The sequence below is a fragment of the Atractosteus spatula genome, chromosome 21 (genome assembly GCF_055471065.1).
Source record: "Atractosteus spatula isolate fAtrSpa1 chromosome 21, fAtrSpa1.hap1, whole genome shotgun sequence".
In the NCBI taxonomy this organism is placed as follows: Eukaryota; Metazoa; Chordata; class Actinopteri; order Semionotiformes; family Lepisosteidae; genus Atractosteus; species Atractosteus spatula.
Window position 1 is genome coordinate 3701383 of NC_142726.1, and position 288358 is coordinate 3989740.

General features: G+C 39.0%; 9 protein-coding genes across 12 annotated transcripts; 5 read left to right on the forward strand and 4 right to left on the reverse strand.

Moving 5' to 3' along the window:
• Positions 1-16161: 16161 nt before the first annotated feature.
• Positions 16162-34433, reverse strand: mlycd (malonyl-CoA decarboxylase). Its single transcript, XM_088938674.1, has 5 exons — positions 33583-34433; positions 25798-25910; positions 24268-24424; positions 22780-22932; positions 16162-17213 (listed from the first exon to the last, which is right to left on the reverse strand). Exons 1-5 carry the CDS (start codon positions 34096-34098, stop codon positions 16692-16694), a joined length of 1461 nt encoding a protein of 486 aa, XP_088794800.1. The 5' UTR covers positions 34099-34433; the 3' UTR covers positions 16162-16691.
• On the forward strand, positions 32024-102499 carry LOC148817010 (DNA topoisomerase I, mitochondrial). Its single transcript, XM_088938675.1, has 21 exons — positions 32024-32298; positions 41623-41675; positions 42649-42782; positions 45884-45965; positions 46322-46374; positions 50720-50845; positions 51401-51494; positions 52219-52355; positions 53520-53635; positions 55712-55833; positions 65438-65560; positions 67084-67271; positions 70717-70861; positions 78707-78850; positions 82633-82818; positions 86189-86257; positions 95592-95706; positions 97647-97774; positions 100967-101061; positions 101803-101952; positions 102352-102499. Exons 1-21 carry the CDS (start codon positions 32112-32114, stop codon positions 102452-102454), a joined length of 2550 nt encoding a protein of 849 aa, XP_088794801.1. The 5' UTR covers positions 32024-32111; the 3' UTR covers positions 102455-102499.
• Positions 102500-105622: 3123 nt separating this feature from the next.
• On the reverse strand, positions 105623-111053 carry hsbp1b (heat shock factor binding protein 1b). Its single transcript, XM_088938595.1, has 4 exons — positions 110850-111053; positions 109385-109451; positions 108194-108324; positions 105623-107097 (listed from the first exon to the last, which is right to left on the reverse strand). The coding sequence occupies exons 1-4, from the start codon at positions 110892-110894 to the stop codon at positions 107086-107088; spliced, it is 255 nt and encodes an 84-aa protein (XP_088794721.1). The 5' UTR covers positions 110895-111053; the 3' UTR covers positions 105623-107085.
• Positions 111054-113068: 2015 nt separating this feature from the next.
• On the forward strand, positions 113069-158741 carry LOC148817012 (solute carrier family 66 member 2). The gene is made up of 6 exons (XM_088939224.1): positions 113069-113199; positions 113522-113575; positions 117280-117519; positions 117682-117815; positions 142577-142793; positions 156088-158741. Exons 3-6 carry the CDS (start codon positions 117302-117304, stop codon positions 156260-156262), a joined length of 744 nt encoding a protein of 247 aa, XP_088795350.1. The 5' UTR covers positions 113069-113199; positions 113522-113575; positions 117280-117301; the 3' UTR covers positions 156263-158741.
• Positions 158742-173118: 14377 nt separating this feature from the next.
• Positions 173119-191931, reverse strand: kcng4a (potassium voltage-gated channel, subfamily G, member 4a). Of its 2 annotated transcripts, none has more exons than XM_088938733.1 (3): positions 191425-191931; positions 189159-189961; positions 173119-174126 (listed from the first exon to the last, which is right to left on the reverse strand). In XM_088938733.1, exons 2-3 carry the CDS (start codon positions 189906-189908, stop codon positions 173338-173340), a joined length of 1539 nt encoding a protein of 512 aa, XP_088794859.1. In that variant the 5' UTR covers positions 189909-189961; positions 191425-191931; the 3' UTR covers positions 173119-173337. The 2 variants fall into 2 exon arrangements, with proteins under 2 accessions (XP_088794859.1, XP_088794858.1); XM_088938732.1 differs by having other exon boundaries at positions 189159-189964.
• Positions 191932-228460: 36529 nt separating this feature from the next.
• On the forward strand, positions 228461-239705 carry LOC148817014 (monocarboxylate transporter 13). The gene is made up of 6 exons (XM_088938734.1): positions 228461-228568; positions 233803-234171; positions 235455-235598; positions 236196-237008; positions 237218-237357; positions 238787-239705. The coding sequence occupies exons 2-6, from the start codon at positions 233949-233951 to the stop codon at positions 238787-238789; spliced, it is 1323 nt and encodes a 440-aa protein (XP_088794860.1). The 5' UTR covers positions 228461-228568; positions 233803-233948; the 3' UTR covers positions 238790-239705.
• An 11246-nt stretch (positions 239706-250951) lies between these two features.
• On the forward strand, positions 250952-267358 carry wfdc1 (WAP four-disulfide core domain 1). 2 transcript variants are annotated; one of them, XM_088938697.1, is made up of 7 exons: positions 250952-251492; positions 257123-257318; positions 258960-259043; positions 260339-260479; positions 261558-261608; positions 262504-262596; positions 264058-267358. In XM_088938697.1, exons 1-6 carry the CDS (start codon positions 251364-251366, stop codon positions 262560-262562), a joined length of 660 nt encoding a protein of 219 aa, XP_088794823.1. In that variant the 5' UTR covers positions 250952-251363; the 3' UTR covers positions 262563-262596; positions 264058-267358. The 2 variants fall into 2 exon arrangements, with proteins under 2 accessions (XP_088794823.1, XP_088794824.1); XM_088938698.1 differs by having other exon boundaries at positions 250988-251474.
• A 1129-nt stretch (positions 267359-268487) lies between these two features.
• Positions 268488-279769, reverse strand: utp4 (UTP4 small subunit processome component). Its single transcript, XM_088939048.1, has 17 exons — positions 279636-279769; positions 279089-279254; positions 277328-277516; positions 276775-276859; positions 276596-276685; positions 275814-276025; positions 275509-275680; positions 274809-274900; positions 274595-274691; positions 273786-273850; positions 273450-273572; positions 272656-272812; positions 270841-270947; positions 270267-270362; positions 269680-269865; positions 269389-269499; positions 268488-268698 (listed from the first exon to the last, which is right to left on the reverse strand). Exons 2-17 carry the CDS (start codon positions 279245-279247, stop codon positions 268582-268584), a joined length of 2058 nt encoding a protein of 685 aa, XP_088795174.1. The 5' UTR covers positions 279248-279254; positions 279636-279769; the 3' UTR covers positions 268488-268581.
• An 84-nt stretch (positions 279770-279853) lies between these two features.
• On the forward strand, positions 279854-285749 carry chtf8 (CTF8, chromosome transmission fidelity factor 8 homolog (S. cerevisiae)). Of its 2 annotated transcripts, XM_088938969.1 has the most exons (4): positions 279854-279925; positions 280896-280954; positions 281848-281965; positions 282492-285749. In XM_088938969.1, exons 2-4 carry the CDS (start codon positions 280932-280934, stop codon positions 282726-282728), a joined length of 378 nt encoding a protein of 125 aa, XP_088795095.1. In that variant the 5' UTR covers positions 279854-279925; positions 280896-280931; the 3' UTR covers positions 282729-285749. The 2 variants fall into 2 exon arrangements, with proteins under 2 accessions (XP_088795095.1, XP_088795094.1); XM_088938968.1 differs by lacking the exons at positions 279854-279925; positions 280896-280954 and having other exon boundaries at positions 281822-281965.
• Positions 285750-288358: the final 2609 nt, after the last annotated feature.

Sequence of the window (288358 nt, forward strand, 5' to 3'; positions counted from 1 at the left end):
AGGGAATAAACCTTTACTTGTGCCTTTGCCGGCTACACATGCTGACGCAGCTTCCTACTTGAACAAGATCACAGAACGCTGATATTGACAAGAACACCACCTCAAAACTGAAAGTGCTGCCCGAGGCTTCTTGAGGAAGGTGGTGTTTGAGGATAGTAACTGGTTTCAAAACCGTGAAATCGTCATTCCTGCTTTACTGTATGGAGCTGAAATGCAGGCTCCATACAGGAAACACTTAAAAGGACTGAGAGTTATTTTATCAATGTTATTTGCTGAAGCTTTTACATTTCAAGACATAGAATAGATACACTGAAATTAGTGTTCCCTCCCAAGCAAGAACCATAAGCTATGATCACCTCCATCGTTTTCACAGTGTTGGTCACATCTCCAGGCAGGCAAAGGAGGTTCTGTTTTGCCATTTGAGCCAATTTCACCGTGGGAGGGCCAGAAAAGCACTTCAAAGGTATGGCACAGGCAAACACGAAGAAATGCAGCATTTCTTCAACATCATGAAATGCAACTCCTGAGGGAATCCTTAATCGAAAGCAGATGGAAGAAGAATATCTGGGAACTCAGCACTTTGAAACCCAAAGATGTCAGATTGAGGAAGCTTTAAAAAGGCATCCAAGAGTTCACTATGATCTGATTGTGCAGTGCAAGGCCAGATATCTCCCGAGACACCTGCTCCACCTTTTGGTTCTGACAAGATAATCATACCTGGCCAAAAAGGACAGCTAGTGCATGCATAAAAATCTTTTTTTTCCTAAAATTTAAACCTTAAGGCAATCTAAAACCTAAACGTTCTTCTGTTAGCTTCTGTTTCTGCACATCCAACTGACATATCTCCCATTTATAAATGTATACATGCACTGCTAAACAGCTGATCAAAGCATCCCGTGTTATACCTATCCCTTGAATTATACATTTTACATTAGGTAGAGTATATAAAACCATATCTTTATCTAATTTCTACGGTTTTGAACTTTTTTTTTAATTGCAGGAATGTTGTATGTAAAGGGTTGTTGTAATAAAAGCATATAGCTGTTTGTTTCTGAGACTCTTCCCTGAATTAAATATACTGTATCTGTATCCATTGAACCCCCTATCACATCTGTGCTTCATGAAATTAGGAGGGAGAGATCTTTGATCAGTACAACATTGCAGTAACAACACGCATTTTCATGAAAGAAGTCTGAAGTGAAGGAGTTCAAATGAGCAAGTGATGTTGACGCACAATGTGAACACAGTATCATGGCCCTGTAATGCACTGAGCTGGCCCTGGCAAATTGCTTAAAAGAATACAGGCTGAGTAACACACTCGAGTCCAGACATTACATTATCTCCACTCTGTTGGATACCTGCGATAGGCTGCAGTTTACTCAGTCTCCCCAAGCAAATGCTAAGTGACACTGACTACTGGGAGCATGTTATCTGAGGACATGACCTTGCCAAACTAGGAGCTACTGGAAATCCATCAAACTCCTCCACACCTTTGCCATTCATGTCTGGGGAAAACTCACACACACACACAGCTGTGCTTTTTATAAACCAGCTGAAATAAGAACCCTATGTCCTTTCTCATTTCCCCAAGTCAAAGACTTCAGAAGTCCATCACATTGCCAGAATTAAAAAAACAAATACCGGGCTATTTTCATGCCAATAATAATCATCACAGAAAGCTGTGGAAAGTCAACATCTCACTTGATATTGTCCAATGGGTATTTTGATAACCAGACACTTCAAGGACAAGAGAAGGAGTAAGAATTCTGGCTGTGTAAGCCTTTACAAGATCCTGCAAAGGGATTATAGAACCAACATAAGAATGATGAAAATGTATAATTAAAATTAATATTGAAATCATAGCTCAAAATGGACTCCATAAAACAGATCAAGTATATCTGTTTCTCACATAGAATAACAAGCCAATTAATAATTCAGAGGCTATATCAAAAACTGTTCCCTGAGAAGAAGAAATATTCAGTGCAGCAGTAGAGAGTGATGCCAACTGTCCTGCAGTTAAAACTCATTAGGCACTTCAAATAACAGGAGGCTAAACAATATCAGGAATATTTGGTAAACACCTGTAAGTATTACTGACATTTAAAGCCTTAAGTGTGTATCGTAGAATTTGAGTTTTTACACAATTACCAAATCACTGTGTACAGAATGTTACTTTGTCAAGTTTTTGTCCCAAAATGTAAGCATCTGTTAACCAGAGCAGACCGGGAAAAAAAGTATATGCATCCACTAAGAAATGCATTCTATAGTTAAACTATAAACTGTATTATACCAATATGGATGTGCAAATAAATAAACAAGTTAAACATCCTGCAGTCCTGAAGTGCTGAAACACTAAAGAGCCCTAAGCCTTTATAGATAAATGTAAAATATCATTGTTTCATGGGCTTTAATTGTAATTAGCACAGATGTAACATGACAATATTTCTGTTTCTGCATCCATGCAGGACTAGAAGTGCGAACTCTTGCTGATACATGATTACAATCTGCAGCCTTGTGCTGTGCTCTTTAATGAGGAAATAAAAGCTCAAGATGAGCCAGGTGCTTTTGGGACTTAATTACCAAATGGAGCAGTTTCTCTGTTGTGAACCCAACCCAAAACTACTGCTACCCACTGATGACCAGAGCAGATCTTGCCAAGATTCATAGCACCGCTCTCAGCTGCTCAAAACACCAGGCTACCAGGTCAGCAGGTGTATTGTACACAGGGTTTAGGCTAAGGTGAAATTCTACTAATATTCTCTAGTCTGGCATCATTGCTAATTAGCCCCTAACAGGGTATTTCAGTTGTGCAAATTGTATTCCCATATCAAAGCAGCATTCCATACTCCTGCATGCCATTTTATAAAATCAATAAATTCGCAGAATACAACATAATAACACCACTTTGAATGTATAATTTAATGACTTCATGTTTTCTGTTGTTTTAACTGAGACCTAATAAGAACAAGGTAATCTAAAATACATTACTCCATTTATCCTCATAGACAATATTAAGCCAAGCTGCAGCCATGTCATCTAAATGCTTTTTTAAACACTGGTGCTCACCACTTTAATGCCAAATTCATTTAGGTCGCTTTGTTCCATAAATGACAACCTCAATCAACAGACTTGTAGAAGATAATAATGTAAATAATGATTTGTGAAACCACTTACCTCATCTTTCTTATTTTGGTCATTATTATTTGTATGTATTAACAAAGTATACTAGTCAAAACAGTTTTACTGTACGTAATTTCATGAACAACTTTAACTTACAAGTTTTTATATCTTGACATGAACTACCAATTAATGATCTCCTGAAAAATGCATACACACAAATGCTAAAAAAAACCCACAAGAATCCTAATTTGCCTCAACTAAACTCTTAAAAGTGTGGGTAGCTCAGGAAAAAAAAGAAAAGCCTTAAATCTCCTTTAACAGATGCTTGGATAAATGAAGTGAATATGAAAAAAATAGTATTTTAAGATACCTTTGTGATCCAGTGCTGGATTTCTAGGACTAATTTTATCTAAAAAATATGAATTCTGTTTTTTTTCTTAGGCCAAAAAAGTAAAACTTTCAATTGTGTCCACATTGCAACACATCCTACAGCTACAGCTATTCAGCAACATTCATGTTAGTAGAGTACAATAAAGTTGTAAGCTGTTTTGGAAGATCTCATTCACAATTTGCAAACACAGGACTACTACAGGAGATTGTATGAATTAAATTCCTACCATCCTTCTATACCTCTTCTTCCTGATTCCCCATTTGGACTCTTGTTTAGATTTTTAATCAACTACAATATCAGACACATAAGTAAGGTGGGACAAGAGGAAAATGATGAAACAAAGTAGTCTAGTGCATTGAAAAGGATCATATTAAGATGATTTTCTGGAAGATTAGCTCTCCGTTTCACCCCTAGAATGTGTTTCTTGAACGGTGACAGCCAAGAATCTGACATTGCGCTCAGTGCAGTACAGTCCTTGCCAATTTTTAAATTGAAAATTAGTTTTCAAGGTAAAATGAATATTTCCACTTCAGTAATAGAGGTAATAGAGGTATTAAATCACTAAACATGGAGGAGCTCAATACAGTCTTTAAAATGAAAAAAAATAATGAGATGAGAAGATGATGATCAAGTTAACGTACCATAATGTTTTGTGAAACAGCTTTCTCACTGAAATCATTTGCATACTTTTAATAAAGGGATGGTTATCTGTTCAGGGTGAACACGATACTTTGGAAATAAAGTGTCTCAGAGCCTTAAGGCTTGTTCAAATGTTTATAATTTTTTATAAATTTTGGGCAGAAAAAAAGATCAAATCAGTCAAAAGTTCCAACACAAAATTGATACAATTGTTCTAAGCAATGTTGATAAAATACAAATGAATAAATTAACATTGCATTTACACCAATTAGCATGTGCAAATGAGACCATCAATTAAAACCTGACCTCTGGCACCCATTCATCGTCAGTTGTTTCCAATGGCGATAACTCAATTCAAATCAGACTTTTTTTTTATTTTTTAATGTTTCATTTCCAAACCAAAGGGAATAAACTGCTGAAGCTTTTCATTCTTGGACATGTTCCCTCACGTGCACAGCAAAAAAGGTCTGTCAGGTTGCTTTCAAGGCAATTACAGTTGGGCTCTTCAAAAAAACTACTGCACTGTCTCACGTTCATGAACCACGGAGCACAACAATGTTCCCTCATTTGCTCTGGGAAAGGTCAGGCCAGCTGCCCAAATTCCTTCTGGTCACTTACATAACCAAGAACGCGATTTATGACCAAAATCATCAACAGATACAACTTTACAGGTGTTCGAACTAACCTTAAGTTTATGTAAGAGAAGCTTGTCTTTTATTACAATACAATCCAGGTTTATTTATTTATCAATGCACCACAGTACAGCATACAGCACTGTTGTTGGCAATGAAATGTTTTGTCCGTGAGCTGGTTAAGAGGGATAGAAGGACAGAAGTTTATAGGGATTAGGTTAAGATTATGATACAATAAATTATACAATTGCTACTTACAACACAATTACAGATTGTGCGAAAGTAACACAAGGATAGGAGGTATTTAGTGCTGTTCACATGTGTCCTGAGAGTGCAAGTAACAGGAGGGCGCCGGTGCACCTGTCAGTTCAGGATTAAACCTTGGGAAACCAATGAACCTGAAAGACCCTTTCCACCCTCTCAAGACGCCCTAACTAGGTTCCATAATAATACCTACCCACAGGGTGGTAAATGCGTAAACTATGTACTTCAACCTCAAAATTGTTGCACAGTTCATTGATACCTTTTCACTGCTATTTATCGTATTACCGGTATGTGTTTATGCAAATAAAGTATTGAACCTAAACTCTGGGGGAGACAGAAGTTTATATTTTACCACTTTTATTCTAAATTCACCAAATACTGAACAGGCTAAGTTTTAAAACTAGACTCATAGACACCTATTTAAATAACGTGAACCTGGAAATTTTTTTTTTCCTTATTGGACCCCAAAGCCTTCGGTCCCCAGTATGGAACATTACACTGCACAAAACCATTAATTTTTCTTCCTGGTCTGTGAAATGAGAAAGCTCTCATAAAACGTCAGAATACATTTCCTCATCATTAGCAAACAATTAATTTTACTGTTGCTACTTGGCAATCTAAATTCCTTGAAAAGGAAAACAATCAGTATATTCCTCTTTCGCTTAATTAATGCTGAAATAGAGACAAGCCCCCGGGACCGAGTAGGATTTCAAATTGTAATTAAAAATAATAATAACAGGCGAAATGAAAACACAGGAACAACTTTTGGCGGGGCAGAACGAACTGGAAGGCCTAATGTTTTAATTAAACAAATGCTATTTTAATCCACATTCATTTACATTTAATTGATTTTATTCAAATTGCTAACAGCCTATCTCTGTCTAATGTTCTTTTTTGCCTTTTCTTCCCCAAAATAACTATAATTAGTCGGGAACAGTCTCTGTTAATTCACATTCTAGAAGTATTCCATAGTTAAATGTCACTATTTACTTTACAGCTTGTAAGTTGTTTAAAGCAGATTTTAGGAAAATGCATTTATGGCTTATAATTCTTGTAACAACACAGAATATTAATATTGTGAACCTGATGCAGTATAAAAGCCCTTACCTGATCTGACCTAATTGGTATTTCTTCTCAAATCAATGCTTATTGCTATTTCAATTTTGTAACATTGTATCGGCTGTTATTATTTTGTACTGTGTTAGAATACCACAATGAAACTAAATGGGGGCAACAAGGTTATAATGCACTTAACAGACTAGTAAAAGGGACATTATTTAATCACTGGAACAGATCTGGTGAAACGAGAAAAATATCCAAAGAAGGATAAACAGAAATGTGACACTCCGCATTACCGTAGATATTTTATGTATAAATACAGTATTTACATACTTTTTATAGTTCTGTTGAAAAATAGGCAATTTACTCATTGTCTAATTTTAGTGATGAATTAAATAAACAATGTAAACATATTATTTGTAATGGCGGAACAGAAATGTAAACAAATAGTGAAGTCCGTGAGGCTTTTTTAATGGAAAGTTGTGATAGTCACCTTTCCAAAAAGTATTTCAAATCATATAGCAGTTTAAATGATATATTCTAATTGCTTGTGCAATTCCATTTGGTGAAAGGTTAATTGGACAGCATTTCATATACCAAGAATACAACAGCTCCCTACAAAATCCTTAGAAATGATGAACCGTGTTTTGTGAAGTTTTGGTTTAGAGTAACCGACTTCAAGTAGATGTGTATGTGTTCAAAAGGTGTCACTAAGGTTTGCAATGTTCTGATAAATGTTCACATTTCTATGTATTTCATCAGCTTAAGCGAGTTATATAGACTGAAAGACTGAATATCTGATTCCCATGTGCAAAATGAATGGGAAAAAGTCAGATGAACATATAGGGATAGCACTTATTATCACATACAAAATTTTGACCAAGTGTATTTTAATACAGTATATGATTCTCCTACAAGCCATTATACCAGAAGGGTTTTGTCCAATACTTAATAGAACTCACTACCTTCGGTAAAACAAGATGAGACAGGAAATCTGTATATTTACACATTTTGCGTTACATTTTAAATTTTTCTACAGATAAAATACTTTGAAGCCCTGATAGAGTTAATGCCCCTCACTGAACGTAATTTCAAACTGAAACAAAGACAAGAATTGTTGCACACAAGTATGATTCTTTTTAGTGTGCATATTAATATAATGGGTTCTATACTTGAGTGTCATTGGAAATACCAGAGTTAAAAATATCCAGAAAACTACAGGAAGAGGAAAAACTGCTGCTGTGTGACATATAAAAAAAGTGATTTTGTAAATCATTTTTCAGCCAGGTAAGGAACAGTAAACTATGTTTTTTCTTCTGTATTCAGACTGTAGGGAGATGACAAATATTTAGGTGTCATTTTAACTATTATTTTAAACATGAATACAAAATACGGGCATAGCATGGAAGCCTACTACAATATCATTTGGTATGATTAAAGGGATGTTACAACTTGCTCTTTTTCTGTAAAGCTCACAAGACAGTGGACTCTAAAAAAGTTAAACTAAACAGACACACACAGGAGATAACTGCCACCCTTAATTAAACCAGTTGTGTTCCCCTGGGTATACAGTAGGTGGCCTTCACACACCTGGGTCAAACTTGAGTAGACTTCACTTTGGAAACCAGTTTGAAAAATACACAGGAAACATGTCGAGATGAGGCATGTTCAAAAGAAAGTGAAAGATCTTGTTTTAAACCAAGGCAATAATTGTGACGTCATTTCTTGTAGTATAGATACCATTTTCGTTTCCATTTTCCACTTTAGATAAAGTATTTTTAGAGGTTATAAGTTCACACTCCTTTTATAATGTACACACAAGTTTTAAAAAATGCACCCTCCATCTCTGTTTTATTTGAACATTAATGGCACACTGAAGACAAGTGGAATTTAAATAACGTACAAGTTGTACGTCCAATAACCCGTGATTTGACTGATTAATATTTCTTGTGAAAGGCTGGTAAATGCAGCAATAAAATGAAGATCACATTTCTGTATAAATATCTCCAAGTACGTTAGCCTTGTAACCAACGACTTCAGCTAACCAAACAAGTTCAGCTTTTGTTAAATTCAAGCAGAGAACACAGCGCCATATTCTGCGATTCCGAAACAAAACTTCCGGTGTGGTGAATGAGCCTGATTACATTGCAAACAAGCAGGCCATCTCTTTTAATCCGATATAAATATTGCTCTTGAATTCAAGACGGTTTTGCCGACGGATGCCACTTACTTGCTTGCTCACTCCGCATGCAGATCACATTGGAAAATTTCTGCGGTGAAATGTCTGCTGCATAACTTACTTAGTAAGCGAATACTTATTCGCTTTTACATCGCATTTTATGGCTAGCCGCCATATCACCCTGCAACTCACAACTGGCTACCCACTGAAGCTTAGGAGGTGTGAGCTCCCAGGTACTCTGAGGTCAGTACCTGGATGGGAGACCTCCTGGGAAACACTAAGGTTGCTGCTGGAAGAGGTGTTAGTGGGGCCAGCAGGGGGCGCTCACCCTGCGGTCCATGTGGGTCCTAATGCCCCACTATAGTGATGGGGACACTGTACTGTAAAAAGGCGCCGTCCTTTGGAACAGTAGTTCAGGTGGGTAGCTGCAAAGGAACAAGTAAAGGTTTATTCCATGCTGAAAAGAGAAGAAAGGAAACACAACGTTTCGGCTGTGATTTACAATGTAATATTAAGAACCTCACACCCGAAGAAGGCTCCACAGCCGAAACGTTGTGTTTCCTTTCTTCTCTTTTCAGCATGGAGTACACCTATTACTGGGTCCTTTGGATGAGACGTTACACCGAGGTCCTGACTCTCTGTGGTCATTAAACATCCCAGGGCGTTTCTCGAAAAGAGTAGGGGTGTGACCCCAGCGTCCTGGCCAAATTTCCCTCTGGCCTTTACCAGTCATGGCCTCCCAATAATCCCCTTCTCTGAACTGGTTTCATCAGTCTGCTCTCCTCCCACTGAGAGCTGGTGTGTGGGGAGCGGACTGGCGCACTATGGCTGCTGTCGCATCATCCAGGTGGGGCTGCACACTGGTGGGGGTGGAGGGGATCCCCATTACCTGTAAATCGCTTTGAGTGTAGTGTCCAGAAAAGCGCTGTATAATTGTAAGCTATTATTACTATAATATTAGGTATTACAGTGTTAAGTGAGCAGGAGGGGACGATTTGATAACACAATTCCCGCGAAGACCGGGCGAGACCAGGAGTTTATGACCATATGGCGGTATATCCGCTACGTCCTCAAAGATCACGATTTTGTGCTTAATTCGGAATTCTAAAAATGTTTGGATGCCGTCAATAACTTATTGTAATATTCAATATGACTTGTCTCCGACATTTAATATTAAATTGCAATATTCGATATTAATTCTATTGTTACCGAGATTTAATTACCCGTCTGAGAAATTGGGACTGCATTTCCTATTTAATCTGCACCTCGCCGGCACTGTCATATAACTGTAGAAGCCCTCAGATCCGAAAACTGGTCACAAATTAGATAGCCCTTTAAAATGTTATCTACGAACTGTAATAGGGGTCACTGTTTTTTTTCGTTAATAATCTCACACCGTACATGTATGAAACCGTCGTTTTTCTTCTTAATTGTCAGCCCTGATTTCCCTAAATGTATCCTCAAGATTAAGAAACCAAACAAACTCTAAATACGGGAATTACAGTTTCAGGGTAGACATGGCAGGCGTTGTAAGCGATCAGCAATAAATCACAGTTAAAACGCATGAATTATTAATTACGGTTGAAATTATTCACAAAGGTAACCTGCCCCAATGTCATTTGCTATCCTTCTTTAAATATCATTTCAATTACTGCACACGGAGAAACGTCTAGAGACTGACAACAGTAATAATAATTCTCTACCAAGAAATCAGTGATCAAAATGGTGCTCATAGTCTTTTTTTCTAAAGATTTTTTCTTTCTTAATAAATTATAACTGTAGCGACATAAATCTAAAATGGCAATCCATAATAGTAGTGTAATTAAACAGTCATAAAATTAATTTGAATTTAATTTCACAATCTAATCTGAGAACATGGTAAGAACAAAGAATCAAAATATGTGGGGGGGAATTTAGATTAATTTAGCTAAATTTAGATTACAAAGCAAGCTATTTTCATCTATGCTACTAAATTTGTCCACAATGTTCAAATCACATATTTATATTGTGTCCAATCACAACCACAATAATAATAAGTTAGATAAAACAGATGCTGTTAATTAAAAAATATCAAATGAAAATGAAATTCCCTGGGTAGTGTCAAGTTACCATATCACTTTCCATGTTTGTCTAAAAGAATACACTGATGTACAGTACAAACACAATAGACTTAAGTTTCAGACGATATTATTTCCTTGGTCCATAATTTCAGTTCCATTTTAAATATTGATCAGTAAGGTTTCTTTACCTTTTGAACTGAATTGTTCCACAGGATCATAAAATAATTAGTTCAAATCTGATTTTTCACAGACACACCAGGTGCTCGGTGTTTGGTGTAAAAGTTGAGCTAAAAGAGTCCAGATGGCATTGATTAAGGATCTGTCTAAATATCCATTAAAGCAGGCGTAACTTAAATTAACACAAGAACACCAAAAGATGTGACCTTGCCCTGAATCTTTAATGAGGGTCGCTCGATTGCCATTGATGTGATTGAAGGCGGCCTGTTTGTGAGAGATGTTGCCCGGAGAATGAAATTATGGACCCAGACAAGCCTAGATCAGTGTTAAATTCATGGATGAAATGTATGGCAAAAATCTTCGTCAAGCAGTGTTTGACTAAAACTCAGATGAAAATGAATTTCATCACATGGGGTCAGTCGCAACATACAAAAAACAAAATACTAAATGGGAATGATCCCTTGGTTAGTATGCCACTCCTGATGTTATGTTAATACAAATTGCAACAAACCTGGCTGCTGAACATACTCCCTAGCTACGTACTAAAAATGTTCTTAGTTTCAACATGACACATCTGGATGTCACCCGAGTACTTGTTTTGCTGTTAATCGTGAGAGGGGACTCCACACTGGTGGTTCTTAGAAGGCGCAATGTGGGTACAATGTCTTATTTTTGGTAGGTGTGAATTTAAGGGGTATATAAAGAAAGATCCATTGGACTGCAATCTAGGCTCCAGTAGTTTAATTTTCAGAAAATCAGTGTCACCATCAAAACTGTACCCAAAACTGACCCATCTACCCAGAACGGTCGAGATCCACAGACATAAATTAGAAAGCACTCTAAGATGAAGTGCAACAAATGTAGCACATGACAGTGCATGAGGTTTACCTTCACAGTATTTTGTACACATTCATGTAGCCTACTGTAAGTGTTTTGTAAAAAATAATTGCCAGTGTGCTCTGTTAAACATCTAAAGTGTCTCAGCACTTCAGTGTGTCATTTATCAATGAAAATTAAAGCCACTGTGATTCAATACATGATCGAATTCAAACAGTATCCACCAGCAGCTGCTCTCATTTCACAGCACGTTGAAATTCATAGAATATCATATCGCTTAGCTAGTTACAGTATGTGCCCTCATCTGGACTATTTTAGCATACATTTATTTGTTAAAAAAAACTAACATTAAATTATCACTAGCATTCAGATATATACAGTATACAGCAAAGTATTAAATACCTATATTAATTTCGGCCATCATATTAGCTTACTGGTACAAATTACTCAAATATTCCGAATCAGAGCCCCCTTCAGTTTTTGCCTGATCGAATGACATCTTAATTCTTAATACCATACTAAGGATGGGATCAGATGATCTCCAAACGTCTTCCCAGCCTTCTTCATTGAAACCGAGTGTGCATCTGGGGATGATGCCAAGGTAGTACCACACTAACTGCTACTCGATTGAATACACAGCTCCGTACTAAATCAGCAAGTTCGTTACAATTGTTCAGAATCAGGCAGCTAGAGCCCTGAGCAGGCCATGTGCAAGCAATGACATTACTCCTGTCTTAGAGTCCTTGCACTGGCTTCCTTTCACGTTTCACGTCAAGCTCAAAATCCTCAGACTCATTTATAAGGCTTTGGCACCACAGTACCCATCTGACTTAATATCTGTCTACTCCCCACCTCGCATCCTTCTTTCGTCTGACTCTGGTCTTCTAGATGTCCCTCAAGCTCATTCACACTGACAGGCGTTCTCTCGCTGTGCCCCAAAGCTCTGGAAGTATATCCCCAGGGATTTCAGACAGCATGCATCCAGAGTGCATTTAAATCTGAAATTAAAACCTTTCTGTTCAGAAAGGTGTTTTCTCAATTAATGTCTGTGTCTGCTCCATTCTTTAAATACTGCTGCACTTCTAACCGATTATCGTTCTTATATATACTTTGTAATTTGCTATCCTTATAACAGTTTATCTCTTTTAAACCTACTGTGAAGCACTTTTTACTTTTTAAAGATGCTACATAAAATAACGTTTTTTATTATTATTAGTTGACTCATGATCTCCACACTTCTGCTGACTTTAACGGTTATAATCTTAGGGCTGTGACTATGTCTGGGGTACAAGGTGACTCATGAGGCTACTAATATGTGATCATTTGCAATTACTGGGGTGTGGAGTCACTTGTGTGTCACGTTTGTTAACAATTTGTTTCTCTGGTACAAATTAGTTTTGCTTCACTGACTTCAGTAGTGCTAGGATCCAAGACAGTGAAATCTTCTTGGTGACTGGTTCTTGCTTTATTATGGCTAAGCCTGTTGTTCGTTATCTATAACGTCACTATTACAAGCTACTGTACTCAAACATATTAAGCTACAGTAGCTTGCTACTGGGGAACTGTCACTGAAACAATCCATTGGATTAGATCGCTAAATCTTTAGTAATACTAGGGTCTGCAAGTACACCATGCTTTCAGCCAGCAGGAAAAGATCTAGAGTCTGGCAGTACTTTACACAGGATGAGAAAACTAATTGTAAATTAATCTTAGTGTAAAACATTTCTGAAGCAAAAGAAACAGAATGTTATGAGTTGAATAAAACACAACAAATTTGAATCAACAGCACCCAGATATCCCGGTGCTGATAAGACATCCATTTTATTTTAACACTGTAGCTTGTCAACAAATTAAATAAAAAACTAAGTTAGCATAATCAATATTTTATCATTTGCACATTAGGGAATTGCTAGTTGTATGTCTTGGTTAGTGATGAATGTGTAAGAAGTAAGTCACTCTTCTAAAATGAGAGAGTTGACTGTACATGCCGAGCATGCTGCAAGTCAGCTTCATAATGGCACTCTGTGAAACTGAAATCAAATGTCATTCCTTTTATTCAGATCTTATTTTGAAAACTGAATGTGTAAAATGTTTTTTTCTTGTGTGCTGTACATTTCACCGCATGCAGATAATCTAAGATACTGGCTCACTGAGGGACAGCCCATGCCCTAGAACATACAGTACAGGGTCAAAACATTGCCTCAGTAATATCACAGCTGACTGATCTATCTTTATAATTGTTTTCAGACTGAAGCATGGGAAGTTCTAGGATGAAATAAACTATATCAGCAGATTGACTATAGTTCGCCATCTGCCTGAAAATGATCTGTTAGGAGGCTATTCATGAGTAAAATGTTGACAGCTAAGAAACAAAAGCACTGTCTTCTGAGGGCCAGATAACATCTGAGGTGGTAGCAGAGAGTGTGCAGGAATTTGTTATTCACCAATTAATGCCCAAGAGACTTGACAGAGCCAGCCTTCTCCAGGTGCCTGCTGAGGCATAGGCAGAACGGAAGGCCGTCTCACAGCCGTCTGTCCAGAGGCTGATTGGGTCTATGAGTCAACCCTGCCGAAACAATCAATATTTCTGCAACCCCTTTTTGATTTGTGTTGGGGAAAAATAAGGACATGGTTTACAACTCTGTGACTCCAAGATTAAAATTGTTAATGCATTCTGCTCAAAATCATTCAATTAATAAATAAAATGATGTAAATTAAGCATGGTGATTCACAGGCAGTGTGTTGGTAAGGATTTACAGAGACAAAACTACAGAGTGTTATAAAGCATGTGCTTGTCTGCACTTTAATTGTATATTCAATACCATTAAAAGTGAGTAATTGCTTTCTAATTAATCCATACTGTAATTGCACATTAACGAATGGCTCTTAAAATTGTAATGAACATTTAGCAGCATTTTTAAAGGATGAACAGTCTTCTAGGCTCTTGTTTTTCTGTGTTTTGGAGCAAATTGTCTTTTCTTTTTCACTTCTTCTTCAGTTTTATAGAATTCAGACAGGCTATTGAACCAAAATTACAGTTGGAAGAAGACAGGGATCATACTTCATCAAAAATGCTGACGTTCTGGAACCTTTTCAAGGTAAATATCAACTGTGAAACATTCTCAGGATTTACTGCAATGTGTTTTTGAATGGGGCAACGGTCAGTTCGTCTGCCATATTTTCTTGCTTTTTACTTACGCTGTTTTTTTCTGTTAAATATAAATAAAGATCAAGTTAAAGTATATTATGCTATGAGCAGAGTAAAATGTGGTAAAACAAGGTAAGGCTTGGGAGGAGTTATTGAGAGTGGTACAGTACACAATAAACTTTCTGAACAGCAGTAAAGATAGAGATTGTGAAATTATTGTAATATAAAGTCTACAACCAAATTCCTAACAGCCCTCAGACGTGAAATGAAATAAAACTTGCCTTTATCGTCTAGAGTTCAATAGGAATAAAATTGATCTTTCATGGCTCACACTGAAGAACATAGATGCATTAATGATAAAGGAATGACAATTTCCCTAGTTGAATCTGAAGGATATTTGTGAATGAATTCTCCTGAAATGTTTGCTAAACCACAAGATAGGTTTTCTGTTTTATTCTGCTGTCCTGTTTTTATTTTCTGATCCACTTTAACTTGAAGTCAGTTTAATCACAACCTTTTTATGTATCTCAATATTAAATTAGTAAACAACTTTTGGGCTTTCCTAGTGTAGCTGTCGCTTGCCTGCTCAGTCAGGCAAGTATCAAGGGGCCCATATATGAATTAAACTGTGTTTGAAAGAATTGAAAATAAAAAGGTTCTGCCAAGACAGCAATATACAGTAAATGTCACTCCCATGACTGACAGTTTTATTAATACTGATGAAAAAATAACCTTCCCCCTTATAAGCGTATTTTAGATATTCTTACGTGTTGACTTGTTATATCAGGCTTAAATAGGAGGGTCATTTTATTTCACTTTCATCAAAACCCTGAACCATTCCCTCCTCTGAGATTAATTCCAGCAGTACTCAAGGAGATTTTAAATTTCAAACATAGAAACACAGTCACTCCTTGCAAAACCATAAGTCTAATTCCCCAAATGTCTGAATGCTCTGGAACTCCTCATCAAAGCCATGAAAGGGCTCGCTCCCTTTTAAAAAATGATTGACATTCGTGATGTGTGAAATCTCAGAGAGAGAGTATAGTAAACAGTGATGATCAGGATTAATCAATATGCAAATCTGTCCTGAGAACTACAGCCAAGCATGTTGCTATTCGACACACTGCCCCTTCCTGCTTTGTGACTGGGACAATATAAACAATTTCCTTCTCGTTTCTATATTCCTAAATCCTTAGACCTATCTAAAATACTGTTTTACAAATGTGGTATAGTGCTCGGTATCATAAGGAAACTTAAAAGTTATACCATGGGTAGCAATCTGAACTTTAATGGCACAGAAGGGGTTCCTGGGTGGGTAACAGAGCTGTGGATGTTACTGTAAAAAAGCAACATCCTTGCAAAGACATGGAGACTGACCTGGCCGATCACAAGTTTGAGGTCTTCTTAGTTTCAGCTTTGTATTGTCTTGTGTTCCAAAAGCTGTACAGTAACAATATGCAAGGCAGGATGAATTCTTCATCAAAAGCTGTTTTTTGCAATGTTTTATTTTTTAAAAAGCTGTCTCTCTCCTTCCCAGTTCTCATTCTTTTGAAGTGAATGTTTTTTTTTTACAATCCCGTTTTACTTCAGGGTGCCCCAGGACTCTGCGATTGTATTAACATCTTTTGAAAAAAAAAATGCTATTTCACAGTCTATTTACACTGATACATTTATTCAATACAAACTTTAAAGGAAGCCCCCCCCCCCTTCCTTTTTCTCCATGAGGTAAAGTGAATCCTGCTGGAGAAAAACGCCAAGGTCGAACGAGCGCGTTTTTCTTCTGGAGAGCTCAGAATAAATACATTTGAGTGTCACAGCAAAAACCTGGAGGTGGAGGTCTTGTGAAGTATGGAACACATTGTGCTGACGAAGGAATTAAAATACAATTTATTTCACAGCCTTTCTTTTCTTGACCTTGCTCACAAACACACACATGCACAAACTGTCACCTGTTCATCAATTCAGAGACAAAGCTAGCTTTATTGTAAATATTAATAGACATGTCGGAGACAACGGAATTCAAAGAAGCCCTGAAGAGTGATTACAAATGATCAATGACCTGTATGAGCTGCGAAGAGGAAAACAAACACGTTGGAGGAAATGACCTTTCCAGTTCCTTTCCCAGTGACGAAATCACCCTGCAAACATGGCTTGCTAGGCTACCTGGAAACAGACAGCAGATGCGTTAGAGCTTGCTCATCTTTTGAAACTGGGAAACCAGGTTCTGCACCTGATCAGAAGTGGCAATGACCTTTGACCCCAGGTAGTTGGCGCTATTGGCGGTGGTCTCTTCGAGGAAGTAGCGATAATTCACCATCATCCCACAGGAGGCGGTGATGCCCCTGGCACTGGTGTCAGCTTGCCAGTTAAGCCTCCACAGGACGGCGCCGTTCTGCAGGTGGAAGTTAGCCACCGGGTTGATGGCGTAGCCCCGGCGCTTCTCCCCGTAGAGGTACCAGGCGCAGAGACGCATCAGCGCGGGCTGGAGCGCCCCCACCAGCCGCTCGGACCGCACCCACTCGTTGTCGCTCAGCAGCTTCCGCAGGCCCTCAGGCCCCGGAGCCGCAGCCGCGGCCACCACCTCCTCCCACTCCGGCCCCGTCAGCAGGCCGCCGCCTCGCGCGCCCTTCAGCAGGCCCAGCAGCCAGCTGGTAAAGCCAGGGATGGGAGACAGGCTGGAGAACTGCGTCAGGTGAGGAAACTCGCCCTGGAAAAGCACAACGCGAGAGGGGGTCACCGAGGCAGGGCTGTTAAAAAAAATACCATCTCCCCCTTGCTATTTTTTTTTCCTGAAAGCCCCCTATGCTATCTTTAAAATAACGAAGGGAGAGAAGGGACAGTGTCGGATCAAGCAGAAACTCTGACAGTGAAGTCTTCTCTCAGGTGGCACCGTGACACTGTGGTTGGCACTGTTGCCTCGCAGTGCTGGGGACCTGGGTTTGATTCCTGGGGTGCTATTTGCCTGTTGTTCGAATGGTCTCCCCCTGTTCACGTGGGTTTCCTCCAGGTGCTCCTGTTTCCTCCTACAGTCCAAAAACATCCTGGTAGGATAACTGGGTTTCAGGAAGACTGACCCTGCGACGACACTAAAGTCTGTAGAACATGACTAAACACTCAACTATTTCAAATATTCTGATTTACAATCCCGATTCATGAGATAAAGCAGCAGACACTCTGCAAAAAAAATGAAAAAATGACTGGAAAATACAGAGCAACCATTCTCTCATTTTTCAAAGGTCCTCAGAGAGATTAAAAAAGCAGTTAGTTAAACGAATTACAGTATACATACAGTACATGGCTATCCACTAGCCTTGAAAGAACATCTCTTTTCTGAGAGCTTTTCCACATCAGTGCTGAGTCAGGTTTAGTCGGTGCATCAGGTTGTTGCTATCATGTACTTTCACACACTCGACTAATTACCTTTTGGTTATCATATTGTCTTCATAACCTCCGTGCCCTTTGAGAAAATGAAGTTGTGCGGACTCATAAAAAAACTCAGGGAAACATTCTATTCCATGACAGGTAGGAGGGACGACTTTATATAGGATATATAATCCTATATATTATATACTGCTTGTTGTATCACTAAGCACTTGGTTGACATAATATGGATGTCTCCCTTACATTTCTCATATTTAGGAAGTAAGGAATGACAAATAAATATCACCTGAATTCCCTAACCTGAAACTTGATGGATTGTGCTTTAGTCTATCAACTCCATATACATATACAGTGTGCATGTACATAATATATATCCACACGCACCATTTGAAAAGGCTACTCTGACTGTAAAGCAGACGGGGAATGGAAATGTACTGTCTAAGATTGCACAGCCTCCAGACATTTTCACCAAGGCCAGTGATGGAGATGGATGACCACGTACTAAGCTGAAAGAGGTGAAATGAGCCCCTGTTCATCTTGGCTGAACAGATAGAGTATCGGCATACTGTTGACTCAGGAAATGTAGCAGATGAGGCATATCAAGATCCACACGAGATCATCTCATCAAAGGAACTAGGAAGCTAAATTCTCTTGTTTTCTCATTTCTTGCTGGGGCATTAAAAGCCAGGCTGAAAAGAAGACACTTCTCTTGTCAGTCTCGTTCTGTGTTAAGCAGGCTCCGTTTCTGTTCCCTCTTTTTACGGCACTCTTCTTAATGCAATTTAAACAAGCTTAATTATTAGCTACTACGGTTGTCATTCATACGTTCATGTGAAGCAAAAACGCTAAGATGCAGTATGAGAAGGTAAGTTATTAGATAATTTTACTGTAATTAATTTGAAAAAATCTTGAAGCAGCTCAAGAATTAAAGTCAAATTATCCACGTGTTTAATTTCAGCAATCAGCTCTGTTACAAGCTAAGCTAGAAATACTCCTGTATAGTTACGCTATAAAGTCCCCGCAGTTATATCGACAGCTGCACTGGCATTAGAACACCAGACATGATCGAGTCACTGAGTAAGAAATGTGGGATGAGCAGCGTACATTATGGAGACAGAAAAGAGCTGCAATGCCTGTAATTACAATTCTGAATGATTCTTAGAAAGTGGTTTCCCTCACCCCTATTATATCCTATGACCTTTCCTTCTCTGTTATATTAGAATCATTTTTTGTGACCCCGATATTTACTGGCATAGATGTAGGTGTGCATGTGAAGTTCAATAACCGCTAATTAAGCCATCTGTAAGCCTCCTTGGCAATAAAAGACATCTCCTTTGGGGACTGCAGGTTTGACCCTGGTTATTGGCAGTAATGTATTTTAAGAGCTTTCCTTTGGTATATTCATTCTATTCATTTATTCATATGATTTTTTATGTGTTTGCACTTACTATTTTCTCAGTGGAGATATCTGTAAATTAAAACACTTACCACTGAACCTTTCCATAAATGTAATCTGCCAGACACCCTCCAGTGAACAGTAATCTCTTGGATTTTCATAAGGTTACTAAGAAAGAGCTAGGTAATTTCATTACTGTCTAAGCAGTGCCCTATTTCACTGTCAGGTTCTGGAAGAAAGTTGTATTTAAACCTTTCATTCTACAGAGAAGGTTAGAAATCTGTCAGCACATCCATTTCAGTGCCCTTGGGACATGAGGGCTATGCATTTTTGAACATTGAGGTTGCAGTTAGTGACAACAGGCATGTCTTTTGGAACACTAATGTAATGTAAGGCGTAGTCAGTGAGGCAAAGGTATTATAATGGCTGGAATATATTTTCCCGCTAATGTAACACTCTGAATAGAAAAAGGTCAAGAAATCAAAAATTAGTTTAATTCAATGTGTATGTAAACACAAGCATATACTGTAGCAACATGAGTATCTTAAATGTCATTAAGGAGGGTCATTAGGGGTGCAGGCTGATTTCTGTCAGATGTTGTGAGTTTCAGTCTGGGTAATGTCACCATGATCCCCCAAACACCAGAGGACCAGAGGGCCTTCAGGGTAATGTGGATGTTATCTAGCTGGTTCAGTTCATTCCTTCATAGCCTGGTTTCCTTGTATATTGCTTTAGTACAGTTTCAAAATTTACTTCACAACTTGCCATACGATGCTCATTGTTCCCTAATTGTTCTCTCACCCGTCTTCCTTACGCTATTTTAAACTGTGTGAAAACACTAGATAAATACAGGCTTTTCCTCCTGCAGGTAGGGAAGTAAGAAAGCATCTGTTACCTATGTATACAGTGACGGTAGTTTCAGGTAATCACAATTCTGGTAATGCTTTCCAGTCTGTGTGAGGAAAAGTACAATTCAGCCTGGTAGATCTGAAGTAGATTATAATATCTTAGAATATGTATAAGCATTATTTATAACTGCAGACTTCAATTAGATTTTCTATTTAATTTGGGGATGTTTATTGACATGTATTTCTTTAAAGGGGGTTCCTAACCAGACAAGGTTGAAAACCCCAAACCGTAGCCATTTGGGGGACAAGTGATATCTTGTCTGTAACAAATACACTGTTGATCTACTGGAAAGACAATTTTTCTTCAAAACATATGTCAGCTCACAGTGAAATCCTCTCTTCCTCTATAAATCATGTGGCTCCCAGTTGCTCAGAGGCTACATCCGAACACACTCAGCAAGAGAGGGTTAATCTTCCATGAATGCTTTTGTTTATGTAAAGAAAAAAAAGTCATTTAAATCTATCAAGCCGAATGCCACATGCTTTCCATTCAATTCACTCCTCATTTAATAGAAGGTAGCTCCCAGACACTGAATATTTTTTGCATTCCCGATTATTGAAGGTGACAGCTGAAATTTCATTATTTTTCATCCCCCTGGCGCTCACAAGCTGAAATGTCAGTGTCAGTTATGTAATCTGGAGGCAGACACCGTTGGGGGACGCAGGTGTGACAGCAGGTGCAGAAAAGGAAGAGGATGGGAAGAGAGAGATGGGAAATGTTTTGCTGAAAAAAAACCTTAGGTTGAATAGTGGACTTTTGCATTCCTGGAGCACTGATATACAGACTTAAAATAATCTTTTTATTCTTTCTTTGCCCATTCCACTGTTGACACTCTTTTTTCCTTCTCTTGGGATTTTGTTTAACATTTCTTCTGCATTTCCCATTTTACGCCCATTTAAACTGGATAATCTTCACGTTTGTGCTCATACAGTAGATACCTGTCCTGTACAGCACAGTGAGAACGCAGGTGGTTAGACACACTCCTTCAACCTGCAAGTCCATCAGAGCACTTCATCCTTTGACACCTGTGCAGGAGAGTTACAGGAGTGCTGGCACCAACTGGATTAGCGGTACCTTTCTCGTTCGTAACTCTGCAAGCTGCAGGATTGTTGTTTCACTTCGGGAGCCCTAACTGATTTATCCCAATCCTACCCTTGGCGGGACTCAGTCTTTGGTGAGAGAGAGCTACTGACATTACACCTGGGCCACTGAGTTTCTCCTGCAGTTGGAGGTGATATCCTTTACTGACCTTCAGCACAAAGGGTTTTATTACACATACTGTATCATCAACAATGTGGCAGCAGAAACAGTTTCTATGGACTAGAAACACCTACAGCCTTAAATGTCTAGATGTCACGTCAACCCAAAGCTCAAGAACCTAAAGCTAAAACTGTTTAATTCCTGCTGATACAGTACATGTGACATCATCTCAGCAGGCAGACTGGTGCTTTTCTCAAACATTGGATTCTACACAACAATGGCCTGTACATACCATTGAAATACAGTAAGATGATGCTAATGGATAAGCTAACTGAAAACTGTGGATCTTGTAAATAGTCCCGTGGCTTTTTTATGTTAAGGGGAGTAAAAATGTTTTATTGTATTTCAAAGGCAAAAAAATGCACTGTCAGTCATATCATTTTAACTGAAGTGATCATGACTCATACAGTCATGATCACTTCCCGTATAGTATATTTTCCAAAAAGATGAAACAGGTGAAAATGATGAAAACACAGTTCCTTAACCTTGCCCCCTTATTAATGTCACATTTTTCATATGCAAGTTTCTTATGATTAACTGAAATAACCTTACAACTGGGAAACCTGGGAAACCAGTAGGGAATCTTAATTAACTTACAAGGGATAAAAACTTAAAGAAGGAGAAATATAGGCACTCACTAAGTTGTTACTAATTATATGAACAGATCCTTAAAGGCCAATTCAATTTGCATTATTTCTGTTAAGTGAGATTCCCTCTGAGTCTTCAAATTAATTCTCTGAGCTGCATCTTCATAGATTTGCAATAGCTCTAATTATTTTTTTTTAATTTAATGAAAGTGGTACTTTATTAAAAAAAAAGATTATTGCTTTTCTGGCTATGCTTAGACCTTAATTTATGACATGCAATGAAAGTATGTCCTCCCACCTTTCAGTATACTGCACCTTGCTAAGGTTTTGTGGGGAGAGCTGAATTAGCAATAGGATGTGTCTCATATTAAACCCTGAAAGCATGTTCCCTACATCTCTTGACCCTGCACATCTTCACTTCCCTCTGCTCTTCAGGAAAACAGACTGCACCGAGGACGTTCTGCACTTTGGAGATGCTTCTCAACACTGAATAGGATACTGTATGTATACATACTGTAGCTGTAGTGACCCCTGCTGTGGATGTGCAGTCGGGCACCTTCTGACGAGGATCAAACAGAGGGTGTGTGTTCCTTTCCTTCCGAGGGCACATGCCTGTGGGGTCTAGATCTCAGATGAGATCACAGAAAGCCAGGGGGAGGGCAGTGCCTGAGAAGGAGCACACTCTTTCACAGAAGCTCACAACGTCATTACGTCCCTTACTGACCAGTCACAGGGCCCACCTGCAGTTCCCGCACCACCTTCTTAATGAGGAAGTTCCCAAGCTCCACTCCCTGCAGGCCCGCTTGCGTGGAAGAAATAGAGTAGAAAACGGCGGCATTGATCTTCTTGATATCTTCTTCCGCGTCCAGAGATGAAAACTCTCTAACGATGCTCTACCAAAAGGACAGTAAATGATCAGGTTAGGTTTGGATTATTTTGTGATGCTTCAAATTTTTATATTGTACATGGGCAGTAACTTCCATTTTCAACCCGTAAATACAAATTAATTAACCTTCCCAGGAGAAAAGTGTATGAATTTGCACAGGTGAATTCAATGCGACAAGTATCTTAATTGACGACACATCTACTGTAATTAAAAAAAACAAAAGGCCAAACCGTTTTGTTGTTGGGGAGATTGACAGCTATTATTACCAAGATTGTCGAGGAGCCATTATAAAGGCTGGTTGATGATATCTCTTTCTGACAAGCCCAACAAAAAAAGGTTTTTCCAGTGATTGCTAAGGTAGCTTAAAGGTAATCTGATTTAAGCAAATTTCATGGTGAACTGAAAAACTAGGCTATTCACAAAACCAATAACATGTGAAACATTTCATTTTTCTTCTGTTTTTCTATAGCTTTAATTGTCATTACTCTCCACAGAGAGAAGTTTTCCACTGATGTCTATGCACGATGATTCCTTACCACGTGTTCCCACACATATTTCATGTTTTTCTTCTTTCTCCCCAAGTTGTTTTTGCCCCTTCCTGAGGCTATGTATTCTTTTTAATAAATTTAGAATCACCAGTTATTTCTGATACACCCACCTCATACCGATTCGTCATTTGTGTTTTTCAAGTCGCACTGACGGCTGCAAACGCTGCAACCGGGGAGCATGAGGAAGCGCAGGCAGTCTCCTCCGACCTGCCCACCTTCAAGCCACTTGTCTTTTAACACGTCACAGGCGACACAGACTCGTACCAGGGCTTCAGCACTGACTGGAGCAGAGGCACACTGGAAGCCTGCTGGTACCTGGGAAGTCACAGGGGGCACTGTGTCGCTAAGAACTGAGACAGTCTTGGTCAATTGATATCACTCCACCCTTGGTAGGTCTCAGTCAGTTGTGCCCTGCTGCCTTGGGAATACCAGTCACAGTTGGCTAGTGACATGACTTAGTCTCAAACCCGTAATCTGTGAGTCACTCGGAAAGCCCGGAGCCTAAGTTCTCTTGCTAAACCTTTCACAGCATTTTGTATTACTGTGAGTGAAAAAAATAAATGTGCAGACAGACAAATAGGCACTGAGGAGGCAGCAGACTGAGTTTGTACTGACTGGAGGTACAGTAAATATTCCCCCAAAATCTCCTGCCATCCTAAGAAAAATAGATATTTGAAAATTAAATCCAATACCAGTCAGAAATTATAGCTATATGGATGAATACTGGAGGCAGGGGAGACATGTCTGAAACTCTGCTGAAGACCACGGAAGAACAGCTCTCTCCTGATCCTGACCTGAATATTGTCGGAGATCTCTTCTGTAAGCGCAACGTGCAGGACCACCAGGGGCTCTCCTGGCATGGCGCTGTGAGTGAAGGCGTAGCAGCGTCTGTAGGGCCCCACCCTGCGCTTGATATCCGTCCAGTTTCTCACAGGGTGAACGGCCTCATACCTGCCAGCATGGAAACAAATGCATTTCACACAATGGTTCCTGGCTGAACAGGGGTAGAAATGTCTCTAAGGCATACAGACTCCTTTGAAGGATGACAGCTGCCTTGAACAAATTTATGAGGTTGACTTCTGAAGCCTTTTGTGTGTTAGGCTTTCTAACCACATATAAACTCCAGCAATTTTAACAAATCTGTATTTAAGAGAATTTATTTAGAGTATTTGACAGGGAAGGGGTGGTTATAACACAGGGAGGCTTTTTTTTTGCTGTGGGGTAAAAAGCTTTAAAAATGGCCCAGCTTGTTGTAGATAGGAGTTCTTAAAAACAGAATGTTATTAGTAGCAGCTATTTTTCTTTTAACACTTCAACTTACCCAATCAGCGCCCCCTCAACCCCCCTCCAATTCACCTCATTGGTGCCTCTGCCAGGTGGTTGCTAGGCACAGGAAGAAGATGTAGTTCTGCTGTGCTTGTCAACCAGCCGAATCTTTATTACATGCCGGTTTCAACTGTAAAAGCGTTTTTTCTCTCTCTTGTACAAGGTTCATCGTTGTGCTCAATGGCAAACAGTGTCAATATATTATGGGCCTAACAAGGAAATGTGACCCAATATTAAATTGTATTAGATGGTCTTGTGAAAAGTAAACATTGAAGGCTGAAGAATCTTTTCAATTTTTCAGCTAAGAAATAATTCCACTTCCTTTTTTTTCAGTCTTTACATGTCTCATTCTCAGTGATGTATCTCAGTGATTCTGCAAAATCAAAAGGGCAAAATTCCACAGCTGCAAAAAGTATGAAGCTTAATTTAACACAGTGTCTAAAAAGAACAAAGAACCGTACGAGCTGGTCGTGTTCATTTACCCTAATTGTGAGAGTGACACAACTGCGGTTGCTACAATCCCAGACTCTCATGTTTCTAGAGAAACCTTTCAGGTTTCATTTCATTTAATCTTTTATTTAACTAGACAGGTAAGATGAGGGCCCTCATTTAGAGGGAGAATGAGAGAACAGAGTATATAGGACACTGTAATGGACCAGACAGAGTGAAGTCTCTTGTACCAGTGTATGACTGCAGCTGCTGCACTCGGGATTTGAGCCTATGACCTTCTGGAGTCCAGAGGCTCAACCATACAGTAGCACCACACTGCTGCTCAAGAGGAACTTTAAGTATCAAATGCATGAACCATTTACAACCCTGACAGCGTAAAGCTCTCGATTGCATGAAGGACTGTACATGAAGCAGGCAGCCTATAAGCATTACAGAGAATCCTTTGACTTACTGGAGGTCTTTGTGACTGTGTCATGAATAACTTGCAACCTAAATATTGCTTGAGGTGTGGACAAAGAACATTCGGCAAAAAACCATACTTGGCTTACTGGCTAATTTTCTGGAGGGTCTCACAAGGTGACTGCCAGGTGATTCTCTCCAGCTGCAACAGGCCAGCCGAGAACCACTCTGACAGCAGACTCTTCAGAGCGCCGTTCAGGTCCTGAGGAGAGAAGAACAGGGCCTTTATCAGAGCTGGTCCACCCGAGCCACAGAAATGTCAAGGCATAACCAATGACAGGGCTCATGGAGCAACATGTCAAAGCAGAAGTCCTCATCTAAGACAAGATCACTTTATTGGCCATATACAATTTCTTGTATTAGGAATTTGTCTTTTTTCGCATACCCCAACCTGCTCTCCATGAGACACACAGACAGGGAGAGAAGCTTGGGGTCAAAGCGCAGGGTCAGCCATTTATACGGCACCCCTGGAGCAGTTGGGGTTAAGGGCCTTGCTCAGGGGCCCAATGGAGTGGGATATGAACCGGCAACCTTCCAGGCACAGAGCCACCACACCACCTTTCAGTCTCTCTGGCCTCTACGTGTCCTTGTACCTAGATTTCATCATTTTAACTAGTCTTTTCTGCTGCAGTGGGCCTTTCAGGACTCAAGTCATTGATCACTTTTTTAAAGCGGTACTGTAAAAATTGTGAGATTAGTTCTTCTCATTACCTGACATGCCTTTTTGTCACACTCTTGATGTGAGAATTTTTACATCTGCGGGCATTGTCAGCGTGATGAGATAATTTGTAGGTTTACTGGACGTGCAACATAAACATGAACTCAGATTTCCTTGCCCTGCTCATCAAATTTTCCAGCACAAGTATCTTCTATAAATAATTTTCCTGCCAAAGGAGAGAGCATTACTGGGGAAATATAATTGAGTTGCACCATCCCATTTTTTGTGTACAATTATTGGTGGCAGGGCTTTGTAAACCATTCAGAGAAAACTATTCTGGTTGAAATGGGTAATGAGCATGACAAATAGCAGTGACATACACAGCATGCATTTATTTAACATGCCACTGACACTCCCCCACTGATAGCTGTAGAAGAGGTTTTTAAAATGTTTGTACTGCAATTTTCATGAGAATCCCCTCTCCACAATTCTGCCTTGTTTTGGTATTGTGTGTATGGAAATAACTGTTAATCTGTGACAGTAAAAAAATCACCTCCTAGAACAGATATAGCAATATGAATAAACAATAAATAGGCAAAAGCAGAGGTTAATTCAAGCTGAATCACTATTACAGCTGAAAATATTTGTGTAGAATTCACAGCTACTTGCTCCTTTGTAGCCAAACGCAGATGCAATACACGACAAAAGTGATAAACAGGCAAAATACCCATTATATTCTATAGCAGTAATTTTGTTTCTAAGACAGAACTTATGCAGCTATAAAGCACTTCATTACAACTGCTGTCCACCAAGTTAATCCCAATAAAAGCCACACCTCATTTAAAGAACAGCACCTTCTAAGAACTGCTCTGTCTTGGGAGAAACTGACAGTAATCGGGCATTGCATTTAAAAGAGAAAGATGTTTTCTTATTATAACTATTTTTAACTTTAATATGCATTATTTTGTTACCTAATACTTAGTTTCCACCTCCCACTGCCAGTATAGTTTTTTTTCTGCTGTACTGTCTGCCTGCTTCAAATAACAAATGCCCCAGTCCAATCCCATTAGCTTATTACCAAAGTCTCCATATCTATTCTAAATCTTTTCCTCAAACATCTCCGGTTACCCATTCCAACTCACCAAACAATTTGCTTCTCATTTCCTCTTATATTTTAAATTATTCAATTTTCTCTGTTCTGAACTGTTGCAGTTTATCATATTGAGCTCCTCTGTGAGCTGATATCAGCATATTGTTTGGTTTTCTCCAAGCCAGGAGTCTACTTTAAAAAAAATGTTTAGCATCTCCCCAAGCTCTTTTGGCTTTTAATAATTCAATGATTTGCATACAGTAGTTAGAATATTTGAAACAGCATTTTTGGGGATCTGCTTCACCCTTGTGTTACATTTATGATGACGCTAGGGAGCTGTAAACAGGAATGCTGAATTTAGTGTGTTGCTGTATGTTGAATTACTTTGAACAATTTGTCCCTCCCCTTCTAATGTCTTGGCCTCACTGTAGCACATAACATTTTATCAGAATCACAGCAGATGGGCAAAACCACTTCACTCTACTGTCAGATAAATTGAGCTTAATAAAATATTCTAGAAACAATTTTGAAAGATAATACTTCATTGCCATAGATAAAAGCAGAAACCACTGCACGCCTCTGGAAACAGGTTCTGTTACCTACCTGTATATAAAGGAAAGTTACATTCCAAGTCAGAATTGTATTGACCTTGAAGCAAAGTGAAACCTTTGAAATGCAAGTGCCTTCCTCATCAGCCTGCGTGACACAGTGGAAATAGAGGAACGAGTAATAGAATAAAAAGCCCTTGAAGAGGAATGTTTAACCCCTCTCTCCTCACTCCTGTTGGCAAACCAAACGAAGTGAGCACCTCACAACATCTTTTTCTTGTCTACTAATGTGACAGACTGAAGCCCAGAATCTCTGTGACAAACGACTCTCTAGGCTGCTGAGAAAGAAATAGAACAAAAGTATAAATCGAAAACCTCTTTGTTCTTCTTTCTCAAGGAGGTTTAAAACTGAAGAGAATGCAAAAAAGCACTGAGAAATGTAGGGCATAATGTACTGCATTTTTGACATAGGTTCGATCAACTTTTTTACTTGGCAGTTCAATACTCCAAATTCAGTAAAACAATAATGGCTTTCTGTTTGACAGAGACTCTAATAAAAGAAAAGGCGTTAAAGAAAAGCATTAATCAAGTATAATGCTTGAAATATGGAGTGCAAGAGCAATTTTTAGTCAAGTTCCACTCCATGTCCTGCTCAGATTTAGGAAAGTTTCTACTGTATTCCATGAGACAAAAAAAAGAAACACCTCAGCTTTTATTTATTCAAAGACAGTTGTGTTATTTTTCAGAAATGCCATCCTGCTGGCGCTTGTTCATTTTTAATGCTTTAATGAAAACAGATACAAGACGCTGACTGGCAAAGTACCTTATTAGTTGCAGTGCCAGCGCATTAAAAATAAACAGTTGGTTCCCAATGGAAAAGTAGTGATTCGGGTTTAAAATGATACTGGGAAAGCAAAAATACGGCTGTCCTCTGACTCTTTAGACAATTAAGATGGGTCAACTGGAAAATGGCCAATTTGCTACTGAGATAAAATCATGAAAAGTGGTTGTGCATTTTTTCTGACTACTGACATCGGATTAGGCTAAGGAAAACAAAAACCAAAGTGAAGAATCAAAGAATTTGAATCAAAGAATCAAAGTGCAGCCATTTTTTAGAGCGGGTCATGTCCTTTTTCTGCTAGGCTCCTCAGACTTAAATCTCTTTTAACGTAACAGGACTAGGATAATCAATGGCTTGGATTTAACGTAATAGCAGAGGCGGAGTTTAAAAAACATACACAAAATTCTCTAGAAGTGAGAGTGTACCACAAGGCACTTCAAGCTAAATATAATGAAGCAACTGACTGCTCACTTCAGCTACATGTTTTTTGCTTCGTAACCTAATTAGCATACTACACTAGCTTTTACTGCCTTTTCCTTCAGAGGATTTCCCTTATGTGAACTCCAGCAGGGAGAAGATTCAGGGGAAAGGACAGGCTACTTAAATTCGACCTATCTATCTTCAGCCCAAAGATCACACGCTGTATACGCCTTTAGCAAAACATCACTCTAATCCAAGACACTAACTAGGCTCCATAACACTACTGAAGGGAATCTACAAGCCGCAGTGCATTAAACACAGTCAGGTGGGAGCAAAAAAGTACATTCAAATATTATATCTGAACAGCTGCAATAATTATTGATTTTGCCACTATATCGTAAGCCTACACCTTCATATTTTACACAACTACTATTGCGATAGTTATGTTTAAATCCATTTTCTGTGGTTCATACCTTCATACAGATTGTGTTAAACTAAAAACAAAAGTCATTATTCTAATAGTGGTTATCCGTTTTTGTGTCAGGAATCAACAGGTTATTTACGTGGTTCAGCAACAACAGTATCTTATGAAAATTACATAAGATGCCAGATATGTGCCTAGAGCTAATAAAACCAGTAAACAGCATTGCTGCGTTACACAGGATAGTGACGAGTACGAACCAAGAACATCCAGAGCACTGGGGGGTATTGTTCAGCAACGCAAGGGAAATAGGAACTGGATGATAATGAGAACTGTATTCCGTTTTTATTTCTTGAACACAGTGTTTAGGATATTAAGAATTTATAGTAATATTATTATGCATGCCACCTATTTTGATGCTGTAAGGAAAGAAAATCATAAATGAAATTTATCAGCAGAAGGTAATTTTCACTCACAAAGCAGTCATTTTTAAAAGAGCCACATGTTGCCTTTTTAAATATTTCGATTCATTTACGCTGCAGTTTGTCTTTGATATTTATATTATTTAAGTATACTTCCTCTCAGTCCTGATTCAAAACCTCTACACCCACATACAGTAGCTTTTGAAACTGTTTTTACTTTACATGATTACATATATTGACAGAATGACTGCTTAATTGATTTTTTTATTTAAAATTAAAGGCTTAACTATTTTATTAGCATTGCTCATTTATTGCCCTTTTATTAAATGGCTCATTTAAAATGCTCTTGCACTGAGTATATTGAGCTGGATACAAACAGTTTTTACTAAACCACCGCTGGCATTTAATTAGTTTGGTATATATTAATATTAGAGTACTCATTCCGCAGAACATATTGGAAATGAATGCCATGCTACTCTAAAATATATGACATACCTTTGGGCTCATAAAAACCTGTATATTTTACAAAGGTACATACATAATTCATCTGGATATCAGCAGCACTAGCAGTGGTGTAGTCAGATGTGATGTGTACTGTACAACAGGGAACTAGTTATGGATTAAATTTTGCATGCGGCATAGACGACCGCATATGACAGTACTCAGAGGTTTAATGTAGTTAGGCCAATGTAATTTGAAGTCACTTCATCTAAGATCAGGGATTCATAGTAAGGATGAGTCCTACAACCCAGCCGCGTCACTGACACAGTCTGTCAGAGAAATGTATCTGTGTGATGTTAGGCTACAATATAACTCTAGAATAATATACACAATTTATGCATCTATACTGCACCAGCAATCTAGGTCCTTTGTGAGAGTGGTGCCTCATAAGATATCATACTCCTCGCTGGTCATGCCCATATGACTTAGGTAGTGTCCAAAATGCATTTTTCCAATCCATTTTGGTGGGAAGCCCAGAGTGGTGAGCCCCCCTTTCCTATTTTTCCTAAGGACTTGGCAAGGTGCTCAGGGGGAGGATAAGGAGTAAGTGATTTGGGGAGCGGCTCTCTGCTCGCCTACTGTACTCAGTGCCTCCTTTTCAGAGCAGCATCAGTTCTCCTGGTGAACACTGGCTCCGCAGTGAGCAGGGCCCTGTGTATCCTGTGTGATTCCCGATTCGCCACTGCCTCCGCCACCAGCAGAGACAGAGCGTTCCGATGTGGATTTTCGGGACACTGAGCTGATCAGCTTGCTGTGCACCTAGAAGGCATTGCACAAGAAGATGCCCACTGAAGTACCAAGGAGCCAGGCCTCGGCCTCGAGGAAAATCCTACACACCTCCCTTTTCCCAGGATGAAAGTGGCCCTAAAGTGGCAGGAATGCCAACTTTAAAATTACAAACCGCCTTGTGCACCATTTCAGAGCACTCCACCGGGAGATTAATGTGACCATGATGCATTACATAAAACACCACAGACGATATTTTAACTAAGGGCTTACATAGCAGGATAAAGGGCAAAAAAAGAATGAGATCACGTCTTTAAATCTAAAAAGAGAGCAGAAAGTAGCTAGAGGAAAGGGAAATTCATGTGGAAGCTGAGCAAGCGATCCTTAATTGATTAGCAATTCGATTTCTCAGCCTTAGCGATACCTGGACTCTATGTACCATTTCACTTTTAACCATTTATAATGAACAGACGAAAATGACTTTGTAAAGCAGATTCTGTTTCCCCCCCCCCCCCCCCCAACAGCAGTGAAAACAAACCAAGTCCTTGAGTATTCCAGTGGGAAACTTTGTTACAAATGATTACTGTGAAAATGATGGCTTAGCATGAAAAGAGGACAGGTTTAAATGCATTAACAGTCACAAAAGAGGCAGGAGACTTCTCTTTTTTAATCTGTTGATATGCGCCCCTTAGCTCTGGAGCAACAACATTTTATTCCAAGGGCGACAGTTTGAGGCACTTTCTTCAAATCATTTCGACTCCCACTGAAGCACACTAATGCTTGCAAGCGGGACACATTGGGAAACTGCAAATTTGAATTCCTTGCTGCATATTTTAATGGAGCTGTCTGATACAGTGGCAACTGCCAAGGACAAGCATAAAAACGAGTTTTTGAGAAATAAGAAAGTTTCCAGAGAACATGAATGTCATTTTAAATACTCCCGAGCTATTTCTCCCTTACCAGGTAATTGCAAACTTTTTTTATTTCATTCAGAGAATATTAAAAAAGTACAGGGAAGCAAACCGATTGCAAATGACCCTTTTACAGTGTTATATCAATTGTGTGATATCTGTGCTTTGACCTTTTTTGATCGTTTATCCTGAGTTATAATGCAGAATCATTATTCATTTCTTCTTAATTTACATTATTAAGTCATGCATTCAAATTATGCATTTCAAAAGCCTTTTCACAAAGTATTCCTAGTACTCAAAATCTTGCTGTAAAAAGACTCTTGACCTCCTGAGGCAAGTTAGTGCCTCCTATTTTTGAAGTGTTGCTCTAAAGGGGTTACACCACTCAGGTAACTAGAGACGAGTAATAATAGTTGATAATATTTTCTTGCACTTAAGTGGGTAAGTAGATCAAATCATTTTATTATTCCACACTTAATAGCTTACAGAGACATTTAGTATTAGATTCATACAGCTGTTCTTGATCTCATATCACGAAGGATTTTTAGCCATTTTAGATTCTTTTGGGGAAGCTTTTATGAACTTGGAGGTAACATAACGTGTTTAGTGAGACACGGGTGTCTACTCAATTATACGATTTTTCCCAGCTCGGGCACACAATTTGCAGATGTACTGTAAATACAGTACGTTGCACGTTCATTTTCATCTGAAGGCAAACGTTTTTCCCCAAGACACAAAAATGCCGATTCCAAGTAGCAATTCCAAGTCCCGTTTAAGAAATATCACTATATAGCATTTATATGTCGGAAAATACAGCAGTTTGAGTCTTTATGTACTGTTAAGTAATGAAATTTTAGCAGGATTTAAATTATGTCGAAGTCTGTTTACTATTTTTGGTAATTTTACAAAGTAAAGTACAAGTTTACAAAATGTATGGATTTATGGAAGAATAAGTGCATAGCCGTTTTAACTAGTGCATACAGGCTTTTGAAAAAAGTGCAGTCTACCGATAACTCAGATGTATCTATATATATCTCAATCACTTTTATGAGCCCATTTGTATGCAGTCAAGTTTTACTGTATTTATGCACATAAAACGACGCAACGGTACCCTATGAAAAGAAAGTAAGGCGCTCGTCAGGAGTACATGCTAAGCGGTAGGGGGTATTTTTGCGATCGAAGTTTCCTCAGATACATTGTATATACATCTCCAGTATATTCGTTTATAAAAAAGAGGGGGGGGGGGGGGGGGGGAGGCATGACTCTTCAGTCAACCGCTCGGCAGCGCTTTCTGGCCACCGTATCATCTACCCACACGACGTGAGGCAGTAATTACCCTGATGTGTGGGCTGTCGCAGGCCTGGGAAGAAATGATTTCAAGAACGTCGGCGCGCAGGTCGACTAAGAACTTCACCCCTCCTTCCACTCGGCTAATGTGACTGAGCAAGAGCTTGTATCTGGGCGTCAGGCTGTATCTCAGCCTGTCCTCCACCTGCAGCACGGTCCCCAGGTCCCGGTGCTGCGCCTCAAGCAGCTTGGCGGCCAGCTCCGACACGCCTCTGTGATCCACCCCACACTGCGCAGACAGCTTGTCAAGCAACTCCAGCTTCTGCGGCCTTTCCAGACCCCCGTAGAAACGCATGAACTCCAAACTGCTCGCCTCCGCCGGTGGGGGGGATTTATCTCTGGTCTCGTACGTGGGCATGGGGGCCACTGTCCTCTTTAATATATCGTCCATGCTGTGTGCGCACCGGCGGCCGACGCAGGTCGGGGCTCCGGCGCCGATCACTCTCCGGCGATGCCAGCTACTTGGGCTGTAGCGCAGCGTCCTCACGACGTTCAATCGTATCATCGCCCTTTGGATGTTTCGCAGTTTTTACAGAAATAAACTGTAACCCGGCGGCAGTCTGCAACTCTTCCGGTATCTTAAAGAGACAGCCCCATGTTTGTGACCGCTGCTGTGGGTTACAGCGAGACTGGATTTTAACCGAGTTGTGTCAGATACAGTTCTAAATGCGTCAGATATTTTTGTTTAGCCATTACATGAATTTCATTGCAACTAACTTGCTTGTTTTTATCATATTGCATTTCGAAATATTTGGGTCGTATAAAATGCTTTACCAACAGAGAGATCTCAATAAGTTATTTTAAAAGTCTGAAAATCGGTACATCAGCTTGTCGAGTGACGTTTAAATTATTTCCTCCTCCCTCAGTTAATCAGTAACTCTCCTAGTGTGAGTTTGTGTTCTTTGGTTACTATTTACTTTATTTATCTGATATTGCAGTACTGTGACAATACAATCTTTTCTCGTTTTGAAGGCTTAACCTAATGCTTCCTTTTGCTTTTGATTAGATAGAAATTACGGAAGATCATTTACGCCTTCTCAGTGCATCAATTATTGTAATACACCAAAACGACAAAAAGATATGTAAAAAACATGTAATCAATCGTTTTTAAATGTTCGATTGTATAATGAAATAGAATACCCAGTGATAAGTGTAGATTGTATCTACTGAACTTTCTGTCCGAGTTACAAATTCTCCATAGCTTTTGCCAGAGATGAAGTATTATAACGGTTTTGATATCCACCTTCGTGCTATTTATTTAAATTCAGCAGTTAGCTTTGAAAATAGGAGTGTTAATTAGTGAAGCCACAGCGCGTTTTGAAATTTAACATCCTGAGAATGCATTCATGCCGAACTTGAAATGTCATATGAAGGTTTCACCTGTTTAACTTATTGTTAAGAATTGCATTTATATGACACTTCCAAAGAATCCTGCAAAGCTACACATTGAAGAGGGGAACCACTGAAATGCAGCGGTGGGCAATATCTGGATAGCGCCTATATAACATACAGAAATCAATACACACCCGATACACAGTCCCAGCGCAGGGCTCCGTTGGTGAAGGGTGTAGTTGATTCATCAGTTGAATCATGACTGATCTTTAGTGAGGCAGGATTGAACCAGCGGAGAGGAGAATTTAGCCACAGCAATGGTTTTACACCCCTACTCTTAGAAACAATGCCATTGGATCGTTAATGAGGAAGCAGTCAGGACCCCACTGTAACATCCCATTTGTATGACACAGCAGTGTAGTGTCATCTGTCACCATACTGGGGTATTGATTTTGAAACCAATCTGGGCTAGAGGGATGGACACTACCTACTGGTCTAACATCATCACTTTAGGCAGTAACCTGTGTTTCCTTAGAGGTCTCCCATCCGAATACTGATCATTCTTTAGGTCCTGGGATATGTCAAGACCAGACAAGACTGGCGGTAGCACTGCTGTAAAAAATAAGTCATTAGTCTCCCCATCTGAGGAATTGAACCCTGGTCTCCTGCAGGACAGGTTAAGATTCTAACCACAACAGCAATGAGCAACGGATGCAGAATGCAGGGGGTGTATGCCTTCTGTACGATATTAAAGAAGCTGTAATATATTGAATGGTGTGATAATTCTTTGCTGTAGTGTTTGATTTCCTGTTGCCCATAATTCAGCTCTAATATTAAGTTTTTGGTTAGGAATTAAAGATGTCTCCTCCAGCACAGCTGTCTCATTTTCCTCATGATGATAAACTAATTCTTCTTCTACTCTTATAGTCCACCTTATAGTAACATCTTGGACTAAATTCTGAAGTAACAACCCTTTACTGAGATGTTTGCAGGCAACTGAAATATACAGGGGGAACAACGTTATATACTGTAAAAGGAATTTAAAACCCCAATTAAAAAATGATTGTTTAAATGATCAAATTCTCTTAATAAGGAGACAGAGATATCCGCATAGTGTACTGGTGCTATGTAGAGTGGGTATGTATTTCTGTTATCGACATGAAATGAAATTCAATATGTTAATGTATTTAATTACAGGTAAACTGTAATAATAAACTGTAATAGACTGTAATAAATAGCATGTCTTCAAACGGGGTACCATTCTTAATTGATACATTGAAAAACAGTGAAAGATTATTCTGCTGATTTTCAAGACCATCCCAACACATACCACACATAACGAAACTGAGGCTAAAATGACTAAATATGCGCATTGCAGCTCCTGTTGGGAATGTGATCTACAGGTTTTATTTTAACAGAAGCAATGTGCTTCAAAAAAACGTCAAATTGTTGTGCCAGGTCCAAACTATAATTAGTTTTTTTTTCATTTCTTCGCCTAACCAGTCTTTTAAACAGATGATGGATTTGATAAGAAATCAACTTCCGACCTAATTCACATGAAAAAAAAAAACACTCGATCCTTTCACGATGTCAAGTTTAAAGTTTATTGACTATCAAATATAATACAAATAAAGGAGAACACGTTTCCCCCCAAAGAAAGAAGAGGGGGAAAAAAACAGTAATATATTTTTTTCAGAGATAATTGCAATTCTTTTTCATAAAAAGTTAACGGTTCTGCACACGTTAACTGTGATTTCGGCCTTGTATCTCTCGGTGTAAAAAGCAGCCCAAGTTGTCCAGGACAGGTCTACGTCATCGCAGCAGTCCGAGGACCCTGGGATTCTGGGAAACAGGTGGTTCTGAGGTGGGAGAGTCGCCTGTGGGTTGTCTAGCTGTTGAACTAAGTAGATTCTAATATGTAGAATTACATGCTTTGCATTTAGTGTCATAAAACCCCTTTATGCGTTTTTCATATGCTGTTATGCAGTCATCAGTGCTGAAAATGTAAGAGCTAAAAAAAAATGGCAATAAACCGGTACGGTATAATGAAAAAAAACAACAACGTTGTTGTCTGCACAACCTGTAAAACGTTTTCCCATGGTCACGTTTTATTTTGATTTGTCACGAACAGTTATTGCTTTCAAGCCATTTTTGCAACCGGCTACGAGTGTTAATGAGGTGTCAAGCCCAGTTTTTCCTTCACTGAGCTCCAGGTGAGTGTTGCCGAATTAGCTTCAGGACAGAAGCAGGGAGTCGGAATGGTCTGTGAAATTATCTGGGATTAAAGAACAGCTACGCCCTCTTGCCATTTAAATGATGTGCGTTGTTCCTTCTCGCCGTTCAAACCGTGGAGGAAAGATAAATTATTTCTCTGCTGCTCCGTAGCAAACAAAAATTACTTTTTTTTTAACCTCTGTATCTGTAATAGGCGAAGAATTTTGAATTTCAAAGACCTTTGTTGGCGTGAGCGATGGGTTCCAGTGTTTGCCAAAGCAGAAATATTTCCCAACATTGAGATCACATTCCTAAATCTATCTCAGAGCCCATTTACAGTTATTAAGATGGTCCCGATTTAGATTGGCATTCATTTTTCATCCACCAGTATAGGCTTGAGATATATGGTGACCTAGTTGTACTTATTAGTATTAACTTCTGCAACAGCTAAAAATCGAAGTCTTACATTTACATGCTCTGACTGGGCTCTAAATCGCTTATGGATGTTGCTGAATTTCTGCTAGGTATAATTTATAAAACCCATTAAAATCTGTTATGTGCTGCATGACACCCCCCCCCCCCCCCGCAATTTCTAAACCAGCACCAATGAAAAACAAATGTCTAGAAGAAGCGTTTCTTGCTCGGATGCCGGAAGCTAATGGATTGCAGTATTTTATCCGGCAATTTCTTGAACGATTCCAGTTAATTTAGCTTGAACATCATGGCTGCGCAGTAGATCCTTCGCCATCACTCTCGCGTGTTTCCTGTATTCAGTACTAAATTAATTTCTCTTAATTTGCCTCTGTGCCTTGGGGCTATGTTTATTTGTTAAACATAAAGTAATCATTCAGGATGTGAATGTGTAAATATATTTCACAATTTCGGAGGGCCTGTTATTTATTTCTAATTATGTAATGGCAGAAGCACCAGCAGCAGTGGATAAAAGATCTTCCCTTCTACAGCAGTTTATCCTTACGCAAAATGACAGCAGCACAGTGCAAAGTTTGGTGGGGCTGGTAGTTCCCAACAGTGCCTTCATGAAATTATATTAATAACATATTCTGGATTGGCTACAAAAATGTTGACTTGGCTATTAGTTAACTGTTTCTGAAGAATAAATATGCAGCTCTGCCTTGTGGGCCCTTTTTTTACTTCGACTGATGTCTCACTCCCCCACTTGCTTGTGAAAAGCTTGCTTGAAAACATAGCATCTAATTTTATGTAAATGTGTCAATAACACTGGAATTACAGTATTTCAAACAAAAGTTGGAAGGTGTCAGTGAAACCATTTTGTTGTAGTTTGTTCGGCTGAGTGCATATTAACCACCATTGTAATTAAACCAATTAAGTCTTTGTCACTCAGATGGGGATTTTGGCATTGCATAAAATTCACAGTGCAGTGGTCTCATTGGTGCGTACATGCTTAGTTTGGAGGCTGCTGCTAATTACCCTTATTTTACCATTATGTTAATTAAAAATGTTAAGGAGATTCTCAAAAGCTGCTGTGGAAAACAAGTGTTCCAGCTGCAAAGAAAGTTTTTGTACATCTACAGTTGCTAGGTAATGAATTATCTGAACACCAGAAGATAATACTAAGTTATATTTATTTGTAGTTCTGTATAATGGCAGTTGGTAAGTAATTACCTGAATAATAGAATATAAAACTACATACATTTGTTCATTCTAAGGGATGGTTTTGTGGATGATAATGCTCAGGACTTACCGTATAGTTAACAATTACTTTATTGCCAAAACATACTTGGAGAGGGAAGAGCATTTGTACAGGAGAGTGGGTGTTAATGTTTTCTGTGGCATGTCCAAAAGTGCTATCTTTTTTAAACGTCCTTAAGAGGATGGAAAACTTCAACTCCCATGTGTAATGTTGCCTAGGAGCACATGTATTCATTAAAATGTTTAATTTGGGGCCAATTAGTTTTTTTCTGGAAAAAAACTTTTGTTTTTCCTTTTTGAAACCAAAGCAGATAGTGTTAGAAGTTTTGAAGCAAGCAAAAAAAAAAAAATGAACTGGTGTATTGCTGTGCAACATAACAGGTAGGAAAAACAAAACAGATTAAATTGAGAGAGTGAAGCAGAAGCCCAGCAGGCTTGAAAAGGGCTTTGTGGCCATTGAATAAATAAAGACTTGATAAGCCATGTAGTAGCAACACAAGATGTAAGCCTTTATATGTGAGGAGTTTCCGTGCAGCAATAGCAAGGCTGTACTTAATCTTGGCTGCAGGAGTCCTAAGTGGTTCAAAGCACTGTTATTTCATAGCTCAAATAGCTCACTAATACCTCCAAAATACTAGGTGCTTGTAAAGTAAGTAGGCCTATTCAAACAAACTGCACCATGAAAGCCTTGTACCATGGTACACAAACTAATGAGACTAAAGGAAACCGACAGCACACATCAGAGTCCAGATTTTAACCTCCTTAAACATGAAATTACACTGCAGGTTCTCTTGTGCTGTCAGGTATGTGCTATGGGCGCTTGTTCCCCTTGGTCTACTTGAACCTATACCACATTTCCTTGCTACAGAGGGTACTGTTTTCATGCTACAATTGTTTACACAGGCTTAATGCAAAAATACTTTTGAGTTTTACAAGCAGTTTATAGAAGGACAGCTTTAGTGTTTGTATTTTGTCAGATATGAAAGAAGGGTTGATGGCTGGTAGCTAGAATGCAGGTCGGTGTGGTCCCAGCATCCCCGAGTCTTTTCTCTTCAACAGTGGGTAAAGCTCATGTTAATCTTGATTAATCTTAATTATGCCAATAATGGGTTCAGTGATGTGGCTCTACTGTGTCAGGGAGGCAGGGTCCTGAAATAGATCAAGTGTTCCTCCCATTCTGTGGAGACACGAGGAGATGTACTTGTGGCTTTTATTCACCTGAGTGCTTAATTAATCCTGCTCTTACAGGAGCCTGTGTAGCTTTTTTTCTGAATCAGTTTAGATGATGATGTACAAAAGCCTTTGACAGCTTGATGGATGGGGGGCCACCAAGGACTCGATTCGAAGAACGCTCATGCCCATCTGATGCAATAATCTTGGGGAATGTCAGACATTCTCATCCTTGCATGTTGTTCGAGAAGGTGTCCTTTCTGCACCTTCTCCTTCCTGTGTCATCATCTAATGACTCTGTGAAGGGAGTTAAGCAAATCAGTGAGGACAAACAAGTATCTTAAAGATCAAAAGACATTTCTGTAGAAACTATTCCAATAATCGCCAAATCTAGTTGTCTTTCTGATGAGAAAAAGGTTTATAATTACCTTATTTTTAGGTAATCCATCCATTATCCCTGCCTTTGATGCTGAATAGCTGTTCTGCTCGGAATAGATTTTTTTGTTTTAAATATGATAATTTTCAGTCACGTTCAGTTATGACAGCTGAGAAGATAGCTTGCTTGTCTCAAGGACAAGAGACTTCATATATAAATAGACTGCATTTGATTAGCATTTTAATAGGGGCTGCTTGCTCTGAGGTCCATTCAGACATAATTGCTCATATTTTGGATCGGAAAAGTAAATGTCACAAAAGTGCAAGTGTCCCTTTGTATCTAAATTGAGGATCACATTTAACAATTCATTGGAATATCTAAAAAAATGCCTTTTTCAGCGTAAGCATGTATCAAAGAGATACATACTAGAAAATGCTTCAGTTTAGAATGGAGTACTGTAGGAAATACGAACAAAAAAATCTTTCCACACAGGTAAAACACACTACTGTGATTTTTTCTAAAAGGAGTATTTTTTTCATAAAATAGGCATATTGTTCGGTCAACTGAAAAGGTCAAAGTTTCCAGAGGCTGAATACATTTTCATTGTATTATAGCTCCCAGTACTGAGAAAATTTGACACAACACCTGGCAGTGCACATTTTAAGATAAAAGCACTGATAATTTTTATTTTAATAAATATTGTTGATAGCATTTTCAGGTATACAGTAGCTACTGTGTTGAGTGCAGGACCTTTATATCAATCTCTACAGTAAACAGAAACAACCAACTTAACCTTAGCTGGAAATTGGTTTTGAATCCATCTTTCATTTCATTTGTTTTAATATTAATATTGTTTGTGTTTTGCTCCAGCAGCACTAAGCTATTGTGCCTGAAGTGTCTTTTGTAATTCTCATGACCAGAAGCAATTCAGGAGTGTTCGGAGGTCAAGTAGGCAGCAATCATCATTTAGTGGTGCGATTAAGCTCTTCTGAGAACCAGTTGAAAAAACATTTCAAATAAGTTTGTAACAAAAAAAATACCTTCAAAGCCATCTTTGACAAAATAGCTCCATAAAGGCCTTTGTATACATAACTGGAAACATAAAATGACGATTTTGGTATATATATATAAGAGGTGTAGTATGACAGGGAAGCAAAATGATTCCTGCACTTTGCAAAAAAGCTTTTTCTTGTTGTATGTGTGTGTTGCAATGATAAGAGATATTGTTCTCGGGAGATAATCTACGTTTATGCATTTTTTCTTCAGGGTCACTTTATCTTGAACAACAAAGACACTCAGACAAGCCGGCTTTTCAAAAGGTAAGTCATCAATCAAGGTTACTTCTGGGGCCACTTGGCATTTGTCTGCTGGGCAGAGACACAGCCACTTGTTATCTAATGACCCTCAAGGGCTAAAACAATCATCATTCAATCATAATGTGGAAAGAGGGGATTTCATTTGGTGGCACCTTTTTTTCCCCTAGGACTTTGTTTGAAATTGTAACCACAGGATCAAGGATAGAACATCTGTTTTTAGGGTTGCCTGTACACAATTCAAAGACCATGTTTTTTAGCGGTGAGGTTTCAAAATTCTAACACACTCTCAAAACATTGGACCTCAAGGGAAATGCAGATAATTTAAATTTGTAATCTCCAGTTCTTCAGTCTTATCAATTCCAGTAGAAGGGCCCTTTTTGTATAAATATCTTTGGCAGTGCTTGCCAAGCTATGGACTGTGGAGAGGTCTCAGATGTGTTGCAATATTAGAAGAAATCATGTATAAAATGTCTGGATCAGAAGCTTTGTGTAGCTTGCAACCAAATATTTAAGTAATCACAGGGGAGCTGGAGCCTCTCCTGGCAAGCAACATGCACAAGGCAGGTATAGACCCTGGGTGGGACTCCAGCCCATCACAGGACACACAGACACAGGCACGCACACATTTACACCAGGGCCAGCTTTTCCCACAATATTTTTAAAATCGTTTGGTGAACCTTAAAATTTTAGGATGCTGAAAGTGGGCTGCCAGCTGAAAATATTTGGGAATCGCTGCTCTAGGGGGTTCAGAAACAGAGCCGTAAGGAATTGAAACCGAGAGCTGTGAAACTGAGCTCTCCTGAGCATTCTGAAAATTTAGAGCAAGGTATTGTATACTGCCAAGATGACCTCCTTTCAGGCAGAGGGTGGAATTTGTCTTTTTGTCTAGTGTGTCTTTCAAGATTTATTTTCTTGTTGATTCCGTTGGGAAAGGTAGCCTTGTGTAACTGTGTTTCTGTCTCCCTCTGACTGTCAGCTTGATCGGATCGCAGCATTCGAGATGGGAGATAAGCAGAGTGGCATCAAAGACAAAAAAGTCAAAGCCAAGGAATCCAAGGATAAGGGGTTCGGCAAAGAGGAATTCAGAGCCGGCGGTGATGCTTCAAAGAGGTGGATGTATTCGTTTTTAAAGCCTTCACCTTGCCGAGGGTTTCTTACTCAAATGAGAGAAAGCCAGTTTCGGTTTTGGGCATCATCGTTCAAGTGCAGTTTATGATTCCAAGGGAGCTGATTGCACACTGATGTGGATGTATTGGGACAACCGGTTACTTACTTTTGCACACCCCAAAATCTATTCATTTGTGCTAGGTATTATTCTGTTTATCAGACACTTGGTACATGAAACGTCCGTTTGACTGTCGACAGAAAGTCGCTTATTCCTGGTAAGGGTTCGTTTTTAAAGCCTTCACCCAGGACGGGATGGTGGTCCAACTCGGGGCACACACACGCAGACACACCAGGGCCAGATCTCCTGGAAGCCAATTAACCTGCCAGGATGTCTTTGGACTGTGGGAGAGAACTGGGCCCTGGAGGAAACTCACAAGAACACAGGGTGAACACACAAACTCCAAGCAGACAGCACCCCAGGTCCACAACTGAATCCAGGGCCCCGGCATCTCCCAGGCAGTAAAACCACTACACCACCATGTCGCCCCAATTTAAAGCTCATCTTAAATAAAAACCGCAAGAAACAGAGGACCCCCAGTGTTAGGAACCAATATTGTAGCACTTGTGCTAATACGTGATCTAGACACTTTTGTAAAGATGATCAATATCTAGCTTTTAATAGATGCTAAGGATTTGTACCTCTCGTGGCTCTGTTACTTTTCTCTGAAATCAATTTTGTCTTCACTGCTGAAACAGTGGGCTGTTGTTATAAACTTGTGTGGAGCATTGGAATAGTTTATGCCTTGTTCGCCCATGGCCATTATTATCTTTATGAACGTTCTGCCCAGTCCAAACTTCGGTTGCCTTAAAACATTTTTTTTACACCCGTGTCTGAGGTGTGATTCCAAAACAAGTCAGTTCTATAATTGTAAGTTCTGTAATTTAGCCCTTTTGAGTCTGTTCGATTCCTTTGTTGTCAGATGATGAGCCAGGCATTCTGTAGTGCTGAGAGTAACAGACCCAAGCTCTCAGAACCTGCGTTGATCCACAGAGTTGATTGGCCTGTATTCTTTCTCACCTGAGTAGAGAGCTTCGTCTTTGAAAAGACTTTCTATGGGATCTTATGGTCTTCTCAGGGAGACACAGCTTTCCAGGTTAATGGTCATTGTGCTTGCTGTGAACGGATCTGGTTCTCTCTTGGAAAAACATAAATAGCTGCTTGTCATTCCCAGGCGGACTAAGTAAAAAATACCTGCAACATTCAGAGATGTGACTGCCCTTTCTTTAATTTCCATCAGAAAGGTGTCTCTAGTGGCCTGTTTAATTTAGATGTTTTCTGTAAAGTCAGCAGCTATATTGGTAACTGTTATAATGCCTCTCATGGAGGAAAAGAAAACAAAAACAACATCAGAAAAGTTAAATCTAATAAGAATACAGAGTAAGACAGCATATGCTCATTATACAAAGTAGGCCACTTCATCTTCATAAGCATAAACTAATTTACATTGATCCGCTGCATTAAAAAAGTAATACAAACCATCCATCTTTCTTATTTCTAATTAACCACATAAAAAGGGATACAAATAACAGCTTTCTGACAATAACTGATGGCTTTGTAGGCGATTACAGTAAAGGAGTATATCGGGAAGAATGGTGATATTATAGGTTAGGCAAAAGATGAGATTGTAGACCTCAAAGCAGCCTTGACGTTGCAGTGAAATATTAAATGTGAAGCCCTGTCAAGGCAAAAGAAATGTGCAGTGTAACACCAAGCACAAACGGAACAGACACTAACACTGCAGCATCCCTCGGCTCATGCTTTAGCAACATGTAGGGCATGACGCAGCTTCTCATGCAGCAGACTGGTATTTACACAGTGGTGCATGAACGCGCTGTGGAGCTGAAGGCAGTTATTGTATTTGCTTCCTGTTTGTGCTTTGGCATGTCTTTGTGACATCTTATTTCCTATGTCACGTCAGTTCTGTAGTTCATATGTACAGTAGCGCGCACCATAGCACCCGTACACTAAATCATGTCATGAACTAAACCCTGTACACAAGTGAAATAACATAATGGGGGGAGAAGAGTCAGAAGTATTTGCCACTCCAGAACCAGTGTGTTGAGGTTTTAATTCCAGATAAGCTCTGAACGATGTAGCCATCGTTTGCTGGTGTAGAGCCTGTGAATAGGTTTCGCGGGTCTCTACTTATTGAGCATTTAAAGATAACCTATAAAATGTGTTGGAGTAAAGCCTTTCGAGGTCAGGGTGACCGACTCCTTGAGTGCAGTTCCTCACATCCTTTAATAAAGCACAATCTTACTTATCCCGACGCTGCATAATCTCTCCTCTTACCTTTCAGTTCTGTGGTGGAGACATTTTTGTCATCATTAAGAGATTAAGATAAGATCACTTTATTGGCCATATACAATTTCTTGTATTAGGAATTTGTCTTTTCACATACCCCATCTTGCTCTCCATGAGACACACAGACAGGGAGAGAAGCTTGGGGTCAAGTCTTCTGTACATTAGCGCTCGAGGGAGATCATTGGTTTCTGAAACCCTGCAGACTTGACCACAGGTCCATCAGAGTGAAAATGTTTAAAAAATAGTTTGAATTTTCTATTTAAAATGTTTTTAATTATCTTGTTAGAATTTTATTGACAGTGGTGGCTTGAATATGCATTAAAAGCACATTACATTAATATTAAGCATTATGCACATGTCGCAGTTAAACACTTAGGTACAGTACTTCCACTGCCCCTTGTACATCTGCTCTCTCCTGTTCACACCTCATGATTTCCAAATTAAGTCTGGCAACTGCTGTTTTTCTTTTTGTTGGGTGCCTCCATGGAAAGGAAACAATACTGGGTCAGTCTACAGTACTGGCATAAAATTAAAGTACATTGGAATATTCCAATGTCCTGTACGAACTGGAATCCCATCCAAGGTTTACCCTGCCTTGCAGCTTTTGCATGCTGGGATAGGCTCCTGCTCCCCCCGACCCTGTAAGGATAAAACAGTTCCAGAAAGAATTGGTGGAATATTCTGTTTTTTTATTGTAATGGTTATAGAATGTATTATTTTATGTCGTTGTTTACTGTAGTAAAAAGGTCCAGAGGAATTCCACATGGGGTAATACTGAAGGGGCTGAAAAAGAAGGAAAAGGGATCTCCAGGAAAAAGAAGGTATGTTATCCTTGCCTTAGTTTGTCTTCTCATGTGAAGTTCACATTTATAGTTGGCTGCATACTATGAGACTAGGCAGTGAGATCAGTGCTCTCTGACTGTATGCCCTCCACAGCAGTTTCCAACAGGAACACGAGAATGTCATCTGCATTATTCTCTTCACCTGGTTTAGGGCAAGACCCATTCAGCAAACCCCAGGAACAGTGATATTCCTTAGCTTGGTTTTTAATAGAAAATTGATCTCTGCCTGTCTGTTCTCTGGCTGCTGACTGATTTCAGCAGCCACATAGATTGAAAACTGCGTGGTTACACCACCACCTGCGATCAACTCTGATGCTTTTCTTCTTTCCTGTCAGGAAAAGCTCACAAAAAGAGAGAACACCGATGCAGATTTGGAAGATTTTGTAAGGTAGGCTTTTTACGTGTGTAAAATTTCAGTTCTTTATTTAAATAGTTCATGGCTTCTCTCCCCCCATTTTTCAGTTGCTGTGTTTCCCATTCTAAAAGTGTAGAAATAAAGAAATTTTTGCTTAACATAAAATACACCGGTAAAACCTTCTTGCATTGTGGACAATTTTATTCAGCATCTTACAGAAAAGATGTTGCTACACTTTGGAGCAGAGAGAGAAAAGCAACCAGACAAATTTCCGGAGCTAGAACTATGTCTTGTGCCAACAGGCTTCAAGAATACAAAGTTTAACAAGTGGGCATCTACGATGAAACAACAACTAGAAGAGACGTGGAGAAAAATCAGGGAATGTAACTAAAACTGAGACCAGGATGCACTTTTCATAAACATTGTGTTGCATAAAAGCTGCCCATCCATGTTGCTGAAGCTTCTTTCAAGACACAGCTTGATGAGATCCTCATTTAGCTCCTCGCAACCAAACAAGCTAGACAGGCCACATGGCCTCCTCTGTTCTGTAACCATTCTAATTCTCTTTCTTTCACAGGTCCTTCCCAAATTCCTAGTTCCATTTCAGGTTTTATCTTTCTATGCATTTTGTGTGTAGGGAAAGTTCAGAGACCTGCTAGGTTTTCCATAAATGGTCTATGAATACAAGCTTTTTTCAGTTCCTTCATTTCTTTCTGTATCAAGATATTTCTATTTCTTTCAAAAGGTGAATGAACAGACACCTGGGAATTCATTTTAAAACTTGTCCTTGGCCTTTGCTGTTTATCTCCCAGAGAACCTACTTGGGGGAGCTGTAAATCAAAACTAATCCGAAAGGATTTTTTATAGATATGCAACAGCAGAAAATAATAAGCATCCAGCTTTTATATAAAATGAAAAGCTGTTAGCATGCAGCTCTTTTATAAGTGTTTTATGACCTCATGTTTGGATTCTATCTACATCCCTGCTGAATTGACAAGGCTGAATTTCAGTTTATTCTGTCACCCCCTCTGTGCACATCTACAGCACCTCCCTGCCTTTGCATTTTCTCTTTAGGGCTGGTTTTAATTTTATTCTCTCACCATGCAAGCTTGCAGTGCCACTGTAGGGTTTGGCACATTTCCTGAGTTTCAGGACTCCCAGCAGAGGCTGGAGTATCTTTCTCCCACCAAAGACTTTGTGCTGTGTTTTGGCAAAACTACTTGCGAGAGGTGGTGAGATCTGAGATTTTTTTTATGGTTAGTAAATTCAAAAAGGAACCATATCTAAAACGCACAACTTTTTTGGGAAAAACACTTACAGTACATGGAGATCACAAGATAAAAACATAAAATATCTGTTAAACCCATTTAGATTTTTTTAAGGTGTCATACTTTTATATATTGGCTAAAGCAATGCCCCATTGTGCATGCAAGTAGTTATAGCAAGAGCATGGTGTTGCCTGTTGCACTTTACTAAACCTTCCCTGAGCATTTTTGTGAAAATTTCATTGTGTAAAGTGAACTTAGACAGCGGTTGCTAAGCTTCTGTGCATCACCATGATGAGACTGAATGTCAAAAGTGTACTTTACTCTTGATTTAATATTGATTTTGCACTCTTAATTGGACACAGCATAACTACCTGTTTTTTCAAACCATTTGGACTCGGTGCCACTGCACTGCTTGTAGCCTCACCCACAGGGCCCAGTTGACACAACCACAGCAACAACATGGTCGAAGGTGGTACTGGCCAACTTGTAAAGCTTAACCCAGCAGGCTATAGAATGAGTGTATTTTATCTCCACTTACAATTTAATTACTATTTTAATATCCACTGGGATCTGGGTGAATTTCTTTTCAGTCTGAACAGATTTTGTGTTGCGTTTTTAATAAACTCTTCCTTTCAAAATACTCGGTAATGTAGCTGAAGAGTTAGCACGTATTGCCAGGCAGTGGGAATTCCATCTTTTTAAAACTGGGGGCATTTAGAAGCTGGTGCACTTGCCTTGCACTCTCTTGATTCAGCCCATTGCTTTCTGTGTTCGAAAAAATGGGTGGCTGATCCAGCAAGATCACATTGAAGAAGCAGAAGGAGATAAAGAAGATGAAACCATAAAATGGCTGAGAAAATTTTACAGTTTACAGTTAGCCTCTTCTTTACTCCGTTTATAGCGTGTGGTTGCCTGTTACTCCACAGCCAATGTTATGTATTGATTCTGCAGTCAAGTGGCACCCTTTCTGTGCTTTGGTCTCGATCAATCCATCAATTAGACACCCATCGACAGCCATCAAAATACACGTCTGGGTCTGTCCATCAAACTGAATGTCTGGGAGGGTTCAGACAGTCAAAGCCAGTTACACTAAAACAGCTTCATCTGGCGACTGAGATTCTGATTGCAGTCTTTAGAGTTTTTTGTGTATGTGTGTGTTGGCATTGTTGAATAGCACTGATGATTGCGGAAATAACTTCACAATTGCATGTTAGCATGATGGAGGTGATTGCAAGACCTAATTAGGAGGTGAATGGAACCCACCTTCAGGTGAAAGACAGCCATATGTTGTTTATTGCAAAACTCACGAAGCAACATCTAGTTAGTTTCAGTCAGTGTTTAGAAATGAGGCTTTAACTTTTGCCATTTTGCTTTTGCAACTTTTTCTGGTGACAGAAGACAGGGTATAGCATTCAAATAACCATCCAGCCACTCAGCAGAAATAGCAGTAGGTGCAAAACTAGACTTGGCAAAATTAGAATTCACATGTATTTACCACACTGTTATCATGAATAATTAGAAGAACAGTTTTTTTTGTGTGTGTGAGGTGGGGTAGTATGTGGTTCCAGAATGTGAAATTTTTCATCCTGAATTCGGCAGTAAAAAGGGTCATTAAAATGTAAGGCAACTACAGTGAGATCGTACAAGAGTAGCATTTTTAGATGTTTAAATTGATACACGCTCCAAACGTTTTCTGTTTTTGTGCAACTATGGCCGTTGTACGAAGTTTCTGAAAGATGAAATTTATGCCATTTTGAGCCATTTCCATTTTATCGTCAATAAACCGGTTGGAATCATTGCTAAAGATCCAGTATAAAACCCTGCAGTGAAGAAAACTGCTAACCTGTATTTATTCCTGAGCCGATACGAAATTGGACTCTTTACAAAAAGGACGGGCTCATCATTGCTTGCCTTTAATTGTGTATGAAGAGCTTTGAAAGAAACACTCGCTATCATGACTGAAGAAAAGTGTGCACTGGTAACTACTAGGATGAGTTCAATGTTAAGAAGTTACTTGAAGAATGCAAATTCAACAAAAAGGTGAGCTGAACCTTAAATTTTTAAAATGGTTACAGTGATGTCTTCAGCTTGTTACTATAGGAGTGGACTACTGTTGTTTGTGGATACCGCCCCATGCCTCTCTGCTTTTAAGTTCACAAACTGCAAATTCTCTTTCACCCCCTCCCCTGTCGAATAGCAGCTTTGTTACTACCTATACATCTTTTATTCAAACCCTAAAACTTTCAGTTTCTCACCAAATGGGCTTTACTTTTGGTTGCAACACATTTCAACAACTGAGAAAATCTGTCAAACGGATGTTTTGCCAAATGTTGAGTTCACTTTGCACACTGAAGTAAAGGCTTTTGCCCAAAGGTGAATGAGCTCCCCCTTGTGGTAGATGGCGTCACAGCGCTTTTGTGTGTCAAGAAAACTTTCCAGATTGAGAACTTTACAACAGATGAAGAGGTCACAGACTGGTCACTGCCTGCTGCAAAACTCCTAAAGGATTTCTTGTGACTACTGATGACAACAGGGGGGATATCAGTGGTGCCTCTAAACACCCATGAAGATTCATTTCTATCCCTGATGCCAAGAAGATGATTACAGACATGAAAACATTGCCATTCAAAAGGGCCACAATCGACTTTTAAAGATGTTCAGTGATGCAGAATGCAGAAGAATTGGTAAACATGCTCCTGCCATCGCAGGGGTAGAGAAGAATAATTGACTTTTACAAATAAATACAGGCTACACTAAACTGGAACTTTGGATTTCTAAAATTGGATATTCAGGTAATTGTAAAATTGCTTGTTTGGTCTTCAGTCTCCAAAATAAGCATGTATACATTATAAGCATGCTAAATTTATTCTGTTAACCTAAAGGCTACTGTATTAATAAGATACACAGAACAGCACTGCATTATATACTGCATTTAATGTTCAATTAAAAGACATTTGAATTAAACATGAGACATTAGTAGCCTTTCTGTACAGTATAAGAGTGCCCTGTTTGAAGCAAACTTGTGAACTGAGAACTTTCACTAATTCCCATGAGTGGTTGCCCTGGGTTTCAGTGAATCTAATTTCTCTATTTATTTATTTTTTCTGGAGCTGCAGAGCTGCTCAAATTCAAGTAAAGGCAGAGCCAGAGGAGGAAGACTTCTGCATAAACAAGAAGGACAAAGTGAAGAAGAGGCTCAGAGAGCAGGAGGAACCAGGGGGATCTCTGTTGGAATCGTAAGCGATTGGCACAATGTCACTTTGAACCCTTGGCTGGACTCATCTCAAATATAACATTAGAAGCACATAGTTTTGGGGTATGTTTCGCATAGAGACGACTTCCATTACACAGGAGTGTGGTCCATTTCATAATTTGCAAACCCTTGTATAGACGCAAATGTCAGATGCTGTATATTTAGACATCTAAGCCATACTAAAGTGAACTGAAGTGGAACGCACTACACTGCATTGGGAGTCATTTGCCTCTGTCCTCTTAAGATCTATGATGAAAAATGTATTCAGTGGTTATGTGAGCAGTGCTGGAGTAGTTGCAGCTGTAGCAATGACAAAAAAATAGAAGTTTTAAATTATTTTATGATGTGATTGTGACATCAGAAATTATGCCTTGTGATGTCACCTTTGGGCAACTGCACTGAATTGGCTGGGCTTAAGTCTCTGAAGTTTTGAACAAGCCCAACAGTTCATGGTAGCAGGTCCTGCTGTGCACATTACATTATTTCTTTTCTAAACCGATCAATTTATTTTTCTTTTAATCTTGTGTTTGTTTCTAAGAGCAAAGAAGAAAAAGAAAGTGAAGATGGAGGTTGAGGAGGCAGAGCAAGAGCCAGAAAAACAGAGGAAGAAAAAGAAGGAAAGCAAAGTGAAGGTAGAGGAGAGCTTGAGGCAGCTTCATGAAAGCCAAAGAAAGAGGGCAAGTGACTGGGCTGTGCGGACGTTAGACATGGGCATTCTGGTAACACAGTTTTCAAAGCAGTTAGTGAATGAACAGTACTGTTAGAGAAGTGTTGATTGAGTACAGTTTGTTTTTCATGTGTAAGATATTCATGAGCAGAATATCTAGCATACTAGCTTTTGGACAGCAAACTGTGTTCCAAACCTGCACAAAAATGTCAAATGGTTCTTGTGTTCCTGGGTTGCCTGACTTTTGCATCATCGATCGATATATTGCACTGCCATTACACCTAATCCGATAGTTTCATACAGAAAACAGTCAGTCAGCAGTGTTTAAGGGTAGGAAGGATAGATCAGCCGCCTCAGGTATTGTAATTGTTACCTTCACAGACTTGGATACCGTTGTTCTTTACATAACAGGCTTTTATTAATGGGCGCCTTGAGTGCACTGGGGCAGATAACAGTATTAAAGCCCGCAAAGAGAATAAAAAGAAGTCTTAAGTTTGATTTTAGGCTACTGTACTCCTCTTGAGCTCCACAACTCGAGGTGATGAAGGTCGCGTGACGTTCACAGGTTGCGCGTTGTAACGCAAAGCATCGCGCCTGCGCTGAACAAAGGTCAGGTTTCAGGGGGGGTTACTGGATTCAAACACTCCCTCTCTCTGTGCGCTCGTGTGTCGTTTCCTTCCTTTCCGAAGGCGAAGAAGGAGCAGGAGAGTCGGCCGGTGTCTGCTAGGGAAGACGGCAAGCACAAGAAAAGCAAAGAGGAGGTTGAGGCAGCGAAGGCTCTGAAGATCAAGAAGAAGGAGGAGGAGGAGCTGCAGCGGTGGAGGTGGTAGGCATCCAGAGACTCCTGCGTGTCTGGACTGTTGAAATGAAACCTGTGACCTGAGAGAACTGGCTGAGCTTGTCGTCCTCCTTAAACGCACTTTTCTATTTAATGAGAGAAACTGAGGTCACACCTTTTTGTCACATATCTTTTGAGTATCTAAATTACAACATTCGGTCTTTATTTTTCCTTTCTTTAGTGTGGTAAGCCTTGTGAAACATTAAGGATTTGCTCCTGGGTAGATTATTTTATTTCCAGGAGACTCATTTTTTTTTTTTCAAACGTTTGAAGCTTTTGCTGTAGCAGATTTAGGACGCTGTTATGATTCCCACCTCAGACCGGCAGGCCTTCATGTTTACCAGGTGTATCCCAGAGGGATAATTCTGAGTAGGAATCCAAACTGGCCTTGTATTTGCCTTGTATGGCCCCTCATTTTCAGATTACATCTGTTCTTAAAGCATTTTCAGCAGATTGCCTGAGTTTGGACGAAGTCTGCTGGGGGTAAGTAGGATAGGTGATGGCTACATCATGACCTTTTATGGCCCCTACTGGGTTACACAGGTGTTGGTGGAAACTGTCCTTGTCCAGTGGTTGGATTCTGACGGGTGACTTGAAAGAGAAAATAGTGAACTTTAGAAGCACCTACATGACTTAGTGTGGTGTGTTTCTGCAGGTGATTTAAATTTCAAGGATTTGATGGCATATAACCAGTGCAGGGTCCAGTTTCTAGAGCTGTGGAGTAAACCCCATTGCTTTGGCATGGTGGGAAGCTGTCCTTAGTGACATTAGATGGACAAGAATGTAATGTAATGACCTTCTACAAGGGAGTAAAATCTTGTTGGTACATAAATAATTTCAAATGCGTTTCTTATACTGTTGTAGGAACAAAAGTGGTGCTTTTCAGGAAAGCTGCACTCTGCACTTTAGGGGGTTCAGGCACAGGCGAGACTGAATGGCACCCAGTAACTCCAAATGTTCTTGTTTCCTGCGTTCTTCTGATATTGATTTCTAAAAAAAATCTGTACATGGCTTTGTCATTTGATCCAGCGGTATAATAAAAGGCTCCTTGGACCACAGTCCTGCCTTGGCTCTCAGCACCACAGACTTTGTGCACCCCGGGGTTATGGGATGAGCAGCCCGCATTTTTGTTCCTCTTAATGTGTCCCTCAGGTGGGAAGAGGAAAAGTATGAAGACGGCATCAAGTGGAAGTTTCTGGAGCACAGAGGGCCGTGGTTTCCCGCTGAGTACCAGAGACTTCCTGATAACGTGAAGTTTTATTATGACGGTAAGTCATTAGCCCTCTGGAGCAGTGAAGTGTACTTAACAGTGTGAAGAATGGGGTCCTACTGAGCTAATGAAGATTTCTGTCTGCTGTGATGTCAAGGCCACAATGCATTCGAGAACTAGCTGTTCAGAAAGCCTCTCGGTCCCATCTGGATAATGATTTTTGGGATGGGTAATTACATTGTTTTTTAGTTATTTTTTCCCCTTGCTTTCCTGTATTTTTTTTTAAATGCACAGTTGTGTTTTCTCAACTGTGTGCCATTTTCAAGTCTGTGAAAGCCATTTTTATGTTTCTTGTGGGTCAAAAAGCATCCACATCAGAGCTAATAAGTGTCTTCTTGTCCTGTAAGGAGGTCATGCTAAATTTAAATATTTTAGCTAAAAAAATATTACACCCTGTCTGCAGAAGAAAAAGACTTGTTATTGTCCAGCAGTTGATTTGGTTGTGAGCTCAAGGGCAAGCTTTATACAAAGTAGTGCAGTACTTTTATCAAATTGCATTACTAATGTTGCACATTCATGTGTAGGGTAAGATGAAATATAGTAGTAGTAGAAATTGTTTTATAAAAGGAGAGTGCAAATATATCTTATAAAGGATATTAATGTGAAGGGATAAAGCTGCACCTGATGGTAATGTGCAATTATACATTCACAGAGTAAATCCTGTGGTAAAACACTGGAGACCTTTAAGGCATGAGTGTCTCTCACTCTTTGCTGTCTGCATTGGTGTTAGCGTACATTTAAAAAAAAGGATTGCTGTCAGCTTCTCATTCACACATTTGTGGGATTGAGTTCCTTTGGAAAGTTGCCATAGCAATCTCTGTGAAGAATTTTATGATCCAACAGCTGTGTTAAGCAAATCCCTGCACACTGTCACCTGTTAACTTTTGATCCTAGAAGGTGTTATTTTAATTTGAAGTACCTCTTTCCTGGCTTGCTTGATGTCCAGCCTCCCTTTTTGCCTATTGGCAGCTTTTCAAGTACACCTACTCCATTAAGAAAGAAGAATTGTTGATGTATACTCCACAGCTGCACTGGAGGATGCACCTGTAGTAACCATGGTGATGACAGAAGTGAGGGTATGTCACAGCCTGGCTTTTTACTGTGACAGAAAACTAAGTGAAGTGCTTTTAAACATTTAGAACGCACTGGGGCAAAAAGAAAATTGGCTCTGGAGAAGCTCCTTGACTGGGTTATTAAATAATTTAAACTTGCCCTGAAGTTTTAGTAGTGAAAAGGTTAAAGGAATTACAGTATGCATAGAATCTGGTACATCATGGGGCACTTACACTACCACCCTCCGGATCTCAGCACTTGCACTGTCTCTCTCGGCAGTAGAATACTGTGCCCTTGTCTGGACATGATGATCATATCCTCACGGAGTATCCACCATGTGCATCATCACTGGTACCCTACTCTCCACCCTGATCTCCTGGCTCACTGTCCTAGCAAACACAATCGCAGCCTCACAGTCACCCACAAAAAACTCAAAAAGGTCCAAAATTCCCCTCACCTCGTGCCACTACATGAGGAAATATTTAATCCACCAAAGACATGTCTGCCTTCAAGAAAACCAGCCTGCAAAAACCCCCCCAGCTGGGAATGGGAATCACTGAACTTAACAAACAGTGCCCTACCCAGCAACCCCGTCTCAAGGAGAGAGTGCTCCACTCTGATCCGGTTCAGGACGGGTCAGCATCCGTGTCTGGTCAGACTCTATAGTTGGGGGATCAGCTATTTGTTCCTGTGGGTTGGAACAAACTGTGAAACTCATCCTAAAGGACTGTCCTTCTTACAGACTCAGTGGAGGACTACACACCCTCAACACAGCCAGACCACAAGCGATCTTGCTTGGCTCAGGTTTATGTGCATATGCATCTTCAGCATACATGCCAACAATAGCTCAAAAGTGGACTACGTTTGAAACCTTTCAACCTTTCAGGAGAACAAAATCAAAGTAAAGGTTTGTCTTTTACCCCACTGGTGAGATGCTGGAACTGAGTCACCTAAAGCACTTTGTAATTTCACTCATTATACAGTATGTATATGATATTAATAGCAACCTTTCCACCCTCAGGAAAGTTGGTGTCCCTGAGTTCAGCTGCTGAGGAAGTAGCCGTCTTCTTTGCACAAATGCTTGACCACGAATATACAACCAAAGAGGTTTTTCGGAACAATTTCTTCAGTGATTGGAGGAAGGTGAGTTGGTTGGTTGGTTGGTTGGTTGGTTGGGGGGGGGGACATGTTTTCTATGCATTTGTGCATTTTGCCAAACTTTTCACATACTTTAAAAACTCCTGCCTCCCCCCCAATCCTCTACCACCTCAACACTTTATATCACCTGCTGCATGAAAAGGAAGACTTGTCCTCTATGCGAACAGCTGTCTCGGGTTGCACATTTGCTAAAAAGCCGTTAGTCTTCCTTGTTGTTTTTGAAACCTAATTACCACATTTATTGCTTCCAAGTTATTTCAGAGGCACATATAAAGCTTTGCCCTGCCTTTGGAGAGTGAAGCATATGTTGGGACATAAGACATGAAGAAGTGATATGAAAACATAAGAGGATTTGGTGTTGTCTTTGGTAAACTCTGTTCATCCAGGGATTTAAAATATAACACAAAGGCTTTTGCTGCAAGATTTTTAATTAGGCTCCTAATTAATGTAAGCCTGTAGTGTTCTGAATAATTGTTTTAGACTTCCAACTTACAGAAGCATATAGTGGTGGGAAGGAGTTTTAAAATTCTCTTCCCACTTTTGAAATGACTCAGATTCGGAGACTGGGCAGCTAGGCACTAGGCAGGAACACTGGGACTGATGAAGTATGCTAGGAGACATCGTACCATCCAGGGCGGTACTGTGACCCCGTACTCGAAAACTTGTTTGCGTTCTTGTGACCCGCTGTATTGATTGGGTTGAAATTTGACAGCTTTCATTATCCAAGTAGCAGTTATCAACTTTGCACCTTCAAGGCTAAAATGCTGTAAAAAAAAATGTTTTATTTTTGCAATGACTCATAATCCTTTCTGAGAATTTTGTTCCATCCCACAAACTGATTCTTATCAAAAAGCCAATTAACACCTAACATGATAAGCATTGTGTTCTAAGCATTATGCAAGATAGCTACATGACCGAAGTGGGTTATCGGCTGATTAACGAAACACAGGGTCTTAAAAAAAAAAACTGCTCTTGTTCAAGAAAAGTTGGCTCCAGAGTTGGTAGGTTTCAGTCTAGTGCTAATATAGTTAATGTATGTTCAGGCATGAGGCACAATAGCCACCTGATTCTACAAATTGCACTGTTATAAAGGGGGTTTTGGGACACTCGCATGACATCACTCGTTATTTACGGTCTAAATAAGGTAAACTTGGCAATGGCACTCTCTGCTTATTCAGAGCTTTGTACCATTACATACTTTGCCACGTACAGATTACACCGTAGGTAAACAAATATTCATCAGCCGAAATGGGGGTCAGTTAACAGAATAATAGCTTTGTGTCAACACTTCATACCCTGAATACATGTGAATTTAGACTAGATCAATGAAGTGGTTTGTTTTTACATTAAATATTATGAAATTTAAAACTGTAAAACTGTACTTACACTTGTATATGTTCTTCTTTGTGGCTACATGAACATGAAAGGACCTTTGGCTTTTACCGTTCAGCCTGGTCTGATGCAGACTTACAAGAAGGACGCGTAAAGAGCTCATTTGGGGGTGCTTGTGAGCACCCCTGTGAAACACAATTTGAAATGGGACACCCTAAGCCATTGGAGGCCCTCAAAGGAATGTACATATGAAGGCCATGAGACCACAGGAGTGGATATTGGGACGCGGCCTGAATATCTTCTCATTTTACTTGCAGTGTTAAAAAGCCTTCAAAACTGCTTGTGGATGCCTACTTATTTTTGCTTATTTGCAAAGCTGAGCTGTGTACGTGACAGAATGTTTTCTGTTTTCAGTTTCACTTATTGTTCAAGGATCTAGTCTCCCCTTCACAAATTAAAAATAACTGCATACAGTACCAATGTCTTATTTTTCTATTTTAACCCAATTTCTCCACCATGAATGTGGTAGCTAGCGTGGAGCACAGGGCATGTTTCTGGAGCTGCTTTCTAAGTTCAGATCTTTTCTGCGTCATGTGCCTTTGGCTGTTCGTGTAGATGGGAAATAATTTCTTGCTGCTTAGCGCTGAATACTCTCAAAAATATAATTTGTGTAAGGCATTGATATGCTAATCCAGACAACTCACTCCCTGCAGATGAACAAATCCAATTAAAAATATTTTATTATGAAACCAACCCTTTTCTTGCCTTATGCTCAGTCTGGTAGCAATCTGCTGCCATTGTTGTAGCTGAAATCCTTTCTCTCCTTAACCGCGGTTAATCTGTGCCGGTGTTGCACAAAATGAGATCATGCAGTTCAAGATGGTAAGTTAACAACCCAAATGGGTTTCAGAAATAGTCTGCAATCTCACTTTCTCCTTTAATGGTAGAAAACCTTATAGGGTGAAAAAATAAGTTGGCTGATCCAGTTTGAATTAATAATCGGGGGAAAAAGACAGAAAAGAGAGCGAACATAAAAATAAACTAGAAATGTTTGCTCTTTTGAAAAATTGCATTGTGATCTGTTATCACAGTACTGCTGTGCATTGTTTGTAATTCCTGTTTGATTAATGGATTGGACTATGTTATCATAACTAATTATGTCTGTTTCTGTTGCGTATTTGGAGCACAGAGCTGTTAATGAGGACATTTTTAACAAATGTGTGAAGTACTTACCAGTCTAACATCTGCGTTCATTAATGTTATTCTTTGTGAAATTCATCTAATAAGAGTAGAATCGCTCTAATTACCGAAATATGTAAAAATTAACTTTTTTTCCTGTGTGAATTCAAATCCATAAAACAATCGGAGGACACGGTGGAGGTGGTGAGCATTCATGTTTGAAAGCCTTGTTATCATGCCTGCTTCCTTCTGCAGTGAATTAAACATTTCAGTGCACAGTTATTTACTTTGTTAAGATTGCGTGGGTACCTGTTGCACATCGTTTTAATTAATTCATGTGATTGAACCGGGAATCGGTTATACTTGTAAGCTGGGTAAATGATAATGAAACCTATGTGGGTCACCGTTAGTAATAGTTCTGCTGTCTTCTCTGAGTCTTAATTTCTAAGGGTCAGTAAACCTGTAACGCACAAACTCGGACGAGGATAAAATGCATCACTAGAATTCAGTCCATATTGTATCAAGTATTTATACCACAGTCGCCATTACCTCAGGAATGCAAAAAATGTTCAGTGTGTGAGTTTGTTCAGTGTGTTGTTCCAAGATTTTAACCAGTCTCAAACAGAATGACCTGAAGAATGACAGATTACAATGTTTGCCTTGCCTTTCCAATTTTAGGAAAGAGTAAGTCTTTGTTGCCGTCAAATACCTCTTCCACTCGAAGGTGTTTTCTCCCCTCAGCTCTGCAGTGGACACCCTGTCCTCCTCATTAGCAGAATAAATGATGCAGCAAGACTGCCTTTCCAAAGTGATGCGCCTTAATGTTTTGATAAAATGTAGGACCGAGGAGGTGGTTGTTTTGTAAAGTGGTATACAGTTTGGACTTCGTGTGAATCAGGACAGACCTGTCATGAAGATCGATGTCTGTGAATATATCTGTCCTCTTAAAGATGCTCGAAAAGGTGGATGATTCCTGCCCGTGCTATACAGTATACTGTATCATTATACTCATGATTTCTTATGATACAAAAATGTTCAGACATCTCACACACTGGCTATCGATTTTAATGTACTGGAATGGGTTTTTGAAGTTTTTTAATTTTCTCAAACTGATATCACCAGCTCTTTGCAACACAATTCACAATTTCATTAGTTGTAATAATCTAATATAGAACTTATTACAGACATGATACCTGGTTATCGCATTCCTCTGTTTCATTGTAATTTGTGGGAGTTTTTGTGTCTTGGCAGGTTTTTTTTTGTGTGTAGTTTTGTGTACCCTTTTTTAGACAATTCCATGTCCCTTTTTTATTTTCACAGATATCCAAGTCATCTCTCTTTAGCTTTGCTGTACTAAGCTGTCTTGGCATCGTCAACTAAAAGATCGTGTTGGTTAGTACTGAAGGCCTTCAGAGCCTAAAAGGTGTGTCTGAGTTTAAACCTTACCTCAGTTGGGTCTATATAAAATTTACAGGCGGACATAAATCTGCCTACAGCAAACATAAATACAGGGAATAAGTTGAAAAGACAAAATGTTATCTTGAGTTTGCGGAAGAATTTAATCAAAATTGCCACTTATGTTGAATTGATTGGTCTTTCTGGTGGTGGAGTGGATTGGGGGAATTGTGAAGCCAGCAGTTACAATGAAATAGGGTACAGTAGATGCATTTTAAATGTTGTGGGATTTAAATAAAAAATTTAAACAGGTTTTTGTTTTGTGGCTACGTAGTGTTTTGTTTACTGCTGTTGCTTTTCAAACAGCTGCTCCTGAATACCAATGGTGGTATCCTTTCTCGCAGTCTTTGAGGAAATTTATGTAAGATTTATATTGGATAAAAGTTGCACAGGATATTTTATCTATATCTGTAAGATCTGAGTCTGTTTTTTAAACGGAAGAAAATAGCTAAAGCTGTCAGTTCTATTAAAGGTGAACATCTGTGGTAGTGGTGGATCATGCTGTTTACCGGGGTGCATGAGAAACGGATTGCCTATTTTTCTGGTACAGAACAGTTTGTAGGCACATTTGACAGTTGATTTTTAACGTTGTTGTATCAAGCTGACACTTTCTCCCTTTTAAGCAGACTGACTATTAACTTACAAGGATGAGGCAATGATTTGTTTCGACACTGAACAAGAAATCCAGACATCGTTTGAATGATATTAAATTCAGAATTGATAACGTAGCTAAGCCTCTCTTGCTTGAGCATGGAAACGGGGTGCTGCAACTCACCTGCACACTTGCCACCAATTGCGATTAATCATTTTGGATTTGTTTTCAAAGAATAACCCCTATAAAGTACAGTTAGTGTTCTCTTGTTGCTGCTGTTCACAACCACCTAGCTGGAGTTTTCAACATTGCAAGATTATAAGAGTAACAGTGTTGGTGTTGCTTTCACTTTGTGAACAAAATAGGAGTAAGATCTCATGCAACAGGCAGGATTACCCATCGCGTTAAGTAAGAGCAAATCAGCACAAGTGTCTCTGTGAGTGGAAAAATGTTTTACAAAGAGCATTGGCCTAATTTAAGTCATGACTTGAAGTAAAGTGGATACAGCAAGCATCCTAAGGGCTTTGTGGTGGTTTAATGAAAAGTCAGGAGACACTGTTGTTTAGGGTGGAGAAGATAAAGTATTTTCAAAGGGTTTCTCTTCCACTGGGTCACGAGAAAAAAAAAAAACATTTAAAAGCCACACAGGTTTAGAGCACAGCATGAATTTCAAAGCCTGACTTTCATAAGAGATGAAACGTGATAGGTTCTTTGCTCTTAAGGTTGGATGCCTTGATCTGAGGATGGCGGTTGATTTCTGCAATCCCAAGTGGCTCACTCTAGTGCCTTAACCTGAACACAGCCTCCCCCCCCAGATCTGCCTGACTGGAGGAGGGAGTCACCCAGGAAACTCTCGTCTTGGTCTAAGAGTCAGAACAGCAAACTCCCCTCTCATCCCTCCCCAACTCCAAGCAGTACTCAGACTTGGAAACAGGATATGAGACCAAAGCACAGTGCCAGGATACTTCAGATTAAACATTGCATGAACACCGCCACAGATCAATACCCAATTCTGTCACAGCACGCTATCTGGGTCATGGTCCACATAAAAGGTCAGCCACTGCACTGGGATTTAACGCCTGCCAGCATAATTAGTGAAACAAGCGAGAAATGAAAGGAATAGACGTGTTCTTGCACTGATGCTGTGCCTGAAATATGATATCAGTTGCATGTTTTACAGAAAACCAATTAGGGAGGTAAAGAGCAGGACATCTTGGCTTATGTAACAGATTTGGTGTAATATCAGTGGTCAAATACAGGCAGACCCTTGCTCAGATGTTTCCTCCAAGGCTTCAAATTTGTTTTTTTTTCCTAGTTCTTCTATTGCTTTTAGAGCTTTTTTGTCCTGTATTTGTTTGAGATCATTTCTAATACTTTTTGCAGTATAAAACATCCCAATATAGAATTAATATTTTTTATCACCTTCACTGCTGTAGACCTGTCCAAAAAGAATACTGTTGTTCTGGTTAAGCCTTAAATTAATTAAACCATCTTTCTAAGCTGGACTATGAAAACTGAAGTGTGTGCACGCTCACTTCTCTCTGGTACTGACTACACGTTATACAATTATCTACAGACCTATCATACTATACACTTTGAAAAGAGCAACTATTTGTTAGTGAATGAAGCAAACCATATGGGCCACCGGAGCAACTGTGCACTACTTCAGTAATTAACTTAATTAGAAATCACACACTGTTTACCCACACCCCGGACTGATAAAGGCCAGTTCTGGAAACGATGATCGAGGATCTACAGTAACAGGAGGACATCTGTGGTGTTTGAGGTGCTACCACATGTGCTTTTTTAATGCCCATCTCTGCAAAACTACTTGAATTAACATGCTAAATTGCTCCTGAAAGAATAAACCTTGAATGTTATTTCAGTTTCCTGGGAGCTCAGTGTAAGTAATCTTCCCTTATTACTGTTCCTGACGGTTAGGGATTTCAAAACCCATCGGCACGTTGATCCCTGGACAAGTCCAAGGAGCTGCCGTCTTGAATTTTTTGTCTTCCTCTCTGTGGAATTCCAGCGGGGATTTTAATAATTAAGACCCTACACGGCGAGTAATGGACTCGGTTAAACTGTGAAAATGCTTTGGACCACCTCGTTTTTAGGAAATGAAAGACCTGCACTCTGAAACTGGTAACACAGCAATAATGATCCACGATTCCACAGGGAACAGAAAAAGTCAAATAATTTATTTTTCATTACTTTTCTGGTAAGAGTCAAAAGGCAACCCACAGGAGTATGCCACACACCCACGTACTGAAAGCTCATCATGAGAACTTAAAAATGGAGTGAGATGGACTTAGACTTTTTACTTTTAAATATCAGGATAGTAACCAAGGAAAGAAAATGAATCTTCTACTTGCTGGAGCAATATGTACAGTGCAGAAGTATAAACTATTTTTTCTGAACCGTTAACAAGAGATGAACGTTTTTTTTCCAATTGATTGAACATGTGAAATGCCTTAAACCCGTAATGTCCTCACCTTCTCTTTTTGCACAGTCATAAATCCAAATTAGTCTCCAAATGGGCTTTGGACTGACTATAATTCAGCTGTTTCCAGGTTTACCTGACAGACCTGTTGCTTTTAAACGGTCAAAAAAAGAACAGTTACACAAAAGTCAGCCATAAATGTTGGCTACATTGGTAGTCAGGTGATGAAGTACAGAACTGTGGCCTAAAGGCTTGCTTTGCTCTCAAATTATCGACAATTCTAGGATGTATAAGAACATTTGACTTCATGTGTGAAAAAGATACTCAGTATTGTACTTCTTACAATGAGACTCGTTGCAATTCCTAGGACATAACCAGCTGTTACATTGAGTTGTGTTCTAATTGGTAAAATGGAGGAATTATTGAAAATATCAACCTGGAAACACTCAGGCTAGCACTAAAAATGTCTGTGCCAGAGTGGCACAGCCACAAAGACTCGGGCTCCGAGAACTCGGAAAGTGGAGAAAACCAGAGAGGTATGGAAATAGTTAAGAGCCTTGTTACTAGAAGCCTGAAAACTATTAATCACATTTAGTTTTAAATGTAACCCTTTAGTTAATCCAGCTTTTTAATAAACTCTTACTTCTCAAGGGTAGCACTTAAAGAAAAAGACCAGAGCCCATCACCTACTGTACCTAAAATTCTCTTTCATTTGTCTGTTATTTGTAGCAATTGTTTCAAAAGTTATTTATGCATTTAATCTTTGTGGTTAACTGTTAACCTAATGGCCCCTTTTCATATCCATGCTAATTAATTTCACCATTGACTTTGTTTCATTTGCACACTTTAATTTGCTGAAGTGGGGTTACATCCCACATGGGAATTTTCTCTATAATCAGTCTGATGACTTGCTCGTGTAACTGTGGTAAACTCTTCACGCCCAAATAGGTAGTCTTGGTGGTGAGCATAGTGTCTGAGGGTAATCATTAAGATGAGATGGACAATGCACTTCCATGTCAAAGCATGAATGAATCTGTGATTGCATGTGATATTGCCTCTGATATTTTCCTCACACCAGTGTTTTACCTGTCATACTTGCAGCATCTTAACTTGTATTTCCTTTGCGGTGAGTTCAGCCCAGTTTACAGTATATCTTACACATGGTACTGTATACTGTAGATGGTTTTTAACTGAGCACCAAGCTGGGTGATACTCATTTTATGCAATGTCACATGATCTCTGAGACATCCCTGTATGACTATGAGGAACACTTTTCAATTTGTCAGCCCTCTTGTGTGGAAAAGTATCGAAACAGTGTCCGGAGATGATGGAAAAGTAAGTTTTTGCAGTAAACGTACAGGTCATTTTCTCTTTTACAGTGCATGCACAGCTACTGTAGATAAGATATGAGTTGTGCCTTCTCATTCACAGTAGTTAACCGATGAAGTTAAGCAAGACGTATCTCTCCTCACTTTGAAATCATGCTATTTCCTTAGAAAATATTCAAGAGGTGTTTTCAGATTTGTTTCTATTTCTTTTCATCCTTAATAATTCTGAACTCTTGTTCAGCAGTATCTGGCTGCAAATAAAATGCTGGGTCTTGTATTGCATTTGTGCAGTTGATGTGGTTCCATGTAGAATTGACATGGCAGAAGTATGTCTGTGAGTTCTAGAATTTTCTGTTGCAGATAACATACCTGTATTTTCATTTTCAGATGTTGATGATTTTTATTATTGTGAAGTTCTTTGTTACAGAATGTAGCATTTCTGAGGGTGAAGGTTTGTTCATTATGCCTCTCCACAGCATTAATAAAACTGATGGAGCTGACATCATGCACGGTAGGCTCATTCCCATTGTAGGCACAAACAAGTCTTCCCTGAAGGAGCTTGTTTGCTGTGTAAATCTTTGCAGAGTAATTTTAAACTAATGAGACATTTAAGACATCATTCCATTTTAAATTTGAGAGCAGCGTGGTCCTGAGTTTTTTTTAAACCCACTGTTGTGAACTATGGACAAAATCCCTTTCCCTCACTCAGTACAGTAGGTGAACCTTTTGCTTCACTTACCTTTTTTTTCATACTGTAGTAACTGTACAATTGCTGTGCATTACATCAATGTAGATCAAAAGAAAAAAGCTATTTTTAGACTTGCGGTTCTGTACTTAGCAATGCTCTGCAATGCAAGGTGTGCCCTCAAGAACAAAAGCTTCTCAAAGTTGCGACTAAAAGCAAAGTCAGCATTTTATTAATGAATATACATAGAAAATACCCATTAAAAATATCTGCAAAATAAATTAAAGACCAGTCAGTGATTGTCAGATGATTACAGTACTATAGTTTAGTCCTCATAGAGTTCAATCCTTTATTAACTTTAGCATTGGGGTTATTAATCAACCACAATGCTTATAAGCTTATTCTTCAATCTTGGAATGTATACCTACTTGTATAATTAAGAAACATCTGCCTACATATAAATTAATAATATTCACATGCTTGAAAGCAGTCTTCAAATACTACTCTGTACAGCCTAAAGGGTTTTCTGTTTTCTGCATCAAGCAAAAAATTAGATGTCTCCTTTCCTTTTGTAGGAAATGACCTTGGAGGAGAAGATGATCATCACCGATTTGAACAAGTGTGACTTCAGTGAAATTTACAAGATGCACAAGGAGAAAGTGGAAGCGAGAAAAAATCAAGGCAAGGAAGAAAAGCAGGTGAGTAACTTTTTGCAGAGGGGGCTGAGGCTGTGATTAAGCCTCAGATGAATCTGCCTTTGCATCGTGACTGGCCACGCTTTTTGAAATGGGGAATGCCTTTCGAAGTTAGCAGTAGAAATGGAAAGTGAAGTACGGGACTGTTCAAGGCAAATGTTCCTCCTTGGAGAATCCAAGTCGTCAATAATTTCATCCATCCTTTCATTTTCTATGAGTGTGGGGGAGCGGGAGTCTGCCCTGACAAGCAACGGGCCCAAGGCGGGGTGCACCCTGGATGGGACCCCAGTCCATCTTAGGGTTCACACACAAATGTACGCACTCACATCAGGGCCAGTCTACCCAAAAATCAAGTTAAAGTACCGGTATGTCTTTGGATTGTGGCAGTAAACTAGAGCACCTGCTGAAAACACACGTGAACATGGGGTGAACATACAAACGCCACACAATCGGCACCCCAGGAATTGAACATCATTTTTGATGTGGTATATTTAACCCTGGAAGCCATCGTGAAAAATGTCAAGACTCTGGTCTTATGTAGGATTCCCTAATAATTTAGCTATTTATTGCCTATCTGCTCTGATGTTGATGTGTATCCATGGGCTGCCCAGAATGTTAATGTCAAAATGCAAATGTCAATTAGGGCTTAATGGATGTACAGTGTAGTATGTTACAGCTCTGTAGTCTCCTGCTCAAGTAGGAAATCTCAGGGGAGAAGTGAGAGATGGACTGTTGCCTCAGTTGGCACCCATCTACTGTCCATATTCATGAATTGAAACTAATGGATTCATACTGTATGTTATAATGGCATGCATCTTATAAATGGTGAATAGAAAATAACCGTGCTGTTTTCCAAGAATTTACTGCTGGAACACCTGGAATAAAAGGAAACTCAGCAGTACATCCACAACATATTAAAATGTTGGAGCGTTATGTCCTTCAGCCAGGGTCAAAGAGTTTATGGAATTTTTTTCTTGCCTGTGTTTTTGGCTGTTTTAAGTTTGAATTGGGAAGAGAGCATAAGGATTTTCCCTTATTTGTCACATGCATCACTATGCCTCATAGTTTGTTGATGTAGTCATAATGTGAGAATTTTTAATAGAAAAAAAGTCAAATAATGTATCGAGCAGCAAACTGTTGGTAGGACCTGAGAACAGAGTGTGGTTAAAGATGGTGCTTATCACATAATGGAATTAGAGGTTGCCTGAATGGCAGGTTGTCGTGTGTGCCTACTGACTATTAGCTCACACTGAAGAAAAGGGGTAAGTAGCTCGTTTTCTTTTCCAATATGTCGAAAGTAATCTGAAGCCATCTTTCCCTGCCTCAGGCTGCTCCCTCAGCTCTTAAAATAGAACTGAGAATCATACTAGATTTCCAGAAGTTGTCAAGCCTTTACCGTATTCCTTGTAAGTGTATTGCAAGAGTCTGGTCGTTAACATGAAGGCAGTGTTTATTAATAAAGAGAGAATGGTTAACGATCTGTATGTTATAGCCAATTCACACACTTTTTTGGATGCTCCTGCTAGAAAACCAAAGACGCCAATCAGAAACTGTTGGAAGAGTATGGCTATTGCACTTTGGATCACCATCGGGAAAGAATTGGGAACTTCAAAATTGAACCCCCGGGGCTTTTCAGAGGAAGGGGAGACCATCCAAAGCAGGGAATGCTGAAGAAGAGAATCCAGCCAGAGGATGTCATCATCAACTGCAGCAAGTAGGAGACAATCTCACTCCTTTCAGAAGCCACTGTTTCCTGGGAACACGATATGCTTTAAATTGTGAACAATACTGCTGCCAGTTTTAATGGGGACACAGAGATAAGAACCCATTACCTCTACACTAGCATTGCTACACTGGCCTCATGTCTGGCTTAGGATTGATTTTAGTATGTGAATTTGACTTATTACACAATATGTGTAATTTACAGGTAATCTAGACATCTTCCAGCTATTTTCAACGTTTTCTCAGGAACCAGTCTATTCTGATAGTCTTGAGTGTATGTCTTAGAATATTTACAATTAAGAGCTGTTTAGTGACATCATATTTGTGCATTTCCTACATGATGAAATTGGCTTCAGTCACAAACCTCACATCTTGTTGCTATTCTGTTAGCACTAAGTATGCTTACTTAGTTTTACACATTATCTTTGGGTGTTTTGATTTTGTGCTTTATTTTTAACATTGCATTAGTACATGTACTGCTGTGATGTAATTCTACATCTTTGTGTTGCTGTTTCTCATACACTACATGTATAATTGAAGTACTTTGACTATAAACTACTTCCTAGAAAAGGAGACATTGCTCATACAAGACATCTTCGGTAATATACTTTTAAAATAATACAATCTTTTCACTCTGATGAAAACACGGGATTGCAGAACACTGGATTGCTTTCTGTTTCATTTATACAAAAATGAGTACAAGACAGAGCTTTCGGCTTAACAGCACCTAATCTGTGGAACAACTGGACTCACATTTTTATAACATTGCTTCTGCACTTGGTAACTGGCAGGAATTTATTTTTTAAATATGGTTCTCAATTTAAGTATATATATTTTTCTTTCTGTGCACATATTAAAGTTACATTACATTTCACAGTTTTATTTTTGTCTTATTGCTGAATTCTTAAAAGTCTCACAGTTTTTAGCTGTGAAAAGCTCTTGAAAATGATGTCTTATAGAAAGGTGCTATATGGAAAATCTGACTGATCGATTGAAGGTGACCAGTAGGGTTGTGCAAACTGGCCTCAGTTCCATCTATGTGTTCTATGGTAGTCATTAAATGAAGCTAGGGGAGTCTTGTAGCTCTTCTCCTCTGAGGAAATCTGCTTGAATCCGAACAGATTGACTCTCTGTGGCAGCCCAAGGCTTCCCATGTTTTCCCCAGTAGAGTCTCTGCTTTGAGGTTTGTGTCACTGTCGATCCACTTCAACATGTGGATTTTAAAGGGTTCAGACAACCTGAAATATAGCTGGAGCACTCTATTAAATCTCAACCTGTGCTTGAATTTAAGACATTTTTTTCTTTCCCTGCCGAGACCTATTAGCAGCAAAAATTATAAACAGGTGCTTTGTAATTGAGGGGCTGAAATGCTGCGTATTCATCATCCCTGATACCCCTCTCAGATGGCTTGCCTTGAATGGTGCAGTAATTGGTTCACTGCCATTACGAAAGCCATTGATTGCAGTGGTAGCTAGGGCTTTTTGGGTTTTCTGTTAATAATGCATTTTGCTGCTTTTCTGTATATCAGTATTCTAAGACTCACTTTCAACAGAGGCTGTGATATTTTTGGAGTTCTCAGTATTTTAATTGGTCTAATTTTTGAAGTGGGCAAGATGTAATGCTTCTCTCCAGTGTGTTGCAAATACTTCTGGGTTCAGTTGTGTTTTAAATTCAAAATATCATGAAATTCTTAAATAATTCTAATGAGTACATGATTGTAAGCTAGTCCTAAAGGAACTAAGATAAGATAACTTTATTGGCCAGATACAATTTCTTGCATTAGGATTTGTCTTTCCGCAGAACCCAGCTTGCTCTCCATGAGACACACAGGCACACAGACAGGGAGAGAAGCTTGGGGTCAGAGCGCAGGGTCAGTCATTTATACGGCGCCCCTGGAGCAGTTGGGGTGAAGGGCCTTGCTCAGGGGATTTGAACCGGCAACCTTCCAGCCACAGGAGCAGACCCTTAGTCACAGAGCTACCGCTCCACCCCAACTCTGCCACCCTCTAACTATAGTGTTAGAGGAACCCTGCATTTTACTCTCATTCTAAATCCTACTTCTAATTTCTACTCCCTAATTACTTAGACCATGATGCTTTGAATTGAACTTTTTGATTGATTTTCAATGTATTTCTGAGTCCACAAAACACCCAGCTATGGTTACAGTATATTGTTCCCAAAAGCTTTAGCAACCAAGACTCCATTGCTTCCATTTTGTTTCTTTCTACACAACTTACCAGTGACCAGTGGATATCCACACTTCGTATCAGACACTCCCCTCGAGTCCCACTGTTTACAGAGTGAATCCTTGAAGTTGGTGCATTGTTGATGCTAATTACAAATCCAATCCAGTTTCTTAGACCTGAAGTTTTTTTAGTGAGACGTCTTACAAAGTACCTTTAGATCAGCGCACTGCAGTTGGAATAAAACAAACCACTATTGAAATAAAGAACAGAAGAACATACAGCTGGAAATGGAAAAGCAAGGACACTTGGCTTATATGACCATATCCTAACAATGTGACTTTCTTGTTCATTAAGAACAACAATGGGATGTTCTTCTGAAGGACGAATCATGACTTGTCCTCTCTAAATTTTAAATTTCAAATTTAAATGTTGGAGTCATGCACTCTGTTCACTGATGTCATAGAAATAAGGGTACTGTACACGTTTCCCCTCTGGGCCCATACAGACTTGTTCAGATGGCACAGGCTGGGCTGATTCATCTCTCTGCCTTGCAGCCTAATAGTGTTCTTGCCAGCACTGAACTCCTGCAACGAGTGGTGATCGGATCACATGCTCCTTTTATTAGGTTTTTGCTTAAACCCATACTCTGGTGATGCACTGGATTTGACTTAATTGTGTACATGCTGCATTAGACCCACCTTACAGTTTAATTCTACTTATTACAGTGTTATTAATTATCTCATACTATTAATTACTATTACTATTACTTTTACTTTTAGTGATCTGAGACTATAGAAAATATTATGTCATTGTATTTTTAACTTCATTTTCAAAGCTTTGGCTAAATTATAGCCAAGGATTTCTAGAACACAACTAACCTGCTGAGTCTTACAGTTCAGCTGGTGGGCATCAACTACAGTGAGATATATATATACTGTGTGAGTAATGAACATGCGCTAATGAAATCTAAATACTCCAAGGTGCTAAAACATAATACAATAGCTGTGCAAAGGTCAGGAGCCTACAGTGGCTGGAAGTAATTCTGCATGACAGCTGACAGATGCTAACCCGTCCATGCTTAGAAGCAAACCTCTTACTAATCACTTAAAGGTCTCGGAAGAGGAAATGGACTAAAAGAGTTTTGTTAGCACAGTAAGAAACTGTTCTCAAGCTGTGTTCTCCTCACAGCTATTAATTGAAGGGCAGGTGAAGTCAGTGTTTCTGTTCCTTGTCCATATGTGCTCCTGGCAGGGACTCGAAGATCCCCCAGCCTCCCCTGGGCCACCAGTGGAAGGAAGTGCGCTGTGACAACACTGTGACATGGCTGGCCAGCTGGACGGAGAACGTGCAAGGGTTGTGCAAGTACGTCATGCTCAACGCTAACTCCAAGCTCAAGGTAGGTGCAGAAGTTCTGCGAACTGATATGGGGGGTGACTATGGGGGTGGTCACATTGCATGGTCTGCCAGGGTGGGAGCTGGAATGCAAGGCTTGTTGTTGACAATTCTCTTGTGGCGTTCAATAGCAAACCCGTTGGAGCTTTGATGGTATGGTCCAGGGGGCTTCCACCAGGACTACAAAGAAACTAAGGCAAACCGTAATCTACATGTGTCAGGACAAGCCATCACAGCAGGCCAAAATGAAACCCAGATGGGCCACTATAGTTTTCTTGCACAGGTAGAACCCTGGTAACCTGGGTTCCTCTCTTGTGAAATCCATCCATCTGTCTGAAAATTACCCATAGCATCTGTGAGAAAACACTCAGTTTCAACCCGCTTATTACTGTTCTGAATGTGTTAACAAAGGCTCAGATGTCTTTTCAAATCTTCAGACCTGCTTAATTAACCACCATCTCCCTATACTCCTTTGGCATCACTTATTCTTTGTGTTTGTTTTTATGTTAAGAAATTATAATTAATTAATTAATTATTTAAATAGTTTTAATTTAGCTCTTATGTTATTTAGATAGCATTTAGAATTCAGTCATTGGGTTTCCTCTTTCCTCATCAATATGAGAAGAGAAAAATGCAAGAACAAGCTTGCAGAACTAAATATTGGTTAAGATGCAAATTGCAGCACTAAAATTTAATGGTGAAGCTTTTGACAGTCAAACCCTGGTGGACCCATCTAAAGACGTTTCGTGATCATTTTCATTTCTTGGAATTCCAGGATTAATAGCATTAGCCTTAATGGCTCAACATCAGCTCCACAGTTTAGGAAAATGAAAAACTTGGTATCCGTCTCAGGATTCGACTTTAATATATTAACAAAACATTTTAAGAATCCCTTTAATCTCATGAATTTTCGGCCATATTCAGCTTTTGCCTTAAATTTGTGTCTCGAGTAAAAGCAGATGTGTGTGCCCCATGAAGGAGTGGCATGGTGTCCAGGGTGTATTCTACCTTGTGTCTGTGCTTGCAAGGATCGTCTCTGGTTCCCCGTGATCATGTATCGGGTAAAGCTGCTAGAAACTGGAGAGATTATAAACTGTATATTAGCACTTGATAAAAGGCAGGATATGCAGATGATCTTGTTAGAAGTGGAGATGCCTAAAAGGACTAGTTTCCATAACTGCATGCCAGGACATGGGTTTAAACAACTGATCTGGTGGCCCAGCCTAGTAAGCCGAGTGCAGGTTTGAATCCAGGCAATGTCATTACTAGCAGCTCCGACCAGGATTCCCCCAGAGGTGGCAAACAGCTGATTAGATGCTGCTAGAGCTCTCTGGGCTCAGAATCAGCTGGGATCTTCTTCTGTATCAGCAGAAAGCCCTGGGGCTTGCCTGCAGATTTCTCAGTGGAAACATCCTCCCTCAGCTGTCTGTGCTGTTGTTCGTAGTGTGAAAAGAAATGCATGGCCTGGCTGTACTTTGTAGTAGCGCTTGTGTAGAGTGTTTTAGTCTCTCCGGAGCCACTGAAAGGGGGTTCTGTGGCGAGTTTGAATACCTTCATAGTTAGAAGAATTGTAGAAGAATTGAAAAAATGAGTTAGTTCCTATTAGTTCTTTAAATGGAATCATGTCATCCTCTAGTGTCACATTTTATCGAACACAATACCCTTTTTTTCGTCCAGCAGTGACCTTAAGTGACTGACCTGCAGCAGGTCTGTAAGTCTGATATTCAAGTGCCGGGTGAAGCTGTGAAGTCGTATTTCCTCAAACCGCCTCCCATTGCTGCCACACACCAGTCATGCTGTGTAATGAATGGCCTGTCCTTCTTAACTGGCACAGCAGAGCTCATATCGCAGTACTGTATAAGGGGTTTATGTCACTTTATAATGGTTAACTCTACCGTGTGAACAGCTTGATATTCATTGACCTTTCATTTACGTGAAAAGAGAAGAGTAGAGAAGTGAAAGACACCCAATTCACAGCTAGGTTGTACTGGGCTGAATGTCAAAGATGGCTGTAACACTTGTCTAACTCAGGGGCTCTTATTTTAATCTGTTTACATACACCGCTAAAATTAGGCTTCTGTTCCCTGTCAAATTTACTTCAGCAAGGACGTTCGTTTAGGTAAGGAACACAATGCTGTGAATATTAAATCGAGAAATGCTTAGTGCCACTGGCTCTCAAATGCTCAACTGCCTCCCCCCTGAAATCTCTTCAATGCAGTAGTCAGTCTAAAGGTCACACAGACCTGGAAATGAAATAACCTGCAGGAATGCGTTTCATTAATCTTACTGCACAATGAAATGTGAATTCTAACGCGAGTCTAATCTAGTTTTTTTTTCCTTAAGTACAAAGTAATTGGAAGCAAAAGCCATTGTTCTCAAAAGCCATAACTTATGTGCAGTGCAGTGGCTGGGTGGCCAAGGCAATTAAGGTGATGCACCAGAGATTTCAGTGTGGGTTGCAGCAGAGGTCTGTCCCTTACTGACTTCCGCACAAGCGCTGGGGAAATTTCTTTGATTACAGTTTCACAGGAAACTGAGAGCGACCTGGCCGACTAATTCCAACTCTGTCCCACCAGTGTTTTGCCTGCTGTGAGCCACCACTTTAGAAATTCCAGTCACAGTCAGCTGGTGATATGACCCAAGTTTCTACTCGCAACATCTGGATCACAGAATTCAAATTGTGACCAAAACAGTTAAGTCAGTTTATCAACTTAGGAGCCACTAGCTCTGTCATACAGTACATCTTGGGGATGGTCTGATGTGGGAGCTGAATTTTTTTGAAGATGCATAAACATCATAGGCAGAAAATACTGACACTTTCTGGCTGACACGTCTGCAGGCAAATATTAGACCTTACAATCCATTCTTGGGAAAGGTGTAGGCCCAGCTTTTAGTAACCAATTTATTGACTAATAATGTAAAGTATTTTAGTAATGTAGCTAAATAGCTGGCTATACCAAAGATGTACACCCCTTCCTTCTTATCTGCAGTTTCACATATTCTTTGTGCCAATCCAAGACTGGCATGGGGGCACCAAAGACTGATTTGATATTGCAAGTAAAACTGCTTTCCTGCTGCATTGTTTGGTAATAGATTTGTGAAAGTCTCTGGGCATTCTTCTGATTCTTACTGTTGCAGAACATTTTCATTTTTTAATGCCTTCAGCCCAGTTGAACACAGCTACGTCTTGGCCAGACTTGAAATGCTTTAAATTTTACTGAAATAAGACAGTGGCCTGTGATGCATCTTTTAATAGGCTTTTGTAATGAAAAATGAATGGTGATTCTCTGACCATTTCCCTCTAATAATCTCATTTTTTAAAAGCAAGCTGTTATGTGCAATGCCTGTCTTGCTTTAAGATTTCTTTTCTTAAACTTTGCTAGAAGAAAGTTGTACTTTTAAAGAGATTCAGAACAGGTGTCTCTCCTGGGTATTGCAGAAGAGTCAAGAGGCGTTAGGAATTTAATTTACCTGCTTGATTAAAATGTGGACCTATATACTACACCTTTTGATTCCAATCATGTGAAGCATTAGGACATGGATGTGCTTTCATCTTCTCCCTTCCATCTCCATATTCCCATACCTTCTTTTTCCTTTGTTGTAAATTTATTAATTCGAAAACTGAAAAATGTTCGTAAGGTTTTTAGTCATTATTCCCTGTCAGTGATGCACTCAATCTGTACGGTTGTTGGTACACAAAGGCAAAGCTATTAAGTGCTTGAGTCTCAATTTTAAAGATGTGAATAGGGAACAGCTGTGTGCCTTGTGAGTACTGCAATTTTACAGGCCTCTTTTTGCTTTGAAATTGGCTTTCTTGCTAGCTCTCTCTCTTCTCCTTCTCCCTCTTTTACTGTTTTCTTTCTCAGAATGTTGGTCTTGACCTTTTGGAGTTACGGTCATTGTAGATTGTTAATGAAATGTGACAGTATTAGTGTCCTATCTGAGCACCTTTGACCATGCTTGCTACTGCTGAGACAATTTAACAACCCCATGATTGTTACAGTGTGGAAATCAATGCCAACTGTGATTGACTTTGAGGGGAACAAAAAGATTAAATTAAAATGCTTTCTTTTCTTTGTCAAAGATTAATCAAGAAACGTGTTCTTTCCCTGGTTAACATCAGTGAGGTGGCAGTGCATGATCTTTTGAGAGCTGTCAGTATTCCTTTCAGCTATTACAAACGTTTCAGTTCATGAAAAAATGTTTTTCTTTTCCACGGATGGTTTAAATGGAATTGTAATGCTTTAGATTCCAGTGGGATTCTTTGAACGTGTGCTATGGCCCATTTTACCTCTGCTCTTTCTTCCATTTTTTTTTTTGCTGTTTAAAATGTCGGACCACCAGAATATGTTCTTCTTAAATCACTTGGAGACGGCATTTATCAGGAAAGTGAACTGGACAGCCTGACAACGTTCATTTTTTTTTCCCAATTTTGCCATTGTGCTTTTATTGTTCCCATTCCTTAATTATGATCCTGACGCGCGACTGTTAGGTGACTCAAGTCTTAGTTATCCGCATCCACCGGTTAAATTAAATTGTGTGTGCTTTTTCTTAACTTTCTTAACTCCAGCCAGCCAGTCTTAAAAACGTTAATCTCTGCTGTGAACACTACTGTGGTATCCTTGAGCCACGAACTTTCAGCTTTCTAATTCTCCTGTGCCGACGTTTTCTCCATTTCCGCCGGCCCCACAGGCAGAGCAGGGGGAATGGGCTGGAGGTAATGGTCTCCAAGCTCCTCATCACCCCCGGCACACCTGGCTCCCTGCCACCTGTTCTCCTTCCACACCAAGCCATCAGCCTCTCGAGGAAGTGCATTATTAACAGTTAATTATATCAGCCCATGCTCTGTGTTGGTTCAAGTTCCCCGCAAGGTAGTCTCGGTCTGCGTGCAAGACGTAATACAGGAGTAATGGGCCGTGTAAGAACGGGCCCCACGATGACAGAGCAACAGATCCTCCTCTGTCTGGCTTTGAAGGACACTGTATGTTATTCCACCGGTTAGCAATGACATTCCTTTCTCACAAGGGAGCTTAACAAGAGTCACACTAATGGAAGAGCCCTGGGCAAGATTAGACTAAAAGCAATGACAGTGATTTGTATTTTCTGTAAAAGAAAAAAAAATTATGACCATCTTTTAAATGTTCTTCATTTCCTTAGCTTTTAAATTTGTGGGCTCCTGATGGGAGATTTCGCAATCAAACCTTTTTGTTAATATCACAATGTTTCTGTGGTGGTATAATGTAAAAGAACATCACAGTATATTATCTTTGCAGCGGATGATATAACCTACACAACAAGTTCAGGTGCTAGAGCCAGAGTTTGGACATGTTCTATGTCAAATGAGCCACACAGCTGGGGTTCAGCCAGTGTTGAATGACAGTTCCCTCTTGAGCTGGTTTTCTTCACAATACCACAGCTTTCTCAGACATTGACAGGCAGCCAACAAAGCCAGGTGGAACTAGACTGGTAACCAGTGGGTTATACTGTACCTAATTTGGCATTATTGTTCAACAGGCTCATTCAGTGAGCAGAGATTCCGTTTCTGCAGTAGCCTTTTCTAGTTTTTCACTCTTCTATTCTTCTGTCAAAGCTTTGGGACATTGGCTCATTTTTGCATCAAAAAGATGGAAAATCGCTAAGAGGATAAAAATATTTTGATTTTTAATGGCACTACTGGTGTAACATAGACTGGTATCATTAGCCAGATGAAGCACCTGGGCATGTACTGTACTGTTCCTTCTACCTTTTTAAAAGTAATTTCTCAGGTCTTCTCCATGATATGACTGTTGTCACTGTTCTCCAAAAGAGAAAAAAAAACTAGCCTCTTCCCTTTTATATAGATATGTATTATTCATTTTTACAAAAGACTATACTAAAATGCCTCGAAAGCCTGAAGATTCCTCAGAAGTGCTCAGCAGTTTTCCTGTTTGAAGTCCTGTTTGAAGGACTAAAACGCTGTGGATAAGTGTTTGCCTGGGACTAATCCCATTGATCTAACCAATTGCTGATCATATATTTACCCCACTCTGATATACACATGCTGTTTGCTATCTCATCAAACAGTGTTCAGAGTATGTACTGTAGAAGTCAACCCCTTTGTCAGATGTTCACTAGGACACGACGGACCATTTCGGAGGAGTTCCTCTTTGCTGAATGTCCAGAAGTGATTACGTTGCACTGGAGAAAATGAGATGACAAAGCTTTCGACTTCAAAATGTGTAGAACTGGAGGCCTCCAGACATTCTCTGCCAGTCTTGACTTAGATGAAATGTTTGTTAAACAAAATGGGTCCAGACATTTTTATTTTTTTTTCAGTCTGCCTCAAACTGAATTCTTCTTTCCTCTGGCGGTGGGTGTAGCACATATTGACCACCCTTTGCCTCTACCACACATTGCTGTGTTGCAGCCTCAAATTGCAATACATTTCGACAATTGTTTTTGTGTACTAAACATTTTGATGGGGGCATAATGGAGCATAATCATTACTGTAAAAGAACATTTTATGAAAAATAAAAGCTGAAAAATCCAGGTTGGATAAGTGGTCACCCCCCTGAGACCTTAAGCTTTTATTTTTATTTAGTTACTCCCTCTTTTGCAGCAATTACAGCCTCAAGTCTTTTGCAGTGTGTTGTAACCTGCTTTTCACAGCTTGTGGGTTTTTCGCCCTCTCTTCCTTGCAAATCGCTCCAGCTGTTGCAGGTTACAGGGGTGTGGAGGTGCCCAGCAGCAGCCTTCAGTTCCTGCCACAGATTCTCTATGGGATTTGTCCGCACGGACTGGGCCCCTCAAGGAGTCTCACCTTCTTGGTTTTTAAGCCGCTCAGGGGTGGTGTTGGCTTTGTGTTTGGGGTCACTGTGCTGTCAGAATGTGAATCTTTTGCAGACTGTTCCAGGTTTTGCTCCAGGATCTGCCTATATTTTGCTCCATCCATTCTGCCCTCTATTTTGACAAGCCTACTAGTCCCTCTCGATGAAAAGCAGCTCCACAACATTATGCCGTCACTGCCATGCTTCAATGTGGGGATGATGGTTTGTGAGTGACGAGCAGTGCTCTTCTTTTGCGAGATACAGTATAACGCTTAGCAAAGCCAGCTAAACTCTGTCTCATCAGACAGCAAAACTTTTATCCTCACTGTTTCAGGGGCTCTAATTTTTAATTGTTTTAGCTCCAAACTTCTAAACATTGATATTGTAGAAGATGTTGTACTGATAAAAAGAGAAAAAAAGATGTAAGTCTATCACATTTTCTGGTAGTAATGTGGGAAAATGGGTCAATACTTTCTACACCCACTGTAGGTCTGGAGTAGCTGGTGGTTTCTGTATCCAAGGCTGGGTGTAAGAGTGTTTGACCATGGTTGTGTTTGATTTGTAAATCATCGGGTATTGTGTGGGGGTTAAATATTCATTAAATTTTTTATTAATTAAAATTCCAAGGTGCTAACACTATTATTTCAGACCCTTTTTACAGTTCAGCAGTCCATGAAATACAGAAACACGTACCCTTAAGTCTGTATAAACTAACTGAGCCCATCATCCAAGACAGAAGAGGACAAACAGCATTGTTCTCTTCCGTTCTGGAAGTTTAAAAAAAAACATACATACCCAGGATATGTACAGTAGGAGCTGTTTTTTGTTAAACTAGCCATCTGCTTAGCATTGTGAATTATGGAATATTCCTCTGGAATTCTCGTTCTGCCTGTTTTCAAGTAGTCTTTGTTGTCTTTAAGGCTGGAAAGGCTGTGATACAGGGTTATGATTTTCTCGTGTGTCCTCAGTATTGAAAGCCTCAGACACTGGTGATATTACCTAGGAGATGACCTCTCCTAACTAGAGGTTTCTTTCTCTGAAAGGGAGAAAAGGACTGGGAAAAGTATGAAATTGCTCGAAAGCTGAAGAGCTGCGTCGAAACCATAAGGGCTCAATACCAGGCAGACTTGAAATCCAAACAGATGGGCATCCGACAAAGAGCTGTGGCACTTTACTTCATAGACAAGGTAAGAGGTCCAGTATCCTTCGTGGTCATAGGGCTAGTATTTTTAAAAACTAGGTCATAGCATCCTAAATACAGACCAACATTTGACTATCCCCTTTTGACGGCCAGATGTCTTCAGCTTTAAATTTGAAATATAGTCAAACTTTGGTAGCAGTGCTGAATTTTGTGCAGAAGTCTTGCTCATGAATGGAGACTAGCCATGTTTTTCACATAATCAACCCTTTTCCAGTTTCAGTGAAGTTTGTGGTTTGTAATTTTTTACAGCTGAGAGGAAGTCCTGCTTTGTTTGATTTTTTAATACTGATTAATATCATCTTAAAAAAACAATTTGCTTCCAAATAAGACCATCCTGGAAAACTTAGTCTGTGCAGCACAGGTGATAATTTCCTGTGGCATTTTGCTGTCATTAAGCCTGGCGAAGTCTTTTCTGAAGGGCTTTTTTGTGAGAAGCAGTTGATAGCATGTCAGATTAAACCCTACATGTTAACAATTTAAGAGAATCATGAACAGCATATGTAGTCTTAAAAGTTAAGGTCTTTTTTTCACAGGATGCATCAGGAACTATTTCCTTTGCGCATCAGTGTGGTCCGTATTGAATAAGCCTAAACAATAGAGCACAATATAGTGGATTCACTTTATTCATATTTCACTGATGTAAGGACAAAAAAAATAATCTGGATCATTCTGTATATTCTGGGACCAGAGGTGTAATGCTAAATATTCACTTTTCAGCATTTACTTTGCACTTTAATGTTGAAACCACAAATTGGGGGCACGGGGCTCCATAGAATATTGTGACCTGGCTGTCTGAGTAGGCTTATCTGCACTGTAAGTAAGTCTTTCTCCGAAGTATTCTCCAAAGTTTGCTTAAGTTAGGCTCAGAACGTCTTGAGCCCGTCTGACACAAAGGAACACTCATCTAGCAAGAAATGACAATACAGGAAAATGCAGATAAACTATATACCTGAAGGCAACAGATGTCTCAGACACAGAGCTTTCCAAATCCATTATAGCAAGATTTTCAGGAAGAAGCTTCTTCACTGCCATATCTTGCTGTCAGTCCCCCTGTCTTCCAAGGCTTACTTGCCTGTTTTGGGAGCAAGAAGCTGCAGCTGTCAACCAGCTTTTTGATAATTTTTAAACTCCAGGACAAGGTAACAGGACGAAGAAGGTCTCTAAAGTTACAATCGCCTGCAGTGAGAGACCTATGTTGACCACATTGTGAGGATAGTGAATTTTGTGTTTTATTACCTAAAAGCGGATTGATTTTTAAATCGGCTGCACCTTTGGAGCTAAAGATAAGGCTTGTCACTATTGGCGGGTATGAGTGCTAGGAAAGCACTGAGGAAACTGAAACAGTAACTTTCTACCTGCTGTTAGAAAATGCTCAAAAATAAACTCCAAGAAATTTCTGAAAGATATCATTTTTTTTCTTTTGCCACCCTCTTGCAAAAAAAGTCATTTGAATTAGAGAATTACTAAATAATTCCAAAGTGTTTCTTTTCTGTTGCTTTCCATCTTTGGATATTGGTAACATGGCTTCTTTTGCAGATGTACTGTAATACTTTTTTGAGGAGCTGATGTGAATCAGTGCAGTCAAAGTACTGTTCTGGCACAGAAACCTATCATTCTTTGTGAAAGGTTCATCCTGAGTGGTTCTTATACTGCAATGAAGAGTTTGTAGTTATCTCAGAGGTGTACTGTCTTCTTTTACTTCATATCTTTAGTCCTAGAACTTTATCTATGACTTTCAAAGCCCCCATTAGAACTGAATTGGACTGCTATATCTGGAAAAAGATGTGATAGACAGTCCTGTATTTTTCCCTGTCTGTAAAACCTGAGATAAAACTCCTCTTGCCTACTTCAACTTCTGCACTTGTATCTGAAGATGATGCCATTTCAACCAAATTACTCCCATCGAGAGAATGAAATATCCTGCTTTACAGGGTAGATTGGCCTTTGTGCATATCCCCCAGGAATAGAAGTTAGACTTTCTTGAGTTCATTCTTTAGCTTGTTAGGTTAGATGAAGTATTCCACTCTTTGTCTAGAGAACTTCTCAGGAGAAAAGTTTTCTGAATGTTTTTAAGTGGGGGATTTTTTTTTATTCATTCATCACAATGCCTTTATACTTTATTTTTTCTTTAAGTATGGGGCACTAATCGAAATCTGATTAGGTCTTGCAAAGACCTGTTTGCTTGTTTGCCACATGCTGTAAATAGACACATGGTGTCTTGTTTGTGGTTAACACCAGAGATTGGGGTAATGCCTTTGTGAGTCAAGTGATCCCATAACTTATAATTAAAGCTACAAATGCAATATTGAGAGTGGCTTTACTGTTAGCAAATATTATTAACAGTTCTTGCAATCAGTAGTTTCCTGCATTTAAATGCAAAGACGTTTCCTAGTCCATGCTAGTCAGTCTATTCCTGACAGTGTTATTAGCACTTCAGTTACCTTTTTTACCCTGAACAGATGAATTTTTCCACCTACACTTTAGATATAAACCTAAAATCAGTACTACTTCAAGGGTAACAATATCTATAAATGCATCTTTGGCTTTTCCCTCAATTATGCAAATACTTTTGCTGTTATTGATAACACGAATGATGATCTGAAAGATGTCTGTATTCGAGGCAACATAATATCAAGCTTGTTGTAAAAAGCAAGTTTTAATAAACCCTAAGAATTTCAAATATGAACCACTATTCACACACACCAGCCAAAATCTGAATTGTCCTGGAGACGGTGTGCATGTGTGAGAAACCACCCCCTCGGCCCTCTTATTTTCTGTCCGCAGGGGGTAAATTGCTGTGCACAGACTGAAGCAGCTTCAGGGAGAAGGGCTAAATCACCCTGTTTTATCAAGACCATTTAACACCAGCCTCACAGCTCATTCAATGCATGTGGCACTAATAAGTGGCTGCTGGAGATACAAAGGGTTGGGCTGTCACCCATGAAACCCACTTGACCCACTAGGGCAATGGAGTTGCTTTTACAGGTGCCTATGGGAATTCCCAGCTGTGTTACAGCTCCATGTGTTTAACTTCCAAGCTAAACAACTGCCTCGGACACCTTTCACTGGGTCCTTGTCTGCCGCTTGAAAGGCAGGTGACTAGATTGCGAGAGACATACGAAGGCCAGAAACAAGCCCCTGCAAAAACAGGAAGTGACAGTATCAGGCAGCTGTAGCAGACTGAGGTGGGTTAATCTTCACAGGTCGGGTATGTTCAGCCAGAAAGAATTTGTTTCCACTTTGAGGGAATGTGCAACAGCGGTACTCGGTATAAGGAAAGAAAAGGCTTTAAAACCCTCCTGTCTGAATAGATAGAAGCAAGCAGCCCTCTGACATGCTTGGCACCACACCTGAGGTCATTGTTATCTGTGTAGAGTCCACTTAAGGCTTCCCCTGCCAGTGCAAGTTTTTGATCTAGTCTTAACCTGCAATCCTGTATTTAAAGCATGTAAACATGTTATCATGAGAAAGTAATTATGAACCGAACCTTTGTTTCTACACATTTAAAAGCAATTTAGATGGTAAAATTCATTGTCAGTGGTGATGAGTAAGGGTGTGTGTGGGAGGATGCTGAGCAGTGATACAGAGAACGTCAACATCCCTTACAATCCAGTGGCTTTTGCTGTAGTAACTTCCTGCATTATGCATTTGTAGAGCAATCATTTCAACCATCAAGGGTGTGCAAAGATGTTCTGGCGTGGAACAGGCTAGGAATATCTCAGGAGTCGGCTGTATTTGGGATAAACTTTTGGTCCCCGTGTTTTGCAGCTGGCTCTGAGAGCGGGCAATGAGAAGGAAGAGGGGGAGACCGCAGACACAGTGGGCTGCTGCTCCTTGCGGGTGGAACACATCAGTCTTCACCCAGAGCTGGATGGAGAGAAGTATGTGGTCGAGTTCGACTTCCTGGGTAAAGACAGCATCCGCTACTACAACAAGGTCCCTGTGGAGAAAGCGGTAAGACGAGACTCTGCAGAAGTGGGTTTAAAACTGATTTGTAGACATAATCACGATAGTTGCAGCTCCTAAAATTCGGCGATGTGGAAGTCTTGTAAGAATAATTTTGAAGCCTAAACTAACAAATTTTCTTAAAAAACAATTTCTGTGAACAATTTCATGAACATAAACACTTTTGATGATTGCTGTGACTAATCAGATACAGAGTATTTGTTAAAAGTCTGCCTTTAGGGTCAGATTTTTATCCCTTTCATTATTATAGGTCTGCTTTCCTAACTGGTCGGTTTGTAGCACTAGCTCTGCTTCAGTCCAAATGAAGTAAATCTCCCATGTTTCTTGCATAGGAACAAAAACTAGAATCTTAGGTTTGTGTTGTGTTTAATCTGCAAATAGGGTTGTTTTGATGTCTTTAAGAATAAATCACATGAACAGCTTTTATTCACAAGATATTTCCAAACTCCAAAACAACAAAAGGAGGGATTAAGGCCAGGTTAGCACAGGCGCAGGAAGCCACATGGGAAAGCAGACTTTGAATTGACTTAAATTGAAGAATATGAGAATACATTCACGTTCGGAGATGAAGCTAGGTGGGTGGCTGAGATCATGTCCTCCAGCGTATTTCCTTCTGCCCACTCAGTGCCACTGCAAATCAGTTCAATCAGTTTGAGGCTTAGAGGACCTGAAAGAGCTTGGTATTTGTGGACTTGAGCCGATTGTTTACTCAACACTCATACAGTTTGTGCTTTCTCATGGTAAAAACGAGGGAGACTGCAGTTACTTTCTGTAAGAGCTGTCTGTGGTGCTGATTTCTGTCTGAATACTCCCTAAAAATGTGTTGTTAATTTTAAAGACTGTTCCCTTGGAATACAAATAATGCTGTGTACCAGGCTGACTTAAGAAGGGGTTGCATTTTCAAGTGGTGATTATATTATTGTTGACTGGTGTAGAAATGGGTGAAATTAGTGGTAATGGTTGGGATAAAAGGAGTGTGCATGGCGCTACAGTAGTTGTGGTAGAGGGTTTTAAGTATTGCTTTTTGTAAGACTTGAAGGGGACGGGGGGGGGTAAGAGCCTTTTGCACTTAGTTTGACTATGATTGAGCAGTGTTCGAGCCCATGTCTCTGGACCTGCCCTAGGTCAGGGTAGGGTCTGTCACACACAGGATTACTAATAAAATACACAGACTATACAAAATGTACTGTGATAGAGTGGCAGCTATCATTTCACGTGAAAAATAGGAAGTGTTGATCTTTCAGGTAAAGAGGTTTAAGTGTAATTGTTTCGCAGCCCTCTGTTTCGTCACTACAAATTTCACAATATAAATATGTAATGGTTAAAAAAACAAGTTTTTTTCGAAGAGAGGACATGGCTTCCTCTCGCTTGCTTGTGTGCTCTTTGCCCTCAGGACACCAGTATTCTCTTATTTAAATTAGGTGATTTAAAAGCAGCACATTAAAATCATGCTAGATTTAGAGCAGTGTTTAAAGACCTAGAAAACTGAATGTTTTTTTCTTTTTTTCCCCAAAGTTTGTGTTTTTTTTTAAACTTTTCCCCTAAGAAAAAAATCTTTATTATTCCAAAAGTATGTTTGTTCTAAACTTGTCTGTCAAAGTCTCTAATTTAACTGACAAATGCAGATCTTTTGTGCGGCTATATTTTTTAATTGACACTTCATCCAAAACAACTTAGATTCGTAACACTGGGTATTTTACTGGAGCAATCTGACTGACGTATTGTGATCAAGGATACATCTGCAGTGCAAAGGTGTGCATTCAGCAGAGATTTGTGCTCCATTCTAATCTGGAGTTGCAAAGCTAATCAGCTCGGCTCTCTGCTACAATGCCTGTGTCAGCAGGAGGAGAACAAAGACCACACTTTCTCCCCTCAGACATGCTGACATGCTGCAAGCTTTATAGTGCCTTAAAGAAGGGTTGTCGCTGATGGGAAGGGAGACTGATGCATCTTTCAATGACATTTCATCAAGCTCACAGAGTGCTGCCAGGCCCTGTGAGGCCCAGGATAGCCTGGCCTGCCCCAGCAGTGCATGGTCAGATGTGCACAGCAGCTCGGGAAATTCCAGTTTCAGTCAGATAATTACACAGCCCAGGGGTGAGCCACTGGCTAGAACAGGGTGGATTCTTTATCTTTTTGAGATAAAAGTCGTTTTAACTGTTGAATGCCTGTCTAGTTTCAAGTTCTTGAGGCATGTCTGACCAGTTGTACTTTTTGGTCTGTCAGTTCATCTGTAACCATTAGCCAGAAAGGCTTGAAAGATTTGTGCACTTACAGTATAAGACACTGTACCACAGAGCCTTTCTTGCATTGATTTATTCATTAAACGTCAGTTTAAACATGAATGTTTTTTTCATTATATGAGAAGCGTATACTGTATACTATTTGTCTCATTTTAGTGTAGATTACTGTGCTGTAATTGTTTTTTGTAAATGCGTGAAGTGTAGTGTCATTTAATTCTACTCTATTATTCAGTGTCAAACCATGATGCTGTTGCTGTTCTGTACATGAGCTTTAACGGTGTTTTACATTGAAAATATTTTACTGGCAAATCATTGATACTTTTATTTTTATTCTGTTGTGGTTATCTTTTATTCTGTTTTTAAGAATAAATCAAGCCTGTTTTACGGACTAGCTAATGCTTCTTGGTCCGTTATTGAGAGGAAAGTCTGTTTTAAAATCTGTATTACCGATTTTACAGACAAAATTCCCCTTTTAGCAGATTTTAGCGCTCTGTTAAAGCTAAGTCTGTTAAACTGAAGGTTTACTGTAACTGATAAAAGGGCTGTTTTCAAAAGTATGGAGGCAAGACTGAAATTCATTATAATCCCCAGTCGACTCTGGGAATTGAGAATCACATTTGTTGGCTTTATCCCACCCTCCAATAACTTCCACCACATCCAAGTGCACTCTCAGTAAATCTGCCTGACGACCATTTCAGCTGCATTTTACAGATGTAGGCACCTCTGCAGGAGCCAGATGAGCACTAAGTCCGAGTTTCCCTGGGGGATAATTCACTAACAGCTGCACTTGACATATCTGTTGTTTATTTCTATTTGGGTGCCACTGTGTATAACCTTTTATAAGGCCATCAGACTACAAAAAAAACAAATACTACCTTAATAAAACAAGAACGGTTTGGCATTTGTTGTTGTTATTTGCTGAGCAGGGGTCCTTTTTCCAGAGCAGAGTATCTGCCCTTTACCTCTTTCAGGTGATGGTACACCCAGAATCTCAAGCACTGCATTGTAGTGGGACAGAACAAAAATAAAGAAGAAAGCTCTGGGAAAAAGTTGTATTTAATATGCTCAAGCACTGGAAACTGTAATATTTATCTTTAATTGTTTTATATTTTCAGGTCTTCAAAAACCTGAAACTTTTCATGGAGGACAAGCAGCCTGGTGATGATCTGTTTGACAGGCTGAATGTAAGTATGTTAAGCCCATTTGTCCTGCAAAAACTTCCCTTTGCGCCTGGAGATAATGGTCTTTCTTCCCAAATAATCATTGCATCAGTGCAAATTAAATTCTCCAGCTGTACCAGCCAAAAAATCAACAGAAAATGTAAGAAACAGAGCCAACAGAGACTAGATTACAGGAGTAATGTTGTTTTTGGGATGTGCGAGGAACAAAGCTGTATGTTTCGAACAGTGAAAACTGTTACGGATGTACACTATTCTCCACTTTGCAAAATAAATCCTTTCAAAAAGTTGTCCATCTTAACCAGGGTGAGAATTGAGATGCTGGAGGAAAATGTGCCTGGAGCACTTCTCATTGGAAGTGATAAGTTAGTCAGTGTTAAGTCAAAATTATCTTGAAGGAAGAAAGAGAAAATTTCACAATGTAACAGCCATAAATTACATAAAGGAAAGCCACTGGTAACATTGGTTTAACTTACAGTAAAGTTTAAGTTGTTCACAAGCAACAAATAATATTACAGTGTGGGAGCCTCCATTGTACTACTGTATTTCTTGAATGGGGCAAACCCTCACGTGATACAAGTTCAGTTTTCGTCTGGCAAGCTGCTTCTTTTTCCTTTGCTTGTTCAACCCCCTTCCAGTATGCCATTTCAAGTTTCTTTGGCGCTACCTTGTGTTTTGACCGTCTGGAATGTTTATCATTCCTCATATGTGAGCGTCTGTCCATCGCCACCCATTCTGGTGTCAGAAATGATCCCTTATGATTCCTGGGAACGTGACATTTCTAAATCCCTTGGGTACACTGTTGAACCTGTCCAGTTTTGACAGCAGCTAGGCTGGCATATGTGAGGATGATCATGATGTCAAAATGCCTCCAGAATCTATAGTCATTGAAATTAAGTAAGACTGTATTAGAAATGAACATTACAGGAAGAAAAGCTTTTGTGTATGCCAAGAATGTGTTAAGTTGCATCCTTCTCTTCCATTAAATACAGCGACTATTTTCTCATGCATGTGCACAAGGTGCTGATTTTTCACCTTCGACTGTTCTACAGCTGTTTCTACAGTTTCAGCTGTTCATAAGACGCTATCTCTGTGCCTCAGAAATTTTAAACCACATAGGACTGTGACTTGGCTCGTGCAGCTGAATGCCACTCCAAGGCTATAATTACTTCATTACTGTGGCAAAACAAGCAAATAGCCCAACGACCCACTTGATTGCAGTAATTAAGGGATTGAACACTCTGTGTATCTGTTATAAAACAGGCCCCCAGAATGTCAAGAGTTCCTCAACTGTCCCAGAGATTAACTTTGTATTTCCAAACAGAACTGTATACATCACTTTGGGATGCTACATTTGTTCAGTGATGCAAAAATACTTAAATCAAAAGGATCAAGGGCAAAAGCCTCAGAAAATGGCAACAGCTCTGCTTGGACAGATTGTCGGATTAAAGCTGTTGTTGTTACACAACTCATCCACTTTATTCACCCTGTGGTCCATTAAATATTCTAGAAAACTTTCAGTCTGACATCTTCAGTGGTTTATGTGAAACCTTTGAAATGCTGGCAGGGTTCTGTGTAAATTAAAGGGTCTGGAGTCCGGATGTTTAATAATTAAAGCTTCAAATAAAAAAACAGCTAAGAAACATCTTCAGGTTTAACGGAGACAGGTATCAAAATGGTTACTTTTTTAGCTGTCCCTGCTGTTCACACATTATTGTTAGAGGCTTTCACTGATATTTAGGTCATTGGATTTTTATGGTGACTGGTTAAGACTTTCCTAACCCTGCTTAGTTCCAAATTATGTCCTTGACTAATGCCCACTGCTTATCACCCTGTACAGCATTACAGAGTACGTTCCACAGCCTGTACTCAATGTGGTTCAGAGATTTTTTTCTTCTGCTACTTCATATAACCTGAGTCCTAAAGTTGAGGCATATAATAAATAAATATCCATGTTCTTTTTGAGTCTTTTACAGTAATACAGCTGCAAAAAGTCATCCTTATTTATTTTTTAATTTTTGAAATGATGTTGCAAGAACAGCATTGGGATGAAATGAAGCAGGCAAAATCAAATCCACATCAGTGATAACAGGCTGCATTGTCATATACATATACTGCAGCTCTGGGGGAGCTGATAGTATTTCCAGTCTCTTTGCATATGTATATCTATATTGTGTGGCTAAAATATATCTTTAATATGTGTGGGTGTACGTAGAATGTGTTTGATACATTTCCGCATAGAGTTGATCTTTTTTTCTCTCCTTATCTCCGTTTTCTCTGATTATCACATCCTGAGCAGCAAGTCTGTTTGCCTAGAGAGCCCACTATTTCATCCGCCATTCTCTGATATCTCTCAGACTCAGATGCTGCTTGATATCGGCTCTCTTCAGCTGATCTCTGGAGCTTTCTTAGGGTCAATAAAGTGTTGCCCTATATCTTGAGAGAGATGAAATGAGCAAAGGGAAAAAAACTCATGTGGGATCCCAGTCCAGGGACAAACAGAAGAGCACTGTTCCTGGCGAGCGGCCAGACACTGGTACAGCAGAACGTCGGTCTGTCTTCAGAAGAGTCAGCCCCCTCCTTTCTCCTCACTCTCCCCCAGTCGGTTCTTTTTGTGGCCTGTAGACACCTGTCAGCTTAGTATGACAGCTACCGACAAGGCAGGGAAGTGATTCTAAAACCCCCGGTTGTCAAGCTGAACTGCAGCAGAATGCACAGTCTGGGAGTCCCCGGGTTATCACGACACTGCTTTTTGGGCGAACGGCTCTAAGTGAATGAGTGGGGGCTGTTAACCCCTAGAAAGGTATTGGAACATTATAGCATTATTGCAGTAAAGGGTTTACCCGCTCTGCCACTAGTCTTCCCCAGACAAGCCCTATCACTTAATATCAGTTAATTCCTCAGGAAAGATTCCCTTATGTTGCACTGGGTCATTTTCCACCTTTGTCTCTGCTTTTTGTCATTTCTCTACTCAACTTTCACGTTTTCTAATTTTTATTTTTCTAAGCTCATTGGCACGTGCTGCCCATTCTATCTGTGTACATTTGTTAGTTTATCTGCTTTAGACAACAGGTCTATCCATAGAGCAAATTAACTTTTAATTTCACTTCACTACAAAACTTCAGAAAGAGTAACGGGTGCCGAATGGCCGCCTCTCATCCGTATCTTTTCCATTACTCAGTGTCTGTTTTTCATACAGTAAAAAAATTTCAAAATCCACTGAACTTTTGCCATATTCAGTATTCTTTTAAAGAAAAAAAAATCACAAAATGTTTTTCTTCACAGAGCTTTTCGGTCTTGGTGTGAGTACCTGAGTATTTTCCGAGAGTGGATACTATTCCCCAAACAGGGAAATTCTGTCGGAGCCAAGACAGGAGGTTAAAGATTGCGGGCACACCACAGTGTACAGTTAATAAGAGGTTGAGCAAGCAAAGGTGTTATTAAAAAGGCAGCAGAGCACAGAAATAGCCAGATTTAACAAGTGCTTTTGCCCCAAACTGGAGTTTACACTATTTGCTGTGAAAATGAATTCTCTCTGGTTTCAGTTAAGCAGTAAGCAGAGCTAAGCTGCGTTCTAACCTCTTCGGGCAGCTGATTTTTCAGTACTGGCACAAGCTGTGCTATATGGGGGCAACGTGAGGATGCAAATGGTGATGCTTTTTAACAGTTTCTGTGGCACAAATCTGCAGCTAGAAACTTTGTGTTGCGCTGCATTCGTGGTTTTGTAATAGATGCTGAAAAAGGAGCCAGGACTCCCACAGCACAGCTTTATCAATGTCCATACTTAATTAAACAGATGGCTTTCAAAGGCGCCTGTTCTGAGGAGTTTGACCTCATTGCGTCCATTCCATAACAGATTTCATATTACTCCTGTAAGTGCCAGTTAAGACCATCAATCCCGTTTTTAATGATCTCTGTCAATGCATTCTGAGGCCACTGATGCATCTCACATGAGCTTCTAAATTTTCTGTGTACTTCCTGAGAAATAAAACTAGAATAACCGCCTGATGGGCTTGAAGAGGTCAAAATCAGATTATTTGACAACTCATGCACAGGAAAATCAAAAACATCAACTGCACCCTGATCAGTCATCTCTACCTCCTCCTTGTAAACCTAAGATCTGAATGAACTTGAACATTTTCTGCTGTTCCCGCTTCACAGAGGTTTTTTTTTTCCAACTGGGTTTTCAGACCCAAGGAGATCTTAAGCTTCTGTTTTCTGAATCATCAACATTTTCTGGAAATAAAAATATAGAGCTAATGTAGTCACGCTACTTGACTATGTTACAAGTGATTTCAATACAAGCGATCTGTATCTGGGTTCCTACTTTGGAGTTAGATGTTTCTGAAGTAATTTCTGTGCAGTTGGTAAGGACTGTCTGGCAGGATGTGCTCTTTCTGTTGCCATGCCAACATGTTTGGTTTGCCTGAGAAGTCTGCAAGTTATAATAATAATAATAATAATAATAATAATTGCTTACACTTATATAGCGCTTTTCTGGACACTCCACTCAAAGCGCTTTACAGGTAATGGGGACTCCCCTCCACCACCACCAAATTGAAACCCACATTTTGCAGCATGGGGTCTCCCACGTGACTCAGTCAGTAAAGGTGTTCGCCCCTGCACAGGTTCATCTCGGTGATCACAGGTTTGAGCCTGGCTCATGTCACTAGCCGACTGTGACTGGGATTCTCCGGACAATAGTGCATCATTGGCTGAGTGACGCTGAGGGCATGGTGGGATGAGCCAGCTCTCTTGGTGACCCTGCAGTCTCCTGGGTGCTTGTGGGTGTGCGGTGCTGCTGTGAGGCATGTGTCCCCCCTCCAGTCAGCACCTGACCTCCGACAGGGATGTGTTAAAAGACACGAGCTTGAAGACAGGCGGGTTGGAGTCAGCCTGCAATTCCTGACTCTCCACCGTGTGCGGTTATGGGGCTCAGAGCTGCGAGCCGAGTTGTGAACAACACACAGTTGATTTGCAAATCAAATGGGTGGAACAAAAAAGTAACTAAGGATTCCAAATGTAAAACGGGAGATGCGAGTAAGCATTTGCCTGTTGCTTGATGGCCCTCAATATGTATGAACTGCCATTAGATCCAGATTTGTGTGCTTAGTACAATGAACTTTTAATTTAGAATGCAAACTCATGATCCTGTTTTTAATCGGGTCCCTAGACTCCTGAAGGGTGAAGTTAAACCTCATGTCATCTTGTCTCCTGTTAGGAAGAGAACCATCCCAAGCCTTCGCCTGGGCTGTCTGAGCGTTAGTGATCAGTATGAGAAGCGGTGGCTTTGGTTATTTTTTATTTTCATGGAGATTAGAGTGTTGTGCAGCATCTAAAGATAGATATGAGAATCATAAGAGGATTGATTCCAAGCAAAATTATATTGATTTTTTATTTTTTGGTCAGTGGAATGGCGTTGTCTGCCTGTGGTCTAAATGCATCTTTTATACTTCAGTTTCTATTAGAAGGAAATTAATAATTGCATCTTCTGACTGTGACAGATTCCACTGCAAAAACTGCTCTTGATAGAAACTTTCTTCCATTACTCAGCTGGTACTTTGAGATACTTATTGCAAAAAAATAAAACAATTTAATCGGTTATTTAATCCCAACATTCTAAAAAAAATCTCTTTTCGATATTTGGTTTTCTTTCCGTAACAGCAGAAGACATGCAGTACATCAGTACCACAGTCCCATCTAGGGGTAGTGAACTTGAACTGCAGATCAAGTATCTTTCATTCTATACGTAATAAAGTGAAACATTCAGTGTCTTTCAGAGTATTACAAGGTGGGTTTACTTCATGGTATTTGTTTATATAAAATCCTCTACAATATATATATATACACAGTATTAAATACACATATACAATTCTCAACAATAATGTCAAAATTCTTTCTATTAATATTAAGATCAGGGCTCTTGTTTTTATTTACCTTTGTTGCTGTAGCAAAAGATTAAAGTTTCTTAAGTCTGTATATTCAGTGTGAAGAGCGTTCTCAGACCTGGCAAAGAATAGTACTACGTCAGTGGCTGGAGAAAACGAAAATAACTTTGGAAAGGCTTTGTTCTCATTTTTGGCAACTGAAGAAATCCAGTTGCAGCGGAAAGTGTCTCTGCCAGTTAGCGATCTGACTTCTGAGATAACAGCGTGTTTCTTTCTTATCTTCTTTTATTAATGTTGCCTTACTGCTTGAGTGACATTGTATTGCTGCAGTCAGCAGTCTTTTCAAGAAACGCTTGTACGATGAGCTTCTGTGTCAGCAGGAGGTCTGACCTGACTATAGCATTATAAAATGAATTATCACGTCTTTCCACCCACTGCTCCTGAATGTGGAGTGTCATTCGGATTGTAAATGGGAAATGTAACCAGAAGTTACAGATTTACCTCTGGCTATGTAATTTGCTTTAACTTTGATTACCATCAGACATGCCCTTTTAGTACGTAAGGTTAAATGGCCTTTCATCTTTCATAACCTGTCATGTTCCTAGAGGGATCATCATCAGCCCAGAACTACAAATAAATGGATAAAATGAAAAATGTACAGTATTTAGGTTTTATTAGTTCCTTACAGTATCATCTGAAATTTAATGTAATTCATCTTACCCATAACATTAAGCACTTTTGTCATCAGATTTACAGTAATGTTTAAAATCTAACACAACCCGATTAATTGTTCCTACTCAGAGCATTTGGATATTGGTAAAATTTGGACTTTTCTAGTGATTTATTTTGCCTCAAGATACCACATTTACTTGAAATAATTTTCAAGATTTATTTTCTCACAAATGTTCTCAACTTCTCTATTCTAAACTTGATTTGGCAAGACTTTCTACCCTGATATTCTTCTCATATACCCACACTATTTCCAAGGACAGGGGTATTGCTATCCCACACTTCTGTCCATCCAGGTTTTAAGTTCACTCATAGCAAAAGTGCTGAATTCAAATCCAGAAAGGAAGTAGAGTGCTCCCAGCAGTACAATGCATATGCAATACTTATCTCTTACCTCTCTCTAGGATACGACTAGGATTAGACTTACATCTTACCTCTTTAGGATAGCAGTGGTTTCTGATCATTGTGTTTCAGTACAACATTGAAGAACGTTTAATGATGTCTATAGTACAACAAATATTTTTATATTGCGTCTCACATGAAGGTATCAAGATAATCACAAGATGACAAAGCTGTTGTGTGATACACTCCCATTCCAAACTAGTGACAGCTGCAATCATTAATACTGCTACCATCCATCTGTTGTTTGACCACATCTTCCAATTCAAGATCACAGGGCAGCCAGAGCACGTGGCAAGCAGTGGGCACACGGCAGGGTACCCCTTGGACAGGACGCCAGTCCATGGCAGGGCAGTCACACAGACACAACCACACACTCACATTAGGGCCAATTAACCTGCTAGTATGTTTTTGGAGTGTGGGAGGAAACCAGAGCACCTGGAGGAAACCTGTGTGACCACAGGGAGAATATACAAACCCCACACAGAGCACCAAAGGTTGAGAATTAAACCCAGGACCCAACCGTGGAATTGAACTATTGCTCCAACGCTGTCCCTTCCCATACGGGAAACATTACATGTTAAATCACAAGAAATGTAGTAAATACGTTAACTACTGTGGTAGAACAATTGAGAACGCTGTAAATCATAATTTGTAACATTTAATATTTGTAACATTTGACTAAAAAGGGTTTCCAGGTAGTTCAGCCAGTAAAAACATTCACACCAAGTGCAGTCTGAGCTGTGTGGCTCTGGTGTCACGAGCACGCTCTTCCCTCTTCGCTCTCTGTGTGGCTACAAGAGTCCCTGCTGTGAACCGAGGGCTAAAGAAACAATTGACCATTCCAACTGGGGTGCACATGAGATAGAAAATAAAAGACACATTTTCAGCGGACTGACTTGGACTTTACTAATGTTAACTTGACCTGAGTTTCATAGGCGTAGGGAAATAACAGCACTAGGCAGGTGATGCTGTATTCCAGCTGTCTTGGTTGCGGTGCACCCCTTGTATTCTGTTTTTTGTTGCTACTGTGCACTTAATTACTGGAGGCTGATTTCTTAATTACATCTTTTAATTGTTTTCTGTGTATTCATGGTTTCTGAAGTAACCTGCTGTAAGTGTGTAGGTGCCAAGACTTTCAGTAAAAAAAAGTGTTTATTATATTCGCAGCTTGATTATTAAATTGTGGCTCCCCTAGAGCATTGACTGGATACCAATTAATACGGCACAGACTTAGGTGGGAATTATGCAGTGTCCAATGCTCACACAATGCCACAAGCAAACCTGACACCTTAAAATCATTTATGGAGGGTGTTATAGAAATTTAAGAACTGGGCTGTCTCTAACTTACTGTGATTTCCCAAGTGGTAGTGCACAATTATCAGAGCCCTGCTGGATATTGCTTTGGGATGAGTTGGTGAGGGCTCTCTTGGCTCTCTTCTGACGTTTCCACTGCATCTTTGGACTTGCAGTGGCATCAGTGAGAGCAGTACCACTCTGTCAGTAGATGCTAACTCTCTTGTTAGGTGCATCGAAGCTCATAGTGTGCTATTAGATCTGTCAGTTGATCACTGTACAGTACAGGAGTTGTTGCTGTGGCCTGAAATGTAAACACCTGGTGATTCCAAGCTGTGTGTGTGTGTAAAGTGAAAACTCCATCCATCAATTTTCCAACTGCTTTTTCCAAGTACGGGTCACGGGCAAGCAGGAGCCCATCCCAGCCAGAAACAGGCATGAGACGGGACACCAGTCCATGATAGGGCACACACAGACATAGACACTCACTCACACCAGGGCCAGTTTTCCCAGCAGCTGTAGGAAACCCACGCAAACACGGGGAGAACATACAGTACAAACCCCAGACAGAGCGCACCCCAGGTCCAGAACTGAACCCAGGAACCAAGCGCTGTGAGGCAGCGTCACCGTGCCACCCACGAAAAATACACATTGTTAAATTAAAAATTAGTAAACAATGGGAAGAGGAATGGCAGACTTAATTTATTCCTTTAACAGTCGTACAGTGGAAGTGTCCATATTGTTGTACAGTTCTAATTTGTCATGTTAGAACTGGGGATTAGTAGTGGCCATGTACACAACGCCAATTGCAGTTACTAACATTTTACATGAAAAATGTTCTCGGGGAAAAGTGAAAAATTAAAAAGTGTGAATTCAGAATCCCACATCACATCTTTTTCTGCCAAAAGAGAAATAAAGAAGCCCTGTGTGCCACATTTTGACACAGTAGGCTACCTGGCGATGAAGGGAGAATGTTCTAGTTGCTCTAACGGGTGACGGCCTGTATTTTGTGTTTTTGTGTCCTCCAGACTGCAATGCTGAACAAACACCTTCATTCTCTGATGGCTGGCCTGACGGCAAAGGTCTTTCGAACGTACAACGCCTCGATCACGCTGCAGCAACAGCTGAAGGAGCTCACCAACGGTAAGACACGCCCACTGAGGGGGATTGCTACGGTTCAGAAAAGCACAGTAAGAAATCATGACAGAATGAGCCTGGAATTCAGTGTGAAATGTATGAAATACTGTAGAAACTGATGTTAACTGGTAGCTGTAGCTGTTGCCATTGAGTGATGCTTAGTTTTAGGTGTATTTTCGGAATGGATTATTAAAAAGGTTACTGAAGCTGAATTGTTTATGGCGATTTTGGATTTTGTTGCCTATGGACTCGTGCATGTCCTTTGATTGACTATTCTGCTGCCTTGCTTCCTGTGTTTCCTAAATAGGCTGTGTTGCTGCAGTCCTTGCCAAGAATAAGCTGCCTTCTGATAATAGATGCTAGTGTATTGTAGGATGGAGCTGTCTGGGGTGGGATGAACACTGTGGGACTAGAAAACCAGGGTTTAACAAATTTCTGCCTCTTTAAAACCAGAGCTTCTTAAGACCTGTGCAACTGTTAAGTTGGTCTCCACGTTATTAACAGACTGAAGCAAGTGCTTCAGAACAAGGATCTAAATAAGAACAGAAAATCCTTCTGCCCTGGAGCACAGCTGTAAACACTGAGGTCAGTTAACGTGGGATGCATAGCTGTACAGCCTGTTTTATCTTCATGTTTGAAAGAGCTGAATCTCAGAATGCACCCTTAGAACTCACCCTTATGGGCATAATGGTGCAAATAAAATAACTTGTTAAAAACTGTGTGAGTGTGCAGAGACCATCATTCAAAATCTTTATTACATACACAAAACCATTAAGGTAGCCATGAGAAACTGTGTTCCCTGACTTTTGTTCTTTGACTTTCCTACAAAATTCCATCACTCACAGCACACTGGAAATATCCCCCAAAGCAGAGTTTTGCAAGTACTGTATTAATGCACATAAAGTTGCACACGAGGATGGGGGGCGGTAATTACTACAATATGAACTGAGCAGTACAGCACTGCTGTATTACAAATTGATATAGTAATTAAGTTAGTTCCAACACTAGCCAAACTGCTTTCGCAAACGTTGTTATTTTGGCTTTAATGGAAGTGTCAGTGTTATAGATTATTCCTCGGAGAAAATTGGTTTAAGATATCCTTAATAACCTCTAATTAAATCATAAGCAAATGCTCCAAGGACAAAACCGACAGGCAAATTGATGCGTAAAGTACATGGTATAAAGTACTGCTGAACTTCCTGTGGTGTTTGCTACTCATTAGGCGATATAATCAAGATCACAGCTAGAAAGCAGGTTATAGGGATAGAATTGATTTAGCCTTAAATGAGTACTTACTCAAGAAGACAGTGTTGCTAGAGGAGGGACTTGGAACTTCAGCACATCCTCAACCTTTCCTTGCCTGCTGGGTGTCAAATGAAAACATCCACCCTTGGAAAGTAGACCAGGGCAGGAGCAGTCCTTCAGGTTTATCTCCTCGAAGCCTGCAGAGGTGGCTCACAGTTTCAGGACCGCTCGGGGGTGCTGGGTGTTTGAAGCTGGGCAGTGAATCCGCTATGTCTTGGCAGGTTCCTGTGAGTTCACTGCTTTGTCTCCACGAGCATTAGAATCACAGCTTGGCAGTGTGTGGTGTGGGCTTGCTTGCAGTGTTGCAAAAAACAAGCGAGCACAGTACACATTTTGGAGATTAGATCCATGCAGTTTGCATGTCTCCTGGTTTGAGTTTATGTAAAATAGAGGAGGAACCATAATACCCCTTTACCAAGTCTGTATGAAGCAAAAGAAATGCAAGAATTATAGAGATTTTTTAACAGACTAAATTGCTCCCTTCAAACTTGTGATCAGTGGAAGGGATTTTTAGCAGCATTTTGATATCAGCTTTAAATGGCCTTTTTCCTCAAGGAAACCTTGGAAAGCTGCCCAATTTCAGGATTTTGTTATGGTGTAACAGGGAATTCATAACACAGGTTTTCTCTTCTGCATTGCAGCGTCGGATAACGTCCCTGAAAAGATCTTGTCCTACAATAGGGCTAACCGAGCGGTTGCAATTCTGTGCAACCACCAGCGGGCTCCGCCAAAGACCTTTGAACAGTCCATGGCTAACCTTCAGGCCAAGGTAAGAGAAACTTGCAGGCAGAGAAGAAAATGTAAGTGGTTGTGTGTGTAGTGTGCGAACAGTTAATAGAAATTAACTGGAATGGAAACTGCATTCCAGATTTTTTTTTCTTAAACCATGTGTTGCCAGACAGCTTATAGAAAACAATTTGAAAAAAAAATAATTCTACACCTAACAAATATTTGAAATGTATTTCATTCCTGTAAATCTCTTGACTTTGTTTTGTCAAGCAGCAGATTCAGAAATTGAAAAAAGTATCAAAGCAGGTTAATTAAGATGTGAAAGGAAAGTGCAGCAGCTCTTTTCATTTCAACATCTCCATTACAAAATAAACCGGGATGTTAATTGCTACAGTATAAACGTATAAACTCTAGCTTTAATGCAGAAGTGGAACATAAATGGAAGCATAAGCCAGACAGCTGAATATTAACTGCTCATTCTGTTCTTCTCTTTATGCTCTTTTTATAAAGACTGTCTCTCTCTGTTCACGCCATTTCAATCGACTGTCCTTTGAGTGGAAGCAGAAAACATCTACCAAAATAAAAAGCTGCCGTTGATTACCAAGTTGTTTTTAAACAACTACACAAGAACTCAATTTCAGCCGCTCTTAAGATGAAACTTAATTTTCACCTTTTTCGTGGCTTTCATGATCGCTACTTTCATTTCCAAGTGTTTTGCTCTATTTTTAGAATTTAATACTTTTTTTCCCACTTTTCCTTTCTTAGCTCTGTTTATGGGCTGTTAACACTCAAAATAATCATGAAATCACAGAGCAGAAGTTGTATGTTAACAGAACGAATCTCTGTACACAGCAGCCTTGAGCCCAATTCCTCTGCAATACTAGTGAGCAAGCCTGTCTGTTGTTCATATATTCTGAACTTTTGTGCCATTTTGCCATGCAAGAGTCTTATTATTTCTGAGAAGAAGCCGTTCATACAGTATGTTATTAATATGTACGGCTGTTTGTGTCTTGATTGTTCATACCACAAGGACACACTGTGTACTGATTTTGGCTCTTAGGTCACAGCTGATCCAAATTCACATAGTGATATATCAGGGGTAGGTATATGTACACTGCTCTAGGCAGTGAAAAAAACAAACAAAAAATGTAGTGCCTGGTTCAACAACAGTACCATTTACAAATGTATTACCAACAGACAAAAGCTAATCTTTATGCATAGCATTATTCAAAAGATAATAAAACTGTAGCATCTGTAGCATGATGTTTACATGTATGCTTAAAAATCTGGAGCAGTACCATTTGAGTAGAAAATACTTCAATCAGCTGTGAATTGGCCTGAAGAGAAATCGACCTGACGTTCCACCTCGCTTTGGCACCACAATATCAATATCATTCACACGGTTGCTGCCGTCCGGCTTGTGTGTCTGCATTTGATGAACAGTGTTCCAAAGCCAAGCACAGCCCCTTTCCAGAGTCCTATCTGCAAGCAATCCTGCCTTTTTCTCCATTTTCCGGTGCTACGGAGTCAAGGATCCACCTCAATCTACATTTCCTCATTAAGTCTCTTAGGAATTCTAATTCCTTAGGTCAGTTTATCTTAAAGAAGGGGGTTAATAAGAAAACGCAGATACCAGGTGGTAACAGGATAGGCTTTCAAAGACCTAACACAGAAATATAGCTGCAAGGGCATTTGACCGATGTGAATTAATAAACCCCTCACCAAGAACACAACCTCATTAATGACATTCCCTTATGAGTCTAGCATACCATTATTCTTTAACTTATTAACTTGTAGCATAATTGACACAATGTGAAATGGCAGAGCACTGTTTAAAGAATGATGAGGCCAAGCTCATAGCTGTGTCTGCCTTCCATCCCAGTATAGAGACAAGGAAATGCGGTTCCACAATTATGAATGATCTTTATAACGTACATCTCAAACTCACGAGGTACATATGCTTATCTGTTCTAATTAGGGTTAGGGACAGGGCCCACACCTGAACCAAAAATAGCCTTTGTGTCACCATGCCTAATAGGAACTCCCGAACTCACAACTTCATCCCATTGGTGCCTCCCTACCACCCTTTCTATTCCCAGGACCAATGTCAACTTCCCCATCTTGCAAGATGAGGAACCCTTTCATCTCATATCGCTGCCCTCCTAATCTGTGCAGCCTTCTTGTTCCCAGCTTCTTTAACTGTGCACAGCAACCTTCCAACACCAGGCACTCTCCCCTGCAATGCAACCTGTGGCAACACCTGTAAATATATAGCCACACACATTCAAGGCCCCTCTGGACAATTCCTATTACACAGATGACATAATGTATTTCCAGCAACCTTATTTACCGCATCTCTTGCAGAAAATGTCCAGCCATTTACATTGGTGAGACAGGAAGAACACTGGCAAACCATTGCAGGGAACATGTCAGGGCTTTGAGGATCAAAGGTCTCTCCAAACCGATAGTTCCCCAGTTCATCTCTAATGGCCATGATCCTTCTGATCCCTCTGTCTGCTTTCTCGCTTAAGGGGTTTCAGAACTCCTATTGAAGAAAGACATTCAAACCAAAATTATTCTTAAATTTGGATCATACCTTCGACCGTCTCGCAATGACCAACTAATCTCTTTCTAAATCTTCTCCATTCATTTGCTGATTTCAGCTTTCCACACCTCTCCTCGTGTTCTCCCCTAGTATGGACTCCCATTCTCATCTACTCTGTCCTTTGTTCTCCTATACCTTTATTTTCTTGTCACTTTTTCTCTCTGCCTCACTCCTAAAGAAAAATATTGTTTATTTTCTGAACCTTCCAGCATTGAATGAACCTTTGCCTATTCCTAATTAGAATAATACTGTATGCCAGTTTGAGAGAATCATGCCTCAGTGAGAAGTCCATTTGAGCCTAGACATTAGCAGTGATAATAATAGTGTGGTTTAATGTACATTCGATAAAACAAGCGACTGTGTTTTGTCTTCTCACAACTCTCATAACAAAACTCTGCTTTTTAAGGAAAACGGTATACATTCGTGGACTACAGATGGTATGCATATGGTATGAATGTTTGGAACATTTTCTGATCTTTAAAGAAAACTAGTTTTCCCCCTGCACCAAGGACATCGCACAGTCCCATAAACAGCCTCCAACCCGAATGTCGACAGCTGCTTTTTTAATGGTCATATGCTAATTTTGTTTGTGATAATTCCCCATCACTCAGTTATTTTTTCTGTCAGATTGACAACAGGAAGGAGCAGCTCTCCTTAGCAAAAAAAGAGCTGAAGCAGGCGAAAAAAGATGCAAAGGACCACGCAGATGACAAGCTCTTAGCGTGAGTGTTAGTGGGCCACTGTGGGGTTGTGGACAGTTTTGTTTGGGTTGTGATGGATGGGTGACTTGCCATTGATTGTGAAGAAAAGGCTTTGACATTTTTCCTTTTCCTGAGCCATGCTGAAGATTACTTGAAGCCATTAAAAATCTTTACTATTGTTGATTTGGCTCCATTGTTTGAATTGCAGTGCTCTGGGATTTTGAAATTAAAATTTATATTTTAAGTGCTTCAGAAAAGACCTTGGTTTTAATCTGAAACGTTTTTATGCTCCATGCAAAAGAGACAGTAGATAAATGTCCTTGGAAAATGAAGTGTTTTTTTCCAGTTTGTTCACAATATGAATAATTACAGTTGCATTTCGCTCCAAATGCTGAATCGTTCTGCTAACTGCCAGTTAACATCTGTGAAGCAGATGTCTCCTGAATAACAGGTTTATCTTCAATTATTTGTGGCTTCATAAGATCTTTATAATGATCATAAATTAAACTGTGCTGTATAATTTTAACCAAGGGTGCAATGCTGTGGTCATTGAGGAGACCTCCATTATTGTGTGCTGTAATTACTAAATTCAGCAATTTAATAAACCTAATGAATATATTTATAATTTTCCTAGGCATCAGAAAACCACAACAGATCGAGATTATCAAAGCTTGCAGTTGTATGGCATTGCTTTACAGTAACAGACCTAGTAGAGTACAAGGACAGTGTGGCGTATTGTGCAGGTGCTTTTCTCTTTGTCAGCATTGTGGAAAAGAAGAAGAAAGCAGTTCAGAGATGTGAAGAGCAGCTGCTGAAGTTGGAGGTGCTGGCGACGGATAAAGAAGAGAACAAACAGATCGCCCTGAGCACCTCCAAGCTAAACTACCTGGACCCCAGAATCAGCGTGGCCTGGTAAGCAACAGTCACCACAGCAGGTCATTAAGGCGGCAGCAGTCAGGGAGTAAGATGAGTGTTGCAGTGATGTCACTCTGCAGGGCTGTCTAGAGAGGCAGGAGGCTTGGCCTTTTGGCATAGTGGGGTTGGTGCTTGGAAATGCCTCAGACAGCTGTGATAGTATGGTCTTCTGACAAAGGTGCCGTGTACTTCACAGCATGTGCTGGTCAAGAATGAAAATCGGCAGGTTCTAAGGAGGTTTTTATCCTTCGGATTCCAGTGTGATGGCTTGAGGAAAAATCTTGCGTTCTAGTGGTATAACAGTTTGTCTGCGGTTGTTGCAAGAAGAAAATAAGTATCTGAAAGCAGTGGTTTTAGAGGCTTACATCAGATACCCCTTTCTCTGGTTTCTTTCAGGTGTCGGAAAATGGAGGTGTCCTTAGAAAAAATCTACAACAAATCTCAGCGGGACAAGTTTGCCTGGGCCATTGACATGACAGAATCAGACTTTGTGTTCTGAACTAGGCTTATGGGTGGCTTTAGGTTCCTCTCTTTGTCCTCGGAAATAAAATGTTAAACTATAGGAATAATATCAAAAGCTTTCAATTTTTAAAAACATGATTGCCCTTTTATTTCTTGCTTCAGTGCAGAAGATTTACTACTATTGTAAGTTTTATTGTATTTTTAGAGTATGAAGTTTTCATCTTAAGCAAGTCCTGTTTTATTAACTATTTCTAATGTTTTCTTTTAAAAAATCAATAAACATTTGTTTTATACACTCAGTGTTGGAATCAATCGCATTTGACTATACTTTTTAAATCACTGGAGTTATTTGTGAAATTTGGTGATCATTAATACTATGATGCTTCTGGAAGTGAGTGATTTGTAGATCTGCTTTTAATTGATCAGTCTGAATACATCTCTCAATTCCTATGTTGTAAAACGCATAAATTAATTTGTCCTGATTGTGCTCATATAAGCTAAAAGGAAATTGTAACTAGCACTCATTTCCCTAACTGTGTGATTCAGTTCAGACTAAATTCACCATGTAGATGTCATGTGCTGAATTATAAGTAAAGCTAACACAGTTATGGGTTGCAGTAAAGTTAAAAAATTATAACTCATAAACCCACACATTTTATAGATAACTCAGAATTAGTAAGTTTTGGTGCATATTTGTCTCTCAGATTTTCTTGAAATCATATAATTGTTGCACCAAAACTTTCAAGGCAGTCTAAATGGGATAGTTCTATACTATATCCTTCAGTCAAGTAAGAGAATTCCAGTTTCAGCTATTCAACCCATAAAGACACCCTTCTAGTTTCTGATATCAGCAAAGCATTTGAGGCGTTGTTCAATTTCTTGAGCAAAAACTTGTCAGACAAAAGCTGGCTGCTGCATTTAATTAAACCACAGGGAGAAATGTAAACTGGCCTTAAATTATAGAAATCAAAGAAGTCTAATTGTAGTATTGATGGAGAGCAATATTTTCGAAAAATGTTTTACAAAATTAATAAGATTTCAAATTCAGCATGTGCAGCTGTGGTATCATGTAATGTGCAGAATATACAATGCAGGGAGTTTAATAACCTGCTAATGTGCAGCATAGTCCTATCTAATAAAGTCAGCGGCTGTACAAAACAGTCTGTACCTACATTATTAGAACAATTTAATTGAAGTGTCAGAAATGCACATGTTCATATTTGTTGCTATAATCATAAATGTATATCATTATCACCTTTCTTCCAACTTAATTGTAAATTCTTTTTAACAGTTGTGAAGTTTTCCTTTCTGTTTTCTGTAGTGATACTTGGGAAAACTTTGGTTCAATTATTCATCTTCCTCAGGCCTTTTAGAGTATTAAGTCACTCTGAGGAAGATTAAAAGGCAAAAAAAAGCAATGTAAAACAAACTTGAAACAGACTGAGCAGCAGGAGGTCACAGATTTTAATGAGTAATTGGTTCATTAAAATTAAAGGCTTAATTATCAGTGCCATCTCCATTTTTAATTCTAACATCTTTAGCCTTATCTCCCGGCACAGCGCAAAATTAATGAGCAGGTCTGCAGCTGGTGGTGTAAGTCATGAGAAGAAGTTGCCTTGAAATGTGAATTTTTTTTCAATGACATCATAGTGAGAAGATCTATCAGGCAATCCTTTTTTGGGTTAACTGTTCCTCTTAAAAAGTTTTACAGCGAATGTATCTTTTAGGTTTTCTATCATTTACCTGTAAGACGTAACCAGCTTAATTCTGTTGTTTTGGAGCAAATTTAGAATTTACAGGGGCAAAAACCATTAAACTAATCTCTTTTGTTTAAAACAAATGCAGTTTCGCAAGACACAAAGCCAAAGTCATGCTTCCGTTAGGAGTAGAGTCAAAATGCTTTGAAACAGTGTCACAGTACACCCAAACCTGTTCCTAAGGTAACTTGTTTTGCGTGTAGATTTAAGTTTTTGCTGGTTATCCTGCTGTGTTTTTCACACTTTTACCTGAATTGAGATGTGTGATTGACAGCAAAATAAAAGTGCTCAATCAAAATTTTACAACTCCACGTTTGCCCAAGCAGGCACGGGTAATTCTTTTCATCCACTTTTTATTGGACAGGTCCATACTTGGTCTTTTGGCTTCTGATGAATTTGCTAGAACCCTCCCCCAAGCAGAGAGAGGAAAACGTATCACTTTAAGTGCAGGCTTTTTCCCATCTCAGCCCCTCACCCCCTCACCCCCCTCCCCCAGAAAACCCCCCATGTTATTCTGTAATTAAGAAGCTAAAAAGAAATCAGCCAAGTAGTAAATGGAAAATTTTATATGAACCATCTCCTGTTTCATATGAAATATTACATGTGAAAGACTGCAATACATGCCCAATGGTGTAGTTTTTTTTTAATTGAACTCACTTTTATAATACTTGTTTTTTTATTAAAAATTACTGATGTGTGTGATGAGCAAAGACTTGTAAGGCAGAGCTGTGGCTCGTGCTGTACACAGTGCTGAGGAATGATGTTCCAAATTCAGGTTAGAAAAATCTCCCAAATCAATCACTTGTATTAAATGTTAGCAGTCCACAATCACTACCTACATTTAGCAGAGTATTCGGGTGACTTTGGAGGATTGCGTGAAGATTATAGCCAGCAGCCATTTCACCCTGCAACTCACAACTGGCAGCCCCACTGAAGCTCAGCAGGTGTGAGCCTGGTCAGTACCTGGATGGGAGACCTCCTGGGAAAAACTAAGGTTGCTGCTGGAAGAGGTGCTAGTGGGGCCAGCAGGGGGCGATCATCCTACAGTCTATGTGGGTCCTAATGCGCCACTATAGTGACGGGGACACTGTACTGTAATAAAAAAAAAGGTGCTGTCCTTCAGATGAAATGTAAAACTAAGGTCCTGACTCTGTGGTCATTAAAAATCCCAAGGCATTTCTCAAAAAGCGTAGGGGTGTTACACTTGCTGTCATGGAACTGCTGTGTCAGATGGAATCTGATCGCTATGTGACTGCTTCATTGAGGTACTTGCTTGGTAGAGTGGAGTCTAGCATTTTATACAAAGGGAATGACTTGAGGAACACAGTGCTTCACACACTGTTCACTGGACAGATGTATTCCAGCTGTCTGACTCTTCTAATCTGGCAGACTAGAGGTCCCTTTACTTGTAGCTTTCCGAGTAAAATATAACACCAGGAAGCACGAAATACCCAACAGTACATTAATCTTTATTAACTGTGACATAAGTTAACAGTTGTTGCTTCATTACATAAAAAACATTTTTTTTTGTCCAATTTACTATTCTTGCATGCCCCAGCTGAAGCTCATTTAGAATTCGTGACCAAGCCAAAAATGTACAAAGGACTGTAAAAAAATGTTATGGCAAATAATCCCTGATATTTGTAATTGTCCACAGAATCTATAGCAGTATAAATGTAAACCGCAAATAAAGGTAGTGGCTACAGTGTTATGCAAGTCTTCCAACCACAAAGTAATAATCACATAGAAAAAATGTAAGCTGTAAACTTAAAAGGTACTAAAATTATATAATAAAATAAATGTAAATGTGTCTTTCAGGTGGCTGACTTGATGCAGTATTGCATTGGAATTACAAAGGTTAAGGATTCCCTTCTAGGTCCTGTTTGCTAATAGTCCTGGTCGTTTCTTTAGACAACTTCATTCTGCAGCGAATAGATGAGTATGTTACGATCGTGAACTGTCTGATAATGAACAATCACTTTAGCAGTTTCAGGACCAAAAAAACCTACAGCAACCTTTCCTGAGCTGGTACAAAAATGTGCCCTTTACTCTTATTTGTAGGCACCTAATGTGGAAAATAGAGAAACCTGGCTAGCTCAAAACAAACTGCATAAGATGTAGATACAAGGGTTAAAGACTATATGATCTAATTCAAATCAATTTTACAAAGCTTTTGATTCAGTAGCTTTATTTTACTGGGACAGAGCAAACTGAAGTGGACTGAGACTGAACACTCAAATTTACCATTACTTGCAAAACCCTATCTTGTGCATATATAACATTAATGAGGTGATGTACTGTAAAGCCATACACTATCACACAACGCCTCTTCAGTTTGATTTGTGTTTCACAGGAAACCTATGTTCCTCTACAGATATTGATTCTGAATTAAGACGCAGGCACTGCTTTGTAACCCAAACAGCACACAGGAAGAGAAAAGGGTTTGGAAAGCTAGTCTGCTTTTTGCCATTGCATAAAATATATACTACTTAGGGAATCTGGCTAAATGAAGCTAGAAGCTGTTCGTGTTTAGTACTTATGTTTCATATTTAGATTTTACTGTCACACCACCTTTAACAAAACAAAAGAAACGTTTTGTAGGAAAACACTTTAATCGAATGAAATGGAACAAACTCGGATCTCCTCGACTTGGTAAACAGGTAGTGCTGTTAACATTACTGGCTTCAGGTTTTAATAAGTTAAGGGATTTCTATTATAGGTTTTGAAAAGTTCTGTAAAATATCCACATTAGAAAAAAAAATCTAAATGTGCAGTCAGTATGTCAGGAATGCAACCATTATTAGAAGTCAATATAGAAAAAAATGCTTTACACACCAAGTTGAAATTAAAAAATCATAAACCACTCTGAAAAAAATCTGTTCTTCTCGTAGAAAGAGTTCAGTACTTAGTGTTATTTGGCAACCTGAAAAAGACAGAGAGGTTTAAAGTCAGCTTGTATGTACTTAAGCCTGTTACACATTCAGTTCTATCAATCCATCCGCTGTCTAACCACTAACCCATTTCGCAAGGGAGCGGAGCCTGTCCCAGCAAGCAACGGGCACACATTCATGTCTTTGATTTATAAATAAAAGTGTTAAAAAAAATGTATAAGAACTACTCTGCCTATACAAAGTCTATAGTCTATAAGTCAACATTATTCACCAAGAGGTCTGAAATGTCACTGCTATTCTCTTGTGTACATTTTTCTCCAATTACTTCTCCAGTAACTCACTTACTTTCACAAATGCTAATGCTGAAACATTTTCATTGAACAGTTACTCCCAGAGCTGTTGTATTTGGACATTGATGTCAAGCTGAGAACAGTTAAATGAGTTTCTCACTGTAACATCCCCCCAGTCGCCCCTGCACACCGTACACAACTTGTTTTAAGAAAGTAGAACTTTCTTAACTCCATGGAAAGAACAGAAGGTGCACAGACACTCCTCTGACATACTGTACACCCCTGCAGTTTGTCACATGACAGATTTGACTGCGTGCCACCATTAGAGGAAGTCCAGTCTCAGCTGACGTAAGTAAGAGGACTTCAACATGACAACTTTAGAATTCAGACCGCGTTTTTGTCAGGCACACTTTTTGCCATCTCCACTTTCACTTTAAAACAGCACATCTTCCTCTTTTATAACAGTTTAACCAAGCAAAAAACCTTAATCCAGCTTTTATTAATTGACTTTTTCTAAAAACTTCTTTGAAATGTTTACTTAAGCTGAAAAGTGAAACAAAGCTGAAAAGACAAAAACCAAAGCAAATAGAAAAGGTGGCTTTAATTCTAACCTTACATGATCTTTGTACCCCGTCCTCTATTTGAAATAGACAGTTGAACTCCTATTGTAAATGACAGCAGAACTGGTTTAATCGCCAGTCTCCCTGCAAGGCATCTAGTAAATGGCTGTGCTGTTTCTGATTTCCTTGAGGAATTCAGAAGTTGAAAAATAAAGGACAAGGACCAAAATGAAAAAGGTGGGTTTTATCGATGGCTACTCTCCATCAAAAGTCATTACCTTTTTGGCTGACTGCGAGTCCGCATCCTGGCTGACCTTATTCTCCCCTTCTATCTCCTCCACACCTGCCTGGGTCATCAGGTCTGCGATGTTCCTCTCCAGGTCATCAATGCGAGTGCTCATTTCGTCAAGTGCTCAGGTCAAGGAAAGGCTTAGTTTTTCAAAGAGTTCACCAGAACTGGCAGCCACTCCCAGCACAGATACGGCACTGCCCAGTTTTCTACTGTCAGCAGGTAAGCACATTGGCGCAAAGTAAAAATGAGGTTCGACTTTATTAAAGCAAAATCTGCCTCATTATTAATCATCACAGATAGACCTCTTTAAATGATCGTGTTCCTCAGATATTACATCAGTAGGCCTGCATCACTAAATGATCCAACTATAAGACGTCAAAAGGTTATGTTTTTCTGCTTTTTGCCACATTTTCATCATTAACCTGAAAATGCCATTGATGATTTTCATATGAAACTGAATGATAATGTGTGCTGACCTAAAGCAAAGGGGAAGAAGATCTGTATCATGATAAAGATCTACCATTCCCTTTTTATGGAAAGCCTGCTACTGATGACTGTAACAGCAACCAGTTTTTCCCCCCATGTTAACTTAAACTAAAGCAGTTGATTACTTATGGGAATATTAGTCTTTATCCAAAACTGTCCATTCTAGGTTAGACTTGTAGGGACCCAAGGTATGAGCAACAGGATAAAGCATTCCTCTTCTGAGACCTGTATATGGCAAGATATCAGATACTACATTTGAAAAAAAAATGACTTTCACTTTAGAATGAATAATTTTAAAATTAAAATATAAACATGATGAAGGTTACAAATGAGGTCAGATTGTCTTTACAAATTCTGCTTTAAAGTAGAATACGGATCCGAGGATTATACTAATATCTAAAGATACTGGGGAGCAAACTTCACGAATATCACTGGGCAATATGTTCAATACTTTGACAACTATAAAGAAGTGCCCCTTAATTTCAGTCCTAAATACTGAAAAATAAGGAAGCTGAGAACCTCTGTAGTTAAAAACATACTCAGTGTGGCCAGGCTACCAGTGTCCCGAGAGTGCCCTGCTTGTCCCCCCAAACTAAGCCTCGTTCTAACCGAATTAATTGTGCTTTATTTTGGTAAGAGAATCATGTTCTTCCTATAAGTAAAAAAGGCACAAAAATTGAATTCAGGATATTTCTTCCAATTATCTGGTCTGACATGGTCTGGAACTTGTCCTGCATCTGCTGAAGCAATGTCTGGACCTGAAGAAAAAGAGAGGGAGATAACTTAATGAGGCTGTTCTTTATTGTGAAAAGAGCACACTAATAATCCCAGGAGCTCCTCACCCTAGTCCTGAGGGGAAAATGATCTTCTGGACTTTCGCTTCAGTTGAGATCCTAATCACAGACTAAGTAATTGCAGTTTTCTATTTGGGGCAAGTCTGAAAATTCACTTTTAGCTCTTAAAGGGTGAAATGAGATTTGGCGTAACTAGCGTCAACCCTGTACCGATTCCCAAGTTTCAGAACTGCCCTTATGCTGGTGTATTCTACACGGTTGTAACCAACCGACCTCTGCAGAAAGAAAAGATGGCGTGTCCGATACAGCGCTATTCTCATCCGTATGTGTGTTCATCACCAACTGATCCACTAGCATGAGCTGCTCGGTCAGAAATATTTACAAGAGAACCGAGCAGCGGCTTTGTAAAGTTCTGTGGGCTAAAGATGTGGGAACCGTACTCCTGACGTTGGGTTTTATTAATACTCTGGAATAACCAAAGAAGTTAAACAGAAGCCTGAACAAGCAAGCCAATCTGTGAAGCCATCAATCAGCACGGGAGATGTGGAGCTCAGCTGGCATGGAACCCAGAACATAATATTTCTCCAGGACCAGGACTGGGCATCACTGCCTTCTCCTCTTCGTGCGTTTTCCATGATGTTAAAATGTGGGAACTTTCATCACAGCACAGCACTAATGTGCCTATTTAGGTGAACTGCGAGCTTCAAGCGACTTCTTAAACAGAGTACTGGCGCACCGAGCCGACAGCGGTTAAATTGCGGGTGAGGATGAAGTGGTGCAGAAACCATGGTTACGACACAACACAGATGGCGTCCTCCGGTAAACGGCAACCTGGGTTTTACCCATTTGTACACAGTGCCCAAACTTCAGTTTTAAACATAACGGCGTCCGGGACGGATCTGCAGTAAAGTATCAGCAGTTAAATGCAACCCGAATGCACTTCCGTTTAATATAATCACACGCGAGGGACTGTTAGAAGTCACATTTTAATCAGATGTTCATTTAGCTCGGTAAGCCATTTTCTTGCTTACTCCATTTCGCAAGATAGGAGGACAGGCATTAGGGGTGAAAATAACTGACCTCGAGCATCTCATACGTCCTCAATTAAACTGATCAAATACACACCGCTGAATGTCTTCAGCGCTTATCGTGGTTTCAATCCTAATCTAAACACGCCTAATCTCGTTTTGAAGATGTCACATGCCAGGTGTTTGACACCTAGTGAATGATACGGTTTTAGAGCTACCCTTGCCAATTCAAAATTACACAAACGATGAAAGTGGGATATACAGTATAACACAGCAGCAATCAACAAGGCCCCATGTCCCTTCACAGAAACAGCTGCGTCCTTTTCGCACTTACCACAGCTGTAAGGTCCTGTACCGACTTCGGATCCGTTTCCGACATGTTTACTGATAAGGTGTTTTAAACCTTCCACGCCTGGATATATTGTTTCTGTGTTGAAAATCCCCCAGAATATGACCGATCACCACTAGCACCAGAGTCAACCAGACACAAACCGTGAGGCTTTGGGCGAGATCTCGCGAGGGCAGGGGCGCGATTTCACTGAGAGTGCTCATGGGATCTGTAGTTGTTTTAAGACTTCTTGATGTCCATTATTTAAAAACCGGAGGTGAATAACATTTAATTAATTAGCGTTTCGTCTAAGATCTAGAAAACAAATGTCACACAAGTTTAATTTTCAATAAAAATATTTCGTTTGTATCGTAGGGGTGCATTTCTTAACTATTTCTGTATTTATCTTTATGTTGTAATCCTTCTGACCAAAGGGTGCATGCGAACATATAATATAAAATATAAAAAAATGTTTTGCTTACTAATGTCCTCATATAGATCATGTCGGTAATTCGTAAAAAGATAAAGAAAACGTCTGAACATATTGGACACATTAAAGTGTAGAAACAGGAAAAAAAGAATGCACTTTTATGACCAAGTTGGTTAACGTTATAAATCTAAAACTGTATATCTGGAAAGAAGAAAAAAACAGAATCATTAACAGCCTCAAAGTTGTACGAGTTAAAGGAATTTAATATTTTTAATCTCGAACCAAATCAAAACGTAGAAATGTATTTCAACAAAGTAAGGACTACTGAAAATTACTGTTACTTTGAGCTCTTTAACGATCTTGTTTGTAATCTTATTTAAAAAAAGAATAACGAAGAAATGTTACAATTAATATGCTGGTTGTATAAATGATATCTCTTCAAGGAGGGTGCTACATGTACAGTAGTTTGTGAAGTATGTAAAAAGTCAGATTGTCAGAGTCAGTATGATGGGAGACTTCAAGCTCAACAATGGGACGAACACAAACAGTGGAAATGAACACATTACGCGTGTACTATGTAGTTTTAAAATAAGATTCTTGACTGCGACGCTGTGTCAGCTTGCATTATCTGCAAAGGAACATGTAAAGGTTAATTTCAAGACTGAAAAGCAGAAAGAAGAAACAATAAAACAATTATAGAATTCTGGCCATCACAGAGGACAGTCACCACCCCGGGCATGAGCTCTTCACCCCACTGCCCTCAGGCAAGAGATACAAGAGCATACGGACACGTACCACCAGATTCTTCAATAGCTTCTATCCACAAGCAGTGCGATTGGAGAACACATTTGTCCATGCCCCTCGGACCACACCTACACCATCTACCTCATTATGATTTCTTATTTACTGCACATCTCCAGTCATTGTTTACACGTCTGTATTGTTTACAGTACATTCAAACTGTTTACTTGTTTACTTGTACATTGTCTACTGTTTGATTGTATATTGTCTTGATGTACAGTACTGTCTGCACTTTCTGTTTTTACACTTGTTTTAACAATCGAGAGACTTTCTGTAAGTAAGAATTCCATTGTACCAGTACATGTACTGGTTACATATGGTAATAAAGTTCTAGTTCAAGTTCACTCACGGACAAAAAATGTTTCTTCTTTCCACATCTCATTGTGGAGTTAACCTTTACTTGTTCATTGTTAAGCATAAAGTAGTTCCAGAGGCTGGTCGTCTTACCATTTAATAAACACTTGTGCAAAAACCCAAGGATATCTTTGACTCAGTCAGGGACCACAATGTTTATAGAATGTACCTCACTTCACTTGTGATTTCTGCTATTACAACAACCTCTACCGTTATTGATAAGCTTAGTTTGAGTGAGAAAAAATAAACTTATCAGTCAGGAACATCTGTAATTCACATTGACCAGAATCTTGAAGAAAAAGACGATCACAACAGCTCAAGGTAAACAACTTAATAGTGTTTCATTGCGTAGCTCAAAGCAGTTTGGTCAACGTTTTTGCTATAAGTGTAGCAAAAAAAACCCGTCACAGATCTCCCATTATCTTTGCAAACAGGCTTTTTGTGTAATGTTACATAATTTTTTTCAGGAAGGGTGGTACCATTGTATCTCTTACTTTTCCTGAAAATGAAACCAAGTCGTTTAGCATGCAATGGTACAGTTCTCAAATTCTTACCTTGTGAGTAAAGCAAACGAGTTTTAGGTCTTTCTCAGGATAACCACGTGAGCACGCCAATCCCACAGGAAATTCACTTCTTCATCGAGATCTGCTGATATTTTAGATACAGTATGTTCGTTGTGTTGAATGTTTTTACACTTGTAACATGTATCTTGCAGGTTAGAGTTCTCAACTGATGGGCTGGTCTTTTTTATTAGGTTGTAACACCGCACAGGTAAATATGATTTTCTATTTAAATAGGAACAAATAACAAATCACTTTAAGGAGAAGCGACAGCGTTGAGTGTTTTCTTTAAACGTGGATATTCAAAATTTATAACACCCCCTTTTAACAATTGTATTTTTAAACCATCGGCGAATCAATGTTAGGTTCTTCTCTAGCAGTTATAATGTTATTTAATTTATTGTTTTTTAACGTTTTTATAAAAGTCAAACTCCACTAAGAAACTTTCAAAGAACTAAATTTAAGTGAGCGTTGCAAATGACACACGAATGATAACAGTCTTGAAGTAATATTAATGTTCCTTTATATCGCAGGAAGTGTCTTGGCATCGCTGTGGCAGCTGTCAAACGAGCCTTCACCACACTAAGGTAAGCAGTGTTTCTTTTAAATCCCCGTGTTTCACTGCAAAAAGTAGCACTGCAAACAGTACTACACGATCTGAAATAACATTATTTTCGTTATTAAAATTACAATACTGTCGAATTGAAACGAAAGTGCTTTTTTTCAAATGTTGTGGGTTTACAGACACTAGCTTTGAAGTTCCTCAAAGCGCTCCGTACAGCAGTTAGCCTGAAACTGAATTTAAACTTTACAGCAGAGCTACAGTGTATTGCGGGCATAGAATCTACAGATAACTGCAAAGGATTAAATAAACTAAAATGAAGCCGGCGGTACTTGGAAATTACAGGTCGTAAGGAGAGGAGGTTACATTAAAAGAGACAGAACACATAAGGATAAAAAGTAAAACGTGTGCGCTTAAACGGTGAACGATATACTGCAAGTTTGTTTTTTGTGTTAGTGTTGATACGTACTTTTCGTGCGTTTGAGTCGAATGACTGTACATTTTTAATGGTTGCCAACTAAGGCAATGTTTCGCAAGCAACTTGGCGTCCCAAGCAGGTTATCCCCAGTATCTGTATGAGTTCATGGGAGATTCTAATCTTAGCTGCAGATCCATTACTAAGAACCCATTTAGAGAAAGTGTATCCGGTTTCGTTCACCCTGTGGGACAAGCCCACTGATGCTGTCTGTGACCACCCACCTTTGCAACGAGCAATGCGTGATTTATGTGGGCGCTACAGTACGCAGGGTCTTGTGTAAAAAAGTTGAATGAAATGCGCTAAGCTGCACAGCACCGAGCGTTCCAAAGAATTGGGTGATAATCAGCAACTGTGGACATCTGGAAATACGCACCTGCTGTTGATTTAGCTTTTTATTCACCGTCAGGGTACGCTGCAGAGTGCAGGAGGATAGCACAGTTCAGTTATACAAGGCTTTTGAAAATTATTATTTCCTTAAATTAACGATTTTCCTTTTTCATCATGCAGTCAAACTCACGCTTTACTGAAAAGTAAAACTAACAAATGTCATGTTCAAATCACGGCCAGTTTTGTACAAAATCAATACTTTGGTTTTTAAATAATTCACTGTCAGAATGGAGATAGGGAGCATCCTAACAAGTATGTCACTATAGAAAGAAATCACCTTTATAAGAAGACCTAATCAACTAATCTGACAAATCATGGTGAATAGAGGGTATCTTAGCAGTTTTCTGGCCTCTTCGTTTAAACTAAGCTTTTTTAATTTGAGGTGTAACCCATTTGGCACAGTATTTCAGTTTCAGTGCCTCATGTTTCACAATTCTTAAGTAAGCCATCTTTCTTTTTGAAATGATCAAAACATTCGCTTGCTAAATACAATGCATATATTTCAAATGCATCCCCTTCAAAAAATATAGTGTTTTGCATATTATGCTAATAATATAATGCAAAAAACTGTTTTAGAATTATTTGTGTATATTTAAATAGAGTTGCAGATAAGGACTACAGATAAGATGGGGCTGTTTATCAGTTTGAGGTAATACATTGACAGACCAACCTAAAGTAACACCTAAAAATAAAGCTTTTCTAGTAAAATTCAACATGTTCTGTGTATGAAGTGGTTTTCAAAAGAGTCAGTTTTTCTTTCTCCTGTAAATACCACCACTGTTTTCATTAAAGTAATTCCTGTTGAGGCCTGTCTAATACGGAGCACAGCTTTTGTAAATGACATTTAAAGCAGGATTAAGGCCTACAGCAGATGTGTCTCATTAAAGATGAGAACACTTCCTCTCAGGAATTCTCGCAGGAGATTAGGTTTTGTGGAACAGCAGCAAGTTCAGAAGATGGAACTTCTGAACTCCTGGACTGAGCTGAGGTCGAAGCTCAGGTGGCCTGCTGCCTCTTTGGAACTGCCAAAAAATAATTAAAAAAAAAGCTTCATATATTTTTTTTCCTTTTTTCTTTTTAGTTAATAGAGTTCAGTTTCATATCCCAATATGTTTTTTTTTTCATATTCATATTCAGTCTCATATTCTGATCAAAATGAAAATGCTTTCTTGAAAATACCAGTATCATCAGCAGGGAAAATAAACACCTGGACGCACAATGTCTCACTTTGACACATGTCCTCAGTCTTTGAATATGTATATTTTAGATTGCTGCAGGTCTGCTTCTCTAGTCTACTCTGAATAGGATTTAATCCTATCTATGTTGCCTCCATAACTGTTACTAATTACAGCTGCAACGCTTTTAACCTGAGCCTTGACTTCTAGCAGAAGTGCTCATGGAGAAAGAAAATCCTGACCCAGTTTTGCACCTCCACCTTCTTTTTGTTAGCTATATTTTTTCAGAGTACAGCAGCATACTGAAGAGAGCTCATTTTTGGAAGCCAGACTGCTGTTTTCAAGACTCCAGAAAGTGTGCAGACATTGTTTGTTTTTTTTTAATTTGTGACGTGAATAGTTACCACAAGCAGAAGTGGGTGTTCTGTGCCCCATGCCGACATCTTTCTGATTCAGCAAATGTGTTGCCTGAAAACAAAGTACAACAAGTGCTCTGTCACTGTCAGTACACTGAATATGTTTGAGAATAATGGCAACATGTCCATAAGAACAAAGCATAGAATTCTCTACTGCTAAAAATCTCCCTGGTAAAATGAGACTTGTCAGATCTCACTCACTGTGCATGTTCAATAAATCTCTGTAGGGGATTAATCTCTCTCAGAGCAAGTAGAGAATGGGGTCAATTGTCTGGATTAATGCATGTGAACATTAATGTGATTAAAAACAATTTTAAAATAGTGATAACGTCAGATAATGTTTTTTTTCATGTGTTGATTTTTTATCTAGTTCGTGTAAAGCAACACTTTTCAACCAAAATACCACTATAGATTTTTAATCTGTCAAATTTACAGTGGAATTATAGTCAAAGAAACACAGTTTTCACCGGCTTTCCACACCTACCTGAGGTGGGTTTAACAAAAGGCTATTCGGTTTCAGCCACAAATTTTGTGCTTAAAACAAGGTTGAGAATAGTGGAACTCTCATGCCTTTTCAAAGTATATCTTTGCTCACACATCTTTGTACCACATTTCAATTTTAAAAACAATGTTTGACACGGTCAGGTGGAAACCTCAATTGGCTTAGCACACACGTATTAAAATTTGCTTGTGAAACTAGACGACCTCCTTTAAAGTCTTTCCCTCCCTCTGCTCGTTACACTTGTGTAATCTGCCTTTTTTTTACTATTGTGTTTAAACCTTGATAACTGATGAGCATTTCCTAATAAGGCATCAGATTATTTTATTTCAGCGAATAGGAAAGATTGAGAGCTGTTGATCCAGCGGCACTGCGAGTGCTAACAAAAGTGAGCTTTTTTTTCTGTATCAAAATCCACTTTCAGACATTTTGAAAATGCTGTACCTCCCCGATGGAGAACCCAAGCAGATTACATGAGCTCATGTGTCATTAAAGCTGTAACTCCAGGAAATCTCATTTATCTGCCTAGGAATGTGCCCCTTTTTGCTTCATGGCTGATTTGTTTTCCCCTAAACAAGCTCCATACATGGGCAAACTACACGAATGATGGAAATGCCCATCAGGAGGTGGATTCACAGGTGATTGGGCAGTGGGGCTCCTGTGTGGTTCATACTGGCAGCTGTTTGTATAGATGAGGGCACCTGTGCAATATTCAGGCAGCTGTCCTCTTTTTGGCTGACAGATATGAAGTGACATCTTCTTTGATCTGAACAGGGAGATCGGAAAACTGTGAGATATGGACACGGAAGTGGATCTGGGTGTGGATATCGAGGCAGGCCCTGAAGGTTCCTGGTCTCTGCTGTCATGGCTGGCATCGTGCTTCATGGTGTTCGGAGGGGTGGTGCCCTACATCCCCCAATACCAGGAGATCCAGAGGATCTCCAACACCGAGGGCTTCTCCACACGCGTCTGCCTCGTGCTGCTGGTGGCAAACATTCTCAGAATCTTCTTCTGGTAAGGAGGAGTTTCTGTCTCCTATTTGTGGACTTGTAACCCACCTGAAGTTCATAGCAGTCGAGTTATATCGTGTATATAAATTCAAAATCTAGGAACATATTTTTCATTGGGAGTTTCAGGTGTTGTGTTGTGAAACTCTTATTCCGATTCTTTCCCTAGGATAGGGAAGCAGTTTGAAATGACTCTGCTGCTCCAAAGCCTGGTGATGATTGGCACAATGCTTGCCATGCTGCACTTATGCTGCACCGTACAGACTGCCAACCGGGTCTCCACTAAGCAGCACCATTTCACAGGTACAGTGCTTGTCTCTTTATTTTCCGTGCAGTTGTCATGGAGAAGCCCTTCATAAAGCTGCCGATTAAAACAAAGCGCACTGATAATAGGCATGAGAGGACAGGCCCTGATCTAAGATCGTTAGCTCATGAGTTATTTAGAAAAATGAATTTAAAAAGATGAGCTTACTAACATTGCAGAGAAGGAGCAATTACTTTAAAAAGAGCACTCACAGCTAGTCGTGAGCAGCTTCTATACAGTTAACCAGTGAATAGGGAAGTAAACTCTTATGGCTTTTAGAAACTGAAAGACTGTAAAGACTGGTCAAAGACTTCTAGTAAAGATGTTTCTTGTTTTGAAATGGGGCCTATTTTATGCAGTATGCAGCAGGCTTCATTTAATTGCTTCTGAACATTAGCTCGGCATAAGTGTAAAATGCTTCCATTCCTGTGTAAGCATATGAAATGGTGAGAGAACATACCCAAAACAAGGTGCAAAGAAACACACTCGACTACCTCTAGATATCGGAAGTGTTCCATCACATGCTTTTGCAGTTGCTGCTTCATAGTAAGTGAGAAAGTAAGAGGGACACTGATGCCTTTAAGTGCCCTTCATTTATTTTTCACAGCCAGAGTCAGTACTTTTAAGAGTTGTGGGTTTGGAACAATCTCCCGAGCCATGTTGTTGAAGCTGTAACTCTGGCTTCTTTCAAGAAACAGCTGGATGACAACACCAGATCAGTTAGTTTTAACAGTCACAGCAATTGTGACAGCTATTGTCGCAGCTATTGCGGAAACACAGGGCATAAGATGGGCAACACATCTGTCCATTTCAGAGGCAAATTGCATCGCATTGTCAGCAGTACAGACAGAGTCATTGGCCATCTATTGAAGACCTGTATAAACTCAGACTAAAGAAGCGAGGAAGCAAGCAGAAAAGATTGTCAATGACTCTTCTGAGCCAGGATGTCATCTGTTTCAAAAATATGCTTTGGGGAGATGCTACTGGTCAATCAAAAAAAAAAAAACGCCTGACCATGTTTAACCAGAACACATCAATATGGGCTATAGTGTGTATATAACTGAGCTGGGCATGTTCCTTTTGTGAAGTGTTCATGCATTATTGAATTGGTTCTGCACCAAGACACAAGACCAGATTCCTAGTACATGTACTGTAACATACTTAGGAAATAAAGTGATTCTGATTCTATGCCTTGAATGAGAGACACACACGTAAAAATGAGTTACATCAGATCAATTAGCTACTAACTAGGATTGGGTAGGTTGTTTGTAATCTTTTAATCTTGTAATTCTTACTGTGTGTGACCACCCACAGTCACTCCACCCGAGGATGAAGGGCACCACACTGGCCAGTGAGCTGTGGCCTGTGGAGTCCCATATCTCATGCATTCCTGCAATCGAGTGAGACGCACAGTTTTTTGTAATATATACATATCGACGGTGCGTTCTGCAAATTTGGTGGTGTAAAACCTTGAATGTAGTCCTACAGCAGTCAGTGCCCAGGGTGCCCATTGAATGGTTTGGTTGTCTTCATCCTTAGCAATGACTGGATCAGCCAGTTGCACAAAAGAACAAGTGCTCAGTCCGCACTGATGAGCCTGAACTATGTGTCTGAACTGTGTATCTGCTAGAGATTATGAGAAAGTAGTGGAGGTGAAACTGATTTTGCACTGGAGCAAGACAAGTTATCAGTTGCCAATGTGATCAGCTTAATTTGCAGTGCTGGAACACCCATCCACCCGTTTTCTAAACACTTTATCCAGTCCTGGGTTCTGGGGGACCTTAGGAACAGGTGCAAGGCAGGATACACACCGGCTGGGATGGCAGTCTATCACAGGGTGGGAGGAAACCAGAGCGAGAGAACCTGCAGAAACGCAGGGGGAACAGACTAACTCCACACAGACAGAACCCCAGGTCTGCAGCTTGAACCCGGGACCCCAGTGGGCCACTATGCTGCCCATTAGTATCTCCCAGTGCAGAAAATATGCTCATCTTTAAACATGACTTCTGTTCTTAAAACAGCTTCTGGCTTACAGTTTAAAAATCTGTTGTGAACATTTATTGCTAGAATTGCGCCAGTGTGAAGGATTTCTACAATTTAATGCACTCACCCAGAAGGCCAGAGTGTTTCTAAAACATTTCCAGAATTAATTCATTTTAAATCATTTGCAAATGTCCAGATTTTAAATATTTATTGTGGCTTTTAGTCAATACCACATCTGGAGTAGTGTTTAGGTTAAGATGCTTGCAGGAGTGTTTTCTATGGAACCAAAAGAGGGGGCCATTGGGTTAGATATTGCAGATTGTTCTGGGAACTGTCACCATTATCATATTTTAAAATGACAATACGTCCAAGGTTTATGATTATGTTCTTCAACAAATAATACTGAAAATTGTAAAGATTATAAGCCCTTCAGGGGCAGTATGGTGGCAAAGTAGCCGTCACTGCTGTCTCTTAGCTGTAGGGTCCAGGGACACTTTCTGTGTGGAGTTTGCATGCTCCCGTCTTAATTATCTGTGTGTGCAGCCTTTGATTGGTTGGTGTCCTGTCCTTTGTGTAGACCCCCCTTGTGGAATAACAACTTAATACATTTACAGTATCTGAAGGGTAGCAGGTGGCTTTTAAAAGCAGACTTTCATCAGTGCATTCGCAGTTAAAGGTTACTTTTATGCCTTTCACTCAGAGCTACACAGACTTCATTCTTCTTACGGATCGTAACATCGCAGGTGCTGGCTGCAAAATTGATGCTAATGTGCAGTGAGCGTGGAAGAGCCAGTGGCCATGCACGTGATCACACTTCATTTTCTTGTCCTGCGTCCCTGTGATTTCCCTTCCTCTTCAGGTATGCGGAAAGGCAGAAGCACACTCGTGATTGTGAAAGGGGACGGGATTTGACTGTAGTTTTGTGACACTGAGATTCCGACTGAAGTGAACAGAAGCGTGGAAATGTTTGAGAAATGAATCCTAATATTTATTTGCTTATGCTGATTCAATTAATCTTTTCTTTAGGTCTGGTAAAGTTGAGTGTTAGTAACAGTTTTAAATGATGGACCTGATTCAATATACAGTAGCTACAGTATAAATCAGGACTGAATTGATATAATTTTTCCAGTACATCATCCATCTATTTTCTAGTCACAGGGGAGAAGGAAACTAACACACACACACACACACACACATATAATGCCAATTTTCCCATCAGTCAATTAACTTTTCAGTATGCATATAGTTCCACAGCCCTTCCCCCCCTTGGCAGATCAGATCACAACCTTGTCTTGCTTACACCATTGTACACGCCTATTGTCCAGCGCCAACCTGTGACCATGAGGACTGTGAGGAGATGGTCTCAGGAGGCTATGGAGGATCTACGTGGTGCTTTGGAGGCCACCGACTGGGATGTGCTGTGCGAACCACATGGGGACGACATAGACAGCATGGTGGACTGTGTCACTGACTATATTAACTTCTGCGTAGATAACACCATCCCCACCAAAGACGTACACTGCTTTTCCAATAACAAACCCTGGATCACCAGCGACCTGAAGGCTCTTCTGAATGACAAGAAGAGAGCCTTTAGGAGGGGAGATAAGGAAGAGGTCAAGCGTGTACAGAGGGAGCTAAAGCAGAAGCTAAGAGAGAGCAAGGACGCATACAGAAAGAAGATAGAGGACAAGCTGCAAAGGAATAGGGTGAGAGATGTATGGAGCAGCATGAGAGAGATCACTGGCTTCAAACAGGCTGGGGGTGCAACAGAAGGGAACCTGGAGATGGCCAACGAGTTGAACCAGTTCTTTAACAGGTTTGATTCTGGGTCCTCTGTGGCGCAACACCCATCCCCCCACAGCCACACACTCCCTAACCCTTCACAGCTGCGACTGCCCAATACCTCCTCCATCCCCCCACAAACATGGCCGCCTACAGCCACAACCCCCGACGGCTACTCACCCACCCATCCCCCACAGCTGCCACTCTCCAACACCTCCGCCATTAACACCTGCAGCACTGAAAGCACTATGAGCACCATCCCCCAGGCCAGGCTGACCATCACAGCTGACCAGGTGAAGAAGGAGCTGTAGAGGCTGCACGAGGGTAAGGCCACAGGACCAGATAACATCTGCCCCAGAGTTCTGAGGGCCTGTGCTGATCAGCTGAGCGGAGTGCTCCAGCGACTGTTCAACCTGAGCCTGTGCTTGGAAAGAGTCCCGGTGCTCTGGAAGACATCATGCCTGGTCCCGGTACCAAAGAAAGGGTGCCCCTCTGTCCTCAACGACTACAGACCAGTTGCACTGACTTCTCACATCATGAAGACACTGGAGAGGCTGGTCTTATCCCACCTGAGACCCCTGGTCAGCTCATCACTGGACACCCTACAGTTTGCCTACCAGCCCAGTGTTGGTGTGGAGGATGCGATCATCTACATGCTGCAAAGGGCCTACTCACACCTGGACAGGGCTGGCAACACTGTAAGGATCATGTTTTTCGACTTCTCCAGTGCCTTCAATACCATCCAGCCCTTACTTCTAAGGAGGAAGCTGGAGGAGATGCAAGTCGATGCCTCCACAACCTCGTGGATCACTGACTACCTGACAGGCAGACCACAGTCTGTGAGACTTCAGAACTGTGTGTCTGAACAGGTAGTGAGTAACACAGGGGCACCTCAAGGGACAGTTCTTTCTCCATTCCTCTTCACCCTCTATACTTCGGACTTTAAGTACAACTCAAAGTCATGCCACCTGCAGAAGTTCTCAGATGACTCTGCAATTGTGGGATGTATCAAGGGTGAACAGGAGGAGGAGTACAGAGGACTGGTCAGCAGCTTTGTGGAGTGGTGTGGGGTGAACCACTTGGAACTGAATGTTACAAAGACGAAGGAACTGGTGGTAGATTTCAGGAGGAAAAAGGTCAAACCTACTCCTGTCTACATCCATGGGAGTGGCGTGGAGATGGTGGACTCGTACAAGTACCTGGGTGTGCACATCGACGATAGACTGGAATGGTCTAAGAACATCGAGGCCATCTATAAGAAGGGACAGAGCCGACTCTACTTCTTGAGGAGGCTCAGGTCCTTCAATGTATGTAGTAAAATGCTACACATGTTCTATCAGTCGGTGGTAGCGAGTGCCATTTTCTACGCAGTGGTGTGCTGGGGCTCTGGGATTAGAGCAGTAGATTCCAAAAGGCTGAACAAGCTCATCAGGAGAGCAAGCTCTGTCATTGGGTTTGACCTGGACTCCTTGGAGGTAGTGGCTGAGAGGAGAATGATGTCCAAACTAGAGGCCATCATGGACAACTTCTCCCATCCCCTCTATGACAGGCTTGCAGGAATGAAGAGCACGTTCAGCAATAGACTGATTCATCCACGGTGCGACAGGGAGCGCTACAGAAGGTCATTCTTGCCGTCTGCCATAAGACTGTACAATGCATCCACCTTGCGTCTTGGCAGAGGCAACATCGACAGTGACCTGTTTCTGGACTAAACGCATCTACACATCTACTGCTACATCTGTTCTCTTTCTTTTTCTTTTTCCCGTTTACAACCACTTTTTGTGCAATATATGCCAGGGACCTGTGCAATACATTTATATTTATATTTATATTTATATCTATAGTTACTCTGTGTTCTGTGTACTGTTCTGTTCTAGTTTGTTCTTGTGCATCCGGACTGTGAGTAACCTTGTATTGTATTGTATTGTATGTATTGTACCATTATTATATAATTCGTTACACTGTGGCTGTGTTGTGTGTGTTAAGCTGCTGTTGCACTGCAATTTCCCTCACGGGATCAATAAAGTATCTATCTATCTATCTATCTATCTATCTATCTATCTATCTATGTCTTTGGACTGTGGGAGGAAATCAGAGCACATGGAGGAGACCCGCATGCACACGGGAAGAACATACAGACTCCACACAGACAGCACCCAGGGAATTGAACCCAGAAATGCTAACTGCTGACACAGTGCTGCCCTCCAGGATGACTGCACTGTTAGGATGCTACTGTATTAAGATGTTCTAAGCAGTGGGGGTAAATCAGGCTGACAGTGCAGTCATGCTGAGTAGCAAATATGTGGCGAAACACAAAATTCGATTTTAAAGTGTTTTTGACCTGATTTTTTCTGCGGACAATGCAGGAGCTCACTTTCTGGTCCTGCTAGTTTGGAGGTTGCAAGGACGAGCGAGAGATCATTCACGGATTGGGAGACGGTGCCTCTGACGCAAAGGCATGCCGTGTTTGGCTCAGCAGGGAGAGCGCAGGCTGCTTCCTGTTTGAAACGGCTACAGCAGTGGGAGCCGACGGGAACGCAGAAGGTCAAGTCCCAGACTGAGCCTCTGACTAAATGAAATGTAGAACCTTGTTTCTCACATGGCCTGCTCATTTAATCTCCGCAGGCTGAGCTTCCTGTGATGTTGCAGAGGAACTTCTTGGTTTATTAAGCCTCTGCAGTTTGTTCCAGCCAAGTCTGCGTAGTACTAACTCATGTTACCTGACAGAACTAGAGGAGTGTGCTGTAGGTCAGCTTTTGAATCTTAGAATAGCATAATTGAATATCTGTTTTTATTTCCAAACACACAGAGCTGCTTTGCAATTCAGGAGTGTCTGTGTGGTGAAGTGTTTGCTAGGGTAATTTTCGCATCCTGTTCTGAATGTTATTAGACTTCCTCCATACTTCCTTTGGGTGTAAAAAGAGAGCCAGTTGTCAATTAGAGTCAAATTTACCCAAGACAATAAGAAAATATTTTCACTTCCAATAGCCAGCCTCCATGTTTAGTGGGTGGATATTGTAATTAAAATTAACTGGTTGCCAGAAAAGATAACTGTATTGAATCACAGATTTGGCTAGATCTCCTAGGAGGAAACTGTCCACTGCATAGTGAGAGGGAAAACACTCATCCTGCAAGAACTCCCAAAGGATTCATATTACGAGGAGTCAGAGAGTCCAAGGGCTTAGAATAGACTACACTCTGAGCCAGTGCTAAAAATTAGATCTCCATCTTCTGGCCAAGACCTCAGGAAGTTAAGTCAAGGCGGCCAAAACCAATATTCTCTGGAGTCTCACACTGTTGTGATATTCTAATCACTGCAGTGTGCAATATCACTTGCTTCTGTCATGTTCTAACATTATGAATTAGAAATTATAGGAGTGCTGTGTTTTATGTCAGTTTTGCATTATGTAAAGCACCATGGATCACCTACTTTATCTTTATTGCAGCTAAACATGACACTGAATACAAACTGTAGGGGTACTGTTTAACACAGCGTATACTAGTGTCTATGAACATTTCAGTACAATGACATGGATGTAATAGGAAGAAATGTGAGCCCACCAGTATTATTTATTGAGGTGAATACTTATTCTTAAAAAGAGGATAACTGGCACCAAAAAGTGTATATGTTCAGAACTTCTGAAGTTATTTAGAAACAGGGGCAAAAAATTGCATGGCTATGCACATTCCAAAATTAAAAAAAAAATCATATGTGATCAATCATGTTTTTCTTCTTAAAAATAAATGAATTTGCTTCTATCCATAGCATTTCAGAAAGCTCAGCTGCTTTTTATAAATATCCCCATCATTTGCTTTTGAAATCTGTCTTATCTGAAACAGCCTTATTGGTTCCTTGTACTGTTTTTCACCCTTTGCAAAAATGTTTTTGGTTCCCCTGCTGTTTTGAGCTGACAAAACCATCACAGATTTAATCTACCCGAAGGCCTTTCATTCTTAGGTGACCTGTATGGTGCCTGCAAAGGAATTAAGTTGTATCACGTTTTGGGCCACTTTTCAGTAGATTGACCTTCAAACTTATAAAATGCTTTTGCACAAAACACATTGAACACATGCAGTATGGGTTATGCTGGCAGTTAATCAGAGAAAGCTGGAGGTCTTTTCAAGGAGACACAGGAGAGGAACTTATGATAAACTTCTGTTTTAATAAAATAGATACTATGGAGTAACGATCAGCCAGCCTTCCTAGTGTCTCTTGGTACCTTCATTTCTGGTCTTATAGGACTTTGAACCTTCCAATAATTCATTTCTGAGTTGATCCTTATTTACTTAGTTAGCCCAGGTGCAAAAGGTTGCTTTGATAACTAAGGTTTAGCTGGGGCAGAGACATGGAATGGAAGTGCCAAGGTGGACTATCCCTGCTGTAGTGGACTGAGTGTGGTCATTTATATATGGATGGCCTGGCACTTAATAATGAGTGTTCCTCTTGTTTTTCCTTGAAACGTAGTATCCCAGGTTGAAAACTACCATGAGCTCTCTCAAGCAACTCACCTGTAAAGGCTGTAAAGTACTTCAGAGTGCGGTTTAAGCCCTGTAATGTAAATACTGCTGGTTTATGTCTAAGCTGTCATTCATTCATATTTCCCAAATAACAGCCCATAAGTGTTCATGCACTGCCCATGATGGGAATATGAGTCAGCCAGGATATCATAAGCTTGCCAGGCAACAGCTACTCAGGTTTTTTTAGTGTGTCTGTGAAAGCTGAAATGACAAGCGGAGAGAAATTGGGGCTAAAAGAAAGAAAAACAATATACAATTCCAAATTCTGAAAGGAACCACAAATGCAAACATGGTATTAAAATAGTAAATCTATCCATCCATTTTCTAAACCACTTTATTCAATTTAACTTAACCCCACAAGCATTGGCCGCAAGGCAGGATACACCCAGGACTACCGCAGGGCACACAAAGATACAAACACAGGTGCACAAACAAGGGGAGAACATACTATACAAACTCCATGCAGATAGCACCCCAGGAATTACACCCAATGTATGTGAAATGTGATTCTACATGTCATGGAAATTCTATTTTAACAACGGCAATTATCATAATTCACTTTTATACCACAATGTAGCATGGCACATTCATGTAATTACCTAGTAAGCCTAGTAATTACCATGACAGACTGTGGTGCTGTAATATTAGTAAATATTATGGGAGGTTTGTAAGTGCTATTGTTCTTTTATGATAATAAAAGAACAATGATTATGATTCTATGTCTTTTTCTTCTGGTTTGAGAGAAATTGTAAACACCTTTGTGGTGCTGGCGTTTATTGACAGAAAATATGACATGGTCAAGCTAGTCGGTTGTCTAGATGTTTATGGTAAATGTAAGGCTAGCAGCGCCTCACCTCTAGACACAGTCTCAATTGTAGAGAAAATAAGCCCAGCTGAGTGCTTTACAGTGGTGCACAGTGTCAGATTAGTGCCTTAAAAGTCTCCCACAAAGATCCTGTGCAGGGGCACCCACAATATACAGACCCCCTTCAGGGGAGGTAGCATAACAATATGCTGGTGAGATCTGGATGCCAGTATTCCTGCCGCAGGAGGGCGAGACTTTAATTTCATAAAGAAACAAGTACTCTGCACAGCATCTTGTGCCTGTATAAGGTCCCAGCAAACCTGCCCAGCTCTAGCGTCTCTGGGTCCCTGGTGTCCAGGCCTCGGTACATTCACTCCCGTTATGCAAAGTCAATTACCGTTTTCATGTAATTTATCAAGCAGTTTCCGAAATGAACAAAAAGGAAATTAACCCACCCCACCTCTGTTACCTGAAGCGAGATGGAACAAGTAGACGTTAATTCCGCACAGAAAAGTAAAACGAAAACAGAATAATTCCACTCCACTGTACAGCCTCCTCGTCTGTGGAGAGGAGAGAGAGGCAGGGGAAATGAGGCCGAGGGGTGTGGTAGATAAGACCAAGCCGAACAAGCAGAGAACAGGCAGGGGAGATGGAGGGGGACTAGAGAGATGGAAATCTTGGGTAAAGCATTTCATGTGAAGGCAAGTGTGTGAAGCAGCAGTCTGTGCAATTTACTAGTTTTATTCCCCTTAGACTAAAATAGGGTTGGTGCTGTCTTATTCAGAGGGGATAAGGCTATATTATACACATATATGTACAGCACATCCTGACTCTTATTGTATCCCAGTTATTATGTAATATTACTTATAATGCTTTATATGAACAGAAGCTCAAAGGAAGCCTCCATTCCACCCCTTTTAGCAAGTATTAAATGAACTGCAATTTCATTACCCTGAAAAAGCAGTTTTCCCTCATTCACAGGGCTATAGAGACCTCTGCTGGTTACCCCAAGTACTATTTTATTTGCTGCAGAAAAAAAACCTGTTGCAGTCATTGTAATTATTTTACCTTTTTTAAGGTGGAGAAAAAAATAAAATTTGTCCCATATAAAATGCTCTGTTCCTGAAATGCCTTGAATTATGACACCCGTAAATCTTTACTGCGGCTGTTGGTATCAGTTAGAATCTAAATGCTAATGAAAATTCAAGATGCCGCCATTAGCCTTCTGTGAGGAAGTCGTTCTGTCGTTAAACTCGATGAGGTGGAACGTGCACTTGCAAGGTCAGTCACAATTTATAGAATACCTCTGTGCTCCACTGACAATTATGAACAACTATTAGAAGGAACACTGTATAGCTGAGAAAATGTTGGACTGGTGATTACCCAGATGTATACAATCATGAACAAAGAAATAAACTTACCAGGGGCATAGCTTTTGGCTTTTGTATGATTGTTGTTTTTATTTGAGAGGTGAACTTATTTCGCTTTCATTCCTTTTTAAAGCCCTATTGGTATATTGTGCCTTGTCTTAAATAACTTGATATACTTTGTTGAGCTTGCTTGTATCCATTGGACCGAAAGAAGAAATAAATCCAACACCTGTGGAAATAAAATGGAAAAAAAATGTATTTGTGTGCACATACAAGTTGAATGCATTCTTTTAATTCATTTTCAACGTTTTTAAATGCTCTAACATGTGTGCTCTATACAGTATATCTGAAAGAAGACAGGATTATACCAGGGCATTGTTTCAGGCAATGAAGCACAACGAGAAATTAAACAAAAGCATATTTTGAAATTAAAATCAATGTATCTTTTGACAAACTAGTGGTACACTGTAACTCACTGATTTACTGGGATCTTACAAGAAATGCTTATTTTTTATAACATTTGTTTTATAAGCAGCCAAACACTCAAGTGAGCAAGTTCTTCTCTAATTTGTAGCCTCTCTTACATTGCTCTATCTTATCTAAGTCAAAGTTGTCTCAGCAGTTCTAGGTAAAGTAAATATGAATGGCAAATTGAATAAAGAAAGTGCTATACAGTATACATTCAGTTTATCTTTGCCATTAAATCCACAGATTATTTTCTAAACAATAATTCACTTTGTTCTGTTGAGTCAATCTAAAACCCAGGGGCTAGTGTTTATTAATGCTGAGCCACTGTATAATTCATCACATCTGGCAGCACTGGGCAGGAGGTCTGATCAGACAGGCCCAGGAGCATGGTGGTCATGCCGAATTCACCTGCTTCCGAGCTGTATTGGTCCTTCAGCACTGCTCTGTACTGAGCCGAGTGAGGAGACTGTCGGGTATTGGTCCTTCAGCACTGCTCTGTACTGAGCCGAGTGAGGAGACTGTCGGGTTGGCTGGAGAGGAGAAAGAACCGTAAAAACACGAAGGGTGAGCGTGCGTCTGCATCTACATGAAATAAAACTCCTAAATAAAATGAACTATGTACTTTAGAGTAATCCATAAACCCCCTTGTCTGAAAACAACACTTATTATGAAGACGCCTGAAGTAGTGTACTGTATGTTCCTTGTCATATCTAAGATCTCCAGCATTTCCTTAGTAACTGAAACAGGGGTGACGCAGTGCTTGTTTTTAGCTTTAGGCCACTGCTGTCAGAACTCCCAGTCCTTGCCTAGACATTGTAGAGCAAATATGGGGGACTTTGCATTTGCAGGAAGTTTTCCCTTACTCTCCTAATATTCAGTGCGTCGCCCGACTGCTGGATTCATAGCTATTTGTCTGCTCTGCTCAGATAACTCGGTTAGCATGCCATTAGATGCCTTTGGAAGTGGAGTGAGGTAGGCTGGTATGACAGTTTGCTATGTTAATGGTCCCTTGTGTACACTGTATGCAGTTTCCGCAGCCATGTTGCTCTTTGTATCACCACAGTCTCTGATTGATGCATAATATCTGCCAGATCCCATTACGCCTGTTCTAAATGTGCAGAACACTCTCCCTGTAATTTGGTTCTGTAGTTTTTAGACAGTTCTCAATTGTTCTGCTTGTCGGATTTTGGTGTAAATCCAATTTAGTGTAATCAGTATTCACCTTGCTGGATTTTAAACAGATATCTTTAAAAGCAGGTGAGATAGCACAAGGTGTATTTAGATGAACTATTGCATTTTGATTACTGAAAAAAAAACATTTCAGAAACCTTCTTGTGAGACAAGAGCTTCAAGATAAAAGTGTTACCTATAGAAGGAAGAAAAGTGAATAATACATGCTACTCCCTGCATGTGTTTTGATATCCTGGGTTGCATTTATGCAGTGTTGTTCTAATAGTTCTGAGGGATTTCTAAACAAAGTGGCACCTCAGCTGAGAATCACATTCCAGTGCATCATAAACATGAACAGTAGTAAAGCAAAGTATTCTTCTGATGACTCTGAGTAGCAGAGTGATTTTTGATATAAAAAAGATTAAGACTTGTATAGAATGTTTATTCTTCACGGCAACTTTTTGATCTTTAACAGAAACCCAGTGACAAAGAGGCTTTTGAGATCAAAAGCCTTTTAGTGTTTGTTTCCTCACATATTAAATACAGGTTAAATGTCTTTTAAGTACGAATTAAGTATGAATTTGACCATTATGTTAGAATGCTGTTCCAGAATGCACTCATCTATAGTGTGAGTGTTAATCATTTCTTTTTGTCTTATGCACAACACTTGATGTCAAGGACATCACTACTGGGTTTATAGTAAAGAAGACAAGGAAATTACAGTTCTATAAAAAACAAGATACCGAGCAGTATAAGAATACTGTTAATCCTCGCCTAGCTTTAACTTTACTGGCTTAGAAAAATACATGACTGGCAGTATAAACAAAATAGTCTCAAACTGTGGTGCTAGCAGTTGAGTCCCCAGTGACCATGAAGCTCTTTAGACACGTCCAAGCAACTGGTACTTATCGATCTAAACTAACAAATTACTGAGGTAGCAGCTCTGGTAGTTAAAATTGAAGTTGTTTTTAAATGGCTTATAAAGAAATGTACTGAGACTTGACTAACAATGAGAAAAGTCCTCTCTTTTTGGTACTTCCTCAGAAAAGTAGGAATGCAAAATAAACTGTATCAGTTCATATGAAATGAGAGTCAGAGCAGAATAACTGATATTGAACTGTTCCTACCTCTGCTGTGACTTAAAAACAAAATTATTGTGCAGATATAAGTACAATCAGGAGAGTGTTGATTTCTTGGCTAGGTAGAATCTTCTTTCACTAATCCTGCCAAAAAAGTGTTGTGGTAAGCAGATGCCAACCGGTACCGTTCTCTTTAAAACAGGAATGTGATTTCCTTTTCCCGAAAGGTCAAACAAGTTACCTCAAAAACATTAGGGCCACAGCATCATGCTGGAAGGTTTGTGCTTATGAATTATTTAAACCTCAACAAATAATATAAGAAATAGACCATGACATCCATGAGTGGAGTCTGGTGTCTGCTGGTGGAGGTGCAGTACTGTATTTGCTACTTGTTAACATGCAGAGCACTTTTCTGGTTTACATGCATTTCTGTTAGTTTTTTTTTTAAAACTGATGACTCAGTGGTATTACACCATCACCGGAAGAGTCTTACTCTTTACCAATCCTGTTCTGCAGAAAAACAGAACCCCTTACAGCTTAATCAGATCGAGTGTTAGACATGTATTGAGTGCCTTTCAGAAGCACTACAGCACAGATTCACAGAACAGCAGGATTTAAAAACTACATGGATTTTGTGGGATGTTACCACCCATCTAATATTTTAAACACTAATGCAAGCCATTGAAATGTAAATATTATACTGATGGAAAAAAGAAACATCACATTTTCAGGAATGAGAATACTATAGTTATAGCTTATGTACTTTCACAAAAAGTTGTCCATTTGTTTTAAGCCCTCTGACCAGCAATACAGTTTGTGCAGTGAGACATTCCAACTTGCCAATCACATGAAAGCACATTAGTTGCACTTTTACCCAACGAAGTCCAGGTGGAACAATGCCTGATCAGGTCACCTTTAAAAAGGTCTTAATTCAAAGCTTAGGCAAGAAAAAGGCCACACTTAGTCAGTTTTCTGTGCATTCCATAATGCCTCCGATGTCACCAGAAGCAAGGGAGAGGGCCATTGGCATGCTGCAGGCAAGCATGTCATGTGCCGGTGTTGCCAGACACTATGGAGTAAGCTGTGTCCACTGTGTCCCAAAGGTTTCAGCAGACCGGCAGGAAAAAATAACCATCCAAGATCCGGTCGCCCTCAAGTGACCACACCAGAGCAGGACCGACACAGACTGGTCCATCTGAAATTGTTTCAGATCTGCCACCCGTACTGCTGCTGAAACTGCAGGACAGTGAGGCTCCATGCTGCGGGCCTTAGAGCAAGGCGACCTGTCAGAGGCCCTCTGCTCACACCTCCTAGACGTCACACCTGACTGGCTTGGGCCAGACAGAGGCTGCGGTGGACTCGTCAGCAGTGGCATCAGGTCCGTCAGATTGTGTCCTTCTCCAACTGTGAGTTGGACGGATGATGTGTTAATTTGCTGGGCGTCGGTGTCGGTGACAACCTTATTCGATCTGTCACTCCTGTGGTCTGTCAGCGCAGGGAACGGTGATCGTGCGCATTTCATAGAATGTGTTCAGCAAATCTGCATCGCTCTCAGGCGGGACATACAGTATTAGTGCAGGGAGCTGATTAACGTGCACAGTAAAAGACAAAACGACTATAAAAAAGAAATACTGTAGTATAGTACAAGGGTTTATGATTAACCCCAGGAGGACTTTGAAGAATTTCACGGGATAAGCTGAAAAAAAATCCATAACGCTAAAAAAATAAATTCTTAATTTATATTCTTGAATTTTTTAAACCGTGTTTTATATTAGCTCAATACTACTGCGCACTTAAATTCAAGATAAGTTAATATTCTGTATGGACTACATACTCAGCATTTCGTGGGCTTCTTCATTTCGGCTCATTCACGTATACACAACCGATACAATCCCGCGGTGTGACATACAGTATAGCATTAACAGTCGATGTTTATCATTTTTTTTTAAAACATAAAAATAGGTAAATGCATTAGTTGTAAAATAAGGAGCGAAATTCCGTCCTTTTGAAATTTCTTTCAGAGGTCTGTAAGACAGCAATGCATGCTCTACTGTTGTGGGACATTAAGATGACACTGTCTCCGTGTGTTGTTAGGTAGTAGGAGCTCTCAGGCTGCTGTACAGAACCAACATTACTTTAAGGTACTCGAGTAACCATGCAAAAACCTCTTTGGAGTACAGCTAGAAAATTTCACAACTCAGAGGGAGAGGTTCACCTGTAATGTCACTAGGCTAAGCAAAAGCAGTCTGAGAAGCCTCGCATTTTTATAGAGCTTCTAACTGCAAAATGCAAGAAAGCGCGTTACATCGGTGAATTTTTGATTCTCCCACAGTGACTTGTGTAATGTTGGCTGGCAGGCAAGCTCGTTATTATAACGCACACTGCTTTCACACAGCACGACTCGTACGCAGACTTTCTGAAATGATATGCGATATTTCGGAGAAAGAACTAATGTAATGCATATGCACTCCAAATCGATGAATTCAGAGACACGGAAAACACGGCTCGGCTCTTTGCTACATTTGAGAAAAGAAAATATGGAAATGATTTTTTTTTTAAAAAATGAACACTCGTTTTTGTGTCAATTAAAACCAGTTATCATTGCTATTTAGGTTACATTTGAGGCTGCACTTCACGGAAAGCTGGAAAAAATGAGAATTACTGTTACTGTTAGTAGTGCACTGTGAAAGTCAGTGAAAGTTAATGAAACACATTTTCATGCCCAGAATTCCTTTTCTCAATCAATTCTAATTACTTTTGATAAACATTAATTCTTAACACACTATATATTTCATTTTCTTGTGGTAATCATGAAAAGCCTCTGCATACAGTAAAAATCAATTAGTAAACACTTTAGAATTATGTCCTTCGGTGCATTTATTTCTAAAAAATGCCCCCGTCTTGAATTTGAGGATATTTTTGTTCTAGTATGTCATGTGGGCTGGGATAAAAGTTGTTCTGAAACTTGTAAATTCTAGCAATACAAATAGCATATTTAATAAACACCATTAGAAATTTTGTGGGAATCGATTTAGCACTGAGCTCACTTGGCAAGTTACTTTCCAAATGTTTCTTTTGATATGGATTCAAAAGAACAGGAGTCATTAGAGGTCATGAAATGCCCTAGACTCAGGAAGATTTTAGAGATACTAATAGAAAGCTGAGTTTCAGAAAGGCTTAATCCATCAGCACATCTTGGTAGCTCTACATTTTGAATGCAGTTTTAAGAACTGACAGGTTTACTAACAGGTAAGATTCTTCTCCTTCAGGCGTTTTAACTGGAAACGTACTGTACGTGAAAACACTCCTATTTTAATATTATTCTATTCTATTAAAAGAGACTACCCCGGGGCAGCTGTCTTCTGCACTATATTCCCCAGGACAGGCCTGTGGCCTCAGGCAGTTTGAAGCTGCTAAGCCTGGACTAATCACATGAATTGAAACACATCTCAGCTCAGAGCACTGCTGTGTCCCAGGTGCAGTACTCTGCTGTAGCTACACATCTACACGCACATCCCCTCCAGGGAATAGTGCAGAAGACCTGGAGTAAGACTAATGTTCCATTCCTCACTCTGTGACAGCAAGGTGAATACTCAAAAGTTTTGTTTTCGCTGTACGACATTGAAAAAAGACATGTCAACCACTGTTTGAGATTGTCCACTAATGTCGGCGCTTTAGTTCAGTGTTTTGCTGAGTCCTCAAGAATAAAACAAGCAATAAAACAATGAAGTGTTGTTGAAAAGAACTCAGTCCTACCTTCAAGGCGTGCAGTACCATCACACTCTGCCCAAACGTTCTGCTGTGAATTCTTTCATTCTTTCAAGTGTGGGCGCAAATATCCGAATATCTGTTCTAATAAAATCAGAGGTTTAGTTATAGTTTGTGTAATCATAATGTTCTCAGCTAATAAATGATATTATTTTAAGGAATACTGCAGGTTTTCACTTATCTCTAGTTTACCTCAAACATAAAGTGTCAGGCATTGACAGGCACATCACAAGTGCATAACTATTGTTAATTAATCTAGGTCATTCAGTGGATTAAGGTAAAAGACTTATTATTTTATGGTTCTCAATTACTGGGATTCACTGGGCACACAACTTAGCCTCCTTGAGCTGATTTACATCTGACCCCCAAGTCTCTGTTATGGTTAGTCAGTGATTATTATTACTGATACAGCTTCTGCTCTCTTCTGTACACAGTTAAAGATTATTCCCTCTGGTGAACTGCATACTTTTTTGATAAATACATTCATCAAATTCTACGCCGTAAGCAAGACTTTAGCCTTTTTCATGGGCTTGTATGTTACTGAAAGGTGCCAAGTGCCATTCATGTGCTCAGAGTAAGCTCTGCAATAATAAGATTTTGTATTCAACCTAGAGAGGTTAATGGGAGCTTCCCACAAGGGATGAAGTACATAAATAAAGCATGCATAGGTTGTATATGAGACTAAAATGTGTTCACATTTCATTTCCATTCTACCATGTGTTACACTGGACATAGAGAACCGCAGGCTTCTTAAAAACATTACAGTATTTTTTATGATTGTCATTGTTGACTGAAAAATAAGCTGTATTTCCACAATGTGTACAATTCTTACAATAAATACAACTCTAACATAAAATCCTAAAAGGGTGATTGTACTGTAAGTGGTTGCTGGGGCTGGATGTGCACAATGAAGTCCCCCCACGCCCTTCAGGGTGTCTCCACTCGCTGCTGTCCATGTCTCTCTTCCCCGTCCTGGCTCTGAAACTGCAGTTGTCCAGTCCTCCGCAGGAGCTCAAAGGAGCAGGTTTTCCACAGCCCTTCGGCATCACGAAGCCCCGCTTGGCGAGATCGCGCCTCATTCTGCCTCTGAGGTCCGCATTTAAAAAGATTTAAAAAAACTTTGCTTTGACCAGATCAAGAACTTTTTGTGAAGGCTCCTGTTTTGTGGAACACATTATACAGTAGGTCTGGGGAACAGGCCACTGGAAAGTCATAACCTTATGCAAGATTACGTACTGTAGTTCCAGACTGGAAAGAGCTATAAATGAAAGTGCTGTATTTTCCCGGGGCTCATTATTGTAACAGTGTGATGTGAGTTTTCATAAATTTAAAATAAAATTTTATATAAAGTGTACTGATTTCACTCTCAATGCAAGCCTTAAATAATTGTGTTGGCGCATCATGCATTATGTAAGACAAAAATAAGATACAAGACATTTTCTAAATTCTTAACTGATTATCAGCAACCTCACCCCACTGTCATATTGAGAATTCTGTTGCCCTGTGTGTTGTTCATTTAAATAAAACAAAGCAGAAAGCAATTTCTTGACCTTTTTTAAAGCCTGAGTTATTTCTCTAGGACAGTTCTGGGGCTTATACTGTCAGGACACTGTAGGAGAAAAAATAGCAAAGTGCATGGTTGTTAAATTGATATAAGAAGTTTCCCTTCCTAAAGAACACTGAAATTGCATTATCTTCTGCCACCTCTTGTGTAGCAATGCTACCAGACTTCTCATTTTCAGGTGTTTCCAAAAGTGTGCATGGCTGTCACTTCAGAGAGTACCGACAGCTGGCTTGCTGCATTCTGCTGTCTTGAATAAAACATAGCTCGCACGTCCATCACGGGCAGACAAAGGAATCAATCATTTTTATTTTTGAAAAAAGACATTGATTCTATGTGAGGGAAAAATCAAACTATATTGATACATTTGTTTGACTATTTGTTAAGAGACAAGCCCAGCAGGTGGTGGTCTTTCTGAAGAGGTTTAAACTAGATTTTGTCTAGCTGTCCACTGAAATTTTACTGAATTACTTTTGGTTGTATAAAGTCTGGAACCAAGGCAAAAACAAGGATGCCTTGAAAACAAGGAAACAAAGTTTTTAAATTTGTCACAAAATAAGCAGATTTTAAATTCACTAAAACATCAAATTAATTTGAAGGGCATGTCATTAAAAAGTGAATCAAAGATCTAGAAACATTTTAAAAATGCTCTTAAATGCATCTGCTTAAAATGATTTATATTCTTGACTTAAATGAAGTCATCCACAGCTGTCAATGTTTGTTGTTTCATGCAGAAATGCCAAGTGTTTATTTGTGTATTCACCACTAAGAGAAAATTATACTGAATTCAATCCTAACTTTCGCTCCATGAAGCAATAACCAAAGTCAAGTGTTAGTAGTTTTTGGCATTATAATCACACAGCTTTATGAAAGCAAACACTAGATGCCATTCTATTCACATGTACTTACAGTACCAGTAGTTTAGCCATTTGGGCTTTTTATGTGAAGATTTATGAAACAAATGTGGGCAAACATAAAACAATGCAACTTAATATGGACCTGTAGTGAGAGCTGGCTGAGGAGTCTGCATGATGTTCCATCAGTCTCTTGGGTTTTAGGATCTCCAAATCTAGCAGACTAACATGCACACAACAGTACTTTCTATTCCAATAGAGATTCTTTCTGCACATCTCACATTGCCCCCAGTGCACATTACCCACTTAATATAATACACAGCACCCTGACAGAATACAATGAGCAGCTGTGTAATATGTACTGTACGTATATTACATGTATGTATAAAACAAAGGCCACCTACAGTATTTGGGCTGTAGTGCATGTAGGAGGTATGGCTTGGTCAACCAGAGTGATTATTCCATCCCATCTGAATCAGGACAAACGGTTATTGTGTTTTGGAATACATTCGAATATGTAGTGATCAGTATGGTAGGGTAGCGGAGTGGTTAGCATTGCTGTCTTGTGGCACTGGGAGCACTGGGGCCCTGAGTTAAGTTTTGGGACTTGGGTGCTGTTTGCATGGAGCTTGTATGTTCTCCCCATGTTTGAGGTGGTTTCCCCTGGGTGATCTGTTTCCCCCCCCCCCCCGTCCAAAGACATGCTGGTAGGTTAATTGGGCTCAGGATAATCAGCCCTGGTGTGAGTGTGTGTGTCCTGCAATGGACTGGCGTCCCATCCAGTGTGTATCTGCCTTGCTGCTGTTGCTAGCCAGGATAGGAGTGAAGAGCATAGGTTTTACGTGTAACTGGCACTCTTTTTGTTTTCAAAGGGGTGCGGTTCTCAGGTGTTTTCTATGAAGTCTACAGACTAATTGTCTTTCAGTTTTTGTAAGGATATTTCCAACCTAGACAACACAGAAATTCATCTGTCACTGTTCACCTCCTATAGGATTCCTCAGACTCTCAGGCAAACATGAGCATGATAGGACTTCTGTAGCAAACTGCTATGAACGGACTAAATGACCGGATTACTTAAGAAAAAAATCAATTTCTAAGTAGTACCCTTTTAAGGTTTGCCTGTTTCCTAAAATAGCATTTTCCTGTTCCATGCAGAGCATCAGCTGTAAGGAGATGTTTGATGTCAGTTCCAGTTTTTCCATTTTGTTTGATGTAAAACTAGATCCAAAGGTTTCACTCAATTTGTTTCTCCAGGTATGAATATCAAATACCTACAGTGATAATATATCTCTTTTTACCCCCTTCTTTCCTTAGTGCAATACATTTCTGGAATAATACAAAATACTCCAGCAGGATGAGACTTTAACATCAAAGCTTTTACTTCCTTTTTCAAGATGTGTTTCTAATTGTTTTGTTTTGTCTTCCTTGATTGGATTTGAAAATGAAGGGGGTTGAACGTGTTCTTTAACTCTAGTGCAGCTAGAGTATTTGGAAATCCCTACAGTACTATAAAAGGGTCAATTTTATGCCACTGGAACTGTAGTCTGTATACTAAATTCTCAAAGTGATTTTCTGAAAATAAAATGTAAAAGCTCTAATAATAGTCTGAGCTTGTCAAGTTCATTTTGGCACCACTGTCATAAACATTGTTTTCAAAGGGAGTGACAGAATAAAAACAGGCATCCCTCCACTGTCCTTATAAATGTATTTGGAATTGCAAGGGAGTGTAGAGTGCTGGTTCCTGATCTGTTTCCATCACCAAAGGGTTTGAGTCCTCAAAATGGTTGTTAATTTAGAAAAGAAAGATATTTATGGATTGTTCCATGCTACACTGCTGTGTGAATAGGAATCCATATGACTGGAGGCGTTGAACTGAAATCCCTGTAAAGATATGAGCACACCTGGGGTAAGGAAGATGTCACTGTCCTATTCAATTTGGCGCTGTTGCCAGTCTGTTTGCTGCAATCTGTTAATACTGTACCTTCATAGTAACCTATAATGTGAATATTATAGCCAGCTGCATTAATAGTAGATTGACTGCTATTTCCATCCTGTTCCATTATTGACTTTGTCAATTATTGTCCATGTACTCATCATCATGTCTTTGACATGTTATAGATCTGGTGAGGGGCCATCCAGGCTTTTCTGATACTAAAACAGGGATACGTTTGTCCCTTTGGACCTTAGAGACAGTCTTGGCTTATGAAGCATGGCATTTCCTGCAGGTTCCTTGTAACATTTATTTTCAGATATACTGTAACCCAGTTTGTCTGTTTCTTTGAGATATGCTTTGAGATCCAAAACTAATAGCACTCCAAACGTACATATTCCAAATCTGTGGAATTGTCTTTAGGGATTTATTTTTTGGAAGGTAGTGGATTTTCAGGTTGAGGAGAACAAAACCAAGGAGAAATAAAAAGGTGTGTATTCTCTCAAAACTCCCACCGGTGTCAGTGAATTTTCCTACATTTACAGACAAGATCACCTTTTCGCTGTTGCTGAAAGGCATGAATACCGCATGTCAGCACTCAAAAAGAACAACTAATGAAAAAGATTGGATTTTATTCTAGAAAAATGAAAAGCCTTTTGGAAAACAACAGAGCCTTTTAAAAGCATCATTCACCTCGTATATCACTATTGTGAATGTTTTACTACTTTTAAAGGAAATCAATATTGTGGAGGTCAATCTAACACTAACACTCAGTTCGCTAATTTGGATCACTCCTAAAAGGTGTGTAAATTTGTCAGATGCCTGGTAATTAAAAGCATTAGTCACATTCCTTTCAGAATCATGTTTTGTTTTATTCTTTTACTGTGGATGAATTGAGAAGCACAAGCTTTGTGACGGAGCAGAACTCTATTGAACAGTAATTGACACACACTATATTACCAGCCAGAGGTCCAGAATATATTTCTGTAGTTTTAGCTTGACAACCTCTGCTAGAATTTTGTAGCCTGTGATTTTCCTAACACAGTATGTCACTTATATTGTCTTAAAGGTACTCCCACCTACTAAATCAGGATCAATGAAGCACATCATCATCAGCTTATCAATCAGTCCTGTAATGTGTAAACCACCTTTCATTACGATCACCTGAACACACTAAAGAATGTAAACAAATTAGAAACCAAAAACAGCATTTTTGACAGCATAAACACAAACAATAAATCACTCTTGATTGAAGGTCAAGCGGGAAAAAGCCTTTAGTTAAGTTTTAAAAGAAATCAAGCAGTCTGAAAAGAAAAATGTTAAGGAAGGGTTTTTGCAGTTTTGCTAAAATGGGAGAACCATTTATTCCCCTGCCCAGAGTTCACAGTTCAGTCTTTCATATATACAGTAGGTCAAATTTTAATGAAGTACAGAGAGCAAGCAGCAGGAGAGTAAGCTGGTTATACACTAATAAATTGCTGGTATAAACAGCTCTTATTTTCAAAATTTGTAAAAAAGGAGTGTGTTGTATTAATGCATTGTAAGTCAATTTGTTTTCCTTTTTCAGCTAAAACTTCTGCAGAGCCAGCAAATTACACTAATTGGTCTATGGAGCAGGCCTACTCCCTGTAAAACAACAAGACCACAATAATGTAACCTTTTGTGGTTATATCCCTTATATTTTCATTTCAAAGTATAGGTTGACTTTGTTTTCGCACTTTCAATGTTTCAATGTTTTAATTTCCTTAAAAAGCTGCAGTTCCATTAAGTCCATAAAGACTAATGGCCTCCTGTGTCCTGAACGTCAGCTGTTAACCAGACGTGGCTCAGCAGTTCAGACAAAACTGTGATTTTCCTAGAGCTCAGCAGTTAATCATGTGCAGACATCAGCCTAAGCTAGAGAGCTTAAGGTAAATCCTTACATCAGAATTTTAGCATTGCAGGGATAATCAGGAGTGTGGATCGCTGTAAATGCTTCAGCTTTTATTACGTACTCTGACGGATCTCAAGCAAACACCTTTTCTTCTAGTAATATAGAAGAAAATAGCATTAATAAATTCATAAATGCCCTTACTTCCTTTCTCTTTGGAGTTCTTATAATGCTTAATTTCATGATTTGATAATTGCATGTTTTCAATTAAAATTAATTTAACTCTCCCCCATACTGATGGCCAAATTAACAGCTCAGTCAAGCCGTATTAATGTTGTATTAACACACCTGAGTATAAGCCCTCTATGTTTTTCTGACAGCTGGGAATTTCTGAGGGTCGGTGTTCGAGGAGTTTGAAAAGTGCTGTAGTTTGATGTGCTGAGAAATACAGTCCCATTAGTATCTTCCTGCCTTCTCAAATGTTTACAGATTCATTTCTGGTAAAATTTGCATTTTGAAGTTGTTGGATTTGGAGACAGGGAATGAGATAGGAGGGGTTAGTGTCAATTAGAAATTAATAACACCTATTATTAGAAATGATTAGAAATATTAATGTTTATTTCTTTAAAGATGTCCAGATACCATCCACATTTTGCAGAAAGTTTTATTAAGGTTTGCAAATGGAGCAATATATTCTTTACTTATATTTTATTTTATTGAGCCTTTTGTAAACAAAATCATAGGTAAAATGGAAGTTTCTTGTCTATATCAAAGTTTTTATCCAAAATAGAAGATTTGACAATTAATTATCTTTCACAAAAACAACAATCTTTTGCAAAGGTTAGTATTTGGTGGAATTTGTTTTGCCAGTTTGTTCTCAGAGAAGATTCCTGCTGGGAAAAAAACACTAAACAGCTGTCAATGACGTTCATTTGCATCTCTTTTAAAACATTTTCAGTCTGAGAAAGACTAGGAGAGGGAATTTCAGTTTTTGAAGGAGCTGGAATAGAGAAAAGTGTGCCTTTATATTGTTTATAGTCTTTTAGGCCTGCTGCATGTTATTTTAGATGAATATTATTTGGTGATAAAATTAGAAGAGAATCCACTGCAGTAGCATGGGAGCCACCTCACAGCTCAGTTCTGGGATCCATTTCTGTGCAGAGTTCACTTGTTCCCACTGCATTTGTGTGCATTTGGCTGTTATCCAGCTGTTCAGATACTTCCCCACCTCCAAGAGACACACTGGCTAGGTTAAAAGGTTCCTCTCTATTGTCCCTATGTGCTTGTATATGTTTGGGAGTGTGATGTACTGCTGTGCTGTCTAAGGAGCAGTCCTGCCTTGTATCGTATAGGATCCAGCCACAACTCTTACACTGTAAGTTACAGGCATAAGTGACCTTCTAGTCAGGAAGGGAAATGGGGCGAAGATAGGCTTGCTGACTTCTGAAGTGGTATATTGAACTGGCCACTACTTTCAGTACGTCTGAAGGTACTGAAAGTAGTGGCCACGTCTCTGCTGGTAGAAACCCACAGAGTTCTGACTCCTAGCACAAGACACTTACTCTGTGACTTGTTCTTTCTTCTTCTGTGACTGGTGTACAGATCTGGATCTGAGGTACTTCTGGAGCTGGAGCCGCTTTGAGGACTACCTCATGTTCTGCTTCGCGTTCACCGTCCTGTGTGCCTTCGTCACGTTCCTCTTCCTGGACTCGGTCCTGTTCGTGGAGACGCTGGGGCTGGCGGCGGTGCTGACGGAGGCCATGCTGGGGGTCCCCCAGCTGGTCCAGAACTTCCAGAACCGCTCAACCCGGGGCATGAGGTAGGGTCCAGCGGGCCTGCAGGAGGTCCAAGATATCATGGCAGGAGCACGCGAAGTGTCCCCAGGCTTCCCCGGGGGTCTGGGAAAGCTGGATTCAGATCATAGAGGATGATGGGAAAGCAAAGGGGAGGCGGGGCTACATCACAGGAATTCTGGGTGCTTGCTGGCGAGAACTGGCCATGGTTTAACACACACAAAAAAAGGAAAAAGTACAGTGTGCAATATAATATAAATATTGTATAAAAACCTTACAGGCGGGTCGTGTTGCTTACCCAGACATTATGGGTTATGTTAAAGGGTTGTACTAGCAAGCCAGAAAGCAGTAATTATATTTGTGATTATCCATCCCTCCATCCATTTTTTTTAAATCTGCTTATCTAGTGCAGGTTGCGGGGGGAGCTGGAGCCTAACCCAGCAAGCAATGGGCACAAGCTCTCCCGCAGCCCTGTATTAGATTAAGCGGTAAGAAAACGGATGAATGGATAGTGTAATATAATTATATATAATCAATGATCTTGCAAAAGTCTACAGAATTCAACTAGGCAGCAGTGTACAACAGCCGTTGGGGATATGGACTTGTAACTGGAATGCTGTGGGTTCAAATCTCAGGTGACACACTGCTGTTGTACCCTTCAGCCAGATATTTCCACTGAACTGCTCCCGATAAAAACCCCACTTTATAAATGAGTGCAAATAAAATAATGGGTAGGGTTCAGCTGGGATAGGAAAGACATGACTGTCCTATACAATTTGGAGCTGGTGCCAATCGCTTATCAATCTGTTAATACCTTCATAGTAAGATGTTTGAAATGTGAAGATCACAGCCAGCTGTATTAATAGTGGTTTGATTGCTATTTGGCTCTGTTCCATTATTGACTTCGTCCAGTTTTATACTAATCGTTATTTGTATAGATGTCTTATGGATTTGACATTGACCATAATATGCAATAAGAAAAGTATATAGACTCTGGGGATCATGGTTAATCAAGGAGAAATACATCACTTATAAAAATAATAAAGTAATTATGGAGTAGTATAAATCTCAGTAATCTTTTATTGCTTGCTAAATACAGTGAGGATAATTTTATTCCCATCTTAAAGCCCTCTTTTGTATTCAATATATTGACAAAGGACATTCAATTACTCTGGAGATTTGTCATCAGGGTTATAATGTGTTCACCTGACAGTCTGATCTAGGGCCATCATTCTCCAGCACCGATACTGTCTCTCAGGGTATGTCCAAATTAACCATTCAGCCCATCACATAAATCATATGAGCTATAAAAATGTGTGATTAAGGCTTCAGCAACAGTCTTTCACTATCTTAACAGTGGACAGGGGCTGGACATGTTAATGAGAGATATGCAGCTGTGACATTGCAAGATCTGTCTGGACGAGCCCAGATGAGGGTAAAACACCTGGCCCTGGCAGCCAACCTTGTTTTTATAGGGCCGGCGGCCATGCCTCCACTCTGACCGGATCCTGGTGGCTCTCCCTATCCTGCACCTGCGTCCCCTGCACTCCTTGCCCGTGTCCCAGGCAATCCTGGGGGACTGTCCGCCGCCTTGATTCAGCCCTGCTCCAGGAGCCCGGCCGCGGATTTCCCTGGTCGGGGTCGGTCTCGTGTCAGGCTGGCTTTGTGTGGTCCCAGGTGCAGTGAGCTGCACTGTGATGGCCTAGCTCCTGGGTCACTTACATAATTCAGCATCTACCCAGGTTCCCTGGAGGATGGTACCTGGTCAGAACATTATACACACAAAGAGACAGAATGAGATTTTTTTTTTACTTCAGGTCCCATCTTCTGTAATGTTGTGACTGGATGAGAACGAATTAATATTCATGCCCATCATTCATTTGGACAGATGGGGGGCCTCTTTGCAGCGGACACACAGAAGAGCGCCCTTCGGAATTAGTACCGTACGTCTACTTCTTAATCTGAAGTGACATTCTAGAAAACGCAAGTCGGAGGGATTTCTAATTTTTTACTGAACTGCAGTCATTGCTGTTGTGACGGTTGCACTGGTTCAGCTCAGCAAAGCACACGGTTGATTTGTCAGGTGCGGTCAGGAATGGGCCTCTACAATATGACCTTATTTGTCCCACCCTACCTGCCTCTGTAGCCCTGCCCTGAGGGGAGCCTCCTCTTTGATGGAGTGCTTCACTTTTCTTTGCCATCAATCACTGCCAGCTATTTTTGTCAAGTGTTCCCAGGTGCTATGGTTCCGTGCATGGCTTTTGTTATACTGACTGATGCAGACAAGTGTCTGAGGCCATCACACGCACATTACTTCGGATTCCACCAAGACATCTGGAAAGAAGGTTAAACGTCTGTTGATCTCATCAATCCGCAACTCTTCTAGTTTGCAGCTCAGGAATGACTACGGCCTAGACTTCATCGCAGATTTATAACTTCCCAAACTTACTGTTGTATTAAAAAGCTGTTCAGATCGTGATCAGTTTGTAGTGATTAAGAGGGTTTCACCTCCCTTTTCTTTGACTAAGAATGAACGGGTACAGATGAAAGGGAGCTGCCGAACCCATCTTGCTCATGTGGATGCTGGTAGCCTGTAGATCCTCATCCAGCTGTTTCGTGAAGGATCTCAGGGAATCAGCTTTATCAGCGTGGCCGAGCTGTTTGTTATAGACCCATATGACCCTTAGTGTAAAGAAGTGCTTCGTGATTTTGAGTACCTAATCCCACAGGTATTTCTCAATTGCACATGCATGATCAACTTACAATGCCTGAACTATATAATCAGTCTTCACTGTTCCATAGGCTTCTCCCTGCAGTGTGTCTGGAGTGATAAAAGTTTGTCTGGAATGCCTATCTTTCTGGGCACAGCACACATTTGTACATTTATGTCTTTTCCAGAACTCAAGATTAACTTTAACAATGTAATGGGGAAAAAGGAAAAAAAAACAACAATAAGACAGTTTCTGTAGAACAGAGAGACTGCAAGAATACCAGTGATATCTCTTTTCATTGTACATTGTTCAGGGAAGTGTCCTTTTAAACTTTGAGCTCTCTTTATTGGTATCAAAAATGTAAAACGAAAAAGTTGTAAATATAACTACTAGCTGACAGAGCATGTTCTAAATTGTTATTAATAATGTTACACTTTAAATGATGCATTTTGAAGCCTAATAGCTAAGATTGTTTAGATTTTTTATTCTGAGGCAGATAACTGCTAGCATAAGAATAAATGAATAACTTTATTATGAATGCAGCTGCAAAAAGCCCTGAAGATGCTGGACACTGAATTTATAGCATTTGAATACATTACACGTGACATTTATATATATTACATGGACTGTGTATCTGAATATTTTACATTGCAACTTGTAGTATACACCATTCAAGGGCCTAAATGTTTATAGGACAACTTTTGGCTACGCAATAAAATCCATTTACTATAATGATGTAAAATTGCTAGTTTTCTATTTCATACCTGCTCTTTCATACCTGTACTGCCTTTTATTCTCCTTTAACATTCACTGTTACTTTCAGAATGTGCAGGGCGAATTGTACTCAGGGGAACAAGAACATTTTCCAAAATGATTCCACTTGTATAAATGCCAGGGGAGCTCTGTGCTTGTTGAAATTTTTTGCTTTGTTTAATGAATTGCGCTGGTTAAGAAACTGTCTAAAGAGAAGGATTTCTAGCCAATTCCAGAAATGTCTAGAATTTCTGAACTGGTTTTGTTAACTAACCTAGCCATGGTATTATGACACTCAGCATGATATTGCTGCTAATCCTTAAAAGACTTATCTTCAAACGTATCGGTACGTGCAGATGAATACATTAGAGGCTAAGACTAGACAGCTAGCCGTTATCTAACTAGAGCTCTAATTCCATTCTGAGCTCTTACATGCATCTTTATTTCAAAGTTTAGTGGGATCAATTCACTTTTTTCAAAGCGTTCTTTAGCATTCTTGCTGCTAATAATCAACTGACCTCAAAAAATGCATTCTTTCCAATATTACAACATTTGATCAATGGAAAAAGTATGCTTTTATCTTTATGGATTCTGTGCATATGGTTTGGTTATGTGTGCAAGAGAATGCCTGCCCTCTGATGTTTTCTCTTTAATATAGGATGTTGTGGTGTGATTTATAATGTAGAATGGCAAACAATCGGCCCACAGGATCTGTGTGTGCTTTCGGGTTATTCCTTTAATGTATTTTTCTCAACCTTCTGTTTTGATCTAGACTCTAGTCTCTTGCCTCCACCTGTGTACTGTACAGCTTTTAGCATCTAGCATCTAGGAATTCTTCCTAGGCCTTGAAACAGGCACCAGCCTGTACTCTTGGGAGAGCCCCCATTCAAAGCACAGCAGCCCCTGCTGGTTTAGGCCAGATTGGTACAACTGGAATAGATATTTTCTTTCTGATTACCACCCTTGTGAGCAGTTGTCAATATTGGTTACAGTTAGGTTCAGCTATTTTGCTAAAATCTTTCTACTTACCCTCAACCTCCTTTCTGCATTATTTGCCGTATACCGTGTGAAATTAAAAGAAAAATAATTTACACCAGACTATAAAATGGTATATCTTTTGATACTACAGGTAATGTATCCATCCCAAGTGCAACATCAGATTTAATAAATGTCAGAACTTTTCTTGTAAAACTGTTGATTTAAGTTGTCTGCCAAGGAATCTACCAGTGGTTTCATAGACTTCGTCATCCATCAATCATCAGAAAGCTGTCTCACAACCACTGGACACAAGGCAGTGTCAGACTACCTAGTTTTAATTTAGCTAAATAAATCGAGGACTGTTTCTAATTTGCATCTGTGTATCTGCTCCCTAGTTTAATATTGTATAAATCAGTGGAAATTCTAAATTGTAGTTGATGAAATCCTGTATTATCTCTTTTCAGCAATATTTGTATAATACGCATTCATGCATGTTATTGTTAAGTGGTACAGAAACATGAAAGGGAATATATGCCCTGAATTGTAAATTTTGAATTAAAGACATTAAACTTCTCGGATTTGTCTTCAAGCACTGCACTTACAGTAAGTTCCTTATCATTTTACACTGTTGTGACTGGAGTGGCGCCACTCTGTGAATATGATGGGTAATGCTCTCTTTGCTTTGCATAATCCAAGGCCAATGGTCAAGGACGCCTGTAATATTTTTACTTCCTGTCCAACCGCAAAATCTTTCTTTACACTGTAGTTAGTAAAAGGGGACATAAAAACATGAATGCAAAAGAATAATGAGGTACAGTAGGCAGAGAGTGTCTAATTTACATTCTGTGGGTTTCACACCAATTTAATCACTAATGAAAGGTGCAACAGGCTCCTTAATAAGAACGGCATTGATTTGATTCTTTGGAGTCAGGGTGTAGCACTCATTACCAATGTTCTTGGCATTGCCAGGGGTGAGAAAACAGAGTCCTGGCAGGATTTCAAGCTAGTTTATTTTATAAAGCTGCAGGAAATCCGCAAGGTAATTGAGTTCTGATGCACTGCCCACATTGATCCATTCTATAATAAAAGATTCTATTATAATATATAATAAAAGATTCTGTTGAATAAACGCCTTAAATATCTACCTGTTTGAAATGTGCACAGTACAGAGAATTAACTGGAGCTATTTGTTGTGCGACATACATTATGACATTGTGATTTCATTTTACAAAGTGTCTCAGAACTGAAGCTCTTGAGATTGGTGGATTCACACTTTATTCGTGCAATTAATTTAAATTATATTAGTAGTACATCTTTCGTTAGAATAGGTTTACAGGGCTGCCATTAAAATCATTTAAGAGAAAAGTGTTTTTTTTTTACTTTTCCAATAAGAGCTATATATAGTTTCACATTTAATAGCTTTGAAACAAGAGATTCCTGCATATAGATGTATTAAGTAATTTTTCTCATTGGTGGAAAAGAAACCCAAGTCTCCACTATCATCTTCTCAGTCAGGAGAACTGAAAACTTTTTGAAACCTTGTAAGGTCAAGATAAGTTTCCCCTGTGATAAAACATGGACAAGAAATCAAAGATGCTTTCTGTTCACACAGAAAAGAATTTGGCAGTATGAAAAACGTCAGTACATTATTTCAAATTATCGTACATAAAAACTGCAACCACAGCATAGCTGATATTTTTCAAGCAAAGAAGATATTTTCTTTTTTCACCTACTAGGTGGTTTATTGTATAACAGTCTGAGCTGTTGGAAGAACATAAATAATCCCAATTTCAAGCACACTGATTACCTGTGCTTCATACTTTATGAATAATCAGCATTTATCAATGCCTCTGAAGTTCAGGAATGAGTCCAATCCATCCCCTACCCCGTCCTCCAAATGTAATTTTCTGAGTGCACCCATTCTCAAACATGAGAGATCTACATCTCCAGACCAGGCATAGATATTCCCCATGTTAGTTCTGCTACTTTGGCGCCTGCGGGAAATTGCAGTGCTGTTTTTAAGTAATGTGCAGGCTTGCTTGCTGGTTTCATCTGCTGACAGAACTGTAATCTCTCTATTAGGCCAGCAGTAACTCACTGCTTTGATTCCCCCAGTGTATGAGAAACTTCCCCATTTAGTCTGCAGAGGCTGTTGCTAGTAGCTGTCATCAGTAACAGGGGAGATGGGCTTTATTGCTTGAGCTTGGATTGATTAATCAGGGGAATTCATTACTCCTTCGGAGGAGAGTCTGTTATGAAGGTGTATATTTTGCTTTAGAGTTTGTTCACGTTGTTTAAGCACCAAGGGAATTGTGGTATAGTGATGCTTTTTGCTTTTTTTTTTATCTTCATTGTTCTGAACAATTCATCTTCTTGGTATGCCTTCCACTTATCAGATTTCCACTTTCATTTCAAAATAAGCTTATAATCTCATTCTTACGTACAAAGCTCATAGACAGATACTCCTAAAATCCCAATTACTGTCAAGTGTTCTTATCAGCATTTAACCGACTTGGAATTCATGGAAAGCAATCAACTGGATGAAAATAAAGGGAGCAGAAATAGTAGACTATGTTGCTAGAAAACTATGGTACTTGATTGTTTGCAAGATTGACCATTTGTCCAAGCCATACTGAACAGAAACGCAAGCAAGAAAATGAACTGGGAACTGGTAGTTCTAAGTACAGTACTACTCATGCAAGAATGTTGAGAGATTTTCCTTAGATCTTTCTATAACAGGTTCTAGAATGGACATGCCTATTGTGGGTGGATTACTGAATAGTTGTACTACTTAATTTGCTTCTTAGTATTTATTGGAAGAACACAAATCTTGAAAGATTTATTGTCAGTATAATGGATGCACATCTATATTTAAAGCCCTTACAATGCTGGGTATTTTAATGTTAACACCTAACTTTGGTATGCACTTGTAATACGTTTTTCACTGCCAAGAAAAAAACTGTTACCAATTTGTTTTTACTATTCAGGTTTGTCAGACTCAGAATATTCAAATCTTTGCACAGGTTTTACATCTGTTGGTGTTAGTTCTTAGGGTAGTAAAGTTTCAAGCACTGCATCTTTGTTTGCAATTGTTTTCCAGACTTGTACTCAGTAGATGCTTAGACAGTATGCTTAAATGCATATGTATAACCTCTAGTCATGTTCTGTGTGTAGAGGCTAGATGAACCATCTGAGTATTTTAAAAGCCCTTGACAGATCAACCAAAAGGATTTATTTCTAATGGTAAAAGAGATAAAACAGAATTACCCTTTATACAAAGGTTGTAATCCCTGTTTCTCTGCAATGCAATGGCTAAGAGCAAGTTTAAACTCCAAATTGGAATTACTGGTGGATGGATAGTGTCCTGAATGCCGTTTTGACACATAGAAGGCTTTAAAATCCTGTGGTTTCATGGAACTTATAAATACCCTTCTAAACCTAAACAGCACAACCTTGGAAGTTACCATTTTTGGTCATGTTTTATCAAATACTCCAAGTCTTTTTTTGTTTTTGTACAGTGCTGGACAGTATGTTGGCAACTTGACAAGAATGTCAAATTCAGTTGAAAATATTTAATATCTGTTTTTTTGCAGTCTCATTAGTCAAAACAATGCTCATATTTGTATTGGAAAGCTTTTTTTTCATTTTCCATCCAGTAAATGTGCTGGGCTGTGATTCATAATCAGGGTCTTTCATTTAATTTTTGAATCATTATTAGACAGATTCTCCACTCCTCTCCTCCATATAAAGCTTTTCTTTTCATTAAGTGCATACATTGCACTTTCCCAAGTTCAACTTTTTTAAGGCTTATAATGTAATACTTTCATTTAACCTTGTCTGAATGTTGGGAAGGTGACCTGTATTTTCCTTGTACTGTAACTGGAGTCCTAAACTGTCAAATACACGCTTGTCCATAGTTTTCATTTCTTATACTTTAACTGAAGTTGAAAGACAGCATCTTTTATTGAGATTGTGTAGCACATTCCTTCTTGGTGAGAAAAGAAGTCCTTTAACGGACCCCAAATTCTTAAGATAATTAGAAAATCATTAATAATGACACTTTTATCAAAACTACTTGCTTTTGTACCCATTTATCTAGGAGCAATCGGTATGGGTGAAGTGTGGTGCTCAAGGGTAAAATAGTTGTACCCTACCTGGGATTCGACCCCAAGTCCAGGAGTCTAACCACTACTCTACACTACTACCTTTTAAGATTCTCTTGAATTAACACAGATCTATTACTACTTTAAATGAAGAGCGTATCATGGCACTATTTAAGAAGCAGAAGGATCTTTTCAGGCAAAATAAAAAAAACTCAAAATATTAATGCTTTTAGGAGTCTGTCAAACCTATTCGCAAAGAACAGTTAACAAAGAACCATAGCTCCCAATCTTTTTTCCCCACTCATTGCTTTTGATTAAGCCCTCAATGTACAGTAGGAGACTTAGGGGAAGTGTGTTCATCGGGTTTCTGGACATTTAGGTGCTTGCTGACATTTAATATTACTGGGTCTTTTTTTAGTCTTGGCTCATGTTGAAAGACCTCATTTTCCAAACTGGCAACAGATCTATAAATTTCAGCTTCTTTATCAACATTTGGTGTATTGAAGTGGAACACGAACAGATCTCGCATCCTCAAAAGGTCCTCTTGAAGCTTCAGGCTGTGCATTGGATTACTTGATGAAGTTTAAAAGCACATTAAACCCAGCCATGCAGTCATATGTCTGTAGCCTGCATGAGTGTCTCTGAGATTGTGTTTTATATCTGCTACATACCTACAGTGGCATACCTTGGGTTCATTAACTTTTATGTGTTAAATTCTCATTTTTAGCAGGCTACCCATTAATTGCTCACTGTTTTTCACATTTATTACCTCACGGTATTGAACAAATGGTCTTTTTGATGAGGTGCTAAGCATTTTTGAACTGATCTGAGCACTATATAGATATATAGAGAGGCACAAACTATCTTTCACGTCTTCCATCCATCAGAAAGCCACTTATTTCTTGTCGGGGTCACAGTAACAGAGTACCTCTCCCAGAAGCATAACTGCGGGCACATTTCAAGACAACAGTTAGCTTAGCCAGCGTGTCTTCAGAAAGCAGAAAAAAATTCACATGGACATCTCCACAAAGAAGGAGCCCTTGTCCGCAGTCAATCCCAGGACCCAGAAACAGCGAAGCCCTAGTGCTCATTGCAATTTCTAATTTATCTTACCTAATTATAGTGTTAGAAATACGCTTTTTAACCTGTGGCTGTTACTTTCCATGTTTGCACACAACATGTGTACTGGGGGAATGGCTGTGCACATGGATACGGGGAGTTGGAGGCCAGGTTTCTTAAATCTCACCAATCCGTCTTTCAGAATTGTGGCCCGTGCCACACTGAGTGTCTTAAAAGCGTAGATGACAGCTTTCAATCAAAAGACATCTGATTAGCACGTTCCTTGAGAATATTTCTCCCTTATGTAACCCCCATAGGGAGACATCAGATCAATAAAGAACTGTCCCTGTAGCCCACTTTAACAGCTGTGTGGGACAGATACACCGGGCTTCATATCTCTGAACAAATTTTCAATCAATCAGATTTTTCATTTAGTGTCAACTATATTGTCTTTTCCCCATGTTCTGGAGGCTCACTGAGGTGGAGGGGTGCAGCAGATTGCTTTTTGCTCACTTTAGATAAGGTACTTTCATTTACCCTTCTCCTGGCACTTCTTCAAAGCCAAATTTGGAAATGGAAAGTTTCACAGTTCAGGTTTTCATTTGAGCTAAGTGACATCCACAGATTCTACTGAGAGGAGAACGCGGAGCAAAATTTCAGCCAAAATGACAGGCATTAAAAAAAGCTTTGTGTAAAATGGTAATGACAAGGTACTTGTACTTATCCCTGGGCACAAGGACAAAACTTAAAGTGCCTGTTCATTAGAAATAAAATGGAACAGCCTTCGTAATGTAAAAAAAAAACATTGCTACCTATTTATGACTTATCGGCATACATCTTTGACTTGTGCAACACATTAAGTAGCACCATACTTGTGCACATCGTGATCCATGAAAAGAGCCAGCATTTCATTAATGATGGTCAAAGCTTAATGTTCTGACTATTTAATTGGTCACCAGCATTAACAGAATTATTTAAAAGCACACTAGATTTTTCTTATTTGTAACATTTAATTAAAATCACACTTCTATTTCAAATTCGCAAATGCCAAAACAATTGTTTTCAAGTTTTTTGTGCCATTTCTGATCTAGTTTATTGTTGGGTAAAGTGAATGATGCAGACACGACAGCAACTAGGATGTTTCTGGAGAGAACCCAGGAATGAATAAGAAGTTATGCAATGAAGTTTAAGGTTTAAGTTTTTTTTTTTAATTATCTAAAGGAAGAGCAAGAACTGGCTGATTTTAAATGGCTCTATTTACATAATTATATATGTCGCTGAGGTATGCTCAGTCGCTATAGATGTGTGTATTTTGAGGTACAGGTACATAGTGTGCTGAACACAATAACAGAGAATGAGATGGCTATTGTATACCTGGTGTCCACAGGGACTCTATGAAATTGAAACACTGCAGGCATCTCGGTGTGCACAAACTATTCAAGCAACTGAAAAATGGGTTTACCTCCATGTCCTGTCAGAATTAAAAGGTACTGCTGCTCCATTCCAAATAGGAAGCCCATTCTAATCAACATGTTAATTTTTCTTTGATTTTATGGGAGCATGGTGCCATAGAAATTGATTTACAAGCACAACTTCAGGCAATTTGCACAAGAAGCCAAGAACAACTAATCTCAACTGCCTACGCAGTGAATTATAACCACTTAGCAAAAGTTTTGAACAGTTTTTTCCTTGCAAAGAAAATAAGTTGGTTTTATCATATTATTGACTGTATTGACATGAATTGTCGTCTTTCTTTACTGTTTGTCTCCATTAAGAGAGGAAACCAGTACTGTTATATAACTATTACTGTCTATAGCGATATACAGGTATAGTATTTATACTGTAAGTACACATTATGCATTCAACAATACTTTCTGTTGTAGTAAGGATATTATTCACTAAAGAGTGACAGATGGACAGATGATGAAGAAAATTAACTTAGTTTTTCCCAACAAAAATAACATTAAAAGACCCTTGTTCTGTTCAACGTAGATGAATTATGAAGTTATCAAATTATGAAGTGTTTGTCATTGATATATAAAATATGATTTGCCGGTATGTCATTGCAGTGATCTGTGTTCTCCCTTGTTAGGAAGGTTTGTCTGCATTTCTGAAACGGTAACTTTATGACCCAGTGTTGTAGTCACATCGTATTTCCTCCAGAACTTCACATTTGCTGGTGCCTGGTCGTGTGTTTCAATTTAATGCAAACACGAAGCGTGCCGTGAGGAAATAAAGTGGCCCTCACCAGTGGCTACTTAATCATTTCTGTGGAACCGATGTGAGCCGTAAGGAGACTTGTCAGGTCTTAGTGATTCATTGCGGGCATTGGGATTTTGTGCAGCTGGTAACGACTGACACATTCAACTTCATTATGAGATCCTGCCACTAGAGACTCTTTCACTGCCCAGAAATATTGAGGACAACTATATCATGTGCCTTTTATAACCCTCAGGCTTTCTCCCATTGTAGAGGTGCCTTTAGTAGTTAATGTGTTTCATAAACCTATTCTGTGAAGATGCAGTTTTGCTCTGGGGGGGGGTCAAGAGACTAGTTAGGTAATCTTGTTTTCAAGGAAACTATCAGAATGACCTTAATTTTTTCTAAGAAAACATACCCTCTGGTGCCTTTCTAAGGGATCTCATGATTACCATGCAGAAGAGTCAATGATTATGACACTTGTCAGACTATTGTTGTTTATTTTCTTGAGTAAAAGCCGCAATGGAAAGGTTAAAGAGTTCTGCTTACAGAGAAATTCAACCACCTAGAATAGTATCTTCAGAAACACACCTTAAAACGGGTGCAAACTATTCCCAGACATGCTGCTTCATAACAAATAAATGAAAACTGTATGTATATATATACTGTATATTTTCTGATAATGCTTTACTTGAATGTGGTAAAGCTTCATGGAAGTTACATATGCTGCAATAACATTCATAATTCTTCATAACCTTTGTTACAGAAGATACTGCAGAGACATACATACAATAGGTTTTATGTATATTTTATTAGCAATACTTATAATTACATAAGTACTCATAAAGACCTAAATAATCACATAATCGTAAACTAGTATGAATGTTGTCGTATTGTGCATAATGTCTATGAAGGTGTTACACTGGCTATAAAAGAAGGCCTTAAAAAAACAACCTTTTCTCTCTGCATGAAAGTTAGACTTGCGAGTATATCTACCGGCTGCATTACATGTGCTTGTGTCTGCTCTGTTTTATCCTTTTATTACAAATTACGGTACCAACACATCATGCCTGCCATTCTCAATAGAAATGAATATCTGACCATTATCTGACAAACATGCACAAAACACAAGTGTGCAACAATAAAACCACATCATATGAAAATAAGATAGCCACTTACTATGTTTATCACATTGTTACTCTTTTTGGTATCTATATCAATAATATATACTATAATGCTGTCTGAGGAATGTCTCGTTAGAGAAGGGCCTGTTGCTAAATGCCCACAGCTGCTGCTCGTTAGATCACTTAATTCCTACAGCTGTGGTTGCCTAGCAACAGGCCCAACTCTAACGAGAAGTCCCCCCCCCTCGTTATGGCTACCTCAGATAGCATTACAATACCTAAAATGACAAAATCAAACAAAGTGTAGTGTTTCAGACGGAACTTTTTTTTAAGATTAGCTCTTAATTTGAATAATTCAGTAATTCCCTTTTTTTCCCCCATTTTCTTTTTCAGTATAAAGATGGTGTTGCTGTGGACAGCTGGAGACGTCTTTAAGACAACGTATTTTGTTGTCAATGAGAGCCCTGCCCAGTTCTGGTTGTGTGGTACCATGCAGATCTGTATTGACATAGCCATTCTGCTGCAGGTGTGCTATTATGGACAAGATGCTCACACAAAGTATGGCTGACTCCAAGAAGCAAGAGGACACCAACTACAAGCATACAGTATTTCACACCACTTACGCCTAGCAAAGACGACAGCCTCTTTCTAAGTCAACATGGAGAGTCCTTATGGCGTCTTGACAAGTTTTAAAATTCAAGATGTTGATATCTCAGGGGTCCCTTATTCATTGTATTCGCATTTCCAAAGTCAATCCCTCAGGCAGCAGCAAATGTTTTCACCTCCTTGCAAGGCTAACAGAATTCTGATCATAAACAGCTGCTGGACAGTCAGTAATCGTTTTTACAAGAATGTTACAAGTTTACGAAAAGCCTGTGCAAGCTGAATCTAGTATGAGTTCCAAACATTTTTAAGAAAATGTAGAAAGATTGGATTTTTCCAGTTCTAGGTTTAAAAAAAAACGTTTCCGTGTTGCATTCACTGCCAAATAATAATATTGTCCTGGTTTGACAGAGCAGACGTGTAGCTGAGAGAGCCAGACAGAAGTCTCGGAGTAGTTCTTGTACTTGCAGTTCTCTTCTTCAGATTCCATTACTGCTTCTTATTATAACTTATTCAGATCACCATTTCCAAGCACAAAGTGCAACAAAATGACCGTGAAGAAATGCCCCAAATCAGGTGTTTCCTGAGTTATGATGTTGCCACAATCTTAAACAATTTTGACTTTTTATCATGTGATGTCTACAACGAAATGTATACTTTTTTAACCAGATTATTAAATTGAGAACATGTTCACGTTTACAATGACGATTAACGTGTTAAATCAGATTCAGACAAATCCTAGTGCAAAGTATTTATATAATTAAAAACCATTTGGCTGAAAGTTAGATATTTGAGGTGTTGGGTTACAGAGTTCCTCACAAGTTAAATGTACAGTATTCAAATATTTTAAAATGAAATCAGGAACCTAACAAATATATTGGATTTATTTTAAAAGTGTAGTTTTAAAAGAGCTAAATGTCTTTAGCTTTTTATTTTAATATGTGCCCCTAATCACAAAATCCCGAGATAATGTAATGGAGTATGTGCAGGTTCTTAAGCAAAGTTTTTTTTTTTCTGGAACACATTGCAGAATTCTTCCAAAATTAATTCTAAGATGTACACACATTATATCATTTAGAAATGACCTAGAAAATGACATTGTACTATTTAATATCTCACCTCATAGGGTGGTAATGTTCTGGGAGAGACACTGAGTGACTCCTTGCCAATGTTCATTGTCATTTTGGTTGGCAGGAATTGCTGGGACACAGTGTTCTGCTCTACACTTGTGTTGTAAAAACACCATCTGAAAGACTGCATTGTTTTCTATTAGTTTCTATTAACACGCTTTGCATTTTGATAGCTTTTTTTGTAGCTTAGGCTTTACTCTCTTTGCACGTCCTGTGCGTTTCACCACTCTTTATATGGTGAGCATTCATTATCCAGCTGTGGGAAGCGTGTTGGGTGTCATTTCTTATCAGTTACCAGACCAAGCCGGTGCACTGTATGGAAAATCAGGGCACAGTACATTACCTGATGTGTATGTGAAAGCATGTTTTCTCAAAGGGAGAGTATTTTTAACCTACTGTACTATACCTAACAAACCCTGTTACACTCCCATAATACTAAATGTGCATGTCTGTGCGATGAAAAGAATGAAAAGTATTTATTACTCTATTGTGTGAATTATATTGATAAAACTGCTTTAAAGTTATTGTTTTCAGACACAGGCCCCAATTGTCCCTCTTGTGATTCTCGAGCAAGTTGCCCTACACATTTGCATGTATTACTGAGTGGCCAGTTTGTCCACAAGGAAAAGAGTGTTTGATTTCTTATATTCTATGTAGTACAATGCCCCACAACCAACTGTAGGAACTACTAGTAATTGTGTAAATGGGCTGATCCTATATAATGCCTTTATTTTATGACGCTAAGAGATTTTATTTATTGACTGCAATAAAAATGTCTTTTTTATGAAAAATAATTTTGTACTTGGCAGGAACATTCATGTGGTGAAGCTGTTTATGATGCATTACTGATTTTAAGGAACAAGTAATAGGTTTATTCCATGCTGAAAAGAGAAGAAAGAAAACAACGTTTTGGCCGTGGAGCCTTCTTCAGAGAAGAACGGGGGCCAATCAAGGAGCCATCTAAGGCCATTATTTAAGGAACCTAATAATTCAGTAGCCTAGTCTATTCAAATCTTACATCTGCTAATACCTGCCTCCGAAGAGCTGTAAGAACGCTTGCTGTACAATTATGTTTGAACATGTACAACTGAGATTATTTCTGTAGAAAAATGCCTTTTTAAAAATGTTGCATATAACTCTGAAATGTGTTTAAATACCCACAGGAAAGTAGCTATGGAAGTGCTTTAAGAAATAAAATGATGTGGATTCAGGGGACGAAAATCTCAAATCAGGACAAACTTAAAAAAAGATGTTCCTGTACCAAAATGATAATGACTTGTACCATATGTAAATTAAAGAGACTTTTGGAGTTCAGTGTAAAGAGTAAAGTGTCTTTTTATGCCTTAATACTGTAATACTGTAATTCAATTTCTCTACTCCCTGATGTTTTCTCTTACTGGACTTTTGTACTGAAGGAGTATTCCAGCTGCACATTTAATCTGAAGCAAAACAACATCAACAAACACAATAAAAAAAAACTTTGCAGATTTGACATTTTACACATTCCCATTAACATCTGTGCTACGTAATAACGTACTGGCGAGACACTGGGGCCTGCACTCCGATTAATGGAAATTTTGTTTTTAACTTTACAGCGACGCATATCGTGAAGTAAAAGTCTCAGTGAAACTAACTCAATTAACATGTGCCATAAATCTCATGGGCACCAAGCAATATTGGAAAAAGAATGATACCAAAAAAACACAGTTATTCTTCCTATAGATAGCCAATCTACACACGTTTGACTGTGGGGACAAATCTTATTTCATTATTGTTTTTGCAGTTTTCCAGTCTCTAGCAAGATGAGCCTAAAAGATAATACGAGGACGATACCTTCACCCAAAAGGACAGTAGTCTTGGAGGTTCTCTTCAATGAGTCCGTGCTACACAAGTCTGTGGTTTCTTTGCAATTGCCAATCTTTTCTAAAGATCACTGTTGCAATTATGTCAGTTATTAGCCCAATTTTTAAAAAAAGACTCTGTTAATATTTAGGAAAGTAAGCAAGTTGAAAACAAAGTCAAGACAAAAAAACAGTTATACTGTACATATAAGAAGAATTACATATACTGTATATATATTTAGGTGTCCATTACAAATGTCGTAATAATGGATTTGTCTGTTTCATTCACTGACTATACCTTATGAATTCAATGTTTTCCTCTTTCCTTAAAGAAACCATCCGAAGGAGGTGATCCGTTTCATTTCTGTGAGAGTGATTTCCTGCCATTTTCTTAGACGTGTCAACTCTGACAATATGGATGACAATTAACCAGCTAAGTTGAAAACATTAGAATTTTTTTTTAAAAAATTAATTAAAATTAAAAGTAGCTGCAACAATCTGTTACATTTTCTTGACTTTCTTTTTTTCTTCTTTTTCTTGAATTTGAATTAATAGCTATTAGTGTTCAATACTACACTTTGTTCAATTAATTCTGTGGTAGTGGACATGATGTAAAAGATTTATATAAAAATGCCACAGCTTTTAAGTTCTTAGGTCTAGCTTACCCCTCCGGTGGGAGGTATTAAATGTTATGCTCGCCACATAAATTATACAGTTGATATTAGCCCATGATATCTTCAGATTTCCCATAAATTGACAGATTATACATTAGTAATGATGCACCACATTAGCGCAGTTCGGGATATTTATCCTTGACACTGGTCTAAAGGTTACTAGCTTCTACATGTTAGATACCGGGCGAGGGTATCTAGTATAGACGCCTGGGTAGGCATATCCACCTAAACGCACTGTATGTACTGTATTTGCTTTAAATGAGCACTTTTCATTACCATAAGCAACTATTTTTAACTGGTTCTCAAAATATCGTAAATGCAAGTGATCTCCAAAATCTTCTAAACCATTAAGTTTGTTTTTACTGCAGTGAAACTATTTTGTAATAAACAAATGCTGAAATAAACAATGCTGAAAACAGCACTTCAGGAAGAAACTGCACAACCGGTGAATAATACAGGTTTTTTTTTACCAGCAAAATCAAAACACAACACCATGGACTATATATCTCAAAACACAAGACAACCTAAGCTTTTCAGAACTGTTTCTTAACTAGATACATCAGCATAAAGCAAATGAACCTTTTTTCCATAGGATATGCATCTCGCGTTTCAGTTTAGAGAGGCACCAAAGTATATAGATAATTTATCGGTTCTCCAGCAAAATGCAGGCGCGAAAGCAACAATTCCCTAAAACACATAAAGAACGTTTACCCTTACCTTGAAAAAAGTGCTTTCCGTTTACTCCAGATATTCGCAAGTTTATAAAAACAATACACAATGCAATTAAAATGGCCCTTAATTGAGACTCCCCTAGAAGTTCAAATCTACCGGCTATAGAAAAACTCATCTAACAGGTTGAAATAGCTGTCACTCAGCGATTTCTGACCATTCACAGACCTAAACCCTCCCCTCTATAGCACGCAGGAGTAGTGTTTTATTTGATTAAACCTGTTTCCCAGAAGTACATAAATACCACAAAGGTGCAAAAAAAAAAAGCTAAAAAGTGGCAAAAACGCTTTTGTAACTTTGAAAACTCTAAGTAGGCTCTTTAGAACTGGCAGTAGTGAAATACAACAGTGAGAATGGTAAATAATTTATTCTTTTCATCATTTCTATTATTTATTTAAATATTTCTGGAAGGTTGAGAAAACCAATCCAGGTCCTATCTTTCTAATAATTCATGCAAACAGTCCATCGATCCAGGAGGACATTGACCTTGACTTCCATCTGGGGTAGGGGATGGATTAAGGTTAACGGAATCATAACATGTCAGCTTTCACCCTGCAGCTCACAACTGGCAGCCCCACTGAAGCTCAGCAGGTGTGAGCCTTGTCAGTACCTGGATGGGAAACCTCCTGGGAAAAACTAAGGATGCTTCTGGAAGAGGTGGTAGTGGGGCCAGCAGGGGGCGCTCACCCTGTGGTCCATGTGGGTCCTAATACTCCAGTATGGTGATGGGGACACTATACTGTAAAAAGGTGCTGTCCTTTGGAAGAGATGTAAAACTGAGGTCCTGACTCTCTGTGGTCATTATAAATCCCAGCAAGTTTCCTCAAAAAAAGTAGGGGTATAACCCCAACATCCTGGCCAAATTTCCCATTGGCCTTTACCAATCATGGCCTCCTAATAATCCCCATCTCTCAATTGGCTTCATTTTTCTGGTTTTCCTCCCTCCTGATAGCTGTGTGGTGAGCGTACTGGTGCACTATGGCTGTCATTGCCTCATTCAGGTGGGGCTGCACGTTGGTGGTGGTTGAGGGGAGTCCCCATTACCTGTAAAGTGCTTTGAGTGCATTGTCCAGAAAAGCAATATAGAAGTGTAAGGAATTGTTATGACTGTATTATTATTATAACAAGTTATAACAGAATGTTCAGGAGGAAGGTTAGGTTGTAACTCGCAGTTTCGCTCGCCTGCATATATGTCTCGCGTCTGGGACGTTCTGTAACCCATCTCTCTTGTGCCCCTCCCACCACCCCATCTACACCTTTGGAGAAACTTCCTGACTAAATCTTCACAATACAGAAAGGGGTCTGGTCAGCCTCCCCCTCACAGCGAGGATGCCAAAATTCCCTTGGCCAGTCGAGCTACACCAGATAAACTTGTCTTTATTAGGATCAAGCCAAACTAGTGAATACATATTAGTCACTGATAATATGGGATGCAGCAAAGTGGGTCATTATCAGTGGTATCAGCTGCAGCCCTCTTAGGGGAAAAATGTAATTCCATTTCTCTGTTCCCTCATGTTTTCTCTTACTGCTCTTTCGTACTAAAGAGTTTTCCAGCTGCACATTTAAACTGAAGCAAAACAACGTCAACTAATACAAACAAAATACATAAAAGTTCTGAAAACTGGGACAAATGGTACTTTCATTTTTTGCAGATTTGACATTTTACACATTCCCATAAACATCTGAACTATGTAATACTGTGCTTGTGAGACTCTCCGGCTTGTCTGTGTTGGGACTTGTACTCTAATGCCAATTTTGTTTTTAACGTCACAATGCCGCACATTAATTGTGATGCAAAAGTAAGTAATTCTGAAGTTAAATTCCTTGGTTGACACTAATTCTCCCAGCACCACTTGGCTAAATCAGGAGACCAATGTTACGGGCATTACTTAAAAGGCCTCCATCCCAGACTTGACAGTTTCCCTCAGCAGTGATGAGCAAAGATGGCCGCCTGCTAATTGGGGAAACTGGACAAGTAATTGGCACTCAGAGGGAGTGAGATTCCGTGTGTGAGAAAGGAGCTGTCAGGATAGGTTCTGTGTGGAAGTAGACACTCCTGTACAAAAAGAGCATGTCACTTTCTAGCAAAATACAGTATGTCCATAATATTCTGAGATCTTATGAGGTTAAGTTTATATAAAGAGGTGCAAGAACAAGCCTAAGTACCTGTATCTTAAATTACTGAATTTTAACTCCAACCCACCAGGAAAATGATATTTTGATATATTTAATATAATTGAAAAAGTAACTGTGATGAAGCAATAATCCTTTGCAGTACTGTGCTCCAAGACGGGATTTCTTGTTGATGTATTCTCAGTTCCACCTTCCCCTTGCAGAGGCAGGGGCCTTGCTGTGTTGGACAGGCTCCCAGAGTGAGCCTCTGGCTGTCCCAGGTGTCCCGGAAGGCTTGTAAAGGAATATTGATGGAGCCTCCCTCCCGCAAGGAAACGTTCTCTCCAGATTTATGAAGTGGAGCCAAGAACGTGAAGGCTGTGGGTCATACGCCTTGGATAAAAAGTATGAAGAGATCAATTAGATGCATTTATAACTCGCTGACCTAATAATAAAGGGAAGAGAGTTCATTGATATTTTTTTAAACCGCATGTCTATGTCTATCATGGAAAATGATCTATAACCATGCATCTTCCAGAGAGAATCTGTCAATGTTATTGTTTTTCTTCGCTATTTATTCCAGCTTCTGTCTTATCCTGTTGACTGAAAGCCAGACAGACTAGCAAGTACTCTAATAAAAAGCAGACTACAGTGGATGGCTTCATTAATAAAAAGTGACAGCTGAAGCAAGGATTGATGTATTAGCACAATAGGCCTTTCTATCATAGAAGCCTATTTAAAGCAAGCTTAGTTTCATTAGTGAAGAGTACTTTAGTAGTGGCCTCCATCGTGTGCATAAGAAAACCAGACAAGAAGAAAGCTGGGCTAGAATAAAAGAGACCTGCGAAGAGAGGGTTTCTGAATTCTTTGCCATAGCACAAAAAAATAGTTATTATTCTACCCAAATTATGCTATTGAAGGTAATTTATTACCAAGTTAAATTACTAAAGTAAAATAATACAGTAAATTGTTCATGCAGGATATTCTGAACATGTTGTGTCATGTCAAGCACATCCAGATTTCAAATCTCTTTATGAGACTGAAAGTCCTTTTTGACTTTAGGTAAATCAATCAGTTTACGATTACTAACAGTTTTCTATTTAACCTTATCGAAGCCTTACCTTATTTAAGATGGCAGGTTTGCCTAAGGGATTTGAAAGAGAGCACAGTTTGGAGCAGTCAATACTGAATCAGCATACAAATTTCATTTGTTGTACTAACATTTCATAAAGTTCTTGTACTATAAATCTAATGTTTTACTTCCAGTTTGTTTGTAAACCTGAAATATTTCAACCTTGACTATGTTCTATCCTGATATAAGATCTCAGGTGGGCAGAACAGAAATCAATAAATTGGTTTCAAATAATCACAATCACAGAGTGTTTTCTGAAATATTAAATGGTTATTAGTAGATATACATTTTAAATCCTGGGGTATAAGAACCACAGCTTTTTTTATATAAAAAGATATAACGACACATGGGTCTCTTATCTTCTGCTTTGTGTGACACAGTGATAATGCATTTTTCATCTCTTTCCTAACCTCATCTGATTAATCCAGTTTCCTAATACATCATAGCTTTGGTCAGAAATTCACAGAAACATTTATGCTATTCAAAAATATTTTAACATTGTGTCCTGACACTATTGCTTAGACAATATATCTCACTCCCAACAACCCAGAATTTTACAAACAACCCAAATGTCAATGAAGTGAATTTGGTCACTTATTCTGTATTTGAGTCTGAAATGAATCCTCCATTTACTACAGTGTCCAAGTCAGGTGTATTTTTGATCGTTACAGCCTGAATGACATTAAACATAATGAAGATTAGTATTACATAAGCCTGTCATAGTATGACAAATCATCACACCAGCAAAACTCCTGGCCATGTGGAAATAACACCAGGAATGCAAAATTTTCAGCAACTCTTACCAAAACGAAAGAGATTTGCTGGGATACGTCGGCATATTTTTAAAGACAGGAAAGAAGAGAAAGGGAAAGCAATGTTGCCTGTTGACATAACGAATGTCAGATATGAATACATGAGATGGTTGGCATGAATTGCACTGCATCCTCTGATATATAATTAATTTAGTTTTCCTTATTTATTATTTTCCTTTTGGTATTTTCATCAACCAACAGTGGCATCTTCAAATAAGATTTTTTAAACATGCCAGGTTTTATAAAAGAGACAAGGCAGAGGAATATGGGATGTGATTTAAAAGCTGACAGACCAGGAATATTCCATTTAAATGGTAGGCCACACACTTTAACTCACTGTAGAATTCTACTAGAACACTTTGCAGTAATATACGTGTGGTAGTAATGAAAAGCATACAGGGCGGACCCCAGACAGGAGCCCCCAACCCTGAAGAAAAAGTAGGGAAGATCATCCAACCTAATGCACAGAGGCTGCTAACTTCTTTTAACCTGTGACTTAATTAATCTTCAGTGCACATACTGTACACTGAAAACTGTGTTTAAAAGTGCTGTGATTTTCAGGGCCGAATCTGCTTTGCTGTGCATGTACTGTGTCTCCCCAGGCCTGTTCTCTGCTGAAACTGGAAAGCTGGGGGCTTTAAAATACCCTGAAGGAGTTATTGAAGAGTTCAATCATCTCTTCCAAAAGCCTTCTTTGTTCTAGACTAGTTTCAGTTCCTCAGCCTACACATGAAACACATTGATCTCTTCGTCATTGTCTGTCTTTTTTTCGTAGTTGTCACGATTATAGTCCCCCCTCCTTAAGGGTGCTCCAGCCCTTTCACTAAGACTTTATTCTCTGCACCTGTTCCCTATTCCCAGCCCACCTTAAAAGCCAGGCGCTGACGCTCATCCGGGCTCCGCATCTGATTTCCATATCGTGCGAGTCCGGGACCTGGAAGCGTCTGGTCCCGTTGAGGTTTTAACCTCTGTTCCCGTTCCTGTTCCCCGTCCGCCGGTTCCGACCCGGCCTTCGTGGTTTTTAATTCCTTCCTCTGATGGATCTCCTGGTTTTGGACTTACCTTCATGTTTTGGATACTCTATGGATTACTCTTTGGGATTGTTCGCCTCGGCCACGCCACGCCTCCCCTGTGCACCAGCGCACCTTGGACACGCCCCCTTGTCTTCAGCCCCGTTTTCCTGCATGACTTTTCCCTAGTGTTCCCCCACTCCGTCGGACTGTGTCGTCCGCATAGGGTCCGGAAAGAACTGTTCGTTACAGTAGTCTTAGCAAATTCACCCGTTTAACACTAGTTCCAAAGCATGGCTGAGGATTCCTAGAGGGACTCGAAATCTTTTGAATTTCATTCCAACTTAAGACTGCAGTCTGTGAGTTAAGAGGAAAAAAGTAGAAATAAGATTTTATAGGTTCAGAGTGTGCATTTAACATGTACTGTATGTAAATATATAATGTATTTGCTAACTTAATAGAAAACATGACTTGCAAAATCTTTTTTGACCACTGTACTATGTTCATAAATATATAATGTATTTGCTAACTTAATAGAAAACATGACTTGCAAAATCCTTTTTGACCACTGTACTATGTTCATTACTGTAATTGTAATATACCAATATTCCTACTAGGCACCTACTGTAGGTTTTTTATTTTTCCTGTTCTAAAGTTTACAGTCATCCTCATCTACATTTTTTACGACCACTCTTCTGCTCAAATATAAACATGACGCTATATGGATGCTTGTGAAAATGAAAGAACTAATTCAGTCAGGAGAAATATCTTTAAGGAAATTTGTGGAAAGATGGTCCTATTGTGCCTTACTAACAGACTCTAGTATAAAGTATTGAGTAATGAATATCATAGGATTCATGGAATCCTTTAAACCAAAGACTATACTGAGTGTGCCTTCATTGTAGAATTTTATTTTTGTTCTTTGACAGCCAGGAGCTGCATTCTCTGTAAAACGTGATATTTGAAAATAGTGGTCTCTTTCATTTCTTATTCTGGTTTCACATCTCTGATCTCTTGTCCAGTTGTTTCATCCTTTTCTTCAAAACCCAGAATGGTCATTATTTTGATATGTTTTTGTCTGTTGAAAAAAGCATCACGAATTTATTGGTTTTAAGAGGAGTGTTGGTCCAGCAGTGATAGTTCATTTGTGACTGGAAATGTCTGCTGAATGAAACCACTTATACAACTGCTTTACGTCTGCAAATTACCACATAGGTTCGCTTATTGTTCACTTAAATAAACTCAAATACTATATATAAACCTGGAGATATATATCCTGAAAATATTATAGTAATGCCATAAACAGCCGCTGTGCCAATTTCTGCTGTGCATTTTCACGGTACAGTACTGTATATACAGTACAGTCACATCAGCTGAAAATGAAAGAAATAAAACCAAATATCTTTCACTCACGTTATGTGGTTAATAAAAAAAAGTGTTGTTTAAAGATAGCTAACATTAGAAACTATTGAATGATTTTTAAAGTTTTAGCTGATTCCAAAAAGGTGGCTGACCCAAGCTAGTTCACTTGTGCGTGTCGGGAGTTGTCATGTCTCTTGCCTGCCCGAGCGGTAGTTCGAGGGACGTGACGGGATCGCGGGACGCCTCCAGAAAAGCGCTCTTGGCAAACGCCCGCACCATCCAGCCCTTTCGGGAAAGACTCAGCGACCCACAAAGCTGGCTGACACATTTTGAAAAATGTACAACAACACGGGAAAAAGTACAGGATGGAAGAGAAAAGCATCCTGCCAGGTTACACCTTGGATGCTCCGATGCTCAGTGATCCTACGTGATGCCCGACTGTTGGAAAATATACTGTCTGGGGGGAGACAGTGTGACGCCATTTGGAAAAAGGCCAGCAGTAATGGATTTCTTCTGTCTTCTACCCCAGATAAAGACCAACCGGGGGCGAAAGCCTTTTTAAATAAAATAAATATTAAATTGTCAGAAATTTAAGCGTCAGAAAAAATTAAATTGAACGTTGTATTTAGTAATGCAATGCAGTTTTAATTAAACCTATGAAAATTCTCTTCCCACAAAAAAAATTATTCGCTGGGTTAAATACTGTTCTCTTTTGCCAATTGTTTTATTGTAAAGCTACAATAAAACATGACATGATGTGTTATAAATGTATATACAACTTAAACACACAGCATTTCCAAAAAGATCAATGGCGGATTCTTCATTTTTAACATGACAACATCGTACCACATCACTTGACTCCACCTATAATAGTAAACTCGCATATTATTATAATTTATTTTACTTTATTTACTACAAAATAAACAATGATTTGTAGGTAATGTTTGTAGAATACGCGTAAACCAAAAATGTTCAAATTTAAAAGAAATTTGCCGGGACTCACATTTTGAAGGGTATCCCAATTCTGTACAGCGCCTGTGTACAAAGCACGGAACATGATTTCAGTGGCTGACAGCTGATGAGAATGTGCAGCTATTGCAATTACACAGTGAACATGAAAATGTGCTCCGTACAATTTCTGAAGGATTTAATGAGGATTTTTACCCCACCTTGCACTTAATCAGTTGCAAATAAAAGAGTATCAGATTTTTAAACCCATCTTCCAACACTTTTTAATTCTCCACTGGCTGCCAAATTACTTTCTCTTGTCCTTGTCAATTGTGATTGATGCAGAATCAGTCAGCAAGCAAAGAGGAACTTGCTGCAAAGTAAAAATCAATTTGTTCTTTTACATTCCAAATACTGTCACAAATGACTTCTTGTTGTAACTGTTCTAAGACCACTGCTGCCTCTCAAGCATCAGCTGGCAATACTGTAAGTGGTCTCTAATGGCCTCATATGATTTTAGCTATTCTGAGAGAGGTCATTATTTTCTGTCAGACCTGCAGATCAATGAGGTGTCATGAAGGTGACCAGCTAGCCCAACACAGTATCTGCAGGTTTCATCTAACTTAAAATAAATTAATGTGTAAATAGAGTTATTAAATCGTTTTTATTTTAATTTAACAAAGGTTCTACTGATAATATGATGTGAACAGCTGATCATTGTCAGAGTGCTCATATCTGTAGAACACCTTCAGTTAGATATTGAAGATACGGAAGGTGACTGCAAATTTATATTGGTGACTGACAGAATTACAATATTGAAGATTGTATTTCATGTAAGACTTATTTCAGTGCTGTTTCATGGTAATTAAGAGACAACTTGAGCCTTGCAAAGGATTAATGCTAATCTGGCCACATAAATGTCTGATAGTTATCAAATTAACTAGTTTTCAGATCAGGTTTTGAAGGCCATAGAGTCTTATTCTGATTTTCATTCCACCTGAACCCTAAATTAGATCATTTACAAGAACTGTTTTTCCTTTACAACATTTTCATAGAGGACTCATCTGTCTTAGAACCACATGATGTTGGAACTGTAGAAGTGTTGATAGGACTCCTTTTTTTGTCAAATTAACCACAAGATGGGGTTGTCCCTGTTTTAAAACGAAATTGTCTTTGGTTTCAAACAGATTTTGTAAAGTGCATAACAAGATTAGCCACTGCAGAAAACAAAACAATAACAAACAAGGAAAAGTATTGCTCAGCAAGGGGTAAAACCCCAGAAGGTAGGAAACAGGTTTTGGCATTAAATCAGTTTTGACCTGTACTGGTCTGGGATTGAAGAACAGTAGATAATATTTGGAAAGAATGACTGTTAAAAAAACCCCTGATTAAAAATAGCCTTGGCCCTGGCATTCAGTCACCAGGATGCATTGAACTCTTCCCAGGGCCTTGAATCACTCTGGCTTAGGTCTGTGGGAAGATGCAATTGTGCTGTGAGCAGACAGAGTCTATCTGCTAGAGTCTGTTCTGCAAATAGCTATGTTTCAGCTTGTGTACTAGTGAACTTCCATTAAAGTGTTACAGACTTATAATATAATTATATAGTAACTCTCAGGAAAACATAAGAGTCCTTCCACACTTTAGATTTCCGTACAGTTGGTTTGCATATTTTGAGTGATTACCTTCTTTCGAGTAAATGTGTGTACAGCACATACTGTACATATGACAGGTCAAATATTAAAACATAGTATTTCTTTTCTGCTTCATCAGCATACTTTACAAAGGAACCTGCAGTCCTGCAGTTTTGTGACTCGAAATGGAATTAACTACAGCGGAGTATTGCCTTTTCTGCTGTAGGTAACATGACATAGCAGTCCCCCAGAAGAGGAGCTGGCTTGTAAAGAACCATTTTATTGTGAAGAACTGGCCATTTCTGCACAACAGTTTCTAACAGTTCCACGTGGGCCTGCGCAATCTTAACTTTTCCTATTAATTCCTGGTCACAGACAAAAATGTAAGATGGGACAAATGTTGTGACATATAAAAAAAAGGCAGAGACTTCTGGATAATCAGCTATTTTAAGGTAGAGCAATTTTATCACTTTAATAATAAATTATTTATTGAAAGTGTTTTAACATTCTGTATCATAAGTTTGTTTGCAAAGATCAGTACCATGAATTGTAATAGGCTGGGTAATTTAGTGAGATTAAGCAGGAAAAGCATTGGGGCAAATCAAGTACTGTAAATCTAACTTTCCTCCACATACTGTACAGAGGGTTCTAAAGAAGGCCAAGTGCATTATGGAGTGTGCGTTCACACCCCCTCCACTGTGAATTTACTGTACACTCCTCCCAACTGGGAGATGCCATGTTCCCAGTTGTAACAGTAATAGACTCAGGAAATCGTTCATATCCTCTGCAATCGCATTCTCAAACACTGTAAATTAACTCTCTTACCTCCTGTAACACTGATGTACGGTAGTACAACAGTATATTTTCCCATCTTTGTCATATTGTTGTGTGGGTCACTGTTGTAAAGCAATTTTCCTTGAGGGGATAATAAGACTTGAAGTGAACTTCTCACCCTTCTGTGAAACCCAAGCAAGGTTGGGTGGCACTTCTGTGTATCCCCTCCTATAAGTAAAGCACTTTGGGATCCTCTGAAATGCCACATGAGGAAAATCCACAAACATGGGCAGAGTGAACGCTAGAGGGTGGATAATTTGGGTGCCGTTATTCGAATGTGGTTTTATACTAAGCTGACTGTTTGAGATCCCAACACACTATTCACACGGATACGGAGAACTCGTGGACGCCAGCTTTCATTTCAGACTTACCTGATTTTCTCCTGTTGGCTGGTGGAGTGCTTTCTTCCATCTCCATCTCATCTCTTTCCATAGTCATTTTCTGATGCAAAACCACTGCTGAGCATCGCACCCACCAAGGTTCTGAACACTGTGAAAGAAGTCCTTGTACTCCAGTCGAGGGTTCTGGAATGAGAATGTTATCCACTGAGGTTTTTTTTTTAAAGTTAAGAGAGGAATGATGAGACGTATGCATCTGTACCTTTTTGAAACCTACATAAAGTTTGAAAAGAAATATATAAAATATACAATGTGCATCTTTTAATCTGAACAGATTCAAATATCCAAGTCTGACAAGTAAACGCAGATAAGGGGTGTGAGTAATGTACTACTGCGATTCCTAAGAAGCTGAGAGGCTAGATATCGTGTGGGAGACTGAAATTGAAATAATATCTGTGCAAGAGTTCATGGATAGGGCTGCTGTAAAATCCAAATCTATCTTCTTTTATTTGGATTTAAGGGCTTTTAATTTAATACTGAGAGTTCACAAACAGTGATTACAGAGCTTCCAGCAGATAAGATGTGCATCAGAAAATCCCCACCCTCACACTATTTCAGGGGATTGCTAAATCAATTTACTGCGGCGGTGGACTGGCCCCATCAGGATCAATACCGCTGCATTCATTTACCAAGCATTGACTTACCAGGACACCTTGATATACCCTTTAGTTTGAGGCGCAGGATGTCTATTTAACCACTATCTGGAATAAATGCAGCACACCTCTCTAGCTGACAATGGAAAGAGTCAAAGGAAAGACTTAACAGTGTCAGTCTACAGTACTGCAAGTCCATTACAGCTCTTTCTTTAGATCAGGTGTTTCTCCACCCATTCCCAAGGGGTCCTATATTGCAGGTTCTAATTCCAAAGTCTTAACAAACTAATTTAACTACCTGTCAGTGTAATGGGAGTAATTTAACAAATTTTTCAAGCTCTTCAGACGCTGATGATTTAAAAAGACCTGGTATAAAAAACCCTTTGGGACTGAAGCTGAAAACCTCAGCTTTTCATGAAACATTTGACCTGCTAAATGAGCGGTTTCTGACGGACTAAGTGCTGAGCTGTAGAAAAGAAATCAGTAGTAAATTCATCCAATTATTATAGCACAAAGTTAGGACATGTCGTATATACACTTCAAAACCATGTTTGCATCACCTAATATGTTTTAAAAACATTGGTGCTCAGTAGGACTAAAACACATTTCATGAGAAAAATGGAAGAAATTTACTACAAAACAGCTCTTTTTTTTACATTATAAACCCTGATTAGTATTTATTTCTATTTCTGCTCAGGCATTCTAGTACTTCAGAGGGCCATTACAAGCACCAGACAAACAAAAAGTAAAAAATGTCAGAGTATTCAGACTTTTTATCATGTGTCAAATTACAAAGATGTTTTTTTACAACTGTTCTGTCAAACTCTGAACTTCATTTCAACGAACATTTATTCATCCACAAGACAGTCACTCTTGGCTTATGCCAACTGCGTTTTTTTGTTAAGTAGTAAACTTGCCTAAAGTGCATCAAAACAAATAAAAACAAAACTGGGAGGGAGGATGCAACTGAAACAAAGCACAGCTGTCTGTGCTGCAACAGAATCGTGCAAACAATGCCTGTGTGTTTGGACCCTATATTCACCTAGCCCAGGGGAGAATGAAATCAGGTGTATCTAAATCTCAGCCCCCTCACACAAGGGACAACGGAATACCCTTGAAGTTATGAGCTAAGCAATTATCTCAGGCTAAATTCTACTTTGCACACAATTTCCCACTCAGCTTGTGAAGTAACTTTTCATTGTCTGCCTGCCGTACAGTATGTCACCCAGCTGGGTCACTGGGCTCCCTCCTAAAGGTACAGCTTTAGGAGAACTGTTACACATTTACCCTTTGAACTATGCATTGTCTTCAGCAGCTGAGGCATTAGCCAGTTCATTCAGTTCAACTCCGTATTCGCATTACTATCTCAGGCATCTTAAACAAACTTGCAAAGTTTCCAAACCCACTAAACCGAAATTTCATGCCTTCACTGCAGTTTAGCGGAAAGCTCTGGAGAACTCAGGGGAGAGAAGTCTATTTCATTATGTGATACAGTATGTTGCATACAGAATGCCTAAATGGATCTACTGACCTCATAATGGCATCACCGAGAGGAGCATTACACAAAAGGAATTTGGGAAGGACTTGAGGGACCGAAAAGATCACAAAGTGAAAGCGTATTTCAATTTTTTTTTTATTTTAATTTTTATCTTAGAAAGTTAATTCTCTTTCGTTCCATTCTCTACATGTAAGGAAGTTATGGCCATTGCCATATGGTACATTAGAGGGACTGGTGGGGCTCATTTTCCAACCTCCGTTTACACGGAGGACAGTGTAGCCCATCCTTCAAGGAAGGCTGGCTGTGCCAGACGGATCGCTTTGGTTCTTATTAGAGTCACTTTGAGCGGCTGTGCGTATTGTTCTCTGTATTGTCACATGCCAGCAGGGACTGCGATTCCTCAGATGCTTCATCAAGCGATTTGCCTTCATACTGTTCCTGGGCCATTGCCGCACGGCACTCTTGTTTGAACAACCTAGCCTGCTCCAACTTGAGCTCCTGGTAGGACCGGGAGAACATGTGGAAGATGGAGGTGGCAGGAAACGCCATGATTAAAATCCCACTGAGAATGCTGCTCATGGCCACAACCTGACCGGGAATGCTCCGGGGGACCATATCGCCGTAGCCCACCGTCGTCATGGAGATGATGGCCCACCAGTAGGACGCAGGGATGCTGGTGAAGTCCTGCCCTTTGGTCAGCTCGCTCTCGGCCAGGTACACCAAGGGCGAGAAGAGTGTGACGGCCACGCAGAGGAAGAGCAGCAGCAGGCCGAACTCCCGGGTGCTGCGCCTCACAGTCAGGCCCAGAGTCTGGAGGCCCAGGGAGTGCCTGGCCAGCCGCATGACGTACAGAATTCTCAAGGCACGGAGGATCCGCAGCACCAGCCCCACCTTCTCCAGGTAGACCTTGCCCCCAGGCTTGTCCTGGGTGTGGTGCTCCTCCTCCACGATCAGAGAGACGTAGTAGGGTAGAATGGCCATGGCGTCTATTATGTTCAGAGGTCCCCGGAGGAACTCCAGCTTACTGCGGGCCTGAACAAAACGAAGGACGAACTCCAAGGAGAACCAGCCAACGCACACGGTCTCCACGATGAACATGTTGTAGCACTTCTGGGAACATTCTCCCTGGGGAGGGCAAAAACAAAGGCGGGGCATTAGTGACGCTGTTGTTAAAGGTTTCTGAAGCATGTGCTGGGGGCCATATCTGAGACAGGCCAACTGTCTAAAAAAAATTAAATGGCCCCAACCGTCTCTTTATGACCCCTAAAGAAAAAGAACTATGAATCCCCTTGAAAAAAAAACAATGCTATTGTTTTTAAACAATGCAAAACTATAATACTCAATTTGACATGCAGCCTTTACTTCAGTCAAGATTTTGTAAAAACACACACACTTTTTCATCTATCCTGTTCCTTGTTGCCAGAAGCCTGGGTCTTTAAACACTTGTATCTCTCAAAAGTAAGATTACCCCTCCCATACTGGTTTACACAGGAACAGAGTGCCACAGTACAAATGACGTGAGAATGTTTTACAGATATGGTCATTTACCCATGTTTTGTTGTTTTTGATATATTAACACATAACCTAAGAATCCAAATGGCATTGGGTAAAGATCCTTAAATTTACATATTAAGCCTACAAAGAGGAGGGGGAGGAGATAGGGCAATCTTTCTCAACAAAGAGCTCCCAGGGGACAAGCTCATAAACATGCTTCTCCAGTGAGCTAGAAAATTAGCTATCAGGTTGTGATTTGGGGCGATTCCTGAAATTATGGAAAAATACAAAAGGTGTTATTAGATGGAAACGCTTACTTGTCAGCAATATCTTTATTAAGACACTGCGAACTGCACCCTCAACGTAAGGCTTAGTGCAGAAACAAAACAACAAAACAAAACAATGTTGACGATGGCAGCTTTTTCAGGGAAAAGGCTGAAAGATGACGTGAGAGAAACAAACAAAACCCGAGACAACCTCTGGCTCCCTCAGCACAAAGGCAGTCACATGAAGGAAAGACTATACCCTCTGGTGTAGCTCCCAGCAAGGCTGGAAAGCTGCAGCTCAAGGGAGGAAGGCAAAGGGCAAGAACAAGGTATTCTTCTTCCTTTAATTCATGAAATACAAATAGAATTCGCAGTAAATTGAATTCAATTTTTATACATAATATAAAACAAAAAGACTGGAAAGGCTCCAGCCTTTTCAATCACAGAGTGAATAAGGGGGTTTAAACTGTAGAGCTGGGAAGTTGAAAAAAAGGACTAATTAGAAAGGGGAGTTAGTCCACCCATTGGACACTCCAGGGGATATGGTGCGTCGTCAAATGCATCAGACAGCAAGCTTGTCTATTATTGGTAAAACAATATTTATTTATTTAGTGCATTTTAAAAATAAACAGAATAACTCATCTCTTTACCAGCATGAGAAAGCTCTCCTTTTTTGTGTGCCTATACTGCTTTTGGATAATTGATCTACTACAAATGATTGATATTTATGTGTCTGATGGTTTTATCTAAGGTAACAAATTTATACAGCTGGGTATTTTATGGAAGAACCTGAGTAAAGGACAGTGCTCAGGGATACAACTGCAGTACAGATGGGATATGAAACCAGAACGTTCCAGTTACGAGAGCACAGCCCCTAACTCTGCTCCACACTCCTGCTGAATTCCTAGTTTATGTGCGTATCCTTATCCATTATATCTGTAATGCTGGTGACTTACTGAACATCTGTTCTTATGAACACAACTGACTTTTTGCAATGTGAAGAATTTTCAAAGTATGATGCGATATCTATCATGATTTCAGACCCTATACAAGAGGAAGGCATCTGTGCTGCGCTACATACTGTATGTGCTTGCACAAAAGCTAACTGATCTCCAAATCTCATCCACCAATTAATTTAAGAGATCCAGAGCATAAGGTTCAAAACAACCCTAAGTAGTTTGGTCCAGACTTACCAGTCTTTGTGTAGGAAGTAGGAAGTGCTTCCTATGTTCAATCAATAAAACTAGCTTGAAGACAATATTCTCCCTGCAGCCAGACTAGTTAGAATATAACGGCCCATTCCTGTAGAGTCAGTTTACTTTATTCCGTTCCATTTCATGGGAGATTCAGCGAAAAACAATAAGCAACTCCTTCTCAATGTAAACAAGCCCCTTTTGTTGTTACAAAACCTTTATAAGACACATCACATGTGGCATTCTATGTTTTCAAATACAGTCATGTATCAGCTCACAGTTACTGTTCTCATACTGTACACACTTCTTAAAGCACAGCACAATAGCTTCTGTAATCATATAGTGTACACATCAAAGGCATGCTATCATACAGCACCACGCACTTTTCAAACAGGCCAGGCACTCAGTCTGTCAAACAGAGCAGCTCATGAGTAAAAACAAGTCAATCTGTTTGAAGTTTGACTTTAAAATATTAATAATCTTTGGACAACACCACACAGTAAGCAAAACTCCTTTTCAAACTTCTTTGAAGAAGTACCAAGCCATCCAACTGTAGAGTGCAGAATATGATTTTCCTTACAAAAAAATCCCAAACATTTCTATTCTGTTTTTTTTTATTATCTGTTTTGAGTTTTTTTTACCATGAAGTTCAATACACAACACACCAAGGCTGTGCAGCTTGTGGCTCTCTCTATAATTCTTTGCAGACTGAGCAAGGTAGCACAGCGGTTAGCTTTGCTATCAGGCAGCAATAGGGCCTATTGCTGGGAAAGCTATCTCTGTGGAGGTTGTATATCCTCCTTGTTTTCCCATAGGTTTCCTCTGTGTGCTCCTGTTTCCTCCCACAGTCCAAAGACATACAGGTAGGTTAAGTGGCTTCTGGGAAACCTGGCCCTAGTGTGACTGTGTGTCAATGCCTGTGTGTGCCCTGTGATAGACTGGTGCCCCTTTCCAGGGTGTATCCTGCCTTGTGCCCAGTGCTTTCAGGACAGACTCCTGGCCACTGTGGCCAGGAATTATATAACTGTCTTCAATGTGATGTGATGGAATGTAATTAATTTATTCAATTGATTTGAGATTTTTATGGAGTATCGGGCCTATATATACATAATTTGTGCATAAATCCATTTAAACTATTTCACTGTATTTGAAAAAAAAATCAGAAAGAGATAAAAAGATTTTTATACTTTTAAGCTTTGCTAAAAGGCTACAAAACATTGTACAATCACACCAATTGGAAAAAAGTAATGAATGGCTGTTTTTGTGGCAGATGAAGGAGGTAGAAGATCTGCAATAGGCTTTTCTTGTCAGTAATTTCCATTCATTAGGACTAACAGCCTGATGGATTGGAATGCAGTACAAGTTTCAACATCATTGACCAACTGCTGTGACTTTCAAGCTACCAATTAAATGACCAAAGATTATACTGTAGTCTGGTCTGTGCCATAAAGCCAGGGGAGTCTGACAAGCAATGAAAGGTATAGATCAGCCATGAAATAAGAAAGAGGCAGGATGCAGCTAGCAAAGCTTCTGGAAATTTTACCCATACACATTCAAATCACATTCAAATATTAGTGCCATAGATTCTCAAATTTAAACACATCAGGATCACGACAGCACGACATGGTCAGATCCCAGCCCCAGAGTTTGACTTCTGCAACTGCTGTTTACATGAAAATACATGCAGATTAAACTGCTTCACCTGTTCAATGGCATTAACATAAAATCTTTTTTTATTAAATGTATATTAGAGAATGCCCTTTTATACCGGTTGTACATTCCTATTTAATTTCATGCCTTGCAAAAATAAAACCCTTGATTGCATGCCATAAAAGCTCAGTGTTGTTCAGAGGTTACAAAGTGAGGGGGGGATTTAAACAAAGGGTTGAAAGATGGCATTAATGAAACAAAACCCTTCATAACCTATAACTCCCAAAGACAGTTATATCACAGTAGATATTAACTGTTCTCAAATAGCAAGCACTGTAAACTTACCAAAGCTAAAATACTTGAAATGGTGGCAAAACACAAAAACACAGGACTGAAGCGTAGCTTTACTGTTTAACTCCTATAAACAAACTAACTTTACACATCTGTCACTACATGGAAATGGTGACTATGTCCAGGTGTTGAAGGGTTTAGAAAAAATATTTAATTCAGCCTGCATTGTGATATACAGTACACACCTACATTACCCAAGATCACTGATCTGAATATGCAAAGGAAACTTTGGAAACTACAGAAGCTACCAGGCTTCCATTTGATTGTACTGTGCACGTATATGCTTTGACAACACTTAGTCCAGCATGCCGATAAAGATCGCTGAATTGATAAAAGCACATTGGAGTGTGACGTAGTAGAGCGGCTGATGATAATCAGGTGAGCTGCTTGCTGGGCACACTCTGGATAGTTAGTAACTTCTGCAAATTGCCCTTTCAGTCTGCCCCTGGGGTGGATGCCGGGGCTGAAGTTACTGGCTCCTGCTCCTCTTCCTCAGTCTAATATGATCAGTTTTTATTGTTTGTACATTTGTATGTCCCAAAAAAGATAATAGTTTGAAAATGCCTGCATTTATATTGTTTTCATATGTATTTAATATTTAACATTTCAATTAGCCCTTTGAAGCATATGATGACACATATGTGATCATACTGTAAATAGCCCACATAAAACTGGGTAACTTAAGCATTTGTACAAATATAAGCCACTCTTTTATCAACAGGCCTAGTCTGACGCAGGGCTTGAACTCCTTACAGTGACGTAATACTTTAGGAATTTTCCTTAACTCTTTCTGTGACAGGAGCCTGGCCCTTAGGCATAGTGAAATTCACCACTATTAAGAGGAGGCGTGGTGAGGTCTGAGAGCTGGGGGGCACCCGAGAGATGGCTGTCAGAGCCTGGCAGGGGACAATGGCAATCCTAAAATGAGTCTGAAAGCACCATGTGTTTCATGAATACAGTCCTGACAGATCACCACAGAGCTGACACTGTGAATAGACTGTAGACGTGAAACAGCTAACAGATGCCTCAAGTGAAATTAAAGATGACATAAATAAGTAAATCCTAGCCAAGATGTTGTATTCACAACATCGCATATAGTACAAAATAACTGAATCACAGGCCAAAAAAGATCCTAATACATATTTAAACCAAATGCTATTTAAGCCCGACATTTCTAAAGCAGTAATGCTGTTCGTGGAAAATGACATCCGTTTATGAACACAGATGGTCAACTTAAATCTGCATGGTTGATCTAAAGGCACTGTGTTGGAGTGGATCCATTAGGCTATATTTTACAATCAGAGATTCTTGATTACTGCTTTTCCTAAAGACACATTTCAATTTTAAAAGGGAGGATTTTTTTTATCTTATTGATCTTGAATTCTTACACTATTCACTGTCACATTTACTTATCCACTTAAACTAGAAAAACAGCACAAACTTTAATATCTTTTCCTGGTTATATCTGTTTTGGTTTTGTAACATATGATTTAGATTTAAAAAATTGGAACCAATAAATTAAAGCAGAAGTCTCTTCTTAATAGCTTCAGCTATTTAGGATCTCTTTTTAGCAGTGTCACTCCCTGTAGAATAAATTAAACTGGATGACAGTTCACTTCCTCATGAACAATTCTGAGTAACCATTCAACCTGCTACACCATGTTTTGGGGAGGGAGCCAGAGTACTGTGGAAAAATTATTTGAATATGAACAATTGAGCACATTCAAATGTCACGAAGAAAGTTGCTTCAGGGTAGTGTCAAACCCAGGACTGGAGAGCTGTGAAGCTTGTGATAATCATCGCACCACAGGGCTGTAAAGACGAAGACACGAAGAAAAGTACAGACAAGTGCACATGAAATACATTTTGTAATGTTTAATTACGTTTAAAAATATAACAAAAATGTTATATATAAAAAAATGTTTAATTATGTGCTATTTGGGTTACAGGATCTCTACTTGAAACCCTCAACCCTTAACTTTTATTTCCCCAGTTCCTTTCCTGTATAGATTTCTCTCTTTCTGGAGAACTAGTGTCTTGTATTGCCATGCATTTTGAATAAAGGAAAGGAAAGCAAATACCTGTGGGACTTACAGTCTGCTTGAAAGTTTAGAAATCCCACCAGTGATTATAAATTTACTGGTTACCTAGAAAACAAGCTTAGTACAGTACATCCAGACAGGCTTTGTAATTTTGGAATTATGATGCTGACATGACATTGAGTTAAAGCATCAGCTATTAAAAACATGTTTTTTAAAGAGTAATACGGTATTGAAATTAGTTAAGGTTTAGAGCAGTGGAGAGAACTATTCCCTTCTCCATTACAGTCTCCTTCTAAGCTATACACCACTAAGTACAAGACCATTATAGATCCCCTGGTTCGGTCACCTTGAGACTTCCCCTGACAGGCTGTTGACAGACTGTAAGAGCACAAACACAATAAAAATGTTGCTTAGCAGGTATGTACCTCAAGTGAAACAGAATGTTAATTCCAATGTGTAGTCCTTCAGCATCAGATCACATACAATTCAGAGTTCAGTCTGCTTTTTTCATTTGCTTCTGGTCGAATAACAGAAAAAAATTATATTTTCACTCCCTGTATGACTTTCTACACCTCATAACATTGTCAACACTAAATGTCTCCTCCCAGGTATTCACACATTCTTCAGTTTTTTAAAATGTCCTTTACAGCTTCCTATAGTGTTTGCTAAGCCTCTCATTTTGTATCTGCAATCTTTACTAGTTGATGTACATTAAGCAGAGTAGTTGTCCTAATACAGATCCTTACAGTACTCCACTAATCACATCTCCCCCGTCTGAGCATTCAGCCTTTATCTGTTTACTCTCCATTAATCAGTCTGAAATCCAAATACATGCATTACCTTGAATGCCTACCACCAACAATCTGAAAATGAATCTCTCCAGAGGAATTTTATCAAAAGCCTCTGAAAATCTAAATTTACCATGTGTTCTGTCTGTATCCATTACCACTGCTTGTTCAAAGAGCTCTAAACTGATACTTAAGCAAGACCTACAGCACCTTTTCTAAATACATGTTAACCTCCCCCCAGAATTCTACTGCCATGTGATGATTCTCTTGCTTAGTACTAATTTCAATTTCCATGACAAAGTAATTTAACCAAAGATTAAAAGATGATTTTTGCTTCCATTACTATATTGACTCCTATGTTTGTCTCACAAACATATTCCGCAGAAATGTTATTCAGATTCAGATGTTATCCCTCCCCATGATATAGTCCAGATTTAACCCCCCCAGTGACTACTGTCTCTACTGGAACCTTAATTATTAGTCTAAAAAAATCTAGGAGCTGTGTTTGCTTTAGGACAATAAGCAAATCAAGCACTGTGTTAAAATTGCGTTTTCTGCCCTAACTTTTCAAATTTACATAGGCTGTGACATACAGTACTGTAGAGTAAGAAGCCACTACTACTGCCAGCCTCCCACACAGTCCCTGAATCATGGGGTGGAAGCTCTGGCTATTTGCAGACTCGGGACATGGAAAGATTAATGTTTAAGAGTAGAGACGGGATGCAACTGACTTTGTGTTGCTTAGTCATTCCATTACATACTTCATCAGCTGTGTTACTGCACAGTTATTTCTTGTACATCTATTCAGAAATACTGAAATGTGCAAAATGAAAATAGGCAAATATTTAGTCTCCTCTAAACTTCCAGGTGAATTTTCTAATACTTTTCTCATTTTAATTTTAAAAGAAACATAAAATGCATTTTATCTTACACTTTATAGCATCTGAAGCTGCTTCACTGACAAGCTCACTGAACTTCCAGCTGTTCCCAATTCCAGTCTCGGAGGACCACTGACTACTGGTTTTCATTCTTGCTGAGCTCTCAATCTCTGGTGCCAAAGGATGACTTTCTAAATAGTGTAATAAATGTTTGTTTAGACCTTTATTTAACTTTCTTTGCTCTCTCCTGAGTGTCAAAAATATCCACCTTCAAAGGTACCGTTTCCAGCAGCTTCAACACCCGGAACTTTCCACTGCCTTAACATGCTTGTATTTCTCTGAATAGCTCTGACTAGTTGAAGAATTTATGACGAGCAGGAACAAGATTAAATTACACCCACGATGAGTGTTTTTTCCTTTTGCAGAGGTATCGTGGATTACAGACAACACACCTGAACGAAGACAGTTCTGAAACTCAAGCGACAGCACAGGGTTGATACCAATTACAAATACTATTTTAACATTTAACCGCTGGAAGGAAATGTACAAATATGCCCCAGATATAAAATGGAAAATTGGCTGTGATGAGAACTCAGCTGTAGCAAAAACCACAAGACACTGTCCTCCAGGACCAGGGCTAGAAACCACTGGATTATTCTAACAGCTGTGCTGTCGAAAACTTCTAATTCAAGGTACCAACTTTGATGTCTATAGGTTGTCAATAAAACCCTGAGACAACCCAGAGGTAAAGTCAACATGGTCTTAAATACTTCTAGAAAAAAGGAAGGAGCTGAAAGATGTAAGTATCAAAACTTTAATGATTGGCATTCTTTGCATTCTAAAATGAAATTATAAGATGCTTTATACTATACAATTCTGCAAGAATTGTGCTTAAACATTATTTATGTTGAAACAATGGGTCAGATAGGATCTTCAGGCTTTGGAGAGCTATGGTTTAGTAGTTAAGGTAAACGTTCTTACCAAGAGGATTGTGGTCCAAACCCTGGCTATACAGGTGACTTGCTGTGTTACTGTGTTAATTAATGAAATCTCTTGTGTACTTTCGTTTGGATAAGATGGGGATCCAAGTTCCTGTTGTAAGAAATAGGGCTGATGCTGATGCATGGTTCAGCCTCAAGTTCCAGTAAGTCTCCTTGGATGACTCAATTAGCACCACATTTTCCATACAGGATTAAAAAAACAGTATGTAAACAACAGACTGCTGTCGTTGAAATGGCAGATCAGTTGTTTATGTGGGTTACAAGTACTACTGAAACACTTTATTTGCCTATAAAATGCATATATAATGATTGAAATAATTTTTATATATAGAACTCTCAATCCTCCTTTAAAACAATGCAAAGCATACTTGTTCATCTAAAATGCCTAAAACCTTTAATCAGTGTCACAGGGCAAACAGCTGCTAGTAAAAGGTTAGCATTACATAATTTGTTTACTTGTTGTAAAATAAAGAGAATGCGAAACAACCCGTGATGCCACTGGGACTGTAAGTAAGTGGAGTTTGAGACAACGCACCTTGAGGTGTAAATCTGGTTCTACGGGAGATTAACGCACAAAACTAATAAAACAATAACAAAACAAAGGAACCAAAAACCTAGCTCATGGGTGGAACTTCTATCTCACTTGTTCTTCAAGCTAAGAGGTAGCTACTCTGACCTCTGATATGAGAAAACAAAAGAGAAAAAAAGATTAAATAAAGTTCTCTCCTTCTTGAGAAAAATATCCTCCTAAACGTCTGCTTGTCAAAATTTCCAGCTTTGTCTTGCTACCCTGCATCGGTCTTCTTTCCTTCTGTAATCAGTCAGTTCTTCCCCGTTTGTCTTCTGTCTCGGTTTCTCTTTCGCAGTTTCTTATTCTTTCTAAAGGTTTCACCCTCACTGTTTCCACTATACTACTCTTCCAAAAGTAATACAGATTCCAACAATACACAGGCAACATAATACACAGTTATGTTCCCTGTGTGATATAGCTGTTAGCTCTTCACAGTGCCTTGCTTCAGTATAAACTTTCAGCAGTTCCGTAGTCTTCTGCAAGCTTAATTATTACAAGAAGGCTGTTTTTACTCACAGGCCAGGGTAATGTTGATGTTAATTTCTGAGGTCTGAAACAGGACACCCACCTGTACCTAGTTCCAGAGATGACGTTGTAGGGTCATCTTGCATCTTGGATTCTGTCCAAGATCGGTATAGTCAAAAACATCAACAAAATCAATTACCCAACTAGGACGGCACTGTCCTCCCTGGACCACACCCCTAGTGGCATCACAAACTAAATGGATTACTGCTAATAAAAATATACTGTTAATACATTTTGCTCTTTTTGTCAATATTGTAATTTAAATTGTAATTAGTAGCATGTGGAAAAAGACTTGCTCCAGTGAATATTACTGTGTGCTTGAAAACTTTACTTATTTTGCATGCTCTGAAATCTGAGCTCACCTCTTGTGAACACTGAATATGTAAATATTTTCAGAATCCGAATCTCCCTGGAGAGAAAAGGCTTAAGGGGCAGTCCAAACCCAGAGAATCCAAAGAAATGTAATGTGACATTGCACTGTAGCAATAACACTTTTCACAAATACTTAACTCAAGCACTCAATAAACATAAGAACATAATTTGCACCAAGTATGAATGCTCTCTTTACATTCGTTAGAGTTAGAAATTACATGAGTTAGAAAGCTTTGGTCATCATTATAAATGAGTCACATTAATGCAACTCAACACTTAAGGTGTGTTTTTTTTTAAGTGCTTTAGCAACGAGCACACAATTTATATTTTGCATACAAATACAATGTAATGTACAATGTAATACAATGTAAATGCACTTTATAGATCACTTTATAGAGCATTTTTAATTGCTTTCTGATAATTATCAAAAGGTTTGAAAAGCCCAGTTTACTATTTTTATGCACGATTCACAAAATGAAGTCAGGAGAAGGGAGAGAACTACTTAGAGACCAGAGCACTACTATATATCTACTGTGTAGATATAAAAACAAAAACTGTATTCTACTTTAAAAGATTTCTTTCAATAGGCAACTCCAACTTAATCCTATATAAAGCCATATTTGCATTAATAGTATTCTGAACCCCCTATTTATTAGTCACTAACCATTTAAATTATTAGATTTTGGTTCCTACTAGTCCAGGTACTCAATCCAACCAGAATGTTTAAAAAAAAATGTCCAAGTGACTGATTAGACTGAATGAACAGCTATTGACTGATAAGCGTTTTTGTTGAGATTGGAAGAGGAATTGAAGGATAATTTTCAGAAAGAAAAACACTATCATATTCACGACTGAAAGCAAAATCTCTTTTACTAAAAAAATAGTTATAGAGATTTCTAATAGAGATTCAATTACACCTGTCTGCAATGGTGATCTGGATTAAGAAATATGATGTACAAAAATTTATATTTTTAAAGATGTGCTCCAGATTAATTTCCAAAGTACAACAGGGTGTTGTTTGAGTCTCAATGGGGTATTAGGGGAAAGTCACAGGTGTAAGGAATGTTTCTAAATGTGAACAGGCAAAGTTAAATTAGTGACACCAGGTGGTATCCGTAACTAATACCCAGGCTTTTAATTTGACATGTGACATTAATTCTCGGTGATCATACAGTAGCTTTGTTAGGCACTTTCACTGAAAGTAATCGAGCATTTAATGGATAAAAATAGACTGAATTCAGAGTATTATGTCCTTAAAAACATCTCAAACATTTTTGTGAAGGAACAAAGCATGCATCTTTGACCATAAATGTACAGACAAGCTGAAGTTTTATTTGAAAAGTTCTTAAAATCCAAGGTCTCAGAATAGCATCCCTGCTATCATTTAACAGTCTATTTTTAGTTCATCTTTAATATATAAAGGCCACTTATTTCCACAGAAATGCTCTAGCAGTTATGTATTCCAGGTTAGTGCTTTCCCAAACATGATAGAAGAACATAAAAAATTGGGAATTAAAATACATTTGATTTTTGTTCAATTACAGCCACTAGAAATGTATGTATAGTGTATGTGCAGAAATGAAGGTCCATGGCAAAAGTATTTTTGTTTTTTGTTATGTGCTGAAGGCTTCTGAAACATATTTTGTGTGTTCCTGCGTTTTGCTGTTTTTATAAGAATAAAGATGTTTCCGCTACTTCATTATACCCTGTCCACTCCTCCTATCACAAAATGAAAATGCAGTCGCCTGTAATTTGTTGATTCAGTATAACATCTATGGATGATTATATACCCAGGTGAATGCCTTTAAATTATGTATGGACCCTTAATGTAAATTGTATTGGAAAGAAAAGCCTGCCAGGGATGGTGTGCGGTCCCAAAAGAACGAGAATGTTTTACACCTCTCATTGAGTCCGTTTATCAACAGCTATGACAGCCTTTCAGTATTAAATAATGGTCCTATTCTTTAACTTTCTGAAAAGAAATGACAGCAATTTAAACATTTATCATGCTCTAATGTCTCAGATCAGCGACTGTTATGAGCAGTGAAACCTAATTTTTTGTCTGTACAATTTATGCCGCATGAAAGAACAGAAGATGACTGCAGCATATTTCCATACAGTGTGTTTGTATATGGACCAATGTGCATTAGATTCAGAACCAACATAAAAAAACTAAATTCAGTCTGATACGATGATTGTTCTTAAAAATCAATGAATCTCTTTAAACAGTATATAAAGTTATGCTATAATATCTTAAAAAAAAAAACAAAATTATTATTTTTTCTGTTAACTCCAAGACTCATTAAAGGGTTAACATTTCAGAGCACAAAATAAGACAACTGCTAGGGAAGGCTAAAAATGTGGCACAACCAGGAAGAGTACTTGTCTGGAGCTCAGAACAGATATTGGCAGCTCAGACATTAACTATGTGATTAGCCAGCTGTGGCTGGGATTCCCAAAGCAGCTGTGTACATCTGGGCGAGTTCCATGTGGGAGGGTGGGCTGAGCTTGGGGGTCAGTTTGACCCTGTGATTTGAAGTGAGAGCTGCATCACTCCTCCAGCTCATGTTGACTCTACTGCAGGCACTTCGGAACTCAAAGGTGCAAAACCCAAAAGATGTATCTACAGCATGTTTCAGAGAAAACCCTACACAGGTCTTAACCCAACCACTACTCCATGATGTCTCAAGGCTGGCAGCTGGTGACTCCAAGTGGGAGGATATACGGTATAAAAACAAAATAATTGTTTCAAGACTTCCACACCATCTCACTATTAAAAGACTAGACACAAAGCCTGGAAAGAAATACTCGAAAGGGCTGGAGATCAGCACTCATGCCCAGTTTAGTTGGGATGCTCAAAAAAACTTCAGAAATACCTTGTACTCAGCTGTCATTGCTCTTCTATTCACTTTGCATTTAACAGATAAACAGCCCAATGACCACCTCCTTCCTGATCCCTCTGCAATATCCAACAGCCTCTTAATATATTCAAAACAAAACGAGACTTACCAGCATGGTTATGGGGTTTGGAGAGAGTCTAAAAGTGCAAACACAGCTAATATTCAAATTATCCATAAAGTCAGTCAAGTAAAAGCCATATCTACCATGGATATATATACACAGGATCCAGCACTTCTTACACTGTTGCAAGTGATGTGCTTTGCTTATACTGTAGAGAGCATAAATAATTCACTGTTGACCATGCTATGGAGCCTCTGAGCATTAGATCTTTAATAACTATTTCTTTCATATACTAGAGTAGTGATTTATGGGCATTTTGTGGGAGAGAACTAATGGAACTATATAGAGAGCAACAAGACATTAAGTCTAAAGACAAATCTGAAAAGCTGCAGATGTCAATTTAGGACTTTTTCAAAAAGTCTTAAACAAACCAGGGATCAGGCAGACACATGGTGATTGAAATTAAGATCAGTACGTGCAAAGTAATCCACACTGTAGGAACATACACTATACATATCGTGTGGGGGATTCAGAGCTGCAGGATGAGGCATATGAGAGCCATCTGAGTGTTTATGAAGATTTATCTTCTGCCCTCAGCACACCAACCTGTGGAAACTATTAACTATTATTCAGTGGTGTGGTTAGATTTGAATAAGTACGCGAGAGAGACAAGATATGCAGAGCATATCTGGCCAGGTGGGGTGGCGGGAGGGGTATGAGAGAGGAGAGCTACAGGAAGTCCTGGGTACGAATCTACAGGACACACAGTGCATAGGCAAGTGGAAACATGCACCATTAGGATCCATCCTTTCTCCTGAAGTTTATATTATAATTTCCATTATAATTCCATTAAAGAGAATGCTCGGATATATAGCAAACAGCAGAATTTAAATCCAAGGAATTTATACTTGAGTTTTACAAGGTGCTAATAAGATAACACTTAGAATACTCTGCTCAGTTATAGTCACCACACCACAAAAACGATCAAAATGATAGAGCCTTAGAAAGAGTTCAAAAAGGAGCAACAAGAACAATTTCTAGCCTCCCTTTACCAGTCTGCTTTGAGACACTTCACAGATACAGACACTTACAGAGAGGCTAAGGAAGCTAAATGTCTTCAGTCTAGAATAAAGCAGACTGAGAGGGAGATTGTATTCAAGTATACAAGATACTTAGGCATATGGATAAGACACACCCAGGGGGCTATTTCACAGTCAGTAGAAAAACAAAAGCAAAGGCTTACAAGTGCAAACTAAAAGGGAATTCATTGAGGAGAGAGAATAAGAAACAATTCTTTCAAAAAATGTGCTATGAGTTCCAGTAACAGGCTCCCAGCCAGGTGCTTGATGTCCATCTGGATTCAATTTCGGTTTTTATTGAGCTACCAAACAAGCAAAATGGGCCAAATGGCCTTCTCTCATTTGCATCTTTTTCTATTCTTTTTTTTTCCAGTAACAAAATATTACCACAGCTCAATTAAATTTGAATGCGGCATGAGTGAAAAGAAACAGCAGAGGAAATAGTTTTAATTATAAGAACTGAATAACAACAAACAATATTGTCATAGTTTGCCTTGTCAGCAGTGCATAAACCGTAGCTTTACCAATGAGTTATTCCCTAAATACATGCAAAACATTACCAATAATTTATTCTTTGACCGGATCTCCTCGGCCTTGTGAACAAACCCATATTGCACTGTTTGAAAATTACACATCACTTCACAGAACAGTCAACTGAAACTGCATTTTAAAACATCAGCCAGCAAAGAATGAATATGACGGTTTCCATTTACAGATTCTTAAATTCAATTCGTTGTTTGCAGGTGTGTTTGCAATAGTACTGTTTTTACTACAGATCTTTCGAAAATTGAAAGGCAAACACATTATTATTCTCATTACCTACAGGTTAATTACTCGGTTTACAATTCATATCGAACCAAATCACTCAACTTTCAGTACAGATTTTGGATGGAATTACTGTACCTTGTATTTGTACTTTAAACTTTATTTTATGATCTATGATTTTTCTGGACATATCTTTATTTGAGGAAGCAATGTGCACTCACCCGGTCCTCCTCTTCCCGTAAGTCTGGCATTGTGCTGATACAGAGGCTGATGACTGTGACAGCTACGAAAAGCATGGAGAGGCAGGCAAAGACTTTCCCTGGGAGTCCAGACTGGGGGTTGTCCACCATGTCCCTCAGCTTGCTCATGAAGGCATGATACTTGGTGTCCTCCACCGGCACAGTCTCGGTCTTCTTGCAGCTCCACGCCTCCTCCTTTTGCTCCATCTCAGCCACGTCCTCCAGCCGGGTGTAGAGCTTCCTCTTGCAGCAGCGCTCCATGTGGCTCACCTCCAGGCCCCAGTAGGTCAGCTCCTCGTAGAAGGACAAGGCACACATCTCCCGAATCAGCCTCAGCTTGCCCGCCGCCAGGAAGTTCAGGATCACCCGGAAGGCCGAGGGGCTCCGGTCGAAGAAGAACTCGTTGGCGATCTCATCGTAGTCGTCGCAGACCTGCACGATCTCGTCGTAGCTGCTGCAGAAGCGCAGCCGCCCGAGCCTGGTGAGGGGGAACTCTTCCAAAGTGCTCCAAGGAATGGTGTAGCGGTTCCCCCCAACGTTGATGATGACCTGGTGCTTCTGGTCCACAGCGTACAGCTGCTCTGGCCGGTAGATCCTCCTCACCCGTTGGTAGTAAACCCCCTTGATGGTCTCAGTTTCAGGGGTGCAGGTGAAGATCTGGTCCAGGCTGCTGTCATCACTAAGGCTTAAGTTGCTGTAGTCCTGGTCAGCTGTTCCAGAAATGATGGGCATGGTGGCATGGACGCTCAGCAAAGGCAGGCAGAGGGGCCAGGGCAGGCGACCGGCTGCTTTGGGACGAGATTGAAGGACGGCAAGAAGAAAGCTTCGTGAACCCAGGAATTAAAATTCCTTGCAGGTTTATTTTGTTCAAAACTCTTAATTAGAGCATACAGAGCAAATTCTAGAGCGACTAAAGCGACATTCAGCAACACATGGTTAATAAGAGTCTGAGTACAAGGACTTTCGATCAACCCTCTTTCAATACTGTTTTATAAACAAAATAGTGTAATTAATCTAAGCCACGCTGAAGCTACACTGCACATGACAAGGCCTGTTAGAAGGCATCTTTATCACTATACAGTTCCTGTAAGAGTTTGTATTCTGTTTAGAAAAAAAAACACATTTTATTTCTGCAAAAGAAGGAAGTCCTACATTATTATTCAGGATTGAAGTAAGAGTTCCACTGAAAAAAAGCTGGAGACATTGCATGCTTTATAAACCTCAGTCACCTGTGTAAAAAAAAACGACACCACGCACTGGATACTTCATGACTGTTCACTTATTCCAAGCAATTTTGGCTGGATAGACAAACAGTATAGAAAATACGTGCAAGGTGTAAATCCGAGTTTTGTAGGAATTGTGCACTGATGAAAACATGAGCCGGCAATGCAGCCTGAAGTTAATCAGAGCGTTGCAAGCAACGAAAGACTTAATATGGTTCCCTGCCCATTCATTTACCTAGCGGAGAGCCTACCCACAAAGGAATATCAGTTATTACACATAGTAAACAGAAGACGGAAAGACAACTCTCAGGCTCACATGATGGAAATCAGCCGACTGTAATTAAACTCAAAAGCAATGTGCTGTAGGACAGTACACAGACCACATGAAACACTCGTCTAACTAGGTCTGTGGGTAACGAACGCAGTTTATTTTAAGGTAGTCCTATAGATCGCTATGATATAGAAGGCACGCTGGTTTTTTATATTAATATATCATCATAGGATATTCTGACTGCAGTGCAGACAGTGTTAGGGGTAGGTTGGAAATGTTCAACTCACAAATGTTGTTAGATCTTCTACAACTTTACATACAAAGTGCTTATTTTCATTTGGAAATTAAATTCAAATGTTTTCTGTTCAAATCCTTAAACATTACAAAATATTCTGCAACGCTTTCATATGTTCATTGCAATAACTGTATAGACTGTACATATTAATTGAGACAACTTTTTCTTCAAATATTATTAACAATAATGCACTTTAACAGTCCTACAGTATATTGATTTCATATGACTCATGTTCTGAACACACCTAGCCCAGAATACAAGTTACCGACTCCGTATGAGTACATACGGCTCAGCTGAAGTACAGTACATTGCATTACCGACGAAACGGACACAAGATTTGAAATTGTTACAAACTAGCAGTCTACGAAAGAAAATGTTGTTATAATAATTACAAAGAAAACTACACAGAATACTACGTGCGCCACAGTACGTAGGATGCAAAATAAAGTTTGCGCTTACCATATCTAGAGTACACGGCTTCAATTCAATAAAACTGTTCCGTCGTTTCCTTAAAAGCGTACAACAGGGTGTTCCTTCATTTTTTGTGTCATAACAACACGTCCTGGCATGAGCATATAGTCCATCATTTTGGAGCTGCAACCCAAGTGCCTGCAAACTAAATCGCTCTTCCGATTTGAGCAATAAACTCGTAGGTTTCGCTAAAATCTCCTCCCAGGTCTGTAGCGAAAGTGTCCCATTTCGTCTAAGCGCTGCGAGGAGTGCCGCAGCTCTGCGCTCTGTCAGGAGACTTGTGGAGAGGCAAGGTGTTGTGTGAGCGTTTCTTTTCCCTCTTTTGAGATAAAGACAGCGTGCCCGTTTACTCTTGTACTACTACGGACAGTAAATTAAGTAAAATACCAAAGCGATTCTGTTTACGGGGTTCAGATCTTTCTGTCCGTGTTCACTCCCGATATTAAACTAAACGCGACTCTCCCAACTCCAGCCAAGTCCTTTCTCAGCCGTGCGTTTGTGCTGCAAACCCCCCTGGATCTGTTGTTGCCCTGTCGTGCGCAGCCGGCGGACCGGACCACGCTCAAATCGTTTCCAAGGCGTTCGTTTACATGAAGCAAGAAACTTGTTTTTCTTTTCTTTCTCTGTAATTTCCTGTTTTCAAACATAAGGCGTGTCTTTTCGGGTTTTTATACGTTTCAGGACAAGTTTGTGAGCTTACACTATTAGCAATGTATCCTTTTAATAGTATGTTTTGCGACTAAATTTTGTTTTGTAGTTCAGAGATGGCAGAATTGACTGCGTATGAAATGTATGTCCAGTCTTTCATAAAAGTAGCCTATATACATGTATTTTAAAAGTTAAACATTTAACTATAGATTTTGAATTATCTTTTACCTTTTAAAATGATAACTGGTTTTGTTCAAGATTAAAAGTTTTTTTAAAAGCCTTTGGCTTAAAGACAGAAGTCTTTTAAAATAATGTCACGATTTATAATAGCTGTTACCTTCTATAGCTTTTTAGTGGTTATGTGAATGACCTTTGTACACAGAAGTAGGCATTAATCTCATTTCTTGCAACCCGAAAGGTCCTGCTTTTGTTATGAAATAAGGCCGGCTGGAATGCTGTGTAAGAGAGAGAAAAAAAACAGAACCCTCTCTTGCATATAGAACCAGGGAAATTGTATTAAATAGGAAATAAAAATACTGAATCCTTCAGAATCATATTGTCATGGAAACTAGTACCACTGACATTTTTACTTTTAAATAAATAGTAAACAAATCCTGATAAACATTAAAGCACATACTGTATCACAGCAGAGGATGTTGTTCCTCAAAACTAATGTTCTGGCATAACTCTGTACAGTGAAAAATATTTGAAAGTAAAAAAGCTGTAATGAACACAGTAAGCCATTCAAAGTGGGAAATGTCAAAATGGGGGGGTATTTTTGTGGAATATTAATATTTGCATGTTCTTCCATGTGATGTTTATGTGATCGGCAAGAATGTGTAGGTGACCAAAATTATGTAAGCTCATAGCAAACTGATTTCATTTTCTTACATACTGAAAGTGATATCATACTATACCAACACTTACTGTACAACACGCTAATAGAGTTCACCTACTATCTTATTGCATGTCTTTCCCCAATTATCCTACCACATATTGCTAGAATGGATCATGTAACCGAAATGTCACTTTGCTGATAAAAATTGACACATCAGTCATTTCCTGTATGCCCTATTATAAACAGACCTTTGATATGGTTCTCATTGAAAAATATAGCTATATATAAAAGAAACATTGATTAACTAATCCCTAACGTTCTTCACACTGCTAAGGCAAACAGTCTTTGTTACTTTAGAATGTTTTAGATTACTTTGCGCTTTAGAAAGTTTGTAATAGTTTATGAAGTGGAATCACGTCCGCTTCCGACAAGAAGAAAAATCATCTCAGGTAAAACAAAAACAATGCTGATCCAATTTTGTGACAGTTCATATAGCTTCAAAATCCCCGGTCTTCTGCTTTTAAAAAGTGGATTATCTATGGAAGAAGAACAGGTGGCCACCGCAGTCTGTCTGCAATACAAGTCGACTGCAGTCTACAAATCCAATTCCCTTTCTCATTTAGCAGCATGGCAACAAAACCCTTTGTAAATAAAAACTTAATCAAAGCTTTTAAACTAGCCACACTATCGAATCATGGCCAGCAAATATAAACACCCAAGTTAAAAAAAAACAGACGATGAATTATGGAAGATCTCTAGTGTTTAGAAACTTTGAATAAAGACTATGAAGATCAGATCATTTGGTGGCCTTGAGATAATGAATAATCTACGTATCTCACACAACACATTAATTCTTAGGGCAAGGGTCACTAATGCAATCTGTTGCTGGAAAGTTTAGGACAGATTTAGTCTGGATCATGTTTATCACACCAAGCAGGTGTGAAGAGGACACTACCCAGAATAGTATGCTGTACTGTACATACTGTAGCTTAAGTAAACATTAACCAAAATTAAAATACAACAATCAGAATCATCCACTAATTTCACAATTTACAGATCTGAGTGGCTTTTGTGCAAACTAGCTGTTTTTGTCTGGAACTGAACTTTGTATTTCTAATTTTTGAACGATCTTCAAAGTGGTTTTGGTTAAAGGTTGAAAATGAGGTTAAATACAGTAGATGAATTTGTACAAAGCAGAGAATTCGTTTCCATTTAGACATCACAAGTAGGCATTCCCAGCAGCATTTCTGTATTTCAGGACTCATTTGCATGTGATCAGAAACAGGTTGCACTCATTCTGTTCCTCCTGGAAAAAAAAGTGACGTTTTAGCAGATACAAGACACTGACATTCTGCTGCCATCACATCACTCATGTTTGACTCAGGAAAAACACGGATTAAGTGTTCTGATGCTTGACTTTCATGTCAAGATAGCTTTGTATTTTTTAATGTAGACTCTAATTAATACTACCAGACAGTTTCCTAAGAAATTCACTTTTACATATCAATTCTACATGTCTCTCTACTGCAACAGGTGCATTTATCGTAGTTCTCATTTTTTATCTTCTCATAGTTTTTTTATTTATAAGCTGACGGAAGGAAAGGATTCCATGTCTTTTCCGTATTTTAGCCAATCATACATGACACAAATCACATCTGTACATGTTTGAGAGAGAGATGTAAAATGCTCTCAAAAAGTAGCAAGCATACAGTACATAAAGTGAGTTTATAGATGGCAGAGACAATTCCAGGAGTAAATCTGAAGCATTTGTAAAGAAAGATGTCTTTTATTATGACACGATTAAAGCTCCTATTACAAGATGGGTGCTTATCTAAATTAAACACCCAGTTAATTCAGATGTGTGAATGCTTTAGTCCGCGAAATGTATGATTCTGTTTTTATAACATTGTTTTACAGATTTCTTTTACAAAAAAGGGATATGGGTCTCCATTATGTTACATACTTCCTTTTCAGCTCTTACTGGACAGGAGGCCTAGTTTGCTATGGCAAGAGATTACACTTGCAACCTGACGAAATAAACAGCAAAACTCACACCAGAAACAAAGTAAGTAGAGCTGTCTTCCAAAATCTTCTTATGGAATTTGTTTAGTGAAAAATCTTTTTTTGCACTGAAAAACTACGATACAGTTTTCCTAGTTTTGTTTTTTAACTTACTTCATTTCAAATGGTAATATCTGAGTTAAACTAGCAGTATGTCACTTTCAGATTTTGCTGACACAGACCACAAAGCCCACTGAAACACGATATGTGTGGAGTTTTCTGACATAACTCCTTGAATTACCTTGAACTTGGCTGTTTTTCTCGGGGCAATTAGGCGTTAAGCCAAAACTAGACATTGGTGTAATATTTTTTTTCCATAAACCTTTGAAATGACAAAGTGAGAATCTGAATCTACTTCAAAAACTGGCAGCATACCAATATGAAAACATAGATGTGTTGCTATCTTACATAAATTTAAGAGTTTATTCAAGAGGAACTATGTACTGTACTTGCTTATTAATGAGAAAACAGTGAGAGTCTCATGCTTTCATACACTGTTTGAAGGTATATTTCCACCAGCCTGCAATAAATTAACCTTAAACAACAAAATGCACATTGACTATAAAGGGTGAAACATACGGTAGACTAGATGAAGAACAGTGGATACAAAAGAATGTGTATGAACTGGACAAATGTGTTGCTACCAAAGGATCAATAGGACATTTTAGTTTACGGAGTTTGCTGGATAGAAGATGTTGCCTTGTTTAAAACATGCTTTTTCCAAGCTAATATGATTGCACTCATTACTCTCTCTCTCTCTTTTTCTCTCTCTCTATCACTCCTTCTTTCTGCCATCTAATGTTCCATGTAATGCTACTGAGACACCTTTCTGATAACCTGACACTGCTGTTCCTGGGCTGCCAGTGCATTCATTTGCACCGAATGTCTAGTCTTTCCAGTCCGGGCAGTGTTGTCTGTCATCGATTATCAGCTTGTGTTCCTGGTAGGCTTCTCTCCAGTGCCATCACACCACCTCTCAGCTGGATTGAAACAGCACAGCACGGTGTCTCTCCTGGCTCAGGCAAGCGCAAGCCATGTCATTGTTTGCTGCCTTCAGCATATCATTTACAGTACCTGTGTTTTCAGTAATTCTCTAATTGTGTTTTCGTTCAGCTCAGCCTGACAGCTATCGTTTTCACTTGGGCTTGAGAAATTAAGGCAAAGTACCATCACCTCAGCATGGTTACATTAACAGTTTGCGCTGGGCTGCTAAAACCATCATTCTTTCAAATGCCTGCAAACAATACAGTATTTCCTGAAGGGCTTGGTTTTTAATGTGCCTTTCAAGCCTTTCTTAGATCATGTGAGAAATCAGTTTGGCAATTTTAGCTGATCCCCTGTGCGTGTAACCTCACATTACATTGAACTATGTATGGTAAGTTATTTCATTTGCATAATTTTAATTTATTTACAATGCATCATATTTTGTTGATGCTAACTGTCAGCTGTCAATCATTTTTTGATAAAGATACTTGTCAAAAATAATAGATAAAATAGTCATAATATTCCACAACTCCATTGCACGCTAATTACATTAGTCCAGTTTCTCAGTCAGTGTATAAATAAATAAAGCTAAATGACTGAAACTGTACTGGTGATTTTTTAGAAGAGCATCTCTTGACCTTGTTGCACTTGTCCACAGGCATAATCTAGCTGCATTCCAGTCTACCTGAGTTGCTACACATACTCGGTTTATGGATGAGTAACAGTTCTGTTCCGTAGAAGTTTATGATAAAACAACACAGAAAGAAACAAATACATTTTTGAAATAAATTTGTAGTAGGAGAAAACAGATACTGTAGGTGAAGAGATCTATATTATAAATTACCGTGAAGTCAGGCAGAATTAATGATCTGTTTTAGGAATATTCCTGTTCACAGCCAAAAAGCCTGTCTATGGGTATTTTCAGAATTTAGAGCGCTCCATTTGATATTTATTCTGCTAATGTATTAGAGATTTACAAAGCAGAAAAAAATAGCATCATCCACAAACTAGGAAAAGTCTCTTTTAAATCTCAGCACTTCTCATTTATTTGTCCCGTTAATATCCTACAAAGGGAAGAAGGAGTAATGATATCATGCAAGGTTAATATAGCTATAGAGGACATCGTTAGAAAAGACCTCTTTACTGGGATTGGTGAAAAAATAATTGTCAAAAAACAACAAAGAACACTAATAAGACGGTCCATTTGAAAATCCTTACTCTGTTAGTCTAGTTTTGTATATTCAAATCCCGGGTTCATATCAATTACATTTGGCCTGCTTCAGTAGAGTCACTTTGAAAGCAAATCTAAATGACAAGATTCCACAGCAGAAGTTGTAGATTAGATTTCAGGAGAATAATGCAGTGTTGTAACAGCTTTGGATAAACATATTAAACAAGATATGAAACAAATATGTGGCTTCCTACATATATTGTGTGTTAAGTTTAGATGAACCTTAGTTATCTCTATTGATTATAATGTTTCACAGGCTGTAGTACAGTACCTAGAGTTGCTGTGTTGCTAGAGATATTAAAAAATCTGATAATAAATAATTGCTACAAACAACCCCGGACTAATAACAGGAGGTCCCATATATTGAGAGCTGTGGATTGATAGAGGACTTCATCTTGGCTGATTAGTTTGTTTCTGAGTAAAAACCCAGATTAGGCAAATGTGTGATCAGATTGGGAGGCACAACATGCCAACTCTCCATGTGACTGGGGAGAGCTATAATCCATGTCCATTAGATCAACGTACCACCTCACCAGAAACAGGGTGAATGGTATTTATCTGTGTTTGGCAGATTTAACTCAATATACAGTAAAGGGGGATCCCTGGTTCTCTTATCTGGGCAGCAGTGGTGAGGGTGCTAGACTTGTAACTGGACCTTGACGCTTCTGTTGTACAGTACCTGACCCGGATTCGCTCCAGGAAATTACTCTGTTGTATAAACAAGTATAAGAGTAAATTATTAATAGAAGGCCAGTTGATAATGGGATGTAATTAACAATGCTTCCACCCACAGTAGAGAAAATGCACTTTTCTGAGAATTATTGTGCCATGCTAAAAATTCCCAGAACAATCAAAGGCTATTCAGACATTTCCTTTTCCAGTAGACAACTGAGTAATTGTGGCTAACTGCCAAGGGATATAATAGATATATTGAAGAATACTGTGGATAAGCAGCTAACCAATTTCATCTACTGAGGCTTGCAAAAAATGTGAGATGATTTCTATGCTCTCATGTTTGCACACAGTACTGGCTGATGTGTTCAATTTTACCCAATTTAGGGGAGGAAAGGTGTCTTATTCAATGTACAGTAGTTAAAATGACCATTGTGTATCACCTTTATGTATCTTATATAGGAAGAGTTGATATTCAGTAGATCAGGGGTGCTCAACCAGTCGATCGATCGCAAGAATGTTAGGTAAAAAATAAACGGGCTATTTGACTATTTACTTTTGCTCGGTAGCCTAAAAAAATCATTCAGATCCGTTCATGTAATGTCACACATTTTGCTGCCCTTGTGTGACAGACAAAATAAAAATGTAATCGACATGATCAGAAGTGTCAACACGTTCAAAAACATTACAAGTGTTCTCAAGTAAACCTCTCAGTGCCAATGCTCACATCAAGGTAGGATATTCTTTTTTTTAAATGGGGAACATTACATGTTCACTGTAGCCTGAGTCACTCGCTTTTATTTGCTGTTATTTTAGTGATGGGTATCATTATTGTACTGATGGGCCCACAGTCTGCTTTCCCTATATCAGAGCTTCAAAATCACACTGATAGATCGCGCTGGACTGGCAAATGAAAAAGTAGATCTTACATTAAAAAGGTTGGGCACCCCTGCAGTAGATAAACTCCATTACACATGCATAATACACAGACTCAACTTTTGCTAAATCAGTTGCTGAGAAGAAAATCTAAAGTGCTGTAAAGGGCATAATACTGCACAAAGATGAGCCTGTCAGCAAAGCTGTACTCTCCTTTTGGAGCCTAATGACTGAATGGTACGTACTGTATTAAGAGGGTACTCAAAATACCAGGCACTCAACAGCACATCAGAACTCAAAATACCTTGATGGGATTGCCCATGTCTGACACTGCTCTCTGTTTTTACAAGGTTACTGTGAGGTTTCTGGGGGATTGGAAGACAGGGGAGCCTTAGTCACCCGAGCTAATCTCTCTTAAATATTAATGGATAACCTGAATTCTAAATGTGGAGTGAATGCTGCATCTTGAGTGGTGTATGGGTTAAGTATTAATAAGCCTCAATATCAGCATAAATTCTTTCAGGCATGGTGCATAGTGGATCTTTTATTTTGATGATGTAAAATATAATCAAGATCTGTCTGATTGAGGTACAGTATGCACTCAAGGTATTCTGTGTGCATACTGTATGTTATATAAAACTGTTTGGACTTCCAATCTAGTGCATTTTGATCAATTTCAGGACAACATCTACTGATCAAGCTGAAAAGTGCATCACAGTGCATCTCTACAAATTTTCAAATAGGCAACAGAATACAAATAGTCTAATATTGTGCATTCAGTTTAAATAGTCATATGCATTAGTACCTATCCTCTGCCTCTAGCTGTGATACTCAGTAAATTGCTTTAATAATAATTTTAATAATAATTGTTTTCTGACCAATCTAAATTTGTTTAACTATAATATTTTTTAAGGTTTATTGAATAATCATACATCCTAGCAAATGGTAAATAGGTTTTTCATCCTGTATGTTAAATTAATTACCTATACTGCGCCTCATCCATAAAGTTTAGTAAATGTACAAGACGTACAGGTTGAGTGTAAAAATGTGTATCCTCTTAGATGTGTGTAACACAAGTTCGTTTTAATTCACAAATGTGAGAGAGCCCTTTTTTTCATTAGAACATCATTAATACAAATACGTGCATCTCCTGTCAGTAATGCATGTATTGTAACTTGAGTACTGGTGCCCTATTAATATTAACTTCATATTAGTAAAGGTTTTAGGTTTAAGTAACTTCATATTAGTAAAAAGCAAAATGCTTTTAGTGTGCAGAAGCTTACGTAGGAGAAAAAGGGCTGTGATGTTTGTTTTAATTTGTACATTCTCTCTGTTTTGTCGCTTTGACCTTGTTGTTGTGTTATTGAGGCTTTCCTTTTGAGCTGAGCCTAGCACCTTCTCTCCTAGCATATTATATATCATGTCTCTTATTTCCTTTGCTCCTTAAAAAGTTCCTCAAATTGTAAAAAGACTGGATAATCCTAATATGGGTTATCCTGAACTGCCATTTCTGTACCAGAATTATGTATGTTTCATGCATGCCTCAAAACAGTATGGGTTACTGAAAGTAGGAATCATGGTCAGTAACTTTTCATTCTCAAAGCTCTACAGAAATATTATGTCCACTGTCTGAGTGGTTATATTTAATTTAATTTTTGCAGACTATAATAATGCCTTAGATAGGCCCCACTGATTTTGTGGCAGTGAGAAAAAAAGCAAGCCAAACCAAATGAAGACACACTGCTTTCAGTAGCTTCAGACGGATCTTATGATATTGTGTGGTTTGTTGAGAAAGCAGTTTGGTGCTGATCTGTCATTGATTTGCTTCAAAAAGGGGAATAGCAGTCTGCCCATGAATGGAGCTTCTTTCAGCTACTAGGAATAATGAGCCCAAGTGCAGGGTGCTGATGGACAGGAGATGCAGATGCTGAGTGATGCATGCTGAGAAAGGAGAACTTACTACCCCAATTTTCACCTACTTGTTCAAGTTTGAAGCCTTGTCTCTGAGTCTTAAACTTTAGTTTGTTGAACTGCATTACATAATTGATGAGGTGCTGTTAAATGCAATTAAAGTGGCAGCACAGGAATAATAAAGATAAGCTAGGGAGTAAAAAAATACCTGCAAAAGGAGAAAGCAGTGCTCCAATACTGTAGTGATTTTTACATATAAGCAGAAGATTGGTGCTCTGATGTTTTGGAGCACATCGCCTTCGGCGGTCTCCAGCAGGAGTTGATTAACAATATGCAATCGCAAACTGGCAGGTTTAAAAGGCATTCATTGACAGAAAAAGAAAAAAATACGAGGAGCTACACAAGCACTAGGTTTTCATTTCAGTCCTCTCCCAGTGACCTCAGATCACTGACACTTGGACGTTTCACAAGTGCTTAGAAAAGCCCAGATGTTAAGTCATAGATAAATTAGAGGATTAAGGGTTCATCCTTTAAATTTAGAAGCTTAGAAGGGAGATTATACGCTCTGTAGTATATTTTACTAAATACATGAACAAGCCTTGTGACAGGAACAAATCCAAATGTTCACCTTCGGTACCCTATTAATGTGACTTGATTTCTTCATATACTGATTTTTTCTGCACTCAAAAAAATTAAAAAGCTCTGCAGACAAATAATAATTACCGTAAATGGTCAAACTAAAACAGCATAAAAAAGATATAAAAAGCACGGTGCCTCATTATTGACATAAATTTGGCCTTATTTGCATTTACTACAGTAGGCTGACCAAGAGCTGGCCCTCAGCTACTTCACATTTAGATAAAAGACTTTGATAATCACTTGTGATGTAAGATCATCTTGCACATTCAAGTTCAAGTTCAATGCTTTATTGTCATAGGGAAAGCGGTTTGTTGATCTCATTGAATTAAAAGACATCCAATACAGATATACAACATAAAGCCACTAACAGACAGCACCCACCCACACATCTTCACACACACCTGCAATTAAATAAAAAAAAACAGTGAGAGAATAACACTGAGCTGTGCAAAAAACTTCACTGCTTTTGGGGAATGGAAATGTGCGGTAAATACTAATGGTAAAATAACATAATGAGAAGAGGTGACAACAACGTTACAGGAAAATAATCTAGATGAATATTTTGCTACTGGCAACTTGGCTGGTACTTGAAGTCATTTACATGACAGGGTGCAAAGTTACTGGTGATTTACTCACCACTTTCTCTTTAAAACTTTTTGTTAGTATTGTTCTTTCTAAGTTTGGGACACGTGACACACAGAACAGCTGAACTGCCATTTCATCTTTTAACCTTTTGTTCTGAGGCAGTCCAGAGTCGACCTACTGTAAAACATGAATGTAAAAGTAGTCGTCTGCTTATCCTCTCCTGACATCTGACTGTCTGTTGTCATTAGTGATCACAGTTAACCTGCAATAGGTGTAAGCAGCATGTACATTAAACACAATGATTTCTTTCACTAGATGTCAAATGTTAGTGAAGCAAAGCATACTGTAGTTGTGTTAAAAGAGGATAATGACAGAACAAATGTTAAACCTTTGAGGAGTCTACTTAAAGAACCACAATGTAAGGATTTATTAGTTTCACAAAATCCCTTCATAGCTCATTATTTGATTAAGAAATATGCATTGTGGGTGAAGCCAGGGACCGTTTCCCAACAGATTTTTCTCAGTTTAAATGTTCTTTCCTTTGAAAGGACCTTCTTAGGTGACTCTTTTTTTTCTGTTTTATGAGGGGATTTTCAATAAGTCAAATGTGCAGAGGCACACATCAGCAATGAGGACAATGCACACTGTGGCACAGTCATCTGACCCATGAAGGTTATTATGATAATAGAGCCAAAAAATCTATTTTAAAGTGACAGGACAGTTCTGACACAGTCTACAGAAGGCTGTCAACAGTGGCTTTGAAAGCCTGCAGACTGTGGGTAGAGAGGGTTGAGGTCATAGGCTCATCACGAGTTAGAAAACCCAGAAGGTGATTCATCCTTGACAACATGGTGAAACCCTTATAACCTGTTCCGAATTTACATAGAGGTATTCCAGCCATCCATTCTCTAACCACTTTATCCAATTCAGTGTCACAGGGGAGCCGGGGCCAATCCTGGAAAAGCATGGCTGGGTACATCCTGGGCAGGAAGCAGGGCAGACACACACACAGACACAAATACGCACGCACAATCTCGCACCAGGGACAGTTTTCCCAGGAGCCAGTTAATCTACCAGTATATCTTGGAATTGGGAAAGAAAACAGGAGCCCCCGGCACGAACCCATGCCAACATGCGGAGAACATATAGTACAGCCCCCTCTCGGAGAGCACCCCAGGTCTAGAAGTGAACACAGGGCCCCGGTGCTGTGAGGCAGCGATGCTGACCACAGTGAGGCTGTGACATCCAAAACAGAGGTGTTTTAACTCATAGATGGTATTGTGCTGCTACAACTGTTTTAACTGAAGATTACTTTAATTCCCGCTGGTATGTTGGTAATTTAATTCCTGCTAGGAACATAAAAGAGATTTTTACCACCATCGTGTAAACTAACAAAGCATAATTTGTCCCGCATAATAAATGGCCTCACAGGTGATCAGGGGACTGTGGAAAGGGTATATTATATACAGCAAATGGTTATTTAATTCAATTATGACATCACCTGTTGGACCTTGAGTGAGGTACTTTAACCCAGTGGCGTGTACTGCCTGTGTTGGGCCAGTGTCCCATCCAGGGGAAGGAGTCAAATGCTTTTTAGTCCACTTAACACTCCACATACCAGGATGAGCTCTGGCCCATAGAAAAATGAGAAGAGAAGTCTAATTGCAGAGTTCTGCTGAATGATACACCAAATAAGAAAGGGGGGCAGTAAATTATTTTAAATTTAGACCTTAAATAATGTAGGGAATACAGTGTTTCATATATTTGCTGCTTACACAATTCAGTTGACCCATTTTTATAACCTTCATTTGCAACCTTATGAAACATTTCTTTATAGATGTTGTATTAAAATCTGTTTTTGTAAAGCTCCAAGTTGCTTTGGCCTCATACAGTGCTAAAGAAATTGAAATTCTTGCTGTGAAATAAATGAACACAAAGGGAGACATGATATACTGCAAAATTAGTCCTTCAGAGTAATGCCTCCCTTCCTTCACAGGATGACAACGTAAGTGCAATTATTATTATTGCTACCTTTATTTAAATGAATTATTACCTCGTGCTAGAAGAATGACTCATTCGCCATTCATTTTCTTCTGAAAGTTGAACTATCTGTGAGCCAGGACAGATTTTACTGATACATACCCAAAACAAATCGCACGCGCTACGTCCTTTTAACCTTCCATTGTTCAGCTGCCTGTCACTTCTTCATTATCTGATCTGAGACCCTTGCAATTAGTCGATGTGGGATTAGTGACCTGCACAAAGCAGAAAAAAATCAACATGAGAGAAAATGCCTGGCTGCCCTGTGTGACCTTCAATAACTGAAAGAAACAGGAGCAGGAAGCAAGGAAAACCACATTTTCCATTTTAGACTTCACGTAACGCAGCACTGTGGACTCCCGCAGATGGAATTACAGGTTTGTGTTTATGTGGGGAAAAAAGGCACAACATGCCCATGGGCTCTGAAAAGATCAAATTCAACCAATATGGATGAGATTAAAAGACACGCCACGCTTTTGGTTGAGATATGAGGAATGCACACATGCTCATTCTACCAAACCGAGCTCTGCTTCATTGTCATTCAGCATGGACTATCACCATTATCTTCAAACGCTGCGAAATGAAAGCTGAGAGGTGATTTGGTGATTGGCTGCATCTCACTTAGTAATTGTTGAGGAGCAGCGACTGTAGGAGCAAGTTATTAACCTTTCAAATACCTCCCACCTAGAACTCATAACATTAAACATTCCACTCTTTAAATAAGAAAAGATTTCATCATATTGTGATTTACCTGACATTACAATGCATAATAATATTCTGTGAGAAGACATAAGTGGCTTCTAATCAAAAGTGTTAGTGGCATATACATCCTGCAGACTTCACAGATTAATTAACAATACAAAGCTTATTTATGTTATTAGACAGCTTTCTACGACACCTGAAAGCCTAATATCTTGCAATCTACATATCCTGATTTATTTCACCATCCTATATTGATTAGACCTGAGAAACACTGGATCAGTTTTATACAGCACTTCTACAAACAGGCAGTTTTTTTTTAAATTTACATAGTGCATCACATCATGATGTCTTGTTTTAGCAGCAGTTTACAGTGAATAACAGGAGATATTGAAATCAGAGTGTGATATATCTTAGCCTTTAACAAAAAATTAACTTTTCTTGAGGTTTATTAAGGGCTAAAAATTTACAGGAATGGAACATTAATGATCACCCAGAGAAATATAACATATTTTTTTCCCTTCAATTTGCTATTTTCTCTTTCATCTTTCCTGGTTAAAGGAATTTCACAAGATGAAGCAGTTTTAGCTGAAGATGCATCATTATTTGTTAAGTGTGGTGCATACAGATATTATTAATTTCCTTGCATGAAACATAAATGATATTACTATATATTACTGCCATAAATAAAAAGAGATTCTGGTATTCTCCTGTAGATGATTCCACAATGATCTGTAAAGGTCCACCTCCCTCTAGTTTCTGATACAGGAAGAAAGTTATTTGGAACACTGACCTTGGCAGGCAAGTTTGCTGTGGGCGATAAACATTGCATTGTCTGTTTGCCTCAGGTTTTTACTTTAGCAATCCAATGGGTTCTCGTTATTTTTGCACTTGTAGATTATCTTTCTTATTTAGCAATCCTGTACAAAATCGGAATCATGAATATAAAATTCTGGTTAGAAAAAAGTGTCTTACTGCCTCTTTTAAAGGTTTTACATTAGTACCTTAGAGTAAATACGGTATGCAGTTAAGAGTTTGTAGATGTACAATTTTTCAAATTCTTTGCAAGCACATATTTTTAGCTTTTTTTAAGCAATAAACATCTTTAACCTTTTTATTAACTGACATTAATAGCATGAATAAACAAGACACATTTTTCCATAAATCATATTTTACTACTACATTCTCAAAATTAAATAATTTAATAAAGAACTAAGGAGTCTCTCTTCAGTCAGGATACACAGTCCAGTTGCTGTAATAAAGTTCAGTGACATTTCATGGTTCTCTCTCAACCTGGAGTCTCAAGATATAAAACCTTCATGTTGCCTGATCTGTAATTATCTGTCCCAGGATTCCAGCAGAGTTAAAGCAATAGATTATTTTCCAACACATTTTGAACACACTAAGACTACCTGCTGAGTCTTTAAAGCCTTATTTTCTGGGATATAGCTGAGATATAGAAGGAAATAGAAACTAGAAAGGATTAAGGCTAAAAGAAATCCAGGCATTGGCCTAACTCTGCTTTTTTTTAACTTAACAGAGGTGGCTAAATGTTAAACGCACAGTTACAGTATATACTGTAGCGAAAGACTAAAGACTGATGTCCTACTAATACTGGATGCATTCACATGCCACGAATGAGATGTGTTTCACATTAGCTTTCATGGAACAGAAAAAAAGTTCAACCAACACAGATTTCAGAGGATTTTCTCCTACATAATACAGTATATCCCTAAGTAATATATCCCTCAGTATACTGTATCCCTAAGTGACTGTGCAGTAGTTCAATATATTGTTTGATTTGTTATATCCAGCTTTATCAAAGAAATAAGCAGGAAAAAGATCAACTTTCACCCAGACTGACAAAAGCGTACTTTATATCATTTTAATCATAATGGCTTGTACTGGAAGGGTGGCCCAATGGCTTGTACTGGGAGGGTGGCACAATTCTGACCCAAGACTTCAGAGTCTGCATGTACTGTAGGAGTTCTACATTAGTAACTGTATTTTATAAATATGCAGAGATTATGAGCTTCTCAGGTTAGCCTTTCACATGAGTCCATTATTCCCAACCCAGAGAAGATCTTGTCCATTTCTGTGCATTAAATCCACTACACTTATTTTCACTGCACTTATTTTGTTACAAGAGGGATCAAATGATAATTTGAAAAATCTGCTAAAGGATTCTTTTTCACAGTCTATGATTGATTTATATTTCGTTCCACTTTTCTAGGAAATGATACTGTATGCTTTCATTTTCTGTATAATAAATGAAGAGATTAGTGTTCAAATCTTTTGGGATTAAATAGATTTAAAATTCAGAGCAGTATGGGAGCCTGAAATGCTGTATCCACAGGTCACTAGTGGACTTATAAGGAATGCTTGTAATAAAACAGCTGAAAGACAACCATGTGTATTTTATTGTACAAACTGAGTTGCATGAGGCTGCAGTGATTATACTTAGGTTTGAAGCTCAATGACAGGGATCCAATGCAATTGTTTCATTAAGATTCTTAAGGATCTTTACAAGGTTCTGGAGCCAGTTCCTAAAGTAAAAAGTCCTGAATCAGCAGATCTCAGATTGAGACCTGTACTTCCAGTAAGACGCAGAATTCTGAACATAAAGTATTTATCACAGTATTCCTGTGCCATTGAACACTTGCTTCCACAGCTCTTACCTTCAGTTACTACACTACTGTAGCACTACCATTCAATACTAGAAATGCTTAGAAGTGACAACTATAGTTTACTTAATAATCATCTTAGCACAGAGAGAGCATAGTCAAACCACAGACGTGTGCAATAAAAGCAAGGTGAATGAATGGAGAACAGCGTAGCATGGTATCATTTCAATGTTATCACAGTGGTGGAGGTCATCTCTCCCCAGTTGAGCTAGCCCAGGATAGATAGGGAGGAACTGGCCCAATCATGCTGACAACAAAAACACATTTTGCTGAGTCCACATTTATGTAAGATAAAAACTAATTATTACTTGTCATGCAGGAAGTGTCACTCCGCCTCACATATTGTGCTCTGGCTGAGAGACAAAGTTGGGAAAATGTAAGCCTTCCTGTTCTGTATTTTTAAATCCAAGAACATACTGGAGAGTTATCTAATCACAAACACAAAAAACACACACGAGCCGCATGTATATTCTTTTCTCAATATAAACAGCCCTGCCACCCTTTTAAAGCTGTGTTCTGCATTGGGAGGATTTGTTTTAGGATTTAAGAGAGGAGTAATACTGTAGATGTGGGGATTGCACTGCTATTAGATGTCCACAGTCCACGTGTTTCCTAGAATTTCTCATTCGGACTCTTTGACTCAATACCAGTTTACTTACGTATCAAACTGAATGGACTAGAAGACCCAGGCACTGTGTAAATCATTTCTGCCCTTTTGTGAACCAATTTTTAGTAATTTTATTTTTTTCACAGTTTTATTTTTTTTTTTTAAGCACGAGACAAAACAACATTTAAACACACTGCCCCCATAATTCCATCCTGCCTCTATCAATGGTATCTTCCATGGGAACAGAAGGTCAAAACTACTCTTGGGACCACATAGTTTCATAGTAAGGAGTTAATCTATTATCTTGGATGCGGCGAGGGTATCAGCTTTGACAACATGCCTTGGCAGCTTATTCAATACATACAGTACACATTCTTTTGCATAAGGAAGTGCCTCATGTTCATGGTTTTAAATTTACTTCCACATAGTCTGCACTTCTGTCCTGCGGTTCGTGTTTCACCGTTTTGTGTTTCATTTTGAGTTTCCTGCTAAAGGGCTTCAAAAGTAAAATCAGGCAACTACACCTTCCATTAAAGACACATTCTTCAGCAGTAATGCTCTAAGCTCTCCTCATCCCATTTCCAACACTACAGAGCAATACAGAACTCCATAAAATAATGTCAGGACACACAAAGATCAGACGGTCCCTCCGACACAGTGTCAACATCCTTTGTGCTGCAGTTGGATCGACCAACCACATGTGTTCCTAATGCCTCAAGAGACTGGAGCTGTCAAGATATAACTAATAATACTTTTAGGAAAAAGCTTTGTTCAGAATAGTAAAGAAAGAAAAGGCAACCTGTTTCCAAAACTTACAGTAGGCACATCGGGATACTCCCAGCACATGTGTAAACATGCACCTATATCACCTCATGGACAGAGTGTTCAGAAGGATCTGACGCTCTGTGAGTGATGACAAAGCTCATATGACAGCATTAAGAACAAAAGAATGAAAACAAACAATAGTAGGACATGTGTCTTCACACTGTGGATTTTATTTGGTGATTAGGATTTTTGTGCGGCCAGTCTCACTAGAGTTCTCATGCTTTTAAAGTAATTAATTACGGTCTCTTGTACGTACAGTCATGATAATACAATCAGTTTCAAACAGGGCGTTGTGGTCTTTTAGTTCTCAAGTCCTGGTCAGGTCTGATGAGTTATTTTCACATCAGATTTAACTCTTACCATTGTAAATAGAAGCCTCCCCATTGTAACAGTGATTTAAAAGCACTCTATTTCGTGGGCTGTAACTTTAGATGATCTGAATGTTAAAAAATGGCCAAAATATCTGTCAGTATTAATTCCACTTTTTATTCTGGAAGGAAAACAAAAAGAATTTCAGAACAAAAAAAGATTACTTCAGTGAAGTGACAGTGAAAGAGATCAAGATTAGAATGAACATGATGAATCTGAAGCTCAGGCCTGCAGCTGTTTATTTTTGAGACTGATGTCACAGTTTGACTTTTCATTTCAGATCGTTCTGGTATATTCTCTAATAAAAATTTTGACCCCACTTTCCCTTAAATCCAGCAAGATTAAACATTTTCCTCAAGAATTTATGACTTATGTCCATTATTTTATTTTTCTCAAACTTTTATCTTTGTACATTCATAAACATAAATAGGTGGGACATTATTACACAGGTTAAATAATGTCCAAAGATATGCTACAATTATGTGTATTTTAAATTGTTACTATTCTTCTTACTCTTCTCTAAATACTTCTGTAACAAAATGAGCCTTTACTTCATACACTGGAAGTCAACTTTGTCTAGTGGAACTCTTTAGCGAATCACATAAGTAACATCACAGCTAAAATACGACTCATTGTGGGTTCGGTTTAGAACAAGTGAGGATAATATCAACATAATTAATAATAAAAGAAAATGAAGAGGATCAAAAATGATCAAATTAATTTAGCAGCCAGGGCTTCCTTCTACACAGAGATGTATCTTCTAGGCGCACTGCACTAAATTACACTTGACATAATAGTGAATGTTAGGAATGAAGTCAACTGTGTGGTTAATTAACAGATGAAAAAAGATGCTGAAACTGATACAACATTACAGCATCAAGTGGTATCACTTTCAATCAATGTTTCACTCCACTGCACGTAATCCCTGATTAATTAGATATATTGATGACCAAGATGCAGACCTATTTCTAATTTACCATCTCAAGTTTTAGAACGCGTGGTTGCACATCAATTACAGGCTCACGTGATGATCTGTTTGAACTATTCCAATATGTTTTTCACTCTATTCTCAGAGCTGAGACTGCTCTTGTCAGGGTTGTGAATGATTTGGTTGTTGCGTCTGACTTGGGGGCTATAATGTAGGTATTCTTATGCTCCTTGATCTTAGCGTGGTTTTTGATACAGTAAAACCATTTGATGTTTCTAAAATGTTTGCAGACCTTCTTGTCTATCAGTGGTACTGTTTTTAACAGGTTACGATCATATCTGACTGGCAGGCAGAATTTTGTTTCCCTTTGTGCTCACAAATCCCCCACGATCCTAGTCAATCAGGGTGTGCCTCAGGGTTCTGTTTTGGGCCCTATGCTTTGAATTACTTATATGCTTCCTCTCAGTCAGATAATATGCAAACATGCTCTTCCATTTCATTGTTATGCAGATGATAGTCAGATTTATCTAACATCTGTTCCCCCACTGATCTCTCACCTCCATCACTTACTGTAACTCTTATCTGTTTGACATCCAGCTGTGGTTGACATCAAATTCCTTGAAGCAAAATAGTGACATATATTTTACTGGTGGGCAGCAAATGTGAGCTGCAAAAACTGAAGATCTTCACAGTAATGTTGGATGGCTTCTCCATTCAGACATCAGCCTTAGACAGGAATCTGTGAGTCACAATTGAGTCTTTTGAAACCCATGCAAACATTTTTACTCTTTTTTTCACCTTAGACCTTTCATTTCTGCAACCCTCTGTTGCATGGGCTACCTAATACTCTTTTCATGAAGCTGTAATATGTCCATAACCCTGCAGCAAGGCTAAAGAAATGTAAAATTTATAGAAAAAAGTTAGAAAGTCACATATTCAATATAAGATGTTGTTACTGACTTTTAAGGATCTAAATAATCTGGCTCCATTATACATCTCTGAATTCCTTTCCCCTCGTAGGCTCCGTTCTGCTGAGGTTGGACTTTTGCTCACTCTGCGAGGGACTATATCTTTGACTTCTGGTGACTGTGTATTTTCTGTCACTGCCTCATTGTTACGGAATGCTCTTCCTCCCGACTCTTCAAATCTAAACTTAAAACTAACCATTTTACTAGGGTAAATGTCTGATTGCCTTGTAGTTTACCCTGTACATTCTTGCTTCATTATAATTACTGTATGTTATGTCTTTTTCTTTTTATAATGTCATGTATAATAATATAGTTGTGAATTATAATATTATTCTAATAATAATCAGACCATGTCACAGATGTAAGCAATTAAAATTGATATTACTCAGTTGTTAAAAGTATGCCATTGTAATACAATACACTTCTCACTTTGCATTTTATGAGGTGCCCAATATACAGTACATTCGAGAGAACTCCACTGATACAAGCTTTCAGGGTAAATCTATCAGAAACGTCTTTAATAGGACATAATTGAAGCTACACAGCTTCAGGCTCAGTATTGGCTCCGGTGAGAATTTATTAAATTTAAGACAATTCAGGGCAAATGTCACACAGTAGGGAGAACCTGGAACAGCTCGGAAGCAGAATTGTGTTACAAAGTGTAGTTGAAGCCACTGCAACATTCCATTTCCTCTAATGAGATTTTAAATGATTTTGTGAAGAGCATACCACAGCTGACATGACTCTTCAGCTGCTGAAGAAAGTTTTCCTTTATTGCACACTGCCACAGTTTTGAACACGAGCGCTTGACAAGCTGCATTCTTTAAAAAAGTATTTTCGCAGATTCACATTTTGTAGGCTTCTTTTGCATAACAGAGATACCCTGATACCTATTTGACCTGGAATTGGAAGTAACCAGTGTCTTATTTTATCCATTAAAATATTTGTGCTGAGGCTTACAAGAGGTTATCTGTCACAAAATAAATATTCATTTTAAATAAACTGCACCGAGAGCACATAAAACAGTCTGATTACCTAATGCAATTCTAATTTAATTTGTAGGTGAAAAGGAAAACCTTTCTTGTAGATATGTAGACAATGAAAACCCATTTGTGAAATGCAGAGCCAAAATGGATTGCTTTGTCCGTCTTTTAAACTGATTTTGTTTTTACTCTGCCTTGGAGGAGAAACACCTTTTTTCTACTTCCATTGTGAAACACTTCTGGTGGAAACTTAACCCTTCTTTTGCCTTACAAAGGTTTTTCTTTCTTCACGGATGAGAGATTTTGAGATGCAACCAATCACAATCAAGCACACAAGTCAAACAAACGGAATGAACTTGAGTTCCGGTTTTCTCAAACTGTCTTGATTCATAATTTATTTCTCTTCATACTCTTGTAATACTTCAGAGAACCAAATAAATACAGGGCTGGGAATGTTTTCAATAAGGCAACATAAGAAGAAGATGATGAGATTCCACTTAAAATGATAACAATAAGTTCATCACCATCATGTGATATTTAATATCCTGTCACACAGGACCTAAAACCTTTAATCACATAAAATCTAAGCATGTCCTTGCATGAGCCTTTCTGAGAGGCGCATCAAGTAGAATAAGTAACATGGTAATAAATATGTATATTATTATTAATTTACATATTTAAATATTTATCATAGTTGTGAATCCATTTGGCTTGAAGGACTACAATCTAGGCTAGCTGGACAGGAAAATTCCTCCATTCCCATTTAATACCCTGGAGACAGTAGGAAAGACTGCAGGAAGGCTGGGGAAAATGAGAATGCCGGAAGTTTTATTGATTGGCAGATAAACTGAGCTGCATTGCATTTACAAACTTCTATATTTCAATTTTTTTTCATTTTTTTTATCTTCCATTTGCTTTCCTTCTGGCGAACATTAGAGGTACTCTTATTAAAATGCACTTCATTAAAAATAAATACAGACCAAAAAGATTTAGGAAAGCCTCTAACTGTTAAACACTGTGTAACTAAAACATTATTTTGCTTTTAGCTACGCCTGAAATTTGAATGAAACATTGCGGAAGTAAGTTTGGCATTCAAATACAAAAAAGGGAAAATTTAAATGTCTTCCAGACCTGCAAGACTTCTTGAACCTTTTTAATCTGTCCTCTGCAATGGAAAAAAGTAACAGAACAAAATCAACCAGCTACTTCAGAAGCATTTTGGCTGACATTGTACTTAAGGACCCTGAACAGTGCATTTTTTGTCATCTCTTTGGTAACTAGCACAAAGAAGCACATCAGAGTTCACAAGTATTTACATTAAATTCTAAATCTCTTTCAAACCACAGATTTCCAAGGCAGATGCAGATTTAATTCTGCAACATCTGTAAAAATGGAACCAGGAATTCTATGTTGCTACGTTAATTACTCCAAAAAATATTTCTTAAACAGCTGAAAATGCTGGTCAGGGGTCAGGTTGTTGTGTTCCAGAGAACTGCTGTTTCATTGAAAATCAGCCTGCAGTGTCCCGAGGTCCTGTCACTTGCCAACAGTAACTGGGATTCATCCAGCAGCGACACACAATTAGGTCAGCAGCACTGGGAATATGGTTGAGATTAGTCACCAAGACTTGGGTGTCTGTGGATTTGTGGTGACTTCAATGAGTGGACAAGCTGATGCAGCTCCCTACTCAATATTATTATATTACATTCATTAGAAGAGCCTGTCTGCATGTCCCAGCTTGTGCCTTTGAGTGTGTTGGTCTTCACTGTGAGCCAAAACATCAAACCAATTGGCAATACAAAAGGAGGGGATAATAAATCAAATCTTAGCACGTACTGTATAAAAGATGGTATTTTTCCACATTATCATCTTTACTTGATATGGATAAACTAGACTGATTTGTGAGATTTTTGTGTGATGAAGCTCTCAATCTCATTATGTTTGATGGACATACGTATAATAATACATTTGGAATAACCTTATAAACACAAAGTGATTCCTATCGACGAGAACAATATTTCCAGCAAAATTGCAAAATACACAAGACGTTCTTCACAAGTATGGCCTTGAAAGTGTCCTTGTCTTATTTCACAGCAGAATATTTAATTTAATTTATTCTCTATTAAGTCTGGCTATGTAAGAATAAAAGGGATTTAATAAGAGACCTAGTCTCTGAGACTACCATACACAATTAAAAACAATCTGTAAAAATCTGTTAAATTTTTGGGCCGTATATTGTGAAAATTGAATAGGGAAAATTCTATAGAAAGGAAATTTCCACAGCTGTTAGAAAGTAACAAAGTGCTGAGTCAGCCCTCAGCTCATCACATGAGTTCAATGACCCAGCACTCTGAATCAAAAACTCATTGAATTGGTCAATTAAAGGACATTTCCCTGTCAGTATTTCACACTGATAAAAGGTGCCTTGGCTTTGTCTCTGTAAAATTCAGAAATTGACAAAGAGTGGACTTTTAAGAATTCATTTGTCATTTACAGTCCTATACTGAAAGAATATTATGGAAATGTAAAATCTCCTTTGCATTAACATCAGTAAGCTATTCTGAATTGGGAAAAGCCTATTTTTGTAGCTTATCTGAGACCAGAATGGAAGTGCTAATATGTTCAATACAGTAAAAAAAAAAACAGGATTCTATCTCCCCCCCCCCAAAACCCAAAAGTTCTTACTTTTCCACTGGGCTAAAAGTCAGTATTGTTTGAATAATGTCCTCATTCTGGTAGAAGAGTATCAAGAGGGAAAGGTGGCCCATAAGGAGTTAAACTATCATCTAAGCCTTTAAATAAACTTTGGTAGAGTTTAATTCCTTTCTAATGGAAATTTAGAAAACCTATTAAGTTGCATTAGGCACCCAAGAAGCACAGAATGAATGACTTTACCTTCACATTGAGATTTCAAAGTAGTGCCGAGGTCTGAATGACCAAACGAGACACAAAATGCATACCTGCAGCCTGCTCAGTAATTGCAGAAATGAGGGATTGTCTGCACATTTAAAATCCACATGAAACAGGAGGTTAAAGCAACTTACTGTACCTGACCAGACTTCAACCAGACATGCTCACTTTTGCCTCAAATCACAAATGAAATTACTTGAACAAGTTGCATCAGTATCTAACACAGGAAGGGAGTCAAGCTCTGTCAAGGTTAGGATATGAGCTGGGGTTTTGTGCAGTGAATTGTGGAAAACCCAGAGCCGGAGGTAGTCTTGGGGAATAGTTGCACGCGTATGCCAAGTGTGCATCAGCAGGGACCATCTGTAGTCAAGCATGTTGTTTTTCTCTTCATTGTTCATATCTTGATGAGTTCCTAAATTTCTAAATTAGATGTCATTCCACTGGAAGTTTTTAAATTTTGTCACTATATAAACAATGGAATAAAAATACTGTAAGAGCATACTGTAAGACAGTTCTGGGACCAACAGGGACTCTTTATTTATTTCTGGAAATCATGTACTCAGTGTATGAAATCAAATGCGAAGTCACTTCTATGATGTCAGATAACAGCAAACTATACGCCCAATGGATATTAGCCTCTCAAGACCCTTTGATGAGCAGGGATGAGTTACAGATTTCAGGTGTTCTGGTTTTATTGGAACATAATCTATCCAGGCTCCCCACATATCAGGTCAGGACTGCGGAAGTCTAGTAAGTAGAGTGTAACAGTGTTAAGCACATGTTGGAATGACTGCTGCATGATATATGGCTTGAGATTTTTGGCACCATATCTCTATTACTCTTTCCTGTACACTGCAAAATATCCATCAAACTCCACTGCACTGAAAGCCCGTGGCAGTACCACAGCTATGTACATTTAGGATGCTGAAATATGTTATTGAATGCCCCTCAGGGATTTAGAGATTCATTTGGCTGTATCTAGTGCCTGCATTACAACACTCTTTTAGGCTTTGCCTGGATCCTTGTCTCTTATACCATCATCACTCTTTGGGTTAAGGACAGGTTCCATTCCTCACTGCCCTACAGTGAAGCCAGGGATCTGCCATGTGAGTTTAGTTGGTTTTTGCCTTTTCTTTCCCAGCAGAAAGAAGCCAGAAAGACTGAAGCCAGAAGCCAGAAAGACTGCTTTACTACAATAAAGACTTCTGTAATTCTAGTTTTGGCTGTGGAACCTTCTTCAGCTGAAGCCTAGTGTTTATAAATGCACCCATAATAATATCAAGCTCAGTTAATTTCGGCACTGTCTGGGCCTGATATGAACAAAGTTTGCTTTGTACATTGTATTTTAAGACATACATTGGACAAAAAGTTTTGTTCCTGATAAATACCATCATATCCAAGATGGCGCCGTGTTAGTGGCAGCCTGCTACAGCAGCTCTGTGTCTTTTTGTTTCTTTCAGTTAGTTAATGCTAGTGTGTTAGTGTTTTTTTTTTTTCTTCATACCTTTGCCGGCAACTAGATTTGCGATCACAACATGATGGATACTAGGAAGCTGAGAAACTTTTTCTTGTTTACATCTATATTTATATTCATATGTGTGATATGAGTGTGATACGATTTTCTGTGTACTGTTCTGTTCTAGTTTGTTCTTGTGCGTCCGGACTGTGAGTAACTCTTGTATTGTATTGTATGTATTGTACTATTATTATATAATTCGTTACACTGTGGCTGTGTTGTGTGTGTTAAGCTGCTGTTGCACTGCAATTTCCCTCACGGGATCAATAAAGTATCTATCTATCTATAAAATGCCCAATAATGGGAAATGAGTGATCCTTGTGTGCTATACCGTAAATTCACACTTTCAACTAGAATCCAGTGAAATGACCTCCAACAAATTTTACCACAGTCTTACACCTTATGCAGAAACTTATTTCACAATGCACCCCACTAAGGGACCATCTGTGTAACTGTTTCTAAACACCTGGGACTATTGAGATTATGTCATGTCAATTGTCTTCAAAATAAAGCAAGGTGAGCTAACTGGTGATGAGATAACAACTGGAACCGAACCTCAGTGAAAGGATGTTACAGTGTTTTTGTAAGGGGGAGCGTTTGACTAGTAATTGCAGGAGATGCAAGATAAAGGTTTCAATTAAGATGGTAATTTTGCTCATGTAAGAGGATGAGAAGAGCATGAGAAGGGTTAAAATTGAGAGAATGCCATTTGGCCCATCTTGCTCCATTGGTTATTAGTACAGTAGCTTAATGATCCAAGACTTCAATCAAACCATTTCTCAAAGGGCCCCAGGAAATCAGATTCAACAATGTGGCAAAGGGCTTGACTCCCGACTACAGAAAGATGTGTCTCCAGCCTCCTGTCCTGAATGCCCCTAGGGCCGATATGCACTTGTGTCGTCATTTATATGAGGTAAACACAAGCTCTTGGTAAGCTAAAGGTGCAACATTAGTAATCAAGAAAAAATGTAGATGCTGTTTTATAACATTAAATAAAGTGGATAAGGAAAAAAGAATTACTTTTATGCTGGAAATTGGGAGATTTGATTTTGAGCTAAGCAAGGAGCATGAAACTCTGTCCTTTGGTCTTAGGTGAAGGTCAGGTTGATTGCGAGGGTCTGAAGTTCTTCTGCTGCTTTTCTTGCATATGCATCAGCAGAAACATTGAGAATATGAATGCAGCACTGTCAGCAACACCAGCAAAATATCCACTCTCAGCTAAAAAAAGCCTTGCGCTTATTAGTGCTCCTGCTGGCGGAAACTGGGAAATTCAAAATTATTTTGCATTGATTTGTAAACATGACATTCAAAAAATCTGATTAATTGTGATGGGGTTCAGTGGTTTTGAAACAAAAAAATAAAGGACTAAAGAATTATTCTAGTAACTAAATGAAGTTCCTTTCAAATGAATGCATAGTGTATGCTTATCACAGATTAAATTACGCTAATAAAGGAACGCTATAATGAGGGGATTTGCTCCTGTGCACTCTCTCACAACAAGATTTCAGAAGAGCAACATAATATATGCAGTTAAACTGACTTATTTATTTTGGGAACTGTACACAATCCACAATCATACATACAATTTTGGAAAAGTTTTTCCAAAACTCAAAAAGCTCCCTTCGGATTCGACTCCAGTATCCCTCCTGCAGCTGCCCCCGGGTCCCCTCAGTTTGGCTGGGGTTCGAGCCCTCGTCCTGCGGCCAGGAAGCTGCCCATGAACAAGCAGGTTCATCCAAACCTACCTCACCAAATATTCCCAGCTTTCACAAAGCGTTCAGTCCTTGGATGTTGTTGTCTGTATTGAATTCAATTCAGACTGTTATTTAACTCGGCTATTGGTATTTGTTAAATGCAGAAATGGAAGTGATTTTTTAAAAAAGTGCTTGAATATGCTTATCATCAAAATTATGCTTAATGAGCATTTTTGTGCTATTAGAAGATTCTTATAATTGTGCTGTTTTGTACAGAATATGAATGCATAATTTGTGTGCCTACATATACCCTGCGGATATATGAATCTTTATGGCGTGGTTTAATTGTTAAGTACTCCCGCCACCTAGTACTGGTGGTGGATAGAAAGTGGATCAATGGAATTTTGTTATTATCCTAAAAGAAATGATGATAACATTTCTTTTTTAAATACTGTGGAAAACACAATATTTTATAGGAACAAGCAAAGGTTAATTCCACACTTAAAAAAGAAGAATAAAAATTTCAGGTGTAAAAAGAACACAACCTACTGTAACAATCTTTAGGTCCTTTAGGTCCAATCTTTAGGTATCTTTGAATACTAGTGCTTCAAAGTAGGCACTGCAAAGGGTTAACTGACAGCTGCAACCGTGCAATCTTTTGAATCTCATTGTGACAGACAGATCAGCCTCTGGATTAAGGTTCATTTCTAAGACACTAACGCTTGAAAATCAGTAAAGACAAGTGTTTAATAGCAGGGAGGGTTAACTCATTCTATTTAATCTGCCAGGGGGGGCATAATAATTTAGCTTCCTGGACAACCTGCCACAGATAATTGTTATGTGCTCATGTGTGCAATTGACTAACAGAATGGCAGTGTGTGCCACTGGCTTCTGTGCATCATTTTAATCGATTATTTGATTGATTTAAGACAACTCTTCTCATTTTAAGCAGGACAAAACAATTTGGCTTATCTTTGCTTTTATAGTTGCTTTTATGTCTTACTGGTGTGAGAAAGTTGTTCCTGTTCACATAATGACTTGCTAGTTTGTTCTCTCCTGCCACAACACTGTGGGGTTCTATGTCCTCATCCTGGAATTTACCGATTGTCCCCTGAGCTAGTTAACTGCTGATGTGAGGTTTGAGGTTAAAGTAATGATAAGGTTGAATATGCAGTCCCTGTCATAATTCAAAGTACCTCAACATAATCTCCTCGTTTTTATGTTTGTTACAGTTAACATTATGTGCCAATCTAAACTTTTTTATTTTATTTATTTGCAACCTTATTTACTAATAATACATACTGTACCAAGACACTTGATTAAATGGTTAGTAGCTTATTTTTTACTGCGAACCAAAGCAATCTACACTGCCTTCAGACTGGGGTAATAACTGAGCTCGGAGTTTTCAAACCTTTTCTTCACTCCATGCTTTTTTTTAACATTTATCTCTCTCACTCTTTCTGCTGCTGTGTTCTCATTTTGTAACCCACCCATTCACCCCGTCACTCAGAGCTTCCAACCCAGGAACACGCTGTGGCGTGTTTTGAAAATCAGCCTGCAAGCTGTAAAAATAGGTTTTCTTGGCATCATGCAGGCTTTATGCTATATCCATCTTTTCCTTCTTTTTCTGAATATCCTGTTGAGCGTTATAAGCTTTGAAATCACACTTCAGCCTTTTTTGCTAATTGCTAAGCTTGGGGTATGAAGTAAAAACGGTCCAGTCTTTTAGTAAGATACGTCTTATTTTTAGAAACCGCACATTATCGGTTAATTATGCAAATCACACAGCTAGATACTGATTATTAAAGTCCCAGATGAAAAGCCCCAGATTTCATGTATGCAGGGTCCCCTGGTATTTGGGATGGTTGCTCGGTGTTTTTTCTGATTTCTCTTTTCAATTCAAGGTCTGTCCTGGCTTAACAACCCGACTTGTGGTTCTGAAATACTGTAACTGGTTTCTTGGTTAGAGTTTTTTTAATAAAAACCTCAATTCTGTTTTTTGGTACCAGTCTCTGCGAAGGTTGCATGGTCTATCCTTTCATGGTGAATGTGATGTTTTCCAGGTGCTCTAGTCTGCTCCCTCGTCCCAAACAACATGCAGGTTAGTTTAAATCGTCTGCTCTAATTTTTGTAAGGTTGTAAAAAGAAGCCAAACCTTTCACAACCTAATCCAGTTTCTTTGGGCTGATACACATTTAATACTAAACACAACTCTTATATCTCTGTTTGGACATTATTTGTGTGAATGAGCAATTTATTTATACAATTACATTTTTGAGGCAACTTATAAAAGATAATTCTAATTGTAACAGCATGCATTTGATCATTTTATCCTCCAGATTCAAAACAGGCTGTGTGAGATAATAAGTTCAGGGCGATTTTTATGTTAAAAATTATTATTTTATTTGCCAAATGACCTTTTCTTCTTCAAATACCTCAAGTTCATTGTCTGTTACAGATTTACAGTACCTGTTCCAGATGTCAACAGTAAGAAATCTGTTTCACATTTCCAGAAATGTTTTGTGTCGCATTGCCTAATATTACCAGTTTACCAAAATATATCTCATTGAATCCGCTCATTCCTAAATTACTGACTGAACGGAGATAAGGCAGTGGATAAACCTGATTGCTTTTTTACTGTAAGCTTCTAGGATTTAGAACCAAAAAGAAGACATCCTAAAACGACCTTCTCTTGTTAGATACAGTCAGGACAACAGAATTGAACAAATTCTAAGTATAATAGAAAAATATTATGATGTAGCATAACAGCCTTACGTTGATTTTTATCAGTATCATTACAGTAATGTATGAATGACGTATTTCAGTAGTTCAGGAATTTCTTTATTGAAATATTCATATTTCATAGAAGAGCATCAGAAAGAAAAACAGGACAGATTCTTTGGATTTTATACTAACCAGTTCTTGATACCTCATATCTGAGTTTATAGGAAAGGCATCATACTGTACATTCTTAAGACTTTTAAAGCTGTGGTTAGCATTTCTGCCGTGCAGTACTGGGGCCCAGAATTCAATTCCATGCCTGGGATGCTACAGTATCTGTGTGGAGTTTGCACTGTATGTTCTCCTCATGCTTTTAGGTTTCTTTTGGATCCTTTGGTTTCCTCTCAGAGTCCAAAAACATACAGGTATGTCAATTGGCTTCTGGGAAAACTGGCCCTGGTGTGAGTGTTTGCCCTGTGATGGACTGGTGTCCCATCCAGAGTGTATCCTGCCTTGTACCTGTTGCTTGCCGAGATAGGCTGAAACCCAGTATTGCAAGAAGCATTTAGAAAATGTATGGATAATATTGCTTAAACAATATAAATACAGTGAACAATATAAATACAGTTTAAACATTATTTATAATTGGGGCCATTATCAAAAAAGAGGCCAAAAACATTCTAAATGTAATTAACGTTACCAAATTAGTCAACAATATTTTAAGAAACATTTGCATTTCAGAATAGAGCGTGTCACATTTCTTTCCCACTATTTCAAACAAGACCATTGATCATCTTCTTGACAGGCAAAAAAAAAATGGAAACAAATAAGGAAAGAAAAAATATAATCAAAACAGGCAACTTCAATCAGGTACTACATCGATTTTTCTTCTCTGTCTTTACAGACTACGTGTATGTATTGGATTTTTAATAAATATGTAGAATCTAAGGTTCCACTGCGCCTCTGGAGACATCTACACTAGGAAAAATAAGTACCTTGTTATTTCTTTTTGTCCCCCAAGCCCGTCTGCTCTCTATGGGTGACGGAGCCTTCTCCTGGAATGCCCAAATCTCTGAAACTCTATCCTCAAGGATATCCGAGAGACACCTTCTCTAAACTCCTTCAAATCTAGACTGAAAACCTTCTTTAGAAGAGCCTTTACTTCACAGGTCTGTTCTTTACCCCTCTGCTCCTGTTGTATTCAGTACCCCCATCTACGGTCTCCTCTCATTGTGCATAGCTTGGGTATTTTTTATGCTTGTTGTCGTTCTGTAAAGCACTTTGAGAAACCAACTTTAAAGACACTATATAAAACAAAGTTTATTATAATTTATATTATAATGAAAGCATACAGTACTTTATTCCAGAATGTACCTAAAATAAAGAATCTAAAACTGTTTCATCAGGATTTAAAAAATTTAAAAAAACTTCAACTTGAACTCCATTATACAGGTCTTCAAAGTTATCCTATACTATTTTGCTCCTCTTTCTAAATAAATTGCAGTTCTCCCTCAAAGCTAGTGTCCAGAGGTTTATGACAATTTAAATGCAGGGATATGACTGGAGGAGCCCTGTCCTAAGAACAGAGGATTTATCCCCTTCTTCAGTCACTGGGGAATCATGCCATTAGTGGAACCCTGAGACATACGATGTGGTTTTGATCTGATCTTTCAAAGGGATTTGAAAAAAAAAACATTTACGACGTGTGAATTAAAGATTTACTGTAAAGCAGAGGATAGGAGATAACCCCACAGACCTCTCACTTTGGCTGGGTAAAAAAGTAATTCCTAAATTCCTAATCCGTGGCAATCTGAAGATGTGATTGTCCCCAGACTATTAAAACCATTCTGTCATTCTGGGAGATAGAATGTGAACAGACCCCAGGCTGAAATGCAGTAATACAATCATAGACCTGCATACTAAAACGCCATCTGGTCTGAGTGTGGGAATACTTAGTCTTAGTTTAAGTTATAGAAAGCTGCAAAAAATGAACCCATTTATTTTAAACCCTGCAGTGTCTTTCATGTACTGTAGTGTGGTTCATTAATGGAATTAATTTTAGCTTTGCCTTTTTTAAGTTGAGACTCAGCAGCTCTTTTTGTTGCTTGTTCGCCTACATTTTTTACTCAGTTACATCTGGAAAGCAGTATCACAGAGGTAAACTGGGATGCTTGACTGCCAGTGTGAATAGGCTCCAATAATGCGAGAAAGAGTGCTCACTGATGGTTTAGGCTTCAATCTGCTTGGTGTGAGGAATGACACCTGACCAAAAAGACAAGGAAGTTGAACCTTGCTCATCCACACCCAGGGCTGTGGGTAAACCTAGAGGCTGCGGTGCAGCGTGGGAAGGAGCAGGAGGGTTAATGTGACAAACGTTGAGAAACAGAGCTCTAGAGCAATGGTTCCCCGCTCTGGTCCTGGGGTATCCCTGTGTGCTGGTTTTCACTCCAGCTGAGCTGCACGTCTCCAGTGCTGACTCATCACTTCAATGATCTGCTTGCTTGTTTAGGCTTTTATTTCACTTTTTTTTTCTTTGATCAGTCTTGAGTGTTAGAAACCTGTGCCTGGAAGGGTGCTGTTTCCAACAACTTCAGCACACAGAACTTTACACAGTCCGTCCTCAACTGGCTTGTGCTTCTGAGTGGAACAGCTCTTCCTAGTGGATCACTTGATGATGAACACACATGGGTGGGAATGGCACTGCAGCAGACACACCCATAATGCTTTTCACAGAGGTCCGATTGGTTGCGTTAATCTACAATATGCCTGAATGCCGTTAATTCCTTAAACAAAGGGTGTAAAAGGTCCTCTAGGATGGAACATGGTTTACAGAAGACTCTAACAAGACTGTAACTGATACAACAGATATGGGGTAGGTAGGACAGTAAGATCAGCACCAATGACTTGAGAATACTACCCAATTTATTCTATTTGTAATTACTGAGCATGACCACAGAGCTAATGTGCAAGGGACAACTTAAGGCAAAGTTACTATGAAGGCTGTATTAATTTGATCAATTATGCTAAATCTAAATCAGCATATTGTGCATCTGAAGCTTTACAGAACTTAGAAATCAGAACCAACACGAGAACATCTCCACAGAAACAGTATGGATTCTTGCACAAGGAATCCCATACCTGTTTCATATTCACAGAGTTTGACATAGATAGATCTCCATCGTTATTCCAAGAAGAGTGATGTCCTCATTTGAATAATTCAGGTCACTTGTTTCATGCTGTGGCTTTCTCCAGTGTAATTCAACAGATGTATTGAGTTGAGTCCAAAAGGCCTACATAATCAAAGGGAAACATCAACAGTAGTGAGCTAGGCAGGATATTGATGTGAAGCTTCTGTTCATGGCCTTGAGAAGGCTAACATTATGCATCACATCTGCCAGCAACTGTTTAATGGTACAAGAGGAGATTGAAAAAATGGAACATGATAAAAAAGGCAGCATGTGCAATGAGTAAAAAAGTATTCCTGACTGGACTCCATTTTCAAAACTTGAGGCTGTATTACTCTGAATACAGCAGTACATTGATTATAACATAATTACAGATAGTAACAATGTACTCTTAACAATTGTAGATCATACAATACTAATAAAAAATCTGACTGGATAATTGTGTAGACTTAAGAACGATCTTAATTCAGCTAATGTAATTCATCTGTGTACAAAGATACCTTGGAAAGAAAACTACCTCGCCAGAGTTAACATTAATTTAGCTGGAATTGTTTAGAACAAGAGTGATTCTCTGATTTGGTGTCTGTTTATGAAGCTCAGACTGAAAATAAGATCAAGGTATGAATAAAACTTGTTTGCAATAATGATATGTATTCAGATGGTTGCTATGTTTGCTTTATTTTTATGTTTTTCTAATTAAAAAATGTATTATTTTTCAGCAGCAATGTGTCTGATGTAATACACATGGATTTCAGTTTGTAAAAAGCTAAAACTGTCAGTGTGCTGTGATAGTGCTCATCTTTAGGGGAGCAGACTCTAATTAACCCCAGAGGGTACTGTGTACCATATAAGGCAGTTATTTATAAATTATTTGTGAAAGACACACCAGGCCTATTTCCATTTTAAAATTCAGAGATGCATCTCTCTGTATATGTATATTTTATAAGAGCAACCTGTGACCTTTTATCAAAAAAATTTAAAGTTTTAAAAAATTGAGCAAGGCCTTTCATCTCTTTGTTATGCTATTTTTCCAGGGAAAAAATGTTTAAATTAAGCAGACAAAATAAAAAGTCTTTATTTACTTGCAGGCAGGCCTAGCTCTGAGCCATTCTTGAATGCCAGTGTTCTTAATTAAGTGCTGCATCTATTTGAATAACTTGAATAAGAAAAAAACCTGTGTAAGACAATAAGTGATATAAGATGAATCTTTAAGTAAAATATAGTGAATAATAAATCCTTGGTGATTCTCCTTTAATATTTATAAGAATGTGCAGAGGACTCAAAGTTAAAAAGTGGGGAAAAAAGCCTTATGAAATTAAAGGACTTTTTTGAAATGCACATTCTTGGTGGTATAAAGACTGTTCATGAAAAAGTATCAATTTCAGACTACGGGTCTTTAAGTATTACTGAATTATGGATGAGCACCAGCTACAAATAAATTAACAAAGCAGATGAAAATAAGCCACATCCAAGCACCGTGAGAGAGTAGTTTTTCCAAAGTCAAAGTTTGAAGTATTTCTTTTTCTTCTGTCATGAACCTTACAAATTCCAGTGCCTTGATAAAGATTTATCATGTGTGGTTCATGAGAAAGCAGACACTTTGCACATGCAAAACTAAACAAAAACTTTTTTGCTGTGCTTAATTGTTTCTCATCTCCTAGACATAAATGCAGAACATGACTTTTGACCCAGTGTGCACTTCTCCTGACCAAAAAAAGGAACACCTGACTGCAGACATTTTTTTGAAGTAGCAGACAAATCAAAGGTCACTGCTTTAAACTCAGTTGATGCTTTCATAAATGTCAAAGAAAAAAATATGTAGAAGCTCTTAAGAGACCACAAGGGGCTTTCAGCTGGTCAGCAGAATGAAGTTTTTTCCACATAGACGACCTTTTAAGTGACTGGTTCAGTTCTAGCTTATAGGAGGGCGCTAGATAAACAACTGTTTAAGTAATGGGCAAGGTGCAAGATATGGCTTTGGGAGAAAAAATTAAATCATATTTAATAGCTGTAAGTCAGAATTAATAGCTGTGCACAAATGTTCACAGTAGTCTCCATATTTATAATTATTTAAAAAAAATAAAACCAAAAACAACACAGATAAAAAAAAGGAAGGAGAGAAAAGTCCCCAGGAAACACTGAAAATCATCCCTAATAGTAATTAGAACTCTGCCTACTGTATGTTGTGTTTCCCACAGACACTTAACTGTGAAACAAACATCCCAGGGCCTCCCAAATGGCCTCAAGCTTGATCCAAAAATATCCATGTTTCTCGCCTCACTTCCCTTTCGATATTCAGTTTCCAGGATGACATGACGTCACAACCAAACAGCACAGCCCATTTTACAGCTCTTCACAACAGCATTAGCCAGAAATAAAACTGAGCTGAAGGATAGATTTACTCATTATTAAGAACATTAAGCTTATTAAACGTTAAGAGAAATAAGTGAAAATTTCGGAATGTTAAAAAAGCCTTTGTTGATCTAAACGTATTATCCCGAGAATTGAGCGTGTGAGGTTACTGTATAACGAAAGTCCAATGGAAAATTAATCCTGCAGGATATATTTGTTTCCGGTAAGACATTCATGTCAACAATCTAACTGTACATATATACGATAATGTCATTTGGAAGACATTATTTCACAAAACTGAATAAAAACATCAGACTTTATAACTCCATGTGTGTGTATTTGTACAGTGAGAGCTTTCAAAGATGAAAAAGAGATGCATTTACTACACAGAAGAATATAAGATTCTTATTAAGAATAACGTACACGAGCAAAATCCTTTCAGATCAGGTTTTATACTTCTTCCATTTAGCTGACTGAATCTTCTTTGAAAATAAAGGGCTTATTTGTTAGCCAGGACAATCAATCACTTTTCCCTTAAAGCAAAAAGCCTAGGGTAACTTTAACATATTCCACTAAAATATTAGGATTTAATTTCATCTTGCCTGACAGACAAGAACTAATATTTTGTGCTTGGCTTATGGATGTCATAGTGAGGTCAAAGGGCTCATTCAAGATGTAATCCTACTGATTTTTTGTCTTTAATTTGATGTATTACCACACAGAGACACTCCACCTCTAAACCTTACATATAATAATTTGATTTGTTGCCAAGTTTAATTTTTGTGTCTTGCTGGACAGAAAGCACTGGAATGTGACTGTTTCCATGAGGAAGATAATATTCCTTTCCTGGATTTCTTTTAGAGGATCATGAGCTTTCTGTGCTGTATAACGAAAGTACTTTACTCCCCCCAACACTCCCTACAATGTAGAAAAAGAGGGCTGTGTCTCATTGAGATTCATGTTAGATGCACTGTTTTCTTCCAAATTAAATTTATTTTCTCATTGAATAGCAAATAGCGCAATCAACAAAACTTGAACAGCTGCCACATTTACGTTTACTAAGTCCTTACAATCTTTATGTGACCTGTCCACCTTAAGCAACCTTATGGGTTGGGTTCATTACTAGCGATTGTGGCAATTTCACTTCCATTAGAGCAGAGCTGGGCTGGTTATCGCCTTGTACCATTTAGCGTTACACTTCTATCAGTTGTAGCCACCAAACGCAAGGACGTCTTTGCCCAACAACCACGTGATATGAATTTCTTCTTTCTCAGAAGGGAGACAAGTTGGGCATAGGTGTACCATTTAAAGAGTTACTGTAGATTCTCTATGGAATGTGCTGACCACAAACACTAACATTGTAATCGGATTACCTCCTTCCCTATCAAGAGGAAGTTTGGCTGAGAATCTACACTTGGTAGTGGTGCTGGAGCTGCAGTCTGATACAGTAGGTGATTGGCTATCACCAATATCTGTAACACTGGGAAAGTGATAAAAAACATACATTCAATGTGTATAAAATATATAGAGTTTAGATTTTGATCAAATGTTTTTTTTTCTTATCAGTTGGTCCTTTGTGATTGTCAGTGCTACACCAGAGAGAGTTTTTTCTGACAAGAGATGTCAATCACCTCTGTAGTGAGAAAGCTGAGTGAGAGCACAAGTGATGAGTCTGTTTAACCCGTTGAATGTGGAGCTCAGTGAAAATCAAGAAAGAAAATCGGTATGAGGGAGGCTGGACTGCGATCCAGGTGCCCATCCTCTGGGGTGCTCACAGGCAGCAGTGTCTAACATGGCAAGATATTACAGCCAAACAGAGTTTGTCAATAGGAGGTCACTTTCTGGGAGAGTGTAATTCACGATGCCTGTCCAAGATCGACATTTCATCATCCATCATCCATTTGGAGTGATTGATGACATCCTGACGGCACATTGTTACATTATTCAAATCACATTCTGCCTTTCCCGCTGGCTCGTCCTGATGAGACGACATCCCAGCACAGTAACACACATCCCCGCGCCGCTCGTGCAACAGTGGCTCTCTCACATGATAAGAGTGAGAGAGTTACGCCTACTCATCAGGCTTTGAACATTTCAGGGACAACATGTGTCATCCGGATCTTAAGGACAAGTGAACAGGCACCTGCTTCCCTCAGCTCTACGAGACAAATGGGCCACAATCCCACAAAACAGCCCCTGCAACCTGGTGAGAACTGTACATCACATATTTACAGCTTGTATTGCTGCACAGAACTACTAGCCTAAGACTTTCAGTCAGACCCCTTGTGGATGACAAATATTAATTAGCATTACAGAAGTACATGTCATGTTTGTTCTTTAAAATGTCAGTGCACTTGTTAAAAGAAGATTTTGTCATTCTCCTGATGACTGCAAATTTGTTGCAGTTAGTGATAAGTATCCTTTGCTGCTCAGTTTATATTGGGTTTGTATAGGTCCCATAAATTAAGTTGTCCATCTAAAACCCCACTGCTCCCCCTAGTGAAAAAGTATTGCTAATGCAGTCTCCCTATATTTCAGAATACTCTGAATACATTTTGTGAAAGTTCATAAAACTAAGTTGAGCTGCGTACAACCAAATATGTCAAAGACAAGAGTTTCTGCAGTTAAAAGTGTTGTTGAAAATATGGGAGTTAAAACGTATCCACTGATCTTTTGTACGGATGTATTAACATAAGTATTCCATAGACATTTCAAACAAAACACTATGTCATCCAACAAAGAGAAAAGAAACTACACAGAAATACATAATTTTATAGAATGAAAGCACTTCTGCCCTAGGATGCATCAAAGGTCAACAGTACATTCAAGAACATAAGGATATAAATAAAATGTGCAAGTGTTGGGTTCATAGAAAGCCATGGCTATTTAAAATAAATTATTAATTTTTATTTTCTTTGCAAATTCACCCATTGACCAGGAGAGAAATATAACTACATGCATTATAATTCATTATATTGTGACACTTTTGTATGGCAATTTGCAAGAACAAAGGGCACCTCAAGGAAGAGTCTCTCCTAGGACTGTCCTGTGTCTGTCTAGGATGAGTTATAGCACAAATAGAATTGCACAATACTGGCTTTCGAGTCAAGGCTGTCTAAAACTGACTCACACTACAATCATTCTGGGCTGACTGCTTCAAATACAGTGTGGATTTTACTCACAACTTTTGGTAAAAAGAGAAAAAAGATGTTTGTATAATATAATTATACTTATATAAAAGTAATTTATTCTTTCTGGTGGGTTAACTTTTTTACAAACGTCTTGTGAAATCAACTTTCTTTACCTTGAAACCTTGATGCAGAATCCTTGTTTTCTTTAAAACACCACAAGGGGGACCCCTTACCTACTTCTTTCACCTTGGCATTCAGAATCCCTTTCTGACAGAAAAAATACATCATGTTGTAGGAATAAGATTGCGTTAAACAGCTGACACAGTGTAGCACTGTTATTTAATGTTTTTATGGCTCTTTATGGCTCCAGGTACTCACTTATTTGTTGAATCAATCAACTGGCTTTTCCCTTTTTTGTTAACGTTAAAATAAACCAATGCAAAGCAAACCTGCTTAGCTTTTCCTGCTCCACATGCTTATCCAATTTCAGGTGGTTTTCAGGCTTAACTTGTTCTTTACAGAGAACCTTGCTCAGGCCTGACAGAGATGTGAGGTGTTAACAAGAAATCACTTTTGAGTGATGTGTGGCAGGAAGAGGACAATTTCTCTTCCACAGGGAATGTAGTATGCGCAGTGCTGCATGTATATTGCTCCTACAGTTGCTGCTATATTACAGTCATTAGGAACACCGGTGACAAGCAAACATCAAAGGGAATAGGAAGCATTTACTCAAAAGGTTGTGGGAGTATGGAACAAGCTCTTCAGCCTCGTTATTGAAATTAATAACCTGGGATCCTCAGATCAATTTACTTGCTTTGTTATACAACACCAGCACTAACTGCAAGAGTACCACTGTATATATTAATAAAAAAACAGCTATTATAGTTTATGTATGTATATTGTATTATGTCCCATATATATAATAACCATTTCAAGATGGAAGACACAAAATAGATTATTCTTTTTTAAAAAATTACCACATATAGAAATTTGAGAAATAATATCCAAGGGCACGAAAACTGACCAGTATAATTTCCTTCATACACCTAATACATCATTTTCATTGGGTCAATAAGAGAAAACAATTATCTTCTCTTCTTTCCCATAGTGCAGCAATCAGACCCGTTATATCAAAACAATAGACCCAACCAACGATCCTAGAAAAAGCAAACATATTCCAGTAGGTCTGTATTTTCCAGTGCAATTACAAATAATGTACTGAACACACTGTGGGAAGCATCATTTTGGCATCTGAGAAGCTGTGGTTGTGTTCCAGCACAGCCATGGTATTTAGTAACAAACACATGAGACACGAGAAGCACCTTTGTGCTTGAATCACTACTGTGAAAATAACAACTTTAATTTTTAGTCTCCGATTGCTGAGCCCATTTGCGTTGCTGTTTAGTAAGCTCGCGTGAAGCTTATAGCGTCCATCATTTAAGGCTCCTTTCATGGGAAAAAACACCTTCGGTGGTTTCGCTGATATGTAAATACACTGTACTGGGATGGAATATAGCCCAACAAATCCAGAAACAGACTTGCTGACTCTGTGCCAAATTCTGTATACCTCAGTAGTATACATGCATGTTTTATAAACAGTATCATTTGTCTTAATGACCTTTGGAATAATCTAAGAGCCATATTCTCCAAAAACCTACATGCTATACATTTTCTGAAAGATTAAACACTAAAGATGCTTAAATTCATAATTAGATGGCCAGGCGTGGACTTTGTTAGGTGGTCATTGTGTCACTCGCTCAGTCCAGATTTTGTTTTCCAACACAAGAAAGTGTAACAGGGAGCAACAAGAAGCCTCCGGGATTAATGTGATAATATACTGTAGTTCAGTGCTCATGGTGTGCACTGACATTTTGAGTTCCCCGACAATCCATGTAAATAAATATACTCAAATAAAATTAAGTGGATCAGTTTACCTGAAACCTTGAAACTATGATTATTAGAGGGCACCAGGTGCATACTGCAAAACTATAATGGAAAATCACAAAATGACTGCTTTATTAGTGTGATAAGGGATGTTTTGCTGTGAAGAGATGGATGAAACCGACTGACTAGTGTTAATTGGAACAAATTATTGTATTTGTATGAATCACAAATATACATATTAAAATAAAAATCCTGAACACATATACTTTTTGCTTGTAGCATAACACACTTTTTTATTACCATTACTTTTTACTATTTAGATTAATATGTATTTATTTTAAAAAGAAGTCAACTTCTATATCAGAACAATTTTACTCCCTTTGGGTTTGAATGCACAGCTGAAACAGACAGCAGAGCTATTTTTGCTGATTTTACAGCTTCTTCGATTTTTTTAGCTTGTGTCAGGTGTTTCAGTCACTTGACACCTTAAAGCCCATCTTGCATTAAACACGTTGTGCGTTTTCCAATCCCTTGCACTGCTGATGACCTTTGAATTCATGAAGACCATTAAACTTTCACCCACAAACAGAAAAGTGGAAAACAGTGCTGATTTAATTCTGGAGGAAATCCCAGAGAAAGTACAACAATGGAAAGGATTTTTTAAGAGAAAGCAATGCCGCAGGTAAATTAAATTTTATATAGTAATAACTACTGTATGGTCATATAATCAGCGTCAGTTCCATTTTTCAATGCTATGAGTGAAAAGCTCTCATCATGCTGGGCTTGTGTTCTTGCTGCTGTGAGCTTATTTTAGCTTTTTAACAGTCATTGAAAGCTGTCAGTGATCTATACTTACACTCTGTAACTCTATCGCTGCACATGATACATCAATGTTAACATTCCAATGCCTCTTGAAGGGCTAAAGGAAATTAAAATTTCGAAGCAAAACCCTTTTTCAATACACGTTTTTAATGACAGGCATGTTTGCTTCTTAAACTTTTCGGCAAACAGCACATACGCAGGATCTTTCTGTTAGATCAAGCCTGTTATATGAACAGCATTGATATTAATGGTTTCAAAAGAGAGAAACCAGAAAATGCATTGCTTAAATTACACATACTGCACCTACTGTATAGTGAGCAGTTATTTCCACAACCTACCCTTTGTTTCAGAATGTAACAATCACCATCCATGAAATACTCAGATCTTTATTTGTGCAGACATGGGAAATAAGGCAAACTAAAGTGTTGTTTTGCTTCATTCAATTTATTGCATCACTGCAAGGAAGGGACGACTGTGGTCCCCATGTTGTCATTACTATATTACAAAGATATTCTGTTTAGTTTTTTTAGAGAATTAAATTTAAAAAGTGTACATTACATTTTAATTCATACTTCAGTTTGTAATAGCATTAACACTATTTTTGTATGTAGCATTGTCATTATTTTCAGTTGCTAAATGTGCTCATATTTCTGAAGATCAGTCTAAAAAATGCATTCAACTACTTCAACCAAGTTGAATTGAAACAGACACAACCATTTATGCTTTACAATTATTGCAAACTCTGGAAGGATAGCATTTAACAAAGTCTTTATATTGAAACGTCTGAAGTGTATCATGTATTTTAAGATGGCATCCTGTTTTCTCTTTTGTTGCAAATAATTTTTACCCAAAGTATACACACTCGAATTGTGATTTAAATGGGTCTTGCACATTGACTCAGGATTCCTTCCTGGGTATTAGTCTGACGTATGTCCTTATATATCCGTATATGTCCTTGAGTGTTAATTTAACAAAGCCATCTCCACAAGAAGAATTCATTAATATGTAGTCAGTCATTTATCTTAGTTACATTTTTAACAGAATAAGCAATTAAAATGATGACTATGCAAAAAAAGAGTACTTACTCCTGTTTACAGGACAGAGTGGGCTAAAACTAGGTTTTGTCCTTCTGTCCTTCAGTTTCTTTAAATAAATATGAGGTATGCCCTTACTTATAAACCAAGAAAGATTGCTAGGCAGAGGATCTCTAAAAATTTAAAGAATATCAAAACAATAGCCACCACCATACTCAATCCTGTAAAGACATATCACTATAAAAACAGAAATCAGTGGCTAGAAATCACAAAAGTTACATTCAGTAGCCATGGCTTGAAACATTCCCTTTGGTCACACCCGGAACTGGCTTACCTACAATATATCAATGCACTGAAATTGTAATACTGTACAGTATTTTCTTACAAAAAATACAGAGCTCTGCCTAATGAAAATAGACACCCACACAGAAGCAGCAGAAGTGTCCAGATTTCCCCTGGTACTTCAGTTAGTGTCCATGAATATCCACCTTGTGTGTGGCCAGTGGAGCTCGGCTTTGCAGTGATGCACACAGGTACACTGCTGAGATGAGTGCGGTTGTGTTTTTCAGGGGGTTTAGGAGCGACTGCGTGACCTCCACTGTACATCAAGGCCTACTGAAGCGTGTCAGGGCTCTGCAGTAAGCATGGGATAATCTGTCCTGAAACTGCAGTTTCCTTGACCTCAGTCTGAAGACACTTTTTGGACGGGCAGTGAATGGAGGCCGTCCCGCAGACAAGGGCTGTGAGGCCCGTCGACCCCCCGGACGGGGGCTACGGGTGGTTCGTTCTTCTCTCTGCCTTCTTCGTTTTCGGCCTGACGTTTGGAGTCATCAAGTCCTTTGGGGTGTTCTACGTGGAGATTCAAAAATACTTCTCCACAACTGCTACCAGCACCTCATGGATCACTTCCGTCGCCGTGGCGACTGTCCACATTGCTGGTAAATATCTTTTCCCATCACCGCCGAACACGTGGACATGTGTTTTATTTATTTTCCATTCAGAACTGCCTCCGAGACTCAGCAGCGACTACGCTGCCGGTACTGGCTCGGGAGAGAATCATGTAGATCGTGCTCCTCCAGTCCGCTCCCCTGTTGAGCCATTTCCTGTTTGAGCAGCTATAATCTCGGCTGGATTGGAGAAGTAATGCACCACTCACTGGCATCAATGCCTAGCAGGTGGCAGGAGCTGCTTTCTCCTGGAAGGCTGAGAGCCCTGGCAGACCACCCTCAGTTCTGCCTCAGTAGTTATCTGCCAGTAATGGTCCTGGATACTTAGTACTATCTATACATTTTCTAACCACTTAGTCCAAGGGTACAGCATTTGGATTGAGTTTCCTTGCTAGGAGCATGAACAGTAGAGCAGAAATCTGAAACCATTCAGGTTCAATGGGGGAAAACTGTGCCTGGATAATCTGGCCTCACTGGAGCTCAAGTTTCCTGATACTTTCCTCCTTGATATAAACAAGTAATAAAGCTGAAATACAAGACTTAGGGGAATCCTCTATTTAATTACACTGTTCACTCTATTTCCAGCAAGTTTCTCCCTTTGCAATCCTAACTCTCTTAATACCCTGTTTCACTTTGAAATGTTTTTTAATTTGAATACTGACATTTGAATATACCGTATATATTTTTATATTTGAATAATTGGAATAAATACTGTTTTTTAAATTGTATTTTAAATTATAGCTGGAACATATACAGGTACCTAGTGCCAACAGGAATAATAAAGTTCTAAAATTTTGCAATCATTTCAAAACTTCTATAGATTTTTGATAAATGAAATCACAAAAGAAGCAGCTGTAGAACCTGACATATGTTTACTGTATACTGCAGACTGCTTACAGTAAGGTAAATCTGGAATTCTTATAAAAGCAATGATTTAACTGAGTATGTTTTAGGGAGATGGCAATACAACACCACAGGGTTTACCCACAAAAAAATAATCAAAAGATTATTTCGAAACTGGTGCAAGAATCTCTCAGGCCATGAGAGGGAGCCCCTTCTCAGTCAGAAAATCCCACTGAGAAATCTCCCCTTGGACACAAACTCACATCAGAGGTCCTCTATTCTAAATTTACCAAGGGAGCGGAGTTGCAGACCAGCAGAGTAGATCTTTATGGAACAACGAACGAGAACAGCCTGAATAAGTGGCGGGACGTGGGATGCCTCACGTACACAGGGTGCCGCCGAGTCACGCTGCTCTCCTCTGTCCTGCCCAGCTCCCCTGGGCGCGGCGCTGAGCGTGCGCTTCGGGCACCGCGCGGTGGTCACGGCAGGGGGAGCGCTGGCTGCGCTCGGGATGATTGCAGGCGCCTTCGCACGGGACCTCGTCCACCTCTACGGGACCGTGGGCTTCCTCTCAGGTCAGTGGACAGCTCTCGGTGGGTGCAAATGTTTTGCAAATGCCAATAAACTCCTTTTTTAAAGCAGTTGTTGTTCTTCACATTTTATATAAAGATACCATTATTAAGTTAATTTATTCAGTACTACAGCTATCTGCACCCCTATATATTCCCCAGTCTTCCTAATAGCATGCATACTATCATGTACGATACTATTGTATATTATAATATTGCACAGTGCATCTATTACATTGCTTTGCAATGTGCAAGATATACAGACCCTTTGGGGAACAGATATCTGGTGTTTTAACATACAGTATGGAATCTACTCCAGAATATGGAATGTAAATATGTAAATAAGGACTTTACTAGCCAAGAGACAACTTAGAAGCCAGAAAAACTCTCAGAGAGAGTATCAGGATATTTTAAGCATCATCCATAATTATCAGCTATGAGTGCCAGAGCAGCTATGATGTATATTTCCAGACAGAACAATCAGGAGGAATCTGCTACATATCTAGTCACTTTTACAACTGTATGTGTAGTGAATATACCAGGTAATCAATGCCAAAGTGTCTCTCCTTAATCGGCAACTTTGTCTGTTCTTCTGAATTGCAGGTTTTGGATATGCCCTCACATGGACTCCCACCGTGACGATGCTGGGCAGATACTTTGAGAGGAGAAGGCCTATGGCCAATGGGTTGGCGAGCGCGGGGGAGTGTGTGGTCACCTTTCTCATCAGCCCTCTCTTCCAGCTCCTGGTGGACTGCTACACCTGGCGCGGGGCGATGCTGATTCTGGGAGGGATCGAGCTCAACCTGTGCATCTGTGGAGCACTGCTCAGACCGATCCACCTCCGCCAAGACGATCCTGAAGAAACAGTGGAGCTTGAAGAGCTGCCGAACAAAACAGAGACCCAACAGAGGTCCAGTCAAAGCAGAGGAACAGGAAGGATCATCCAATACATAGATTATAGGCTGATAAAGAATGGGCGCTTCATGGTCTATGCAATGTTCGGTGTCTTTGCAGCCCTGGGCTTTTTTGCTCCAGCTTTGTTTTTGGTGCCCTATGCTAGAAGCAAAGGGATAGCTGAATATCAAGCAGCCTTGCTCATGTCGATATCGGCCACCTCTGACCTAGCAGGGAGGATCGGCTGTGGCTGGCTTGCCAACTTGCGCCTTATAAAGACCATCAAACTGCTCTTCATTACAGTCACACTCCTGGGTGTGATCCTTCTGCTGTGTCCACTGGCTACCTCCTTCTGGCACCTAGTCATTTTCAGTGTGGCCTATGGCTTGGCGTTTGGATCAACTGTGGCCATCCACATCACTGTGCTGGCGGACATTGTAGATGTGGCTCAGCTGGGAAGTGCCCTGGGCTTCTTCATGCTCATTCGCAGCAGTGGCGGACTACTTGGACCTCCCATTGCCGGTAAATGACATTACCTTTTTAAAACTCTAATTCTGAGAATGTCTCACATACAGTATTATGTGGTGCGATTAACCCTAAGCTTCCCAAAGAGTTTTACATTGGATTGCGGTGAGATTAGGATCTAACCTTCCTCCCAAATTTCTTTTTCAGTATGTTACTTCACTATCATGACCCTCTGATTTTCACACTACCTATCTCATCACACCCAGGGTTTTTTATTGACAAGATGAGCAACTACGGGACTGGTTTCTTGATGGCTGGTGTGGCCCTCATCATCTCTGCTCTGTTTCTCCTTGTGCTGCACCAAATGAACAGGAGGGAAGAAATATCTAAACCAGTGTCACCAGGGGTAAGTGAGTGGCCATCAGTGAAAGAACACGACAGCATAAACACATACGACAATTTATCAACAATATAAAAAATAGATTTGAGTGTCCATGGTCATGCTTCTGATTAACTAGTTTGCCACCGCACCCTGTAGGGATGTTCAATCCAAATTCTCCCTGAATGCTTCACACTCAGAAGGGAGCCCATTCATCATTCAGCTCTGTCAACCAAACAGATCAGGTTAAGACCTGACATATCACTTCACCAACTGAATACAGGGGGATCAGTATGGAAGCTAGGCTGATCAAGCCAGAGTGGAATTCAGCCAGGATATTGGGTTTAATTCACCTACTCTTAAAAACAGTGTCATTGAATCTTTAATGACCAAGAAGTCAGGATGAATGTTCAACATCTCATCTGAAGGACAGTTCCCCTACATGGAAGAGTAACAGTTACTGTTCCAGCAACATCACTTACAGCACCAATCTAGTTTTCCTTAAGGCCCCCCATCTTAATATTGACCAGGCACCATCTCGCATAGCAATTGAGGTTCTATAGAATATTAATCAAGCACCTGCAACACTGTACCGTTCACAAGAGCCCTACTCACACTCTAACCCTAACTGTAATACCAACCTTAACCAAACGTATCTCTAATGTGACCTAACTCCGTCACCACCAAATATACCTGAGCACCTTAGGAGCAAAGTGTAGAACCTCATCAGACAGCAAATTGTTGATTGATTGAACATCTGTTAATCCAAAGCAAGATTCTATCTCATGAACCATACAGAGATACATACAGCAATTTGAAATACAGACCTGGCTTTAAGCACCATAGATAAAGCAATGATATGCTGACCTATAGGACAGAGATAGTGGATTGCCCTCCCACTATGTGGAATAATCCAAGGAGCTACTATAAGGACAGTAAAAAAAAGGGTGCAAAACCGTGAATGTGGAAAATGTGTTGCACATCATCCAAAGTTACATTTAACTTCAATTTCACCATTGAACTTCCATTAGACAGAATTCTTCAAAGCAATTTAACCCCTTGCAAGAAAGCAACACCAAATTCAACAGGAAAATCGCAAACAAATACAAATCAAACCCTGAATTTTGTGTAACTGAAATGTTAAATAATTTGACAACGTTTTTGTTAACATTTATAATATGAGAAATTCACTGTCATTCATCTACAAACAGCTGCTGTAACCAAAGCTTAATGCTCCTAGAGGCTTGTGATGACGGACAAAACATATACAATATACAGTATAGTGGCATCTTTTGTATTGAAACATGCAGTACAGAAATAACATCCAGAGCAGGAATATATGTAACATTCAACAGAGTGAGCTTAACCATGCAGCACTGTCTGGAATTAGGAGCACATGGTTTATAAAAGGGTAACATTGTCACTCAGAGGTACTACTTTCCCTTTTCTTTCCTAGTGAGATGACAAGGCCAGGTGAATCATCTATCAAGGGCTGAAGGTACTTTTGGAAATCACCTACATTTTCCTGCTAGGGAGCTGCTCACCAAAGAACACAGCTCCCATTCTTTGAATCTGCCAATGTATCACCAGGTCGGGAAACTGTGAACATCTGTTACTCTGTAAATCCACAAACTGGCACCACTGATCAGGAACAGTGCCTGCATTCCACATAGAACAATACTGTTTTTTTGTGGAAAAGTACATAGACATGGAACAATGCCTGAAATCATTTTGGGAATACCACAGCTCAATTAAAGCTTGTTCCATGAATGCTGTATTTAGGTTTTTCCATAAAGTGCCCAGTACTTTTCATTAAAATTCCTAACTAGCAATTGAACTGTTTACTTTATGTATGTGTGTGTTTGCAGCAGCTTGGAAAAACACTTCAACAAAAAGCACTTTTCCTGGACAAATTTTAAACAGTAATCACATACTTGATCTATAACTATAATGTTGTCTGAGATACAGTTATTACAGCTTGAATTAATCTTGAATTAACGGATAGTTTATTTTTGTGGGAAAACATTTCTAATCTTTCCCACCAAAAGGTGAATTATTTCACATGTCCCACTTCTATCTAATACATAAGACCTAGCAATGTTTAGTCTAAATGCTGAACTACTACAAGAATGTCTAAGGATTCTAAGGGCTACATAAATAACTCATACACGTTACAGACATATAGTTTACATACACTGATGCATGTCATCTGGGATAACTAAGAAGTATTTTTACAGATACTTACTACTCTGGTATCACATATTGCTGATGTTTTGTGCAATGAAGTGATTGATAGAAAGATAGATACAAAGTGTGTATTTTTTGGCATTTCTAGATGTATTAACCCATAATTAAAATGGCTTTTGAATACAAATTATCTGCCAGTTTTGCTATACTCAGTTTGGGAAAGAATAATTCATTAAGATTTATTTAGCTATCTGTTATGCAAGAACAGTGCAGCAGATTACTGATCAAATAACTGACATCTAAACAAATCAGACTTTGGTAGACTACCCTGTCTAATCACAGAGGACAATACGCCAACATTGATTGAATATGTCAGAGAAAACACACTTCCCAGAAGTCACATGTTTTTATATACAGTAAGATTCATGGAGGCAGTTTTTCAACAGAAGTGAATCAACAAGTAGTTTCGGCAAGCATGCCATAAATCACAGAAAAAGAGCCCATTCACTATCTGATTCCAAAAATCTAACATAAAAAATTTAAATTTCCCCCAATTTACTTCCTTCTTCCTCCTTTACCTTCTTCCTGTACTGAGGCTCAGAGGATGTGCTCCAATTTGCTAGAGCTCTCTTTTGTTGCTGCACCACTCACTGAAGGGTTTTTAAATTACAGTGAGGAGCACTATTGCTATGTCCTCCTACTGTACGTCAAGCAGAATTTCTAGTGCTACGTGATTGTATGGTTTGTCTGCACATCCTAATAGATGACAACATTTTGAAAAACTAGCAAAGACCAGCAAACAGTCTAGAAAAGTTTGCTTGTCAGAGAGAGCCCTCCTACTGCTCATACTGAACCTCATGATCCAGTGTCTCTTTGGTGTAATGTTGCATGCAGTGTGAACACAAGAGTAGTTGCAAACATGGGAAAGCACCTAGTTGTGTGGTAGCTGGTAGCTCCAAATATCTTATCTAGCTAACTCCCCTATCAGCTTCAACAACAATGGAGCGGCTCACTCTTACTCTTACAACCCTTTGCACAAAGAGATGTTCCTTTCTCTCAGCCTTCCAATACCACTACCCCAGTTCCTCCCAGTTTCTGCGTGTATTCTGTGCTCTGCATTTCACAGCTAATCCTGAAGAAGTCCACTGGGTTGATTTTGTCGTTGCCTTTGAGGACTCTGATTACTTCTATCAACTCCCCTTTCAGATTCCATTCTTTTAGTCTGTATGCATAAGGCTTTGCACTGGAACACAACTAGTCACTCATTTTCTTGAGTCTAAACTTAAACTGTTGCTTACATAGTCACTCTTATTGCCTTCATTCCAGAGCTGCAGATTTTTTTGCAATGTGGCAACTGATTGTGCGCAACATTCTTCTTTAAGATTTAGCAATGCATTGTACATTTTTGGTGATCAACAGTTAATGTTTTTGAAAGAACAGAATCAAATAGTATATATACAGGTACTGCATACACACAAGAGTACAAATATGGAAAACAAAAGTAAAACTGATAATGTTTATAACTCATAACTCACTCTAACAAAGATTCTTTGCTTCTACTTGGAAGAAAAGTACATAGCAACATAAAAATCTGAGCAGAAATATGCAATCTAAAGAGCTGCAAGAGCTCTGTACCAGTACTGAGTCATTGTACAGTGCAATAGGAACAAACTGTTTTCCTTTTCTGATAAAAGGAAAGGAAAGGCACTTCTTTATTTCAGAAAGAAATGCAATTACAGTACATATCCTGTATGGATGGCATAAGCATTAATTTCTTCATAGAAAGCACAGCTGCTAACAGATTCAGATTTGTAGGGGGATACCGTGCCATTATTGTCGTTAGCTAGAAAAACAGCGGAGGTTGAAAAAGAAAAAGGAAGGAAATATCATGTAATTTACTAGTTTTTCATTTGTCATCTTTCCATTTGAAGTGATTCTTGTTGGTTAAACTTTAGCCTAATGGGATATTTAATGAAAACAAAACTATGTGAAGAAAATTACATGGTGTGACTTCCTCTAACCCCTGCTTTAATGTCAAAACCTTGTTGTGGCCTGCAAGTGATGCACTGTCTGTTGGGATAATTAATGTAATAAAAAACTGTCTTAAATAATTTCAGCTTAACCATTTTATTAATTTGCCGTTCTGACACAGAGCTCCAGGGGACAGAGCAAGACAATTATTAAGACATTCTAAATAAAATTAAATTATTGGTTATATTCTACTTATAGATAAACGTAAATACCCTATAAAACCCCTTCTCATCTGTGCAGTGACTTACTATACCACATAATATACTCACTACTAGACTATTTCTTTCAGACTGTAAATGAAACAATGAAATGTTTAGCATATGAAGGGTTTCATGCGTATGGCATGTATTAAAAGAAAATAAAAGCCATATGTCCTTTCAATGGTATGGGGGTAAACGGAGAATCCAACATTTTTTTTCATTTCTTGGCTTTCTTACATTTATTACAGCATATTGTGAACTGCATATAAAACACCCTGACAACTTCACCGCTTTGGAAACATTAAAAAAATCTCTTTGGATGAAATAAAAAGAAGCGAAAAGGAGGAGAATGTGAATTCCACGCTAGATGAATCTCCACTCTCTCCACTTTTTTCTCAAGATGCAATTCTACTGAGAACAGGTCCCGACACCTCAGAGGCTCCTTCGCAGAAACAGTTGTCTGTCAGGACTCAAGGAACGTTATTTGTCTGACCTATTTAAACTTTACTCGGATCTTAACTTGACCTTGAGAAAGCATATGGGCGGATGGTAGTTATAGTAACAGAATCTTGAAAGGTTTCCCTTGTTTGACCTTGTGCTAAGGGTTACGCAGGAATGTGTGCCGGTACCTGAGTTCAAAGCAGTTTAAACCACATTGCACTGCATCTGGGAGAAGAGAGAAGAAGAGAGAAGAAAGAACAGATTCAAAGAAGACCAGCAAGAAAATAATCCCTCCATCATGGATACTGATTAAGGGAAATAAATACTCCCCAGAGGCACTAGGACGGAATTGATGGTGAATAATCGGCAGAAAATGACACTAACAAGTTTTGAATCTGTGGCAGCAGGGGCTTGGTTAATGACTGAGTGAAATCATGCACAGCCTTCAAGAGATTATACTCTCCTAATCAACATCAGGGAAAGTCATGCCATGTCCAGCCTTTTGAAAAACATCAAGAGAAATGGCATCCTCTCGTGTGTTCAGCTAAAGAGCACCTTCCCAAGGTGCTTTTGTTTGCAAATGATGATTTTCATTCAAGTACTGCGCAGTACAAAGAGTGTTCAGATTTTTATTTTTATCTAGCTGGTGGATTTAGTTTCTTTTTCATTTGACCTTGCATATTTGCACAGAAGATTGGAAAGGGTTGAAATTTTTTTAAAAAAGTAGTGTGCCCTAATTGAAATCTGCTGATCATATAGTGATCCTAAGACATGGAATGAGGATCAGAGAAGGTATACTCCCAAACCAAGGTTTTTACACTTCCTAAAAATGCTACTGAATAGAATACAAAGTGTTGTTAGGAAATATCTTTAAAAAAAATATCTAAAACGCTGAATCTGCTTTACTCACTTTAACTTGACTTTTTTTTTTATTTCAAAGAGTAAATGCTTCTAAGAGACTGAGCCCACACTCTTTTAGTTTCGTGCCAGGGTTGTGTTTCTTTTGATGTGGATAAAGATCGACTGATCTCTTCTGTGCACTGACAAATCTGTGTGCATGTGAAGACGATTACAGTTAATCAGAGGACAATCTGACGTGTTATGTCTTTCACAAAATCCCAATTACCTTTATCATTGCTCCCATTTAGCCTTATTTTGTCTCGACTTAATTTAATCTCCTAGGTCATCTGTGAAAGGCAATCAACCTGTATCTACCCTGCAGCCTTCAACTTCCTCTATTATTTTTTGCTCCGCTCTTTTAAGCAAGGACATCCTGTAACCAAATCTAATGCTACAGTGCAGGCGGCACATTTTCCTTCGTTTCAGGTTAAAAAACAACCATGCAAGCGAAAAGATGGAATCTTTCAACCCAACCTTCACTCTTTGTGTCTTTGGATCAAAACCTTAATGTTTCAAAAAACATATTGTCTGCAATATGGGCAGTAACATTTTCTGTTGCAAGCACAAATTTGGTTATTCTTATAGATTTCAACACACACTAAAACTCATTTTTGAGACAAGACCATCAGTTCAAAATATTTCACTGCATTTCCCAGCTGCATTTTCACTGTTAAAGACACTGATTTATAGTGGGGGACAGGGATCACCTTTAGCTTGGAATTAGCACAAAAGAGTTCACAATACCATGTGCTTTACAATTCACACAGTAATGGGACTGATGGGATATGTCTGACTTTCTTAGAAACTGGTGCAGAATACTACTGCTACCTGGTTAGGGCCCCATAATCCCGGGAGACTTAAAGACAGCTAAGGCTTTGAAAAGATCCCTTAAAATCTATCAAATTTTCTCATATGCATACGACTAAAACTGAAACTCCCTATTAATTGTCATGACAGCTTTACTACAGCTAACACTTAATTCTGATCCCTTTGTGCTACTGTATATAAAAAGTCAGATTTTATAAACTTCTCCTCATTTCCTTTAAATTCTAAAATCTTTTGTCAACTAGCAAGCTCATTCATTCTCAGTTTTTAAAACAGTCAAGCCATTTTATAAAGATAATTATTTACAATGATAAATATGTCATTTTAAGGGCCTGAAAAGAAATAAGATTCCTGTGTTAACTAGTTTCAGCTAGTCTACAATATTGGACATATTGTGGAGGAATTAAGATGGACATCACTACCAGGTGTTATTAGAGGAGCTCAATGCATGACAGGAGAAATTAAAAAAAATGAATGTTTAAGATGCGTTTTGTATTCCCATCCATAAGGAGATCAGGTCCTTCATTCTATTCAAATAATTGTTTTTCCTGCTTGAAAGATAACAAGCTAAGTGAACTACTGACTGTCATCTCACTTGAATTAAAGTTATTCATTATGAATTATGTTATTAAAAGTGTAAGAAATAAAATGTTACACCTGAATATAATGCAAAGAACTCCTATCACACTTCAGGAACTTCTCCCGGGCCCCTTTTTCCAGAATCATGAAAAGTTGAATCATATCAGTAATATTGGATATTAAACAGTGAGGGAGTGATCATATTGCCTCAGTGTTTCCTGTTTCCTATTCCCTTTTCATTACTTTCATCCAAGTCTGTACGGCACGTTCTGTCTTAAGCTATATCTCATGCTGCGGCTAAGAGCCATGAGCTGCATTCCTCAGCTCCAATGAAGAACACTTGTTTTCTTTCAGCTGTGCTTAGCAGCAAATTTCACGAAACACTAGACCAAGACTAACAGCTGAAACCATTTTTCTTCTCTAAGTAAAATGATCCAAGATCTGTTCTTCTTCCAAAATATACAAACAACAGGGTTTTTTGGCCCAGCTATTGTATAAGACAAAGCAAACTTTCAGCAAGGATATAAATGTGGATCATGTTGCTGTTTAAATGTCTTAGTGCATTTATTCAGTGAAGGGTCATGGGAATGAATTTTTTTTACAAGCTGGTGTTCATCAAACAGGTCAGTCTTTTAGTGAGTTTTGAAGACCCAAAGGTCCATCTACATGGTATATGGAAAAAAATCCTTTTCCAAAAGAAGCACTACAAAGCATAAACTCATTAGCATGAAGACCACTTCACATTTTTTACATTTAATATTATAAATGCACAAAAATCATTAAAATCCCTTTTAATTTAAATTTAGTTTCACTAAAGTTGTGCATAAATACTCCTTAACCATCTACAAAACAAGTATTAATTTTAAACCTTTTGAGCGACATATTAATTCATTTCACAGTGACACTTTTTCATACAAACACTGTATAAACTGCAAGCTTCAAACACATGCTAAAACAGGTCATGATGTGCTTCCACTACAGGTCCAGTGTTTTGGATCATTTATTTGATTGTCTTTGTGCTACAGCAGTTTCAAAACTAAGAGAAGAAAGGAAGAATTTTGGACAGACTTGCCAAGAAACCAATTAAAGTCTTCTTGATTTCAATGGACAAGGCCTTAAAGTGATATTTCATTTAAAAAGTTAAAAAGTAAATTACTTTTTAAATTGGAGCACACAAGAAGAATAGTACATAGTCCCCATGCCAAATTTCTTTATTGTGGCATTGTTTCTGTGATTATTTTGGGTGAGGTTTTCAGAAATGCATTGCTCATTTTACAGGAATAAGAGTCTGCAGTCATTGCAGCATTTATTTTATGGCTTTTCTGCAGAATAGGAAAAATACTGTTTCTGCTGTGCTAGAAATGTTTCGCCAGGGACAGCAACATCAAAGAAATATCCAGTAATGCTTTGTGAATGCTTAGAATACTTGATGAGAAAAGTTTTGTTAACCCGCTGGCCATAGGATAAGGAGGTTTTGAACCCGATTGAGAGCTTTAATTCCAAACTTGTATGGTTTTACTTTACTGTATGTCTCATACAGTATGTGGTGAAAATGTGGGCATAAGTTAATTTAAGATGGTGCTGAACAGCAAACATTACATTACAAAAGTAAGGTCTTTTGGTTCAATCAGTCCAGTATGTTCTTCTCTGGGCTGGAACAGACTGTTGGAAACTATCAAAAATGTCAGTATGATGTTTTCTGAATAAGAAATACAAAACCAACTTTCATATCATACAAAATGTCAATGTAAGTATATCATTGTAAAAGCAATGTGTAGCACAGCACAGCAGAATCTCAGAAAATCCCAAATGAATCCACTTAGAATCCACTTAATCCATTTAGAAGGGTGGGGTGTGCTAATCAGTACACAACAGGTTTCATTTGTCACAGCTTGAACAAGGAGAAAAAGACTCCAAAACGAAGCTTTACTTTTCTCGTCAAAATGTTTGTTTTTGCTGTCGAAACACATGAGCATGTTAAGGTTTGGTTTCATATGAATTTGGATGTAAGCTGAAAGAAACACAAACGTAGGTGACTTCTGGTGGCACACTTTTTTGTTTTTAAAGCCGGTATCTCGCGAATGCAAGAGTGAGCTCTTAAGGAAAGCTGATCTAGGAGCCCTGTAATTGATGTTGATGTCTTTTCCTGCTTGTAATGGAAATGGTAACCTACCAGAGTAACCTCTAGATTGGCCCACTGCGGTAAAACATGCAATGAAACAATTAAACCCCCCAAAAACCCCAGGGGGATCAGGTGCCTGGTCATGCTGCAATAAAAGCAGAAACTTGTCCACATGTTATATTCCTCAGAAAGGTCTAATTATGGGTCAGTAAAAATCTGAGGCCTTTCTGCTGGGTCAGGTTTCAGAACAGCACACAGGTCTGAGCTGTAGTGTTCAGAGATGGAACATAACTTGTCTTCCCAAGACACTGTGGTTTCTGGAATACGTATTATACAAAACATTCTGCACATTGAAGGTTGTTCACAATAAGGATCCCTGCTCAGTAAATAATTCAATCATAAAGTTAAGGCAGCCCTTTCGCAGTGACAGGCCTGCAGCCTATCCCTATAGGATAAGGGCCCTTCTCACTCCTGTTAAATTCCAATAAAGCTGGCAGACCTCAGAGCTGTTATTGTGTTTGATGGGGGTGGGGGCTGGCTTCTTTCACCTTCAATGACAAGTCTTCAGCGTGCCCTGAGCTGACAGGGAGCCTTGTTTTGTGAAGCAAGGTCATTCGAGAAACAGGAAAATCTGACATCTGATTTAGAGTGAAAATGAAAGTAGTAGTGAAGATGAAAGTGCTAAGATATGCAGACGAAAAGAGGTTTCCTCTTTCTATTAATGCCAATTATTTATCATTTTTATTTAACTTTTACCAACAAAAGTGTTCAACTAACACAACCTGTCAATAAAAACTCCAAAAGGTCAAAAAAGGAAAAACAGTGTTTATTAGAAGATAAAAACAACAACGTATTTTTCATTTTTTTCAGTGAATGAAATTCATTATTCTTAAATCCACAGTGTTGTTATGAAGGTGATAAAGATCTAGTTTAAGGGTCTCATTTCAGGCAAAAACCTTGGATTATCCCCTGTTTTAATGAATAAATAATATTATCTTTACCTTCTGAGCTACTGTGAAAAATGATCTTTCTTTTCTTAGAATCTGCCATCACCATTCATTTTTAGGTTTATTTTTCGGATTCTCATATTTGGAATTGTTAGCTGTTGGAAACACTGAGTATCATAAAAGGCAGTGGGAGGGTTCAGGGATGACATTCTTCCCAAAATATGCAGTTACCTGCACGCCTCATTTTCACCCTGAGCCCGAGTGTCTAAAGACTGGAGGCATGTCAGCTCCCACTGACAGCTCTGTACGCTCACAAGCACTCACTGAGATTGCCACCAACTCATTCAAGTGACCTGTCTGATAATGCGCTCTCAAAGTTTTCACCACCCCACTTGTGCCACTCGTAGTCAGCCTGCCAGATACAAGCTAGGATAATCACATTTGTCTACTTTAACAGAACAAGTTAAGTCCTCTGTTGCCTATATTCACAATGCGTTTTGATGAATGTTACCACACAGATGAGGAACTCCATTTTCATGTTTGAAGTGAGCTAAACAACTAACAAAAGAACTCCCACCATTGTGGTGTTCATCGAGAAATTACGTAACAAAAGCTATTACATACATCTCAATATATTATATGCCCATGCACTAAATACATATTCATCATGCTTTGCAGGTTTCGCGTTTAATTCATTGTGCTGTGAGGAAATGTGTTCTCTCGATACAAATAAAAGCCTCTATATCTGAGAAGAATATTCATTCAGAGCAAAGGTATTTCTGATTTGCTATCTTTCCCAATGTACTTATTTTGTACTTAAAAAAAATCAGCCCGCACACACAAACATCTTGCACTCCTGCCATAAATGGGCAAGTGAATCTAGCCAATGCATGATGACAAATGGTAACTGGTTATTGCAGAGCAAACTAAGCTTTCCCTTTATCCTTATAAGGGATAGTGCACTGATGGGTTTAACTCTCTTACTCTGGCAAGCAAGTTAGAGCAGCTCTTCTTCGAGCTATGCAAGATAATCTGATTTCAGCCACCAATGATCATTACAATCAAGACTATTTAACTCTCTTAACTGTGTGGGTTCTTCTAAGCAGGAGAACTGACTATGCTTAGAAAAAGCAGCTGAGAAATAAAGGCTCATTCTTCATAGCATAACTCATTATGGTGTATTAGTGTTAGTGCTGCCAGATGACTAAGTCTATACTGTGATTTTAATTCAGTCACGATTACCATCAAAATGTCTGGGTATCCGTTACAGATGTAATACTTGCAAACTCATGCTAATGTTTTTTCAAGAATCATTATTATACATCACACTTGATTTTGTTGGGTGGTTATGCAAAAACAAGACTATTGGTGGGAATGAAAATCACATTGCTGTCCAAGCAAATACTCCATAAGAATATGAGAAAAGTTACAAGGGAAAGGAAACTATTTGGACCATCTAGATGCTTTGCTAGTTAACATTTGTAGTTAGTATCCAGCCATTTCTTGAAAGAAGCCAGTGTATTGGATTCAACAACACGGCTAGGTAGTTAGGGTTTGCACAGAAACACACTTTCCCCTTTCTGTAGCTTAATCACAGCAATCACAGATCACATAAATGTTGGTTTCCCATACATTTTAACCTCTTGCTCATGTTAATGAAATTTTAAAAAATGCTTCCACACTTATGGATAATTTTTCCTAGGTCAATTATTACTACTTTATCAGTTATTTCGTCTGCTGTGTTGTTTAAATTTTTGTGACCAAATTTAAAACTTACATGTTAAGATGATAATTATTTCTGAGTTGTCCTTTTGTTTGAGTTCAGTGGTAGAGGTGACTGGGGAAAAATGCAGAAAGAGAACAATATTAAAAAACAATTGCAAACACATTCTTTTCACATCTTCAAGTTGAAATAGATGTGTGTTGCAGAGCAGATTGACTTTCTTAAAAAGTTCTCAGAAATAAGATTGCATTACTAGTTTTTATTCATTCTACAAAAAGCAGTTTTTCAGAAACTTTATTATGGTTAAAATGACTGTTTTCACTACAGAACAAAATGAAAACATTGGATAGTGATAAAAACTTTAAAATATAAGGGATGATGATGTATTGTGCTGCATCTGCATGATAGTGACCACACTTAAAATAAGAAAAAACGTTTTTCTCTTGAGCACAAATGCAAAACAAAGTGAATTTCACCCTGCCAGGAGAGCATATAACACTATTTAGTCACACTTGTGTAGCTAGTGGCAGAAACTGTAAATGTAAAGAAAAAATAAAACTGTGGCTTTCACATGAATGTGGAGTAAACCAGATCAGAAATAAGACATTCACTCAGAGATTTCTGGTACACAGTGCACAACTGCCATCTTGGATTTATGACTAAATACAGCTGTTTGCAGCAGTGGTCTGACTCCTTGAACTATACAGATGCCTCAGGAAGAGAAAGAAAGGTTTTGGTGCTTGTGTATGTTATGTGGATGTATCGTTTAATTCTTTGATAAATACTCACAAGAGTGTTCATGGATGTTTACAAAAGTAAGGCTACAAAACAGAGTGTAAACTACTCAACATCACGCAAAGATCATACAGTATGTGGAAAAACTCCGGGTTATCCATTTACAGCGTAGTGGGAGATCTGCATTGAGAGTGGCAACAATTATATACAGTCATTCAACAATTTTGCAAACAAGTGTTTTTCCGTAAAAATGCAAAATATTTAGTCAACCATTGTGAGCTTTTTATAAAAGTGAATAGAAAATCATTCTTTCAAGTCTTTCACAGGCTCAGGACAGATCTAGAATTTCACAGTGCCTAATTAAACACTTTTCAGGTTTGTAATACTGCTTCAAATGCCACTGTTTGATTCCATCTCCCCAGTTAAACAGTGAGATAAACCACTGCTGATGTGCGACAAATTAGTGCCAATTAGTCCTTCCTGGATCCATTTGCCACTGCGGTGGCATTTCTCCTGAAATAACATTTAATGTCAGTTTCTCTTGAAAATGTCTGTGGACTTAGAAAGACAGCCCACATTTGTCTTTATTCTCAAGAGAGTATTTTCACTCGATGTTAACTGTAAGGTTGATAAACTATGCACGCGAACAAGCATCTTGTTTCCTGTTTGCACCGATTGTCATTATTGCTACTTCTTTGGGCACTCCCACCTGGCCTGAATGATGAAAGTAGCTTGTCGTATGAAAGCGTGCGATTTGATTGCTGTTTTTGCAGGCCTGACATTCTTTTCTTTCAGGAGATGGGTATGATCAGACTTTCAAAAAGAGGCTCTTTCACCACCTACCAGCAGCCCCCCCCCCCTTACCAGACTCACTCCCATTCGTTCCTCCTTCCTAAACCCCCACTCCCCTCCCCTCCAAATCCACTCGCTCCCTGCAGTCCTCCAGACACACACAGACATGCTCAGCGGCCATCCAATGCATACTGACATTTTTGAATAGAGAGTGCCAGATGTGAGCTCCCGTTGCAAAGGCAGTTAGAAAGTCTAAAAATATCTCATTCTCTCGTCTCTGTCTCTCCCTCTCTGCATAAGGCAGACATGTGCTCCACATGCAGACTGAATTAACCAACTCTCAAGTCCAGGATCAGACTCCAGCCATTCTTCTTTTTCTCCTTTCCTGGAAATAATTCTACAATAGCAGAGAGAACACTGAGATATGAACAAAAAATATTAATAAAGAAATTAGAGGCTGGAAGAAGACTTGAAGACTTTCAGAATACTACAGTTCTATAGAGAGCTACTCATCTTTGAAGGAAGACAAAATTCAACAAGTGAGAAGGAGCATGGTGAAGAATGCTTCAAGGAAAGCCCTGGCTGCTTTCTTATGTGCACTGGTGCTTTTTTCCGACATTGGATTCTCCCTGAGAAGACGGAAAAGGGGATTGCACCAAAAGGTGGGAGACAAGGATGATGTAAGTAACCTTTCAGGGTTTCTACTCAGTTTCGCTGAAAGGGTAAAGCTAACCTACTGTATGTGGATTCATGGAACATGAGAAAGTTTCAAATTTGAGCGGGAACTCACTACAATCTCTCAAAGATAGTTTTTAAACCAGGGCTGCATAGTGTAACCTGCTGGTGGGGAGAACAACTGTTAAATCTCAATGGTCCACATCCTCAAAGGCTGCAGTAATTGAAAAAGGCTTGGGACCTATTTTGAGATATAAATTCCAATAATCTTTTCCATCCTTTCCAGTACTGCTCTTTCCTTTAAGATCTCCATACATTTTTTTAATGAATACAGCACATTTTGTAAAATACTAGAGGTGATTTGTAAGTTCCAAAAATATAAAAAGTATCCTGACAGCTACTGTACAACAGAATGTGTTCATCAAAGTGGTTCTGTCTACTCCAACATTTCACCTTACAGTTTTAAAGTAAAAACACACTGCCTTTAAAAACAATAATGTTTTACTTATTTTGGCATCTAACCTGCTCAGACATCTCAAGAAGGTTCACTAAAAAAGCAAGCGTATACATAAAACATTTATATAAACTTTGCAGTCATGTTTGCAATTTAAGACGTCTGTTTCCCACAAAAGAAATCCACACTCCCCAGGTTGCCATCAGTAGAAAAGCAACCCATACAAGCAAGATCTTGCTTTGTTAGTGATTGAATAAACTAGTAAAATGGCAATCTGTGTTTGCTTTTACATTCATATACACACTTGCAACTGAATGGTAGCACATAAAACATTAAGATATAGACAACCTGGAGCAGACAAAATGGTAGGACTCCTGCTGCATCAACTGCTTCATTACAGGAAAATCATTATCCCCAAAAATGGGTTTCAGATCTTGGAAAATAATCATCCATGTAAACTAGATCTGACTCTCTGCAACCATAAAAAGCTCCAATTGATAGACAGAGGGACCTTTAGACAGAGGGACCATTCAAAAACACAATGAAAGTCTCCAGTTCTCAGGGGGATTCATGTCTTGAAAAGCAAGCAAGCAATTCATTTTTAAGTAAAGGAGCATAATAACGAACACCAATTTGCTGAATTTGTATTCTGTGTCTCATAAATGTTGAAGTAATGTTTTGTGTATTTTAGAAAACACTAAGACCAAGATATTGTGAAGGTATGATGAAATATATTTCCTCAATATTGTGGCTTCAGTTATTTTCATGCTTTCTCCTGCTAAACTATTACTGTACTCAGGGAGGGCAGCTCAGTACTAGGAGCTGCTGTACCGTCTGCTCATGTAGATGGATGTGCCTGTGGTTTTTCCATGATCAGAGACCAGTGCAATGCAGGAAGGTTAGTGCAGCCCCTCCTTACCTATGCACATTTCCTTTGGCAGCTCACCGGGTGTATTTAATTCATAATCACCTGTTGCAAACATACTGAAAATGAAGCCAAAAATAGACGCACGGAACAGGTGTATAACAGTATCAGTTAGTGTTCTTTCTCCACTTGTGTGGATTTGTTTAAATGACACTAATGACAGCCTTTGGGTCAGTGCCTGCCTCCCAGATCCATTTACTCTTCACAGTGGTCTCTACACAGCCAAAGAATTTCAAGCAAAACAATGCTGGAACAAACGTCATGACTTCTTATGCCTATTATATCACCCTATAAAACACTATGCATGTAATTATAACATGTTGTGCAGCAATTTTGAAGGGACTATAATGCCATTATGCAGCAACATTAAAATATAATGGCACCTTTAATCTCAGCAGTGAAGTTTCACTCACTGGATGTGGAAATGAAGCTTACACATTTCAGTTTTGTTGTCCCTGATCAGGAGTGTCGTTCTTCTAAGTTCACCTCTGTGCTGTAAAACAGGCAAAACTCAGCTCAAGTGGTTCAGTAAAGTTCCCCAGGGCCTCACGGGGCAGGGTGAAAAGCTGAGAGTATGAAGGCATAAAAGATACAGCACATACACATTTGTTTCAGAAATTCATACTGGCAGACCTTGAACTTGAAAGGAGCCCCTTAAGACACAGCTGTGCCGAAAGTCTGAACTGGAGGAAATGGAAGGGAGAAATAATTCAATATTGTGCAGGCTTCAGTGCAGAGTGTCTCATGATTGAGCCTGAGAGGCCTGAATGCTATTAATTTGCTGTCCTATCACACTTTGCATAGAACAGTGCCAGATCATTCTTTGACTAGTGAGTAAGGTGACATGGTCAATTAAATCATGCTTCCGACTATCAGTAAAAGTAGTCCGTCCAAAGACTTATTTTTCTGAGATATCGTATAGTTAGACAGCAAATTATATCTGCAATTTGCTTTGCAGACCACAATATACTCAAGGAATAGACCTGTCTAAATAGGCTGATTGATAATTCATTGAGCCACACAATTAAAGGATGAAAGATTTGTTGTGAGTGCACTATTTGGGTATCTGATTTACACCACTGATAAAGTAAAAAGGACACATTTAGAAGGGGCTTGTTCTTAATATAGAGATGATTCTGTTAACAGTGGTTTATGAAGATCTACAGTGTCTTGTGTAAGGGATTTAAAAGGCACAGTTGGGTGTATACCAGCACTGGATGAATTCTATGGATGTAAAGGGCATGACCTATAAGAATCAGAAACAACTATGCTTGATTAGTACAAAAAAACAAACTGGTGAAAGACCTAAGCTGTGCCTGTGCTTGAAGCAAGACGATGTACTCAAATAGTTTCCAAATCCCGTCAGAAGGACGTGACTGTCAGGGACACCAGATGTGGAATCTTCTCTCGGGAATTTAGACACCACAGTAGCTTCCATGATGATCGATATGGCACAGCTATGGCTGTCCTTATTTTTCAGTAAAGTAACATGCACTTGTTTCTTTCCAATACCGATACCCAACTGGTATATCAATACAGTCAGAGAGCTATTGCGCCTGTTCCCATGGTTGTTAGAGCTGTGCCATTTCTGTTACCCAGAAGGAGCACCAGCACCTTTGTAATCCCTAAACTAGGCCACAGCTTCTTACGGTTATTATCAGTTTCTGTGCAGTTAGAACCACAATCAGAAGATGGTAAAGAGATCCCATTAAAAATCATAAAGAAAATGAAACTGGTGAGAATGTCCTGATGGAATCTTAAAATCAAAGAAAAAATTACACCATTCCATTCGAAGTCTCTCTTTTACAGTGGGCACTCTCATTAGGGCACTTCTTGCAGTTTTAACGCTGAAACAGCACACTACTGTTCTTTTTCTACATGTGTGTACAGTGCAATGTGGGAAAGACAACCTGACTGCTATAGCTGATGAAACCACATTTCATCAGTCTGTGCCAAACATTTGCTTTCAGTTTTATGGCTTTTGGGCTAATTCTCCACCACCCAACTCACCAGCCCACTGCAGCTGACACATGATTGCACTGTGTGAACCCATTATCAAATTTGCAAAAACCTGAGGCAGTTGTAATACCTCCCACCCTCAGAGACTGTAAAGGCACAGACTGCTCTAACATTACACTATACTTCATAAAAATGAACATGAAGAAAAGTAAATAAAAAAAGATTTTCCACTTCATCGGAAACAACAAAAGAACGTACTCACTTTGTAACATTGCGAATGTTACATTTACATGGTACTTCCATATTATGACATATTATCTATAGTTTCTAGAATTTAAAACAAAAGGAACCTCAAAGACTATAATTACTGTATCTGTATTGTTTCCAAAAAGCTAATTCTCGGAGAAGACAGAAGACAAATAGAACTGTTTCACTGTGTAAAAGAATGAAATTGTTACACACGGTGACTACAGGACACATCTTTTGTGAGAGAATATAAAATGAAAAAGATCAACAAACATTCATACACAGGCAAATAGATCTGCAGGAACGTCACTCTTCTGATCTTCATGCACAAACGGTGAATCCATTTGCTCTTTAAATGAATTTGCTCAGAAGCTGGAAGACAGTTCAGCTACATTAAACAGCATTCTAGGGGCACACAAAATGATCAGATGGAACCCTTACTGAGATTAAAAGAACCAATAAAATACTTATCCAATGCTGATCACTTCATACACAACGATAACCTACAGTAAGATCAACACATAAGCTGAGGAATTTGTAGAGGAATGTGCAGATCGTCCCTTCCTGCATTTCAGCTGGGAACTACAAGACAACACAACAACTCTGGAACACAATCATGTGCAGTATAAGAATTTGATACTGTATTTTATTCAACCAGAAGTTAGTATGGACAAGATCACGGCTGATTGTGAACAATATTTTGATTGACAGGCGTGCGAGCTAACCAAAAACCGTAAAAAGTGGGCCAAATTTCATCTTTGAGGAAACAAAATGTTGCCTTCAAAAAATGTTCAAAAAGTTACCCAAATGACTCCATATTAGTCAGCAAAATTGAAAGTAGCTGAAGCAGCTGTTTAAATGCAAAAAATAAGAGTTTAGCATGTAGAGAGTGTGTTTTCAAACTTTTGATTTTTGACCAGTTTTGATGACAGGCACATGAGCTTACAAAAAAACTGTAAAATTTAAAATTAAAAATTAAATTTTCAAGGAAACACAAAAACAACTGCATTCCTGCATTTCAAATGCATCCTAAAGCGCATAAATGCATCACAAAATGTCTAGGTGTTGTTCAAACTCTAACCCTCACCCTAGCTCGGGTACTTCAAGAACATGTCACAAAAACCGTGCCTTCATCAGTGTGCTCTAACAGTTACCCAGATTACTCCACATAAATCAGAAACATTGAAAGTAGCTGTAGCAGATGTTTAAATGCAAATAATAGAGAGTTTAGCATGTAGAATGTGTGTTTTTGAACGTTTAATGTTTTTGAGTGAGTATCCAGAAATCTAGGACCAAAAATGGGGGAGATGTAGCATCAGTGTCTGATCTGGGAGGGTGCATGAGGAGTCCGCAAAATTTCAGGATTAAGACAATGTATAGTACAGTATATTCAAGGAAACAGTTTTAAAGTATTTGATTTTGTGAATAATGTCCAGGTTTTCTGCACAGAGAAGATGAACTAGCCAAAAGGTTTTGGACACACCCTTTTCCATGATTTCTCTTGTTCACCCAAAACAATCCACTAAACCACTGATTTGAATGCTTGGAGATTTAGGGCTTTTTTAGTCATTAACTTTGCAAGATAGTGCCACCAGTAGGGAACACAAAGCATAAGGCCACAAAGCAAAGAGAAAAGCAATGTCATCTTAAAGAGGGATCATTTATTCCTCTTTCAAAAAGATATGCTATGTTTATACATGTCTCTACCTGTGCCGATCCTTGCTTGTTAGGGCATCTGTTACAGAAATAAACTAGGTGCCTTAACATCTGACCCCAGGCCTTTTAACAAGTTTACACCGCATTTCTGTAAGGGAACTACGGGAAATAAACCACTTGGAAGAAAGCAGAACAAAATGGAGACCAAAACGGGGCACGTTTGTTTAGAGAGGTGAATGAGAAAAACATATCACAGGCGCTCAGTGAAAGGGAGAACTGAAAGCCAAGGCATGTGATCTTGCCTCCCTCGGCCCTCGTTGAACTTGAGTTTCCAAAGTGGCGTGTGACCGTGATGGGTTGCTAACCAGCGTGTCTCCCTGTCCGACCGCCGTCAGGATTACGAGTACCCCAGCCAGTCCCAGTCGGCGCAGTACCAGAAGAACGACCGCTGCCCGCCGCCCCCGCAGACGCTGCCCGAGCGGGCCTGCGAGGTGCCCAGCTGCCGCTCGGATTCGGAGTGCGAGCGGCACAAGCGCTGCTGCTACAACGGCTGCATTTACGCCTGCCTGGAGTCGGTGCAGCCCCCACCAGGTCAGTGCACACGGCCGGTGCCGGGGGGCGGCTTGCTCCGCTCCACCAGCGCGCACAGCCCTCTCAGCGCGCAAGTGGAAGCACGGTGCAAGGCTGGCGGCGCTTGAGAAAGCGTTTCGAGAGCACGGGGAGAAGGCAGAGGGACATGCCAGCTTACCTCACACACGTCCTGACAAGGGAACTTCCTAAAACCTTTCAGTTTGGAAATACGTGTCTCTTCATGATTTGCTTGCTTCATATGTAGTCACTCATGTTTGGCAGTTAATGCGTTACACTGCAAAAACTAAAACAGAGTACCGTGTTCACTCGGCAGTTTTCCTCTACGCTCAGCCATTAGCCTGTCGTTCATCTGCCATGCGTGCTTAATAAAGGCTCCGTGGCTCGATTCAGCGTTTAAGGGGGAACTGCAGTATGCAGTATTAACGGTATGCAGACATTTTACAAATTTCCAATTAAGCATAAAATCTTGAACTTATGAAAGTACTGTAAATCGCCATGTTTTCGCAAATCGCTGGTCTGACCACGGGAGAGATGGGGAACTTGCGAGAGTTTGCGAGAATTGTGACGTAAAATCGACCCTTCCTGCTCACTAGTCACTGTAATGACTAAAGTAAAGCGATGTAGGAACGAATAAGTACAGGTTGTGCAGAAGACATTTCAGTGCAGGAAGAGTCCAATGTGATCTGCACGCAGAATTAACAAGTATGTTCAATTTATCGGCAAAACTGTCTTGAAGTCAAGAGCAATAGTTATATTGGATTAAAAGAGACGTCTTCACAAGCCTGCTTGTTTGCGAGAATTGTGACGTAAAATCGACCCTTCCTGCTCACTAGTCACTGTAATGACTAAAGTAAAGCGATGTAGGAACGAATAAGTACAGGTTGTGCAGAAGACATTTCAGTGCAGGAAGAGTCCAATGTGATCTGCACGCAGAATTAACAAGTATGTTCAATTTATCGGCAAAACTGTCTTGAAGTCAAGAGCAATAGTTATATTGGATTAAAAGAGACGTCTTCACAAGCCTGCTTGTTTTACAATCTTCACCAACCTCGCCTCACGGGAAATTATGTTGCCTCCTTCTGAATCACGAAATATGGCACTGCGCATACTTGGAAATTTTGTCTATTTTAATTATAAGTTTTATAAGTTACTGTGTACATTTTACTTTTATTGTAGTTTGAAACTCACTAATGCTGATTCTTTCTAACCCCAAAATATAAAAGAAGCTTTGTAGCCCACCTCTAACATTTTCTTTGTTTTTCTTGAGAGGGTCTTTAGGATTCTTGAGTGTTCAAGGCAAATGCAAAGCTCTCTAGCACTGCTCTGTGATTCCAGCTGGACTCACCTGGAACTTTAAGTCAAATAAAAAAAACATTTCAGAATGAACAATTTCCTTATCACAAATGGGTATAGGCAAGACTGGAAAAAAATCTTACTTCGTGCTTGTTCGAAATCATCATGTTTGCGCTACGCAACTTGATACAAATGTTACAACATGACAGATGTTCTAATTCTAATTGTATGTGTGTCTCCAAAAAACATAACAGATGAATCCCATTTTTCAACATTGACACATTCACTTGTGATGCCATGCATTCGGCTTCATAAGGGTTTTTTTTTTAATTTTGTGATTTTTACCAGTTCTTGACTGGCTGGTGCAGCCGAAACCGAGATGGCTGGGAGGAAATGGATGGCTTCTGGACGGCCCAGAGGAAGTCCTTCAAGGTGAGGAAGTGGTCATGAAAACAGCATCACCTGTTCTGTCATTGACAGGGACTTAATGACGACAATAACGAGAGTATATCTAGAAACACAAGACTCGAATGTGCAAACTGCTTTACAGTACTTCTCACTAAAATATTAGTAAACTAAAGTGTTACTAAATTAATGCTTTTGAATACTTAAAATAATTGTGAACAGTTTCATGAGAGATTCTTGTATACGTCAATTAAACATTTTCACACACTGGAAGGTAAATCCGATCATCAGCAGTCTTCATAATAAGATATCAGGGGTTTGCTTTATTATTGAAATGCTGAAAACAACAAGAGGCCTGCTCAGTCAGCTCATTCTAGTGTGTGTGTGTGTGTGTGGGTTTTGAATAGTTTGTTTATACTGGCTTAGAAATGTACACATATTTCCAATCTTTTTATGTGTTCCTTTCAAAAGCATGATCTGAAAAAGACAAAACTGAATGTTTAATTCAGGGTGGTCCAACTGCAATCCAGGAAGGGGCAGTTTTATCTACAGGTTTTCTGTGTCTCTTCAAGCAGCAGCACTTGAAAAGCTGGGAAAAGATGGTAAATTGGTCCTATTAAGCCGGTAACAGTAGCTTATTTGGATCATTAAGAGCTGAGCTGTAATGAAAACCAGCAGTCAGACCAGCCTAATAGGAGTGCAATTGGACCACCCTGGTTTGAGCAGTTTTCTTGTTGTGTAATTTCCATTTTTAGCTGAAAAGCCTTGCTTTGCTGTTTTAATTAATGTGTTGCCACAGAAATACAAAATTTCCATAGTTTTACCGAAGGAAAAAAATGTAATTAAACTGCTTCTGTGTAGTTGAGTACAGATCCTTGGCAAACTAAACTAGTCTATAAGACAATGCAATCAAATGGCAAATTTACACTTAACATTCAATTTCCAAGGAGTCCTGTTATAATTAATGCAAATATTTATTTTATTTTATGATCCGTTCACAGCAGGAGCTTCTTTTGATTTTTTGGGGGAAAAGCCTAAAGAGAAAAGTCAGGATTACAATAGTCAGCTTTGATGGGGGTGACTCCCCTGGCTGGGGAAAACTATTTGTAAGAACGGGACTGTCAGAACCCCCCCTTGAATGAGTGATGAACCAGAAAGCTGCTGCAAGGGCAAAGATGAGGCAAGGGAGAGATGCAAAAACTGGAACGCGTGCATGAAGGGCGATATTTCACAGGCAGGCTGAACTGGGAGAGATGAGGGTTGGACCCCCTTGTGAACTTTTTTTTAGAAAAAAAACACCCTGTCGTTGGACTTTTTTTCAGCGGAAGCTTGCAGCACCACAGAGGATGGAGATGAGCCCCTGCACTGTCCCACGGGGTATGAGTGCCACATCATCAACCCTGGCAACCCTACCGCTGGCATCCCCAACAGGGGTCAGTGCATCAAACAGCGCGGGAACTCAGGTCAGCAGCCCTCGGAATTCTGCAGCTGAGACTCACAAGACTGACACTCAGTACAGCCACAGTACAGGACTCAATGCATTGGAACAGGACGCATCTTACATAAGGTTGTTAGAGTAACTTCCTCCCTTAAAAGCATTTGAGTCCTCCATGTCCAGGGAGCAGTCCTGTGGCACAGTGGGACTAAGACTTGTTTGGTCAGCATGGCTATGGTGCTAATAGATATTCTCATCTCATGGGTTTCACAAAGGGGAAGGTCACTGTGCTTGTGTGGCAGGACCTTTTTTACATGGGAGGATTTTTTGAAGAACCTTTTACCACCCTCTGTCCTTACAATAAAACTGAAGGTACACTGACATCCGTCAGTCATTTCAACAGATCTGAAACTAAAATGCCAATTGCACTCTGCCACCTGTAGCTACATGGTCTCTCCCTGTCTGAAATGATTTGTGTGCTTAATGATTATTCTGGTGGCGCAGTGATCATTGCTGCCTAGCAGTTCTGGGGCCCTGGGTTCAATTCCTGGGGTGCTGTCTGCATGGAGTTTGTATGTTCTCCAGATGTTTAACTTGGGTTTCCTCTGGGCTTTCTGGTTTCCTACCATAGGACCAAAGCCATACTGATACAGTAGGTTAATTAGCTTCTGGGAAAAATTAAGACCTGGTATTGAAGTCTGTGTGTTTGTGTCTGTGTGTGCACTGCGATGGTCTGGTAGCCCATCCAGGGTGTATCCTGCCTTGTGCCCATTGCTTGCTGGGACAGGCTCCAGCTCCCCCGCAGCCCTGTATGGGTTAGAAAATGGATGGATAGACAGTTGCAGTCATGTGGAGCTGTCAGCAAGGCCTGCTCTTCCTCCCACAGGAATTGAACTTCTGGATTTAACTGTAACATGTTTAAAGAAGAGTGGCTCAAAGGTGGGGGGGTTGGAGGAGTTTGCATACACTTCTGCATTCTTCCCTGTGTGCGGCTACGGGGTTTCTCATTGAGACTTGAAAATGCACAGTTGATTTGTCTAAATCAGGGTGGATATAAAGAAATATATCTGGTGAGTTCAGTGCTATTTTTATTTATTTTGTTACAGATGGGCGCAGTTTAAGGCACAAGTATTTCAAAGACTACAAGGATTATTTAGGTAAGGAACTAAAAAGCCACCTCACAATCTGGTACTGTTTGTTTTGGCCATTCCCACACTGCGTCATATGTCTACATCAGGCATCTAAAATGGTTCAGAAAATATTCCCTCTCACAACAATATGTCATCAAACAAAGTACTGTATGCATTTAGTAATATGGAATGTGTTTTTTCATACTGGAATTTGAGGGGAAATGAAAAGACACATAATAAATATTTTATGAACTCATACATCAGAAAGACTACTGAAACCAAAATTATTCTGCAGCTAGGATCACACATTCTCCCTTCTCTTAACGACAGACTACTGTTCTTTTAAATTTTCTCCATTCATTGGAAGTTTCATTTCACACCTCTCTACACCTATTCTGACTTCACACCTCTTGATTGGCCTCTCTTTCTGTCACCTGCTCCCGCCTCTCACTCCTCCTCCCTCCCAGCCTTTGTTCTCCCGCTACTTTACCTTTGCCTACTGCCCTGTCTCTCTCACACCTGAAGAAGGCTCCACAGCCGAAACGTTGTGTTCTCTTTCTTCTTTTTTTCAGCATGGAATAAACCTATTACTTGTTCCTAATAAATATTTTGACATGCTTAGCATTTTTAGCAGAGAGAACAGCATAATATTTACTTACAATGCTAGATGATCAGTTTAAAATCTAATTTAATTAAACAAAAAAAGCTAAAACTACTATAATTAATAACATTATGATTATACTCATCTCTGGCTACTGCCCAATGCACAATAAATTCGAATTTTCTCATTTTTAAAACCATGTTGTATTATTATAATAATCACTTTTAGGTTCCTTGAGAACTACAAGTTTTAAGTATTTGATTATTTTTTTCCTGTTTCCAGTAACTGCCAGTTTAAGAACCTGTTTTTGGATTTCCACAGGAAGCAATTCCAACAATGCTGTAGGTTATGAGAAGCAGCACCACAAACATCTGGGATAGAAGATGGAAAAACCACCCAGAGCCCTTCTTCAAGGTACATCTCCATAGATATAATCTTATTTCTAGATATCAGAACGTCTTACTTTTTCTTACCAAATTAGTCAAATCAAAGAGTGTTAAAATTGCATATTGCACCAGTAAAGCCTCGTTTAGTATATTCTGTATAATTTGGAGACTTTCTGGGGTTTAAGGGAATGTCCTACACAAGGACAAGGAGCTACAAGGTCCAGATGTCCTCTGCATGGAAACCTCGAAACAGTATCACCTTGCTGATGAAAAAAAACAAGGATTTTTAAATTGAGCTTAATCACAAGCAACACCTCAGACAACTCGACAAAACAGTGTTTTTAAACATGTTTAGGGGGAGGGAAAATTCTAAACTTACCCACTTCCCCTCTCCAACACAAATATCTCACCTCCCGAGTCTCCCTCCCAGCACTCTATCTTCACCTTCGCAGCAGCTCCCTGACTCATTCTCTTCCTGCCTTTCCCTCAGCCAGTAGCGATACACTTTTATTTTTGTACTTTTTACTCTCTTCTCTGCATTGCATTAATTAGAAGTAGGCCAAACTACTGAATACACGACAGAAAATATCAGTCAACATGGCTAAAAAAAAATGATAAATCTAAAATGAATAATAAATCTAAATCCTGCAAACCTGAGATAAACCTGGTAAACTAGCTTTGAAAATCGTATCCTTGAAACATTAAAAGTTACACAAAAATGTAGCTAGAATCTTGTTGCACCTTGCTAGACTTTTTGCTTTTGCTTCTGCAAAATCTATCAATCAAGGCTCCTTTTGGGATTTCTCTTTTTTGGGGGGCAACATATTACTCACCTCGTGGTTGCCAAACTAAATACGATTCAGGAACAAATATTTCTGCAGACAAGAAGAAAATAGATTAAAATAGAATCAATCCATTATAAAAAAGTGTTCAATCAAGGCTTTGAATAAATTCTTATCATCTTTTGGGTGAGCAAATGTGGCTGTTCGTAGTTTCCACATCTATTTATCTCCTATTCAATTGAACCCTTAGCTAGCCTGAGGTTTGGCAGGCATGGGGTAAATGATACTATTTATTCATTCAAAAACCTCACAAGAAATCCTATCTTAATTCCAAAAGAAAAGCATTTTACAATAATTCACCATTAACACATCAGTTACTGTAGATCCCAGCTATCAAACAAGTCAGCAGTTTAGTCAAATTCTTGTAATGACAAAATGATACGATGTATATAAAGAGATAGCGTACTTCTCACCTAAACTTTGTCCAGTGATCTCACAACCCCCCTCGTTTATGAGCAATGAATCAGAGAAGCAGCTGCAAGGATGAAGCTGGGCGGAGGGAGGTGAGTTAGAGGAGTTGTGGGCAGCCAGAAAGAATTTATACATAGGAGACTGTAAGAGTGGGGTTACAGTTTGACCACCTCCTGTACATCTGTTAAATAACATCATGAGATATTAACTGGTTTATCTGTTGACTCTTTACACAGGTCTGCTGAAGAAACGGCTGAACATTCAGGTTCTCATGTTCAATGGCAAAACTGTTTGTCCAGGTTTGATTCAGACATCTCATTTAAAGTTGGCATAATGACGATGACTTATGTTTCAGAAACGTATATTTTTCTACTTAAACTTCCAGGGAACTACTATTAGATTTAGCAGTGCCACACCTGTGTGGTCATCCTTATTTTCCCTTCACATTTCAGACATCAGACGTCTGAATGTAGTTTACTTGTTTCTGAATACATAAACTCAATAAGCTATTTCAAGCTTATTCAAGCTGCCTTGCTATTGACTTATAATTACAAGGAAACTACAGTATTGTACAGTTTAGGAGCCTGCTCATGTGGGTTTACATACTGTATATACCTCTGTCAAGGAAATCTACCACATACTGTATGCTACTTGATATATAACTGTGAGTTATAACTGTGATTTCTGAAATCTTAACTGTGAAGTCTGAAAATCACAACACATGCTGATGCAGAAATTCGATCAGTTAACCCCAAACTTCATTCCAGAGAGACCAAATGCCTCAGATTTCATAGTTGTCTTTTTGAACAGAAGCTAAAGAACAAAGTCTTGAATACATCTTGAATAATTAAGTCAAAAATCGTACAGTGAAATTATTTAGAGCTTGGACAGAACAAAAACCAGCTACTTGGTGCTTTGTGGGGTTGGAGGGTTCCATATTCGAAAAAACATTACAGCTAATCTCCTATTATAGATGTTCTGTTCCAAAGACAGCCATGATCGCACAATTCCTCCGAAGTCTACAGTCACCATCACCATCAGACTCCATTGAAGAACCAGCTGTTGGTGGCAATTGCCTGTCTGACCACACTGTTTTTCTGTCCAGTGCCAGTATGATAAGACTGTATAAATCCTTCCACATCATCCACCCACTCTCTGCCAGTACATCAGCCTGCCATTGTTCATTCTGTAATTGTTCTCCAATCTGTGCCAGTAGCAAGCCCAGATAAAAGAGGAAGGTTGTAATTATGTGGCCTTTAGTGAAGACTAAGTAAGAAACTAGGAAGGCAGTTCTGTTCATTTGTCTGTTGACTGCAGAGGAGCTGAGATTCCTGTAAACATTTACTCAATGTTTATTAACACCAGTGCACAATAAGTAATTTGAAAGAGCAGGACCAAAACAAGCACTTTGTGTTAATTTGTCTTTTCTTGAACACTAAATTGCATGCTGAGCGGAAAAAGCTAAGCAATGCATTTTGGTACTGTAGCAATGCATTTTGTGTAAGCAAGCAATGGTCTATAAGAACTTTTTTGTAGTTTTAAAATTTTGTAATAAGATATAGGACACGACTTGTGTAAAGATATAAAAATAACCATTCTAAAAGAATGAAAAACTTCACAACTGGTACTCATTTACAATTTTAACTTATCACCTGTCATCAAAACAATATGAAACAAAGGAAATATATTATCGCGGCCCTGTTCTGGCGATCGTTTATAAAAGAACACAACAGAGTAAGTCAAGATCTATATAACATGCACATCCTAATCCATATATTTTCTAACCACTTTATCCAGTAGAGGCAGGAGAGCCAGAACCAATCCCAGCAAGCAACCAGTGCAAGGCAGGGTACACCCTGGATGGGACACCAGTCCATTGCAGGGCACACAGAGATGCGCTCACTTACACCAGAGCCAATTTTTCAAAAAACCAAATTGCATACCAGTATGTCTTTGTACTGTGGGAGGAAACTGGAGCTCCCCGAGGAAACCCACATGAACACAGAGAACATACCAGCTCCACACAGGTGGCCCCCCAAAAATTGAACTCAGGGCTCCAGAGCCATGAGGCAGTAATGCTAATCACTGCACCACCATGCTGCCTGCACAGCCTCATCATATATAAAATTTAAGCTTGCATTCTGTAGCAATTCAGTCCCCAATCTGCTTGCTGGACATCTGTAATATCCTGATGGTGTGACTGTTATATAATTAGCCGTGTTAATTAATGGATCTCATCTGAATCAAGTAAAGGGTAGGAAACTAGTGTTCAAGTGTAAACAGAGAAGGTTTCATTATATTGAAAGCAAATTCTAAAATCCATGTAATTTTTAATAACTCTAGAAATTACTTGAAAGAGTTTGGCTTCAGGGGAATATAGTATACACTGAACAATAAGCAAAAATAAAATGAGATTCAGATTCCCTCAAGAAAACTACAGAATGTAAGCAGCAAATAAAAAAAAAACGCTAATGTCAAAAGCTAATTAAATGAGACTCTTTTTTTGCATTTTCAAACATCGTCTTGCAAAATGGTGTGAGAGAAATTGGGTGGCAGGGAAACTAATGAGTAAGATCTGCTTTGATCCGCCATAGGAACACAGCAGTTGCCTCCTCCCGGCCTCAGAAGCCTTTGTTTTGCAGACTTTGTAAAAGCTCAGGGAAGGAAGGTTTAAGTTATACTAACAGGAAATACCAACCACATGCTTTTTGTACCCTTGACCTTGACAAAGATCCTTTGTAGTTTTGATACAGGAGATAAATCATAGGAGACATCTACTTAATCGTTTTTTTAAGAAAAAAAAATACTCAGCAACACATAAGTCCATTAAGTTTATGGAATAACATAAAGTCAGAAAGTCTGGAAGTAATTTGTGGTACTTATTAAATCCAGCTACTGAGAGCTATTTAGACATTAAGCAAAAGACATGAATCTTTTTAATCTGAAAATAACGGAGTTTCCCATTTCTACAGAAAAAATGCATGTATAACCATTTGATTTCAATCTCTGGGAGGCTACCGAACAAAATGCAAGAAAGTCAACAAGACCCAATTCTGCCTGTTTAACAAGGGTAAAATACTGTAAAAAGGCAAGGGGACTAAGAACATTAATTGCACGATAATAATATGCAGTGGCTTTACTGTACATTTTATGGTGCTATGATAGTTTCTTTATATCTTAAAACTGCAGCATAGAAATAATCAATTTAGAAGCACCTTCCAAGAAACTCAAACATCCACCTGAGAGTCATTGCAAAATCACCAGGTACAATAATTTAAAAAAATCATCATGAACATAAAATCACACTCAGAAAATGGGAACATAACCTACCTCTGTGCAAACTAATCTCTTTAAAGGAAGGAGCAACCCAGTGAAGCTTTTCTTCTGAACCCAGGAGGTTAAGAAATTTAGATTGTCTGCCCTTTAAAAAGTTTCAAATACTCTGTCAGCAATACTAGTAAATTCTTTGAACTCCTGAAATCATTGTGTAGATGTGTACAGAGTATAATTTTAAAATAAAAATGTTTGGAGAAACTATGTTGGTCAAACTTGATTCATTATTGTTTATACACTTTGAATCACTAGGAATGAAATGGTCTTTGTTTGAAGTCCTATATCTGAATACAAGTATTCTGTACATTGGAACAACACTTGCAGATTAATTTCCTAGACTCATTCTTGGAAGGAAGGTTTTCCCCTCCAGAACTAGTCTAGTACTGAACGTTTTTACAGATGTTTTTTGTACTACTACATTAAGAACATTACAGTGGTAGTTGGTAATTTCAAGAGCATTGTACATCAAAATCTTAAGAAAGCCACCTTCCTTTCAGATTCACACACATGAAAATTTCCAATCTTTTTTTAAATTAAAAAAAACTTTCATTTATGCTTTTCAACCAGTGGTTGGTTAAAGCATATTTCATTCCAACTGCTTTTAAACCAGGATGTCCGATTTTACATCCCTCTAATGATACTGCGGAAGTATCATTAACTAACTTTTTAATGGGAAGAGAAATACAATTTAGCACAAGAATCTGAACCAGACTGTACTCAATATGAAATTCTGCTTGCTGCCAGTAGGGGGCATTTGAGAGCACACAATAGGTTGCATGCCTCAGTCGGGATTGCATGCCTTCTCTGAGAAAATAACATCCTTTCCATCCGAATCATATCATACACTGGTGACCCAAATAAGTGAGCAGCAATAAATTCACTAGAACAGAACGCTGATTTATGTCAGTTAATGAATAGAATTAATATATTTTAAAATGTTTAGTTATGTAGCTACTATATCTACCACCTGTCATGATGGGAATATTGAAACCAAAAATAGCCATAAGAGTCCTTTGTATTCCCTTCATCTCAGTTAATCAAATCATTGCATTCTCTGAATGGAATAATGAATTGTAAAACAAAGTATATAAAAAAGACTTGGCGTTTATCAACCACATTTGACTATCATTCCCAATCTATATCAGTTTTTAAATCACCAACAGAACACTAACAAGCTTGCTTTTCTTCAACCAAATATATGTAATTGCAAAGCCTTAAAAAACAGAAGGAGGAAAAATGCAAATGCTCACATACACCCAAATAAGCCATCAGATCAGATCACCTGTCGGCTTTGAAGCAATTCTTTAAAAAAATGACAACTGCATACATTTAAGTAAATAATGGATTTATTTCTTTCATCACATGTGGGTTTACAAAGCTGTGGAAAAGGGAAAGCAGAAAACGCACATTCCGAAATGTTCCTGTCCTTATGTTCCAAACTTCTTCTGCATGACTGGGGCAGGAAGCTTTGAGCTAATGTCCAGTAGGGGACGCTCAACCACCACCAGCCAGTCGTCTTCGAGCATTTGTGCATGAAGGAGAGGCTGCAAGGGGACAACAGCAATAGAATCACAAAAGGGACACGAATCTAACAGACCCTAAGTTCCTCAAGAATCTGGGGCCCTGTGATCAAGCTGCTGTCTTTCAGATGTTAATTAATTTAAACAGAACAAATATTAAAACAGTTGAAGAAATCAAAGTTGCAATGCACAGGCATCACTGGAGTTAACTCTGAAAGGATTTCCTTTCTCTGAAAGACTGTCCTGACTCCCTGCAGAAAAGCTAAAGTACACAGAAGTAACTGAGTGATGGGCTGTTTTAGATCCAGCAGGTCTGAATTTAAAAAGCTGCATCATATTTTAAGCAGATACCTTGTAGGAGAGTTCATAAAATAATTTCATGCCATACACAAGAGATGCAAGTTCATCCTCATAAATGTGAACTCTTCTTAAAGACAGACATATTTAAGAAATTTGCTTATTCCTTTTAAGGGTTTCAACAACTTCAACTTCAAAAAAAAAATTTAAAGATGCCAATTAACCTAGTCAGCATACAAGTCTTTTGTAGGTGGGAGGAAAAAACCTCCACCCAAAAGGATTACTTCAATCTTTTAATGCGGTTGGAAAGGATACAAGACCTTTGCTTAAACCTTACTCTGCTGTCATGTTCTGTCTGCACACTAAAATAATGTCAATGAAAAAAGTTGATGCCCATATTGTCTATTAAGTACGTACTTGAAATTTCTTGCAGATCTTGAAAGCATGGGTCTTGCTCTGCCTCTTCTCCTCTGACAAGCTCCCCAGAGTTATCTGGTCGACAAACCTCGTCTTGCTGTCTGGCAGTGGCTTTAGAGACAGAAAATGAACTTAACCACAAAGAAAATAACCATCATGAACTTACAGCTAGACCACAACATATCCCCACAAACATCAATTAAGGATAAAAAGTCATTTTGAATGTGAAATTCTTCAATTAAAAGCAGCTGGAAATGGAAGTTATTTAAAGGCCAGCAAAAAAGTACTTACCAGGCTTTGATCAATCATACAGAACATATAATTGTCATGGAGGACAAACTGAGAGAGTTTCTTTGGGTTAAAGGTCACGTGTGTAACAGGTGTATCTCTCTCCAGCCACACCTGGTGCAGTCCCTCTTTCTGCAGCTTCCTGCTCCAGTCTGTGTATTGCTTCTCTTTCATATTGTACTCAAAAATCTAGAAATTCAAAAAACGATTTATGAACAAAAGTTTTGTGGGGTGGTGATGGGGAGGGGGGAGAAGAAGCACTAGTTCCAGGAATATGAAGACAATACAACTAATCGATAGACCCCTTACAAAAAAAATAATTGCACATTAAAAGTCTTAAGCCTTTTAGTGTAATACTAAAACAAGCACTTACAACGAGCAGTTTGCCAACTACTAAACCCAAGAGCTTAATTTGTGTTTAGTTGCATATCAGATGTGTACAAAAACCAAGAAAAAGTACAGTTACCATTAAGATACATAACAGTACATTTCAAGTCAAACCAGGAATAGAAGACATTCTGAGCACAGAGAAGAATAACATTTTTACATTGCCTAGAAATTAATTTTCTCAATTTATAAGCATACGATACCTGTTGATCTGCGTGGACCACGACAAGGTTGTTTGTTTTGGGGTGTATCGCCATGGTGCTAGGAAGGGAGCTGTATACAGGAACTGTACAGTGATGCTGAAAAAAACAGAATGCCCATTAACTCACCAAGCCAGGTTATTCATGATTCCAGGGGGCCAGTCAATATTTCAATTTGTAAGTTTTCTCACGTACACTGAAGGTCACAGAGTGACCTATTTTCAAGGTTAAAACCAGATTTAAAAACAATAACTGGATTCAGGCTATTTTATTAACAATTTAAGACAAGATTATGTAAAAAAGTTGAATTGGTAGCCTCCGAATTACTGCTGATTATCCGATATGATTATTATTGTTCTGGAAAAAATAAAAGCATTTACTAAATGCCCTAAGCGCCAAGATGTACACAAAAATGTCAACTGGCATGTTAAAGTCATGCAAATACAGGTGTAAAACCAGTATTTTTTACTGGTGTGTGGCAAGCATATTACTTTCGCCCTCCTCAAAATGAAAATATACTACATAAGATCGGTGAAATACCACGTAAAGGAAGCAAGTGCTCAAGTCTCCTGCTCACCTTCAACTTCTGGACATTGTAGATGTGGATTTCACAGCTTTTGCTGGCTGCTGCCAGCCACTTCCCATCCGCACTGGCTGCTAGCAAGTGAATGGCCTCTGCGCATCCTACGAGAAAAATCAGGAACAGTTCACAACAACAAGCCCTGAGAGTTTCACCTTATGATTCTGGACTGAAAATTAAAAACAAAATTAAAAGCTTACCCCCAACATGTCAATTAGACAAACACTCCACAATAATTCTGCCAGCACGCACTGAGACTAGGATATTGTATAGTTATAAGTACAGTATGTAAAATCAACTAAGATGTGCAAAATGAAATATATAAAAACAAGACTTCTGGAATATACGATTGTTAGTGAATTAAGCTGGTAATAATATAAACTTTCCATTGACAGTATAATGAAAGAAGCCTGAAGTAATTAAATAATTAGTAAAAAATAATTGAAGTAATCATTAACAAAAAATACTGAAAGCTTTTCCATGATAAGAAAAGAATGTACATTACAGAAATATTTTCTAAACCACATACATCCTAATTATCTAGGTAATTTAAATCAGAGGCTTCCCATAAAGCCAGACAGACAAGTTTTGAATATTCCCATTTTAAACTTGATTAAACCTATGTATCATCACTTAAATTGATGACCCTGCATGAGAGTAAGATTCTTGATTTTGCACTCATTTGTAGTCTTTTATGAGACTTTCAGAAGCAGCCACTAATGGGAGAAAGGTGTCGTGACAAGAAGAGACTTTACTCATCTCAAGGAAGGCCTGTGCCACGACTCTGATCACCTTTGACTGATGACAGCACCGATTTGCACAGATATTCTGTAATGCAGGAACCAAATTTCTACTTTTTCAACAAAAATTCAGAAAGTGTATGGTGAATAAAATCACAAGGAAACAGTTCAAAGAGCAAACTGTAAGATGCACAGTCCAAGTCAGACTGTTAACACTTTTCCCTCGCCTATCACTGGCACCAAGCTGAGCAGACAGGAAGGGAAAAAGGCAAAAGCTTGCTTTACAAGCTACCACTATTTTAAATGCTTATCCGTTACAGGCGTAGACTACATCACTCTGAAAAATATTTTCTTTCCTGATTACCTGAGCTAATATCCAAAACAAAGTCATTTCAGAGCTACTTGTGCTTAATGTCTTAGTTCAAAAATTAAAAAATTCTCAAATGCAATGACAAAGACAACTCAGATTTCCTTAGAAATCCTGAAGCATGCAACCACATTTTCTATGTAGGAACTAGATGGAAGTGCAATTAGAAATGAAACGGGGTGTATTTCTTTATGGAAGGGGCTGTGGGATCAGAGCTTCTTTCAAGAAACAGCTGGATGAGATATGTCAGTTAGAAACAAACCCAACTTCTTACACCAATGTTTTCATAAACATAAAGAACTCCTACAAAACATTTAAGAAGCACTCAATTTACTGAATAAAAGCAAATTCACTTGTGGAATATGAAAAGAAAACCACCAAAATGAATCTGGATTTTCTACAATGTCAAAAGCACAACAGCAACTTTGGAAGGACAGGTTTGATACAATGCAAACCTGGGAGATTAATGAGCCTCTCACTGCGTAATAGCATGATTGTTTCAGGATTCACAAGCTGCAGCCACTGGGTTGCTTAGTATGTCAGCTGCTACTTTACGAGGAGCAACAAACAAACATTTGAAAGTTATTTACTGTATTGATCATCCCACAGCTTATAGATCCAAAACAAAAACATACCGGTTAATGCTGCTGTTTCCCCACTAGCTTTGTACAATTCTAAAACAAAAGTACCTGCTCCGAGACTCACCTGACTTTGGCTTGAAAGTGTGAACATAACTGCACTCTGACTGAGAGAGAGCGATCACATGGACACTCGATTTCCGAGAGGCCACAAAGAGTTTGGTCGAGTCGGCTGAAAAGTGGAGCTTGTGCGCAGATCGTAGTACCTTTGGCAGCTTTGACACCTGTAAGGCACCCAGGAGAACAGTGCAAAATAAATCAAATCTCTACAGTTAAACCTTAAGACATGAAAGCCGATGGCAAACATCAGTTAACCTTTGTCACGATAGTTTTAAAAACAGCAGCTTACTTATAAATACCCTTTCACTGCTCTCAAATCCACCTTATACTGTTGGAATGAGTCATACTACATCAGCCTTAACTGAAATCCAAAACCGTGTGCAAACAAGGTTCCAACACTTTGCCCAAAGGGTTGTGAGTATGCAGAACAAGATGCCCAGTCATGTTGTTGAAACCAATACTTCAATTTATTACAAAGCACGGCTGGATGAGAATCTTGGATCAATCTGCTATTAACAACCACATGGACCAAATCATCTCCTCTCACTCAGAACTTCTCTTGTGCAATTCTCCTGATGCTTGACAAACTTTTGATAACCCAATGCCATCCCCTTTTTCATTACACTCCACTTTAATCCAGGATGCTGAAACCTAAATAGATTATTTACTGTAGCCTTAAAACATACCTGATAAATTTGCTGAATCTAGAAGACACATGACCCTGTATCACAAGGTCACACAAATATATATTTTTTGCAGATTCTCTGGGTGTCTGGCCACCCATGACATGTTGTAACTTACCCTCGTGATACTGATGCTGTTGCCTTCACTCTGCAGGTAAAACACTCTGATACTGGAAACCGTGGAATAGGCAATCCAATTACCACAAGGTGAAATGGCGCTACAGCAGATGTGATCCTCACCCTAAAAGCATAAAAGTACAGTCATCTTAACAGATTTTCAACTGCTCCACTGTTTTCCACAAATCTATCAACCCAGAAACCTTGGCATACCAAGTACTAAGAAACGGCACATTCGCAATTCTGCAGCAGTAACTTTTGACATTTAGCAATGTTTCAAATAAGTTTACTTCAGAACATTTTGTGGTATTGCCTGAAAGAAATATTTCCAAAGCACCTTTCTCTTCAGCTGAAGCAGTTTCTCTGGTTTTCTTGTAACAGGCAAGAGGTCCCCTGGCTGTCCTAAAGACAAAAAAAACACAGATATATTTGGTAGTTCGGTTAGATCCTAATAAATGTGGGAGAAAGACGAGGGTTGTGCAAACCAGAGCCTAATCCAGCAAGAGCAAAATGGGCCCAACAGTGGGCTCAAGGCAGGACACACTTTGGGTGGAAGACCACTCCATCATGGGACCCACGTAAGTCCAATAATGAGACTTACATGTGCATAAAGAGGTCAATTAAGAGCAACCAATTAACCAACTGGTTAGAGACAACTAGATTCTGAAGCTCAGGAGGGAAAAGCTGCACCCAGCAAAAGCAGAACGAGCAATCTTTATACAGAAGTAAACCCAGGTCAGAATCTAACCCAGAACCCAACAGGCTGTGAGGCAGTAATTCTAACTGGCATACCACTATGCCACCCTTCCTTTACTATTACCCCAGATGACGCTACTGCAGATCCTGTGGACACTGTGTCACCATCATAAAAGAGCACAAATGTTTCGGAAGGCTTCTTCACTATTTAACTTTTTACAGGATTACTTTTAAGATTTGTTACTTTAGCAACTTAAAACCACGTCAACTTTGTCATTTCAAGGTCTAAGTAACAAAAAAGATCTGTTTACAGAGGATAAACTGTATATTATGCCTGAAATTACAATGTGTGGTGTCACCTGATATCTTAACTAGTTGTCCATGTTAGCAGGGTATAGCATGCATAGCCTCCTGTTGCTGGCAGAATAATGTCCTTGATGCAGAACTCACCCTTGACATCAGAGCCCCCCAGCCTCCATAGCTCTAGCTGGTCAGGATACTGGAAGAGCAGCAGGCCTGCTTTCTGTGCACAAGACACTAGGCTCCGCTAGAAAATACAAACAAATTACTACAAGCCCTCTGTATATTATACAATAACAAGCATTTTCTCTTGCAGCTATTTGACAGGAAGCAAACAAAAGACCCAATTCCCAATCATACTTACATGAGGGAAAGTGATTTTGCAGAGGGCAGACTCGTATGACTTGACTTCCACTTTGTCTAGAAATGGACGAATCACAAGGTGTGTGTCCATACCTGAATCAATAAGAGAACAAAGAATATAAGCCCATCTCTTACAGCTAGATCACAGCATCCTAAACTAGCAATATATGCTTGATAATAATAAGACTGTGCTACATAAGAATGTAGGTCAGAGCATGAGTGGCACTTTGAAAGCTGTTTTGTAATGTAACATTCTTAGCATTAATATGTAGCTCACACTTTTCCCCCCACTGTTCCATTTAGAACATCGTAAAATCATGCTGTCTGTTATCCGCACTTCATAACTAGCAATTAGTTTTTACAACTACAAATTTACACTTCATCATTAATGTTCTTTGGGATCAGTAGTGCATTTTATGCAACTAAAAATGCCTTAATAATACTAAAAAAAAGCATTATGTAGATCACCATTATGACAGAAATAATTTAGAAGATTTTATTGACAACATTATAAGAAACATCCAGTTACATTTTTCTTTACTTTTCTAGTGTAACTTCACATCTCAGGGAAAAAAACATTTGAATAAAATGTGAATGGCAAAGCTCAATACTACAAATGGTGCCAATAACACTGTGAAGTAGTGTTAGGGGTCTGACTGCACTTTGATCACCATCAAAACAGGCGAAGCAAGAAAACTGACCCCCGGACACAAACGCAGTCTTGATTTCAGCCACGGCCCTGACGTCATGAGTGTGATGCTTGAAGACCCTGGTCCTGACCCACTCTTTCTCTTCGGCTCCGAGCTTCGGAGACAGGAACTGGAACTGCACTACGGTGCCTTCTGAAGTTCCAGCCACAATGCTGTCCTCATCCTGAAGAGGAAACAAATTCACTGATGCTCATGTCTCAGCATCTGGATATATGGCTCAAAGCAGCATCTGAGCCTCAACAGCGTCCATCTTGAAGAAAGGTTTTAAAACGGGAATCGCCACATGCACCACTTACCTCCGACACAGACAACGACAGGACGTCCCATTTAGAGATCGGGTGGTTTTTAATCAATGTTCCCATTTTCGCATCCCAGACCTGGACCTTGCCAGAGGAGTCTGCGCTGACAATGGTGTAGTCAGAGAGGAAGATCAGGCTCCACACCACGCAGTCCTTGTGACGTATACCCAATGGACCTCTGTCCACCAGCAGCCTCCGAACTGAGTGACCTGGAAATGAAACACACCAAACGGGGGACAGTCATTTGTGTCCTGCACTACCCCTTTTGCCAAATAGCAGTTTTGAAACCAAAATCCAAACATATGTTGAGGGATCAACAATTTTGTTTTTCTAAGGAAGGTTAGTATAACATGGACAGAACTATTTTAACACTTCTATAAATCTTTTATTGAAAGTGTCTTCATTTAATGTCTTGCATGTTGGTTTGTTAGCATCAGTAAATCTGCAAATTGAAATAGACTGGAAAAAATACTGAAGAGAAGTAGTAAAGAAGAATTAAGGGGTGTGTAGCACACCCTCTCCACTGCAAATTTACACTATTCCCATTTGGGAAATGCCTTGGTACCTCAAAACGTAAAGGGGATACACTTCAGAAATCATTTAATCCCTCGGCACCTGAATTCTTATATTATAAAATAATTTTATTTTTAAAAATTATGTTGGCCCTGACCTCTTTGATGGTGATGACTGTTTTTACTGTAGTCTTGGGCTCTGCCACAGGTTTGCCCATGGGGGGATAATAAAAGTTTGAACTGAACTGCATTAACAAGTAAGCTTACCCGTTTTCACATCAAAAACCTGGATCATGTCCGTCAAACCTGCCGCCACTTGCTCTCCAGATGCGTGCCAGGAGAGGGAAAGAATACGGCCTTAGGAAAAAGATCAAACTTAGATTAAGTGAATTCACTGAGACTACAGTCTTTTTAAAAACCGAACAAACCAGACTCACTATCCCCACCTTTCTGACGGCTTAAGTTCCTCAGAAACTGGATTCTTTCAGGCAGCACTTCAAACAGCTTCACGGTCCCATTCTCACATCCCACCTAACAATCAAGAGATACAGTAAATGACCACAAAGTACACTATTGCAAACTCCATTTAACTCAACAACCAGGTGGCCTGAACACTTTTCCCACGCTAGCCAACTTCACTCATTTAGAACAGAAATTCCTGCCCATAAGGCCTTCTTATAGACAGCATTATTGGAAAGAAAGGAATACTACTAAGGAACGTGAAAGCCTTATAAAAGCAAAAAATTATCAGCACAAAGTGACCAAGTTTCAATTTCATTTCAAGCAACAATGAACTTCAATCTCATATACTCAAGCCAAGCAGCAAGAACATTATGGTGCCTAAACTGCTAACTGCCTACACTTTATCTTTTCACCTACAGCGAGGGTTTTCCCCAATGTAGTGCACTCCTATTGAACATGACCGGAATAAAGACTGTACAGAGTAAGTCGCAAACAAATCCGAATTGAAACGTGCCTTTATAAATGAGCTTTACTCACCACCAAATGCGTTCCTTCAGAATTGCAAGCCACAGCCCACAGAGGTCCCCCGGATGGATCCAAGGAGTACTTTGCACACAGGTTCTCCAGGTCATACTCTACGATTTCTCCATTCAAGCCAACGGTGAAGAGACGGCTTCCAACCCAGCAGATTGCCTGAATAGACCTGGAATCATTCCCAGGAATCACCTAAGAAACACAAAGAAAGTATACAGAGGTTCACACCAGGTATACTGCTAATGGTTTAACTGAGCTCCTCTGCTTGCTCAATTACAAAATAACTATTCCACAACCCTAAGGGAAGATTTTTTGTGCTTTATTGTATAGATTGAAAGAAATGCAAGTAATAATGACTTAAATTAGTATAGCGCTTTTCATTGTTTCACATACAGGAGGAAGCCCACTTCATCCCCCAGTAAAGTGCACCACCTCTCTGGATGACATACAGATACCACAGTGCGCCAACAGTTCCCCAGTTGAAGAAGTGAGAACTTATTTCACTTGTTTGATGGCCAGGCAGCTCAAGCTCAAGTAGCGTTTATCCAGGACGCTGCATTAACACCCCCTGCTCTTTCCAAGAGTGCCATGAAAAACAACCAAGTCATCAAGAGCTCAGTTTAATGTGCTGTTTAATGTTCAGTTTAATCAGAAGAACAGCAGCCATTTCCAGATTAGCACTGCCGTACTGGGATATTGGAAATACTGGGTCACAGAGAAGAATGCTACCTTTTCCAGCAGCATCCTTATTTACTTTACACGCCATTACTGACAACATCCAGGGTTGTTTAACTTCGAGATCAAGCTACAAGATGCTAACACTGCCATCCGAGAGAGATTCAGGAACAAGCTGCTTCATTTAAACCAGGGGTGTGAGACGGTTCTTCGAACGTCTAGTGTCCTCTTTTTCATGTTCCAACCTGAGCTCTCAATTACACCTTGGATCTAATCGATTTAATTAGTCTAATGCTTGTTGTCTCTGAGGTGCTCTGTGGTTTATAACTAACTGTACCTTTAATTAAGTGCTTTGATTTATCAACTGCAAAAGACCTTAAGTAACATCTGTATCCATTCAAAATGAGATTAATTGAAGCTCAGGTTGTAAGGAATCCAGCAGGCAGTAGAAACTCCAGACAGTGAGTTTGACACCCCCAATCTAAACACACTGCTGTACACATCTACTTAAAGACTAGACAACTTTCGCTAATGTTTTTGCAATGACAAATACATGCCAATTAAAGCACAGCTTCCACAGAACATTACAGCAGAACTGCAAGTAGCCATACCTACTCTCATTTCTGATCTCCAAGGACAGGGGGGTGTCATTCTAGATCATAAGATTCACAAGTCTGAAAAACCGAACTCTGATTTTTAAGAGTCCTTGCCATCATTCAATGAAAAATATGAATGAGATGTGGTCACGAATAAGGTACTGACAACCACGAGGATTCACGTACCTTGTGCGATTTTCATGTAATTAATGAATCAAGGATTTACAGAGAAGGGATTAATGTTACTAGACATCAATACATTCAAAATCCGGGTTTACAGATGAAATCAACGAAGCAGAGTGTCGTTGCCGAAACTGCACAACCCACAGCGAGCAATAGAATGGTTGCCACTCAAAAGAAATAGACCACAGGAAGTTTAGCAGGCTTTAATTTGATGTGAACCGAAGTACGCTCTGATGAAGCCATTTGCTCCAAGCCATTAGACCGTCACTGGGCGCCATCAAAACAGAAATAGAGCAGATCCTGAATTTACCTTTTCTTGAAAGTATCTATCAGAAAAATTGAAGATCTCTACGGAGCCATCCAGCCGAGCGAGCGCCAGTCTGTTCGTCTTTCTGTTAAAATCCATGCAGCGAATCCCCGTCGGCATGTAATCAAAAAACCTCACTCGGTGCACTTTAAACTCGCCCATAGTTAAACTGCGAACAGAAAAAAAAGATACTCATGTCAATAAAAGCGTGTTACGGGTAGCTAAAGAAGAGTTTCTATACCCCCACACCATTCACCTATATGACAAACACCAAACTGAACCCATGCGTGTGTTGTGGTATAGCTTAATGCCAGCTGTGATACAACAAGTCTACTACAAAACAGACAAGACTGCGTTGTAATGGCATATCAGAAAAAAAACATAACAGCGAAAAAGTAAATTGACTGTAACTATAAAATGGAAAAGGGTTATTTTCAAAGTGTTAAGCGTGGAAACATACGCCTATTTTTTTCCAATACAAATGTTTTATTTTTAGAAGGTAAATGTCGAAATGGTCGCCTTGAAGACTTCGATAAAAGCTTTCTCTTACTCTGACTTGTTCTTTTCTTGCGCATCCAACTATATTTACAAGTTTTCTGACTTTCCCAGCCCCACACCAGACGAACACGCCGGTCCTCTCCTCCACACCACAGCACCACATTTGAGACCTTCAACCCGGAACTGGAAACAACCAGCACCCCTCCCCTTCCGGCAACGTGGTTATAGCGAGCTGGCGGGAATTTAGGAATGTGACAGTAGACCGTTCCATGTGTCAGAAGAAAAGGCGAGCGGACGCACAGAAACAGATATGGGCTTCAGTTGGACGAGTTGTAATTAGTGGTAATGCGTATAGATTAATGTTCTATATTGTATTGTACGTCAGGTACCGTAAATCCCATGAGTGGCAAATACTTTTTTAAAATAAAAATAGTTTGTGAAATTGCATACGAATTTATTAAACGTGTTTTCGGGGAGCGAATCCAGCCGTCTTAAGATTTGAGCTGGGTCCTGTTTTAATCAGTGGCACCAGTGAGGTGAATCGAGTGACGTGACAGTGAAAAACTGACCGAGCTCGATGCGATGATATTAACCCGTGTTTGAAAGATGCAAAGCAATCTTGCTCCGTGTACGAGGTGTATTTCTAGAATAAATATAATAATATTTATTATTTCCTTTATGCATTTTTGTCTAGGTTTAGTACAAGCCACAGAGAATAAAATTAATTCGCGATTAATTCATTTCGTTAGGTTTCGTTAGTTATGAAATTTATCTTATTAAAAACACCTAAATCATGCTATTGTTTTTTAATGTGAACTCCCCTGGTGTCACCAGTGATCAATACTGGCTCCAGTGTGCACAATGTTCAGAGCCCTGGCCTTACTGTATAACTGGAAGGTTGTGGGTTCAGATCTTTTATGTGTCACTGCTGTTGTTCTCTTGAGCTTCACTGATCTGGAAAACAACATTTTTGATTATTTCATAATCACTGGTATTCAATTCTGTTTCTTTAATGTATCTTGTATTATTTACACATTTGTGAGGTGTCCCTTATAGTGCCAATGTATTGGTGCCCTGGTTTGAGTGGGTGTCTGTTTGTGTCTGTCTGCCCTGTGATGGACTGGCGTCCCATCCAGGGCTTGTCCTGCCTTGTACCCGTTGCTTGCTGGGATAGGCTCTGCTCCCTTGAGGCTCTGTACTGGATAAAGTTGTTAGAAAATTGATGGATGCTCTTCATGCCTGCTGCATTTCACTGATAGGTGAATCATTAATGAGTTAAATTAATGTCCGTTTCTCTTTTTTATATTTTTAGAACACATTCTTCTAAGCCTCTGTGACACCTGTGAAAATGGTTCAGATCCTCATTTCAAGGTATAAACGGAAAAGTCTTATCTTGCACCCTGTACTTGCTCTGTGTCCTAGGATCCTGCATTTTTAGTATTCACATGTCTCTTAGTTTTCACTATCTTACATTATAGTATGGATGCAACAGCAGCTTCTTAAGCCAGACTGTGACAAGATTGAGGTTAAGCACACGGGCTCCCTACAAGTCCCTTCACAATGTTCGTGACTTCAGGGCTGAAATGAACTCTCTGATGGGAGTTAGAAACCTTGCCGTTACTTTGGGAACAGTAGTATCATTTGAAGTTCATTAGGAACTAGGGTATCTTTTTCCCTTCTTTGTAATACTGCTCTGTTAAGGCCTTTGCTCGGCCTGATTCTGAAAAAAAATTGATGCATGTCTTTAATTAACCAGGATTATACTACTAAAGCCTTACTTACTGGGTTTATCTGCTAAAATACTAAACATGAATTCTGGACATACTGAAGCGTAAGTATGTCACTGGTCTAAAATAATATAGTTGAAGCATAATATAGCTTAAAAGGCATTATTCAGAACTGCCATATCACTTGGTTCCATTTCCTGCAAAGTTCCTAGCTTAATCTTTTGCAATCTAAGTAGGTAAAGTTCCTCTTTTAGCTCTCTTTTCAAACCCCACAAACTGATCGATAGTAAAGGCACACATACAAATCTGTTGTGGATTTGTTTGTTGATGAATGCAGGCATCCGGGGTGATGATCACATTATGATTGTAATAATCATCCCTACACTACAATTAAATCATTGCCTTTTTTTTTGCCACGCTGATTTAACAGATTGAGTTCGGGATTTTTTTTCAGCAATATAAGCAGAGAAAGTAACATGAATTTTTACATAAATGATACATGAAAACTCTTATGATTAAAGTGTTTGTGTCTTGCAGTCCTGACGGAGGCAGACCCAGGGAGTGGATGCTGCTGGAACTGCAGGGAGAGATAGTATCTCGTCAGAACACTGGGCTGACTGGGAACCTAATGGGAGACCTGCATTATACTAAAGAGGTATGAATAAGAGACACGTACTGTACAGCGCTTACAGCGTTTACTAAACATTTAAATAAGTAATATATAGGCTTGATTTACTGTCATATAGCTAATGAATTTAGTAAAACTAAATGCTATAATGGAATATCAGCATTTTATTGGTTCTTCTTGGAACTTTAAGACTGTAATTAAGAGGTACAAACAAGAGGAGGCTGTTGTCTTCGCTCTGCTCATTTGGTTCCTTGTAGTTTAAAGATTTTGTGATCCAATGCCGAAATTACCCAAAGATCCCAGGTAAGCACACCTCGGCGTGTTTCGGTAATGCTGGGTAGCGTGCTCCATTTGCGGTTGTGCAGTTGTGTTCAGAATCGCTCACACAACCCTTTATATAAAGCAGGGCCTTTTTGACTTCTAAATGCATTCCTCATAATTACTGCTTATAATTATTACCGCTGCTTAAACATTACTGAACTGGAACAGGGACCATATCCTGTGATGCATTGCTTCCACAGTTTGTTTATCCCTTTCACCGTTATTCGTACAGGGGGTTCCTGTGCTGATAATAGGACACCACATATTGTATGGGAAAATTGTGAAACTGGAGAAGCCCTTCGCTGTCCTTGTCAAACACTCTGGACTCCCAGAAGGCCCAGAAGAGGATGCCATGGAAACGAGCAAAGAGAGGCCTACAACATACCAGGTTTCTGCGCTCATCAAGAAGAAACTGATCTTTAAAACCCGTCCCAAGCCAATTATCACCAACGTGCCAAAAAAAGTATAGCTCCCGTAAACTGGCATTCATTTTCACAGACCACTGGCTCTTGGCATTCGTTTCCTCGGATGTTCTGCTTCCCCTTGTTTAGGAGGTCAGATCTGATCATGCACCTCCTCAGTCTTTTGAAAACATGCACTTTAATGAAGGAGAACACGCATTATTTAACTGAGTATTTTCTGTTGAGTAAATTTAAAAGGAATGTGTGAGGTTTTTAACTGTTCTTTCAGGGCAACCCTACTGTATGATCCTGTTTATATATATTTCAGCCTTAAAGAGGCGTGATACAAACCTCCACGCAAGTCAGGATATAAAAGAAACGTGATTCTGCGTTTTTACAAAATTAGTACAGGTTCACATTAAAATAATGATTTGTGTTGTGAAAATGATCCCCTCATTAAAACATCCCACAGTTGTGTTCAGAATCACTTGGTGGTGTAGGAAAATCTGTTTCTTGTTTGCTTGTTTTCTTGACATGGGTTAGTAAATACACAACAGAAGTGCAAAGGAAAATATTTCCTTATCTCTCTGAACCACAATATATCTGAAATGTAAAAAAAACACCTTACTCCTAATAATATATTAATGGAAAAAAGACTTTTGAGTCTTATATCAGTGGAAATCGGGTGTTCACAGCACATAGCTAGCTATGTTGAGAAACTCAAAAGGAATATGTACTGTATACCACACAGCAGTACAGAGCACTGGTCGTTCCCACTGAAGAATTTAGCTCCATTCACAGTGAGGAAGGGGCTGATTGTGTTCTGGGAAACACAGACCATTTCAACAAGATAACAAATATGGCCACATTTTTTTGTTTTTTAATAGTTTCACAGTAATGGTGGTAACAGCTCATAAGAGACCCTATAAATCTGAGTTAGCAAACCCATGATAGTGTCAAAGGGACACCTCAGACCTTAAAATAGTTTACAATAAGTAAAAATGCATGCTAAATGTACCCATATAGTGAACAGACTTGTCCATTTTACCTTTGAAACACGCGACAGACCATTAAGATAATTTCAGAGCTCTTTTATTGAAAAGCATTTCAATCCAAAAAGTTCTTAAGGGTCAAAAAATAAATACATACTTCAAAATAAAATTAATGTAAAAACTTTAAAAAACCCTTTATATGTATATGCATACACTGTAATGCCTCCCGCAAGACAGACAAAAATATATCTTTAACATACAATGCAACTACTGTACATTTACAAATCTCAAAGAAGTAATTTTTTTCCTCATTGTAGTCATACATGTCAATAATACACAAACATTTTTAAATGATCTAATAGAAAAATATATTTATGTACACCTTTTTTTACATTGTCCTTATGTACTGTAAACCTCTAGCTTGACTTACGGTGGACCAGAGGTCTCTACCCTGATCCTTGAGTGCCACAATCTAGTTATTATAGGTCACCCTAAGTCACCTCTTATTTAAAGTGCCTGTTTTAGTACTTGGTCAATTAACCAATCTTGGGAGCTGTACGATATTCTGATTTTTGAACATATCACTTGTTGAAGTAATTAGAGTAGAACTGTTTCAGGCCTTTAGAAACTGATGATTTAAAGGTGACCTACAGTATAAAAGCCACTGGACTGGGTCTCCCAGGATCAGGGTTGGAGACCACTGTCTTAGGATGTCTTTGCCAGAAGTATTTTTCTTATTCTGTCACGCGTCACAGTTCAGAAAGGCTACCTTCATCAATGCCTGAAGTTTCGAGAAGCATTTCACTGCTATTTGTTATTCTTTATAAAATTGTGATGAAAAATGTACAGTATATGGATAGTATATGGAGCACAAAAGAAGGTGCATCAGATCAGTGAGAGATGGACTGGACACAGGGCTCTCGGACTCTTATTCATGAATTTAAACGTAAAATAATTGAATTGCTATTGAGTGGCTTGTAAAACTTGCAGGACTCTTCAACATGAAGGAATAGTCATCCATCACTGTTAAAATAAAGAGCCATACTTCGTGTTCTTAATGTTCGCCTGCCAATAACGTGGATCAAAAACACAACCAATGCAGTGGCTCTGCATGAAGCTGCTTTTTGCTGATCTCACTTGTTTTATCTCAGTCTTTTTAACTTGGGCCTCAGGAAGGCAGGAAACAATAGGGAAAAGGATATTCTGTTCCACCTCCAGCTACAAGGGAGTTTGTATTGGCTGTCTGTGTCTTCAGCAGGCAGCCTCAAGTAAGAGAAGCAATGGAATGAATGATTCAGGCTAGGATGAGCTCAACTGCACACAAAGATCACAACTCTTCTTAATCATTAAACAAGGAATACACTTCACTGGTAAGGAAGACATTGATTCTTCAATATACAGTCATTTCCTAGTACATCTACACACATCACCATGCTGGAGAGTTTCTTCCATTGGGCCAAACAGGTGTCAATTTCTGGATTTTCATCCGTTTCACTGTGAAGTGAAGGAAGAACATGAAACCACTGAAAACAAAGCCTGTCTCATGCAGAAAGAGCTCAAGGAAACCAACACCTCATTTTATCACAAATACACCCGGACCCTTGTACAGCTGTGAGAGAAATGTGTGGATGTCCTGAATCTGTGTTCTCAGCTGCAGGTGTAGAAATACACTCTTCAGTTTTAATAACATCACTGTCGGCTACAATACAAACAATTTACAAATGGATTTCTCTTAGAAGCCGTTTCTTCTAAATTGCATTTTCCTGCTAAATACTTTTTTAAATGTTAAATTGCAAATTTATTAGAACACGCCAGTATCAGTTTTTAATTTCACTTTGTAACATTGTAGCAGAAAATCCCCAAAAATTGGCCAAAACAAAGATGATGGTTGATGATATTAATATACCACACATGCAAGATTAAAAATTCAGCAATTAATGCTTCTCATCTTCACAAAACAGATCAAACTATCCATCAGAATGAACACGACCACATGGAAGTTTGCAATGCTCTGTGAATGAATTATTTTTCATTGGTTTACAAAGCTCAGCAAATTAAAACTCTTGAGTTGTTCTAATAAAATGCACACTATATTAAAATTTTCTGTTTTGTGGCCAGGTATTCTTTTGGCTATAAGAATGAAAAATTCCTACACATTTTTCATAGAAAATACTTCATCAATAATGTCCCCAAAACTGTGTGTATCATTGAAAAAGCATTGAAAGAAACTGGATTTTAAAAAAAGAAACAATGATAGTGACTTTTATTCTGATCAAGGAACTCTCGATCCACAAAACTCAAATGCTCACTATAGTCTGTCCAAAAATATGTAGGAGGAAGTACAGCCTCATACCAAGAGTCATCATTTTGGATTACATCTTGTTTCATGTGAATTTGCTAGAATATATAATTAAAAATTACAGAAGTACAGTACAGTTAATTGGTAAACTACAGCCCTAGATGCCTTACCAAGTACAGACAGGTTTCACACCTGACATTCGAATGCAGGACACTAAGATTTAGCATTCTGCATATCATCCAAATCTTAAAGACAAAGGCAAACCATCTCCACGAAAAGGACGCTAGAATTTTTGAAGGATCAATATAAGATGCAGATCAAAATAAGAAATCTAATTTCCTTTTATTATGAAATAGGTTCTGGGGGCCACACTACCAAGAAGTAGCAAAGGTATCTCAAAACTAGGAATCTACAGGAGCAGCAAGGTAAATGTAGAGAAATCAATGGCAAAATAGGGACATTACCATGCAAGTTCAACATAGTAAACTTCCATGAGAATTAAGTACTGTAGCAACGCCAAAAAAATGCTCAAATAAGCTAAGTAAAAGAATTAAGCACAGTATGCACTCTTTAACGACGAAAGGCAAAAGCACGCTTTGTCCCGAGTTGCTAAACCAGTGCTGGAAACACCGCAGATGGGTAACTTTAGCTGTAAAATCCAAGTAAATTGAATACGGAGTTCACACAGGAAACAGAGCACCTGAAGGGCCCCGATTCAGCGCCAGGCTGCGTGTTAGAGGATGAACTTCTTTTCCCTTGTCAAACTGCCAAGGAGACACTTTTAAATGCATTTTGTTCCCATTTCAATATCTCCGTTTTAATCAGAAGTATTGAGGGATGATTACGGCTTTTCCCTTTCGTGTAAAAATAAAGTCTAAACTAATCACTGAATTGTACTGTTACTTCTTAAGCCTCCTTCGCCTGCTCCTGGACAGGTGTTATTTTCTTCAGGATGGAGAACAGCCGTCACCTTTTTCTCGTGAAGGCGAGGATAAATTAACTCTGTCTTCTCTTTCATATAAAAAATCAAAAATGTAAAGAATGAAAGAAATATAAATTTTACATATCGATATATACAAAAAGACACTGTATTTAAACATGAGTCGATCAATAGAGATCGACTGAGATACAATGTGGAAATTAACACTGTACAAATAAGACGACGTATACAAAATGAAATAAACATTTTAAAAATCCACTTCTTTCAAACTGTTTAAAATAAATTCACAATAGTTCAAACAAATGTACAGACCACCAACAATGTTACAGGATGTCACTGCAATGACATTTGAATGCACGCTTTATTGTGAGTAGCAGTGAATTTTCTTTTTATAAAAAAATGGTTCTGAGAATTAAAACTAATTACATATTTTGATTTTTTTCCCGTCCCCCTTCATAAAGCAATTGGCAATCCCAGGATAATATCCAATATGAAAGAGCACCAATAACTATTAGAAAGAAAGAGCTTTAATATAAAATGTAATAAAACGAAACGCTGAAAATTCTACATAAGCCAAAACATTTCAACGTTTCCATGAAAGGAGATATTTTAACTTATTGTAAACTCATCGCTTTAATTTTTACTAAACACTTGCGGGCAAACGTTTAATTGCCCGTTTCAAATAACGGTACAATACCATCGCTATGGCGAAACGTGGCGAAAAGACTGTAGAAAGCAGCAAGGTGGGGTTTGCGCATCGGAAACAAAGCAGGCGAATTGAACAATTATGGTGAGAGCGTATATAAAACGGAAAGGTTTTGCTCATGATGTCCGACATTTGAAGATACGTGCAGGCTATTTCTAAACTTAACTGTGGAGTGCAAGCTGAGCAATAAAATTGGGCGCACATACAAACGCAGCCAGTGAAAACGAGGCACGCCAGAGGGCAGTATTCTCCATACGGGACGAGCACTATACAGTACTGGATGTAGGTGACGAATTGCTAGCATCTTCAGTGTAAACCGTCGACGCGGAGGATGCTAGTGCCCTGCTGTGTGTATCGGCATTTTCCAGGTACAGGCTCATTTTGGGCCTATTGGTAATCATACTGTAGCTCATTCCCTTGTTTCCTGCCCCATGACAGTGAACTTTAGAAGCACCGTACAGAGATCATAAATTATTATTTGATACTGGCAGCTATACCAGTCTCTCACTAGAAGAGAATGTACAAAAATGTCCCTCGAGTTTAGTTTATTAAAAAAATGAAAATCGATTGAGATATACAGGGTTTCTGAATTGCCCTGCAAACAGATGCAATTGTAGAACTACGGTACCCTGCATTTTGCAAGTTAAAATGCATATAATGGCCTGGCGCATTGAGTAAAAACTAGTGAAGCCTGGACTTAGACCTCAGAGTGGTCAGTGAGGTTCAGAGGAGTGTAACATCTACTGTATTGCACATTTTGT

Bases quoted from the DNA above. Each gene is read 5' to 3' on its own strand.
- utp4 (XM_088939048.1), bottom strand. From the start codon at position 279,247: ATGGGCGAGTTTAAAGTGCACCGAGTGAGGTTTTTTGATTACATGCCG. The intron at 272,813-273,449 runs GTAAGTTACAAC...GGTGCCTTACAG, and splicing joins ACAGCATCAGTATCACGAGG to GTGTCAAAGCTGCCAAAGGT. The intron at 270,363-270,840 runs GTGAGCAGGAGA...TGTTTTTTTCAG, and splicing joins ACAATGTCCAGAAGTTGAAG to CATCACTGTACAGTTCCTGT.
- chtf8 (XM_088938968.1), top strand. From the start codon at position 281,822: ATGATTAAAGTGTTTGTGTCTTGCAGTCCTGACGGAGGCAGACCCAGG. The intron at 281,966-282,491 runs GTATGAATAAGA...TTATTCGTACAG, and splicing joins ACCTGCATTATACTAAAGAG to GGGGTTCCTGTGCTGATAAT.
- LOC148817012 (XM_088939224.1), top strand. From the start codon at position 117,302: ATGGACACGGAAGTGGATCTGGGTGTGGATATCGAGGCAGGCCCTGAA. The intron at 117,520-117,681 runs GTAAGGAGGAGT...TTCTTTCCCTAG, and splicing joins ATTCTCAGAATCTTCTTCTG to GATAGGGAAGCAGTTTGAAA. The intron at 142,794-156,087 runs GTAGGGTCCAGC...TTTCTTTTTCAG, and splicing joins CGCTCAACCCGGGGCATGAG to TATAAAGATGGTGTTGCTGT.
- kcng4a (XM_088938733.1), bottom strand. From the start codon at position 189,908: ATGCCCATCATTTCTGGAACAGCTGACCAGGACTACAGCAACTTAAGC. The intron at 174,127-189,158 runs GTGAGTGCACAT...TGCCCTCCCCAG, and splicing joins TACGGGAAGAGGAGGACCGG to GGAGAATGTTCCCAGAAGTG.
- hsbp1b (XM_088938595.1), bottom strand. From the start codon at position 110,894: ATGTCGGAAACGGATCCGAAGTCGGTACAGGACCTTACAGCTGTG. The intron at 109,452-110,849 runs GTAAGTGCGAAA...CTTTTTCTTCAG, and splicing joins TACAGGACCTTACAGCTGTG to GTCCAGACATTGCTTCAGCA. The intron at 108,325-109,384 runs ATATCCTGAATT...TGACCTGAGCAC, and splicing joins AGACCAGATAATTGGAAGAA to TTGACGAAATGAGCACTCGC.
- mlycd (XM_088938674.1), bottom strand. From the start codon at position 34,098: ATGATACGATTGAACGTCGTGAGGACGCTGCGCTACAGCCCAAGTAGC. The intron at 25,911-33,582 runs GTAATTACTGCC...TTCTCTCCTCAG, and splicing joins GCGACAGCCCACACATCAGG to GACCTGAACGGCGCTCTGAA. The intron at 17,214-22,779 runs GTGGGCCCTGTG...GTGCTTTTCCAG, and splicing joins AGGTGGTGCGGGAACTGCAG to GGCGAGTTTCCTCACCTGAC.
- wfdc1 (XM_088938697.1), top strand. From the start codon at position 251,364: ATGGTGAAGAATGCTTCAAGGAAAGCCCTGGCTGCTTTCTTATGTGCA. The intron at 251,493-257,122 runs GTAAGTAACCTT...GACCGCCGTCAG, and splicing joins AGGTGGGAGACAAGGATGAT to GATTACGAGTACCCCAGCCA. The intron at 259,044-260,338 runs GTGAGGAAGTGG...ACTTTTTTTCAG, and splicing joins CCCAGAGGAAGTCCTTCAAG to CGGAAGCTTGCAGCACCACA.
- LOC148817010 (XM_088938675.1), top strand. From the start codon at position 32,112: ATGCTTGCAAGCGGGACACATTGGGAAACTGCAAATTTGAATTCCTTG. The intron at 41,676-42,648 runs GTAAGTCATCAA...TCTGACTGTCAG, and splicing joins ACAAGCCGGCTTTTCAAAAG to CTTGATCGGATCGCAGCATT. The intron at 42,783-45,883 runs GTGGATGTATTC...TGTTTACTGTAG, and splicing joins GGCGGTGATGCTTCAAAGAG to TAAAAAGGTCCAGAGGAATT.
- LOC148817014 (XM_088938734.1), top strand. From the start codon at position 233,949: ATGGAGGCCGTCCCGCAGACAAGGGCTGTGAGGCCCGTCGACCCCCCG. The intron at 234,172-235,454 runs GTAAATATCTTT...TGTCCTGCCCAG, and splicing joins GGCGACTGTCCACATTGCTG to CTCCCCTGGGCGCGGCGCTG. The intron at 237,009-237,217 runs GTAAATGACATT...CATCACACCCAG, and splicing joins ACTTGGACCTCCCATTGCCG to GGTTTTTTATTGACAAGATG.